Source organism: Hyperolius riggenbachi, chromosome 8 (assembly GCF_040937935.1).
Source record: "Hyperolius riggenbachi isolate aHypRig1 chromosome 8, aHypRig1.pri, whole genome shotgun sequence".
In the NCBI taxonomy this organism is placed as follows: Eukaryota; Metazoa; Chordata; class Amphibia; order Anura; family Hyperoliidae; genus Hyperolius; species Hyperolius riggenbachi.
This window is the reverse complement of record NC_090653.1, coordinates 281,416,774-281,705,131: the sequence shown is the minus strand read 5'-3', so window position 1 is coordinate 281,705,131 and position 288,358 is coordinate 281,416,774. Positions and strand designations below refer to the sequence as shown.

The window sequence follows — 288,358 nt, the reverse complement described above, 5'->3', positions numbered from 1 at the left end:
ATTAAGGATACAATCCCCCAAACAATCGATTAGCCAGTTGGATTGTTAGGATCGATCATTCTGCCATGATAACAGTGGGAAAACTGCTAACCAATCCGATCAGATTAATAGAATCGATTTGTTTTTGTATCAATTCAATCAATCTGATTAAATTGGTCAAGGTTTTCCGCCCGTTAGCGGTTGTGTGGTTAACGGGCCACCTTAACACTCCCTGATAACAGACATGGTGAATGATATGCTAATGTTTTTGAGTTGATACTAATTTTAAGTATTATGCAAATATATTCAGCTTGGAATTGTGGTAACTGACTAAATTTCGATTGGCTCATTTCCAAGTTGCATTAAATTAACCTACCGTTTGCTTGAACTCAAAACAGCATTTATTAGCATCCCATTTCCCATCTCATAATGATTTGTGGGTGGAGCTAGACATTCTGGTTGCACTGATTGGCTCCCCAGAGTTTCTGAGAAACATAAAAGTGCCCATTAACGTTACTTCTCCAGAACGAGCAACCGTACGATCGATTAAACCAGGTGCCGTTGATGGTGCAGATTGACAACATACAATTGCTCTACCAATCGTCCTGTCACACCGAATTTCGGAACGATTGTTTTTTCTTATAATTTTTCTCCTCCATTGGTGGTACATGTCATGTCACTGACTGTCCTCCAGAGGAGCTCACAATCTAATCCTGTCATAGTCTAATGTCCTACCATATTATTATTATGTATTTATAGAGCAGTGACATCTTCTGCAGCATCTTACAGAGTACATAGTAACGTCACTGACTGTCCTCAGAGGAGCTCACAGTCTAATCCTACCATAGCCATAGTCTAATGTCCTACCATATTATTATTATGTATTTATATAGCACTGACATCTTCCGCAGCACATTACAGAGTACAGTCATGTCACTGACTGTCCTCAAGAGGAGCTAACAATCTATTCCTACCGTAGTCCTATATCCACTGTATCTTGGAGCCAATTTTAGGGGGAAATAAAGTAACTTATCGGTTTGTGTTTAGGAATGTGGGAGGAAACCAGAGTGCTCGAAGGAAACCCATACAAACTCCATGCAGATAGTGCCCTGGCTGGAATTTGAACCGGGGACCCATCGCTGCAAGGCAAGAGTGCTATTCACTACACCACCGTGCTGTCCACAAGGATCGGCTCATACGGTCTATCGTTCGGGAGATTGTGCAGTCAGTGGGCACCTTTAGACTATATGGGCGGATTCTACTCATAAGGGGAATATGCACTGTGCAATTTTTCTGTTCAGCAGTGTGAGCTTCCTGGTAGAGAATTGGCATAACATTATTATTAGTTATCATTATCAGCTGCAGCCAATCAGATTTCAGTGAGATGGTTGCTGTCTGCTACAGCGCCCTGTCCTATTCAGTGGTATCAGCTGCAGCCAATCAGATTTCAGTGAGACGGTTGCTGTCTGCTACAGCGCCGTCCTATTCAGTGGTATCAGTTGCAGCCAATCAGATTTCAGTGAGACGGTTGCTGTCTGCTACAGCGCCGTCCTATTCAGTGGTATCAGTTGCAGCCAATCAGATTTCAGTGAGACTGTTTCCGTCAGCTTCAGCATCCTGTCCTATTCAGTGGTATCAGTTGCAGCCAATCAGATTTCAGTGAGATGGTTGCTGTCTGCTACAGCACCCTGTCCTATTCAGTGGTATCAGTTGCAGCCAATCAGATTTCAGTGAGACGGTTGCTGTCTGCTACAGCATCCTGTCCTATTCAGTGGTATCAGCTGCAGCCAATCAGATTTCAGTGAGACGGTTGCTGTCTGCTACAGCGCCCTGTCCTATTCAGTGGTATCAGCTGCAGCCAATCAGATTTCAGTGAGACGGTTTCCGTCGGCTTCAGCATCCTGTCCTATTCAGTGGTACCCGGCGGATGAGCGTGACTCCAGGGAAGGTGCATGGGAAGTGTCTCATCCCCTAATAAAATGTAATTATAGTGATCAGAGGAAGGATGAGGCAGGAATGCTGAACGCAAGCTACATTGTATTTAACAATTTAATTAGGAGAGAGCGGGGGACGGGGGCGGACGGCCTGTCTCTGTAATCACCACTTTTATCCCTAATTCCGCTCAGCATGTGGTGCAACTCTTTTAAACGAACACGGCGCGGCAGATTGGGAACGCCGCGGCTGGATGCGCCTACTTGTCGAGAGACGCCTTTGATCTGCCTAGGACTCTTCCCATAAACTCTTCCCCTCCCTGTTCCTGTTCCACAGATAATATTCATATCACAGCGGCATAGTGGCGAGAGAGACCCCCTCGGCTGATCTCCGCTCTTCAGACAAGTGTGGCATCTGCCATGTCATCTGCATAGTATTATCATTATCCTCGGTTTATCAAGTGTCAGCATACAATAAATAAGAGGGGAGGCGGAGTACAATTGTCCAGCTACAACAAGCACACAATATGACACGAGAAGAGAATAGGAGATTTTTTTTATCCAGCCTAAAGAGAACCCGACGTGTGAGAACTATAGAAGCTGCCATATTTATTTCCTTTTAAAGCAGATCCGAGATGAAAAACTAACCCTAACAAGTAACTTGTCTACATATCTTATCTAAAGTTTAGATAGTTTACACAGCAAATCTATCTGAATACAGCTTCAACAGTATATGATTATTTATTCCTGTAATACAATGAGGGCAGCCATGTTCTGTTGGTCACATTACACACAGGAAAGCTGATAGCATCTCCAGCTCTCAGCCTGTGACAAATTCACTCCCTTCCTTCCTCCCTCCTCCCCTCTGTCTCTGAAATCTCTGCTTGTAATCTCCTCCTCCCCCTGCCCAGACTGAGCTCCCATAAGCCCTTGCTACAGTGTCAAGCCTCTCTTGAAAAGCTGTGGGCGAGGCTTGTGTAGCTTGTAGGGAATTAAAATATTAAAACAAAACAAAAAAGTATTTGGCTTGAGGAATGCCCTATAAACTGAAAGGAACACAATTATGCAATGAGTAAAAGTTTATCTCGGATCCACTTTAAGCAATACCAGTTGTCTGGCTATCCTGCTGATCCTCTGCCTGTAATACATTTAGCCATAGCCCCTGAACAAGTATGCAGATCAGACGCTTGTTTCAGGTGGGTGGTGTTAGAAACTATATGTTTCTCTTGGCAACACACCTTTCTTCCGGCACCAGCGGCTCTCTAGTAAGAGCTGCAAACACTACTCATCACAGCACACAGCATAGGAGATAGACTTCTTGCGGCATCTTCCAAGTTCCAAAAGGTTTATTCAGTATACCAATATACAGATACAGTTCGTTATATCTTAGCCAAGCAGATTCTTCTTTAAGTCCATTTGCTTTACAAGCTCTTGACTAACTCTCCTCCTTAATGTTAGTCAGGTTATCTTCTTTCTATTCTAAGTTACATCTAAACTAAGTATATACAGCATACATTATATCAGCTTACATAAAGAAAAGTAGTTAGGGTTCCAGTCAGCAGATAGAGAGCATGAAAGTAAGAGTGGGCTCCGTTGGCCCATCCTGCCCTTTAATACTGACTAGGAAAGAGTTAAATGTGACCTCATCTGAGCCATCCCCCAAAACCGACTATTGGCTCAGACCCCTCGTGGTGTCATAATACCCACCTACTCAATTAATATTCTATGATCCCTTTCCCTTACATACAGGAATGTTCTGTTTATTAAATATTGGCCTCTGTTTTCCCCTTTGCAGTCTGAAAGTCTGTACATTTGAACAGATAGTGTCCCTGTCCTTCAGACGAGGACAATCTGCTTCTGGTAAAAGTCTTCATAATTTCTCTCTGAGAAATGATGCTTAAAGAGACCCTGTGCAAATCAAGCCTTTCAAATAACTGAGGCCTACATATAATACTTAAATTATAACAGGTGTTTCAGACACTACTTGCCTAAAGATCAGCAGGAGTGCCAAGCAACTGAAATTGACAGGAAATAAATATGGCAGCCTCCATATGCTACACACCCAGGGTTCCTTTGAAAGTAACCTTGAAGTGAGAGGGATATGAAGGCAGCCATGTTTATTTTCATTTAAGCAATGCCCATTACCAGGACGTTCTGCTGCTTTCTCAAATACTTAAATGTGCTTGACCCAAAGCGAGTATACAGAGAGGTACAGCTATAAATCTAGCTAAAATCTGGCCATGCTAATGGCTTCAAGTGTGTCGTTCAGACAAGACTGAGATCAGCAGGGCTGCCGGGCAACTGGTATTACTTAACAGGAAATCAATATGGCAGCCTCCTTATCCCTCTCACTATGGTGTCATACATACAATCCTTTTCCACAGCCAAACCCATTGTTCTTGATTGTCTCAGCTGGAAACAAAGTGTATACAAGGTGGGTGTGTCCTAATACGGGTACCCTCTATCCTTAGCCATCGTGGGGGGGTCTCGGTCCACCAACCACTATTGTTCCTGCAACAGATCGCTAGCCACTTCCCCTCCTCCTCCTCTAGCCGAGCAGCATGTCTGTACACTGACAGACCAACATGGCAGATTTTTGTTAAATCAACGAGCATTCCAACAGTGCAGCTGGTTTACTGACATTAATGTCAAATGATGTAGCACCGTGTTCATTTCAAGCATCCAATCGGGTGCTTAGAAAGTAAGAACGCATGCACTGCTGGCCAGTTCCATTGCTCTATGAATCTGACAGATATCAGCCAAATCAATCTGCCAGTCTATGGCCAGCATGACAGGTTACTGCCTGGTACTGGAGAGCTATAGTGAGAATGATGCATGCCCTACCCCTCTCTCCAAGTGTGGCCTTCCTGGGCCCTCCACAGGGCCGCCATCGGAAATTTTGAGGCCCCTCACACATCATCAGGCGTGGGCCCCCCCTCCCTGGGCCCACCCACTGGTTTCTGTGCCCGCCCACTAGCCACCCCACCCCCGTGTCCATGCGCAAAATGCGCAGCGGCAAGAAATGTGCATGGCTCCGACACTGAAGAAGGCAGCATGCACAGCATGATGCGGCAAAAAGTGGGCATGACCATGGCATGTTGTGGGTGGAGCCAACTATAGGTGGTGCCCTGGTATAAGTAGCCTGGTATAGTTGCCCCCAGTATAGGTAGCCTGGTATGGGTGGTGCACCAGTATAAGTTAGCCAGGTGCAGGTGCCCCCAGTAGAGGTAGCAATCTATAGGCGCCCCAGGATAAGTAGCCAAGTATAGGTGGTGCCCCAGTATAGGTAGCTAGGTATAGGTGGTTCCAGCCTCAGTGTAGGTAGCCAGGTATAGGTGTTGGCACAGTACAGGTAGATATTGGTAGTGCCCCAGTATAGGTAGCTAGGTATAGGTGTTGGCCCAGTATAGGTAGCCTGTAGCCAGATATAGGTGGTGCACCAGTATAAAAAGTCTGCTGTAGCGTTTTCACTCATCTGCTCCCCATGTTTAAGCGCTGATGTCACTCTTCTCTCAGTGCTGGAATGCGGTGTGCTGGTTAATGAGCCACAGGCCCGCAGCCAGCACATGCGGCCCTTACATCGCTTTGGGAGAGGCCCAGGGCCCCCAGAAGTACTGGGCCCCTCACTGCAGTGTCTGTTATCCCCTCCTGATGGCTGCCCTGTGACCCCTGGGCCCCCCATAGTGAGCAGCGTGCACATACTTACCTCGCAGCGGCTCCACCCTCACCTCTTCACTCTGCAGTGTGTACCAGCAGCCCTACGTAAGGCTTGTCTGCGCATTTCAGAGTGAAGAGAAGAGAGAGCGGATCTGCGGTGATGTGCGCTGTGCTGCGGCTCTGCATAAAGGGAGACCGGGGAGTTTGACAGGCCCCTGGGCTCCCCAACCTTTGTGAGGGTAATTGTGTCACCTACGGTTCCTGAATCTGTATATCAACACCCCACTCGTTGCTAAAACTCTCAGGTTTTGGTGCATCTAGTAATGCTGCCCTATTCATGATATATATATCTGATTTCAGTAGTGGCAAACAATTTTCTCAAAGGTCTCATCTTCACATTATACAGTTAGTTTGGTTGAAAAAGGACATCTGTCCATCAACTTCAACAAAAAGGGAGAAAAAAAAGACTGTACTGAACCTGCAAATATCCCAGTTGATCCAGAGGAAAGCGCATATCCCAGTTGATCCAGAGGAAAGCTCATATCCCAGTTGATCCAGAGTAAGACACATATTCCAGTTGATCCAGAGGAGAGCGCATATCCCAGTTGATCCAGAGGAAAGCGCATATCCCAGTTGATCCAGAGGAAGACACATATCCCAGTTAATCCAGAGGAGAGCGCATATCCCAGTTGATCCAGAGGAAAGCACATATCCCAGTTGATCCAAAGTAAGACACATATCCCAGTTGATCCAGAGGAGAGCGCATATCCCAGTTGATCCAGAGGAAAGCACATATCCCAGTTGATCCAGAGTAAGACACATATCCCAGTTGATGCAGAGGAAAGCGCCTATCCCAGTTGATTCAGAGGAAAGCACATAACCCAGTTGATCCAGAGAATGGCACATATCCTATTTGATCCAGAGGAAAGCGTATATTCCAGTTTATCCAGAAGAAAGCGCATATCCCAGTTGGTCCAGAGGAGAGCGCATATCCCATTTGATCCAGAGTAAGACACATATCCCAGTTGATCCAGAGGAAGGCACATTTGCCAGTTGAGCCAGAGGTGGCAGATTTTCCCATCATTTACACTTCATGCCTTAGGTCCACCAGACTTTCTCCACCGGCCACCAGATAGCTCTGCATTCTAAGTTAGACTCCTCCTGAAGCAAAGACAGACTCTTCTGACTCTGCCTTATTACATTATATTGATTTTTGGTTATTTACCTGATACAATGGGTATCATGAACTTAAGTGTATGAAGAAAGCTCTTGTTACCCATAGCAAACAATCAGACCTTCCCTTGTAACCACAGAAGAGAGAATCTCATTGGTTGATATAGAGAACATGACCTACTTTCTCTCTACACTTTATATTTTGTTTGAGGGCCCCATTATGGTGGCACTTTGTTGTTTGACATGATAGAATTGGTTGGTCTAGGGCAACATTGACATCTTATCTCCCTCTGTTTATCTATCTCCCCGTAGTCTGATAGATTTCACCCGGTTACCCTCTCCAACACCTGAAAACAAGGACTTATTTTTTGTCACAAGGTCTGCTGGGGTTCAGCCATCGCCGGCACGGAGCTCTAGCTACTCGGAGGCCAACGAACCTGACGTGCAGATCACGAATGGCAGCAAGAGCCTGTCCATGGTGGACCTGCAGGACAATCGGGTATTGGACGTCGGTACCAACACATCAGGGATTGGAGACTCCATGAACGACAGTCAGACATCTTTTAGTCAATTACAGGCAATATGGACTGCGCGGACGCCACAGGGTAACATGATGACCATGACAACCACCCGAAGAACAGGCCAAACGCCAACCACCCCTAATGCGGACGCCACGCTGGGCAGACCGCAGCTCTTAGCACCTCTATCATTCCAGAACCCTGTATACCAAATGGCAGCAGGTTTGCCGGTGTCACCGCGGGGTTTGGGAGACTCTGGTTCTGAATGCCACAGTTCGCTCAGCTCCCATAGCAACAGTGAGGACATGGCAGGAAGTAAACATGGATTTATTAACCCTGGAGCTAGTGAGGAATTCAGTAGACGTTCTGGGGACATGTCACGTAGGCAATTATCACTGAATGACAAGGTGGGACAACCCACCATGCCACGACAGAACAGCTCGGGTCCTCAGAGGAGAATAGACCAACCCCCACCTCCTCCTCCACCGCCAATGACAAGAGGAAGGACGCCACCAACATTACTCAACACGGCACCCTACCCCAGGCCATCAAGCGGCAGTATGATGTCCTCATCGCCTGACTGGCCTGGCAGCGGAGCCAGAATGAGGCAGCAGTCCTCGTCTTCTAAGGGAGATAGTCCAGAGATGAAGCAGAGGACGGTGCATAAGCAGGTAAAGGCTTTTATTTTTAGTAAAACTGTTGATATCTTATTGGCATCTACAGAAGCCCCCATATGTGTGTTTTCTCTGATATACAAGAGTACCTGTCTATGACTATAGCTTTACCAAAATATACGTTGTTGTGACTTCTGTGGCTTTGTAGCTGTTAAATAACTGCATGTTTCACAATGCTATAGAATTCAATGTCTAAGCTTTTTGTCCAGACCGGCTGTGAAATCTTAAGGTGGCCACTAACTGTCCAATTTCTAGCGAAAAATCGTTTGAGCGATTAGAAATTCTGATCGGATTGGTTGTAAATAACCTCCATTGATGGACACAATCGATTACGAACGAGTGAAAAAATTTTTGTCCGAATGAATTTTCGTCTAACCAAAATTTGGATTTTCTTGTTGGTTGTGATAGATAGGAAGCAAAGATTGGTTCATTGATGGTGCAGTGAACGATGTATTACAATATTTCACTTCCGATCAGAATTTCTGATCGCTCAAACGATTTTTCGCTAGAAATTGGATCATTAGTGGCCACCTTTAGTCATTCATCAACCTGAAGGTCTGTTTCCATGACATTACAATAGTTTATGTTTTCCTCTGGAGCTCTGCAACAGACTGAAGGGCATGCTGGGAATTGTAGGCCCTCAGAACCTGGGGACTTGGTGGTTCTCTAGAGATTGACAGCCCTAGTTCCCATGACAGGTAAGGAGTTACAGGTGTTTAGAAATAGGCTAGCCACTTACAGGATAGACCGAAAGTTGATACTCTCTAGTTGGTGGTTCTGGGATCAGGATTGTAGTTCTGTAACAGTTATTGTCCTAGGTTACTGGAACATGCCAGAGGATATGTATCTTGATCCTTTGATGGATCCGGCTACCAGGATGTGCCATGGGAGTAATATTTCTTCATGCACTGGTAGGTCTGGCTACCATAAGTTGCAGCGGCGCTAGGCTGAGACATAGACACTTGTTGCTGTATGCTCCATCCCCTATTGCCTGATGAAGCGGGGCCACACCTGCGAAATGCGTTGCCATGACCCTTTGGAGTGTATATATAAATACATTTGCTTGTTTATATAATATCAACCTGTTTTTGTCCACCACTGCCGCCCCCGTTTTTTTTGTTGTTGTTATTTTTAATATAGCTGCTTTTATCCTTTTGGCTCCTCTGTTCATTTCCACATAAGTTGCTGGACGTTATACCTCTTCATCCATTAGTGGATCCAGTCACAAGAACATACCGGAGGTTTTGCTCTACACAGGGCCGAGGCAGAGGCGAGATAGGCTCCAGCCTCAGGGCGCAGTGTAGGAGGGGCGCACAACTCACTCAGTCATAATTCCCCTATTGTGTTTGAAGCAGAGAGAAATAAGAAGGGGATACATGGCAGTGACTGCAAGGCAAATAAATAGAGATTAAGGGGTTGGGGGCCCTGGGGCGCCTCTTAGTCTAATAGCAATTAGTATGTGACGCCTGGGGTGGGAGAGGTTGGGGGGTGCACTTTGGTGTCTCAGCCTTGGCTGCTGGAGGATCTTATCTCAGCTCTGGCTCTACATCCAATGGCTGTTTAGCAGGATGTGACAGTGATTGTAGTTCATCATCCATTGATGTGTTTGGTCACAAGGAAGGACATACTAGAGGCACTAGTTCTTCATTCATTGACGGTTGTCACTCCCAGGGCATGCTGCGGGTTATAGCCCTTTATTAGTCAAGTTTGTGTCTATAAGATCTCATCAACTGAGCTTGTGTTAGATACATCAGGTTTTGGATTTGCTTGTCACAATAATGATCTTGTCAAGGTATCATGGAGAGAAAAAAGTGTAGAAATGCTGGCACTGCAGTGAATACTTATGAAAAAATGGGAGGGGGGGGGGAAGGAGGCGGCACAGTCACCACGACGGGCATGGAGGGTGTAAATACTCAGCGTGCTCAGGCAAAAATGGTGTCTGTATATAAAGAGGAGAAGAGACGCGCCGGCACTGCTATCATTACTTTTATTAATGGTTCCAAAAGAAGATAAGGCTAAAAGTTCACATAAATTGTAGAAAAAACACACATATCCAAAGTGGAGGTGGATCAGGTGCGGTGGGTGCAGAGGGAGAGGAGCCTGACGGCCGTTTCACGTTTCTGCGGAGGCAGCCGGTGCTTCTCTTCTCCTCTTTATACACAATAATGATCTAAAGCAAGAGTTGAACACATCAAAGCAGAACTTCACACATCTGTCAGCTAATCATATAGGTTTTTTTTCTTTGGTGATTCTTGTAGGGCCAAGAATATCTAGGTGAGAAGTAGGAAGAGACCGGGAGCCCAATGGTGCAGTATCGTCAGGTATAGGGAGGGTAAAATGATATAGATATATACCATATTTTTCGGACCATAAGACACTCTGGACTATAAGACGCACCTAGGTTTAGAGGACAGAAACCAGGAAAAAAAATACTAAACCTGGTGCGTCCATGGTGCAGGGGCATGTTGTGGATATTCTCCCCTCCCCAATTTATATGTCCCCTTTGTACCTTTAGTGTCTCTCTTGTAACCTCCACTGTCCCCATGTGGTCCTCTGTCCCCCTTTGTCCTCATCCATGCTCCTTGTGTCCTCTTAAATGCCCCTCATGTCCTCTAAAGTGTCCCCTGTGTCCTCTTATGTGCTCAAGTCCCCCTGTGTCCTTTAAAGTGCTCCCCTGTGTCCTCCAAAGTGACTCCCTGGGTCCTCCAAACCCCCTAGTTCCATTCCTATTGGTAGGTCTGGCTACCAGGAAAGTCTTGGAGTTGTAGTTCTTCATTGGTGTGTCTTACTTACAGAGCATGCTTAAAGGCTACAGTCCTTTGTGCATTGGTGGGTTCTGCTACCAGGACATGAGGAGGGACATAGTTCTTCATCCATTGGTGGGTCTGACTACCAGGACAGGAGGAGGGACACAGTTCTTCATCCAGTGGTGGGTCTGACTACCAGGACAGTAGGAGGGACACAGTTCTTCATCCATTGGTGGGTCTGACTACCAGGACAGGAGGAGGGACACAGTTCTTCATCCATTGGTGGGTCTGACTACCAGGACAGTAGGAGGGACACAGTTCTTCATCCATTGTGGGTCTGACTACCAGGACAGGAGGAGGGACACAGTTCTTCATCCATTGGTGGGTCTGACTACCAGGACAGGAGGAGGGACATAGTTCTTCATCCATTGGTGGGTATGACTACCAGGACAGGAGGAGGGACACAGTTCTTCATCCATTGGTTGGTCTGACTACCAGGACATGAGAAGGGGTATAGTTCTTCATCCATTGATGGGTCTGACTACCAGGACATGAGGAGGGACATAGTTCTTCATCCATTGGTGGGTCTGACTACCAGGACAGGAGGAGGGACACAGTTCTTCATCCATTGGTGGGTCTGACTACCAGAACAGGAGTAGGGACACAGTTCTTCGTCCATTGGTGGGTCTGACTACCAGGACAGGAGGAGGGACACAGTTCTTCATCCATTGGTGGGTCTGACTACCAGGACGTGAGGAGGGGTATAGTTCTTCATCCATTGATGGGTCTGACTACCAGGACATGAGGAGGGACATAGTTCTTCATCCATTGGTGGGTCTGACTACCAGGACAGGAGGAGGGACATAGTTCTTCATCCATTGGTGGGTCTGACTACCAGGACATGAGGAGGGACATAGTTCTTCATCCATTGGTGGGTCTGGCTACCAGGACATGAGGAGGGACATAGTTCTTCATCCATTGGTGGGTCTGACTACCAGGACAGGAGGAGGGACATAGTTCTTCATCCATTGGTGGGTCTGACTACCAGGACATGAGGAGGGACATAGTTCTTCATCCATTGGTGGGTCTGACTACCAGGACAGGAGGAGGGACACAGTTCTTCATCCATTGGTGGGTCTGGCTACCAGGACATGAGGAGGGACATAGTTCTTCATCCATTGGTGGGTCTGGCTACCAGGACATGAGAAAGGGTATAGTTCTTCAACCATTGGTGGGTCTGACTACCAGGACAGGAGGAGGGACACAGTTCTTCATCCATTGGTGGGTCTGACTACCAGGACAGGAGGAGGGACACAGTTCTTCATCCATTGGTGGATCTGACTACCAGGACATGAGAAGGGGTATAGTTCTTCATCCATTGATGGGTCTGACTACCAGGACATGAGGAGGGACATAGTTCTTCATCCATTGGTGGGTCTGACTACCAGGATAGGAGGAGGGACATAGTTCTTCATCCATTGGTGGGTCTGACTACCAGGACATGAGGAGGGATATAGTTCTTCATCCATTGGTAGGTCTGGCTACCAGGACATGAGAAGGGGTATAGTTCTTCATCCATTGTTGGGTCTGGCTACCAGGACATGAGGAGGGGCATAGTTCTTCATCCATTGGTGGGTTTGACTACCAGGACATGAGGAGGGGCATAGTTCTTGATCCATTGGTGGGTCTGACTACTAGGACAGGAGGAGGGTCATAGTTCTTCATCCATTGTTGGGTCTGACTACCAGGGCGTGAGAATGGATTGTTCTTCATCCATTGGTGGGTCTGGCTACCAGGACGTTCCAGTGGTGATAGTTTTGGATATTGGTTAGGATAGTCTTCAATGTTTTTGCAGCAGGTCAGGAGTCACGCCAGCAGTTAGGTTAGTCCTTAACACTGAGCATGGGGGAAACCTCACATACACTTGGAGGGAGGGAGCAGTGGTGGCAGAACAATTTTCATGCTGAAATCTATTGGAAATCACTGCAGCACGTGGCCAGACAAATAGATCCCTCTCAGATTTGGTCAGAGAGGGATCTATCTAATGAACCATAAATCGGCTGGTGCATGGCCTGCTTAAAGGGAACCTAAACGGGGAAGGTTTGCGCTCTTTACGTATCTCCATATGAGGCTGGGGAAGCCCCCAGGTATGTATAAAAAACTGTTACAGTCATTAAGCTCTGGTTTCCTTTAAAAGGAACCATCCATATCCCTCTCAGTTTAGGTTCCCTTTAACGTTCACCGATCACCCTCCGTACTGCTTATTATAAGATAACAACGGAAGTGTAAAAGTCATTGTCTGAAATCTGCGAGGAGAATTAAGTTCGTAACAAGCTGTGTGTAATTGGGTCCATTTGAAGCGCAGTTCATCAGGTTACCATTTAAATTGCGTGACAGGTACAATGTCTTACTGAGAGGAGGAAGACCGCTGCTGGGATTGGCTGTGCGAGATGTGATCTCTGAGTCTGCTGCTGGGGAAAAACCTAACTAGGCTCCATTATCCTTTTACAATGAATTGCCATAAACATATATTCAGGTCCCACAAATGCTTTGGCTGTTTCACATTTCTAAAGAAGTTATCTTTCATTACAATTCGAAACAGGGATAAACTTTAGAGGAATGCACAGCACCTCACTGCAGGAAAGGCTGCAAAGTCAGTGGTATATAAATATATAATAATAGTATCTGCACTGGAATTTCTTAAAGGGATACTGTAGGGGGGTCGGGGGAAAATAAGCTGAACTTACCCGGGGCTTCTAATGGTCCCCCGCAGACATCTTGTGTTGGCGCAGCCACTCCCCAATGCTCCGGCCCCGCCTCCGGTTCACTTCTGGAATTTCTGACTTTAAAGTCAGAAAACCACTGCGCCTGCGTTGCCGTGTCCTCGCTCCCGCTGATGTCACCAGGAGTGTACTGCGCAGACACAGACCATACTGGGCCTGCGCTGTGCGCTCTTGGTGTCATCAGCGGGATCAAGGACACGGCAACGCAGGCGCAGTGGTTTTCTGACTTTAAAGTCAGAAATTCCAGAAGTGAACCGGAGGCGGGGCCGGAGCATCGGTGAGCGGCTGCGCGGGCACAGGATGTCTGCGGGGGACAATTAGAAGCCCCGGGTAAGTTCAGCTCATTTTCCCCCGACCCCCCCTACAGTATCCCTTTAAAGATGAGCTGTCAGCCATACTATCTCAGAAAAACAACATTATATATAGATATAGATAAATACTTTATGGATCAGCACTGTCCACATTTTGATTTTGGTGATTTTTCTATAGTAAAAAGACATTTTGACTGTGTCTATCTTGAAGCCAATCCTGACATAATTTTCTCCCTTACTCTGTGCATGCATTGCCCGCCCTCCTCCCAGTTTTTAGACACTCCCACCCTTCAGACACTCCCACCCAGTTCTGCAGTAGAAAGTGCATTGTCTCAGCATGAGAAATATTGGCCAATCAGAGAGGAGCAGAGGTGTGAAAACAGGAGGGAAAGAGGCTTCAGCCAAGCAGGCTGCATTAGTTTTGTCTGAGGGGAAAGTAAAGAAGAAAAAAAGAAAACCCAACATGCCCTGCAACTTCCTTTGTGCGGCAGATGTACCAAATAAGAGTCAGGGAAACTGGGGAATGATCTTTTATGGTGAAGGATTGCCTGGTTAGCATCCTTATTACTTGTTTACCAGATAAAAATAAAGAATTGATTTTATGCCGACAGTTACACTTTACGGTGCATGCACACCATTGATTAATGTCGGGAATCGGGACCTGGTCCCCTTGGGCGAAATCATTGGGCTGGGCTGCACAGACGCAAGTCAGCTGTGTGGCGGATGACGAGCTGTGTTGTTGTGCGGGGGGGGGGGGGGGGCAGAGAGACAACAATTTGCTATTTCACGTTTGCATTCCGTTTTTATATATCCGTTAGGGCTCTAGTGCATAGTTTAGTATCTATTTTGAATACACGGTGTGTATGTTTCCTCTGGTGGGCTCTGTACACCTCTGTTGGTAGTCATTCAGGTGTGGCCTGGTGTACGGATGCACTGCCATCTCTCCCCCATTTCCTAGCATAATAAAGGGTATCAGAAATAAACGTTCTAGCGGTCGTCCTAAGATCCTCATCTTGTAACAGGCCAAGCAGACAGTTTGGGGTCAGTGGTTACAGAACACCTGGGTTATAAACTCTTTAGGAGGTACTTCTATTGTTCCAACTGGACCAAATTCCAAGTGGAGAGTCCTTAGCAGAGGTCTTGCTCCACCTTAGCAATGATAAGAAGCTTGGACAGGTAGAGTGAAGTGATGCCGGCTATCTAGGAAAACTGAAGATACAAAGCTTTGGGGTCATCTCACAGCCTTATAGAGCTCAGCTACCCCCATGTAGATTGATCCACCAGCATACATGAAAGTGCAACAGAAGCTTCTTGATGCACCCTCCCAGTACCATAATTGTTATACAAACATTTATTAGGCCACCTCTGCTCCACGTTTTTTCTGTACGGAGAGACGCTTTTGGACAAGTGCCCCAGAAATCATAGCAATTGTATCATACAGAGATTACATCTCCATTGTTCTAGCTAGAACATGCAGGACATTGGTGGCTGTCCGCACTGTCATTACCTGCTCTGTAATTGTGTTGTGATGGGAGACAAATTCTTCTTCTGGCCAAACACCCTTTACCCTTGCGGAGTTCCGACATAGTTTTAATTGAGTAGCAGCCAGAATCAGGTATTGTCGATGAATCCTGCAAGACCTGCTATAAGAGGACCATTATCTGCCTCTTAATGGATTAAAGTGCCGTTTTATTTCTATTACAAGCTGTCAGAGCAGAAATGATAACTACATAGGTGAGGAACAGAGTGCTGTTGTCAGAGAAGCAGCCATTTGTCTGCCGCCTCAATTGGATTTCAAGGTCGTTCAAGCAGAAAGGAGAGAGAGAGCTCATGTCCCTCACACTAGATTTCCTCAGTGGCTTGCCTATATGGCATGCGGAAAAATCGTGTATACTGTATGGTGCTCAGAACACAAACCTACATGCGGCTTTAGCACTAAGCATGTTCTGAGCAGGTCCAGGGGTCGGGTCGTGCTGGGTGTGTTATGCTCCACTTATAGGTTGCTAAAGAATTATAATATAACCATGACCAGGGGTCGGGTTGTTTTGGGTGTGTTGTGCTCCATTTATAGGTTGCAAAAGAATTGTAATATGGCCATGTCTTGTATTATGGCCATGTCAAGCGGTCAGGTCATTTATGAGTTGTACTGTAATAGGATTGTAATACCATAAATGTCCAGTGGTCAGGTCAGGTTCATGTTGTGTAGTGTTCTATGTCTAAGTTGTAATAGAGTTGTATTATGGTCATGTCCACTTGACAGGTCATGTTGGAGTTGTAGAGTTCTATATGTATAAATTGTACTAGAAGAGTATTGGAGCTGTGCTGATTGTAATAAAACAGTAGCACTGTCATGTCAGTAGGTGATGTTGGAGATGCAGTTTTCTAGGTTTAAAGAGTAATATAATTCATCTATGGCCATGTCAAGCAGTTAGGTCATGTAATGTTTTATGTAGAATAGTATTATAGAGATAGGAAAAAGTCAAAGCACAGCAGCAATAGTTGGACCTAGCAGCCAGGGCTCCGAGCCAATCCCTGGGCTCCAATAGAGATACAGTACAAGAAAGTAGGGTTACCGCCATCCAGCGCGTGTAGATAGACCATGTCCACTCCCCTCCACTGCAATGAATCCCACACCGCCAGTCAGCTGACACTCCTACGTCTCCTTCAGCGGCGGGCCAGGATAACCCTTCTTTCTTGTACAGTATTATGGACGTGCCTAGTCGTCGGGTTATGTTGAAGGTGTGGTGTTCTATCTACAGATTATAATAAAAATGTATGTCCAGGAGGTTGGAGTTGAAGTTCTGTTGGAGATGTAGATTATGAAGGTCACGATGGAGGTGCGGTGTTCTGGAGTGCAACCAAATGATACGCGGGGTCACTGTGACCTGCTGCACTGCTGTGACATGAGGCGCCAGCAGTGACGTGTGCAGCCATAGTGACCAGGTCGTCCCTCAGTAAGCACATGTGGTTTTGGAGTGTAGCAGAACTGTGTTGTGTTGTAGATTGTGGTCAGATTTATGTTCAGTCAGGCCATGTTGGCGGTATAGTGGTCTATGCTCTACATATACAGTATTATTAAAGTGTAGGAGGTACCCTTTAAAAGGTGATGCTAAACTTAGGGGTACAGAAAAGATACGTACATCTCAATTAAATTACAAAATGCCTGATTGGCATTATAAAAAAAACGTAACTGCTTATTGCTTTCAATTATGTTTTTCCCAGTTAAGATTTTTGTCATTACTCTGAGTTAAAGCAGATCCGAGATGAAAAACTAACTATAACAAGTAACTTGTCTATATATCTTATCTAAAGTTTAGATAGTTTACGCAGCAAATCTAGCTGCAAACAGCTTCAACAGAATATGATTATTTCTTCCTGTGATACAATGACAGCAGCCATGTTGTTTGTAAACATTACACTCAAGCATGCTTATCTGCATCATCAGCACTCAGCCTGTGAAAAAAACCCGAATCCCCCTTCCTCCTCCCCTCTGCCTCTGAAATCCCTGGCTAGCAATACCTCCCCCTCCTCCTGCCCAGACTGAGCTCCCATGAGCCCTTGCTACTGTCTGAAAATGCCAAGGCACTCTGAAAAACTGTGGGCGAGGCTTGTTTAGTTTATAGACAATAAGAGTTTTAAAACAAAAACAAAAGAGTATTTGGCTTGAGGAATGCCCTATAAACAATAGGAAAGGAACACAATTGTGCAATGAGTTTTTCCTATTTTTTGTGCACCTCCCACACTCAAGTATTTTATAATTGCAGTACAATGGATGGCCCTTTGGCCGTAGGACACCTATAGGACGAAGTTTATTTTTTTTGAGTGTGGGCAACTGAGAAGATGCTTTCAAGGACTTGAGTAGAGACAGGCACAAGTCTCTAGAAGCGTGGTTACCCAATAGGTGGTTCTAATGTGTGGTGATAACCTAATAGGTGGTCTGAACACAGAGTATGTTTCTTACCATTGGTATCCCCTGTAATAGAATACTACACTCTAGCCTGGTTATCGCCTTTAACATACTCGGAGTCTGAAGATTCTACAGATGTAAGGAATAGGTACTATGGGCCTTTCCAGTAGCTGTATCTTCAGCTACTTTCTTAGGCTAACACTGCCCTTTCCAATGGCTCTATCTTGTTGGAAGCAGGGGCGTAACAATATCCCCTGCGACCCCTGCAACTGCTGGGGGGCCTGGGGCTGTGGGGGCCCACTAGTAATGTTTACCAGCCCCAGCACTTTTTTTCTCCTCCTATAATTGTGTGTCTCCTCCTGTAATGTTCTATGTGTAGAGTGTAGGCAGAATTGTACTATGGTCATGCCCAGCAGTAGTATCATGTGGAAGGTATTGTAGTCTATGCATAGAATTTAAAATAAATTATTATGGTGTCCATGGATCGGGGCACGCTGGGGGCTGGTGATCTCTGTATAGCATGCAACAGAATTGCATTATGGTTATGTCCAGTGGTCAGATCGTGTTGGAGGTCTAGCTATCTATGCCTAGATTGTAATGTGTATTACTATGTCTAAAGGTGTAAAATTGTATTACAAACCTGCCCTGTGGTTGGGTCATGTTAGTGGTATACCTTATTACAATTCTGGCCAGTGGTTGGGTCCAATTATACGTGTAACTTTTTATTACAAGTATGGCCTGTGGTTGGATCATGCAAGAGGTATAGTGTTCTTGTAAAGGAATCAGGGCCGGAGCTACCATAGAAAAAAATGGGCAATTGCCCCAGGGCCCCAGAGCCTGTAGGGGCCCCCAAGGTGTCCCTCCCCCATCTTAACTGTTGCTCCCCAGGGACTCTGCAGAGTCTGTTAAGTTGGCCGGTGATTGGGGGAGGGTCAGCAGCCAGCTCAGGGGCCCAGGAGGGAAATTTGGCTGCAACAAAGGGCCTCTGATGATGCTTTTTGGTCGGGGGGTGTCTGGGGGGGGGGGGGGGGGGAGGGGCAGGCTAATTTTGCCCTAGGGCCCAATTGTTACTTGAACCGGCCCTGAAAGGAATTGTAATGATGTCGGTTCTTGTTGGGGGATCTAGTGTCCTATGTACACCGTATAACAGAATTGAATTATGGTCATGTTGGATTCTAGCATCTTACGTCTTTATGGTGAGTAGCTATTAGGTTGAGCACCCATTATCATGACCACCCCGTCTTGCTTGAATTGAGACACCTACCCCGTTCTGTCTTTTCCAACGCGGGCCCATCACCGAACATCAATCACACTTGCAGGTCTTTTGTTTACAGCTATTGATTTATGAGTAATAAGTCTGCGAGTGTTGACATTAGGCAATGTAGCGTGCATCAGCATGTGTACTGTAGTGATCAATACTAATTTCGAGGACAGACTTCTGCCGAGCACTCAGGAACATGGCAATGCGCCTGAATGAGAATCAAAGGCTGCTCTAGCGGGCAAAATGAATCCGTAATTTTCTTTCCCCCGCTCTCTTATTAAAGCATTTTCTGTGGCCAAGTCGGTGTTTTCTACCTCTGATATCCACTTATTCTCTGAATGTTTCATCCTCCGCTTCTCTTTGATGAGAAACTAGGTGTTTAAGTTACGACCTTTCTTTCTGTGAGAGCAACTCAAGGATAATGCTTCAGTTGAAATTATTTTTCCATGCAGTGTTTGGTGCCTTCTAAATGTCCTTCAAGCATTCCCACCTATGAACCACGGAGGCTTCACATATTGTTGCAGATAAAAGTTGTAAATCTCATTGTATCGACTGGTGTCTAGGTGTGGTTAGAGCCCTCAGATTAAATAGTCAGTTGTAAAAGGTCACCTACATGATGGAGTCCAGAGTGCCCAAGATCTAGGGTTGTTCTTGTGTGTTATACATTCTTGTCCAAGTGTCCGACCACTTAGATCCAAGAAAATACCAATAACGTAATCACAAATGACACCACAGGTTGGAGGATGCCTGCTGGAATGTTGGGAATGTTCAGAAGAAATCCATCACAATTTTCCATTTTGGCTTGTCCAAGCTGTGAGGTGGATCTTTTGCTTTCTTCTTATAGGGGTGGACAATCTACCCATTGTTGGACATAACATAAGGAAAACTGCGTATGATGACGCACAGCTTAAAGTGGATCCGAGGTGAACTTTTACTCATTGCATAATTGTGTTCCTTTATAGTTTATAGGGCATTCCTCAAGCCAAATACTTTTTTTTTTTTTTTAATACTCTAATTCCCTATAAACTAAATAAGCCCCACCCACAGTTTTCAGAGAGCCTTGGCAATAGCAAGGGCTCATGGGAGCTCAGTCTGGGCAGGAGGAGGGGGAGGTGTTACTAGCCATTGATTTCAGAGGCAGAGGGGAGGAGGGAGGAGGAGGGGGATTAGGCTGATGGCTCAAGATACAGATAAGCCTGCCTCTTTGTAATGTTTACAAACAACATGGCTGCTGTCATCAGAGGCGGGACAAGGTCCTCCAGCACCCAAGGCTGAGACACCAAAGTGCGCCCCTCCATCCCTACCACCCCAGCCGTCACACACTGATTGCTATTACACTAAGAGGTGCCACAGGGCCCACAACCTCCCCAACACCTTAATATCTAGTTATCTGGCTTGCAGTCACTGCTATGTATCCCCTTTTCTTATTTCTTTCTGCTTCAAACACAATTAGGAATGACAGCTGAATGAATTGTGCGCCCCCTCCTACACTGCGCCCTGAGGCTGGAGCCTCTCCAGCCTATGCCTCGGCCCGGCCCTGGCTGTCATTGTATCACAGGAAGAAATAATCATATTCTATTAAAGCTGTTTGCAGCTAGATTTGCTGTGTAAACCATCTAAACTTTAGATAAAATATATAGACAAATTACTTGTTATAGTTTTTCATCTCGGATCCGCTTTAATACACACAAGTGCTTTTTTCTGATTAAGGGATTTGCACACCTCATGTCATACTTGTGTGTTATTAGGTTGTTCTTGCCTTCTATCAGAAAGACTAGCTTTAATCATTTTTGGGTCAAAGGAAGGTTGTTTGATTTGGGAATGAATCCCAACTTTAAATACGAACTTTAACCAAGGATTGAATTTCATTCCAATCAGTAGCGGATACCCTTTTCCCATGAGAAATCTTTACCTTTTCTTAAATACATCATCAGGGACATCTATGTGGCTAATATTGTGGTGAAACCCCACCCACAGTGTGATGTCATGACCATGGTCCTGACAGTTTATTGTCTGTGAATCTTGTTGCATCATGGGAGACGTCTTTTTCCTTCTGTGCATAGAATTTATATATTCTATAAATGAATATTGTCAAAAATAAACAATTTTATTCGTTCTGTTATTTTCACTACAGGTCCTCTTTAAATTACCAGCCTTCTTTTATTTATTATGCAAAGAGATTCAGTGGGGTAAGGATAGTGATTACTGCCCCTCCGTTTCCTCTGCTGCCCCACTAATCCCAGTATAAATCTGCCTCAAGAGTGCCATCCACAGGGGGCATAGAGTAGAAGCGAGCATGCAGGGAATGTGTATGGGTCCTGGCATGGACTGGCACCTCCTTCCTCCCAGCATCTCAGAGATACCATTGAATTCTGGGCACAGACCGATGACTGCCCCCCTTCCTGTTATAGTCGTGGGTTCTAAGCTTCAGACTGATCCAGATGCAGGTTTGATACCTTTGCATGTAATACACTCCTGTAGGGAGCAGTGGTGTAACTAGGGAGCTTGGGGCCCTGGTGCGAGTTCTACGTGGGGCCCCGATGCGAGTTCTACGTGGGGCCCCAAGCACTCTTCTGATATGGAGCCCCAAAACCTATCAAGGAGAGCTGCAGTGTCAGAGAAATGTAATCAGAGTAAGTAAATAGCTTGTTAAGGAGAAGCACTATTCAATGTACATGCAGAGATGTTCACGATCAGCAAAACACCACTAAAAGGATGGATGAAGGAGAACACCTAGTGAGCCCCTCTGGCCCAAGGGCCCCGGTGCAGTCACAACTCTGCATCCCCTATTGCTACACCACTAGTAGGGGAGTGATATATCTTGCACATTGCTGGGTGGGGCTTCTGACGGACAGAATAGATTTGTTTGGTCTGCAGTTATACCATAGACTGCTTTGGTCTGAAACTACATGAAAGATGGTATTGCTCTGGGTTTACATAGTTGATTGAGGCGGCATATGGTAGATTGCTTTGGTCTGAGGTTATACAATAGATTGGATTTGTCTGGGGTTAATTGATTTCTTTGGTCTGGGTACAATTATACTGTAGATTGCTTTTGGGCTGGAGTTATAAAGTAGATGAATTGGTCTGCAGTTATACTGTTGATTACTTTGGGCTGGTTTTACACAAAAAATTGCTTTGGTCTGGGGGTTATACTGTAGATATAACTGGGGTTACATGGTAGAGTGCATTGATTGGTCTGGGGTTATTAGGTTGATTGCTTTGGTGTGGGCCTGTTCAGTAGATTGCTTTGTTCTGGGAATACAGGTGAAACTTTAGATTAAAATGCAAGTGTTCATTTATTTCAATAACTAATATGTGAAAGAGGGTGTGTGTTATCCCAAGGGATTCAACAGACTTCCTAGAAAGACAGGAAAAAAAAACACATACTACACCTGTCAAGCGCTGATTAGTCTTAAGCTGGCCACTAATGGTCCAATTTCTAGCGAAAAATCGTTCGAGCGATCAGAAATTCTGATCGGACGAAAAATCGGTCACTACACCATCAACTAACCAATCATTGCTTCCTATCTATCACGACCAAGAAAATCCAAATTTTCGTTCGACGAAAATTCATTCGGGCGACATTTTTTTCACTCGTTCATAATCGATTGTGTCCACCAATGGAGATGATTTACAACCAATCCGATCAGAATTTCTGATCGCTCGAACGATTTTTCGCTAGAAATTTGACCGTTAGTGGCCAGCTTTAAAGGGGTTCTGTAGGGGCGTCCTGTGGATAAAAACCACCACTTACCTGGGGCTTCTATCAGCCCCCTGTAGCTGTTATGCCCCACGCCGTCCTCCTCCGATCACCGCAGTTGGACGGTGTGCCGCCCTAGACCGGGGCTGGCAGCAGGGAACGGTGGATCGGAGGAGGGCGGCGTGGGACATTACTGCTACAGGGGGCTGATAGAATCCCCGGGTAAGTGGTGGTTTTTATCCACAGGAAGTCCCTACAGAATCCCTTTAAAGGAAAGGTTCAGGGTAACGTGGAAAAAAATAAAAATCCATATCCACTTACCCTGGGCTTCCTCCAGCCCGTGGCAGGCAGGAGGTGCCCTCGCCACCGCTCCAGAGGCTCCCGGTCGTCTTCGGTGGCCGACCCGACCTGGCCAGGCCGGCTGCCAGGTCGGGCTCTTCTGCGCTCCAAGGCCGGGCTCTTCTGCGTCCCACGCGGGCGTGCTGACGTCATCGGACGTCCTCCGGGCTGTACTGAGCAGGTGCAGTAGTTCTGCGCCTGCGCAGTACAGCCCGGAGGACGTCCGATGACGTCAGCGCGCCCGCGTGGGATGCAGAAGAGCCCGGCCTTGGAGCGCAGAAGAGCCCGACCTGGCAGCCGGCCTGTCCAGGTCGGGTCGGCCACCGAAGACGACCGGAAGCCTCTGGAGCGGCGGCGAGGGCACCTCCTGCCTGCCACGGGCTGGAGGAAGCCCCGGGTAAGTGGATATGGATTTTTATTTTTTTCAACGTTTCCCTGAACCTTCCCTTTAAAGAGCAAATGAATACTTACAAGTGTGAGTTGCACGACTAGCAACCACAGTATGAAGACAGATGAGGAAATCCCGTCCTCACTCGGGTTCTTTAGTCATCAGATATGTGGGTCGCGCTCCAGAAAAAAGCAATAGTTCAGAAATTGAACACTAGACTAACACCCCCCTCCAAAAGCAGCTTGGGGGCTGTGACATTACAACTGGGAGGGAGAAGGCGCCTCAAAAAATAGCTGGTGGTGGATAAACAGTATATTTATATTATGTGACTAAAAATAGCGCTCCGAACTTACTGTCTACAGTATAGAGACACTGCTTTGTATTTGATCTGAGGAAGCGGACTGTGTTCCACGAAACACGTTATCATTGATAGTGCCTGTTGAATAATAAACCTTTTGTTTGAAACTGGCTTTGCCCCCTCCTTTGAGGTAAGCCATTTTTATTATTTATATTTTTTGCTATTTTTAGTCACAAAATATAGATATACCGTTCATCCACCACCAACTATTTTTGCGGGCGCTGCCTCCCTCCCAGATAATATGTGAAAGAGACTCATTACATGCAAAGGGAGATATTTCATGCATCTATTTGTTACAATTTTGAAGATTATGGCTCACAGCCTTAGAACCTCATAATCTCATTCCATTAGAATGCTTAGGGCCCGTTCAGATCAGAAATGCGGATGGCCATGCGTGCGGAACGCGTGCGGACCGCAACGCGTACGAACGCATGGCCATCCGCGTTTGTGTGCGTTGCGGGCTGATCCCATCACTGAAAAGTGAATGGGACAGCCGCACGTTTTTGCAAAATCTGCGTGCAGCATGCGTTCCCGGACCGCACAGGTCCGGAACGCATGCAGTGTGAACATCAGACATTGCACTCTATGCAATGTCTGATGTCGTGCGTTTTGGCCACCTGCACGCGTTTCCAAAACGCGGCTGGAAACGTGTGCAGTGTGAACGGGCCCTAAATGTTCAAAATGAAAATGTTCAATACTCTAGGCTCAAAGTGTCAGACTCTAATCAGCTAATTCATCCACAACACCTGCAGAGGGTTCCTATTTCATATATTAGTTTCACCTTTAAAGTTGAATTACTGGAAAAAAAAAAAATTTCTCTATAGTCTATTTTTTCATTTCAGTAATTTAACTTAAAAGGTGAAACTAATACTGTATATTCCTCCGTATAAGACTACTTTTTAACCCTTGAAAATCTTCTGAAAAGTTGGGGGTCGTCTTATACGCCGGGCGTCATTGATGCCGGGTGATACGCCCTATCCTGTTACCGCCTCTCAGATCTCCCTGTTGAGGGAGCGCAATCTATTCTTCCATACCGCTCTGATAAACAGGTAGACAAGGAGAGCTGACCAGTCTACTTAACGAGAGTTGACCAATGCAACAAGTCAATTGACTATATACTGTTATATACTGGGTAACACATACAGTACAGCACCAGTATCTGTTCATACACAGCACCAGTACATGATTTTTTTATTTTAATTTTAATTTGGTGTGCGTTGGAAGAGGGGTAGTCTTATATGGAGAGTATATCCCAAACTCTATATTTTAACTGGAAAAGTTGGGGGGTCGTCTTATACGCCGGAATATACGGTATATGAAAAAGGAAACCAATGCAAGTGTTTTGGATTAATTAGCTGATTAGAGTGTAACACTTTGAACCTGGAATATTGAACCTTTTCAGTTTCACAATATTCACTAATGGTATAAAAGTTTTATTTTGGGGTTCTCATAAGCTGTAAGCCATAATCATCAAAATTATAACAAACAAAGGCTTGAAATTGCGCACTTTGCATGCAGTGAGTCTATTTCATGTATTTGTTTCATCTTAAGTTGAATTAATGAAATACTTTTGCAGGATATTCTAATTCTTCAAGTTTCACCTGTATACTGCTGTTTTCTCTGGTCAGGGTCTGTTCAGTAGATCACTTTGGTCTGGGTGGGGTTATACTATTGATTGCTTTGGTCTGGGCCCATTCAATAGATTGCTTTGGTCTGGGCGGGGTTATACATTAGATGGCTTTGGCCTCAGTCTGTTCAGTAGATTTGCTCTGGTCTGGGTGGGGTTTTACTGTTGATTGCTTTGGTCTGGGCCCATTCAATAGATTGCTTTGGTCTGGGCGGGGTTATACATTAGATGGCTTTGGCCTCAGTCTGTTCAGAAGATTTGCTCTGGTCTGGGTGGGGTTATACTGTTGATTGCTTTGATCTGGGCCTGTTCAGTAGATTTGCTCTGGTCTGGGTGGGGTTATACTGTTGATTGCTTTGGTCTGAGCCTGTTCAGTAGATTTGCTCTGTTCTGGGTGGGGTTATACTGTTGATTGCTTTGATCTGGGCCTGTTCAGTAGATTTGCTCTGTTCTGGGTGGGGTTATACTGTTGATTGCTTTGGTCTGAGCCTGTTCAGTAGATTTGCTCTGTTCTGGGTGGGGTTATACTGTTGATTGCTTTGGTCTGAGCCTGTTCAGTAGATTTGCTTTGGTCTGGGTGGGGTTATACTGTTGATTGCTTTGATCTGGGCCTGTTCAGTAGATTTGCTCTGTTCTGGGTGGGGTTATACTGTTGATTGCTTTGGTCTGAGCCTGTTCAGTAGATTTGCTTTGGTCTGGGTGGGGTTATACTGTTGATTGCTTTGATCTGGGCCTGTTCAGTGGATTTGCTCTGTTCTGGGTGGGGTTATACTGTTGATTGCTTTGGTCTGAGCCTGTTCAGTAGATTTGCTTTGGTCTGGGTGGGGTTATACTGTTGATTGCTTTGATCTGGGCCTGTTCAGTAGATTTGCTCTGTTCTGGGTGGGGTTATACTGTTGATTGCTTTGGTCTGAGCCTGTTCAGTAGATTTGCTTTGGTCTGGGTGGGGTTATACTGTTGATTGCTTTGATCTGGGCCTGTTCAGTAGATTTGCTCTGTTCTGGGTGGGGTTATACTGTTGATTGCTTTGGTCTGAGCCTGTTCAGTAGATTTGCTCTGTTCTGGGTGGGGTTATACTGTTGATTGCTTTGGTCTGGTCTAGGCCTGTTCAGCAGATCACTTCGGTCTGGTGTGGCATGGAAATGAATTGTGGAATTTATAGTGAACTGGAGAGGATTATCTGTGAAGTTTGTCTTCCTTCGGAGTCTGAGGGTCGTTCAATGTCAGCTTGGCCCAGTCACTCTGTATGGGGGAAATGTTCTTTAATCTGTAATGAATTTGTAGCTGCATTAATAATTCTGCAAATATTGATATAAAAATCAATTCAGGCTCCTTCCCTGAGCTCACGTGTCCAGAATAATGGAAGGATTCGCGGGGAGGCCGCAGAGCTCAGACGTCTCTCAGCAGGAGCTCCGTAAACGGCTGCAGAACATGGAGGACTCACTCACTCCTATACACTCGAAAGATGAGGGGGAGGGGGGCGGTTGGGGCTGAGGCTCCATGCAGTGGCAAGTGATTGTTTTAGTGCTCTTTAGGCAATAGGCCCCCACAGCTTGTGACCAAGGCCTTGATTCAGTTAAAGTGGATCTGAACTCTTGCACAGCATACAAGGAAAACATAACAGAAATGCACCCTGTATGTATTTAGAGAGTTTAGCCTGTTCAATTCCCCCTCATTTGTGTTTAATCTCAAGTTGTAATTTGATCTCTCCCCTGTGCCACATGACTGCCTATGTCAGATACAGATAAGCAGATACGCCCATTTGACAGCACAGGCTGTAAACAATATGTCTGCTTCCATGAATCAGGAAGTAGAAACTGTGCAGATTTATTGCTGTATTTGTATCGGCTGTAACAAAGAAATGTTTTTCATTCAAAGGTTATTATGCTGTTGTGTATCTTCTAGAGCAGAGAGGAGTTCTGAGTTCAGCTCCACTTTAACCTCCCCGGCGTTCTATTGAGATCGCCAGGGCGGCTGCGGAAGGGTTTTTTTTTTTTTTAAATCCCACTAGAGGGCGCTCCTGTTGCATATTTCTGATCGCGTCCGGCGATCAGAAGTAACAAGAAGGGCCGCGATGACGTCAGCCGCCTCCGATCCAGTCCTTAGCGCTGGCCGGAACTGATTGGTCCGGCTGCGCAGGGCTCGGGCGGCTGGGGGGACCCTTTTTCGCCGCTGCTCGCGGCGGATCGCCGCTGAGCGGCGGCGATCAGGCAGCACACGCGGCTGGCAAAGTGCCGGCTGCGTGTGCTGCTTTTTATTTGATAAAAATCGGCCCAGCAGGGCCTGAGCGGTGACCTCCGGCGGTGATGGATGAGCTGAGCTCCTCCATACCGCTCAGTAGGTTAATATCATCACACCAGTGTTCTCCTCAGAATTTTTTTCCAACTGGGTGGCATGAAATGGTAGCTGGGTGGCATCAAAAATTTGCCAGATGGGGCGAGATGAGAATGCAGGGCCGATGCTTTTCTGCACAACTTTGCTTACAGCAGAGGAGGAGATGAGCCGATAACAGCCGGGTGCTCACCAAAACTAGCCGGGGGGAGCACCCGTCTAAAAGAGCCTGGGGAGAACGCTGCACACACACAGCAATATTAATGTAGCGAGCACGCAAAACGCAACCACAGTACTCCAGTAGCACGGCTGCTACAAGGGTAACGCACGGGTTACCGTAGTAGCAGCCACCAGGGATGGGCTCAAATTCGAATTCGGGTGAATCCGGATAGTTGCTATCCAGATTTCACCCACTTACCTGTGTGGGGTGGGCAAGTTTACCTATCTGATGTCTTCTTTGGTCCGTCCCTCAGCACCTCCCACGATGCGGTCCATGCGCATCACGTGAGTACAAACACTTCCTCCTTCAACCCGGAAGGAGGAGCTGTATGTAATCATGTGACCGCTGCGTGGACCGCATCGTGGGAGGCGCCAAGGGACGGACCGAAGAAGACGTCAGATAGCAGTGTTCTCCCCACAATTTTTTTCCAGCCGGGTGGCATGAAAAAGTAGCCAGGTGGGGCGAGATGAGAGAATGCAGGGCCGGTGCTTCTGTGTGCAACTCTGCTCACTGCATAGGAGGAGGTGAGCCGATGACAGCCGGGTGCTGACCAAAACTAGCCGGGTGGAGCACCCGGCTAAAAGAGCCTGGGGAGAACACTGAGATAGGTAAGCTTGCCCACCCCACACAGGTAACTGGGTGAAATCCGGATAGCAACTATCCAGACTCACCCGAATTCGAATTTAAACCCATCCCTGACAGCCACACTACTGGAGTACCACGATTGCGCTACGAGCGCAACGTGCGGTAATTACACACGTATGCTAGGGTAACATTACCATGCAGTAATATTAACGCAATTTGATGAATCAAGGCCCAAAGCAGCATAAGGAACCCCCCATGTCAGGACTGCCGCTAAGGGACACGATTTCTTGTGGCCATGTGGGGGTGCAATTAACAGTGATGAGAGGAGACAGAAGGTCCTAGCTAATAAGGGAGACTCCTGATAGGTTGTTATATATTAAGCTACGTACCCACTGAAGGATAGATCGAGTAAATCTCGTAACAAAACGATCGTACCAAGATCTGTCTTTCTAAATATCCCCCAAGACGTGATGTGCCGACGAGCAATACAGAAAACAATCTCATCGTTAAATGATGTGGAACGTGCCACAAGCGCCGTAGACTTTGCGGACATATCTTTTAATAATCATTCATAGCGCTGTACAGAATTATGCCAATGTGATCCGTCATGACAGTTCTTATCACAAAAGAATAACCTCTTATTGATTGTCTAAATATGTTGTTTGTTACATATTTTCCGGCCGTTTTCGGACACCCCCCCCCCCCCCCCCCCCTCCACTTTGCTGTGAAATCACAGGCAGCATTATTGGAGTGATTGCGCCAGTGATCACAACTCTCTTCTGACTCCCTGTACAAAAGCGATTTTGTAGTGATTTTACTATTCAGAACAGTATAAAAACAATGGAAATTGCAATCGCTGTACAAATCGCTATCATTAGACTGAAAAGCACTTTGAGGCCTCGTTCACAGTGGGGATCGAAAAGCGCTGGCTTAATCGCTAGCGCTTTGCGATGGAGACTTTTTTCTTTTTTTGCATAGTCCTTACAGGACAGTTTTGTGATTTTTTATTTTTTTTTTTGACTGACTGTGGGTCACTTTTTTATTGTGATCGCTGTAAAATCACAAAAAACAGGCCGCATGCACCACATTTTCGGTTTCCTCCAGTCGTCGGCGATCGCGGCAGTGAGATCACTACCATATACTTATCCTATCGCTTTTCAAAGCGCTAGCAATCGCTGGTGATTCCGAAATCTGCGGAAAATGCCTGCAAATCGCCCCGGGGTGAATGGGCCCAAATTCACCAGAAATCGCTCTAAAAAAACGCTGCTAAAATCGCTGCAAAAAGCACTTAGCAATTGCTATTACTAGTGGGCCCAGTACTTACAGCTCTTTATCTAGTTTTTTTATCATGTTTTTTATAGAACACTAACATTATTGTTATCGCTACACATGTATACGGCAATGACGTTACTCACCTGTATTATTATTATTACACATGTATATAGTGCTGCCACATTATTACTATTGCTATTATTATTAATTGATTGATGCTGCACTGACACATTATTACCATTACTATTATTATTAATTGATTGATGCGGCACTGACACATTAATAGTATTACAGAGTCACACAGCGCTGACATGTTACTTTTATCGCTTCCACTTAATTATAGTGTTATAGCCACGTTATCACCGGTTATTATTATTATTTTTACATTTATGTAGCATTGGCTCATTATTATAAATCTGTAGAGCACGACACATCATTATTCTAATTATGGTTATTAGAATTATTATGTATTTATATAGAGCTGGCGCATCGTTGTCATTATTCCAAATTTGTATAGTTCTGACACATTTTTATAATAATAATAATTATTATTATTATTGTTGTTATTAATAACACTGAAAAGTAATCATCATATATTTACATACAGCAGATTTATTATTATTTCAATACACATTTACTGCATATACCAATAGTGCTTTCCTATCACTATCTATAGAGCAGGATCATCCACTAGGCAATGTAGGCAGGTGCCTGGGGCCTAGTGGGGGTTGAGGGGCCCACCAGCCACTTTCTCTGAGCTCCCTTTATTTCAGATTACCACAAGGGGGCATCAAATTAACTACCTTTCCTAGAGCTCCATTACATCTTAATCCATCTCTGCCTATCTGCCTATCAGTGGGTGACAATAGAATGTTCCCACCACAGTCTGGACACAATTTCCTAACCGGAAGCTATCCGTATGTTTTTTGGGATGTGGGAGGAAACCGGGGTGTCTGGAGGAAACCCAGGGAGAATATACAAACTCCATGCAGATAGTGTTTAGGTCAGGAGTGTCAAACTCAAATACAAAGTGGGCCGAAATTGAACTCTGGGACCAAACCAGGGGCCAATCTCAATGTCTGGTACCCCTCCCTCCCCTATACAGTTGCCTGGTGTCTAGTGGCCCCCCTCCTTCCCCTATACAGATCCCTGGTGTCTATTGGCCCCCCTTCTTCCCCTATACAATTCCCTGCTTTCCCTCTCCCCATATGATATGATGATCTAAGGATTACCCGCCAATATAGTTTCTGTGGTGGTTTAAAGTGGGCCAAACATAACACAAAGTGGGGAAACCACCTGAGGGCCAATCGAATGGCTCAGAGGGCCAGATTTGGCCCACGGGCCGGAGTTTGACACATATGGTTTAGGTCAAGCCTGGAACCTGTGACTCCAGTGCTGCAAGGCCACCAATATTGGTGGTGAGCTCACCGTTCCGGGTGGGGGAGGGACAGTGTCTTCAGTATATGGTTAGCCGTGAAGGGTGTACCATGAGTTTAGCGCCCTCTAGGGGATTCACTACTGGGCTGCATGAGTTCAGTCTTCAGGGTGGAAAGTAGGGGGACATTAAAGTATCCTAGAAAAGAACCTCTGGTTGAGGCCTGGAACCCACTACAAATCGCTAGCGTTTTTAATTAGCGTTTTGTAAGAGATTTCACGTTTTCTGGCGATTTTGGGAGCGGTTTTAAAAAGTGTAAACTTTTTGGCAGCGATTGTGATAGCGATTTTAATTCTGAGTGGTTCTTTCAAATTATTAGAATATATATTTTTATACAGTTTGCAGTCATTTAAAATTGCACACAAATTGCTATGTGTAGCGATTCATGAGCGATTTGCCAGCGCTTCAATACTTTAGGGCCTTTATCCACTACACAGCTAAATCGCTAGGGTCGTTACTTTATCATAGACGTCATGCAAAGTATTTTCCACTATAGTGATTCGATTTGCAAATTGCAATTACTTTCTGGAGCGATTTTAAGAGGAATGATGCAATGCAATTAAAAAAATCGCAATAGCATAACAAAATTAATGAAATATCGCGAGTGTTTGTGATTAGTGATTGCGCTCCTATGTAAGGGCCCTTTTCCATTAGCAAACACTCCCAAAATGATGCATGTCCTGCGATTGCGATTTTGCTAGTCGCAATCGCTACTGTGGAATTTGTTAGGGCTGGTGCACACCAAGAGCGCTTCTAAACGCTTTTTAAAAGGCTTGCGCTTCAAAAAGCGCTTGGCTGATGTATTTGAATGGGATGGATCACACTAGAGTGATGTGATTTTTTTCCCAAACGCAAACGCGGGTTGTGCAGCATTTCTACGCTTTTCTGAAGGCGATTCAGCCTCAATGTTAAGTATAGAAAAGTGGAAAATCGCTCTGAAAAGCGCTAGATCACAGCGATTTTTCAAGCTTTTTTGTTACTGAAGCTGTTCAGCTACAGCTCTACTGTAACAAAAGATAAAAAACGCTACACCAAAAATCGTTAGGCATACTTAGAAAATCGGCATGGAACACATGCCTAGAATCGCCTAGAAAAATCACTTCAAAAAGCGCTGAGCGTTTGCTTTTACGCTAGAGCTTTTTGGTGTACACCGGCCCTTACATTTATTTACATTGGCAGAGTGTTTAGGAAAAGCGATAGCGATTTAAAACGCTCCCTAAACGCTCTAAAAAGTGCTCTAGTGGATTCCAGGCCTAAAAAATGGATACTTACCTAAAAGGAGGACGCCTCTGGATCCTGTAGAGGCTTCCCACGCCACCAGTGCTGCTTGCAGAGCCTCGGAAGAAATCCAGCTAGAGCTTGCTTAATTTCAGATCCTCCTCTTCATGCACGAGTCTGGCCACGCCCACGCACCATACTACAGAGCCGCTTGTGCATGAAGGGGAGCACAGTCTTGATCTTCCCAGGGAGCGGTGGTAGGGGCGAGGACGACACAGGAAGCTTCTGGAGGAGGGGCTTCCTTCTTATTAGGTAAGTATCTGATTTTTGACCCGAGGTTCACTTTAAAATTAACTTTGCTTAAAAATGTATGTAGCAACTACTGGGTTTGTTTACCATCCACGGAGAGAGGAGTTTGAAGTTCATGTCTAGTGGAAGGCCGACAGCGATTACAGACCAGCCTATCATGATAGCGATATCACCATTTCTGATCTTGTACACACACCCCAATATATGCAAAGTAATACTCACTTAAAGTCAATGTTACCCGTCCTAAAAAAACAAGTCAGATACTCACTTAACCACCCTGGCGTTCTATTGTTTGCGCCAGGGTGGATACGCAGCATTATTTTTTGAATATTTTTTTTTTAAATCATGTAGCTAGCCTAGCTCCCACCCCTCCGATCGCCGCCGGCGCTATTACCCATAAGGAAATCTCGTTCTGAACGGGATTTCCTTTAGGGCTTCCCCTGTCGCCATGACGACGATCGCGATGACGTCATCGTTGTCGTGACGTCAGACGGAGTTCTGATCCACCCCTCAGCGCTGCTTGGCACTGATTGGCCAGGCTGCGCAGGGTTCTCGGGGGGGGGGGGGGGGGGGGGCGTGTTACGCGGCAGGTAGCGGCGCATCAGCGGTAAGCGGTGGCAATCGACCCCAACATGCAGCAAGCACTTGATTTTTTTAAAAAAATATGAAAATCGGCCCAGCGGGGCCTGAGCGGCTCCCTCCGGCGATCATGCCTCGTCCATACATACAAGGAGGTTAAGGAGAGGAAAGGCTGAGGGAAGGCTCTGAGTCCTAATGAGACTTCCCTCTCCCGGGTGCCCGGTCCCGCTCACGATCCCCCATAGCAGCATTCGACCGGGGGATTTGAACAGAGGATCCTGAGGTGCACGGAGGGCACCGGGAGAGGAGAGGAAAGGCTCATTAGGACTTAGAGCCTTCCCTCTCCTGAGGTGAGTATCTGACTTTTGTTTTTTTAGGACAGGTAACAATGGCTTTAAAACTGAGCCAGTCAACGCCCAGTGACTGCTGATCAATTAGCCACCAGCTGATAAATTAAAGTTCATTTTTGGAAAAGAAAAATATTTTTAGTTAGTAGTTTTGTATAGTCTAGTAGGAAGGCATGAACTCTTGAGTTTTTATTGCTCTCCTGTGTTCCCAACCATGAGAATTTTCATCACTTCCTATGTAGACAGGAAGTGGAGATCTGTCTCCAACAGTGACAAAGGGGTCAATTCATAAAGCATTACCGCATTCAGTAATGCAGACAACAGCTGACTTTACTGAGAACTTAGCAAAATGTCAATTCATAAACCCTGTTACCGCATGAAAAGCTACAATTACCGAGCAGTGTGGTAAATTACCGACTTGTGCGGTAATTACCTCAACACTTGTCAGTATATGTAATTTCATAAAGCAGACAACAAGCGGTAAAGGCACAAAGCATTACTGTCTGCTTTGAAGTGGCAAAAAGAATGCGGAGAGTAGACTGTGGGAGCGTGACTCACAAGCAGAAGCAGAGGCAGCTGTGACTGACAGGAGCAGAGAGCCAATAGAAACAGCCCCTGTTTTCCTGCAAGTTTGAATGATGGAATCTGATAGGACCCACAGCCTTTGGGACAATCTTTTAGACAGCAGCAGAGCGAGATCGGAACAAGCAAGGCATCGCCTGAATACCTTATGGTGCCCATACATGAGTCAACAAAAACGTTCGATTTTCCCATTTTTTCGATGTAAATGATCGAATCGAATGAAAGTAGAAAATATTTTTTTTTTCGATCAAGAAATTCAAACAATTATCCCGTTTTTTTTTTTAAAAAAATCTGATCGGACATGATGGAAAAATCTGCATATTCGATCTAACGGAATAATCAAACTAAATTCTCGAATCGAAAAAAAAAAGGATAAATTGTACCATGTATGGCCACCTGTAGACTGTGTCTGGTTTAACCTCTTGAGTTCCTGTTAGAAGCTAGAGGGGAAAATCACCCAAGCAGGGTATCTGTAAAGTTTCTTGGAAGTTAATCTAATGGTGGCCATACATGGTACAATTAAAACATTCGATTATCCCGTTTATTCGATCTAAATGATCGAATCGAATGAAAGTTGAAAATATTTTTTTTTTCGATCAAGAAATTCGAACGATTATCCCGTTTTTTCGAGAAACATCTGATCAAACATGCTGGAAAAATCTTTATATTCGATCTAACGGAATAATCGAACAAAATTATCTAATCGAAAAAAAATGAAAAATTGTACCATGTATGGCCACCCTAAGATGTGGCAATTAAATAGAATGTTAATGGTGGCCATACACGGTACAATAAAAACTTTCGATTTTCCCGTTTATTCGATCTAAATGATCGAATTGAATAAAAGTTGAAAATATTTTTTTTTTTCGATCAAGAAATTCGAACGATTATCCCGTTTTTTCGGGAAAAATGATCGGACATGCTGGAAAAATCTTTATATTCGATCTAATGGAATAATCGAACTAAATTATCTAATTGAAAAATTGTACCATGTATGGCCACCATAAGAAAGACTAATAGACAGATTCAGAGCAGAGCGGAATTGACCCCAGAGACTGCAAGAAATTCAAGAGTTAAGAATAACGCCCAAAAAGGTTTTATTGCTGTCTCTTTTCCTTACATCCCCCCCAAGCGACTTCCAGCCTTCATATGAAAGTAAACCCAGGGCATACCTCGGCCAAAAAACCCCCCAGATATTTACCCCATAGAGGGTATCGGGATGCCTCCAGAGCCTTCAGAGGATTCCCATGTGCTCCTTGCTCCTACCGCCAATGCCTGAGACCCTCTTGAAGTTTATAGACACACTGCTTTTCATGCCCAGGCCTGGTTGTATGGTGCCTACGTAGCAGTAGCACCAGGCCACGCTGATACGTGAAAAGGAGCCTGGTCCCCATCACAAATCTAACATGTTCCATACATGGAAATGGTAGGGGCCAGGAGGACCTGGTGAGCTTCTGCAGGATCCAGAGGGCTTCCCTCTTAGGTCAGTATTTTTTTCCTATTATTGTTGCCTTGGGTACATTTATAGCTACAAATCTCCACTGAGGTCTCAGAGAGCGGAAGGGAGGGGAGAATGGTGACAGCAGTAATACCGCAAAACATTTCTTACCCCATTTACACGGTTAAAAAATAAAATGGAAATAAAAAACAGCTTCTGGGCTTTGTTGGCTGATATTAAAAAAAACACAGAAAACCATATGAATTTCTAGATCTTAACTGCTGGAACTGCCGTGTGCATCATACGGGTCAATTACATGTTCATACACTATTATGCCCCCTCCCCCAGCTCTGCAGGCAGGATGAGGGTTTGGTATTGGTACGGTGTATTGATGGATATTATTTGGGTAATTCACTGGAAAGTAATTTCAGCCATCTCAAAGATATCCACAAGTCACAAGAAGGCCAGCAGTTTCTAATGTGACCAATCCGTGCTTTCAGCTTTGGTGTCTCAAGGCTTACTGGTTCACACCATTTGCATCCAACACACCATCCAGTTATCAGTGCCACAATTTCTGGCCATTGATTGAACATCAATGGACCATTTATAGCAGGGATGTCCACCTCCAGTTCTCAAGGGCCATATCCACGCCAGTGTTTAGGATGGACAGAGAAATGGAGAAGTGAGCTCTACTCAATGAGCCACACCTTTCCTGATGAGACCCATCAATTCATTTGAGCTGTGCCAAAAATGTCTGAGAACCTCGGCCCCTGAGGACTGGAGTTGGACGTCCATGAATTATAGCCTGGGGGTCACAGAACAAACAATGCATTCGATTGTCTGCTGACCAGAGGCCCACGCCCATGCAGTGATGCCTCCTCTAGCTCAGTGTATATTTTTATATCAGCTTCAGTGCTCTGAAGAACTTCTATTTCCTGTTCACAGTGTTAACGTGGATGGTGAAGTCGTGGTTTGTGATGAGGTGCCCTGCTGATGGCGTACTGCAATTTTGTCATTGTTTTAGCTACCCATCATGTGCTGCCATTTATTCCAGTGTGTTTTGCCAGAGCCCATAAAATGCCACATCATATATCTGCCTCTCACTTCTACAACAGCTCTTCTACTGTCGGCCGAGTGACCATCAGATGTAAATTTTAACTGGATGATTCTGCAATAAAGAGATGATGTAGAGATGAGACATAGAACCACATCATGGACCTAGGGCTTATGTAGAGTCTGGTAACCATATAGACACACAATGTAGAGCGTTCTGAAGATGTAGGGCTTGGTGCCTCGGTAGAGGTCATGATGTGCAGGGGACAATGAAAAGTCAAGTCACATTTAATACAGAGCTAAGGCTGATGTAGATTCTGGTGTATTTATAGAGTTTATTGTCTGTATAGACACAGGGGGTGACTTAGGGTTTGTTGATAGTATAGACACAGGAACTCATGTAGGACTTGAGAGTACCCAAGCAGCTCAGAGTGACCCCAAACCACTAGGAAAGTACTGAGGACTAAAAGTGTTAGGCTTGTTGACCATATACATACAGGTGATGATGTAAGTATTAGTGATGGTATAGACATTGGAGAGGATGTAGGGTTTGGTGACTGTATAGACACACTGGGCCATATGCAATTCACTTTTTCACCTGAGTTTTCTCCTAGGAGATAATTTTTCATCTTCGATTTAAAATAACTTTTCAGTACTTTTCAACTAAAAAAGTACCAAAAAGTTAATTATAAAGTACTATCTAAATTATTTAGAGTATTTTCTTTCTGGTGGCTTAAAATGCATTTTATTGACACGTTTAAAATTATCACCTAGGAGAAAACTCAGGTGAAAAAGTGAATTGCATATGGGCCACAGTTTGTTGATGGTATAGACACAGATGATGATGTGGGGTTTGGTAAAGAGACACAGGTGATAACGTAGGGCTTGATGACCATGTAGACACAGGTGATGCTGTAGAGTTTGATGGTTTGGTGATGGTATAGACACCGATAACTATGTAGGGTTTGGTGATGGTATATACACAGATGATGATGTAGGGTTTGGTGATGGTATAGACACCGATAACGATGTAGGGTTTGGTGATGTTATAGGTACAGATGGTGATGATGTAGGATTTGGTGATGTTATAGGTACAGATGGTGATGATGTAGGATTTGGTGATGGTATAGATACCAAAAACAAAGCAGGGTTTAGTGCCGGTATAAACATAGATAAAGTTAGAAGGCATGGAGACTATATAGACACTGAGGACGATGTAGTGGTGATGGTGTAGGTTTGGTGATGGTATAAACACAGATGACAATGTAGGGTTTGGTGACATATTAGACCCAGATGTCAATGTTGTGGTGGGTGGTATAGACATAGATGACTGAATAGACAGAATTGATGATGTAGGGCTTGACGATTATGCAAGGTTCAGTAAATATATAGAGACCGATGATGATGTACGGCGTGACTGTGTGTAGTTTGGTTAAAAAACAGGGTTAGTTTGGTGACTAGACAGAAGTTATGCTGTAGGGTTTGATGACTGCATAGACAACGATGATGATGTAGGGATTGGTGAGGATGCAAGGCTCAGTGACTCTATAGATACCAATGACGATGTTGGCCGTGTTGATCATATAGGAAAAGGTAGCTGTGTAGGACCTAATGACAATATACAGATTGGCGACTAGAGAGGAGGTAATATAGAGCAGAGCTTCCCAACCCTGTCCTCAAGTTCCACCAACAGTACCGACCTCTGTGGATTTCCACAAAACATGCAATCAGCTCTGCTGAGGCACCAATTAGCCCACCTGTGAATGTCTGCAGTTTCCGGCAAAACATGTACAAGTTGGTGGTACTTGAGGACAGGGTTGGGAAGCCCCGATGAAGAGGAAGATGACCAAGTATTATCAGGTGACACTCAGGGTTGGGAAGCCCTGAGTAGAGTCATGTGACAACATGAAACCTGGTGCTAATATTTGGTCCACGTTGCTGTGGATGAAGCCTGACTGAACCACAATCCTCAGAGTGGACATGCAGAGCATCTCATTCAGCTTAGAGAGTTTTGGGGTGTCCAGTCCAGGCTGTTACTCGAGCCGAATTCAGCTAGTGTTTTCACTCTTATTTGCATGAGAGATGTCTGTAGATGGTGTCTGTTCAGCTGTTGTTGAACTACAGTTCTCAGCATGCCTCTGAGTTCCACAACCGCTGAGGAGCGCCGAGCCCGAATCTCGCTGTATCGTTGTGTGCAGCCATGCCTCTGACATGACTTCATTTTCATTTTTCTTTTGCTGCTCATAGTTTTTGTTTTTTCATTGCTTTCTTTTTGTTCTGGTTGTATGTTTCGTTGTAGGCCCTTTCACCCGTGAACCCCAATGCTCTGGACCGCACGGCGGCTTGGCTCTTGAATATGAATATGATGTTAGAAGATGAGAGCGCTGAGTCAGAGTTCAAGCACAGGGATAATATGAGGAATAAGGAGGAGATGGCCCAAATAGAAAAGGTAACCTCAACCTGGGGGGAGTAAGAGAAGCAAGGGGACCCCCCTTCTGTCTATCCCTCCCCCACCACCCTACATGTAGAAAGGGTAGAGGAGCAAGTATTTGGAAACACAGTTTAGGGGCACAGATTGATGTTTAGGAGGAGGTCTCACCTTGAGATGGTCAATGAGATGGAAACAATTCTGGCTTCCATGCAACGTGTATGTGGCCTGGGAATGGGCCAATCAAATGCATTTTGATTGGCTTGTATTAATGCTGGAATAATTTGTATGTCATTGACCATCCCTGGTCTCAACCACGATGTGTGCCAGTTCTGTCCTATTTCTTCCTGCTTTGTGTACATTTTTTTGTGAATTCTAGTTGCAGCATACATGTCAAACTCTGGCCCCCGGAGACTTCTAATTTGGACCACAAAGGGTTTTCCCACTTTCCATTACACCATGGAAATGTGGAGGGGGCGGGCACTAGACAACAGCAAATTGTATCGGGAAGGGAGGGAAGACCACTAGACACCAGGAAACTGTGTAGGGGAGGAGGCATTAGACACCAGGAAACTGTATTGGAGTGGGAGGAGACCCACTTGACACCAGGGATCCGTATGAAGGGGTGCACTACAAGCCTGGAACTGTATAGGGGAGATACTAGGGAACTTTATAAGGGAAGGAGGGGCCACTAGACATTGAGATTGGCCTGCAACTTGGTCCCAGTGTTTAATTTCAGCCCACTTTATATTTGAGATTGAAGCCCCGAAGTTAGAGGATAAACCTCTTGGCATAGACAGTCCACAGAGGCTTGAGTCCATGGTGGACAGAGTCAGGTTAGATACCCGGGTAACCTCAGCATAGGCATTTCATGATGGATGCCACGTTTGGCTTTAGCAGGTAAAACTCCCTAAAATTTTCCATATTGCCAATCAGCTTTCCTTTAGCATGTTGCTTTGTCTGCTTCACACATCATCCCAAGTGCCACACACTGCCACTAGATGGCCCCATTGTCCATGGCTTCCTTTAGCAGAAGGAAAGTGGAGAGGCGTGACCACAATGGGGTGGTTTACAGGATGCCTTCTGGGTTGAGGAGGTGAGTGGTGGTAATGTTTGGATTGCATATATGTATATGGTGGTAGAGCTTTGAGTTTGGTGTATGTGAGAAATAAAGCTATGGCTGGGCTAACAGCTTAATGGAAATTGTGGTGGTTTGTGGATACGATGATGGTGAAGTTGGGTATGCTGTGTGCATGCTATAAAGCGGTCGTGGTGGTGAACGGGTTACAGGGCCATGGTTGTGCTGGTGTGTGGACTATATTATTAGGACCTTTTTCCACGATCAGTGAATTACTATCCAATTCCAATCACTTGTGGATCTCAAAACGCTAGTTCCAGCAGAGTATCTGGCACCAGTGGGAATCGCCTGATGGCGGAAACATGTGCCTGCCAGTTGCTTGAGCAACCAGACTAAAAAGCACAAACCACCAGCGACGTCCTGTAGCTCCTAGCGGCTTTCTGGCGTCCTCAGAGTACAGCTCCCAGCGTGTCATCTGACCTGCATTGGGTCACGTGACACACCAGGAGTCATGCATGGATGCCGGAAAGCTGCTAGGAGTGACAGGATGTTGCTGGAGGTTTGGTGAGTATTTTATGGCCAGCATGGATATGGATAGGGTGGTGGTGGGTCAGGTGGTGTACGGATGGGGTGGTGGTGGGTCAGGTGGTGTACGGATGGGGGGTGGGTGGGTCCGGTGGTGTACGGATGGGGTGGTGGTGGGTCCGGTGGTGTACGGATGGGGTGGTGGTGAGTCCGGTGGTGTACGGATGGGGTGGTGGTGGGTCAGGTGGTGTACGGATGGGGTGGTGGTGGGTCCGGTGGTGTACGGATGGGGTGGTGGTAGGTCGGGTGGTGTATGGATTGCATAGCTATGGTAGCAGTGGGATCTAGTGTACGGCACATGTAGATATGGTGGTGTTGCGTGAGTGGTCCATGTATGGTGCAGGTGTGGTGGTCGTAAGCAAATGAACTCCCTGTGACCCTGTCCACTTCTTTGGGCGGTGTGCAGGAGAATTCGGGTCTCCAAATCCAGTCTCCCGAATCCAAACACTAATACTTAATGAGGAGCAACTTATATGAGTGGAGTGCTAATTGGAGAGACTGTGAACCAGTATGCTGATCAGGGTTTCTGGCTTCATGGAGAAAAGAGCTATGACCATCACTACTAAAGCCAGAGGATCAACCTGATACCCAGACAGTTTATACTCTGACCAGAAGATAAAGGGTTTGATTTACTAAAAGTCGGCGACACAACAATTTCACCAGTTCTTATTCCAGTAGAGTATTGCATGTTGCACCATTGGTAGAACACCGGTTACTGTAGCCTTGCAGGCATTACCGGGTAACACAGGTTGAGCTATTTGTGCCATGCATGCTACATTACTGGTGGAAGTATTGGCAAAATTACTGTGCAGCATTACCGACCTAAATCGGCCACATAGAGAGAAGGCTGGTGGGCCTCCAACCAGGGCTGTGGAGTCGGTCCAAAAATCCACCGACTCCGACTCCGACTCCTCAGTTTAGGATTCCACCGACTCCGACTCCGACTCCACGACTCCGACTCCTCTAATTTGCATATTACAATTTTGTTGATTAAAAGTATGTAACATGAAATTCGTCTCTTAACTGCCAACGATTAGGAATTTTACAAGACAACTGAAGTGAGAAGGATATGTAGACTACTATATTTATTCCCTTTAGACTAAAACTAGTCCTTGGTAAGAGTACTTGTAAAAGGTACAAACCGGAACAAAGAACATCTATCAGGCCCTAGGCAATGTAAGTGTGGGTACATGTAAGAATGATGTGCAGGTACTCTGCAGGGGAATGAGGAGATTGTAAACAGACAACACCTCTGTGTTCAATGTGCACAGCATTCTCAGTGGATTCCCTGCAGCTCTGTGGGGAGTGCATATGTAGAGTATAGTACTACTGTGTAACAAAGTAAACCTGAGACAGATGAAATTAAAGTTTTATACATACCTGGGGCTTCCTCCAGCCGCCTTCAGGATAATCAGTCCCTCGTTGTCCTCATCCGCCACCTGGATCCTCTGCTTTGAGTCCAGGTACTCTAGCCAGTCAGGCGTAGTGCGCATGCACACACTCCGCCGCCAGGAGCATACTACACCTGTGCAGCACTATTGCGCAGGTGCAGAATGTTCCTGGCTGTGGGAGCGGCATGCGGCCGGACAGCGCTGACTGGCTGAATTACCAGGACTCATAGCAGAAGATCCGGGTGGTGGAGGACAGCGAGGGACTGATTAGCCTGAAGGGGGCTGGAGGAAGCCCCAGGTATGTATAAAACTTTACTTTTCATCCGTCTCAGTTACCCTTTAATTTGTAGTCACCAAACCAAATTTTAACAACATATCAAATTATTTGATTTCATCAGCAAAGGGAGTGCATACATTTGCATAAATCAGCATCAATGCAGAATTATTTCCATCTTGTTGACCATCTTTATTAGTGACACAGCTACACATCAGGCTTTATTCTTACAGCATAGATGTTATTTAGTATATATAAGAGATTCCTGTGTACACATCATATAAACAGTCACAATCAGATATGTATATCTGACCTTAAAAATACTGGGACTGCTTTATTGAAGCAGCACAAGTAACTAATTTTGATTGGTTTATTTCATTTTTGTGGACTAAGCACAGCTATTACTGTATATATACATTATTTTTCATGACTATTATCTGAGAAATAGAACATTTTATCATATTTTCTATTTTAATTACAGTTACAAATTCATTAGGAGTCGGAGTCGGTGCATTTTTTCCCGACTCCGACTCCAGGCACCCAAAATTTCCCGACTCCACGACTCCGACTCCACGACTCCGACTCCACAGCCCTGCCTCCAACGCAGGAGAGCTGCTGGTGAAGCATGTCTGAACGATGGGAAGTGTAGAACAGGAGAGCTGCTGGTGAAGCATGTCTGAACGATGGGAAGTGTACGCAGGAGAGCTGCTGGTGAAGCATGTCTGAACGATGGGAAGTGTACGCAGGAGAGCTGCTGGTGAAGCATGTCTGAACGATGGGAAGTGTACGCAGGAGAGCTGATGGTGAAGCATGTCTGAACGATGGGAAGTGTACGCAGGAGAGCTGATGGTGAAGCATGTCTGAACGATGGGAAGTGTACGCAGGAGAGCTGCTGGTGAAGCATGTCTGAACGATGGGAAGTGTACGCAGGAGAGCTGCTGGTGAAGCATGTCTGAACGATGGGAAGTGTAGAACAGGAGAGCTGCTGGTGAAGCATGTCTGAACGATGGGAAGTGTACGCAGGAGAGCTGCTGGTGAAGCATGTCTGAACGATGGGAAGTGTACGCAGGAGAGCTGCTGGTGAAGCATGTCTGAACGATGGGAAGTGTACGCAGGAGAGCTGCTGGTGAAGCATGTCTGAACGATGGGAAGTGTACGCAGGAGAGCTGCTGGTGAAGCATGTCTGAACGATGGGAAGTGTACGCAGGAGAGCTGCTGGTGAAGCATGTCTGAACGATGGGAAGTGTACGCAGGAGAGCTGCTGGTGAAGCATGTCTGAACGATGGGAAGTGTACGCAGGAGAGCTGCTGGTGAAGCATGTCTGAATGATGGGAAGTGTAGAACAGCAGAGCTGCTGGTGAAGCATGTCTGAACGATGGGAAGTGTACGCAGGAGAGCTGCTGGTGAAGCATGTCTGAACGATGGGAAGTGTACGCAGGAGAGCTGCTGGTGAAGCATGTCTGAACGATGGGAAGTGTACGCAGGAGAGCTGCTGGTGAAGCATGTCTGAACGATGGGAAGTGTACGCAGGAGAGCTGCTGGTGAAGCATGTATGAACGATGGGAAGTGTACGCAGGAGAGCTGCTGGTGAAGCATGTCTGAACGATGGGAAGTGTACGCAGGAGAGCTGCTGGCGAAGCATGTCTGAACGATGGGAAGTGTAGAACAGGAGAGACTTAAAGGGAACTAGAGAGGATGAACTATACATACCTGGGGCTTCCTCCAGCCCCATACGCACGGATCGCTCCCACGCCGCCGTCCTCCGCTGCCTGGATCCGCCGCCACCGGGTCCCGTCATTGCCGCAAGTCGGCCGGCGGACGCGGCCAATTCTCCGCATCACAGGGTGCTCTCCCCATACAGATACGCATGTGGCTGCTTACTGCGCAGCCGCATGCGTACATGTATGGAGGGAGCCCCTGTGATGCGGACAATTGGCCGCGTCCGCCGGAAGTGACGGGCCCGGTACCGGCTGATCCAGGAAGCTGAGGACGGCGGCGTTGGAGCAATGCAGGCTTATGGGGCTGGAAGAAGCCCCAGGTATGTATAAAATCCTTGCCTTTTTTCACCCCTCGTTCCTCTCTGGTTCCCTTTAAAGGACCATTATCACAAAAAAAATTGTAACATAAAAAACACAAATAAAAAATATATTTTTCCCAGAGTAAAATGTGCTATAAATTACTTTTCTCCTATGTTGCTGTCACTTACAGTAGGTAGTAGAAATCTGACAGAAGCGACAGGTTTTGGACTAGCCCATCTCGTCATGGGGGATTCTCAATGCTTTCTTTACTTTCAAAAGCATTAGTGAATGGCAGTTGCTCAGTCCAACTGCCAGAATAGTGTGCAAACAGGTTGGAAGGGTGGCCTGCATCTTTGTATAGATCCTTTCCAGGGAGTGCTTTTGTAAAGAATAAATGAAATGCTGAGAATCCCCCATTAAGAGATGGGCTAGTCTAAAACCTGTCGGTAATGTCAGATTTCTACTACTTACTGTAAGTGACAGCAACAGGAGAAAAGTAATGTATGGCTCATTTTACTCTGGAAGAAACATAATTCTTATTTGTATGTGTTTACGTGTATTTTAAACCTTTAAAGGGGACTTGAAGTGAGAGGAATATGGAGATGACCATCTTCATTCTCCAATAAACAATGCCGGTTGCCTGGCTTCTGTGCTGATGCTCCGCCTCTAATACTATAAGTCACTGGCCCAGAATGAGCATGTGGATCAGATGCGGTGACTCCGCTGGCCGCATGCTTGTTGCAGATTTGACTCAAACACAACTAAAGCCAAAAGCTCCGCTCAGGGAATGATAATGGCAGCCTCAATACTCCTGACAGTTCAGGTTCCCTTTAAGGGCAGTTTCATACTTAATATTTCACGCATTGCATAGCAGAGATTAGACCTTCTATGACCCAGCGACAGGGTCATATGCATAGCACCCAGACAGACAAATGACAGCGCTCAAGGCTGCACCTCAAATGTAAACCAACAGAGGCAATGCAGAGCCCCTCTGGGGCTAAATACATGCCTTGAATGCAAAACCGATGTAAATGATGTGCTAATTCTAATCTACAAATATTGAAAGTAGATTTGAAGCAATGACTGCAGCTAGCCACTAGTGTACTGTACTTACGTTTAATTTATAGGCATAGCACCGTCCCCCGCTCTGTGACGTACTCCCTGCTAGCCAAGAAGTATATCACTGGGATTCCAGTCAATCCGCGCATGCACAACACGCTCCCGTCATGCACACTGCCTGACTAGCATTACAGCATAATCCTTGTGGTAGGCACGGATCATGGTGTAACATGCTGCAGCATTTGTGTCGGCATTGTGGCGATTTGGATACTTCCGGCATGCCGCATTGTGTGACGTGGGCAAGTCTCCATAGACATGCTTGGCCCTTGCGGCAGGAAAGAGTATCACAATGCGACGCAGCATGCAGCTGTGGAAGGGGCTTAAAGCGTCCTCACTAGGGCTGGTCCGTGAGATGCTAGTGCAGCAGAGTCCCTGGTATCTGGCACCGGAGGGGATCGCCTGGTGTGATACATGTGCTTGCTGGCTGCTTGAGCAACCGGACAAAAAAGCACAAACCTCTGGAGCATAAAATACTCACTGAGCCTCCAGCGCTGTCTGCGAACTTTCCTGTAGCTCCTAGCGGCTGTCCGGCGTGTCACCTGACTCGTGTCGAGTCACATGACCCTCCAGGAGCCGTGCATGGACGCTGTAAAGCCACTAGGAGCTATAGGAAGGTTAGACGACAGCGCTGGAGGCTTGGTGAGTATTTTATGCCCTGCTATCCCCACATAAAACCCAAAGCACATACCCTGGATCCCCACAGGCATGTCGGTCAGTCGAGACTTCTGGTTGCTCGAGTCCTGGATAACGGGGACTTTGCTGTTATTCTAAGCCAGAGATCTGCAAACTTGGCTCTCCAGCTGTTAAGGAACTACAAGTCCTACGATGCATTTGCCTTTATGAATCAAGACTGTGGCTGTCAGCCTCCTGCAATGCATTGTGGGACTTGTAGTTCCTTGACAGCTGGAGAGCCAAGTTTGCAGATCACTGTTTCTAAGCTGATGAAAGTTTCTGCAGCTTGGCTGTGGCCCAATGTAATGTAACTGCTGCTGGATTCGATTGGTCCATTTACCAGTTTATGTAAATTCAGAATAATTAGCCTCTCACTGCCCATCCCTCCTGTCCATACACTGGAAAGGAAGTGGTTCCGACCAGCCGTCACTCCAGTGTATGGAGGCTGCTGTGTTATGTCTTCTGTAGTCTGGCCCTCTGATATCCTCAGTCACCTGGAACAAGTATGCAGATCGGAAGCTCGGGCTTTCCCATGGGAGGGTCAGAGGACGTGGGGATGTATATCGGGAGGGAGGATTCCTGGCAGCAAGCATTGCTCTAATTCTCTCATCACATGTCCTCACCTGCAGCCAGAGAGGACGGGGGTCACACCTGTGAGAGGCGTCGCCCATCACATCTGGGGGCGCTATCACAGGTTGTCATGCATTAGGTGACAGATGGCGGCACCATGGGCCTCAATTCACTAAGCTTTATCAAACACTTTACCGAACGTTTGATCATTTACCTCATGGATAAAATCTAATTTTGAATTCACTAAGGTGTTATAGATTTATCTAATGTTTTATCGATAAAACATTAGATAAATCTATAACACCTTATTGAATTCAAAATTAGATTTTACCCATGAGGTAAATGATCAAATGTTCGGTAAAGTGTTTGATAAAGCTTAGTGAATTGAGGCCATGTGGGCAGATGCTACAACTAAGCGCACCTTATAGATCTCCTGCATCCGAAACAGTCATTTGTGATCAATATGGGTGACAGCCTAATGCAGATACAGGAGTTCCCCAAAGTCGGCAATACATCTGGCTGGGTTCTGCTAACCCTCCCCTCTTTATAGTTCAGATCATGCTGCGCCCCCCCCCCCCCCCCCCCCCCAATTCCCCTACCCCTTTTCCCCCTTCATTTTACTCTTTAGAGAGGAGAGGATGGGCAGCCTGTTCTCTTCTGTATAGCGCAGAACATGCTGCTCTTCCTCCCCTTTCCAGAGGAGATGATGGAGAGGGGAGACGATTGATGGGGAGGTAGCTATGCTGACTTATTAGGGTAGGAGGAGTGGGGGGTCAGTGAGAGACATGGGATGGGGCGGTAACTACTGTATTTTTTGGACTAGAAGGCTCTCTTTTTTCTCCCCCAAAAGTGGAAGTCACTGCATCTTATAGTCCAAATGCAGGGAGTTCCTGACTTGCAATCATCTGCCAATAAGAAACTCCAACCCACCGTAATGTCGGGGACTCCCTGTACTGTGGCAATGTAGAGGTGGACACAGGGGGACAAACTGAGGACATGGGGACACTAAGGGGCATAGAGGAGGATAGAAGCAGACACATGGTGGACACAGGGAGACACAAGGGGCCCTGAGGTACAAAAGGGCACAATCCACAAGATGCCCCTTCACCATGGATGCACCAGGTGTAGTATTATATATATTCCCCTGGTTTTTGTCCTCTAAACATAGGTGCGCCTTATAGTCCGAAAAATACAGTACTGTATATTGACTTATTGGGGTAGAAGGTTAGGTGAGGGGCGGGGTTTAGGTGAGAAAACAGAGGGATGAGGTGGAAGGATATAGGAGGGGTTTCTGCGTTACATGTACTGCTGTGTGTGTATGTGATGTGTGGAGTTTACGAACGCCTCATATTCATAGAGTGCAGTGTGTAGTTATTCTGTGGTGGTGGTGCCTGCACCAGTATGTATACAGTATGTTCTGGGTTCCACTGAGTGTTTAAACATACAAGGTCTTTCCTGGCATGCTTGCACAGTGATAGTACTGTATATGGGCGGGGCATGGCATCCTTGTGTGGGTAGTGCTGGGCGTGTCAAGGGCTCAGCCATGGTGACCTCATATTTAATGGCCCTCCAGTGTGCCCCGCTGCTAAAAGGAGCTTTTACTAATGCTGGAATGATTTCACACCTTTTTTTGTTTCTTTTCCTTATTTTATTTCTTTTCCTTAGCATTGGGGGAAGAGGGGCAAATTTGCGATTTTAGATATTTTTGAGGAATAAAAAGCTGTTCACACTAATAATAAAGTAGTAAATAGAAAGTCTGAAGTGGGAGGGAAATGGGTGGAGAGGAGGAAAATACCTTTTAGGTTAAACAGGACAGCAAATTGTAGCTTTGAGGACATTATGGGCTAGAACTAGCAATCATTTTTATTACTTATAAAGTTATTGCTGTCATACTGTTTTTATTATGATTTCTCTAATTATTTTTTAACGATTATCAATATTTTATTGTAGTGATAACATTAATTGAAATGTTTTATTGCTTGTTTATTATATTATTTACTATTTTATTACTGTTTAGTTTTTCATATGTCCTTCGGTTACTTTGCAATCTCTGGCTCACTGTAGACTGTGTGTCCTCACCATTGTAACAATATTCGCTCGTGGAGTACAACTTTGCTCTTTAAAGAGGAACTTTACAAAAAGGTTGTAGTCAGGGGAAACTCAATTATTTTGCAAACTGAGAAGGTAAAAAAAATAGAAGATAAATCAAGCAATGTCTCCAGACAGGAGAAATGCAGACTAACAGCTTGTACAATTAGCTAGCTGACTTAGGAGTTGATTCACTTTGTAGGGCAAGATCCCCGCACTTTGATTTGCCCAATAGGCTGCCTGTCACTTGACAGGCAGCCTATAGGGCCAATCAAAGTGCGGGGATCTCGTCCTACAAAGTCACTGGACCTGAGAAGTATCGTGCCTACTTTGAAAATGTTACTTGCGCTGCCACACTGAGCTGCGCTGCTTGAGCAGTGTAGCTTAGGGAATCGACCCCTACTGATTTGTCTGTGAGCCAGATGTAGCCATCAAAAGAGTCACATCTGGCTCCCCAGCCATAGGTTCCCTACCCATGCGCTACTGATCGGGGTGAAGTTCAATCCTGGGTTATAGCCCCTTTTTACAGCAGAAATTATTGAAGGTCTCCAGATGAGAGAGACATACTCCCCATGATGCATCATTCCTGGACAGTGATAACCCGTTAGTGTTGTGCTCTTGTGTACAGCATTATGCCTGGATACCCCTCAGTATAAAAATGCACACTCCATAAAATCTCACTTCTCCCTCTGCCTTGTGCACTGCAACCACGGACGCCCCTATCACGTGGCACCAGGAGCGAGTTATGACGTCACGTGACCTGGAATCACACTGGCGGAGAGGTGAGGCTTTAATACACGCACATGGGCATGGAAGACACTATACACTTGGGGGCACACCGGCAGGGGGTCCGTCAGTCCTCGTCATATCGAACACAGTTATCGCCATACTCCTGATTCAGCACTTGTGACTAAGATATTCCAGCATAACCGATCAATCTTTTCAACTGATTTCGGTCTGAAATCGATCAGGCAGATATATTGGGTCAATCGGCCCACAAAATGGCCTGATGTATGGCCACCTTAAAGAGAATCTGAAGCCACTTACAGCAAAAGGTACCCAAGTAGAGGGAAGGCTCTGGATCCTATAGAGCCTTCCCTCTCCTCTCCCGGTGCCCGTTCCAGCGCAGAATCCCTCGTTCAAATCTCCCCCCGGGGGAGGCTATGGGAGCCCGAGTGCTCCTGAAAACAGGCAGCTCTGTAGTGTGTCTGTGCGAGACAGCATGCTTGTGCATGCGCAGTACAGAGCGGCGGAGTGCTTGGGAGCACTCGGGCTACCGAACCTCCAAAGCCTCCCGCAGTGGCAGAGATCAGTCGGAGACTATTAATGGGGGAGCCAGCGGTGGAACGAGGGAACCGTAGGAGAAACGGGAAGGCTCTATAGGAGGCAGAGACATTCCTCTCCTTAGGCAAGTATCTGTTTTGTTTTTTTTTCAAAGTGGCTTTAGGGAGAGAGAGAGAGAGATTTTATCACAGTATTCAGAATGGTCAGAAATAAAATCAGTGGGATTGGTTCAGTGAAAACAAAAATATACTTTCCTAAAACAGAAAGAATTTGCAATAATTCAGGTTGGAGTGCGTTCCGAGATGTCTCCCACAATGCATCACTGCTGAATATATGCAAATTAACCATTGTTACCTTAGAAGCTAAACACACCTCCAGAACCGCTGGAATGCAATGATGTGTCAGCTTGTTAATTTGTACAGAGCAAGAATAATCCAACATGCATAGAGACTGTTTCGGATTGGTTGATCCTCATCAGTGCATGGCATAGATTAATTTGGCGGTCCGTGCACTGCGTCTTTAAATCACATTTATTGTCCAAGGTTATCACCAGCAGACATTGACATTGTATGCGTGTTCACAACATGTATGAAGCGGAACAGTCTGACCTGTGTCCAAGACGGATGCGGGGGTGTGACCAGGGGATGAGAGGACGGCACAACAGCCGCTCTCACCCCGGTACCCTGGTAGGATTAAACACAAGGGTAGGGGACAAAATAGCCCTCAATAGGGCTTTTAGGTTTGGGTGGGTTTTAGGCAGCCCTTTTGTTTTCGGGGGTCCCCCCCTGATTTTTTGTGTCCTTCTCTCCATGTGCCTCCCAAACTGCATGTTGATTTTAGAATGGGAATTGAGGTGGTCTTATTCCTTTTTAATCTATAGTATTTAATAAAGGTAAACAAAGAGGGTTCTTATGTCAGCAGACATCAAAAGAATCATGGGGTATAGGTGCAATCATAGGAATGTGTATAGATGGGATGGACTTTACCCTTTTATAATGGATCACTTTTCTCAATATCACATGGTTTAAAGCTTTATTTTAAGTCAATAATGTGTTAGCACAGTTTCTAACACGCCAATGTTCCTTGGCAAATGTTTATTGCAGTGTGCACAATGGTGTTTATGTAACGCAGTCTTGTTGTACTCGCCGTATTAAGGCGATCCTCCCCCCTGCACAACCATTGGTCCAAAGTAGAAGAGTTTCCCCTGTCACTCACAGGACACACATGACACGTCACATGACACGGCCCGTCCCCTCCCCTTTAGCCCAGTCACTATCGCATCACAGTTCCGCGGACCAATGGCGAACGCGGTGGGCGGGGCCTCTTGTCTACATCACAGAGGTCCGAACGCGCCGCCATTGCCCAAGGACATACGCACGTGAGCAAGCGCCACACCGGCGTGAAACGGCTGTTGTGCCGTCCTCTCATCCCCTGGTCACACCCCCGCATCCGTCTTGGACACAGGTCAGACTGTTCCGCTTCATACATGTTGTGAACACGCATACAATGTCAATGTCTGCTGGTGATAACCTTGGACAATAAATGTGATTTAAAGACGCAGTGCACGGACCGCCTCATATGTACTACATATCTTCAGTTGCCCATGTTGGCCCGGATGCACGCCTCTACACATATTGCTGAGCAGTGAAGCTTAATAGACGGAGTTGCTTTTTAAAAGGTGCAGGGACCAATTTCCACCCCCACTACTGAGTGCCAGGCACATCTACTTCTGTTGTATAGATTAATTTGGCTCTATGGAGTAGGGCTTGTAACACTGAGACACACGCAGCTTGCTGCAGCCATACTGCAATAATACACTACAATAATTCCTGGGATGTATCGATGGTCGGGTCTGTGGCTCACGCCTGCTTCACCCGCTCTCATCACTCGCTGCAGACTGTAACATGTTGTGAAGGGACCCCCAGCTGTGCTCCCCCCAGCACAAGAAGCTCATTAGAAAAATGTTTCCTTTCCAGACGTGATGGTGGCCCAGCTGGCGGGCCTTGTCTGGACGTCGCTGAGAGGGGCGCGCACTGCGCACCGCCGCCTGCAGCACAAACAAGCCCAGCAGCGCAAGGATCAGGGAGAGCGCCCCCTGCTAAGCCCCTCCCCCCACCCTTCCTACAGGAGACTGTCAGCTCTGATCCCCACTGACACCCCACAGCGCCCATCATCCTAACCCTCCACCACCAAGGAACCCGATATCAGAAACGCTCTCTTCTCTGAGACTCCAACAGTCCAATTATTTCCCTGAAAACCATCATCATCTAATTAATGGTGCTAATTGAATAGAGGATGTGAGGAAGGGGGCAGAGGGGCGACCCCGGTGTGGTGGCGGATCAGAGAAGAGGCCGCAGTCTGATCACAGCTCGGACTCCATTATGGTGACAGCAGAGGGGGGGGGGTCTTCGTGTATCAGAGGAAATAAAACCCTACGCCACAATTATTATAATTACCATCTATGAACAGGAGAAATTCTCACCCTTCCTTACTGAGCTCAGTGTATTATTTTACCTTAATGAGGAACTCGGATTCATAGGATAATTAACAATTAAAGGGACAAAATTCCTTCCCAGCTCCAGGTGGCAGATAAAATCCCTGGTTCAATATTGCTGGGAATTACCTTCCACCGAAACGAGGTGCCACCATAGCAGTAATATTATAACGCGCGGGGAGCGTAAGGGTAATACGGGGTTCCGGCACATCTCCCTCAGAGTTGCGACAACTCGCCAGGGATTTGAGCAGCCACTCAGCTCACCCTGCTCATAACTCCCCGGCTACAAACACAGTAATTATAGCCATGGATGCCCTTCATTGCAAGGAAAGCATCCCGGCCCTCTTAAAATGCAGATATAGAATTTGCTGTCTGTGGTGACATGTTACAGATTTTAAAGGACAACTGTAACAAGACCGCCAAGCAAGCAGTTAAAAACTTTGAAAGAACAACTGAAATGAGAGGTAGACTAAAGCTTCCATATTGATTTCCTTTCAAGCAATACCAGTTACCTGGTGATCCTCTGCCACTAATGCTTTTAGCCATAGACCCTGAACCAGCATGTAGCAGATCAGGTGATTCTGACATTGTCAGATCTGACAAGATAAGCTGCATGCTTGTTCCTGGTGGGATTCAGACACTACTGCAGTCAAAGAGATCAGCAATACCAGTTGCCTGGCAGCCCTTCTATACTTTTCACTTCAGTTGTCCTTTAACCACTCTTACCATTAAAAAAAAATAAAAATAAAAAAAAAAGTTCTTGAATAGATGGCAAAACCTTTTTTCCTCCATACCCGACCATGTCCCTTTGTCTTTTGTACAAGCCTAGGGAAAAACAAGCTAATCTGCCAAGCTTTTGTATTGCCCTCTGATGTATCTATATCAATGTCCTTCCTATAATGTGGTGCCATCTGCAAAGATAGCAACATATTATAGAAAGGACATACTCTGTATTTCATCTGCTAGATCATAAGCACACTTAAGGATTGGTCCTAGTACTGACCCTTGCGGGACCCCATTGCTAACAGTTTCCCATTTTGAATATGATCCATCACTCTTGTTTACTGTTCTCTATCCACATACACACATTTCTCCTAGTCCCTATATCCCCAGCTTCTGCACCAGGCTATTGTGGAGAGCAGTATCAAAAGCCTTTGCAAAGTCCAAGTACACTACATCTATAGCTGTCCCAAGATCTAAATGTTTATTCACCACTTCATAAAAGTGGAGCATGCTGGTGAGATCAGATCTGTCTTCAGTAAACTCATGCTGATGAGCTGAAATAAGACTATTCTGTGCTATGAAGTCTTGTATAACGTCTCTTATGGTGCCTGTAACGATTGGTGTCAGCAACACAGATTTTTTGATTATTGGTGATCTGCAGAATCGCCAATAATACAGATGCTATACCTGAGTATGTGGTGACCTGCAGAATCACCAATAATACTAGTATAGCTAGACACAGGACAACTAATGTGTAATCGTGTTTTGGTGCGACAGTAATGAAAGGGGAGATCTCCCGAGAAGCGGGAGATTCAGACAATACTGCAGCCAAGAATCCCCTGAGGGGCAGGAAATTCAGACTGCACTGCAGCCAGTGAGCACCTGAGGAGCAGGAACCACTGACTGTACTGCAGCCAGTGGACACCTGAGGAGCAGGGACCACTGACTGAGCTGCAAGGATGATAACCCGAGGAGTGGGGGATTAAGACTCTACTGCAGCTAGCAGACACTTGAGGAGCAAGTGTTGCAGACAGTGCTGCAAAGACTGATCACCTAGGGAGTAGGTGACAGCTCTCAGAAATTCCTCACTAATGGCTAGACCCACTAGTGAGGATCGGAAGGTCAGACAAGCAGGGTCAGCAACGTACGGACAGATAAGGTACAGAGCCAGAAGGCTGATTCAGAGTAAGGTTCAGGCAGTGTCGGCAACAGTAATCAGATAGGCAGAAGTACCGAATCAGCAAACAGGAGAGTAGTCAGGAAAGCAGAAGATCATAACAGATAGTAGCAATATAGCAATATCCTAGTCTAGGTGTGAAGTCCTTGGTTTCAACACCTGGGATCCAGACTAAAGAATAGTACACAGATATCACAATGCAATAAGTACTTTAAGCTATCAACGGAAACTGGCTAAGTGTGAATTCCCATTTCCAGCTGGTTCTAACACACTGTAAGATCTGACTAAGGTCTGAGCACTAACACGTTAGCGTTTACAACAGCAGACAACCAGCAACTGACAGGCAGGTCCTACATATACTCAGAGCGCTCCACAGCGCCGCCCCAGTCACTCAGCCAATCCGGAGCACTACTGGGATCAGCTGACTCCTCTTTTACTTGCATAAAGGTCCTGTCGCCTGGCGTGCGTGCGCAGCTCTCAATCTATGTGCACTAGAAGGACCAGGCAAAGCAGCAGCATGTAGCTGCGCGGCAGAGGCCGCCAGTTGATACGCGGAGATAGCCGCCATGCCGCTTGGCCATGCGGCGGTATCTCTGCTATCCTTTACAGTGCCCATAGATGGTACAATAAAACCGTTCGATTTTCCTATTTATGCAACCAAAATCAAATGAAAGTCGAAAGAATATTTTTTTCGATCAAGAAAGACAGTTATCCCGTTTTTTTTTCCCGATAAAAATCTGATCAGACGTATTGGAAAAATCTTAATATTTGATCATTTTTTCTGGATTTTCTGACAAATCAAACGTTCACGTATGGTACCTCGAAAAGAACTATGCAATTTTTTCAATCGAATTAAATTAATGGAAAACACACACAACTGATGTTAATCTTACGGGTCTGTCGTTTTTTCCCAGTTCTGATCATTTTCCCTTCTTAAAGACGGGGGGGGGGGAATCAGCTGCCAGTCATAGGGAACTGACCCACTTGAAAGAGATTTGTAGAAAACAAACTAGATAGATAGATAGATAGATAGATAGATAGATAGATAGATAGATAGATAGATAGATAGATAGATAGATAGATAGATAGATAGATAGATAGATATTATATAAATATGCTGTATGTGTGTGGATAGTGAATGAATGAGTTAATATTTGTAAAGTGATTTTCTCTGTCGGCAGCAATGACTTTGAACATGCTTAGTAAGCAAAGTTCTGCCTCCTCTAACTGTAATCAATCACAGCTAGATTAGGGTGGCATAAGTTATCTGCAATGTCTAAATAAAAATAAAAAGATCTGGGGATGAAGTGTGGTGGTAGATCTGGGTATGCATGTTTAAAGGGTTTTGGTTGTGCAGTTTGGTGGTAGATGAAGGGTTGGGGGATCGGGGGTACAGGATGTAGGTGGTGCAGTATGGTGGTGGATGAAGGGTTAGGGGATCGGGGGTACAGGATGTAGGTGGTGCAGTATGGTGGTAGATGAAGGGTTAGGGGGTACAGGATGTAGGTGGTGCAGTATGGTGGTAGATGAAGGGTTAGGGGATAGGGGGTACAGGATGTAGGTGGTGCAGTATGGTGGTAGATGAAGGGTTAGGGAATCGGGGGTACAGGATGTAGGTGGTGCAGTATGGTGGTAGATGAAGGGTTGGGGAATCAGGGGTACAGGATGTAGGTGGTGCAGTATGGTGGTGGATGAAGGGTTAGGGGATCGGGGGTACAGGATGTAGGTGGTGCAGTATGGTGGTGGATGAAGGGTTAGGGAATCGGGGGTACAGGATGTAGGTGGTGCAGTATGGTGGTAGATGAAGGGTTGGGGGATCGGGGGTACAGGATGTAGGTGGTGCAGTATGGTGGTAGATGAAGGGTTAGGGGATAGGGGGTACAGGATGTAGGTGGTGCAGTATGGTGGTGGATGAAGGGTTAGGGAATCGGGGGTACAGGATGTAGGTGGTGCAGTATGGTGGTAGATGAAGGGTTAGGGGATCGGGGGTACAGGATGTAGGTGGTGCAGTATGGTGGTAGATGAAGGGTTAGGGGATCGGGGGTACAGGATGTAGGTGGTGCAGTATGGTGGTAGATGAAGGGTTGGGGAATCAGGGGTACAGGATGTAGGTGGTGCAGTATGGTGGTGGATGAAGGGTTAGGGGATCGGGGGTACTGGATGTAGGTGGTGCAGTATGGTGGTAGATGAAGGGTTAGGGGATAGGGGGTACAGGATGTAGGTGGTGCAGTATGGTGGTAGATGAAGGGTTGGGGGGTCGGGGGTATGGGATGTAGGTGGTGCAGTTTGGTGGTAGATGAAGGGTTAGGGGATAGGGGGTACAGGATGTAGGTGGTGCAGTATGGTGGTGGATGAAGGGTTAGGGAATCGGGGGTACAGGATGTAGGTGGTGCAGTATGGTGGTAGATGAAGGGTTGGGGGATCGGGGGTACAGGATGTAGGTGGTGCAGTATGGTGGTAGATGAAGGGTTAGGGGATAGGGGGTACAGGATGTAGGTGGTGCAGTATGGTGGTAGATGAAGGGTTAGGGGATAGGGGGTACAGGATGTAGGTGGTGCAGTATGGTGGTAGATGAAGGGTTAGGGAATCGGGGGTACAGGATGTAGGTGGTGCAGTATGGTGGTAGATGAAGGGTTAGGGGATAGGGGGTACAGGATGTAGGTGGTGCAGTATGGTGGTGGATGAAGGGTTAGGGAATCGGGGGTACAGGATGTAGGTGGTGCAGTATGGTGGTAGATGAAGGGTTGGGGGATCGGGGGTACAGGATGTAGGTGGTGCAGTATGGTGGTAGATGAAGGGTTAGGGGATAGGGGGTACAGGATGTAGGTGGTGCAGTATGGTGGTGGATGAAGGGTTAGGGAATCGGGGGTACAGGATGTAGGTGGTGCAGTATGGTGGTAGATGAAGGGTTAGGGAATCGGGGGTACAGGATGTAGGTGGTGCAGTATGGTGGTAGATGAAGGGTTAGGGGATAGTGGGTACAGGATGTAGGTGGTGCAGTATGGTGGTAGATGAAGGGTTAGGGAATCGGGGGTACAGGATGTAGGTGGTGCAGTATGGTGGTAGATGAAGGGTTAGGGGATAGGGGGTACAGGATGTAGGTGGTGCAGTATGGTGGTAGATGAAGGGTTAGGGGATAGGGGGTACAGGATGTAGGTGGTGCAGTATGGTGGTGGATGAAGGGTTAGGGAATCGGGGGTACAGGATGTAGGTGGTGCAGTATGGTGGTAGATGAAGGGTTGGGGGATCGGGGGTACAGGATGTAGGTGGTGCAGTATGGTGGTAGATGAAGGGTTAGGGGATAGGGGGTACAGGATGTAGGTGGTGCAGTATGGTGGTAGATGAAGGGTTGGGGAATCAGGGGTACAGGATGTAGGTGGTGCAGTATGGTGGTGGATGAAGGGTTAGGGGATCGGGGGTACTGGATGTAGGTGGTGCAGTATGGTGGTAGATGAAGGGTTAGGGGATAGGGGGTACAGGATGTAGGTGGTGCAGTATGGTGGTAGATGAAGGGTTGGGGGGTCGGGGGTACAGGATGTAGGTGGTGCAGTATGGTGGTAGATGAAGGGTTGGGGAATCAGGGGTACAGGATGTAGGTGGTGCAGTATGGTGGTGGATGAAGGGTTAGGGGATCGGGGGTACTGGATGTAGGTGGTGCAGTATGGTGGTAGATGAAGGGTTAGGGGATCGGGGGTACTGGATGTAGGTGGTGGTGTTTGGTGGTAGATGAAGGTGCTTGGTGGTGGATGAAGGGTTAAAGGATCGTGGGTACGGGATGTAAGTGGTGCAGTTTGGTGGTGGATGAAGGGTTAGAGGATCGGGGGTACAAGATGTAGGTGGTGTTGTTTGGTGGTGGATGAAGGGTTAGAGGATCGGGGGTACGGGATGTAGGTGGTGCAGTTTGGTGGTAAATGAAGGGTTAAAGGATCGGGGGTACGGGATGTAGGTGGTGCAGTTTGGTGGTGGATGAAGGGTTAGAAGATCGGGGGTATGGGATGTAGGTGGTGCAGTTTGGTGGTGGATGAAGGGTTAGAGGATCGGGGGTATGGGATGTAGGTGGTGCAGTTTGGTGGTGGATGAAGGGTTAGAGGATCGGGGGTACAGGATGTAGGTGGTGTTGTTTGGTGGTTGATGAAGGTGCTTGGTGGTGGATGAAGGGTTAGAGGATCGGGGGGTACGGGATGTAGGTGGTGCAGTTTGGTGGTAAATGAAGGGTTAAAGGATCGGGGGGGTACGGGATGTAGGTGGTGCAGTTTGGTGGTAAATGAAGGGTTAAAGGATCGGGGGTACGGAATGTAGGTGGTGCAGTTTGGTGGTGGATGAAGGGTTAGAGGATCGGGGGTATGGGATGTAGGTGGTGCAGTTTGGTGGTGGATGAAGGGTTAGAGGATCGGGGGTACAGGATGTAGGTGGTGTTGTTTGGTGGTGGATGAAGGGTTAGAGGATCGGGGGGTATGGGATGTAGGTGGTGGTGCTTGGTGGTGGATGAAGGGTTAGAGGATCGAGGGGTACGGGATGTAGGTGGTGCAGTTTGGTGGTAAATGAAGGGTTAAAGGATCGGGGGTAAGGAATGTAGGTGGTGCAGTTTGGTGGTGGATGAAGGGTTAGAGCAGGGGTCAGGAACCTTTTTGGCTTAGAGAGCCATAAACGCCACGTATTTTAAAATGTAATTTTGCGGGAGCCATACAATATGGTTCAAAGTGGGACAGTGCGCATGCGCAGTAGAGGGTCCTGTTGACCTGTTGCCATGGTGATGTGTATTCAGTTTATCCGCTGGGCAGCAGAAGGTGTCAGATATATCTTCAGATTCTCTTGGGTTTCAGCAATTTCCCGGAGAGCCAAACAGGAGAAATACCGACTAAGAGCTTGTACAATTAGCTAGCTGACTTGGGGATTGATTCACTTTGTAGGACGAGATGAAGGGTTGGTTGATCGAGGGTACGGGATGAAAGTTGATCGAGGGTACGGGATGAAAGTTGTGCAGTTTGGAGGTAGATAAAGGGTTGGAGGATTGAGGGTACGGGATGTAGGTGATGTTAGCTTTTGACTCTGTCTGGAAAGTAACTAACGTCTATCTCTCCCGGCAGTATCAGCAGGAGATTATGGTCCTCCAGGACAAGCTGCGTCTTTCTAACAAGAAGCTAGAGGAATATGAGAACCGCTGCAAGAACCAAGATGAGCAGACGCAGAAGATTCTGCTGGAGTACCAGGCGAGGCTGGAGGATAGCGATGAGCGACTGCGCAGGCAGCAGGAGGACAAGGAGATGCAAATGAAGGGGATCATCAGCAGGTAGGACATGCCTTTCTGCTCTATAGCTGCTGCATGTTGAAGATGGGGCAGATTCTCTTAGGTTTTTATTGCTGTCTGTGTCCTCAGTCTAGCTTAACTTCCTGTCCTAACAGGAAATGGGAACATTTCTCCAATTGGAACACTGACCGCAAGACCTAAGCCTTTTCTTGTTGTCAAACACCCATCAAGTTTTTATTGCTGTTGTCCATTTCCAGTCCCTTTGACCATCTGGGTTCATTGTAGATTCCAGGGACAGGAAAATAAAGGGAACAATAGGAATGCAGGCACCTCTAAAAAATAGATGTTCTGTCCCTTCTCCACTTTCCATGGCTAAATCCATCTATTTCTGTGCGGTGTGTGTGACAGGGCCTCTTCCTCTTCCTGTGTGCCCTGTCACACAGACCGCACAGGAAGAGGAAGCAGCCCCGTCACACGGACTTCACAGGAAGAGGGAGTGGCCCCGTCACACAGATAGTACAGGAAGACGCCCCGTCACACAGATAGTACAGGAAGAGGCCCCGTCACAGACCGCACAGGAGGGGGAAGCGGCCCCGTCACAGACCGCACAGGAGGGGGAAGCGGCCCCGTCACACAGACCGCACAGGAGGGGGAAGCGGCCCCGTCACACAGAACGCACAGGAAGAGGAAGCGGCCCCGTCACACAGACCACACAGGAAGAGAAGGCGGTCCCGTCACACAGACTGCACAGGAAGAGGAAGCGGCCCTGTCACACAGACCGCACAGGAGGGGGAAGCGGCCCTGTCACACAGGCCGCACAGGAGGAGGAAGCGGCCCTGTCACACAGACCGCACAGGAGGGGGAAGCGGCCCCGTCACACAGAATGCACAGGAAGAGGAAGCGGCCCCGTCACACAGACCACACAGGAAGAGGAAGCGGCCCTGTCACACAGACCGCACAGGAGGGGGAAGCGGCCCTGTCACACAGGCCGCACAGGAGGAGGAAGCGGCCCCATTTCCCCTTCCTGTGTGACGGGGCCGCTTCCTCCTCCTGTGCGGTCTGTGTGACGGGGCAGCTTCCGCCTCCTGTGTGACAGGGCCGCTCCCTCTTCCTGTGTGATCTGTGTGACGGGGCCGCTTCCTCCTCCTGTGCGGTCTGTGTGACGGGGCCGCTCCCTCTTCCTGTGCGGTCTGTGTGACGGGGCCGCTCCCTCTTCCTGTGCGATCTGTGTGACGGGGACGCTTCCTCCTCCTGTGCGGTCTGTGTGACGGGGGCGCTTCCTCCTCCTGTGCGGCCTGTGTGACGGGGCCGCTTCCCCCTCCTGTGCGGTCTGTGTGACGGGGCCGCTTCCTCCTCCTGCGCGGTCTGTGTGACGGGGCCGCTTCCTCTTCCTACGCGGTCTGTGTGACGGGGCCGCTTTCTCCTCCTCCGCGGTCTGTGTGACGGGGACGCTTCCTCCTCCTGCGCGGTCTGTGTGACGGGGACGCTTCCTCCTCCTGCGCGGTCTGTGTGACGGGGACGCTTCCTCCTCCTGCGCGGTCTGTGTGACGGGGCCTCTTCCTGCGCGGTCTGTGTGACGGGGCCGCTTCCTCTTCCTACACGGTCTGTGTGACGGGGCCGCTTCCTCTTCCTGCGCGGTCTATGTGACGGGGCCGCTTTCTCCTCCTGCGCGGTCTGTGTGACGGGGGCGCTTCCTCTTCCTGCGCGGTCTGTGTGACGGGGACGCTTCCTCTTCCTGCGCGGTCTGTGTGACGGGGACGCTTCCTCCTCCTGCGCGGTCTGTGTGACGGGGACGCTTCCTACTCCTGCGCGGTCTGTGTGACGGGGACGCTTCCTCCTCCTGCGCAGTCTGTGTGACGGGGGCGCTTCCTCTTCCTGCGCGGTCTGTGTGACGGGGACGCTTCCTCCTCCTGCGCGGTCTGTGTGACGGGGACGCTTCCTCCTCCTGCGCGGTCTGTGTGACGGGGACGCTTCCTCCTCCTGCGCGGTCTGTGTGACGGGGCCGCTTCCTCTTCCTGCGCGGTCTGTGTGACGGGGACGCTCCCTCTTCCTGCGCGGTCTGTGTGACGGGGCCGCTTTCTCCTCCTGCGCGGTCTGTGTGAAGGGGCCGCTTTCTCCTCCTGCGCGGTCTGTGTGACGGGGCTGCTTCCTCCTCCTGCGCGGTCTGTGTGACGGGGCCGCTCCCTCCTCCTGTGCAGTCTGTGTGACGGGGCCTCTTCCTGTGCGGCCTGTGTGACAGGACTGCTCCCTCCTCCTGTGCGGCCTGTGTGACAAGACTGCTTCCTCCTCCTGTGCGGCCTGTGTGACAGGACTGCTTCCTCCTCCTGTGCGGCCTGTGTGACAGGACTGCTTCCTCCTCCTGTATGCTCTGTTGTAACGTGACATTGAGGTGACAGCGCCGCTTCCTCTCCTGTGGTAACAGGACGTCCCCTCTGCTGGTGTGTGCTCTGCATGTAATTAGCGTCAGGGTGAGAATCTCCTTCGTTTTCTTCTGATGGCAGTTGTAGGAGAAACATCCATCATCTTTATCAGGTGCCTCGCGTCGCCCGTCCAGCAGAATGAACAAGACTTATAGCGGAGTGCAGAGCGTGGCGAGATTCTCGCTCGACGAGCGGCCTGCATTAACCCCTCTGCTAATAACTCTCTCTGCAGAGCATCCAGCGGAGCCGCCAGCCAGACGTGTAGCAAATCCCGCACATTTCAGGGCCTCTGAACCAAAACACCAGCGTCATCTTCATAGACGAGCTATTGATTGGTGCTTGTGTGGCGCCGGTGACTGCGGAACGACCCGCGCTGACCCGCCATCCTGCGGCTGTCACAGCACAGCTGACGCTCATTTCACAGATCACATGGCTTAGATGGAGAGCGGGGTGACGTGCAGGGAGGCGGAACACCGATAATAAACCCGCTCATGTGACCCATGGCGACCAATCTACTCTCGCCTGTAACCAGTGTGTGGCAGGCAGAGAAACAAGATTGGCTGTCAAGGATTACAGGCAGTCTGCACTTATCAGCTATGAGGGTAAAGTGTAATATGGAATGTCCAGAGATATACATACATACATACACACACACACACACCTATAGTGATCCATACACCACTGCTTGGAGATTTGATGATGTGTGGGACTTCTTCACCCTGCTTATAGTACCTCTAATGCTGAATACTCTCCTGACGACTCAGAAAAATGGATCCCAGTGACATCCCCCGACGACAAGTGCTCCCCGATACACGCGACGGGCGCAAAACGGGAAGTCAACCGATCGTGGCACTTTGCGCTGAGTCATGGAGGATCTTTAGGGACACCCGAAGCGAAAATAAACGAATAAAATAAATGATTGTATTTATCTTCCTTCTCCTAAAAATGACTTTTTAAGATATTCCACAGTTTTATTTTATTTTTTAAATCTACTTTTTATGTTTTAACGGTTTTATTGTTTTTGCTCAATGACACATTCATTGAAGTATGCCAGAGCTAAAATCTATTGACCCTTTTTATCTCTTCCCTGCTCCCAGAAGCCATTTTCTGCTAGGAAGGTGTTTTATAGTTGGCATTTCTTATCAGTGAGGGTCACACTGTAGTCACTTCCTGTCTGAGTCAGGACTGAGTCAGCCACTTACATACCTGATATTTAACTCTTTCAGGCAGAGAAAGAAAAAAAGGAACCCAGCATAATTATTAGTTTGCTAGGCACTGTACATACACACGTCTATCTCATGTCACATCACTTCGGGTATCTTTTAAAGATCCGCTGTGACATTTGTTATCGCAACATGTTTTCAAACGTCACCTGTACCCACGTCACTAGATCACAGAAACAATAGCTTGTCAATCAGAAAAAATCGCCGCCGGAAAAATAATGGGTCTAGTGGGTACGTACCACTGCTGCAAATGCCCCCTATTCTAATACCTTTTCTCCTGTTTTCTCACAGGAAAGGTCGTCACACCTTATTAATAGAACACCTTAGGCCCCAGCAAGCATGGAAATACTCAAAATTAAAGTTTGTTTTATTTTTACAAACTTTTGAAGGACATGTGAAGTGAGAGGTATATAAATACACACAGGTCAGGTGTTTGGGTTATCTGCATGCTTGTTTCAGGTGTGCGATTCAAGCACTGCTGACGTCAGAAATCAGCAGGACTGCCAGGCAACTGGTATGGTTTAAAAATCATTAAATAAGGCAGCCCTCATATGTCTTTCAGTTTAGGTGTACTGTACCAGAGGTGACATCTGACATGAGATAGACGTGTATATACAGTGCAATACATTAATAACCAGGCTGTGTTTGTTTTTGCTGCCTGAAAGAGTTAATTTTCAGGCGTGCAAGTGACAGCTTCTGTCTTGTCACTACCTTGTGGGGAATACAGTAAACTTCACTGATAAGCAAATTACAGCCATAAAAAATGTCCAGGCAGAATACAACTTCTGAGGGCAGGGGAGAGATAGCAAAAAAGGTCAATAGTTAATATGTTTTCACTCTGGGACACTTAATAGGCTGCCAATTGGTCAGAGACAATAAACCATTTAATCTAGTTTTTAAATGTTTAAATATAAAATAAAATCATTGGATATCTGCAAAAAAGGCAATTTTTGGAGTAGGAGGATAAATATTATTGTTTGGCCCAGTGCACACCAAAAACCTCTATCAGATCTGCAAAACGCTAGAGGTTTTTGAAGCAGATTTCAGAGCGATTCTAGGCATGTATTCTAAAATATGCCTACCGGTTTTTGGAGCGTTTTTGTGTAGCAGATTACAAATATTGTTACAGTAAAGCTGTTAAAACGCCTGAAAAACCACTCTGATGTAGCGTTTTCCAGAGCAGTTTTCCACTTTCCTATACTTTAACATAGAGGCAGAAATGCCTCAGAAATCTAAAAACTGCTGCAGCCCCCGAGTTTGCGTTTGTGGAAAAAACGACCCGCTCTGGTGTGCACCAACCCATTCACTTTCATTAGCCAAGCGGTTTACCCCCTGCAAGCGTTTTAAAGAGAACCCGAGGTGGGAATTTATTATGCTAGTGGGGCACAGGGGCTGGTTGTGCACACTAACACCAGCATCTGTTGCCCTATGGTGTGCCTCAAAGACCCCCCTGCGCGCCGCTATACCCAGCCAGCACAATGTTTATCTAAGCACTGTTAGCGCCGCTCCCCCACCTCCTTCGTATCGGCTCTACCCGCCCACGTCACTTCCCTCCAATCAGCGGGAGGGAAGGGACACAGGCGGGTAGCGCCGATATGGAGGAGGCGGGGGAGCGACGCTGACAGACAGCGCTTAGGTAAACATTGTCGCCAGCACTGCGGGGGTATAGCGGCGCGCAGGGGGGTCTTTGAGGCACACCATGGGGCAACAGAGGCTGGTCTTAGTGTGCACAACCAGCCTCTGTGCCCCACTAGCATAATTCCCACCTCGGGTTCTCTTTAAAAAACGCTCCAGAACCGCTCCGGTGTGCACCAGCCCTTTATCTCATCAGATTATTTTTACCTCTGAATTTAGTTTAACCACTTTTGCCTCCTGGACGTAGTACCTACGTCCAGGAGGCCATGCGCACGCTCCCGTCCCGCGGTTCATTAGCCAGGCAATCAGTGAATCGGGCTATGGTGCCCGATCACTGATTCCTCTCCCTTGCAGAAAAAGCGACAGCTTCTCTCGGAAGCTTTGCTTTTTCTGGCTTCTTGCGTCCCTCTAAGGGTATGTTACGCCTAGAGTGACGTCATGTAAACAAACTCATGGCCGCCAGCTTGTGGCCAAAAAGTAAAACTACAACTAAATGTAAAAAAAAAATAAAAAAAATGCACATATATTTACCCCAAAAAAATACTATTTACATCCCACCCTCCCAAAAATACCCAAATAAAATGTTTAATATAAAAAATAAAAAAAAACATTACAATAAAAAAAAATAAAAACATGTAAATATTTACCTAAGGCTCTAAACGTTTTAAATATCAATGTAAAGATGAAATAGTTCTATTTTTTTTAAATTTTAAACTTGTAAATAGTGATGGATGCAAAACGGAAAAACTGCACCTTTATTTCCAAATAAAATATTGTCGCCATACATTGTGATAGGGACATAATTTAAATGGTGTAATAACTGGGACAGATGGGCAAATACAATACATGAGTTTTAATTATGGAGGCATGTATTATTTTAAAACTATAATGGCTGAAAACTGAGAAATAATTATTTTTTTCCGTTTTTTCTTATTCTTCCTGTTAAAATGCATTTACAGTAAAGTGGCTCTTCGCAAAATGTACCACCCAAAGAAAGCCTAATTGGTGGCGGAAAAAACAAGACATAGATCAGTTCATTGTGATAAGTAGTGATAAAGTTATAGGCTAATGAATGGGAGGTGAACATTGCTTGGATGCATAAAGTGAAAACGACTGAAGGCTGAACTGGTTTAAGGACACCCGAAGTGAAGATAAACTAATGAAACAATTTTATTTTTTTTTATCTTTTTTAAGTTTTTACAGTTCAATGAATTTGTCATTGAGCAAAAACAATAAGAGTATGCCAGAGCTAAAATCTATGAACCATTAACCCTTTTTATCTCTTTCCTGCGAGGAAAGTGTTTTATAGTTGTAATTTCTTATCAGTGTGGGTCACACTGTAGTTTGACCCAGTCCTGAGTCAGACAGGAACTGTCACTAACATACCTGATGTTTAACTCTTTAAGGCATTGTTCACATTGCGTTCCGGTCGTGTGGCCGTTCGTGTTGGCTGTTTTTGGGGGATTTTTTTTTCTTCTCCCAGGCGCTCGGGTTGGCAAATCGCATTTCTACCCGCTTTTCCCGAGCGGTTTTTTAATTCACTCCTTGACGCACGTCAGGAAGTGAACTCGTTGACCCGGAAAAGAATAAATACAATGTATTTATTTTTAAAAACGCAAACGCAATGGCTACACAAAGCGATTTTGTGAGCGTTTTGCGTTTCTCGTATACCATTCCACTGAGGCGAAATCGCCTCAAAAATGGTCCACTCATCCTTTGCTGCCCGCACAGTGCACGACCCGCGCTGATATGAACCTTCTCATAGACATTCATTTCACAAGCGTTCGGGGGTTTTTTTTTTAAAAGGCGCATGCAGGAGAAAAAAATTGGTGTACACCGAGCGGGTTTTCTCGCGTTTTTACAGCCGCTTGCGGGTAATGTATTTCAATGTGCTGGTGCACACCAGAGCGGGAGGCGTTTTGCAGAAACGCATACTCCCGGGCTGCAGCAGATTTTGGATTGCGGAGGCGTTTCTGCCTCCAATGTAAAGTATAGGAAAAACGCAAACCGCTCTGAAAAACGCTAGATCAGAGCGGTTTGCCAGGCGTTTTTGTTACAGAAGCTGTTCAGTAACAGCTTTACTGTAACAATATCTAATCTGCTACACAAAAACGCTCCTAAAACGCTTCAGAATAATAGGAAAAAGAGTTTCAAAAACCGCTAGCGTTTTGCGGATCTGCTAGCGGTTTTTGGTGTGCACTGGGCCTGTGCGCTTAGCACTACAGTGCTAAGCGCACAGGGCTGGTGCACACCAAAAACCGCTAGCAGATCTGCAAAACATGTCTATCTCATGTCACCTCGTATGTCCTTTAAAAACTCAGTTTCATGATCTTGCACCTTGTAGTCTGTCTTCCTATTCATCTATTGTACAACACTGCATAATAGGTTGGCACTTTATAAATACAAGTAATACTTGAATTGCGTGAGTTTTGCTGCATAGCGGTGGAAAGAAATAAAAAAAAATAAAAAAAAAATCTGCACCTAATGAAATACAAAATAGGATACTGTATTTATTTTCCGCATAAAAGGGCAGATTCTTTAAAAAATGCAAAGGCATGAATAACAGGTGCATAAAAATAAAATTGCAGGGAAAGAAAAAAAAAAAAAAAAACCACACACGGCATAAAACTCCTGGTTTTCTGCACAGACAAGTGTGCTCCCGGCCTATGCATACATCCAATTGTGATTGGTTAATGATTGGCCAATGTTACCACCCACATGTAGTGTGAGGGCTTACCCACACAATCTGCTCATAGTATTGTCAATGTCTGTTGACCCTCCTACTACATGGAGGTGGTGAAATTGGTCACTGATTGGCCAATCAAAATGTATGTGTGTATGCACCTTTAGGGTTTGTTTGATGTGCAATACAATCCACTTGTAATGTCTTTGGCAGCCATAGGGCTGGATTTGACCAGAGCTCGCAGATATTGATTTATGTTCCGCTTTTGTATTGCAGGTTAATGTCGGTGGAGGAGGAGCTGAAGAAGGACCACGCAGAAATGCAGGCGGCAGTGGACTCTAAGCAGAAGATCATAGATGCGCAGGTAGGACCTGGGGAGGGGCGCACCAACGTACAAGGAGGCGGAGTAACCGATACAGACAATGAGGCCAGGGAGGCGGGGTAACCTATACAGACTTATACAGATGGACCTGGGAAGGGGCGCACCAACATTCCGGAAGGCAAAGTAACCTATACAGACAGACCGTAAGACCCGGGGAGGGGCGCACCAACATCCCAGGAGGTGGGGTAACTAACTGATACAGACAGACAGTGAGACCCAGGGAGGGGCGAACCAACATTCCGGGAGACGGGGTAACCGAAACATATGGGGGTAACCGATACAGACGAACAATGAGGCCAGGGGAGGGGCGCACCAACAATCCGGGAGGCGGGGTAACCAGTACAGACGGACAATGAGGCCAGGGGAGGGGCGCACCAACATTCCGGGAGGCGGGGTAACCGATACAGACGGACAATGAGGCCAGGGAGGGGCGCACCAACATTCCGGGAGGCAGGGTAACCGATACAGACGGACAATGAGGCCAGGGAGGGGCGCACCAACATTCCGGGAGGCGGGGTAACCGATAGACGGACAATGAGGCCAGGGAGGGGCGCATCAACATTCTGGGAGGCGGGGTAACCGATACAGACGGACAATGAGGCCAGGGAGGGGCGCACCAACATTCCGGGAGGTGGGGTAACTGATACAGACGGACAATGAGGCCAGGGAGGTGCGCACCAACATTCCGGGAGGCGGGGTAACAGATACAGACAGACAATGAGGCCAGGGAGGGGCGCACCAACATTCCGGGAGGCGGAGTTACCGATACAGACGGACAATTAGGCCAGGGAGGGGCGCACCAACATTCCGGGAGGCGGGGTAACCGATACAGACAGACAGTGAGTTCCGGGGAGGGGCGCACCAACATACCGGGAGGCAGGGTAACCGATACAGACGGACAATGAGGCCAGGGAGGGGCGCACCAACATTCTGGGAGGCGGGGTAACCGATACAGACAGACAATGAGGCCAGGGAGGGGCGCACCAACATTCTGGGAGGCGGAGTAACTGATACAGACAATGAGGCCAGGGAGGGGCGCACCAACATTCCGGGAGGCGGGGTAACCGATACAGACGGACAATGAGGCCAGGGAGGGGCGCACCAACATTCTGGGAGGCGGAGTAACTGATACAGACAATGAGGCCAGGGAGGGGTGCACCAACATTCCGGGAGGCGGGGTAACCGATACAGACAGACAATGAGGCCAGGGAGGGGCGCACCAACATTCTGGGAGGCGGGGTAACCGATACAGACAGACAATGAGGTCAGGGAGGGGCGCACCAACATTCTGGGAGGCGGAGTAACCGATACAGACAGACAATGAGGCCAGGGGAGGGGCGCACCAACATTCTGGGAGACGGAGTAACGGATACAGACAGACAATGAGACGCATAGGAATTCGGCTTGCATACAAAGTTTATGCCACTTCTGATCCAAGCTGCATACAGTATGCATTATAGCAAACCTGAAGTGAAAATAAATGTATGAGATAATGAATTGTATATGTAGTACAGATAATGAAGAACATTAGTAGCAAAGAAAAGTCTCATTAAAAAAAAAAACTTTATAACTGAAAATAAAAATATAGCATTGTACAAACCACACCCTGTATTTTAAACCATAAAACAGAGCAGAGCTAATGGCCCTATCAACTTTCCTGCAGTAAAACCTCATCGCAAGTTGTCTCTCAATGTTTTTTTTAAAGTGCTTCAAAAAACAGGAATGTATTCTACCCAGTGGGTGGAATAACTCAGAGAAGCTCTTTTGCATAGATAGCAAATGAAGTTTCTTAACTCTTCCTGTACTGGAAACAGTATGAAACTCATATCTGTGCTGCTAATGTTCTATGTCTTATCAGTACTACACATACAAATCATTATCTCATGAGTATCCGGTTTTCTTTAAAGTGTACCTGAACCGAAGCTCGGGTACAAAATCAGATACTTACCTAAAGAGAAAGAGAAGGAAGCCCCAGGATCCGATTGAGGCTTCCCTCTGCATTCTGATATCCCCCTTTGCTAAACGCAGCCCCCCGGAAGATTAACTACAAAGCATTGTCGCTAATCAGATCGGGGCTCCGTCCCGTCTTGCAGCGCGGCCGCACAGTAGCCATGCAAGCCCGCCCGTGCATGCGCAGTAACCCAGAGCCGTGGGCTTCATGCTACTTTGCAGCGCGGCCGCGTTTGCATGTCTACTGCGCGGCCGCGCTGCAAGACGGGAAGAAGCCCCGATCTGGAGGGGAACCGCGCTCAGCGGCAGGAGACATCTGAGTAGCGAGGATCCCTGAGGCTTCCCTCTCAAGCTGAGCATCTGATTGTTATCCCGAGCTTCAGCTCAGGATCGTTTTAAAGGAAATCTAAACTGAGAGGGATATGGATGTTTCCTTTTAACCATTTATGCCTCCAGGACGTAGTATCTACGTCCAGGAGGCCACGTGCGCATCCGCGCACTCCCGGCCGCGGATTCGGTAGCCCAGGAATCAATGTATCAGGCTATGGTGCCCGATCACTGATTCCTCTCCTCCGCTGAAAAAGCGACAGCTTCTCTCGGAAGCTACACTTTTTCTGAAGCTCTGTCCCTCTAAGCGTACATTGTACGCTTAGAGTGACGTCATGTAAACAAAATCGAGATTGCCATCTTGTGGCCAAAAAGTAAAACTACAAGTAAAAATATAAAAACATTACAATACACAAATATTTCCCCAAATAAAACACTATTTATATCCCACCCTCCCAAAAATGCCCACATAAAATGTTTAATAAAAAAAAAAAAAACATTACTACAAAAAAAAACAAAAAACACAAAAATATTTACCTAAGGGTCTAAACTTTTTAAATATCTATGTAAAGATGAAATATTTCTCTCTATTTTATTTTTATAAGCTTGTAAATAGTAATGCATGCAAAACGGAAAAAATGCTCTTTTATTTCCAAATAAAATATTGTCGCGATACATTGTGATAGGGACATAATTTAAACGGTGAAATAACCGTGACATATGGGCAAATACAATACGTGGGTTTTAATTATGGAGGCATGTATTATTTTAAAACTATAATGGCCGAAAACTGACAAATAATGAAATTTTTCATTTTTTTTCTTATTCTACCTGTTAAAATGCATTTACAGTAAAGTGGCTCTTAGCAAAATGTACCCCCCAAAGAAAGCCTAATTGGTGGCGGAAAAAACAAGATATAGATCAGTTCATTGTGATAAGTAGTGATAAAGTTATAGGCTAATGAATGGGAGGTGAACATTGCTCGGATGCATAAAGTGAAAACGACTGAAGGCTGAACTGGTTAAACAATAGCAGTTGGAAGAAGTGAAATTTTATGGAGCGGGCATTTTTATACTGGGGGGTATCCAGGCAACTGGTATTATTTTAAAAGGAAAAATCCTTATCCTTCTCAGTTTAGGTTCCCTTTAAATTAGCATGCTAGCCTGTCATTGGCCATCTCCACTAGTAACGGATGGAGCGCTCTGCCCATCGCACAGCCACCATTCTGCGATTAGACTCAAAATATTTAATTCAGCAGAGAGAAATTTAATTTCACAGAGGGAAGCTCAGCTCAGGCAAAGCCACTCAGAAAATGTCCCTAAACAGCCACTTAGGCGATGGCGTCTCGTTCAGCGAGAACCAGGCCAGACGCTAATAAGTATGAAATTATGGAGATGCCTTATCAATGTTTCTTGTCCTCGGCTAATTATGAATCCTAATCAGGATTTCTATTCCGAGAGAACGGCGCCTTCAAACGTTTCCTGGACCGCGCCGAGATTTTATTAAGCAGCTTTGTAATTGTTAGAATGTCCTCACTGTGCGTATCTGTAATGGTGATGATACGACGTCCCCATTAGAGAGTCACATTCCTTCGCATCCTCCTCGTCGGCTGGGTAAACGCCGCGGCTGCGAGTTCTGTCACCGAGCCGATGGGAGAATTCTCAGATAAAGAAAATTGCTTCCCGTATCTGCCTTCCGCTCCACCGTATCTGCTGGAGGCAGCGCTGTGTATGGAGGTCACAGACATCTCTATTCTGGTGTCACAGAGTCCGCTGAGCTCAGAGAGGTCACAGGTCACCCGCTCAGCCATTCTCTGCATCTCTGTTACTAGCTTCCACCTAGTGCCGGGAGGAAACACGACTTACCGAAGCCCCGCTTGTCACTTGTAACTGCTGCTTTCAAATCATACGGTACACTGACAATGGCTTTAATTCACAAATCATCACCTCATGCAAAAAAAGCAGCTTATTTTACCATAAATATTGTGAAATGTCAATTCACTGAGGCTGTTACCGAATGGAAAACAAAAATGACCAACTAGTGAGGTAAAATGACAGACCTGTGGGGTAAAATGACAGACCTGTGAGGTTACATGACAGACCTGTGAGGTTACATGACAGACCTGTGAGGTTACATGACAGACCTGTGAGGTTACATGACAGACCTGTGAGGTTACATGACAGACCTGTGAGGTTACATGACAGACCTGTGAGGTTACATGACAGACCTGTGAGGTTACATGACAGACCTGTGAGGTTACATGACAGACTTGTGAGGTTACATGACTGACCTGTGAGGTTACATGACTGACCTGTGGGGTAAAATGACAGACTTGTGAGGTAAAATGACAGGCTTGTGAGGTAAAATGACAGGCTTGTGAGGTAAAATGACAGGCTTGTGAGGTTAAATGACAGGCTTGTGAGGTTACATGACTGACCTGTGGGGTAAAATGACAGACTTGTGAGGTAAAATGACAGGCTTGTGAGGTAAAATGACAGGCTTGTGAGGTTAAATGACCGACTTGTGAGGTAAATTACTTACTAACTTGTGAGGGAAATAGCTCATGCTTGTCAATTCACACAGATCATCACATACGGTAACACAACTGAGATGTACGGTATCTCCAGCCTGGAGCTGTCTGTAACTAGCCATCAGGCCAGTTTTACACCTGGCCTGTGCGTTTGTGGTGCAATGCCCACCCCCATTGCATCTCACAAATTGTCAATCATATGGCCCTATGGCAGAGTGCGCCAACAAGGTCATATGCATAGCTACGCCCTGCCCCTCGCTGAGTGACGTACCCCCTGCTGGACCGGAAGTACATCACTGGGATTCTCAGCTTTTCCCATCATATTCCCGTCGTTCTGCACATGTGCAGCGCCTTTAAATTTCCTACAGCGCCCATTGACTTACATTTCTTCCACCACTGGGGAAGTCTAACAGTAACGCGCTGTTGACTTTGTGGCGGCTAAAAACAGGGTAACGCAAAGCAGATGGGCAAGTGTAAAAAGGGCCTCAACCATTCAGAAGCTTATAGAGGGGAGGAAACAGCAGAGAAAAGGCGAAAACTAATTACACTATTCAGGAAAATAAAACAGTTAGTAATTTCACAATATTATTTGGTAGTCATTATTTGGCTTATATGTCCTAGAGCCAAACCTATTGAATTCCTCAGTACCTGGGGGTTAGGGTGGAGTTGGAGGTAGGCTGGAAGGTTAGGTTTTGTAATAGGCTGGTGGGCTAGCATAGAGTTTGGGCTGGCAGGGAAGTTAGATTTAGTGATAGACCAGGTGTCAGGATCTGGGAAGCTGCGCCCCTCTAAAATCAGCACAAATAAACATTTCATAATGTTTGGTTAGTGCCCATTTGTGCTACACTGTGCCAAGTGCCACAACTAAAACTTAAAGAGAGCCCGAGGTGGGCTCAAAAAGGAAAAAAAAGCAGTAGGCTACTTGATTCGTGGGGCTGAGCGGATCAGGTAGCTGCAAAAACCGCCGCTTGTGTGAGCCGCAATGGCCCACTTTCGCCTTCGTGACCTTTGGGTCACAAAGCTGCAAGGAGAGACTGTGTCTCATTGCGTGCAGGGAGGCGGGGGAGCAGCAGGAGGCGTGGCCAGGGAGACCCAATGGCAGCTCTGAAGACCCTGTAGGAACGCCCCTGGCGGTTGTTTGAACAGGGAATCCTTCTCCCCTGTGTTTACCTCCAAGATGGCGGCAAATAATGGCGCCAATCTCGGGGGCTATAGCGCGGCTGGGGGGGGGGGGGGGGGTCAGAGAGCGGCAGTGTGGGGACACAGAGGCATGACATGAGGCAGAGAACAGTGTCACATCTGCACCCCCCCAAGAACCTCCTCAAGTTCTCTTTAAATGACCACCATTGTGAAAATGTTTACATTTACAATACGTTAAAACACATACAACTAAGGTGTACATTTCTCCCTGGGAAAATTGAGCTATAAATTACATTTCTCCTATAGTGCTGTCACTTACAGTAGGTAGAAATCTAACAGACCTGACAAGTTTTGGACTAGTCCATCTCCTCATGGGGGATTCTCAAGGTTTTCTTTATTTCAAAAAGCACTTAGTGAATGGAAAGTTGCTCAGTCCAACTGCCAAAATAGTGTGCAAACAGGTGGGGGGGGGGGGGGGCGCAGCTGGCATCATTGTATAGATCCCTTCCAGGGATTGTATTAGTAGAAAATAAACAAAATACAAAAAATTCCCCATGAAGGGATGGACTAGTCCAAAACCTGTCAGTTCTACCAGATGTCTACTACCTACTGTAAGTGACGGCAACATAGGAGAGACTCAGGATCTCAGGTCTATGCTTTCTCCACATAAAACATCTCTTGTTTTTTTGGTTACAGGAAAAGCGGATCGCCTCGCTGGACGCAGCCAACGCCAGGCTAATGAGCGCCCTAACACAGCTAAAAGAGAGGTACAGCATGCAAACCCGTAACGGGATCTCACCCACAAACCCAACTAAATTGCACATCACAGAGAACGGGGAGTTCAGGCACAGCAGTAATTGTTAACGGTCGGCATTACGGCAAACGTGCCCCTCCCCCAACACTGACGGACTTGGGCCGCAAGCAGCACTTCAATATGGACGGCCGCCGGAGGCAACACCGTTCTGACTGATGCATTCTGGGAGGTCCCTAGAAAGCCGGGGATTCTCATCTTTTTTTGTTTTTTCTCCTTTTCTCTTGGAGAAAAACGTGACAGATATTGTATAAAAACAAAAACACAGGTGCCATGAGATCCATATTTGTATATGATTCCTGTTATTGTTGGTGAATTATTTTCATGTTTAAAATGATATTTTTATTTCCTTCTTGTCCAAAAAAATAATTTGCCAAAATTCTGGCCAAGAGAGGGCGCTGAGGAGGCCTTGAATACCGTAGGCTATTCTAACTTCCTGTAGGGTCAGAGCAAAACAGGTGCACTTTGTCTACGGATCCCAGTGGATATATATTCACTGTAAAATAAAAGTGACAAAAATCACAACCGCTGCTTTGCTTTGTGACAGTCATGTCTGCGTTTAGAGCTTTGCCTTGTGTTGTAGGATAGAGATCCCGCCTCCCTGCTGCCACGCCCATCCCCGCACCATGGCAGGAAATGGGGCACCTGTACTGGCAGCCTTAGCGGTGTAGCGCCCTCTTGTGCTCGGAGCAGTATCCTCCAGGCAATAGATGTGTTGAGGATTGGGATTGTTAAACAGCACAGAAGGTCAAAGAGATGCTAATATTCTGCAAGTGATACAGCTCGGGATTGGACGGAGCCAGATTGGCAGGAAGTGTTTCTGATTGGCTGATTTCCAGCCTGTATACATTTTACATACTAGCTGGAAGTATTGGCATGTCAGCGGCCATCTCTAGTGGAAGGAATATGTGAGACTCCTGCAGGGAGGGGGCTTTCTAGGAAGCATAAGCTGTAGACTTATTAAGGAGCGTCACCCCTTTATGATTTCCTCTATATGGTGCCGCTATGCACTGCTGAACTTAATCACCCCTCAGGGCCCTTTCACACCAGAGGGATTTTTCGGCGTTTTAACGCCACGGCCGAAGTTGGCGTTTTGCTAGGTAAAAGAAAGTCCATAGACTTTCATTTTACCTTTCACATCTAACTCGGTGTTTTGGAGCGTTGCTTTTTAACGCTCCCAGGAGCTTTTTCAGGGCTGTTTACAGCCGAAGTTGGCTGTTGGCGTTTCAATGATAGTCAATGGAAAACGCCAACTTCAGCCTTTTCAAAGCCTTTTCAAAGCGTTTTACAGCTATCTTGTTCACTTATTTTTATAGAAGAAGAAAAAAAAGGACGTTTTCATATGGGCTGTAAAACTCTTTCAAAACCCTTTGAAAACGCTTTGAAAACGCTATGTATTGGCGTTAAGCAAAAGGCTGACTTTCAGCCTTTTCTACCGCAGCCTCTAGTGTGAAAGAGCCCTCAGCGTTTTACCCTCAGCTCTGGAAACGCGAGCCCATCAGTCATAGTCTGTAATTACATTCCGAGAGAGGAGAGGGATAAATGAGAGCTGCAGCCTGCACACGGTATAGTACAGCGCTACCCTATAGATAACATCACCACCCTAAAAACCACAGCCCACCCTCCCCTGTGCAGACACAGCTCCATCTACCCCAGTGAGGACACCGCCCTGTCCTCCACCCCTGTTTCCCCGCCTGTGCAGACACCACCTTTACACCGGTGTAGATACCCTCCCTCTCCCCTACCCCTGTGCAGACATTGCCCCTACACCCTTGCAGACACTCTCTCTTTCCAACCCAGTTTGGATACCGCCCCCTTCCCTTGGGCAGCCCTCCCACCACTGTGCAGACACCCTCCCTGTATCCTAGCCCCGTTCAGACACCGCCCCCCTCCCCTGAGCAGACACTGCCCTCCCACCGCTGTGCAGACACCGCCCCCCTCCCCTGAGCAGACACCGCCCTCCCACCACTGTGGAGACACCTTCCCTGTCTTCTGCCCCCTGTGCAGACACCCTCCCTGTATCCTAGCCCCGTTCAGACGCCGCCCCCCTCCCCTGAGCAGACACCGCCCTCCCACCACTGTGCAGACACCTTCCCTGTGTTCTGCCCCCTGTGCAGACACCGCCCCCCGTGGAGACACCCTCCCTGTATCCTAGCACCGTTCAGACACCCCCCCCCCTCCCCTGGGCAGACACCTTCCCTGTCCTCTTCTCCCTGTGCAGACACCCTCCCTATATCCTAGCCCCATTCAGACACCTCCTTCCTTCCCTGTGCAGACACCGCCCTCCCACCACTGTGCAGACACCTTCCCTGTCTTCTGCCCCACCCTCTGTGCAGACACCCTCCCTGTATCCTAGCCCCGTTCAGACACCTCCTTCCCTGTGCAGACACTGCCCTCACCCCTGTGTAGACCAACAGCCACTGCCCCTCTCCCAAGTTCATACCCCTGTGCAGACACCGCCCTCCCACCACTGTGCAGATACTGCCACAGTCCCCCACCCCAGTACTAACACCATCCTTGTGCCCTACCCACTGTTCCCTCCCTCTCCCCTGTATAGATTCTTTTTGGTAGGTAGGTCTTGGCACACCTTGTAATTGCACAGTTAAAATCATCGGCTTCTGCATTCAATTGCTCCATTTCCAAGCTGTATACATTTATAGTACATAACATTTGCATCAACTCAAAATTATTAGCATCTCCCTGACCATCTGTACTGATAATATACATACGGACAGGCAGCGGACGGTGGAAGGTTGCAGCTTTAGTGGCGCAGAGATGAATGGAGAGCGGCGAATCTGGCGGTTTTCTCTCTGCTGTACGTCGGATCGTGAATTATGCAGGTGATTCCCGTGTAATGTAGAATCCGCCAAGCGTGAACCATCCACTCGTGTTCTATTATCTCGTCCGACCGTCCGCTTTACACGGGAGACGCCAAACCCGGAGACATAAATACTCTCGGCGTGAACACTGCTGATCGGGGGCATAAAAGCTCATATTTCACTACTAGAAATAAAAATATTTACATAAAAACGAGATGACGTGAGAAATAAAAAGGATTTCTCCCGAATGTTACAGACACTAAAATGTTAAACAAGAAACATACAGTAGGGGCCCCCATCTTCTACCTAGCACTCTATACCCAACCTTCCACAAGTCTACCCATTTTCTGGTTACTACTTGCTGACCTAAAAATTGCCCTTACAAAAACCCATCCATTCTCCTATTTACCCTCCAACAAGCTACCTCATTACCCATCCACCCACTTCCTAATCCAAGCTCACCCCCTTCTCATCCACCTACCAACCTATCTAACCAGTGCCTCTACCCACAAACAACCTACCTTATTACGTATTTATCAACTTCTTAATCCAACCAAGCTACCTACCCACTATATCCATCTATCCACCTACCAACCTACGACACTAACCCTCCACATTCCTATCTACCCACAAGCACTACCCATCCTGCCACCTACCCATCGACTCATTACCTAAACTAACCCTCCACTTCCCATCTACCCACAGACACACTACTTCACTACCCATCCACCCACTTCCTTATCCAACCGAGCCACCTTCCCATCACCAACTCACTATCCACCTACCTACCGATCTACCCACTGTCTAATCTAACCCTCCACCTTCCCATCTATCCACAAACACACTACACATCCTGCCACCTACCCACCCATCTGTCAATCTACTCATGGCATAAATTGACCATTTCCTAATCCAACCAAGCCTTCTTCCCATCTACCAACCTACCTACCCAAACTAAGCCTCCGTCCACAAACACACTCCCCATCCAGCTACCTACCTACTGCCTAATCAGAGTGAGCCACCTTCCTCTCCAACAACCCACTATCCATCCCCCTGAGGGGAACAGAAGATATTTCACAGCATGCTGACATCAGCCATTTGGGGTGGGGCCGCCTGTAGAAAGTCAGTAAACATTAGGGGTGGTCAATAAGATGAAATGAATTCAGAGTAGATCCACCCCACAGATTCACCCACCCCCAGATTTCTGCCCACCCCACAGCCCCAGATTTCTGCCCACCCCACAGCCCCAGATCCACCTGTAGATTTCTCCCCACCCCACAGATCCGCCCCTAGATTTCTGCCCACCCCACAGATTTGCCCACCTCCCACATGCACCCATAGATTTCTGCCCACCCACAGATCCTCCCCCCCCCAGATTTCGGTCTACCCCACAGATACGCCTGAAGATGTGTGCCCACTCAGCAGATCCGCCCATAGACTTCTGCCCAACCCTAGATTTTTGCCCACCCCGCAGATCCGCCAACCCCACACATCCACCTGTAGATTTCTGCCCACCCCGCAGATCCGCCAACCCCACACATCCACCTGTAGATTTCTGCCCACCCCGCAGATCCGCCAACCCCACACTTCCACCTGTAGATTTCTGCCCACCCCGCAGATCCGCCAATCTTTACCCATTTCTGTTGTCAGACTGGAAGTCACAAATACTGTAATGACTCCTTTCTTAAATGGCAGAATCCGTCCCTTTATTAGAGAGCTTTAACCCCGATTCTGTTCCACTCTCGCTATTCTATCCCTTCCCTTCCAGATCCTTCTCCCGCACTCAGAAGCCGTCTCTCCCATTGTTACACGGAGGCAATTTTAGGTCAGTGTAAATGCTTCCAATTTGCGGTGAATAGACACTTGCAGAACTCACTTAGGGAAAGTGCTGAGCCAGCGTTGCGCAGTAGCGATCTGTCACATCTATTGCCAAATTCTTCTGACATTAATGCTCCGGATCCTGACAGATGCGCACAAATTTCTGTCAAACACAAAGAAGACAGAAAAAACTGACAGGCGGTCGGTAGGCAGTAAACTTCCCCATAACGCCGCTGCAGAGAAGAACTAATTAGCAGAAACCTCGTCAGACGCCAGCGGTTGCTGAACACCGCTTCTCCCCCAGAAACTGTTTACAAACAAATAGATTTACTTGCTTACCGTTCGCTGCGGAGCCCTCATTAAATTATTCAATATTCAATTTTCTCACAAAGTGCCAGCGCTGGCGAGAGACAGAGAAAACTGATTTCCGATAGATTTATCTTCGCTTACATGTATCAGTTGCTGTACGGTGAGGGCCACGCTCGGATAATAGCGGCATCGCTTACAAATATTTGTTGTACGGCGAGGGCCACGTCTAGTAGCGGCGTTCGTCTCAGCGCCACATGAAAGGATTGTGCAATCCACATACATCACTTAGTGCCAAAGAAAAAGGTCAAAATCTAGTAACTGTCCCAAGTCCCTGTCACAGATAATATAGACTGACAGGCGGGTGTACGGTATGTATAGACACCGCAGCTTGTAGATTATTGGCAGCAATTAAAGAACAACTGAAGCAAGAGGGTTATGGAGGCTGCCATATTCATTTCCTTTTAAAGGGAATCTGAAGTGAACATAAACTTATGATCTAATGATCTGTATGGGTAGTACAGCTAAGGAATAAAACATTAGGAGCAGAGATAGGAGTCTAATATTGTTTCCTGTACAGGAAGTCGCAGAGAGCTCTGTCTTCTGAAGCTATTTATCTCAAGGGTCTGTCACTGTATTTTGTTTTTTCTGCAGAGGAAAGTTCAAAAGTTAATTAGCCTTCTCTGTGAAAGCATTTAGAATGCTGAGTAGTGTGTAAACTGCAAATATTACAGAATTGTGCAATGTTATAAAAAAAAAAAACACTATATAACTGAAAATTAAAAAAAAAGATTATTTTCTTTGCTACTAATTCCCTATTAATTATCCATATTGCACAACCAATTCATAATTTTTTTTTCGCTTCAGTGTCACTTTAATCAATACTAGTTCCCTGGCTGCCCTGCTGATCCTCTGCCTCTAATATGTTTAGTCACAGCCTCTGAACAAGCATGCAGCAGATCAGGTGTTTCTGACATGCTTGTTTGTGGTGTTATTCAGATACTACTGAAGCCAAATAGATCAGCAGGGCTGCCAGGCAACTGGTATTGTTTAAAAGGAAATAAATATGGCAGCCTCCATAGTCTTCTCACTACAGTTGTCCTTTAAGTTCATCTATCCTCTCCCACCCCCACCCCCCGTGTGACATAGTAAATTGGGTCTGATTCATTGAGCCGTGTCTGACCGAAGTACATAAGTCTAAGCTGAGGTCATATCAGAGCATAGTGGGACACGAGTGTAAAGTGATTTGGCAGTTGTGTGACTGCAGTCTCACACACAATGGCAGCAGAAAGTTTACTTAAAGGATACCCGAAGTGAAAATAAACTTCTGAGATAATGAATTCTATGTGTAGTGTGGATAATAAATGGAACATAAGTAGCAGAGAGTCTCATTTTTAATTTCAGTTTATCACATTGCATCATACTGTCGCAGTTGCCATTTAGAATCCATACTTCTCTTTAAAGCTGTAAAACAGAACAGAGCTAATGACCCTTTGAACTTTCCTGCAGTAAGGCAATGTTCACACTAGAAGAGCTTTTTTAGCACTAGTGATTTGAAAAGCTCTTGCTAATGCAATGCTATGGGGGATATTTACAAAATCACATCACTCCAGTGTGAACACTCACATAGGATAACAGCAAGAGCTTTTATAATCACAAGCGCTTAGAAAAGCTCTTGTAGTGTGAATAAGCCCTAAAACCTTTCTCTCACTGGTTCTTGGCTGGTCCAACTCCTGGCCTGTTTTCTGAAGACCTTAGAGAAGTTCTTTTGCATGGATAACAACAATTTTTTTTAACCCTTCCTGTACTGGAAAACAATATGAGACTCCGTTCATTGCTACTAATATTCTATTCTCCGTACTACACATACATTTCATTGTCGCATACATTTATTTTTGCTTAAGGCTGCATTTCTACATCATGCAACTCGGCGTGCTTTTTCCACACTTGAAAAATGCAGTGAAACGCTCAGCGATGCAAGTGAATGGGCTCGTTTCCATATAATACGATTTTCCATATGCGTGGAAAAAAAAAACTGACAGCGCGCTGCATTTTTCGGCACTACACATTACAGTGCAAAGCATCCCTTGTCTATGCAGTTTTCTATGCATAGAATCACATTGCACCTTCCTTCAACCCACATAGGAAGTAGCAATTAGGTCCGAAATTATAACATGTTAATTAGTAGGTGAACAACTGTTGCTAGGCAGAAATCTGAAAAACGCATGCAAAAATTCTCATTTAAGCGCATACAAAGTTGTATGCATTTTAGTGATGTGGGAAAAATGCATTAGGAATTTGTGAGATTACACGCATGCAGATTACAACACGTATGGGAATGCAGCCTTATAACTTCAAGCTAACCTACCATATTTTGAACAGGGATGGTTAATTGTTGCTAAACATTGTACCTTTTGTCAGTTTTGTTGATTTTCTGTAGCTTGGAGACCAATCAGGTGCAGCAGCTGACGAGTTTGGTGAGTAGTGATAGGCATGTCTAGGAGAACTCATGGAGAAGCAGGTGGTTTGTTTGATCAGCTGATAGATTTGCAAAGCTCTGATTTGCTGTGCTCACATCCCGCTTTAGCACGTGATCATGACTAGCAAATCAGAGTCTTATGGAGAAGCACATAATCAATTTGGTCAGGTGATAGATAGGAGTTCTCCTAGACACGGCCATCACTATCCATGAGATGATAATTTTGAGCTGTATGATTTTGTGTTTATTTCATGGAGCTTGGAACTGGACCACTTAAAATCATCTGCTACTGAATCAGATTGGTTCATCTAGAACTTTATAGATGTACACAAAAAAAGTGGCATCAACCCAAAATGAGAAGCATACCATTGACCATCTCTGCCCAGCTCAGGGCTCCTTATTTCATTCACTTTTTCTCCTAGGAGATCATTTTTTATCATCTGTTAAAAATGTGAAAACATCCCCTAAGAGAAAAAGTGAAGTGACTCTTAGTAAATCCGGGACCATAGTAACTGCGAATCTAGCCCTCCAAGCTTTGGATGTTACCAAATGTTGGCAAATCTTTCAACAAAAAAGAAAGTTTACACAGAAGAATACCTCTCCAACAAGGCAACCGATAAGACTTGCATAACAACTCTCCATTCACGCCATGACCATTGTATCATGCTGTAGTGTTCTGCATGGAGTACACCGGAGACAGGAAGTGGCGTCCACCATCACATGACCAGTTCGGTTCTGTAGAATCCCCGCACTGGTCAGAGTAATATTCAGTGCAGAGGTTGTTGAGCGGTTACTTAAATGTGATTCCATGTGGATGCAATGGGAGTTTTGACCGGAAAAAAAAAAAAAAGAGGAGTTCTCAGATTGTTTTATTTATAATTCTGCTGTGGAATTTACACCAAATGTTCTACCGTGAACATTTTTGGCTCATCTACATTTTCGTTTTTATTTTTATTTTCTCATCAACATTTTTTTTTTTACCCCTCCCCAATATTTTATTGGCTTTTTGATGTGAATTATTTTTACCTATTCCACCCAAATCCGCCATAATTTGTTTTTTATTTTTATATTTTTTAAAACAGTTTGGGTTATGAGAACGTAGCCGCATTACATCTACGACATAAAGAAACATTAAAATAGAAACCGTGCAGGAGAAGGCATTGGTGGGTAAATCCTATTTCTTTTTTTTCACAGTATGCCTTAGAAAATAGATCACCACTTATTCTGGAGTTCTGTCCACTTAATAATTTGGGGGACGCTCTGCTTGGAAAATTAAAGGCACAGAAGAATGTAAAATGGTCTTAATATGTAGGATTTGCCTTCGGATTTTGCAGCTTGTCCGGCGTACCAACGCAGAGCGATTTTATGTCTGTGTTGGAGGAAATCAGATTCCGGCCACTGACCACCAGCCAGTTCCTATAAAGTTATAATAGTAGGAATACCACCACCACCTCTTTCCATGCTGCTCAATAACATCATCGGGGGTCCTCCGGCCCCATCCTTAAACCAGCCTGTGCAGAGTCCTGCCTCGCCCAATCGGAAAGGACTGACCCGCCGGATACAATTCTCTTACGGACAAGTAGATGTAGTTATCCTATTTATACTGACTGAACTGCGACAGTAGGAAACCAATTTTCTTCAAGGAGACAGACACTGATATTTGGGGTCCCAGGACCACTAGAGCAAAAAAAAAATTGCTGCTTTCTGGGGGTAACTCTCCAAAGAAAAAAACAAAAAAACTTTACGGACAGTTTAAGGTTCCTATCCAGAAGTAAAAAGGACAAAATGGCGGCTCTGTTACCTCTTTCCGATTATGGAAAAAAATATATATATAAAAAAATTTAAAGAATGTAAACTGTGTAGATATAGCTTTAAACAGCAAGAAATATCACAGGAAGATATTGGGAAGATCAATATTTTTTATTTTTAAATGTGAAAAAAAGATCATTTATATTGTGATGTGTGTGGTGACATTTATCTATAACGAGGATCCAACACAAAGTATCTGTGACATATGCAATAGGGACAAGCGCTCGGAATAGCCAGAGCTCTCACCAATCCTCCACCGAGAAAACCAGAAGAGATGAATTTAGCTTTCTTCTTTTTTTAATTTAATTTTTTTTTTTTTTAAATATTAAGTTAATTTCCGGTCGCCTTTCACTCGTCGATGCAACTTGAAATAATTGCCCAATTAGGGGGCAGAATGGTAGTTTTCATCCACCCCAAGTAAAAAAACAAAAAATCAGCCACTATTTTTGTCACCTCCAAAACAAACTATCTCCTGGCCGTCTCTAGAAAAATAGTCAATGTTGTTGAGAAAAAATCGTGAATTGTTAATTCCTGAATCAACTTTATTGAACAAACCATGTTAGGAAGGTGAACAAAAACTAAAAATGAGACAGGCGAGAAACGGTGACGCCCTCCAATCTGCTGTATATTGTGTATGTATGCTGTGCATATGTCACGCTAGATGGTGCCAATGGACAAAAAGGAGCTATGACTGTAATGCTATTTACATTTTCCAATACAGATGTCAAATAATTTGTAATAAATAAAAAAAGAAAAAACAAATCTTTGGGGTCTGTTTATAATAGAGTGCATTTCGTGAAAGCCCCTTTCACAATACACACCCACTAATTCCCACCCCCACAACACTTAGGGATAGGTCACACCAAAAATCGCTAAGCGTAATTGCAAACCTTTTGTTTGTGACAATTCCTGGCATGTGCCTAGCTATTTTGTATTTATGCCTAGCGATTTTGGTGCGTTTGCGTTTAGCGATTTTGAAGTTCTTATGGCAAAACAGGAAGTACACCTTTTGGGGCAAAAAAAGTTTTGCAAATCGCTCTATTCAGCGATTTAGCAATTTTTCGCTTTTCATATACTTTACATTAAGGCGGTATTGTTACAAAATGCTGCAGGACCCGCGTGGTGGGAAAAAAAAAACAAAAACTATCTAGCTAGCCCCTAGAAAAGACATTAGCTTTTTGAAATACTAGCACATTCAAAAGCACTCCATTCTTCACCATCAAAGGATCTAGAGATGTGCATTCACCGCCATATTGCCCATTTGTGAAGAGTGTCTATTGTTTGTTTCCCATGGCGATATCAACACATGACTCTCCAAGCCTTTCACCACGTTAATCTCTTCCTAGTCATTCCCACAAGAATCCATCGCAGAACATTTACCAGTTCTTGTCACACTTCATGGATTGGCTATCCCTCCCTCTGGCTGTTCCATCCTTCACCCAGAACTACCCAAATCCAAGGCCAGGAAAATGCCGACTTTTCTAGACTTCTGTAAGTAGACCTTTCCCAAACAGACTTAGCTTTCTATTAAAGATCTCGCAACAGTTTTCTTGGAGGTAAATGAAAGGTGGGCTGGAAAATACTTTGAGCTGAAACCAGAGTTAGCTCTGAAATCCATTATCAGAAGGAATAGATTAATTTGATGGTAATAAAATATGAATTTGTTTTAATCTTCCATGACGGTGGCTGTAGTCTATTTCATAGCACATTTGTTATAATGGACCAATCTTTTTCAGGCAATCTCCATCATTTAAAGTGGGACTTAAATCTTTTTTCTAGAAGGCCATTTACACGATGTAATTACAGCAACCTCTGCAGAGTGTCTGGGAAGTAGTCAACTGACAGTACATTGACCATGAAGGTCGGAGTCTCTAAACATCACTCATCAAAGCTCGAGAAATGTAGAACCTTGTTTTAACACCTTCCGAGGGGGGCAAAGCTCCCTATCCAATACCGGCCCGTAGAAACACAAATTTAGTCAGAGGTTTCACAGGCATGAATCATGGATCTTCAAGGGTGAAATAAACCCGTCTGAGAACTGCTAGGCAAGCAGCGGATCTCTGAGGGATGAGATGCCTGCCCAAAGGATAGTATGACAATGACCCTGGCAAATAGAACATGGCCCTTTAGACAACTGCCCACCTTGTAGAATGCTACTCCATCTACAGGATAATCCTCTATCTTAAACAGGACAACTCTCCAATTTATAAAGCGATGCCGCAATCTGTAAGACATCTCCCCAGGTCAAAGTCACTGATTACAGCTTAATGCCCCACCTATGGAACAAACCGCAACCCTAGACTTTAGTATGTCAATTATAAACTAGGTAGGTTTCATTATAATTATTAAATAGACGTAATAATATATTGACATATTTGTGCAGAACTTGAGACCGCAGATCAGATATTTCTATCACTAATGGTCCCTTGGGTGGGATGGGGGGAAAAGTCCACACGGTAACAACATCTCTACCACTTTATTGCCAATATTGGGGAATAAAAAGCCAACCTACAAGGATATTGTTAGGATGTTTGAGGAAACTAGGAGGAATCCCATTCAAGTGTGAGGAACTAGAGGAATCTCATTCAAGTGTGAGGAAACTAGAGGAATCCCATTCAAGTGTGAGGAACTAGAGGAATCCCATTCAAGTGTGAGGAAACTAGAGGAATCTCATTCAAGTGTGAGGAAACTAGGGGAATCCCATTCAAGTGTGAGGAACTAGAGGAATCCCATTCAAGTGTGAGGAACTAGAGGAATCCCATTCAAGTGTGAGGAAACTAGGGGAATTCCATTCAAGTGTGAGGAACTAGAGGAATCCCATTCAAGTGTGAGGAAACTAGAGGAATCTCATTCAAGTGTGAGGAAACTAGGGGAATCCCATTCAAGTATGAGGAACTAGAGGAATCCCATTCAAGTATGAGGAACTAGGGGAATCCCATTCAAGTGTGAGGAACTAGGGGAATCCCATTCAAGTGTGAGGAACTAGGGGAATCCCATTCAAGTGTGAGGAACTAGGGGAATCCCATTCAAGTGTGAGGAAACTAGGGGAATCCCATTCAAGTGTGAGGAACTAGAGGAATCCCATTCAAGTGTGAGGAACTAGAGGAATCCCATTCAAGTGTGAGGAACTAGAGGAATCCCATTCAAGTGTGAGGAACTAGAGGAATCCCATTCAAACGTTAAGGCAAACAGAAACTCCATCGAGATAGTGAAGTGGCCAAAAGCAAAACCTGGAACTCTAGAACAGCAAGCTAATAATGCTGTCTACCGAGATGCACTGCCACCCCATTCATAGTGGATCATGCCAGAGAAATTCATATTTCAAGACATCAGAATAAATCCCACTAACCATTTATAGATTGGATATATTCTAAATGACTGAACTTGTATGATCTTACCCATGTATTCTACAAACCCTTCAGAAACCTCTCCTCTGACTCCAGGACTTACCATAGGAAGAGAGCGAATGTGCTGGTTATTAACGACATTAACCACTTGATGACCCACCCTTCACCCCCCACCCCCCTTAAGGACCAGCGCTGTTTTTAGTGATCTGTGCTGGGTGGGCTCTGCAGCCCCCAGCACAGATCAGGGTGCAGGCAAAGCGACCAGATCGCCCCCCTTCCCCCCCCCCCCTATGGGGATGATGTGCAGGGGGGGTCTGATCGCTCCTGTCTGCCTGAGGTTTGCGGGGGGCACCTCAAAGCCCCCCTCTGCAGCGAAATTCCCCCCCTCCCTCTCCTACCTGGCCCCCCAGGTGATCCGGGCTGCACAGGACGCTATCCATCCTGTGCAGCCAGTGACAGGACATCCCCTGTCACATGGCGGCGATCCCCAGCTACTGATTGGCCGGGGATTGCCGATCTGCCTTACGGCGCTGCTGCGCAGCAGCGCCGTACAATGTAAACAAAGGAGACATATGTCTCCTACGTTTACATTTAGTCTGCGAGCCGCAATCAGCGGCTACCACTTTTCCTCCAGCTACCACTTTGCCGCCGCACGGTATGAGTGTGCGGTCGGCAAGTGGTTAAACATCTTCACACATAGTAAACTTCATAAACACGAAATTACTAACAAGAGTGGCTGTTTAGCAGAAGATAAAATAGATCTATTTGGATAAACTTGCAAATTGTAATCTGGGCTAAATCTAATGTTTTGCCAAATTCCTTCTGACAAATGTGTGCCGTGTCTATACAGAACATGCCTGGTGAATGGAGAGGACTATTCAAATATTACATAAATATTTCAAAACCACTATTTGGAGAACTAAGGAAATAATTATAGAGGTTCATTCCCATGTTTTTCATATTTCTTTTTTTTTTTTAATCTTAAAGGGGAACTTCAGCCTAAACAAACATACTGTCATTAAGTTACATTAGTTATGTTAATTACAATAGATAGGTAATATAATTTTTTTACCCACCAGGTTTTAAAAGAACAGGCAAATGTTTGTGATTCATGGGGGCTGCCATCTTTGTCATGGGGGCAGCCATCTTTTTGGTTGAAAGGAGGTGACAAGGAGCAGGAGACACAGTTCCAACTGTCCTTTGTTCTGATCACCCCTCCCAGATGCGTGCACTAGGCTTCAAATGTCAAATTCAAAATGTAAAAAAAAAAAATTGCACCAAAACAGCAGAACGAGAACAACATCAGAAATCCCATAATGCTTTGCATAGCATCAGGGGAAAAAAGCCCGGGCAGTTTTCTTCTGTGCAGCTAAAAATGAGGCTTGTATAAGAGAAACAAAGTTCTGATGCTGTGAAACTGTTAAAGAAACACCAGGCCTTTTCAGTGCTGCTGAGTCGATTTTTAGTCTGGAGGTTCACTTTAACCAGATAGGGCAAAATATTTGAAGATGTGTAAATTGTACCTTTCATTTTTGTAAAAAGAAAAAAAAAAAAATCTATGAACACTATTATTGATGTTTGAATTTGTTGTACTATTTGACACTGCGGTGTACAGAGAATTTGCATATCGTTGCTGCTTGCTTGATAACAGATATAGGAGAGAAAATGTCTGAGCACTGCTGAGTATTTTTTTAATTTCTGTAAATAAATGTACAGGTGTCGAGGAGGAAATAAAGATGAATGCAGAGTTCTCAATATCTCACAATTTACTTGTAAAAAAACAAACAAAAAACACAAAAGAATTGACTTGAATATGGAGACTTATTTTTTAAAAAAAGGCGATGAAATGTGGGTAACTTTACATCGCGTCTTAAGTAACACGGACTTTTATCGCTGCAATATTAAGACCTGCTAAGCACTTTGACTCTCAAAGGACTCTCTGAGACGTACTTTTTGTTATTCTGGTGGCCGATTGGGACGAAATAAAAAAAAAAATGTGAAGGACGATAGCTGAACACTAGAAAATGGTCGTCACCCGATGGTAACCACAAATTTTCTTTTTTGTAAAAATGTTAAATTGGAGAAACAAAAAAAGGTCATATTTTCCAAATATAAAAAGCTACAACTCAGAATTTTTGGTTTGCTTACACATGTAACAGAACCAGGTTTTCAAGTGCTCCTGTAACGAATCCGCGCATATGTATTTAGTTATATCCCGAAACAGACGTGAACATTAAAAGTCCGCATGCAGTTTATCACCCTGAATATTTTCTTCCCTTTTGTAAAGTCAAAATCTTAGCCGTGCATCTTAGTTCAGCTGATTCCCATGTGATCTATTATAAGCCCCTCCCTTCCGGTGACTCATGCTGTGCTATCTTCATCTTGACAGCATGAGTCATCAGAAGGGCGGAGCTGATAATAGATCACATGGGAGATCACATACATTGGACTATTGCTATAATTGAATTATATTGCACTTTTCAAGTGGCTGTATAGAGAGGGGCGATTATGGTGAGAAACATCATGAGGACCTTCAATAAACACTTCTATTTTAGGATAGTGGAATTCTATGCCTGGACTCACTACAGGAGCCCTTTAATTCAGTAGTATTCAGCCTTCCCTCTCCATAAGCACACCAGATATCGGTAATTCTGGGTGTGACCACGTGTTCGTACCAAATAGCTTCTGGTGTCACCAGTACCAGATCTCGTCCCGCTAGAAGATTCATGTTCCATTTTCCATTTCAAAAATCATATCTGCATTTAAAATTATTAAGAATGCAAAAGGAAAAAAAATATATAAAATGTACTGTATATTATATAACCCATTTATAAGTAAATGTCTGAATTTTGTTAAAAACAACTCTACTTTGTCATCTGAGTTTTTTTCAGATGACCCAAAGTGATCTAAAAATTACCCCTCCCCCCAAAAAAGGGATTTGAAATCCAAAAGGAAGAAGGACTTGTGGGGAAATGGCGCCACCATTCTACATCCTGCGATATGACAACCTCCATCTTGTAGGTATTTTGTGGCTGAACCGCTCAGTAGATACATCAGTGGTTATTTTTATATCTCTCTTTGGATCTACTTTCTATATTATCAATGCAAAAAGGGGGTATATCGCCTGATGTTAAGGTCTGTAACAATCGTGTGTCCTGAGAATGATGTGGCCATACATCCATGTAAACTGGAAATTAGACATAATAAAGGTTTATTTACATATTTTACACTGTGTCTTCTCTTCTGTTCAGAAGCATGCTGACTCTTTAAAGAGTTAGAGTACGTTTCTACTTGTGCGGCGCGATTTGCTCGCGGAAAACGCGTCAACGAATCCGCATTTGGTTGCGGATTCGTTGACGGTTTCATGCGGATTTTCGCGCGGAATCGTTCGCGATTTTAACAATGCGATTTTAACCATGTCAATGCCGATAAGCATTGACATGGGTTTTTTAACGAAATCGCGCGCGGGAATGCCGGGAAAACCGCAAGACTCAAGTGCTTGAGGTTTTCCTATTTAGTTACATGACCGACGATTCGTGTGCGGCGTGCGAATTCTGACGGCTCTGCTGTGCAGATTTTTTCTGCAGAGCGAGCCGCACAGAATTCCTGACAAGTGGAAACGGCGCCATCCACTTGTATTGGTTGAGCGAATCTGCATGCAGGAAACGCATGCAGATTCGCTCTAGTGGAAACGAGCCCTAACTGTTAGGCAAAAAAGCTAATTTAAATCTCTATTCTCCTGTGTTAAACAGTTTGGAAGGAAGCCAACAAGGCAATACTGAATACTGAAGTTAAAAAGATATCTTACTTTTTTGTTGGCTGAATAGCAATCCTCTTTATCCCCAGGCTGCTAAGGAGGCCGCAGGCCGCATAACAGAAGGTGCAGAGCATGCTGGGAGGGTTTTTTTTCTCTCCACTGCACTCCCTGGTCCTCCCCTTCATTTCCCTATCCCGCCCTAAGGCTGCTTTCACAGTGGGACTTTACAGGCTCAAGTTAACGCAGCCCAACTCACAACACTGAAAAATCAATGTGCTGTTCACAGTGCACACCTTGCATTAGAGTATACTGCAGGAGTCTGCTATTGTTCCTAGCCACATGGCTAATTAATATTCACTGCACTGTAGTGTTGTCCAGATCATGAACGATTCGGATCTTTGATCCGGATCTTTTTTGTGAGTCGAACAATCCGAGATTCGGTTCACAGTGGATGTCTGGAAGAAACAGGAACTGCAGCTTCTGTGCACAAGCACAATCCTCCTGCTGCATCCCTCCCTTCTCCATTAGCACCCTCAATGTGCCTTTATTCCCCTGTACCTCTCACTCTGCTGCAAATGATCCAAAGATTTGGTTCAAAGATCCGGAGCTTTTCAATGATCCGATTCTAATCATCCGAATCATTGAAAAGATCCGGACTTCCCAGTATAGAACTAAACCGGCTCACCTCTGTTCATCTGACAGCCCCCCTCCCCACTGACAGCACGATCACCCGCACACCCTAACCCCCTCCCGCTGAGTGACAGACAATATGCCCGTTAGACCAGAGACTGGCGGGAGTGTCTGAGGGCCGGGACTTGGGAGGGCTAAAGAATCATCAATCAGGAAGCAGGGTAAGGGAGGATATTACATCACAATTGGCTTCAGACAAGACAGTCAAAGATGGAACCTGCCATGAGCTGTCAGGAGCATCAATCTCTGCAAATACTATATAAAAATTCTGTGAAATCCAAACGTGGACAGTGAAATGCATATGTAATGTAAGTACAGCCAATATTTAGCTACTGATATACGTGTTTTTTCTCTCTGAGACCTTATACCTAACAGCTCCTCTTTAACAAAACAAATTTAAAACTGGGCCGTTTCTACAAATAGGCCTGTGCCTTGAGTGTTCAATTGTGTTGTGGAGACTATGGCCTGTATTCAATTCATTTTTTCCTAAGTTTTCTCCTTGGTGATATTTCACACCTCATCAATAACCAGCCTTTTAAAGCGGTATCAAACTCTGACATAATATTCAATAAAAATGCGGTTTCCTACTTTTTATATCCCACACAGTTATATTTGCTTCTGTACATAAGTATTATTCATTTAAAACTGTACTTTGGGAACTTGTAATTTCTATTTGCTCTGAAAGCTGCCATTGCATATTATTCATAACTGGTATAAATTTATATTGTAATGTACCCAGTAATGATTTCTGAGCAGGGTATCAGTTCTGAGCATATTAGAAGTTTCTGCACAGTCAGGGAAAGTTTACATTCCTCTCTGCTACAATTAAGTAAACACAAGATAATGTTATCACCAGTTCGGATGCAGATCTCCCTGCAGGAAGCTTTCTAATGAAAAAAGTAAAGGTGCCTATAGACCTGCCGATTATGGGCAGATTCGGCAAAGACAAATTTATCTCTAATCAAATTTGAATAGAGATAAATTTGTCTCTTGTCGAACCAGCCCATATACTGCAGGCCGATTCCCGTCCAATTTGAGCATGAAATCTTCAGGGAATCAGCTGAGCCCGCTGTGTCTGCACCGCTAGCCCCCCAATGTATAAATGTGCGCCCCCAGTGTGTGCATTTATACATTACCTGTCCTGCAGCAACCTTCGCGCTTGACTGTCCATCTGGCCGGGTAACAGCCGCATACACGCTAGCAGTGCTTAGTGTCTGACGTCAGACGCTATGCGCTGCTAACGTGTATGAGCGTATGCGGAACCCGGCGAGATGGACGGACACCACGTGGAGGCAGACACCGGACAGGTAATGTATAAATGCACTTTACTACATACACTTATACATTGCAGCGGCTTTGTCGCCGCGCACCCGACCAACCAACTTCAGCCCGACATCATGCGCAATTGACCATGCGACAAATTTCCGTCCCCAAATTGGTTGCTTTGAGAGTCGGGCATGCACTTGCCGGCACCAATTTTCATCCAATTCAATAATAGCCAAATTGGATGGTCGATCGACCGCCAAGTCGCCTTATGTATGGCCACGTTAAGACCTGTGTTTTAACCCTTTGAATGCTGTTCTGCTTTAAAAAAAATTGTAGTAGTATATTATATGCTGTAAATAATCTTTTAGAGCAAAGAAGAAATGCCTGTAATGGATAGCGGAGATACCGCCGCAACAGCAATCGGCATGGCAGCTTTCTCCGCGTCGCAGCCGGCGGTTTCCACCGTACAGTTACACGCTTGTGCTTTGCCTGGTCCTTCTATCGCTCATAGACTAAGGGCTACGCGCGCGAAAGGACCTTTATGCATCTAGAAGGGGAGTCAGCTGATCACTCGGACAGCTGATTCCAGCTATGCTCTGGCTTGGCTGAGTGACTGGGGCGGCGCTATAGAGCGCGTTTAGTGTATATGTTACGGCCAGAACCCGCAATGTGGCCACTTCTAGTTCTGGCCGGCCACTTCGGGTTCTGGCCGGCCAATGTGTGAAGTGGCCGCAGCGCAGCGGCCAATGTGAGAAATGTTTTGTTTATGCCGTCTCGCTGCGGCCAAATTGATGACAAAACTTGCTTAATTTAATGAAATATAGCCGGCGGCAATGTAATAGATGAAGCCGCCGGCTTTCGCACTGCCTCTCCCCGATCCCCCCTCCCTCCTCTCCCCGCCTCCCATACAATAAGTAGCAGCCGGCGAGGACATGCAGCCGGAGAGTTGTTCGTCGTGGCAGGGGAATCCTGCCGTTCCTGCAGAGCGGGTGCTGGCAGAAGCGATGTCTGCAGCCTCCCCGCTCTGCTGCCCCTGCTGCGACGAACGACTCTCCGGCTGCATGTCCCCGCCGGCTGCTACGTATTGTATGGGAGGCAGGGAGAGGAGGGAGGGGGGATCGGGGAGAGGCAGTGCGAAAGTCGGCGGCTTCATCTATTACATTGCCGCCGGCTATATTTCATTAAATTAAGCAAGTTTTGTCATCAATTTGGCCGCAGCGAGACAGCATAAACAAAACATTTCTCACATTGACCGCTGCGCTGCGACCACTTCGCACATTGGCTGGCCAGAACCCGAAGTGGCCGGCCAGAACTAGAAGTGGCCACATTGCGGGTTCTGGCCGTAACATATATATAGGACCTGACTGTCAGTTGTTCCGCGTCTGCTGTTGCATATGCTAGGTGTTAGCACTCAGACCTAGTCAGATCCCAAAGTGTGCTAGAACCAGCAGGGGCTGGGGATCCACACATTAGGCTGCGGCACACCGAGCGGCTTTTTCGGTTGACACTTGGTCAATGTATCTCAATGGGGTGGTTCACACCAAAGCGGGAGGCGTTTTGCTGAAACGCATACTCCCGGGGTGAGGCATTTTTTGGATTGCGGAGGCGTTTCTGCCTCCAATGTAAAGTATAGGAAAAACGCAAACCGCTCTGAAAAACGCCTGTTCAGAGCGGTTTTGCCGGCGTTTTTGTTACAGAAGCTGTTCAGTAACAGCTTTACTGTAACCATATATGAAATCTACTACACCAAAACCGCTACACAAAACTGCAAAAACGCTAGCTGAAACGGTACAGAAAAATAAGAAAAAGCGTTTCAAAATCTGCTAGCATTTTGCGGATCTGCTAGCGGGTTTTGGTGTGCACCAGGCCTTAGTCAGATTCTGTTGAAAGCTTAAAGTACTAATTGAATTGTATTATTTGTTATGGCCTTCTGCTAGTTTGACTATTCGTCTGCTCTCTGATTCGGTACCTTTGCCTATCTGATACAAGTTGTCGACTCTGTCTGAACTACCACTCTGATTTAGCTTCCTGTCTCTGTACCGTATCTGTCCGTGTGTTGCCGAACCTGCTTGTCTGACTCTTCTGCCCTCAGAGCTTAGTCCTGGTGAGGGACTCTCAGTTTAGTTATCACCTGCTCCTCAGGTAGATAGCTGCAGTATAGTCTGAATCACCTGCTCCTCAGGTAGATAGCTGCAGTATAATCTGAATCACCTGCTCCTCAGGTAGATAGCTGCAGTATAGTCTGAATCACCTGCTCCTCAGGTTGATAGCTGCAATACAGTCTTAATCACTTGCTCCTCAGGTGACTAGCTATTACAGCACTGTCGGGATCCCCTGCCCCTCAGGGAATCACCTGCTGCGGTACAGTCTGAATCACTCGCTCCTCGAGTGATCACTCTACATTGTCTCACTGTGCATCACCCGCTCCTCGGGTGAAACTATCACTATTGCTCTGTGTCTCCAGCCTGCTGGGGTACTGATTACTGTGTTCCTTAGAGATACCCCCTTCTACCAGCCCCTCTGGGATAGTAGGTATCCATCAATATTTACTGTTGCACCAAACACTATCTTACACCTGTGTGTCCTGTGTCTTGCTATACTTGTATTATTAGTGATTCTGCAGATCACCACATAATCAGGTATAACAGCTGTATTATTGGTGATACTGCAGATCACCAATAATCAGAAAATCTGTTCTTGCTGACACCAATCGTTACAATGCCACTTTAAGACACTAGCCAGGCAGAACAAATACTCAGAATAATTTTGATAGTACTTTTTGGAACTTTTCTCAATGTCAGATTGCTAAAGAGTTACTGTATTTTAAACAGAAGATAAAAAAAATTGATCGCCTAGGAGAAAGCTTAGGAGAAACAGAGAATTGAATAAAGGTCTGTGTGTTCAGGAGGGTGCACAATGGTTAGTCACTCTTGCGGCATTGCCCCCTTTGGTTTTTGGAGCTCATCTGGGTTTTCTGCAATGTACAGTGGAGGAAATAATGATTTGACCCCTCACTGATTTTACAAGTTTGTCCAATGACAAAGAAATGAAAAGTCTCAGAACAGTATCATTTCAATGGTAAGTTTATTTTAACAGTGGCAGATAGCACATCAAAAGGAAAATCGAAAAAAATAACCTTAAATAAAAGATAGCAACTGATTTGCATTTCATTGAGTGAAATAAGTTTTTGAACCCCTACCAACCATTAAGAGTTCTGGCTCCCACACAGGGGCGTAACTAGAAATCACTGGGCCCCCCTGTGAATATTTGGATGGGGCCCCCCCCATAGGTGCCAAATAATCGTAATGGGGCAGCGTTTCACTGTAAATGAATTGTAAAGTGGGCAGCATTTTACCAGACAATCGTAATGTGGGCCAGAAAATCGTAATGTGGGCAGAGTTCACCAGAAAATCGTAATGTGGGCCTTTAGAAAATCATAATGTGGGCAGAGTTCACCAGAAAATTGTAATGTGGGCACCAGTCACCAGAAAATTGTAACGTGAGCAGCAGTCACCAGAAAATTGTAACGTGGACAGCATTCACCAGACAATCGTAACGTGGGCAGTGTTCAACAGAAAATCGTAATGTGGGCCAGAAAATCGTAATGTGGGCCAGAAAATCGTAATGTGGGCAGCAGTCAGTCACCAGAATATCATAATGTGGGCAGCACACACCAGAAAATCCTAATGTGGGCAACAGTCACCAGAAAATCCTTATGTGGGCAGCAGTCACCAGAAAATCCTTATGTGGGCAGCAGTCACCAGAAAATCGCAATGTGGGCAGCAGTCACCAGAAAATCGCAATGTGGGCAGCAGTCACCAGAAAATCGCAATGTGGGCAGCAGTCACCAGAAAATCGTAATGTGGGCAGCAGACACCAGAAAATCGCAATGTGGGCAGCAGACACCTGAAAATCGCACTGTGGGCAGCAGACACCTGAAAATCGCACTGTGGGCAGCAGACACCTGAAAATCGTAATGTGGGCAGCAGACACCTGAAAATCGCAATGTGGGCAGCAGACACCTGAAAATCGCACTGTGGGCAGCAGACACCTGAAAATCGTAATGTGGGCAGCAGACACCTGAAAATCGCAATGTGGGCAGCAGACACCAGAAAATCGTAATGTGGGCAGCAGTGACCAGAAAATCGTAATGTGGGCAGCAGACACCTGAAAATCGTAATGTGGGCAGCAGACACCTGAAAATCGTAATGTGGGCAGCAGACACCAGAAAATCGCAATGTGGGCAGCAGTGACCAGAAAATCGCAATGTGGGCAGCAGTGACCAGAAAATCGTAATGTGGGCAGCAGACACCTGAAAATCGTAATGTGGGCAGCAGACACCTGAAAATCGTAATGTGGGCAGCAGACACCAGAAAATCGTAATGTGTGCAGCAGACACCTGAAAATCACAATGTAGGCAGCAGACACTAGAAAAAAAAAAATGCACCTGTTAAAAAAAAACAATTCACTTACCTGACAGAAGTTTTCTCCTCTCCCGGCATCTGGCTCGCAGCTCCCCGAGTCCTCCTGCAGCACATCTCCCGCGCTGACAGGCAGAGTGCAGGGCTACGGCAAGATGGCTGCCGAAGCCCTGTACTAGAGACACAAATAGTCTCCAGTGTAGGGCTTCTTCGGCGGCCATCTTGCCGTAGCCCTGCTCTGCCTGCCGGAGACTATGCAGGCTGCTGGAGCGGGGCTGCGGGGAATGAACTGGCGCAGCGTCTATTAGACGCTGCGGCCAGTTGAGCACCTTGCTGGGGGGTCCAGAGCAGCGCTCCCCCCACGCACAGTGAGCGGGCCCCAGAGCAGCCCCGGGCCCCCCTGCGGCTGAGGGGGTCGCATCCCCGGTATGTACGCCGGTGCTCCCACAGAGTGGTTAGACACTTCTACTCAATTAGTCACCCTCATTAAGGACACCTGTCTTAACTAGTCACCTGTATAAAAGACACCTGTCCACAGAATCAATCAAGCAGACTCCAAACTCTCCAACATGGGAAAGACCAAAGAGCTGTCCAAGGATGTCAGAGACAAAATTGTACACCTGCACAAGGCTGGAATGGGCTACAAAACCATTAGCAAGAAGCTGGGAGAGAAGGTGACAACTGTTGGTGCGATTGTTCGAAAATGGAAGGAGGACAAAATGACCATCAATCGACCTCGCTCTGGGGCTCCACGCAAGATCTCACCTTGTGGGGTGTCAATGGTTAAGGTGGAAAGGTGAAAAAGCATCCTAGAACTACACGGGAGGAGTTAGTGAATGACCTCAAATTAGCAGGGACCACAGTCACCAAGAAAACCATTGGAAACACATTACACCGCAATGGATTAAAATCCTGCAGGGCTCGCAAGGTCCCCCTACTCAAGAAGGCACATGTGCAGGCCCGTCTGAAGTTTGCCAATGAACACCTGAATGATTCTGTGAGTGACTGGGAGAAGGTGCTGTGGTCTGATGAGACCAAAATAGAGCTCTTTGGCATTAACTCAACTCGCTGTGTTTGGAGGAAGAAAAATGCTGCCTATGACCCCCAAAACACCGTCCCCACCGTCAAGCATGGGGGTGGAAACATTTTGCTTTGGGGGTGTTTTTCTGCTAAGGGCACAGGACAACTTAATTGCATTAACGGGAAAATGGACGGAGCCATGTATCGTGAAATCCTGAACGACAACCTCCTTCCCTCTGCCAGGAAACTGAAAATGGGTCGTGGATGGGTGTTCCAGCACGACAATGACCCAAAACATACAGCAAAGGCAACAAAGGAGTGGCTCAAGAAGAAGCACATTAAGGTCATGGAGTGGCCTAGTCAGTCTCCGGACCTTAATCCAATAGAAAACCTATGGAGGGAGCTCAAGCTCAGAGTTGCACAGAGACAGCCTCGAAACCGTAGGGATTTAGAGATGATCTGCAAAGAGGAGTGGACCAACATTCCTCCTAAAATGTGTGCAAACTTGGTCATCAATTACAAGAAACGTTTGACCTCTGTGCTTGCAAACAAGGGTTTTTCCACTAAGTATTAAGTCTTTTATTGTTAGAGGGTTCAAAAACTTATTTCACTCAATGAAATGCAAATCAGTTGCTATCTTTTATTTAAGGTTATTTTTTCGATTTTCCTTTTGATGTACTATCTGCCACTGTTAAAATAAACCTACCATTGAAATGATACTGTTCTGAGACTTTTCATTTCTTTGTCATTGGACAAACTTACAAAATCAGTGAGGGGTCAAATCATTATTTCCTCCACTGTATATGGACATTATGGCTAAGCGTGCAAAGAGGAGAGGTCACCACTTCACATGCCAGTTCAGGCATTGGGAGTTTTGGAGAAGAACAGAAGGCTTAAGACCCATACACACACACACCCCTGAGTCGGCCGAGGCAGCCGATAGCCGGCGTCAACTGATAATCAGATGTGTGTCTGGCAGCCAACCAACCCTCAAGCAAGCGACAGAAACCTCAGAATCACAAGCAAAAACATTTGGACATGTGTGCTCCCAATTAGAGGTGTGCTATGAACGGAGGGCTACGATAGCAGCTTGAGGAGTATACACACTGTTGAGTGGCATGGGTAGAGGAAGGAACCAGAATTCCATATTTGGCAATCATGATGTCGGAAAGTTAGTCAAGGCTGTTTAGTAAGGTTTGCAGGCACATTTAATGCAAATTTTAGGTAGGTTGGGACTAAAGAGTACAAGAACTGATCCTCCTGTAAGACATAGTTGCCTAAGAAGAGAGAAACCTCTGGTTCCTATAGAAGTTTCCCACACCGTACTCTGGTCTTCTGTTTCTCGAGTGTGGACCTCCCAAAGAAAACCAACATGGGCTTGTCGGTAAAATTGGGGCTGCATTCCTCTTCAAAACACAAGAGGGCGCTTACCACAGCTACGCAAGTATGCCATGCCTGCGCGATAAGCCAGAGCTCGGTGCTGCTGTGCAGAAACGGCCATGTCTGTGCAAGTGCAGCATGGCTATAATCGTGCCAGAAGGGGAGCGTTGCCCTGATGTTCCGGAAGGTCCTGGTGAGGACGACACAGGAAGCCTGTACAAGATACCGAGGCTTCCCTCTCCTTACAAGACGTTCACTTCTGGTTCCCTTTAAGCAATACATGTCAAACTCCGGTCCGTGTGCCAAATCTGGCCCTCAAAGCCATTAAATTTGTCCCCCAAGTGGGTTCCCACTTTGTATTATGTTTGGCCCACTCTAGACTACTAGTACCAGGGAAGCTATACTGGAAGTGAAGCCCTAGAACAACAGGGAAGCCATATCAAGGAAATAGGGGGAAAGCACTAAACACTAAGGAACTGTATAGTGGAGGGTGAGGGCCACTTGGCACCAGGGAACTATATAGGGGTTGGAGGGGGGCCATTTGACACAAGGGAACTTTTTAAGGGAGGAAGGTGGCCAGCCCATGACTTGGTCCCAGTGTTCAATTTCAGTCCACTTTGTATTAAGCTAAATCTAAAGCAGCAGGAAGTGCCTTTGATTGGCTGAATTTCAACCTAAATCAAACAAGCCAAAATTATTAGCATCCCATTGAGCAACTCTACTGATTGGCCGGTGTGCGCTGGAATACAACCACCGCTGTGCGAATATGAAAGGATTCTTTACAGCAAGTTTGGTGCAATGTTCCTCAGGATATGTACATTCTCTCTAACAAGTTAATGAGCTCATTAGAACTTTAATTAAACTGTCTGTGCTGCTTATTATTATTACAAATACATGAAGGAAGCCAGTGCCTCATTTCTTGGTATCATTCTGTCTTCCCATAAATGGGATCATATATCGGATTTAGGGGTGTAGTGAAGGAACAGAGCAGAGACTGACGGCCTACACAACTGCTTGGATCATGAAAGACCAATGGAGAGTGATGTACCGTGTAGCCAAATAGCGTACAGCCAACCATCAGCCTGGAGAACGATGGATAAAACCTAAACTAAAGCTACATACACACATGCGATGCCGTCAACATATCAACCCTGCTCCAGTGTTGGGAGTCGTTTAAGATTTGTCGTGCCGGATCCTTCATGGAACCCAAGAAGGACAAATCGCAATGTTATTTCAACTCCCCCCACGGGAATTCACTCTGACATCCACAGATTGTCATCCCTCTGCCTCCTCCATAGCAACAGAACCCATTATTAGTCCCTTGCTGTATAGCACCGGACCACATTTCCTGATCCCCAACGGGCAACAATTCTTGCATGTGTGTACTTAGGTTTGGGCCGGTTTACACTTGCTGAAAAATACGCACAAGTTTGGGACATTTTTAAAGGGAAACTTAAGCGATCTAAAAAAAAAAAGTTTCACATACCTGGGGCTTCTACCAGCCCCCGGCAGCCGACCTGGGATCCGCATTTTCGGCACATGGCTCTGTCACCACCACTGCACGGCCCTGGCTGTGTGCATCCTTATTCATGCTCCTGTCACCGGGAGCATCCTGTGCAGGCACAGTACAGATTTTCTCAGCTGGGAGCGTGATCAAGGACACACTCGGCCAGGGCCGCGCAGTGGTGGTGACAGAGCTGTGCGCCGAAAATGAGGATCCCTCAGTGAGGGTGCGGGACCAGGGCAGCTGCCAGGGGCTGGTAAAAGCCCCAGGTAAGTGAAACTTTTCTTTTCAGATCACTTAAGTTTCCCTTTAAACTCTGTTTAGTGCAGGAAGCGGATCCCGATGTTAATAATAAGATCCTCCTCCATTTGTTTAAAAGAAAAATGGATCAGCTTGCCACGTTGCGCTAATCAGAACAAGGAGTCCGAACTCCCGGATCAGAAAATATGCAATGAAAGCCGAGAAGGCACAATGTCCATTCTCACTAAGCTAGTTGCCACGTCCGTATTGATTGATGGGTGGACGCGGAGCAAACGGTGAAATAGCTGCAAGCAGATGTGCTTTCCGTGTGCATTTTGCATCCACTCTAGTGTGAATCGGCCCTAAATCAAAACCCATTCACACGAGATGAATGCCAAAGATGTCGTGACCGAGCTAAATACTCAACATTACAGCACAGCCAGACACCCCACAAAAAAGTACCATGGGTCCCACCAGAGCCAAATGCCCAAGGGTCCCACCAGAGCCACGTGCCCCACCGGGGTCCCACCAGAGCCACATGCCACACCAGGGCCCCACCAGAGCCACGTGCCCCACCAGGGTCCCACCAGAGCCACGTGCCCCACCAGAGCCACGTGCCCCACCAGGGTCCCACCAGAGCCACGTGCCCCACCAGGGTCCCACCAGAGCCACGTGCCCCACCAGGGTCCCACCAGAGCCACGTGCCCCACCAGGGTCCCACCAGAGCCACGTGCCCCACAAGGGTCCCACCAGAGCCACGTGCCCCACAAGGGTCCCACCAGAGCCACGTGCCCCACAAGGGTCCCACCAGAGCCACGTGCCCCACAAGGGTCACATCAGAGCCACATGCCCCACAAGGGCCTCACCAGAGCCACATGCCCCACAAGGGTCCCACCAGAGCCACGTGCCCCACAGAAACAACGAGAAGAATAAAGACCTTGTGAAATATATTTGATGTAGGTCAAAACTAAAGATTAGAATATGAACTGTTAAGCCATGTTCACACTCTCAACAAAGCCATTTAAAAGTCCAACGAACGACAGATTTCACCGATCACCGTATTGAAGGACAATCGTGTAAACAAATCTGGCAGATCAGTTCAGACGCCTGTTGGGCAAATATCATGCAGTCGGCTACGTGTGTACAGCGTTTAAACAACCTTGTTCTACAGAACGCACACACATCGTGCGTAACGTCCCTCCCACCTGCGCACACAGTATTTAAATGAGGAAGTCATTTGCAATATTGGTGTGCGGACAACGTCGTTGGAAAGACTCGTCGTTTGCCTTTGACACCGTAAAGTAGGATCGTTGGTTGTTTGCGGTAACTTTTGTTTATTGTGTGTACAGACCAGGGCTGTGGAGTCGGAGTCAAGGAGTTGGAACAATTTTTGGCTACCTGGAGTCTGAGTCAAACAAAAATGCACCGACTTCAAATACATTTAAACTACATTTTCAACGAATTAAAAGAAAAAAAATATGTTAAAATGTTTTATTTCTCAGATAACAGTCATCAAAAATAACTTGTGTGTATATACAGTTATAGCTGTGCTCAAAAATGAAATAAACCAAACAGTTAATGTTACTGCTGCAATTAAAGGGATACTGTAGGGGGGTCGGGGGAAAATGAGTTGAACTTACCCAGGGCTTCTAATGGTACCCCGCAGACATCCTGTGCCCGCGCAGCCACTCCCCAATGCTCTGGCCCCGCCTCCTGTTCACTTCTGGAATTTCAGACTTTAAAGTCTGAAAACCACTGCGCTGCCCACTGATGGCACCAGGAGTGTACTGCGCAGGCCCAATATGGTCTGTGCCTGCGCCGTGCACTCCTGGTGACATCAGGGGAAGCGAAGACACGGCAACGCAGGCGCAGTGGTTTTCAGACTTTAAAGTCTGAAATTCCAGAAGTGAACAGGAGGCGGGGCCGGAGCATTGGGGAGTGGCTGCGCGGGCACAGGATGCCTGCGGGGGACCATTAGAAGCCCCGGGTAAGGTCAACTCATTTTCCCCCCGACCCCCCTACAGTATCCCTTTAAGCAGTCACTGTACATACTGCATCGGATCGTGACTGTAGATCTGATGTGTACACCTCAATTTTTTTATATATAATAAATAACATCTATGCTATAAGAATAAAGCCTGATGTGTAGCCGTGTCACTAATAGAGATGGTCAATGATATGCAAATAATTCTGAGTTGATGCAAATGTATGCAACTTGAAAATGGAAGAGATGAAAATTCCACCTTTGCAGGAGTTGACTGGTCCATTTCCAAGCTGCATATATAAAGTATGTTCATACAAAAATGTCACTTTTCAGGAGAAATGCATGAAAGGATAAGGCAGTGGTTCCCAAACTTTTTGGGGTGAGGGAGCCTTAACGTTTTGAAATTTTTTCAAGGCACCCCTAAGCAAAAACAACTACCGAGATGTCATTATAACCCTCATTAGGCAGCACCCCCCCCCCCCCCCCACAAGTAGCTAGCGATGCTTATTAGGGTTCACCCCCCCTCCAAGTAGTTAGTGACCCCCCTCCCCCCCATTAGGCAGCATCCCCCTCCCACTTGTTGTACATCAATGTGTGTTTGCATTACCTGATGGCAGTGCACAGAGGATGGGGAATGCATGCAGCGGCACCCAGTTGGAGAACCCCTGGGACAATGTATTCCAAAAGGTCCTGAAAGTAATTTTTGTATAGAGAATATCTTGTGATATAGAAATGACACAGAAGGGGGCAGATTTCTTCCTGGTGTAGCAGCGACTTGGAGATTTAAATTAGCTTTTTTTGCCTAAAAGTTACTCTTTAAAGGGACTCCGAACAGTGCAGAAACTATGAAAAGATGCACATCATTTTAAAGCTCTCTTTCTCCTCTTTCCAATAATATATAAACCGCCACCCTACGCCTTTTAGTTTTCGCTATTTTCGCGATTGAAATTGCCGCGGCCGCAATTTCGATCGCGAAAATAGAGAAAACTAAAAGGCGTAGGGCAACGATTTAGGTGACGTCAGAAAGAGGAGAAAGAGAGCTTTAAAATGATATCCATCTTTCCATAGTTATATTGTATTACACAGGGCGACTTTTTGTCAAAGTCAGCAGCTGCATTCAGCAGAATGGAGCTGCTGACACTGGGGAAAGTGTCGTCCTGTGTAATACAATATAACTATGGCTTGATGGATATCATTTTAAAGCTCTCTTTCTCCTCTTTCTGACGACACCTAAATCGTTGCCCTACGCCTTTTAGTTTTCTCTATTTTCGCGATCGAAATCGCGGCCGCGGCAATTTCAATCGCGAAAATAGCGAAAACTAAAAGACGTAGGGTGGTGGTTTATATATCATTGGAAAGAGGAGAAAGAGAGCTTTAAAATGATGTGCATCTTTTCATAGTTTCTGCACTGCTCGGAGTCCCTTTAAAGGACACCCGAGGCAAAAATAAACTAATGAAATAAACGATTGTATCCATCTTCCTTCTCCTAAAAATGACTTTTTAAGATATTCCAGTTTTGTTTTATGTTTGAATCTACTTTTTAAGTTTTTACTGTTTTATTGTTTTTGCTCAATGACACATTCATTGAAGCATGCCAGAGCTAAAATCTATGAACTATTGACCCTTTTTTATCGCTTTCCTGCTCTCAGAAGCCATTTTCTGCTAGGAAAGTGTTTTATAGTTGGAAATTCTTATCAGTGAGGGTCACACTGTAGTCACTTCCTGACTGAGTCGGGACTGAGTCAGCCACTTACATACCTGATATTTAACTCTTTCAGGCAGAGAAAGAAAAAAAAAGGAACACAGCATAGTTATTTCTGTGCTAGGCATTGTACATACACATGTCTATCTCATCATGTCACTTCGGGTACACTTCAAAGGAATCCTCAGCCAAATTGAACAAAATCTGCTTTACTTACCTGGGGCTTTCTCCAGCCACTTGCAGCCAACTGTCCCACGCTGACAGCTCTGCTCTCCGCCACTGGCCCGGGGTCCCCGCACGCTCAGTACTGTCACGCCAGACGCTGTGATGACGCGAGGCGGCCGGCGTGATGACGACTAACATCTTCCAGGAAGAGAGAGCCCGACACTCGACGGGGAGATGGGCCACAAGGACGCCGAGGGACCTCCCGACCTGCGATGGGCCGCAGAAAGCCACAGGTAAGATCAGATTTTGTTTTTTATGCACTGCTCGGAGTCCAATTAAGGAGAACTCCACCCCCCCCAGCACCTCCCCCTAACCATAAATGGATCTACTGTAACCCAAGCAAAGTCATTTAAGTTTCTAGGGTCCACAATACTGTCATTATCATCAAGAAAGCGCAACAGAGGATGTACCACCTACAGCAGCTGAAAAAGTTTGTCCTACCGCAAAAAATAATGGTGCCGTTGTACACTGCGATCATCTAATCCATCAGGACATCATCTATGACTGTATGGTCCGGCTCCTGCTTTATGTGAGAAAAAGGTGAGACTACAGTGCTTTATCCGAACAGCAGAAAGAATATTTGGCTGTAGCATACCTCCCAACTTTTTGATATGAGAAAGAGGGACACTTAAGCCACGCCCCCGTCACACATGCCATAAAGATTTCATACGAAAAATATTTTGTTTTAGAATTCAAACCACACTAGTCCTTTCTATCCTGGTTCATATTAACATTTTAAAAATTGTAATATATAATTTTAAAGGATGGGAATATAGTTTAGAGTCAAACACTTTTTTTTAGTAAAGAAATGTATATATTTACATAGAAAGGAGGGACAAAGTCCTGAAAGAGGGACAACTGAGGTGAAAAGAGGGACAGGGCTCCCAAAGAGGGACTGCCCCTCCAAAAGAGGGACAGTTGGAGCTATGCTGTAGCTTACCTTCCCTGCAAGACCTCTACGCTAGCAGATGCAGCCTAGCCTCTAACCCCACCCACCCTGATCACTCCACCTTCCAGCTATTGCCTTCAGGAGTGAGATACCGGTCAGTCGCAACAACAACTTCCAGGACAGGAGAAGCTTCTTCCCTCAGACTGTAGCAATGCTTAGTGCAGATCTGTGCTAATTGATCCAACACAAACAGCAATGCTGAAACTGCAGGGACTTGGTATCAAACAGGACAAGAAGTATACATTTTCAGTTCTGTGCTGCTTTCATTTTCACTCATATACTGTCCTGACTTGTATCTATACTGACTGTCCTTGTTTTTTCTGTGTCCATTAAAGGACCACTATTGTGAAAAAAAAAGTAGGCAGTTAAAACCTGACAGAACCGACAGGTTTTGGGCCAGTCCATCTCCTCATGGGGGGATTCTCAGGGTTTTCTTTGTTTTCAACAGCATTTCCTAATTGGCAGTTTAACTGCAAAAAGTAGTAAGATACCGGCCTCCCTACTCACTTGCACACTATTTTGTCAGACTTTGCAACTGCCATTCAGGAAATGCTGTTGTAAACAAAGAAAACCCTGAGAATCCCCCAAGAGGAGACGGACTAGTCTAAAACCTGTCAGTTCTGTCAGATTTTAACGGTCTACTTTTTTCACGATAGTGGTCCTTTAAGTCTACTCCTCAGTATCTTTCTCCTCTCCTGCATCCCATTTGTCCACTGTGATCAATGGAATTCTCAGTCCTCCATTTTGAAAATGGCCATTACCTCCTAACAGCTTCCTGGTCAGCACACTGTTAAACTGTAATATCACCTACTTGAGCCGTAAGGAAATGTGAACATTACCTTGCACATTCAGTTGTAACTGACAGCTGTTGATATATAACGGACAGCAACCGTTATATTTCAGTTCTGACAAAATATTGTCAGAATTGGAAGGGGATCACTGTAAGAAGTAAATGGTGAGCTTCTGAGAGGAACTGACGGTGAGGTTAGTATGTAATATTCATTTGCAGCTACGTCATGTGTTTATTTTCAATAATTTGACTCACTTCAGGTTCCCTTTAACCAACTGCCAAGTCAAATTGTTTGCAATTGCAAACTTTATTCGGCCACATAAGATTGATTCTAATTTTAATTTGTACAGTGTCGAGCTAAAATCTGAAAAATATCCGATGTTACAGAAAAGATTAGGCAGTATGCGCAGAGCGGGGTTCCCCTTTACAAACAACCCCCCCTCCCCCGCAAAGCTGACGATATGCTCTCCGAGTCGTGCCTGTTATGGCGGTTTCTCGGTTGGATGACTCTGAACACCTTTCCCGTAAACTTGTTTAAATCATCTGATTTGCATCGGCTGTCTAATGCGCTGCAGTCACAGGGCCAAATCGCATCCTTCCTTTGTGTAATTTTACACTTGAAGAACAATTGTAACGAGGCTTCAGCTGTAAAATTTTAATGATCTTACAGAATGCAAAACGCTCCTCATTTAAATAATGGATAAATAGTCTCCAATTTGCACATAAAAGAGCGGCATAAATATTTGATTATATACATAGGCGATATCATTTTACGGCCTTAAATATTATTTCCAGCCCAAATTAACATCTTAAGTGCTTCCTGCTTAAAATATAATTGGTGTTCCGAAATTCAGCGGAACTGAAAAGGGGAGAGGGTCTCAAATGATGTCCTGACACACGGCAAAGAGAAGACCAACAATGACAAGACAAAAACAAGGTACCTTTAAACTGGACACCTCTTCCTGTTCCGGAACCTGAATCAATGAGAACCTTCACCTAACCTAACATGATATCCTGGATCCAGAAAGCCAACATCACATCCAACCAGGAGGAGAAGGGTAAACAGGGAGAGTCTTATCACTTCCAAACCTCAGATTCCCCCCCCCCCCCCCCCTTCAAAACCAGAGCAATTTTCACATCACGCTCCTCCCATTCATTCGCCAATAACTTTATCGGTATTTATCACACTGAAATGATCTAGATTTTTTTTTTCAGGATAAACTAGGCTTTCTTTGGGCAGTACTTTTTGATAATTTTATTTTAACAGGTAAGAAAAAGAAAAAAAAATCATAATTTTTCAGCTTTCAGCCATTGTAGTTTAAAAATAAAAATGTGCTATTGTAGATAAAACGCAGACTTTATTTGCCCATTTGTCCCGGTTATTACAATGTTTAAATTGTGTCCCTAGTACAATGTATGGTGACAATATTTTATTTGGAAATAAAGGTGTCTCGCTGACGCTGGTTTTCATCCATCACAGGCATTGTGATCGGTTTGGAAACAGCTGTTTCCCATTCACCAATAACAGAGCGGTGGGAATGTGATGAAGGCGAATGGAAACTGGTGGATGATCCTGCTCGGGAACCAATGTTTGCACACACATGCAGAGGCCTGCAGGGGTGCTGTGCTAGGTATAGTGTTCACTGAGGGAGTAAAGGATGTGTGAATTGTAGAGATTGGGGCAATCAGTGGATGGACACAGAAGTAGAGCCTGCAGGGAGGATGTGTAGGTTATGGAGAGAAATCAGGGAGCGGGTCTGAGGGGTCGTCAGTGTGAGATGAGGGAAATCAAAGGGTATACACAGATGTATAGTCTGCACAGAAGTTATGCTGTGTATGATGGTCAAGGAGGGGGTAGTGCAAGGTGTGTGCAGATCAGAGATGGGGCAGTCAGTGATGTTAGTCCTCCGCAGGAAGTAGCATTACTGGTTACAAGAGCCATCTGGAGGGGCACCACCCAGCACAGCTTCCCTGAAGGCTCTGCATCCATGACAGGTGTTAACGATACTTATCTGCAGTTCAACTATGAGCACGCTGGTCACCTACTGCTCCCCCATCTGCCCTCCCCCAATCATGTTAACCTGTTGGAACAACAACCACTCAATGTTCAGTTGGGGGGGGGGGGGGAGATTATAGAGCTGTGTAAATATGGCAGGGAATAGTGGAGTACTGAGGTGTTACCACATCCTATTTCTGCCCCCTTAACCATGATGGAGCTCCTTGCAGTGTAAAACATGTGAGGAGGTGATGCTGGTTGGATGATCACAGTCTACAGAAGTACGACAGATGCACAGCCTCTGGACTCTCTCCATTAAGAGTTGGTTTGGGGTAAATCTGGTCCAGATTAATAACCCCAGTCATGCAGAGGTCTAAGACATCAGACTGTACCTGTGCAAATACTGCAACACCGAGCCCAGCCAACGTCTGCCTCCAATTCCATCTCCAAAATCCAGAAACCAGCAGGAATTTCGTTTTACAAAACCACTGTAGAGATTCCACCAGTTCTGGGGCCACCTCCCTCTTCTCAGCTAAAGGCCTTTGCTCTATAAGTTGTGTAGTATTTCTGGAGATGCAAACTCTGGAGACAGAGGAGAGGCTGGAACTCTGGTTCCTTTCTACAGGCTCTGGAGAGGAGCAACTTCAGATGGGTGTCGGGTGGTGCCACTAGTAGACATATATTGTTAATTTAGTATACCAATATTTTACAGTTCCCGGCACCCATTCACCCTTAAACCTTCCCAAGTGCCTAAACCTAACCCCCTACCTAAGCCTAACCCCTCCCCTATGCCTAGACTGAACCAAACCCCTAATCCATAACCCTAGATTCCCCATGCCAAGACTGAACCCCCCCTACCGAATGCCTAACCCTAACCCCTCCCCTATGCCTAGACTGAACCAAACTCCTAATCCATAACCCTAGATTCCCCCATGGCTAGACTGAACCACCCCTACCTAATGTCTAACCCCTCCCCCCGTGCCTAAACTGAACCCCCAGCTAATGCCCAACCTTAATCCATTCTCTATGTGGTTAAAGTGCAAGCCCCTCCCCAATCCCCACCCCCCTCGAGCTTAACCTTAATCCTTACCTATAAGTGCTTAAACGAACCTCATAACCCGGCGCCCAAATGGCCGATGGAGATAGCCTGAATAGTTTGCGGCAAGCACATGGCGATATTCGACCCCCCCCCATACATCATCATTGGGCTAAACTTTGACCCCTTACATCACAGTCAGCAGGCACATGGCAGCCAATCAGCCTGCACTCCCTCACGGACCCCCCGCCCCCTATAAAAAGCAGCAGCACCCACCATGTTGATCACATTGCTGGGCTGCTGTAGTGAGAGGAAGGGACAGAGCTTGCTGGAGATAGGGAAAGCATTAGCTAGGCTTGTTTATTTCGATCCTCACTGGCTGATTGCTGTTTAATCACCCCAAACAGCCCCTCTGAGGGCTACTTCATCCTTCTGCTGTTTTTTTTTTTTGTGTGTGTCTGTGCGACACTCCACAGCCCACAGACACCCACCATTGCGCCCAGGCCAGTGCCCACCACTACAAGCACAATAGTGCTCCAGGACCTGACTTATCACTAAATTGTGTTTGAAGTGTTGCAGCATATGCTCAGTGTCTGTGTGATAGTGCACAGACAGAGCACACTGGCACTGAGCCACACTTGTGCCCACATACATTAATATTGAATTGTGTGCCACATAAAACCACAAGCACATTTTTTCCACTACTGTGCTCTAGGGACTGTGTTATTATCACTGTATTGTGTTTGAACTGTTGCGTATCTCGGTGTGTGAGACACTGCACAGCCCACTGACAACCAGAGCCGTGTACACTACTGCTATTGTTGCCATATTCAGTTGTAGGCACCTCCATTGCATTACTTTTCACTTGTTGCAGGCACAGTACTCCAAAAAAAAAAAAATATGCCAGGCAGAAGCAGGCCACCCCGCAAGTGTCCTCGAGGTCGTGCTGCTGTGATTTCCTGCGGCCCTGGAAGAATGCACAGTGTTCAGAGGGCATTAATAAAAGCAGCACACAAATATAACTTTAGAAATAATTTATAAATTTGACAAACATGCTTTAACTCCTAGCCAAACGCGTCACGCTGATGGCCATGCGGCAGCCCCAGGACCGCCTAACGCCGATCGGCGTAAAGTCCTGGGGCTCGGTTTTGCATTAAAAAAAAAATAGCATAAAAAAAAAAAAATTTACACACTGGAATCCCTTGATGACGCTAGTTTGCTAAACCGGTCGGGAAGGAGACAGGCGGCACCTTTATACTGTCCTATACTGCTGGCCCATACACGCGTGCAACTTTCTCGGGGTTCCCATTGCATGGGCCCCGTATGTAAGTTTTGTTTTTATGCTGTTTTTACTATGAAAACTCTATATTAAACGGTTTACACTTAGAGTTGTCGTTTGTTTTTTATGATGTTTACTAATATCAATTTGTGAGATGAAGGATTGCTGAATTGGTGGATCCTGGACGGACTGTGGTTTGCTGATGTCCTACCAAATCGTTGATACAACCTTATAATTGTGGGTTGTCACCAGCTGGTAAGCCTCTTTCCATTTTCTGGGTATCCATGATTGCAGAGCTGTGACCCCGATATCTATTGTGGGGGAGATTTACCTGCTCTTATTCTTTGTTGAAGACTCGTCTTCTGTTTTTGGATTCTGCGCTGATTATATATAATTGAGGGTGCCAGTTCACGCATAGATACCACCCTCACTTCTCATTCTTGCCTTGTTGACCTGCTGCCAGCCTGCCACCCACTGAACACCAATGGCAACTGGCGGCAAGCCTCCACTGCACGGCTCTGCATTGGAGTTGGGGACACCACCACATCACCCCCACCACGAATGGCAGGCAGGCCTGCTGCCAGCCGGACACCTGCTGACTTAACATTTTTCTGAAAATCATAATTGAAATTATATAAAATATTACCTTGTAATAAAAATTTTATTTTTTTTATAAATTTGTATTTTTTAATTTGTTATAACAAATCTATACATAAATAACTTTCAAAATAATTTTGTATTAATAGCTTTCACAAATAGGCTCAAGAAAAAAAAATAAAATTCAGCTGTACACTGAGCCAGTCTGCCTCAGTTGAGGGCACATGCAGCACCCACACACCTAATGGCCTTACAGACCTGTTAGCGCTCAATCTCGGTAAATGTGGCGTTTAGTCTGTCCGTGTGAAGCGGGCATAACCCTTAAAGAGAATCTGTACTCTAATATTCTTACAATAAAAAGCATACCATTCTATTCATTATTTTCTCCTGTGCCCCTCTGTGCTGTTTCTGCCACTCTCTGCTGCAATCCTGGCTTCTAATTAACAGTTTTAGGCAGTGTTTACAAACAAACTAACCAGCTTCTAATAGGCTCAGTTAAGCATAGTGTGTGAGTCATTCAGAGTGTGCAGGGGGCCTGCAGAGGGTGTGTATCGCTTCTACCAATCACAAGCAGCCCTGCACATTCCACACAATCAAGCCTTAGCCCGACAAACAGGACAGAGGAAAGATACATTGATTTATTACAGAGACAGTGCAGTTAGGAAAGACTTCAGTAAGCCAGAGCAGATTAGAAAAGGCATAGGAATTTATAGGATAGAAGAACTAAGGCTGAAAAATTTGTTAAAGAGTCTCTTTAAATTACCACTCTGGACATTTGAAAGCAGCCCTGTATTCCTCATGTGTAGGAATGTACTGTGATTTCTGCCCTTTAGGGACTCTGCATCATTTTTGGTGGGACTTTAGGCATGGATGCCCCTCCGCCATGCCCCTGTCCAGGTGTTAGAGCTATTGAAACTAGTTTTCAATCACTTTTGTGGCCAGACAGTCTTTGTAGTTTGTGAAATTCGCCTGCCCATTGAAATCTAGCGAGGTTCGCGCAAATCCAAACTTTTTCCGGAAGTTCGGATTCGACGTTCGCAATTCCAAAACCTGATGTTCGCGACATCTCTAATGGATGATAGTTGTAGAGGTCTACATAGTTGCCAACCAGCTACTACCCGCATCAGGCACCAAACTCATCACTTGGCTTTCCTATTACTAATAATTAACACAGACAGGCATCTGTTAGACACCTGCCAATCCACACCCGCTTAAAATGACCTGATCCGCTCTTGATATGCTAACACGATTCTGGAACTGCAAGCCATTGCTAAGGGTGTTGGGTCTCAGGAGACATGTACTATAGCCTCCCAGGACAGAGAAGATCATGGAACTGTAGGACATCGCTACAGGGCCTGCCCCTCGGATCAAAACCTCTCAACCCCCATGTGGCGGGTACCCCCCCAACACAATCCCCCCACATAGTAAAGCAGCACTGGAGCTGGTAGATATTAAACTGCTCCATTGCACTACTCTGCAGAAGGGGGAGGAGCAGGGATCAAGGCCCCATTGTAACTATAGTTATGCCCAGGGCCGGGCCAAGGCATAGGCTGGAGAGGCTCCAGCCTCAGGGCGCACTGTAGGAGGGGGCGCACAATTCATTCAGCTGTCATTCCTAATTGTGTTTGAAGCAGAGAGAAATAAGAAAAGGGGATACATGGCAGTGACTGCAAGCCAGATAACTAGATATTAAGGTGTTGGGGAGGTTGTGGGCCTTGTGGCACCTCTTAGTCTAATAGCAATCAGTGTGTGACGGCTGGAGTGGCAGAGATGGAGGGGCGCACTTTGGTGTCTCAGTCTTGGGTGCTGGAGGACCTTGGCCCTTGACTTAGACTTGGTTTTAGATTTTGGCCCCTTACGTGATTGAGTTTGACACCCTGATCTATGAGATGCAGGAAATAGAGGTCATCGAGGACCTAAGAGATGCTGGAACTAAAGACCATTTCTATAGGCTGTGTAGAGTCTCTGGAGACCTGGATGAAGACCACAGCAAATCCTGAAACTACATGCCATCTCTACAGGCTATGCAGGGTCTCCAGAGAGACCTGGTGGGACTACTTCATGCAGGGTTTAGATTCACATCTGCCCAGGATGGAGTACACAGTAGCAGCAGCAGAAGATCAAGTTGTCTTGGGCTTCTGGAACCTCAATGTGGCAGATCAGCGTATGGAAAACTTCTTTCTCTATATTGGAGTACATGGTGAGCAGTACAGATCTGGCTTCGCCTTTCACACTCTTATATAGAGCTGCAAGAACTGTAAGCCCTCCTCTGGAAGCATTCGATAAGGTTTGTGTCACCATTAGGTGTGATGGACCACTCTGTGGGATCTCTAAGTTTCATCTGTGACTCCGCAAGCTCAGGAGCGGTTCCCCACCCCCCGTACCACGCCGTATCGGCAGCCCCAGAGGAGCCCAGAGTGCTGACACCGCAGAATAATTATCTCCGCATTAGCAGTCAGGTACAGAGGGCAACTCAACCATTCTAAAGCAAATCACTTGGCTAATGCCGGTTTCCTTAGCAACGGTGATGGATACGCCTGGCAGGCACTTTACGAGTGCCGTAACGGGACGCTTAGCGATGTCGATGAGACAATAGCTAGCTATAAATGCACATTTTATGTTAATTGTAGATGATAACGCCCGGGGTTATTGCTGCAATAATTCATGAAGACGTACGTTTCTTACAGGTACGATAAATAAACCGTCTCTGAGATGGTGGTCTTGCTCCAGCAGTAAATACACCTACGCCGTGTAGTGTGCGGCGAGGGGAAGGGGCAGGAAATCTCCGCTCTTCTCCAACGGGAAAAACTGCGACAAGAAATGAAGAGGAACATCTGTGGCCATTAACGCAACATCAGAACGAGAGGATCTCGTCTGGAACCCAACTGATGAACAGCCAGGGGCGTAACTAGAAATCACTGGGCCCCCCTGCGAATATTTGGATGGGGCCCCCCCCATAGGTGCCAAATAATCGTAATGAGGCAGCGTTTCACTGTAAATTAATTGTAAAGTGGGCAGCATTTTACCAGACAATCGTAATGTGGGCCAGAAAATCGTAATGTGGGCCTTTCGAAAATCATAATGTGGGCAGAGTTCACCAGAAAATCGTAATGTGGGCACCAGTCACCAGAAAATAGTAACGTGAGCAGCAGTCACCAGAAAATTGTAACGTGGGCAGCATTCACCAGACAATCGTAATGTGGGCAGCGTTCACCAGAATATCGTAATGTGGGACAGAAAATCGTAATGTGGGCAGAGTTCACCAGAAAATTGTAACATGGACAGCATTCACCAGACAATCGTAACTTGGGCAGTGTTCACCAGAAAATCGTAATGTGGGCCAGAAAATCGCAATGTGGGCAGCAGTCACCAGAAAATCGCCATGTGGGCAGCAGTCACCAGAAAATTGCAATGTGGGCATCAGTCACCAGAAAATCCTAATGTGGGCAGCAGTCACCAGAATATCGTAATGTGGGCAGCAGTCACCAGAAAATCCTAATGTGGGCAGCAGTCAGTCACCAGAATGTCGTAATGTGGGCAGCAGACACCAGAAAATCCTAATGTGGGCAGCAGTCACCAGAAAATCCTTATGTGGGCAGCAGTCACCAGAAAATCGCAATGTGGGCAGCAGTCACCAGAAAATCGCAATGTGGGCAGCAGTCACCAGAAAATCGCAATGTGGGCAGCAGTCACCAGAAAATCCTAATGTGGGCAGCATACACCAGAAAATCGTAATGTGGGCAGCAGACACCAGAAAATCGCAATGTGGGCAGCAGACACCTGAAAATCGCAATGTGGGCAGCAGACACCTGAAAATCGTAATGTGGGCAGCAGACACCTGAAAATCGTAATGTGGGCAGCAGACACCTGAAAATCGTAATGAGGGCAGCAGACACCTGAAAATCGCAATGTGGGCAGCAGTCACCAGAAAATCCTAATGTGGGCAGCATACACCAGAAAATCGTAATGTGGGCAGCAGACACCAGAAAATCGCAATGTGGGCAGCAGACACCTGAAAATCGCAATGTGGGCAGCAGACACCTGAAAATTGCAATGTGGGCATCAGTCACCAGAAAATCCTAATGTGGGCAGCAGTCACCAGAATATCGTAATGTGGGCAGCAGTCACCAGAAAATCCTAATGTGGGCAGCAGTCAGTCACCAGAATGTCATAATGTGGGCAGCAGACACCAGAAAATCCTAATGTGGGCAGCAGTCACCAGAAAATCCTTATGTGGGCAGCAGTCACCAGAAAATCGCAATGTGGGCAGCAGTCACCAGAAAATCGCAATGTGGGCAGCAGTCACCAGAAAATCCTAATGTGGGCAGCATACACCAGAAAATCCTAATGTGGGCAGCAGACACCAGAAAATCGCAATGTGGGCAGCAGACACCTGAAAATCGCAATGTGGGCAGCAGACACCTGAAAATCGTAATGTGGGCAGCAGACACCCGAAAATCGTAATGTGGGCAGCAGACACCTGAAAATTGTAATGAGGGCAGCAGACACCTGAAAATCGCAATGTGGGCAGCAGTCACCAGAAAATCCTAATGTGGGCAGCAGACACCAGAAAATCGTAATGTGGGCAGCAGACACCAGAAAATCGCAATGTGGGCAGCAGACACCTGAAAATCGCAATGTGGGCAGCAGACACCTGAAAATCGTAATGTGGGCAGCAGACACCTGAAAACCGTAATGTGGGCAGCAGACACCTGAAAATCGTAATGAGGGCAGCAGACACCTGAAAATCGTAATGTGGGCAGCAGACACCAGAAAATCGTAATGTGGGCAGCAGACACCAGAAAATCATAATGTGGGCAGTAGACACCAGAAAATCGCAATGTGGGCAGCAGTGACCAGAAAATCGCAATGTGGGCAGCAGTGACCAGAAAATCGTAATGTGGGCAGCAGACACCAGAAAATCGCAATGTGGGCAGCAGTGACCAGAAAATCGTAATGTGGGCAGCAGACACCAGAAAATCGCAATGTGGGCAGCAGTCACCAGAATATCGTAATGTGGGCAGCAGACACCAGAAAATCGCAATGTGGGCAGCAGACACCAGAAAATCGTAATGTGGGCAGCAGACACCTGAAAATCGTAATGTGGGCAGCAGACACCTGAAAATCGTAATGTAGGCAGCAGACACCTGAAAATCGTAATGTGGGCAGCAGACACCTGAAAATCACAATGTAGGCAGCAGACACTAGAAAAAAAAATGCACCTGTGAAAAAAAAACAATTCACTTACCTGACAGAAGTCTTCTCCTCTCCCGGCATCTGGCTCGCAGCTCCCCGAGTCCTCCTGCAGCACATCTCCCGCGCTGACAGGCAGAGTGCAGGGCTACGGCAAGATGGCTGCCGAAGCCCTGTACTAGAGACACAAATAGTCTCCAGTGCAGGGCTTCTTCGGCGGCCATCTTGCCGTAGCCCTGCTCTGCCTGCCGGAGACTATGCAGGCTGCCAGAGCGGGGCTGCGGGGAATGAACTGGCGCAGCATCTATTAGACGCTGCGGCCAGTTGAGCACCTTGCTGGGGGGTCCAGAGCAGCGCTCCCCCCACGCACAGTGAGCGGGCCCCAGAGCAGCCCCGGGCGGCAGGGCCCCCCTGCGGCTGAGAGAGTCGCATCCCCGGTAGGTACGCCGGTGGTGACAGCCTTTCCTCCTCCGGGCCCCTGACTTGCTAGGGGCCCCCCTGCAATTGCAGGGGCTGCAGGGTCTATTCCTACGCCCCTGTGAACAGCCTTCATCAAATTCATGGACTGGAATCCTTATTAATGGCTGGGAGTCCACAAAGGTTAGACACTCCGATGTGCTGACAGAAGCGCGCTCTATGAGAGCATTTCATTGGCCGGTGGAGCGTGCGGTCTCGATGCAGAGCCTGGTGACTGACAACGTTCCCTGAGTTCATCGTCAAGTTCTAGGGATGGACTGACGCCATATTACTACTAATGCTGCTTGTGACAATCCAGCCCCGCGATCCCGTCGAGATCTGCTCCCGTTAGCGTACGCAGGAAGTACGGGCGCAGACGGACAACAAAGACCGGTTGCTGGATCGTCAGAGGTAAGAAAAGGTGACAGAGCGTGCCAATCCCGTCTAATCTGCTCCCCCGTTAGCATACGCAGGAAGTACGGTGAACAGACTGACAAAGATTGGTCGCGCAACTGCCGACAATATGTAATGGGACAAACATCCACCAATCCCGTATTACTAGGCCACTGTTGCCATGCAGGTCTCATGCACTAGAGACTGCTGGAGGCAAATTCACTGTGTGCATAGTAAACGGTTACGATTGGTTGGAGGTGCCCATACATGTACAATTCTGATTGTATATACAATCGGTAAACTAAAAATATCGATTTCGCTCTGAAAATCGGGTAAATACACTGCTACCACTCTCTCGCAGTCTGTAGGGAGCAAAAGAGACTCCCGCTATCATAATACGGTAGCCAGCCCAATCACGTTCAACACGCTCCAGTCACCGTTCGGGGAATAGTCACTTCAGACGGCTTAAAGACTGTGAGCAATGTGACGTTAAAGAAAGGTTACTGGGTCCCTATATGATGCAATCTCGAATTGTATTTACAATCGAGAAACGAAAGTTATCTATTTTGCACAGGAAATCGGGTACTAGCTAATCCTAGAAGAAAGAAACGGTTATTTACAACCTAGCTAGCAAATCAACAACTTATAAGCAAATCATAAAACAATGCGGTAATATGACTGACTCTTCAGAGGGCAGATTCGTTATAGCAGCAATCAGATGACCAGAAAAGGCACACGACTGAACTATAAAAATTGTTAGTTTATTTCTAAACTACATACACACAGCTTATTTTAGAACAGATTGATTTGAGAGAGAAGAGAAGAAAAGAAACAGAATGTCCGAATATACAGTTCAAATACCGTTATTGGTAGTCCATGCGGCAATCGCAAGTCTTTGGCGAAAGTCCAAAATGGCGGTTGCCATGTGGCCGACAGGCCTTTGTTAGAAATAGTTCCAAGATGGAGGTTTTGGCCCGTGTCCTTGCGGGCTGCCAGGATGTTACAAGGCATCAGATTGAAGGTAAAGGTCCCAGAGCTTTCTGGGCTCTCTCTGGTTATAGCCCCCACTCCAGCAAGGAGGGGTTAGAGGGCGTGGATCACACGCCTCTTTGGAACAGGAGATCTCCCTGCCCCTCGCATGAACACAAAATTATATCCGAGTCATGATAGGTGTGCTGATCTTCAAACCATACAGGTTATGTTAAATCTAATAACATTTTCAGGTCGATCAGAATTTAACGATAACAATGATATCAAACTTGGGGGGTTTAGAGTGAACGGTGACCCCAAAATGCATATCTCTGCTTTGGCAGGGCTTACCTTGAATTCAGAAACATCCAATTGTGTGGTTTGTTCAGAATTTCATAATAAGCGGGTTCTAAAGGCCGTTGCCTATTTGGAAAGTCATCTTTATGACAAAAGATGGATTTCATATTTGTGAGGTCACAGATAGGTTTTCCTAAGGTCAGAAGTCTTTTGAAGCTCAGGCAGCAGCCTAGGTGTCAGATCTCCTGCTGAGAATGGGGCCGATCCGACTGGAGAAAACCGCAATTTATGAGCTTCTGTCAGCTGATATCTACCCTTCATCTGATGGATGAGTTTATAAACGCTCTAGGGGGCCACATAAGGCCAGGAAACACTCGGTCCCATGTAGGTGAAAGATTTTGTAATTAGAAGCTACCAGAGAGCCAGGGTTTGTTAGCAGCCAGAGAGTAAGAGAAAAAGAGGGGATTTTAAACCAACAAATGTCAGTTTGGTTGGTTTGCGAAGAAACTGGCGTTCGTAACTCCATGACTCATTCGATATGTCATATCGACGGCGTCACACTGCTAACCCCCGGATCCAACCCCATGAGATAAAAATATTCCCGAAATAAGATCAATCGCTGAGATAACTGAAAGTGAGGGCTGGTGCACACCAAGGGTTTTTGGTAGAGTTTTCAAAACCGCTCCGGCCTTAAAAACGCTTGGCTAATGGATCTCAATAGGATGGTGCACTCCAGTAGTTTGCGGTTTTTAGCAAATGTGGCTACTGTAGCATTTTTGCTGTTTGCAGATGCGTTTCTGCCTCAATGTAAAGTATAGGAAAGTGGAAAATCGCTCTGAAAAACGCTAGATCAGAGCGGTTTTCCAGGCTTTTTTTTGTTACAGAAGCTGTTCAGTAACAGCTTTACTGTAACAATTTATGAAATCTACTACACAAAAACGCTCCAAAAACCGCTAGGCATGTTTAGAAAACCTCTCTAAACATGCCTAGAATTGCTGTGAAATCTGCTTCAAAAACCTCTAGTGTTTTGTGGACCTGCTAGAGGTTTTTGGTGTGCACTGGCTCTTACACAGACTTTACAAATGGGATATCAGGAGTCTACGCCATACCTCCCAACATTTCAATGTCCCAAAACGGGACAATTAGGCCACACCCCTGGCCACGCCCCAACCCCCTAGTCACGCCCACCCCAGGAAAAAAAAAATTAATTGTTAAATTACTCCCAAATGGGAGGGTGCCGGGGTGGTGGTGGTGAGGAAAAGGAGGAGGGGGGTGGCCAGGCAGAGAAAAAAGCCGATCGAGGCACCAGCCCGCCCGGTATGCGGCATGGATGGCCGCCGCCATCATTATCCTTCTCCCTCCTCCTAATATGTCCCCTTTCCCCCGCACAGTAATATGGGCAGCGGAGCGGGCAGTAAGTCTTACCACTGCCTCTCCGCTGCGTACCGGGATCTCCTCTGATCTTCCTGCTTCCTGTGACGTCACAGGAAGCAGGAAGATCAGAGGAGATCCCGGTACGCAGCGGAGAGGCAGTGGTAAGACTTACTGCCCGCTCCGCTGCCCATATTACTGTGCGGGGGAAGGGGACATATTAGGAGGAGGGAGAAGGATAATAATGGCGGCGGCCATCCATGCCGCATACCGGGCGGGCTGGTGCCTCGATCGGCTTTTTCCCCCCTCACTCCCCAGCGGCTGGGACCAGGGGGGGGCAGCGCGGGACAGCGGGACGGCCCCCCAAAATCGGGACCGCCCCGCCAAAAACGGGGCGGTTGGGGGCCCTGGTCTACGCAGGGAGAAGAGTGGCCCTTCCCTCCCACAGAACTACGGGAGTGACATCATCACTTACCATGCTTACCTGGGTTCAGCATCAGAAACATTTCCTCTATCTGTATATTGGTATGTAGCACCACCCTCCCAGTGATGCTTAGCCTAGGCTGATTAGCTATGTGGAATTTTCCTCTCAGATCATTCTGGGAGACCGGGTATGTTTTCTATTGGCTTTAGAATTCTCAGTAAACAAACATTGCACAGAGATCACCTAAAGCCACATACACACGCTAGATTAAAAGTCGGCTAAGGCAGCCGGTAAGGACCGACCCTCAGCTGCTGTTCGACAGGTCAACTTGCTCAAGCGACAGTTGATATATTTCTTCTCGCCACGTGACATCACGTCTGCACCGCTTTGTCTGCCCTTCGCCTTCCTGCACAGCAACAGAACTCGCTGTCAGTTGAATCCACGTTTGTACAGCCGAAATCACATGTGTGTATGGGCCTTATCAGGACTAAAGATGTTGCCACCTATGAAAGTAAATCAGAGAGAGGAATGATTTTCCTGCGGTTCAGGAACAGAGGTGTAGCTAGATTATGGGGCCCCATAGTAGAATTTTGATGGGGCCAATCTTGGGAGCAATGCCACCTGCCACTAACCAATGGGATATAAGTTGTCTGCACTGTACATTGCATAGTAATGTACAATGGCCAAACAGCCTATAGGCACTGAGATCGGAGAGTCAGAGGGTTGATAAAAACAGAAAAATAAAAAATGCACCCGTTACCGCTTGGTCCCCCTTTGCTCAAGGGCCCCATAGCACTTGCTATGGCTGCTATGGCTATTGCTACGCCCTTGGTCAGGAAGATGGCCCCTTAACTGGCAGCCATGGCCACAGGATTCAGTGTGGACAAGTGTAGCCTGAGACGGTAGTGCGGGTCATGGGGAGTTCAGGGCCTGGAGTTTTTTTCAGCCTGGGTCAGTTGTCTGTGCAGGTACAGGCCGTGTGGAGTCCACCACTGCTACCGAGGAGGTCGGGGCTCTACTGAGGTCGGAAGACACCGCGCCGATCGGGACACCATCCTCAACAGCATCAGCCATCACTGCCGATCTCTTTAATGAAGAACTAGACCATCACTGCTAAACCCTAACACCCCCCCGCCCCCCCATCCCTTCAATGTCTCCTTAGGGGTGACAGAGTCAACTGGTGGTGCCGTAGTATGGCAGCCTCGGCTCTTGGCTTTTTGGACATTCCCCCCCCCCCCTTTACCCTCCCCCTCCCCCCCATCCTTCCAGAACCTGTGTGAACCAAAACCAACTCCGGGTACAACCCTCCCACCCACTTTGTACTTGGAGAAATAAAAGGATTCGGTTTAGGATTTTACAGTGAGAAAATACTATAAATATAAATGAATAGTTAAAAGCAATTGTATTACATTATATTCACTACAGTTCTTCTTTAATACAAATAACATGAAGTCCAGCCCAGGTGCACTGGGTCATTTAGGACATCCCCTCTGAAGACACTTACGCATTTACAAACGATAAAGCTGCCTTTGGAGGAGATTAGGCACTGGAGATGTTCGGTGGTTACAGAAATCACGAGATACGGTTCTCTTTAAGGATTCATCGTTTGCTGCAGCGATGTTATCAGGTGGAGGAGCAGCCAATAGCGTCTCTCCAACAAACACACAATAATAAACGAAAGCAATGAGCGTTGCAGCCAGGACTCCGTTACAGCACAACGATAATCGTGTGTCAAAGGATGAGCGTCCGGGAGCACATCAAGAGCCTGCGCAAATTATCCCCTATTATCTGCTCGGCTGCACCCAAATTAAACGGCCTTTTCATATTCTACCTCCTTAATTATCACCTAAACGAAAGTTAAACAACAAAACAAATCTCTGCAGAGAGGCCGAGGCATCCGCACGATCGAAATCCCTGTTACTGTCGCATCACAGCTTGTACAGGAGACCTTACATAGAGCTGCCAGGACTGTGTGTGTGGACCGTACCATTGTTACACAACCAAAGTTATGCAGGAGAACAGAGGCGCCAAAAGAATAAAAGGAAGCTAAATGAGCTTAAAAGCCACATTTTTGGTAAATAGAGGAGGTAGTGGTGGACTTACCTCCTCCAAGTAGACACACAACGATTGTAGTAAAGACAGTCAATATATTTTATTTATGAACTCCAAATATGCAACACGTTTCGCAGGTTTGATCCCGCTTCATCAGGCAATAACAACGGAGCAATAGCATATGTGGTCAGTAGAAGAGCCAGGCACCTCTGTGACACAACCAAAGGGTGGAGCAAAACATTAGAAAACAGTTTACAGAGTTAGGTAATTAGTTAAATTTGCATAATTACTATTAAAAACAAAATGACGTCCATTTTCGTAATTAAAATAACTAGTTCTATAGAAAATATGAAATTACGTAATTTCTCGTTAAACACTTATTTGCACCAAAATCTGAAATTAGGTGATGGAAATGTTGCTTATGTAATTCCAAATTAGTAGTGGCAAAATTTGCTTCCGTAATTATATTAACACGAAATTACGCAACCACGAGTTTCCACTGAGGCAACCACTGTAGATGCAGGTGGGGAGATTAGATCTGTCCCCACTCAGGATTAAAAAGTCGCTCTCTGCCGATCAGGAGAAAGGGGTAGATCACCCCTCCACCAAGGGTGGACTCGAACAGTGCAAAGGTGAACACGTCTCAGTCTGGGCCACTCACAGAGGCGCTTGGCCCAGACTGAGACCTGCATTTGCCATATACCCCTACCCCACTGCCTGATGAAGCAGGGTCATACCTGCAAAACGCATTGCAAAGAAACCTCGGCGTGTGTCAATACATTTTCTATGTATTAAACATTAATACGTTTCTGTGTCTGCTTGGAGGAGGTAAGTCCACCACTGCCTCTCCATGTTGTAAAAATGTTATTTTTATTCTTTTGACGCCTGTTCACCTTTGAAAAGGACTGTGGTAAGGACATTAGAGTGTAAGCTCCTCTGCTGCATAGACTGATGGGATCCTGGTACTAATAGCGGTACTCTCTCTCCCCCCCCCCCCCCCATTCAGCTCCTGACATTATCTCCTGCAGTCTCATCATGCAGAAACAGACATATGACCTCGGATTCCGTGTTGCCGCCGCCGTGACAGTGATGCCGCTGCAAATTATCCCGGCTTCCTCGCAATTTGCATATCAGAACCTTGGGAGTCACTTTTCTAGTCCGTAATGACATCCCCCATATATAAACACTGAAATGTCAACAACTGCTTTCCTATTAACCCCTCGCCATCTCCGCCTCGGCCTCTGGCTCCTGCGCTTGGTGCGAGATGAGACTCTCTGACCTGTTATATTTACGCACGACGCGCTCCTTGTATTGCGCTGTCACCGCTGCTACGAGGGGAGTTGTCAATACGTTAAAAGAAAATAATTTCGGAGGAATGACGGGAGGCACAGAAGGCGAATAAATAACCGCAACGGAAGGCCGACACTTTCCAGATGCGAGTGCAGATTTGTAGAACAGGAGCTGCTCCGAAGTGAGGAACACAACGAGCGCCGATGCTGTTTGACAGTTTTCCTGCTGAAATCTGACGCGTTTCGCCTATGAGAGTCCCAGAAGAGTCGTGGAGCAGACAGCAGCCTCTCAGAAGGGCCGAACGTTACAAAAAGCATCTGATGCAGATTATCCACGCGGCATGCCGGGGCCTTGTGAGGAAAGTCAGAATGGGGGAGGGGCGGCCTGCGCCCGAAACGTACCAGGCCTCATAATGCTTTCGATAATTAAACCCTGGAAGAATTCTGGCCACTTAATATGCAGAAGAGGCGTCATTAGGAGTAGAAATCAGTCTCATGACGTCCCTGGTGAGGAATCTTCTGCCGTGATTTATTCACATCCCAAATACTCACATCCTGACTTTCCAAGGTGAAGAATGCAGAAATATCTCGGTGTGAAAACCTGCGGAGATAAGCCTGTGTGATATGTGATGATTTATATCCCCTTACACAACTTATCCACTAATATTGTTCACATTGTGTTCCGCCCGCGTGTCCGTCCACGTTTGGCGCGTTTTTGTAAAGCGTTTTCCGGCAATTTCCTGCGTGCTGTTTTTTTGGGAACCGCTTTTCTAAGTGGTTTTGCCGAGCAATTGCGATTTTTCACCTCCTGACGTCAGGAAGTTAACTCTTTGATCCAGAAAAGAATAAATACAATGTATTTATATTTAAAAACGCAAACCCAATCGCTCCACAAAGCGATTTTGAGAGTGTTAGCGTTTTTCCTATACCTTCCATTGAGGCAAAATCGCCTAAAAAATGGCCCAAGCACCGCTTTCCTGAGTGGAACGCGGACGGAAAGTTCCAGTCTAAACTACACCATAGAGAAGCATGGTATAGCCACTTTCACGGCGTTTAAAAACGTCCGCACTTAAATTTGGCCCAAAACACCTCCAGTGTGAATGAGCCCTCAGAGTCATGTGACAATATTGTCTGTTTGTTAACCAGAAAGGGTTAAATAAGGTTTACTCAGAGAGCAGAGAAAAAAAAACGGTGTTCCTAAATGAAACCAAAGCATGGGGTCTGTGTGCAGTTTATCCTCCATCAGAGATCTGCTGTAACTCACAAGATAAGATTAGAAAGCAGCATCAGGCCGGCTATCCCATCTTTTAAAGGACAACTGAAGTGAGAGGGATATGGAGGCTGCCATATTTATTTCCTTTTAAGCAATTCCAGTTGCCTGGCTATCGTGATGATCCTGCCTCTAATGCGTTTAGCCGCAGCCCCTGAACGAGCATGCAGCAGATCAGGTGTTTCTGACATGTCAGATCAAACAAGATTAGCTGCATGCTTGTTCCGCGTGTTGTTCAGACACTACTGCAGCCAAATAGACTAGCGGGGCTGCTAGGCAACTGGTATGGTTTACAATGAAATAAATATGGCAGCCTCTATATTCTTCTCTCTTCAGTTGTCCGACTTTTTGACAGATGAAAAGTATTATGAGCCATGTGGGAGACAAACTTCCAAGGCCATCTGCGCTTGATGAATCTTAAAGAGACCATTCTACATGAACCTTCAGATGACATAGACCCAGCTGAAGACAGAAATAAGATGAGGCTTAAGGTGGCCACTAATGATCCAATCTTTTTCAACCAATTTTACCAAATCTATGTAGTATAAGGGTAAATTGAGTGAATATATTGAATGGATAATAAAGGGAGTGCCCTTATATTACATATAAATGGTAAGATTGGATGAAAAGGATTGGATCATTAGTGGCCACCTTTATGCTGAGCCATTTCAATTCCTAGAAGACAAAAGTATGTTTCTTATAATGAGAAAAGCAGCGAATGATAGAAGAGTAGCATTGAACATTCTAAGAGATCATTCTGCTGGGAGAGGTAAGCCACATTTCATAAACTTATAAACAGAACTGACATCCATTCAGAAAGCTGAAACTGAAAGGGTTACAGATTATATCATACTAGCAAACCCAAGCCAGTTTAAAAACGGGCTCTAGGGTCTGTTTTTCGCCACCGCATGTACTGCGCAGCTGCCACACACCCGGTCGCCCGTTCACACGCCTGCCCGGCTCCCTGTCCCTGTCCTCCTGTCTGTGTGAGGCTGCACAGAGACAACTGTATGCAGGGACAGTTGCCTATCATTATATAGGATTAGTCCCAAGCCAGCCCGTTTAATAACGGGCGCTAGGAAAACTCCATGCCAGAATGGCCACACACCCCGGCACATGCACACAACCGTGACCCCCTGCGTGCATGTGCACACGGCCGCTGCTCGAAGCCCTGCCGCGCATGCGCACCAAGCAGCTAGCATGGACACACGAAGACGCAGTGTCCGGGGTTTTGTTATATAGGATCCTCAGAAACAGCTATAATGCCACTTAGAAATTCAGGGCTACTAGTTGGTATGGTTCTGTATGGCCTACCTGAATCATCTAACTTGATTATGACCGGTAAACGTTAATTGGCGTGGACGCGGCGGTAGGCCCAGGACCGCTCAACGTCAATTGGCGTGAAGTCCTGGGGCGTGTTTAGCAGGAGATCGTGCATGCCGATGCACTTGCATTTCCGCTAGAATGACGATCGCCGCTAGGAGACTGCTATACTGGGGACCACCGGCGTACCTACCGGGGATGCGACCCCCTCAGCCGCAGGGGGGCCCGGGGCTGCTCTGGGGCCCGCTCACTGTGCGTGGGGGGAGCGCTGCTCTGGACCCCCCAGCAAGGTGCTCAACTGGCCGCAGCGTCTAATAGATGCTGCGCCAGTTCATTCCCCGCAGCCCCGCTCCAGCAGCCTGCATAGTCTCCGGCAGGCAGAGCAGGGCTACGGCAAGATGGCCGCCGAAGAAGCCCTGCACTGGAGACTATTTGTGTCTCTAGTACAGGGCTTCGGCAGCCATCTTGCCTGTCAGCGCGGGAGATGTGCTGCAGGAGGACTCGGGGAGCTGCGAGCCAGATGCCGGGAGAGGAGAAGACTTCTGTCAGGTAAGTGAATTGTTTTTTTTTCACAGGTGCATTTTTTTTTCTAGAGTCTGCTGCCTACATTGTGATTTTCAGGTGTCTGCTGCCCACATTATGATTTTCTGGTGTCTGCTGCCCACATTACGATTTTCTGGTGTCTGCTGCCCACATTACGATTTTCTGGTGTCTGCTGCCCACATTACGATTTTCTGGTCGCTGCTGCCCACATTACGATTTTCAGGTGTCTGCTGCCCACATTGCGATTTTCAGGTGTCTGCTGCCCACATTATGATTTTCTGGTGTCTGCTGCCCACATTACGATTTTCAGGTGTCTGCTGCCCACATTACAGTTTTCAGGTGTCTGCTGCCCACATTACGGTTTTCAGGTGCCTGCTGCCCACATTACGATTTTCAGGTGTCTGCTGCCCACATTACGATTTTCAGGTGTCTGCTGCCCACATTATGATTTTCTGGTGTCTGCTGCCCACATTGCGATTTTCTGGTGTCTGCTGCCCACATTGCGATTTTCTGGTGTCTGCTGCCCACATTACGATTTTCTGGTGTCTGCTGCCCACATTGCGATTTTCAGGTGTCTGCTGCCCACATTGCGAATTTCTGGTGTATGCTGCCCACATTGCGATTTTCAGGTGTATGCTGCCCACATTGCGATTTTCAGGTGTCTGCTGCCCACACTAAGATTTGCTGGTCACTGCTGCCCACATTGCGATTTTCTGGTCACTGCTGCCCACATTGCGATTTTCAGGTGTCTGCTGCCCACATAAGGATTTTCTGGTGACTGCTGCCCACATTGCGATTTTCTGGTGACTGCTGCCCACATAAGGATTTTCTGGTGACTGCTGCCCACATAAGGATTTTCTGGTGACTGCTGCCCACATTAGGATTTTCTGGTGACTGCTGCCCACATTAGGATTTTCTGGTGACTGCTGCCCACATTAGGATTTTCTGGTGTGTGCTGGCCACATTATGATATTCTGGTGACTGACTGCTGCCCACATTAGGATTTTCTGGTGACTGCAGTGCTGCCCACATTGCGATTTTCTGGTGAACTCTGCCCACATTACGATTTTCTGTCCCACATTACGATATTCTGGTGAACGCTGCCCACGTTACGATTGTCTGGTGAATGCTGTCCATGTTACAATTTTCTGGTGAACGCTGCCCACATTACGATTTTCTGGTGAACTCTGCCCACATTACGATTTTCTGTCCCACATTACGATATTCTGGTGAACGCTGCCCACGTTACGATTGTCTGGTGAATGCTGTCCACGTTACAATTTTCTGGTGAACTCTGCCCACGTTATGATTTTCTGGTGAACTCTGCCCACGTTATGATTTTCTGGTGAACTCTGCCCACGTTATGATTTTCTGGTGAACTCTGCCCACGTTATGATTTTCTGGTGAACTCTGCCCACGTTATGATTTTCTGGTGAACTCTGCCCACGTTATGATTTTCTGGTGAACTCTGCCCACGTTATGATTTTCTGGTGAACTCTGCCCACGTTATGATTTTCTGGTGAACTCTGCCCACGTTATGATTTTCTGGTGAACTCTGCCCACGTTATGATTTTCTGGTGAACTCTGCCCACGTTATGATTTTCTGGTGAACTCTGCCCACGTTATGATTTTCTGGTGAACTCTGCCCACATTATGATTTTCTGGTGAACTCTGCCCACATTACGATTTTCTGGTGAACTCTGCCCACATTACGATTTTCTAAAGGCCCACATTACGATTGTCTGGTAAAATGCTGCCCACTTTACAATTAATTTACAGTGAAACGCTGCCCCATTACGATTATTTGGCACCTATGGGGGGGGGGCCCATCCAAATATTCGCAGGGGGGCCCAGTGATTTCAAGTTACGCCCCTGCTGGGGACAGCTCCTTTAAGTATTCTTTTCCTAGCCTGGGCAAAGACAAGAAAAAGCAATGTTAGTAAGAGTTAGGGCGCCCCTACAAGCCTTGACCAGAGTTCTGGCAGAGTGACAAGAGTGCATTGTGTGTTACTGACTTCTGCATACTGTGATCTGCGCACCTCCTCAGTGGAGAGCAGCGCTTGTGCCCAGAAATAACCTCGGCGTCCGCTGAGCGCACCAGATAACCGCTCAGCAGGCCTGCGCCACACACACATTCATATCGGTTATATCTACAAATCCTCAGCTGCAGCTCTGCTAATCTCAGCCAATGCACCTTCTTCAGAATCGTGTAGCCATTCTAGAGATGCGTTGTAACGGCTACAAATCTCTGCTATCTCTTCCCAATATCAGCGCGGACACACCAATAAGATCATCTCCTCGCACTGGCTGCTTGCGATTCACTCTTCCTCCAGCTCACACTCTCAGACTTTTACATTAGTACGCTAACAACCTGCAACCGGACATTCAGGACACTAAATTGCTTGTTCTAGCTGAACCCATTTAGATGCGTACCTATGAAATCGCCACCGGGAGACTTGGGCGCAGGATACAGACGATATACAGCTTACCCAGCTCCTGCACAAGTCCTGGCGGCGTTAATTACTATTCCCCCTCCAGGCCGCCATGGATAGTGGGGAATAATATAATTCAGCTTCCAGCAATTGCTGGCGGCCACATTACAGTGTTTTTAAAGTAAATTCAGCTCCGTCTTCTGACAGTGCCAAAAGTTACTCACTATGCGCCACTATAGCTGTAATTCCTCTTACGGCCTATGGTGGCGCTGGCTGCGCCTAAATCTTCAGCTCTGTTATTACAGTGCTCACATCTAGATTACTGTGAGGTCTTCCTGTGCCTCTTATCAGGGAACAGATTGGTACCACTCTAGTCCAACCTGAACTCTGCTGCACAAGTTAGCTGCCTCTCTTCCTGCTGTCCTCTGTCATTCTCTCCACCTCTCCACCTGCTCCTCCAATGCAGCTCTTCTCTGTTATTCTCTCCACCTCTCTCCCCGCTCCTCCAATGCTGCTCTCCTCTGTCATTCTCTCCACCTCTCCCCCTGCTCCTCCAATGCAGCTCTTCTCTGCCATTCTCTCCACCTCTCTCCCTACTCCTCCAATGCGGCTCTTCTCTGCCATTCTCTCCACCTCTCTCCCTACTCCTCCAATGCTGCTCCGCTCTGCCATTCTCTCCACCTCTCTCCCCACTCCTCCAATGCTGCTCCGCTCTGCCATTCTCTCCACCTCTCTCCCCACTCCTCCAATGCTGCTCCGCTCTGCCATTCTCTCCACCTCTCTCCCCACTCCTCCAATGCGGCTCTTCTCTGCCATTCTCTTCACCTCCCTCCCCACTCCTCCAATGCAGCTCTTCTCTGCCATTCTCTCCACCTCTCCCCCTGCTCCTCCAATGCTGCTCCGCTCTGTCATTCTCTCCACCTCTCTCCCCACTCCTCCAATGCAGCTCTTCTCTGTTATTCTCTCCACCTCTCTCCCCGCTCCTCCAATGCTGCTCTCCTCTGTCATTCTCTCCACCTCTCCCCCTGCTCCTCCAATGCAGCTCTTCTCTGCCATTCTCTCCACCTCTCTCCCTACTCCTCCAATGCGGCTCTTCTCTGCCATTCTCTCCACCTCTCTCCCTACTCCTCCAATGCTGCTCCGCTCTGCCATTCTCTCCACCTCTCTCCCCACTCCTCCAATGCTGCTCCGCTCTGCCATTCTCTCCACCTCTCTCCCCACTCCTCCAATGCTGCTCCGCTCTGCCATTCTCTCCACCTCTCTCCCCACTCCTCCAATGCGGCTCTTCTCTGCCATTCTCTTCACCTCCCTCCCCACTCCTCCAATGCAGCTCTTCTCTGCCATTCTCTCCACCTCTCCCCCTGCTCCTCCAATGCTGCTCCGCTCTGCCATTCTCTCCACCTCTCTCCCCACTCCTCCAATGCAGCTCTTCTCTGCCATTCTCTCCACCTCTCCCCCTGCTCCTCCAATGCTGCTCCGCTCTGCCATTCTCTCCACCTCTCACCCCACTCCTCCAATGCAGCTCTTCTCTGCCAGTCTCTCCACCTCTCTCCCCACTCCTCCAATGCTGCTCCGCTCTGCCATTCTCTCCACCTCTCTCCCCACTCCTCCAATGCAGCTCTTCTCTGCCATTCTCTCCACCTCTCCCCCTGCTCCTCCAATGCTGCTCCGCTCTGCCATTCTCTCCACCTCTCTCCCCACTCCTCCAATGCAGCTCTTCTCTGTCATTCTCTCCACCTCTCTCCCCACTCCTCCAATGCGGCTCTTCTCTGCCAGTCTCTCCACCTCTCTCCCCACTCCTCCAATGCGGCTCTTCTCTGCCATTCTCTCCACCTCTCCCCCTGCTCCTCCAATGCTGCTCTTCTCTGTCATTCTCTCCACCTCTCTCCCCACTCCTCCAATGCAGCTCTTCTCTGTTATTCTCTCCACCTCTCTCCCCACTCCTCCAATGCGGCTCTTCTCTGCCAGTCTCTCCACCTCTCTCCCCACTCCTCCAATGCAGCTCTTCTCTGCCAGTCTCTCCACCTCTCTCCCCACTCCTCCAATGCGGCTCTTCTCTGCCAGTCTCTCCACCTCTCTCCCCACTCCTCCAATGCTGCTCTTCTCTGTCATTCTCTCCACCTCTCCCCCTGCTCCTCCAATGCAGCTCTTCTCTGTTATTCTCTCCACCTCTCTCCCCACTCCTCCAATGCGGCTCTTCTCTGCCAGTCTCTCCACCTCTCTCCCCACTCCTCCAATGCGGCTCTTCTCTGCCATTCTCTCCACCTCTCCCCCTGCTCCTCCAATGCTGCTCTTCTCTGTCATTCTCTCCACCTCTCTCCCTGCTCCTCCAATGCAGCTCTTCTCTGTTATTCTCTCCACCTCTCTCCCCACTCCTCCAATGCAGCTCTTCTCTGTTATTCTCTCCACCTCTCTCCCCACTCCTCCAATGCGGCTCTTCTCTGCCAGTCTCTCCACCTCTCTCCCCACTCCTCCAATGCTGCTCCGCTCTGCCATTCTCTCCACCTCTCTCCCCACTCCTCCAATGCAGCTCTTCTCTGCCATTCTCTCCACCTCTCTCCCCACTCCTCCAATGCAGCTCTTCTCTGCCATTCTCTCCACCTCTCTCCCCACTCCTCCAATGCGGCTCTTCTCTGCCATTCTCTCCACCTCTCTCCCTGCTCCTCTAAGACTGCTCTGCTCTGCCATTCTCTCCACCTCTCTCCTCACTCCTCCAATGCAGCTCTTCTCTGCCATTCTTTCCACCTCTCCCCCTGCTCCTCCAATGCAGCTCTTCTCTGCCATTCTCTCCACCTCTCCCCCTGCTCCTCTAATACTGCTCTGCTCTGCCATTCTCTCCACCTCTCTCCCCACTCCTCCAATGCAGCTCTGCTCTGTTATTCTCTCCACCTCTCTCCCCACTCCTCCAATGCGGCTCTTCTCTGCCATTCTCTACACCTCTCTCCCTGCTCCTCCAATGCTGCTCTTCTCTGTCATTCTCTCCACCTCTCTCCCTGCTCCTCTAAGACTGCTCTGCTCTGCCATTCTCTCCACCTCTCTCCCCACTCCTCCAATGCGGCTCTTCTCTGCCAGTCTCTCCACCTCTCTCCCCACTCCTCCAATGCAGCTCTTCTCTGCCATTCTCTCCACCTCTCTCCCCACTCCTCCAATGCGGCTCTTCTCTGCCATTCTCTCCACCTGTCTCCCCGCCCTGCAGATGCTATTCCCCTGGATAGTCCATCGGCTTCTCACATTCTCCACTAGCCCACTGATCTAGTGCTGGTACCCTCCAAACATATCCGACAAGGATTGCGCATGCGCAGCCGCTACTTGCACACGTGCTTGTACACAGATGGGAGCATGGCCGCGAATAAGAAGAGAGTTCTGGCCATCAGCAGTGAGGTTAAGGAGCGCACGGTAGGCCTCTGAACCATCCAAAGGCTTCCCACTAGTTGAAGAACTTAAAAAAAAAAAAAAAAAAAAAAAAAAAAAAAAAAAGTCCCCTTCATGCTGAAGTAAATGAACTTCTGATGAAGTAAAAGGTAAGAGGGTTATACAAACCACATTACATGGGCCCCATTTTACATGAGGAGTCACAGCACCTGCTGACTATGCACAATCCAGTGCGCCTCTGGGATAACTGAATTGAGAGGCAGACAGCAGCATATACTCCCTGCTCCTACACTTCCTGCTCCCGGACACATGACAGGAAGCAACGTGCAAGCCCAGCCCTAATCATGGTCACCAGTGCATTCACACAACTGGAGAAGTAGGAGCACACAGCAGTGTAAGTTGCTGCCACCTGCCTTCCATCTTCAGGAGGGGTGGAAACCCACATAGGTACTGCCACCTACTTTCTACCTTCACACACCTGTAGAACGGGCAGATACAACCACCTACCTTCACACAGCTAGAAGCGACAGACACCTCCCGAAGAAGCCAACACCTCCCTTCACACAGCTGGAACAGGAGCAGCAGACACCTCCCTTCACACAGCTGGAACAGGAGCAGCAGACACCTCCCTTCACACAGCTGGAACAGGAGCAGCAGACACCTCCCTTCACACAGCTGGAAGAACAGGAGACCCCTCATGAAGAAGCCAACAATGAGGGATGATGGTCCTTCCTGACAACTTCTACTGCCACATGGCTTTAGGTGGAAGGAGTGGATAGGCGCACACACTCACCTCAGGGTCAGTAGAATGGCGCCTCCTATCTGTAAGAAGAAGAAACACCACATAAGAAACAGGAAAGAATTAATGGCACCGTTTTAGTAAAAGTTCATTCCTAAAACTAATTTTTGTAGCGCCACTGACTTCTCTGATGTCATATAAAGTAAGATGCAAACATAAGTACGCAATACAGCACAGGCATATAGAGTAAATGTCACAATAGATACAAACGGGGTTTATGGAAACATAGAACAATTACAATAAATCATAGCAGAGGGAACTAATGCTGACCAAAACTGGAAGTGGCTAAAATATGGACTGTCTGCATGTTAAGCAGAATTGGAAACACAACCAATGTAATAAAGCCTGTGCTTGAATGACAAGAGGGAGAGGTGCTGTGAGCACAGGGATACATGGAGCTGTTTCTGCCGATGTCTTACTGATCACCATCAACAGGCACTGTAACGGCGCCCTTCAGAGCAACTGGCCCTCCAGGCATGGGCCTGGGACATCTCTGCTCAAAAAAAGCCCTGATGAGTACAATGTGCATGGACAGTTCTCATACAAACGCCAACTCCACCATTAACCTTGCCTAACATTCTCTTTTGATTGACCCTGAAAGTGGATCCAAGTTAAACTTTTACTCATTGCATAATTGTGTTCCTTTCATATAGTTTATAGGGCATTCCTCAAGCCAAATACTTTTTTTGTTTTCTTTTAATTCTGGAATTCCCTATTAACTAAACAAGCCTCGCCCACAGCTTTTCAGAGAGCCTTGGCACTGTAGCAAGGGCTTATGGGAGCTCAGTGTGGGCAGGAGGAGGAGGTTACTAGCCAGAGATTTCAAAGGCAAAATAGAGGAGGGAGGGGGAGAGGGGACTTTACACACAGGCAAGCTGATAGCATCTCCAGCCCTCAGCATGTGACAAACAGAACATGGCTGCCCTCATTGTATCACAGGAATAAATAATCATAAACTGTTGAAGCGGTTTGCAGCTAGATTTGCTGTGTAAACTATCTAAACCAACCCTGTCCTCAAGGCCCACCGACAGTACAGGTTTTGCAGAAAACCACAAACATGCACAGGTGAGGTAATTAGTGTCTCAGTAGAGCTGATTAACTGCTTCTGTGGATTTCCACAAAACATGCACTGTTGGTGGGCCTTGAGGACAGGGTTGGGGATCCCTGAAAAAAAAAAATCTTTAGAGAAGATATATAGACAAGTTACTTGTTATAGTTAGTTTTTCAATCTCGCATCCGCTTGAAGTACAGCAGAGCTCCCACTGTGGCTACATACACTTCCACTGACCAATTCCCACTGCAAACTTTTTACCATGGCTGACTCCACCTCCAATCTACCACTAAGTCAGCCTTTACTGGCTCGGTCAATCCCCGACCCAAGGTCAGCACACCACAATGGGGAGTCTAGTAGCCATAATGAAATGCAATAGAGGCACAGCAGTGAAGAGTCTAGTAGTCATAGTGAAAGAGAGATTGCGGCACAGCAGCATAGCTCCCAACTGTCCCTCTTTGGGAGCCCTGTCCCTCTGTCCCTCTTTCCTCCTCATTTGTCCCTCTTTCTCTGTAAATATATGTATTTCTCTACTAAAAAATGTGTTTGATTTTTTTTTTTAGGGCCCTTTCACACCAGAGGGATTTTTCGGCGTTTTAACGCCACGGCCGAAGTTGGCGTTTTGCTAGGTAAAAGAAAGTCCATAGACTTTCATCTTACCTTTCACATCTAACTCAGCGTTTTGGAGCGTTGCGTTTCAACGCTCCCAGGAGCTTTTTCAGGGCTGTTTACAGCCGAAGTTGGCTGTTGGCGTTTCAATGATAGTCAATGGAAAACGCCAACTTCAGCGTTTTTAAAGCCTTTTCAAAGCGTTTTACAGCTAACTTGTTCACTTATTTTTATAGAGGAAAAAAAAAAAAGGACGTTTTCATATGGGCTGTAAAACTCTTTCAAAACGCTTTGAAAACGCTATGTATTGGCGTTAAGCAAAAGGCTGACTTTCAGCCTTTTCTACCGCAGCCTCTAGTGTGAAAGAGCCCTTAACAGGTAAATTTTTATTGTATTTTTTGGTTATGCATACAAATACTGTACAACATTTCATAACATTTGAACACATCTTAACAAGAACATAGTGGTAGGTCAAATCATATTAGAAGGAAGAAAAAGAGAGTGGCTTCTTCGTGTAAGAACTGGTCACGAAAGAGCCAGAAGGAAGAAAAAGAATAGATTTGACATCACCTGTTCCATATATTGGTATACATTCATTACAGAGACAACAGCAGGATTACATGCCCTTGTATGCGAAGAGTTGTTGAGCAATGAGTAAAAGAATGGTATCCATCCAGTAAACCTCTGACACGAGGTGTAAAAGTAATGATTTCAGTATATACCAAGTCAGGGATTCCCTTGGATAGGGGACACTTGCGGTCAGTGGTCACCCCACCTGTCCCATCCACCCACCGGAGCTTATCAAGCATATCATGTACCTTAGACCTAATTCAGTCTGGCAGAAGGTCCTATACACTAGAGCATGGGTAGGGAACCTATGGCTCGGAAACCAGATTTGGCTCTTTTGATGGCTACATCTGGCTCACATACAAATCAGTAGAGGTTGATTCACTAAGCTACACTGCTCAAGCAGCACAGCTTAGTGTGGCAGCGCAAGTAACATTTTCAAAGTAGCGCAAATAAAATTTTCAAAGTAGGCACGCTACTGCTGTAGTATGCGCTACCCCAAAACGAACGGCTGCTCCAATTGTCCCACTCTGGACCCTGTCAGGTCCAGTGACTTTGTAGTACGAGATCCCTGCACTTTGGCCCAATGGGCTGCCTGTCAAGTGACAGGCAGCCCATTGGGCCAATCAAAGGGAATCAACCCCCAAGTCAGCTAGCTAATTGTACAAGCTGTTAGTCTGTATTTCTCCTGTCTGGCTGAAATTGTTGATGTTGCTGAAACCCTAGAGACATCACAATGGCAACAGGGACGTGAGCCCTACTGTCCCAGTTTGAAACATATTGTATGGCACTCACAGAATTACATTTTAAAATATGTGTCGTTTATGGCTCTCAGCCCAAAAGGTCCCTGACCCCAGCACTAGAGCATCAAGTATAGACGCTCAAAGTGCACTAAAACGTTACACTATTAATCTAAACCCCCACGTAGTAGAATCAAATATGAACTAGAATTTCTCTCTCCAGAAGCAGCAACTCACAGAATATCTCAGTTCATGTATCTATGTGAATTAAATATCTGTCAGTCAGTACAGTTTTACAGTATTTATCACACCAACTGGACCAAATATAACCAAACTTGTTGGGACAGTTTCAGCTTTTATAGGTCATTTTATACAGTGGTAGTGCGCGATTAACCATATTGAGCCATTCAGTTTTAGTAGGTATGACAGGTTGATTCCAGTGAGATAGAATAACTTTCCTGGCTGTATGGCAAAGCGTATATATCATGGCCTGTTTGTATTTACTATGGCTACCCTTCTCAACTATGCCAAGTGTTACCATTTTGGGTTCGAATTTGAAGGGTGTATCGAGAACCTTTTCAATAGTCTTTTCAATTTGGCCCCAGTGTCCCATTTATGCCGGGCATGCCCAAAACATATGGAAAAAATTCCCTTCAGCAGCCCCACGTCTGGTACACAGGTTAGAGTGAGAGTTAATTTTGTGTAGTCTGCTGGGAGTGAAGTATACTCTATGTAAACAGTTTAAGCATATGAATCTGTCCCTGGAGGAGATCAGGACCTCAGCACCCCTACCCACCACCCATTCCCAATCCTCCTTGTCGATGTCCCCTAAGTCGTCTACCCATTGTCTATATATTTTGTCAGTATCATGTCCCAGCTGAAGCAAAAGTTCAGCATATATAGCTGAGAGCGGTTTATCCAGACGTTCAACAATAAGGAGAGACTCAAGTGGGTCCGACTCCATCCTAAGTACTGCCCCCCCAAACTGAGCCATAAAAGCATGTGAGAGTTGTAAGAATCTGAAATGCATGTAGCGGAGAAGACCATACATTTGCTGTAATTCTGAGGATAGCATGGTTCAGTTCGGGGCTATATCTTTTAGGGTTTTAATCCCACGTCGTGCCCAAATTGCTGGGTCAGGGACCGTAGAGAAGTGGACAACGTTAGGATTCCCCCATAATGGCGTATAAGGAGACCATCTGTGTTGTGTTATAAATTTAGTGCCATGCCCGAATCGTAGTCTTCATGACTGTTGTGATAACTGTAGAGGAATTAGAGCCTCGAAAGGGCAGGTTCAGAAGGGCCTCATAGGAACCCATAATGGCTGCTTCAATGGAGAACCACCACCTGACAGTAACCAATAGTGATGCATGGATAGACCTCCCTCTGCTACTGGTATTTCTAGGGTTTTAAAGGGACAAACGTGGAAGTTTATTGTACCAAATGAAGGGTATCAGAATTTTATTGAGGTCTACAAAGTATTTTTTAAGGTATCCAGACAGGTGAGTTGCGAAAAAAGTAAATTTAGGCAGAAGCATCATTTTAATCGCATTAACTACCTATCAGGGTTAAAGAAAGTTCCTGCCAGGTGTTACATCTATTTTTTTAATTATAGGGATAAAGTTGTTGGTCAAGCATGTCATAAGTTTCAAAGGCTTTCATTGAACCTTACATCACGTCAAGTAAATATTCACATAGTTGGCCCTTCAGTTTTGAAGACCTCTGCTAGTCACCCTGGCATGCTGTCAATCAACTTCTGGGTCAAATCCTGACTGATGACAGCATATTCTTTTATAATCAATGCTTGGAGTTTTTTGGTTTGTCCACCCACCTCTTGAGAATTGACCAGCTAGTTCTCAATTGGATTAAGGTCTGGGGAGTTTCCTGGCCATGGACCCAAAATGTCAATGTTTTGTTCCCAAGCCACGTAGTTATCACTTTGGCCTTATGGCATGGTGCTCCATCATACTGGGGAAAAAAAGCAAAGCAAAAAGCATTGTTCTTCACCAAACTTTTTTTGGATGGTTAGAAGAAGTTTCTGATGGAGGAGGTTTAGCTAGCTACCATCCTTTGTACATGGCTTTGTTCTTAGGCAAAACTGTAAGCGAGCCCAATCCCTTAGATGAGAAGCAGACTTATGGTTGCACTCACCTTTATCTTCTCCGGACAAAGATAAAAGGCACCACAGTGTGGAGCCCAGTAGAGTCATAGAGGAAGACTGTAAAAGGCACTACAGCGGTCCATCTAGTAGAGTCGTAGTGAAAAATCCTTGAACACATTTAACACAGAACGATGGGCTGAATATAGAGTTTTTCATCACTTCTCCAGGTGTCCTGTTCAATCACAATCCGCGATCAGTCTTCAGGGCAGGGGCATAACTAGAGGGAGGGAGCAGCATCTGTGATCGCTGGGGCTGCCCATGACTGTGGGGGGACCCCCCCAACTACTATTTTTCCATTCCTCTGATACAGGAGACTATACTATAGATCAGGCGTTTTTGCAGCTACACTGGTTATGGGTGTAAAGATCACGATTGGCCACACTTGTATTACAACCCTTCTGAGATGGGCCCCAAGGCCATGACGGGCACCAAAGGGAGGCAAGGGAACATTGAGGGGCCCTATCAGAATTTTTCTGGGGAGTTATGAATTGCAGTTATGCCCCTGCTTCTGGGCTCACTTAGCCTTTAGGCTGCTGTATATAGAACGGGCGTTATTCACAGGCTATCAGTATATAGGAGTTCTGATAAGAATCTATGTATAAATCCAGAACTTTGTCATCCGGAATTCTATCAGGAGAAGTCCAGATCGGTGAAACCTGCATTACAGAACTTGTTAGCTGGCGTCTTCATTTCCCTCCTCTATGTATAGGCAGTAGATTAGCTGTATGAGCTGGAGGACATTTGCACAGCGCGGCTAAGCGCGATGCGAGCAGAACTCCCATGACATTGGCCGTCTCATCGGTATTCCAGCCACACAGAGCACAGAGAATTCACTAATATCAGCCACTATAATTGGAGACTTGCAGCATCTGTATTCCGGGCCGGTGAGGCCTCCGGTGAAGGACGCAGAGGACGTTGTATACAGAGAAACATGACAGCACTGGCAGAAAACAGCGGTTCTGTGACCCGCATGAACCCCGCCAAACACAACTCACTCCATGCAAAGAATAGTAATAGCAGCTCAAGCCAGAAGCTGGAGAAGCAGAAGTGACCGGGGGAGTGGACCTCTTCTGTCTAGGAGGATGGATGAGGGTGGCATCGCAGGAGTGACAGGAAGTAGACAGACTACATCTTTGTATGTGGGTACCACCAGGGGAGCTAGGGAATGGACACCTATCTCTATGTCTGAAGAGGAGGGGCTCGAGTAACGGACATATGCCTCTGTACAGAAGATGACTGAACCTGGACATGTTCTAATGTATGGACTGGGCAGAGGAGAGGGGTAGCCAAGGATTGGACAGGACTCATTTCTGTACAGATGGGAGGTTAAACATGTTGCGCTCCATCTCTGTATTTGTAGGGGTGGCAGGAGAAGGGCCCCATTCTGTATCTGCAGGGGTGCAATAACTAGGGCCCCATCTCTGTATCTGCAGGGGTGCAATGACTACCGCCCCATCTCTGAATGTGTAGGGGTGAAATGACTAGGGCCTCCTCAGTATCTGCAGGGGTGCAATAACTAGGGCCCCATCTGTATCTGTGGGGGTGCGATGGCTAGGGTCCCAACTCTGTATCTGCAGTGGTGCAAAGAGTAAGGCCCTATTTCTAGATCTGTAGAGGGGGTGTTGACTAGGGCTCCATCTCTGTACCTTGAGAAGATTTTTTTCTACCTGTACTACGACATATCTCTAAAGTGCGGGGAATGCACACTTACCTCCTGTACAGTGCAATGACTTGGGAACCATCTCTGTACCTGCTGGGGTGCAAAGAGTATAGCCCCATTTCTATATCTGTTGGTGATGACTAGGGACCGATCTCTGTACCTGCAGGGGTGCAAAGAGTATGGCCCCATTTCTATATCTGTAGGGGGGGGGGGGGGGGGGGTGGAGTGAGGACTAGGGCTCCATCTCTGTACCTGCAGGGGTGCAAAGAGTATGGCCCCATTTCTATATCTGTAGGGGAGGGGGGTGACTAGGGCTCCATCTCTGTACCTTGAGTGTGGGGAATTAACACTCCCCTCTTCTGTACAGGAGATTGCTGTGCTATATCTAGATATTTTCTGTGCCACTGGAGGACCTCATTCTTTGTACACCATCTGATACATTCTGTGCTGTTGGAGGACCCATAATCCCTCATTCTGGAGGACAGACCCTTCTCTGCTGGGAATGGCGCGGTGCAGTTTGAGCGCTCTGCGTGGCGGCTATGGAAGGAAGTTGAATAATGGGTTATGATGTTTTAGCGGAAGACTAAGCATAAATTATCATCTCAGCCACAATATGGTGTCCTGACAAGTTCTCGTCCTCTATCGGTTGGAGGGGAAATGCTGTAGAGCAGCACATTATAGGCATCCGGAAAGGAGGCACGAGGTGCCACAGTACAGAGCAGGGTGGCAGTGCCAAGCGCTCTCCCTCCTCTTCCCATTGTCCAAAATCTGCTTCTTACAAATGATCTGTCGTTTCCCCTCCATCTGTTTCCACCTCGCGACCTGCGCCGAGGACTGAAGAGGTGATCTTTTATCTGCTGCCGAGACAGCAAATTAAACACCATCGCGGGCACAATACTCTGTGGTTACCAAATGGAGTCTAATTATTAAACTGGATTTAAAGTGCAAGTCTAATCAGTTTCTTTATGAAAATTTAACAGAACATTTTAAAGGATATCTGAAGTCAAAATCTGTATATACTGTTAGGGAGGAGCAGAAATTACACCTATGCGTAATTACACATCATAATTCACATTTACGCATTGTAATAGTAATGCGAAATTTCGGGGGGAAAAAAACGTAATTCGTTTCGTATGTAATTGTAAGCATTTGTAATTACACATGAATTTACACGCAATTTCATGCCGACTTTGGCAGTGAATAGCAAAGCCCGCATATACATGCTACTGCTACCAAAGTCGGTTTTAAAAATACAAAGAAAAATGGTGTTTAAACCCATTTTTCTGAGTTTAAAGAGTAACTGTTAGCCCTAAAACTGAAAATGAAATCTCTCTTGCAATCTTTTATTTACTATTTAAATGAGCCAAAAAGGCATTGTAGAAGTTAAAAATCAATATAATTTTTTTACTATGTATCCTTTTACCCCAGCTCCGGACGCAAAGCCGCATAGCAGATACTGCTGAGCATGCATAACATGCCTAGCTCTGCCCGACCCCCCCTCTCCCCCCCCAGGTCCAGGTGCCGAAGAACAGTGTCCTGAGCAGCACTGGAGGGCTAGAAGAGGATCTAGGTAGCTTCTTCTGGCCAGGGATGTCGAACACCTGTCCTCTAGGGCCAAGGTCTTCACACATTTTCGGCACAAAAATAAATTGATGGGACTGAATCTGGAAATCTTACCTGTCCCCCGGTGTGGTTCCTATCCTCCTCCACTGTCGTGTCAACCGTTACCACAAATGCCTGTACCAAGGAGCACCAGGCGCAAGTCACACATGCGTCGTCCTGCACTCGTGGTAAAGGTGGACACGGCAGTGACGCAGTGACAATGTAGGATGAGATCCACACCGGTGGACAGGTGAGATTTTAGGAAGCCTGGGCACCACTTGTGGTGGCGGCAGTACAGGCAGTGGAGACGGCAGTCCTAGGCCGATTGTGGATACAATTCGCGCTGAAAATTATCGGTAATAGGTCTGCGGTGTATTAGCAAGCAACATACCCCTCTCTGATCAGAGATGGGACATTTCCGGAGACCTCTTCAGAATCTCGCCCAGTCCGTCGTCCGGAATCCTCGGCGCAGGACTCCAGCGGAAGGGAACGTCTTGATGTCACGTTTTATTAAGACAAATGGCAGCAGGTGAGTTGTGTGAATCATCGCGTGTCTCTGGACGTCTTCCGGCTGCTGGATGGTGACAGGTGATCGCCAGGATGGAAGCGGCGGTTGAATAATGTGATAACCTCTCTTGGCGTTGCTGCCAGAATATAATCAGTGAGCAAAATACTGCCAGCAGGTCCTACCACCTAGATGAGGTTTGACAGAAAATTCCAGAAAAACAAAAAACACAGAAAAGCTGAAAGAAACTGGTCAGCCCCCCTATTTTAGTGGCCAAATACAGGGGGGCTTTATCATCAGTCCTTTCTGCCCCTAGGCCATCTTTCTTGTACAGTACCCTGTGCAGCCCCATCTTCCATGTCTAACATATGATCTTACTCAGAGGTACACACCTAGCCGCTCACTCCGCTCTTCCAATGAACTTCGCCTGACCGCCCCCCGCATCACCCAGTCCCATGCACGCCTCCAGGACTTCTCAAGAGCAGCTCGGACACTATGAACTCCCTACATCCACCCATTAGGGCAGCCCCCTCCTTCAACATCTTCAAGAGGGCCCTCAAAACTCACCTTTTCACTCTGGCCTACCCCCCTCACAAGTGCTCTAAACCCGCAGGTGAACTCTGGTCCCCTACCTTCCGTGTCCTAACCTCTCCCTCTAGATTGTAAGCCTTTGGGCAGGGTCCTCCTCCTTTTGTGTCCTACCTGATCATGCACCTCCATTACTGTGCACCCATGCTATGCATCTGAGTGAACCTAACTTGCCTAATCTCCATGCTCCATCCAGTGACTGACTAAGCATTACCTTGTACGCATACTGTGCTGTGTGATCTCCATGCTCCTCTCCAGTGACTAAGCATTACCTTGTACACATACTGTGCTGTGTGATCTCCATGCTCCATCCAGTGACTAAGCATTACCTTGTACTCATACTGTGCTGTGTGATCTCCATGCTCCATCCAGTGACTAAGCATTACCTGGTACTCATACTGTGCTGTGTGATCTCCATGCTCCCATCCAGTGACTAAGCAATACCTTGTACTCATACTGTGCTGTGTGATCTGGTTTTCTTGTATTCCTGTATTGTCATATTGCTGTTTGTCACCCCTAAATATTGTCTGTAACCTAAACTAATGTCCAGCGCTGTGTAATATGTTGGCGCTTTATAAATACAATTAAAGAAACATTCACGTGGGCGCAGCAATCACCCCTGCAGCCTCCGCCATCGCAGGGGGGCCCAGAGGCTTCCAGGGCCCCTCCACCTCACTCTCCCAACCGGAAGTGCAGCCACTTAGCAAAGAAACCTCCCCATCCACTCACGAAAACCATGTGTAGAAGTGTGTGTAATTATTTCCTGCTTCACAGCAAAACACTGCTATTCACTGGCTCCAGATCCGTGGGGTTCGGGGACACAGGGGGCCCCATGCTATCATTTTTGTAGGGAGGCCCTATGAAGTCACGTTACGCCCCTCCCTGCATGTACAGCATCCTATTCCTTGTGCAGCCCCCTCTTCCATGTCTAACATTCATGTACAGCAGCCCCCTTCAGTTCTATACAGACCTCTGGCGCAGCAGCTCCCCTCTTCTATGTATTGCTCCCATCCCTCTTCCATGTCCAGCCGCCCCTTGGCCAGCCCAGCTGCCTTGGTGGCCTTCCCAGAAAGGTGACTTCCTGGGATGGCATGGACAGAGCAACATGCTGGTTGGAGATCCCAAGGGACTCTCTGGCATGCGTGACGCATAGGCTAAGGCCCGGTTCACATTAGCGTTTTTTTGCGGATCGGAACCGGAATGTATACTGTACAAACAGAAGTGAATAGATCCAATGTTAACCTATGGATCCATTTACATGCGTCCGTTGGTACGAATACGTTCCGGTCCACGAATCTACAAAATGGTGCAGGCCCTAATTTTCCGGAACGGACAAAAAAAATACAGCATTGGGTCAACGGGAAACGGAATGTTTCCACGGGTGATGGGGGCATGTGCCGACGTGAATCTAGCGACGGGAGGGTGAGGGTGCAGCCGCCGGGTGGGTGGGCTAGGGAGGGTTTATACATACCTAATCTTCTGTAGTAGCCGGCGGTAGAGGCTTCCGTCTTCTTCCGCGTCATAGAGCTGTGTAATCACAGTGGAAGAAGAGGAACCCTCTACCGCCGACTACTACTGAAAATTAGGTATGTATTTGCTGAGTGAAAACGGATCCGATCAATCATTGATCAGATCCGTTTGCACTATGTGAACTAAGCCATGGACTGATCCATCCAGATCCTGTGAAGCGGAGACCGGATCCGCTCACCGGATCCTTTTGACTCAGAACGCCAATGTGAACCCGGGCCTAATCCTGGGCAACTGACACTACCGCTGCTAAATGTTATGGGTGGTAAGTGTATTATTAGGTTATTTTTAGGTGACCTGAAGACACCAGATTGTCTCTAGAGAGTTGAGTCTGGAGGGTCAACATTGTCCTGTGACAATTATCCTCCATTATTTTCCATATAAAAGGCTGGAGGTATCACAATTAGTCTGTTCATGTTACATACCTCCCTACTTTTTGAGATAAGAAAGAGGGACACTTAAGCCACACCCCTTATCACACCTCCGCCACACCCCTAGTCACATAAACCATAAAGATTTCATAGGAAAAATATGTTTTATAATTCAAACCATGATGGCCCTGATTAATTTTCCATCATATTAATATTTGAAAAAAAGAAATATATCAATTTAAGGTATGAGAATAAAGTTTAGAATCAAATACCCACATATTTCAGTAGATAAAATACATAGATTTACATAGATGTGTACAGGAGTCCTGAAAGAGGGACAAATGAGGAAGAAAGAGGGACAAAGAGATTGGGTTCCCAAAAAGGGACTGTTGGGAGCCATGATGTTATAGTCAGTTATACTGAAAATGCACACAAGTATAACCACACATGTATAAGGGACACCGGGGTGTCAATGCCCAAAGTCACTGTACCATGTGACTATAGTACGTAAGACAGTCCAATAGGGCAGGCACCCGCTTTAAAAAGTAAGCTCTTTATAATAAAAAAAAAAAAAAAAAAGAAACATCAGGAAAAAAAAAGTGGCCCCAAGCGACAGCCCGATGTTTCAAGCCTCATTTGTCCTTTTTCAAGCTGTTAAAGTGAACCTCCGGACTAAAAATCGACGCAGCAGCACTGAAAAGGCTTTGTGTTTCTTTAACAGTTTCACAGCATCAGGACTTTGTTTCTCTTATACAAGCCTCATTTTTAGCTGCACAGAAGAAAACTGCCCGGGCTTTTTTCCCCTGATGTTGTGCAAAGCATGATGGGATTTCTGATTTTGTTGTTCTCGTTCTGCTGTTTTGGTGCAATTTTTTTTTTTTTACATTTTGAATTTGACATTTGAAGCCTAGTGTGTGCAGCTGGGAGGGGTAATCAGGACACAGGACAGTTGGAACTGTGTCTCATGCTCCCTGTCACCTCCTTTCAACCAAAAAGATGGCTGCCCCCATGACAAAGATGGCTGCCCCCATGAATCACAAACATTTGCCTGTTCTTTTAAAACAGGGTGGGTAAGAGATTATATTACCTATCTATTCTAATTAACATAACTAATGGAACTTGATGACAGTATGTTTGTTCAGGCTGAAGTTCCCCTTTAAAGTGCGGGGAAACAAGCCCTCCTTAAATAGCAACATTAATACCATAAGCCAATCAACTCAAAGTTCACAGCAGCCAATAGCAATGCAGCAGCGGCAATGCGGACCTGATCGAGAACAAGGTACAAAAACCTCACCAATCAGAGAAGCATGGCGGGGAGACTTCACCATGAGGCCGCAGCATTCACCCCAGCCTGCCTACTGGTCCGTTCCACGGTCGCATCTACCGACTATCCTGATGATACACAGAGGAGCCCTGCGCCGCCTTGCCTGTCAGCAGTATTGTTTGTTGGTTTATAATGATCGTTTCCCTGTTGAAGGCACTAGCGAGAGTGGATGTAGTCTAAGGGCTCTTTCACAGTGTGCGACATTAAAGTCGCACGTTAAAATAACATTTAGCGCAGAATAACTCACTGCAATGAAAAAATCAATGCCCCATTCACAGTGCAGACGTTGTGTTGGTGACTAACGCTGCACGTTAAGTGAAAATGCTGCATGCTGTGCGTTATACACATTATTAGCTATGTTGGACTGTTTGCACATGCTCAGTAATGACTTGGAAGCATACTTTTCATTGCCTGTATGCTCTACTGTATGCGACGATAATGGGGCAATAAGTTGCGTTGCAACTTTTTTGGGGCATGGCGTTATAATTTGCATTGCGACTTTAATGTCGCATCAAAACGCAATGTCCTACTGTGAAAAAAGCCTACCTTTATAGAGCTCAGTTGTGTCTGTCTCCATATTTAGCATAGGCGGGGTCTTGAAGTCGGGACTTAACCATTTAATGACACCCTAACGTATTAAAACGTCATGCTTTACCCTATTAACAGCAACATGACGTTTTAATACGTCGCGCGTTCCCGCCGCCGCTACCGCCATGTGTGCGGCGCCGCCGCAGATTCTGCCGGGATCCCATGCTGAGTGATTGGGGAAGAGGACTGAACGGTCCTCTACCCAATCACAGTGCCTGGAGTGAATGGACGTGACCGCGAACAGCGGCTACGTCCATTCACAAAAACAGGAAACTGTTACTTTTCAATAAAGTGTAAAAAAAAAAAAAAAAAAAAAAAAAAGTGATCACTTCCTATAACGAAGTGTTCACTAGCGCCATCTTGTGGCCAAAAAGTATATTACACATAGAAAATACATACATACACAATTACATACACATCATTAATAAAATTACACTTACAACCCTCCTACCCCCAAAAAAAACACTTGTAAAAAAAAAATTCAGCTTAAAATAAATAAATAAATAGTTTCCTTATGGACTCAGCTTTTTTTAATCTATATTTTATGGGGGAAAATTAATTTTAATTTATTACATTGGGGCTGGTAATTATGGCCAGAACAAAACAAAAAAACAGAAAAATAACACCTATATTTCAAAATAATATATTGTCACTATACATTATGATAGGGACATAATTTAAATGGTTTAATAATCGGGACAACTGGGCAAATAATATGTGTTTGTTTTATCCACAGGAGAATGTTTAATTTTAAAACTATAATGGCTAAAACCTGAGGAATATTTTTTTTTTCTCATTAAAACGCATTTAGAATAAAAATATTCTTAGCAAAATGTACTACCCACAGAAAGCCTAATTGGTGGTGAAAAAAACGAGGTATAGATCATTTTCTTGTGATAAATAGTAATAAAGTTATTAGGGAATAAAAGGGAGGAGCACTGACAAGTGAAAATTGCTCTGGTCCGTTAGAGTAAAAACCCTTGGGGGTGAACTGGTTAATGTCAGGACCGTAATGGACAGGTCTGATTGGGTCCTATAGATCTCAAGTTCTCAACACATGGTACATTTATCCAGCCATGGGGGCACTTCTGAGGGGCACAAGGGGTACTTAGGCTTGATAAAGTTAAATGGCAGAATTTTTTTTTTATTTTGGAAAATTCTATGAAAACAAATGAATAAGTTAGGTGATTAAAAGCAACAGGGAATGCAATCATTAAAAACAGGGGAAACGCAGAGGAAAAAAAAAGGAAAAGAAGAAGGTAAAAAAGGAGAAAAACAGAGGGAAAGGGAAAAAGGAGAAATATAGGAGTAAGAGAAGAGAAACCGTGAGGGGGTAGAATGGTGATGACAAGAAGAAATTGGGAAAATAGGAAGAGATAGAATGTAAATGATAAAAAGATAGAAGTAGAAGAAATGGGGGGTGAGGATCTGAGGAGGAGGAGGTGATAGGAAGAGGGAAAATGAAGGGGGAAAAAAAAAAAAAAAAAAAAAAAAAGAAGATAGAGACATGAAAGAAAGAAAGAAAATGGGGAAAGACAGGAAAAAGCAAAAAAAGGGGGGGGGGGGGGGGGGGGGTCACCAGGAAAAAAAAGTGTAAGAGAAAGAAAGAAAGAAAGAAAGAAAGAAAGAAAGAAAGAAAGAAAGAAAGAAAAAGAAAGAGTAAAAGGAGAAGGAAAAAGAACAAACGAGGGGGGGTGTTTGTTGGGCAATAACAAGGGGGGGGGGGGAGAAGGGGGAAGAGAGGTAAGAGGGAAACAAATAGAAAAAATGGTGGCAAAAAGAAGAAGAAGTAGAATGGTGAAAATAAGAGGAAGAAATAGAATAAAAAAGTTGAAGATAAAAAGTGAGGGGGGGGAAAAAAAAAAAAAGTCAGACTGGGGAGATGGTACAAAGTCATAAAGAGGGGAGGTGGGGAAAAAAAAAGGGGGGGGGGGTCAGAGGATTGGTCGTGTGCAGTGGTGAAGGATAGAAAAGGATTCGGAAAACGATGAGGAACAGAATAGGAACTGGCCTAACAAGAGAACAGAGAAATATCTTTATAAGAAGTTCTGTAAACTTTACAGTTTGTAGATCTTGTGGTATAATAGTGGTATAATAGTGGGAATGAGAAGCAATGGAGCTCACAGCTGGTTTCCTGTCAGAGCAGAATCCTCACAATGCTCAGCACAATGTACTCCACCAGCTTACCAAAGCCTTCTGTAGTTTCCTACAATCTGCTGTGGAAAGATCCCTTTTGTGTGTCAGCTGCGATTTGTAGCTGCTAATAGATAAAAGATGTTCCTTGCTGCTCTCTTCATATGTCGCCCCTCCTCCACCACCCGCAAATAGACAAGCTCAGAGTGCGCACCACTGAACGGTGTGTGTGTGTGTGTGTGTTGTCGGCTATAAAGTACAGCAGAAGAGGATAGTGCTTTATAAATACATAATAATAATAATACTACAGGACATCAGAGTATGACTATGGTAGGATTAGAGTGTGAGCTCCTCTGAGGACAGTCAGTGACATGACTGTGTACTCTGTAATGTGCTGCAGAAGATGTCAGTGCTATATAAATACATAATAATAATATGGTAAGACATCAGACTATGACTATGGTAGGATTAGATTGTGAGCTCCTCTGAGGACAGTCAGTGACATGACTATGTACTCTGTAATGTGCTGCAGGAGATGTCAGTGCTATATAAATACATAATAATAATATGGTAGGACATTATACTATGACTATGGTAGGATTAGAGTGTGAGCTCCTCTGAGGACAGTCAGTGACATGACTATGTACTCTGTAATGTGCTGCAGAAGATGCCAGTGCTATATAAATACATAATAATAATATGATAAGACATTACACTATGACTATGGTAGGATTAGATTGTGAGCTCCTCTGAGGACAGTCAGTGACATGACTACAGTATGTACTCTGTAAAGTGCTGCAGAAGATGTCAGTGCTATATAAATACAGAATATTGGTGTAGAGAGTCTATGACAGGGGTCAGGAACCTTTTTGGCTGAGAGAGCCATAAACGCCACGTATGTAATTGCATGAGAGCCATTCAGTAGGTTTTAAACTGGGACAGTGCGCATGCGCAGCAGAGGGCTCACGTCCCTGTTGCCATGGTGATGTGTATACAGTTGATCCTCCGGGCAGCGGAAGTGTCACATCTTCTGCTTCTCTTGGGTTACAGCAACATCCACAATTTCCCCGAGAGCCAGATAGGAGAAATACCAACTAACAGCTTGTACAATTAGCTAGGTGACTTGGGGGTTGATTCACTTTGTAGGACGAGATCCCCGCACTTAGGTCCAACGGGCCTGTCAAGTGACAGGCAGCCTATTGGGCCAATCAAAGTGCGGGGATCTCGTCCTACAAAGTCACTGACAGTATCTAGAGTGGGACAACTGGAGCAGCTGTTAGTTTTGGGGGGAGTGTGAGTTAGTAGTGGATGCTACAGCAGTAGCATGCCTTTGAAAATGTTACTTGCGCTGCCACACTAAGCTGTGCTGCTTGAGCAGTGTAGCTAAGTGAATAAGCCCCTTACTGATTTGTATGTGAGCCAGATGTAGCCATCTAAGAGCCACATCTGGCTCCCGAAGCATAGGTTCCCTACCCCTGCTCTATGACTATAGCAGGGTGCAGAGTGTGAGCTCCTGTGAGGACAGTCATGGCATAAGGCGTACAAAGTACCATGCAATATATTGCTTAGCTCTGGTGCTGGAGTATTAAGTAAGAAGACTGGGGACCTGCAGCTCTCAATCAAGATCCGGAAACCCTTCAGGCAAGACCAGAGCTCACCACTGCTCAATCAAGCTGAGATGACAATTTAATCAAACGACCACGGATGAGAAGGCGCCCTTGGAGGGAGCGGGAAAACGAGCGCTGAAGCCTCCTGCCCGGCAGGGAGGGATTAATAACCTTTTATTAAAGCTGGGAAGTGCTTTATTTATTACATTTGTAAAGTGAAACATTGGTGTTAGTGTTTTCTCTACTATTATCCACCTAAGGGGGACTCAATCTGCCCGCCAACAGCTGCTGCACCGATGAGGAGAGAAGTGCTACTGTGCAGCACCTGTACATACAGAGTAAGAGCAGATACTGAGAGCTACACCCAGCATACAGGACAAGAGAAGTCATACTGTGCAGCCTCCATACATACAGAATAAGAGCAGATACTGAGAGCTACACCCAGCATACAGGACAAGAGAAGCCATACTGTGCAGCCTCCATACATACAGGACGAGAGCTGATACTGAGAATTACACCCGGCATACAGGACAAGAGAAGTCATACTGTGCAGCCTCCATACATACAGAATAAGGGGAGATACTGAGAATTACACCCAGCATACAGGACAAGAGAAGCTATACTGTGCAGCCTCCATACATACAGAAAAAGACCAGATACTGAGAATTACACCCGGCATACAGGACAAGATAAGTCATACTGTGCAGCCTCCACACATACAGAATAAGAGCAGATACTGAGAATTACACCCAGCATACAGGACAAGATAAGTCATACTGTGCAGCCCCCATACATACAGAATATGAGCAGATACTGAGAATTACACCCAGCATACAGGACAAGAGAAGTCATACTGTGCAGCCTCCACACATACAGAATAAGAGCAGATACAGAGAATTACACCCGGCATACAGGACAAGAGAAGTCATACTGTGCAGCCTCCATACATACAGAATAAGAGCTGATACTGAGAGCTACACCCGGCATACAGGACATGGGAAGTCATACTGTGCAGCCTCCATACATACAGAATAAGAGCAGATACTGGGAATTACACCCGGCATACAGGACATGGGAAGTCATACTGTGCAGCCTCCATATATAGAGAATAAAAGCAGATACTGAGAATTACACCTGGCATACAGGTCAAGAGAAGCCATACTGTGCAGCCCCCATACATACAGGATAAGAGCAGATACTGAGAATTACACCCAGCATACAGGACAAGAGAATCCATACTGTGCAGCCTCCATACATACAGAATAAGAGCAGATACTGAGAATTACACCCGGCATACAGGACAAGAGAAGCCATACTGTGCAGCCTCCATACATACAGAATAAGAGCAGATACTGACAGATACACCCGGCATACAGGACAAGAGAAGTCATACTGTGCAGCCTCCATACATACAGAATAAGAGCAGATACTGAGAATTACACCCGGCATACAGGACAAGAGAAGTCATACTGTGCAGCCTCCATACATACAGAATAAGAGGAGATACTGAGAATTACACCCAGCATACAGGACAAGAGAAGCCATACTGTGCAGCCTCCATACATACAGAATAAGAGCAGATACTGAGAATTATACCCGGCATACAGGACAAGAGAAGCCATACTGTGCAGCCTCCATACATACAGAATAAGAGCAGATACTGAGAATTACACCCGGCATACAGGACAAGAGAAGTCATACTGTGCAGCCTCCATACATACAGAATAAGAGCAGATACTGAGAATTACACCCGGCATATACAGGACCAGAGAAGTCATACTGTGCAGCCTCCATACATACAGAATAAGAGCAGATACTGAGAATTATACTCCATATACAGGGCAAGAGAAGTGGCACTGAGCATACATTGCCAGCAGGTGGCGCCACTCCAGAAGGGATGGCCAATAAGATGCTGATAATTGAGAAGTCATGTAAATGGTGACTGGCACAGGGGCAGTATGTATGGCACTGCTCTATAACTGGAATCAGTCCACTTAGACACTCAGCAGAGGCAGCACTGATACAAACAAATTATTACTAATCAGAATAAAGCCAAATTCATGAATACAGCCACACAAAGGATCCTGATCTCAGATGGACTTACATCAGACAATGGCCACTAGATCGTCATCATAGGGATTTATTGCTGCCACATACTGTACACAGATCTCACAAGAGAAATAATGGAGGTAGACCTAGCGGTGCTGCCATGCCGGCACCACTCCTCTCCCCCTGTGTCCGAGAGCCCGTATCTTGTGCAGAGATGGCACGAGAGGTCATCAGGCCCTAGGCAATCTATTGCTTTTGGCCTCTCCTTGTGGTCGTCTTGGTAAGCTGAAGTGAAGAGAGGTCAGAGAAGGTGGCTGGTGGCCCCTTGACTCCCACTAGGCCTCAATCACCTGCCTAGGTTGCCTGGTGGATGATCCAGCTCTGGTCTTGTCACATTGCTGCACGGTGACAGTAAAAGACGAGAGACGTTGGAGGAGGTGCACCAGCATGACAGGTGAGCCTTCAGCACTCATCACGGGCCCGCTAATCGCCTCAGTGTGACTAGGCCAGGCATGGGCAAACTTGGCCCTCCAGCTGTTAAGGAACTACAAATCCCACAATGCATTTGCCTTTGAGTCATGACTGTGGCTGTCAGACTCCTGCAATGCATTGTGGGACTTGTAGTTCCTCAACAGCTGGAGGGACACGTTTGCCCATGCCTGGTCTAGGCCCTTAATCACATCATTCATCCATTTTCCCTGCACTGCAATAATCCAGCAAACAGCGCATGAAATCCCCCATGAGGTACAAATCTCAGTGATTGGTCATGCAGTTTGTCAGTAAATTACTGAACCATTACTGCATGCGAGGAAATCTCAGTGAAAATAGCCTAAATTACCTCATGAGGTAAATTTCCGAACACAAAACTTTTACTAAACAGTGGAACACAGATACAAAACCGATCCACTGCTACAAAGTTTTGACTGTACTGAGGATAAGTCCTAAATAAAGCATTTGGTGAAGACATCATTGCGGATCTCCTTTCCATTCTACTTTTACTAAACAGGTCTTAGTGAGTTGAAGCCAATTAAAGGGAACCTGAGGTGAGAGGGATAGGGAGGCTGCCATATTTAGTTCCTTGTAAACAATGCCAGGTGCCTGGCAGTCCTGCTGATCTTCTGGCATACACAGTGTCTGAGTCAAAACCCTGGAACAAGCACATGGCTGAGCCAGTAAAACCTGAGTCAGAGCACCTGATCTGCTGCATGCTTGTTCAGGGTCTATGACTAAAAGTATTAGAGGCAGCGGATCAGCTGGACAACCAGGCAACTGGTATTGCTTAAAAATAAACATGGCACCCTCCATATCCCTCTCACCTGGGGTTTCCTTTAACCACTTGAAGACCACAGTGCTAAACCCCCCCTAAAGACCAGGCCATTTTTCAATAAAGTGGCCATTGCAGCTTTAAGGGCTTTTTTTTTTCTTTTTACTAATTATTTTTTTTATCATAGTCCCTCCCTCCCTTCGCCAGCCAATCACTGTGATCGGCTGTCATAGGCTTCAGTCTATGACAGCGGATCACCTCCGAGCCCACAGAGGGGACAGCCGTGTCACATGGCTGTCCTCAGTACAGCGCTGCCGTGGATCGCAGCGTTGTACAAGCTAATTAATCGCCGCTGGGAGGCTGAAAGCGAAGTAGAGCTCCGCCTACCAAGTGCAGAAGCGCGCGATCTCCTGCAAAATAGGCTCCAAGGACTTTACGCCAATCGGCATTAGGCGGTCCTGGGGCTGCCGCTGCGTCCATGACTATCAGCATAACGCGGTCAGCAAGTAGTTAAGCTGCTTTAGGCCTCTTTCAGACGGAAGGCCAAATGGTGCGTTGCTGAGCGGTGTGCCACCCAGCAGTGCAATTTAAATGCAGCTGAAATACAGCGGGTGTTACACCACATGCGTCAAGCACTGACACACGGGGGTATTACCTGGCAAAAAAGAAGCAACATGTAGAGTCTGAATACGGCTGCGCACACACTCTTTGGGGGAGCCCCTGTTCAGAGGCGGTGCCGGGGCCCTAACAAGTGTCTGGCTACTGCAGGAGAGCAGCTGCCAGGCTGTGAATTCGCTGCCCGTGTGAAAGAGGCAGTTGTGCAGCAAACACGGGGCAGTTGTGCAGAGCAGCCAATCAGGTTTCCTCTGCCTCACCCCCAACCATCTCACATGGAAAGTTACAATGGGAACAGGTGAGATCTTATTACCTGCGCTCTTTGCCCATAATGGAGGTAATGTCACCAGTGTAGTGTCCCCCAACAGTATTTGTCACACCAGCAGCTTCTCATTCACGTGGTCACTGGTCAGCATTGTGGAGAAGCAACCAGTCCAGTCATCCAAAAACCATGAACTGCTTTGAATAGCTGAGTGCAGGACTTAAAAACTCAAACTCTCCAGAGAATATACAGCACCTCTTCCTTCTCCACCAGCCTTTCTGATACACTCACCTGACCTAATCACAGAAGACTCCGCCCTGGTGGATGCAGCTATCAGCTGTACTCAAGCTTCTTTTCCACAGACTGTTGATAGGCAGTGAAATACTTCACAAAGGCTATCATTCATGAAAGTGCTGACGGTATGGAGAATCAGTGCAGGAAAACACCGCTGCCGGTATTTTAGACTTCTGGGTGGGCATTCATAGAAATGTATCCATGTGCGGTAGCAGTGCGGAGATTCCCTGAACTAGGCTGGCAGTAGGCTTGCGGAGACACGGAAGCTGCCGAGTTGATACATTTCTCCGTGTTCCGCTCTACTGCAGCTGCCTGGGAGGTCTGTGTGTCTCCATTCACTTACATTGGTATCGCCACATCAGAGGGAGCGGTACTTCCCGACCTCACACCGCTTGCGGTGTTCTTTATGAATTAACATGTTGCTACATTTGTTCCGATAATCACCGCACGAGGTGGTGATTTATCACTCTGCTCGGTAGTGTCATTTTTTCATGCGGAAAGAGCCTTTATGAATGCTGACTTTGCTAAGTGGTCGGTAAGTCAGCTGTTTTATGCATTTCCGCATGCTGAAATGCTTTATGAATGATAGCCAAAGGGCTCTATTCTCAAAGACTTCCCGCATGCGGTAAAGTACATGCGGGAAGTTTGCGACCAAAACACCGTCAAGTTCACATTCTCAAAATGTTCCGCATGTTTTTCCGTATGTGGAAAAAGTGCGGTAAAAATGCGGGATTCATAAAAGTCGGTATTTTCGGCAAAAAAAAATCAATTCTCAAAACTGTTCAGGCGCATCATTTTGTCGTTATTTACCGTTTTTTTTTTTTTTTTTTATCATCTACAAGTAGTAGGTGATATATTTCGCATCCCATTGACTTTAATGAAGTCTGGAGCCTTAAGGGCTGTGCTTGCTGGACTTTGACTTTTTTTTTTAAACACTTTTTCATGCGACCTTTTTACCGCATGTTTTCTGCACGTTTAATGGCTGTTTCCGCATCTTTTTTCCCGCATGCAGAAAACATGAGGAAAATATTATTGAATGTGGAAAAAATGCGGAGTTTACCGCTGGCGGAAATTTTTCGGTAATATTTTGCTGTGTTTTTTCATCTTTGTGAATAGAGCCCATACACTCACAACTGCTTACTACTGCCAGTGTTGCCAACTCTTCCCTTTCATTACTGACACATCTAAGTTATACAGGTTCTGGGGCTATTTGCACATAATCAGTGCCTTAACTGCATCTACCTAGCCACAAAACCTGTATAATTCATGTGTCAGTAATTAAAGGGATGAGTTGGCAACACTGACTGCTGCCTGGTAACTGCTTGCTGAGCACACAGCTCAACAGTCCGCGGAAAAGAGGCCTAAGGCCTCCTTTCCAGGGACTGTTAAGCTGTGTGCTCGGCAATCAGTTACCAGGCAGCAGTGAGCAGTTGTGAGAGTTCGAGAGGCATTTCACTGCCTAGAAACAGTCCATGGAAAAGAGGCCTTAATTCACTGAGGCCTGGGGGGGGACAGTGCAAGGGCTTTGTGTGTAGCTCCATTTGTAGAGTATTCCAGCACGATTTCCAGGAGAATTGAAGCTCTGTACAATCTCCTGCAGGGCTGGATTTACCATAAGGCCTCTTTTCCACAAACTGTTTACAGGTAGTGAAATGCCTCTCAAACGCTTACTACTGCTCACTGCTGCCTGGTAACTGCTTGCTGCTGCCTGGTAACTGCTTGCTACTGCCTGGTAACTGCTTACTGCTGCCTGGTAACTGCTGCCTGGAAACTGCTTGCTGCTGCCTGGTAACTGCTGCCTGGTAACTGCTTGCTGCTGCCTGGTAACTGCTTGCTGAGCACACAGCTCAACAGTTAATGGAAAGGAGGCCTGAGGCTCTGTAGGCACGCGCCTACAGGTGCCTGATGATGAAACTACGATTAAGGGCAGATAGTAGGCCCGATACGCGTGAGTTGATCCTGTGATTTTATTGCCATGTCTGTGGATTTTTCTAATAAACTACAACCTTTTTACACTTCTACCTGGTCTGGTTTGCGGATCCTCCTTTTTTGTCTAACTGCTGCCTGGTAACTGCTTGCTGAGCACACAGCTCAACAGTTCATGGAAAGGAGGCCTGAGGCTCTGTAGGCACGTGCCTACAGGTGCCTGATGATGAAAAGGAGGCTCACTCCTTGCAGCCTTCGTCTGGCTTATATCCTGTTAGTTTGCAGGCTGGTGGTACAGACAGCTATATACATGCAACATCAAAAGCGAAAACAGATATTTTTTCAAGCATAAATACATGTCATTAAGATGCCTTAATTTACACACACCATGGACCTGGGGTTAGAGGTTGTAAGCTAAGATAAGGATCCTTGTTTAACACCTGCTCACAGACCTGGGAGTTGGACTGACACAGAAGTATCGTAAATTCTTAGTTCACAAGTTCAGCTAGAATGGCTGAGAAAGTTCAAATCTCATCAGCCTCATACCAATATAGAAAGTTGTTGTCCTTATTCAAACCCTTCTGCACAGCTTTGAACCAATTTATAAATTTTGTTTCTGCTATTAATCGGTCATTTGACGTTTTGAAGCCGCCCTTCAGGGCAGTGACACGAAGATCATCCATGCTGTGTCCGTTGGACCGAAAGTGTGTAGCAACTGGAAGTCCAGATTTGGTATCATTAATAGTGTGCCTGTGTCCATTCATACGTTTGCGCAGAGTTTGTCCAGTTTCTCCCACGTACATAACATTGGGGCATTTAGCACACATGATCAGATATACTAGATTGGTGGAACCACAGGAAAATGTACCTTGTACTCTGTACTCCTGTTGTGAACCTGGTATCGTTACCCTGTAGTGGAGTAAATGTGTCTGCAGGTCCCACATATTTTTTGTCGGTAGGGTGATGTTCCGTTTTGTTGAGGCCTATTCAAAGAGCTCCTGACAATCATCTGTTTTAGATTGTGTGGTTGCCGATATGACAAGAGTGGAGGTTTAGGGAATATCGTTCTTAGTCTGTGATCCTTGTGTAAAATGGGATGAAGTTCCTTAGCAATCCTCCTTAAGATTTCCAGGTGTGGGTTGTAGGTGACAACCAAAGGGACACGTTCCTCTTTCTGGTTTTGCTTATATTTCAGGAGTTCAGTCCTGGGGATGTTGCTGGCTTTCCTGATTTGGGCCTCAGCCATGGGAGGACTGTAACCTAGTTTAATGAAAGTGTTCTTAAGGCGATCCAGGTTCTTGTCTCTGTCCATCCTGTCAGAACAAATCCGGTTGTACCTTATAGCTTGGCTGTAAATTATAGAGTTCTTAATGTGCTTGGGATGAAAACTGTCATATCTTAGGTATGTGGGACGGTCTGTAGGTTTGCGATACACAGAGGTTTGTATGTTGTTACCCCTGATGTATATGGTGGTGTCCAGAAAGTTAACCTCCTTGGCGGTAATCCCGAGCTGAGCTCGGTGTATGCCGCCGGAGGTCGCCGCTCAGGCCCTGCTGGGCCGATTTTGTTTCTGAAAAAAGCAGCACACGCAGCTGGCACTTTGCCAGCCGCGTGTGCTGCCCGATCGCTGCCGCTCCGCGGCGATCCGCCGCGTGCAGCGGCGAAAGAGGGTCCCCCCAGCCGCCCGAGCCCAGCGCAGCCGGAACAAACAGTTCCGGCCGGCGCTAGGGGCTGGATCGGGCGGCTCTGACGTCAGGACGTCGACTGACGTCCATGACGTCACTCCGCTCGTCGCCATGGCGACGAGGAAAGCGAAACAAGATAGGCCGCTCATTGCGGCCTATCTTGTTACTTTCGATTGCCGGAGGCGATCGAAAGTACGCTTCCGGAGCGCCCTTTAGTGGGCTTTCATGCAGCCAACTTTCAGTTGGCTGCATGAAATATTTTTTTTTTAATTTAAAAAAAAACACATTGCAGCCTCCCTGGCAAAATAAATAAACCGCCAGGGAGGTTAATCTCTGTGCATGTATAAAGCTGTCTGTAACCACCAGTTTGCAAACTAACAGGATGTAAGCCCGACGAAGGCTGCAAGGCCGAAAGCTTGCTTATTTTTATTCATTTTTAGTTAGCCAATAAGTGGTATCATCCTGATTTAAAACTTCTTGCTTTTACTGATGGCTAACACGGTACAATACCCTACTGCTACTTCCATTCATTGAACCATTGCCTGGGAAGGGCTATTGGCATGCACTGTTGACTGTGGGCTTTTTGTTTTTCACATTAGCTATTGATTGTCAATGAGGAACACATGCGGTATGCGATGCGCCAGCAAGCTGTCAGTTTGTAAAACGCCAAAAATTGCAATGGGGTCCTTTTGCGCTACATCCAATGGCCTCCATTCACAATCGCCGCATTCGGTAACCCAATATCCAAAACTTACCGACTGAAGTATGACCACGTTCACATTCACAATGTTTTCCAACTGAGATTACCATTTGTTTGTAGAAAAAGTGCGCTGAAAGTGACAAAAGTGTGATAACATGTCGGTAAAAAAACGTTAATTTAGAGCTAGATTCCACAAAAAATGAAATTTATAATAGAAAAAAAAAAAAAATCCTTACAGGACAACTATCAAAGTTAATGCCACAAATATTTCCAGTAAATACTAGCAAATAGCAATACAAAGGCATTTTTAACCCCCCTGGTGGTACACAGTATCATAGGCTGCGTCCGCGGGAGGATTTTAAAAAAAAAATAAAATGTAATTTAAACGCTCTAGCTAGCACTTCGCTAGCTAACTAAGCCTCCCAAGCCCCGCCGTACCTCTCTGATCCCCCGATCGCTGCCGGTAATATTTACCCCTCCGTGAGAGCCGCAGCTTCACCAATCAGCTTCACTTGTCACTATGGCGACGATCAGACATGACGCAGTCCCGATCCTCCCCATAACGAAGCCTGGAGCTGATTGGGAGGCTGCGCCATCGCGGGATCCCTGGGGGGGTACGTATAACGGCGGCGATCGGGGGAGAGAGGAGGGACTTGGAGGGCATGGTTAGCTAGCAAAGTGCTAGCTTAGCCATATAATACAAATTTTATTTTAAAAAAAATCCTCCGGGGGCCATGCGATCCTCTCCGGCGAACGTAGGTTGGGCTTACCGCCAGGGAGGTTAATCTTTTCATGTTTTATGTGAAGAAAATGACATTTACAGAGAACAGTTCTCACTGCGGGCATTACTATAGAGGACTGTGTCCAGCACATCCAGCATACAGAGAACAGTTCTCACTGCGGGCATTACTATAGAGAACTGTGTCCAGCACACAGAAACAATTTTCACTGGCTGTAATATTGTGACTGAAATCTGTTCAGAATGATAGAAAGCAGAAATATAACTTCAAATGTGTGTAAATAATCAGCTGAAGCTCTGTGTTCTTGTGTGTCTCTCTCTGCCACACAGTGTAAACTACTTTACAGCCAGGTTACAGTTCAGCACCGCCTCCCCCTGTTATAATTTGAGATTTGTAATATTTTGTGATGGAGTAAATGGTGATATGATTGTCCTGGATCATTCACTCTGCTGGAATGTGATTTGCTTTCTAATAAGAGGGAGAGAAGACGGTGGCTTCAGTAGTTTGAGAAACAAGACAAAAAACTCTGTTATTAGGAAGATGTGATTGTGAAGACGTCTTTGTGATATAAAACCAGCGCCATGGTCGCCTTTGGCTCACAGATCTCCCGCTAAGATGAAGAAGATGAGGCCCGCTGCTCCCGCTGTAATACAACATAGAACACAAAGCTTGCGGGAGATGTAAAGAGAAATATTCCCATGCTGTGAAGATCTGAGTGTTATAGGTGAAATACAACCCAGGAGGTAATATAAGCAATAATCTATTCCTCATTCCTCCAGAATGTTCTCTACAGAAACTTCCTACACTGCAGTGGCCTTATACAGCACAGACTATCATTACTTCTCATTCAAATCTGTCTCTGAAGGCTGTCAAGAGCTGGAATTATAAACTTGTGGTCTCTTCTGCTCCCTCCTAATGGCCCTCTTACCCTTCCCTTCTGGCCTCTCTGCTCCATCCTTGTGGCCCTCTTACCCTTCCCATCTGGCATCCCTGCTCCTTTCTTGTGGCCCTATCATCCTTCCCTTCTGGCCTTTCATCTCCCTCCTTGTGGTCCTCCTACCCTTCTTTGTGGTTATATTACCCTTCCCTTGTGGCTTTTTTGCTCCTTCCTTGTGGCCCTCTTACTCTTCTCTTCTGGCCTTTCTGCTCCTGTCTTGTGGCCCTCTTACCCTTCCCTTTTGGCCTTTCTGCTCCTTCCTTGTGGCCCTCTTACCCTTCCCATCTGGCCTCCCTGCTTCTTTCTTGTGGCCCTCTCATCCTTCCCTTCTGGCCTTTCTGCTTCTTTCTTGTGGCCCTCTCATCCTTCCCTTCTGCTCCTTCCTTGTGGCCCTCTTACTATTCCCATCTGGCCTCCCTGCTTTTCTTGTGGCCCTCTCACCCTTCCCTTCTGGCCTTTCTACTCCCTCCTTGCGGTCCTCTTACCCTTCCTTGTGGTCATTTTACCCTTCCCTTGTAGCTTTTTTGCTCCTTCCTTGTGACCCTCTTACTCTTCTCTTCTGGCCTTTCTGCTCCTTCCTTGTGGTCCTCTTACCCCTCCCTTCAGGCCTGTCTGCTCCATCCTTGTGGTCCTCTTACCCCTCCCTTCAGGCCTGTCTGCTCCATCCTTGTGGTCCTCTTACCCTTCCCATCTGGCCTGTCTGCTCCATCCTTGTGGTCCTCTTACCCTTCCCATCTGGCCTCCCTGCTCCTTTCTTGTGACCCTATCATCCTTTCCTTCTGGCCTTTCAGCTCCCTCCTTGTGGCTTTTTTGCTCCTTCCTTGTGGCCCTCTTCCTCTTCTCGTCTTTCTGTTCCTTTCTTGTAGTCCTCTTACCCTTCCTGCTTCTTCCTTTTGGTCCTCCCACCCTTTCCTTCTGGCTTTTTGTTGCTCCTTTCTTGTGGCCCTCTTACACTTCCTTTCTGCTCCTTCCTTGTAGTCCCTCTTACTCTTTCCTTCTGGCCTCTCTGCTCCTTCCTTGTGGTCCTCTTACAACTTCCTTTTGTCCTTTCTGCTCTCTCTTTTTGGTCCTTTTACCCTTTCATCTGGCCTTTCTGCTGCTTTCTTGTGGTCCTCTTACCCTTCCCTTCCGGCCTTTCTGCTCCTTCCTTGTAGTCCTCTTACCCTTCCCTTCTGGACTTTCTTGTGGCCCTCTTACCTTTCCCTTCTTCCCTTTCTTGTGGTCCTCTTACCCTTGCCTTCTGGCCTTTCAGCTCTTTCTTGTGGTGTTAAAACACAACTTATATTTGCTAATTATTTGACCTGTACAGTACCCTTTCATGGTGTTATGGATTCACCCTTTTATGATGATCTATCAGCACAGCTCTCTCTCATTGTGTTATGAGAGCAATTATCTCTCTCTAATAGTGTTACAAATGTTCTACTCATGGTGTTGCAAATACAAATCTCTTGTTGTAACCAGTGCAACAGTATTTCCCTTTTGGGTAATTTTAGCACCAAGAACAGGATACAGATATCACAATGAATATTTATCCACCTTGTTTATTGACACCAAAAGAAGAAGAAGCTTTTATGGTAAATAACCGATATCGGTGCTCATAAACATCACCCTTGGATCTCAATATCTTGAAAAACACTCTTCTTGATCCTCTTGTTCCTGAAGGAACCCTAAATATTCCCAGATACCCAATGTTCTGTTGGTGGAACTGATATGAGAGTCGGTGTGATAGGTGGAGCAATGGCAATCATTTCATAAATAATTATATAAATAATACAAACAAGTGCATGAAGGACGGTTCTCGCCTTATCCGGAACTCCTAGTGAAAACAATCAGGTTTATTACGTACTGCAGAGACTTGAAACCCAGAGCAACCAGAGTGTACTTCTCATCCGAGCACAGCAGTTAAGGTGGACTTATGGTTGGTATGGTAACTCTCTGGTCTTGAGGAGAAAACATCAGTATTGCCATGACAACCTGTAGCCACATACTAGAATATGAACATCTGATTCATTGCTATTGGCTTCAGGCACTTCATCTCTCCTAAAGCTTCTATAAATACTTCACACACAGTGACACCATCAGGTCATCCACTCACAGTGACACTATCAGGGTATCCACTCACAGTGACACCATCAGGTCACTCACACATAGTGACACCATCAGGTCATCCACTCACAGTGACACCATCAGGTCACTCACACACAGTGACACCATCAGGCCACTCACACACAGTGACACCATCAGGTTATCCACTCACAGTGACACCATCAGGTCACTCACACACAGTGACACCATCAGGTCATCCACTCACAGTGACACCATCAGGCCACTCACACACAGTGACACCATCAGGTTATCCACTCACAGTGACACCATCAGCCCACTCACACACAGTGACACCATCAGGTTATCCATTCCCCAGGCATATCAAATACAAAGACATCAACCAGCCATTCACAAATCAGTGACCTTCTGACCTCCTACTCAGCTACCAAGATCGTGCTCTTCAATCATCGTATGGTACGCATGGGACACCACGTGTGACAGGTACAATTACAGAGGGTCATCAATGCCTCAGAAAAGATCTTCCTCCCTACCACCACTTCACCTCCCCCAGGGCTATCCGGATAGCAAGGTACCCCCCACCATGACCACCAGTCACAGGAACTCCTTCTTCTCCAAGCTGTCCTGTCAGGATAGCAAGGTACCCATGTCACCCCGGCAACCGGCATCTCCATCTTCTACCATTGGGCTGTCATTATAGGTCCATACCCACCAGGACCACCAATCACAGGAACTCCTTCTTCCCTCAAGCTTTCCATCAGGATATCAAGGAACTCTGACAACCGGCATCTCCATCTTCTACCATCAGGCTGGGGTTATAGGTCTATACCCACCAGGGCCACCAATCATGGGAACTCCTTCTTCCCCCAAGCTGTCCAGTTCCTCAAACTAGCCACCCCCCTTCCCACCCATCACTCCCCCCCCCCCCCCCCACGTAGGTGCCGGTCTACGCTACACCTTCTCCTAACGCTGTATACTTTTTCGCTGTATACTGAGCTTGTCTGTGCCAAAAATAATTCCATGTACAAACCCTCTGCACTTGGCGAATAAACAAGGTTGTGATAGGGCAATTTTCCCACAGTAGAACCATCATCTCATTTACACACAGCACCATCACCAGGAATTCCAATCTAAGGTCATCAATTCTTCTCTGCCATTCATACACATCTCCACCACCAGGCCATTCAGACACCAGGACACTACAAGGTATTCCACACACAGCACCATCACCAGGCATTCCAATCTAAGGTCATCAATTCTTCTCTGTCCTTCATACACAGCTCCACCACCGCCATTCAGAGCAAGGACACCACAAGACATTCCACACACAGCACCATCACCAGTCATTCCTATACAGGGACAATACCATCAAGCCACACTCTGGTAGAAATCTTCCATTTCACTTTTCATTGTGCCTAAAGGAAGACTGGTCTGTGTTGTCGATAGCATAGTTCTGACTTCTGTTTTACAACTTCCAGTTTGAAAATTCTACAAGACAGTCCAACTGAAAGATACTTCAATTTAGGATACACACTAGTTTATATGCCGTAGTGTGTGTTCTTGCCCTCCCATAAATACTAGAGGTTTTGACTCTACTCTTCCTACAGTGATGAAAAGTCCATGCAATAGTTTATGTATCCCCCCTCTCCCACACACGGGTAACATTTCCCTGTAGTTGTTTGCGTTTTCTCCCACAATGGTGAGATCTCCCTGCAGTAGTTTATGTCTCCTCCCCTCCCACAATGGTGAGATCTCCCTGCAGTAGTTTGTGTCTCCTCCCCTCCCACAATGGTGAGATCTCCCTGCAGTAGCTTGTGTCTCCTCCCCTCCTACAATGATGAAATCTCCCTGCAGTAGTTTGTGTCTCCTCCCCTCCCACAATGGTGAGATCTCCCTGCAGTAGCTTGTGTCTCCTCCCCTCCTACAATGATGAAATCTCCCTGCAGTAGTTTGTGTCTCCTCCCCTCCCACAATGGTGAGATCTCCCTGCAGTGGTTTGTGTCTCCTCCCCTCCTACAATGATGAAATCTCCCTGCAGTAGTTTGTGTCTCCTTCCCTCCTACAATTATGAGATCTCCCTGCAGTAGATTGTGTCTCCTCCCCTCACACAACGGTAAGATCTCTCTGCAGTAGTGTGTCTCCTCCCCTCCCACAGTGGTGAGATCTCACTGCAGTAGTTTGTGTCTCCTCCCCTCCCACAATGGTGAGATCTCCCTGCAGTAGTTTGTGTCTCCTTCCCTCCTACAATTATGAGATCTCCCTGCAGTAGTTTGTGTCTCCTCCTCTCCCACAGTGGTGAGATCTCCCTGCAGTGGTTTATGTCTCCTTCCCTCCCACAATGGTGAGATCTCCCTGCAGTGGTTTGTGTCTCCTCCCCTCCCACAATGGTGAGATCTCCCTGCAGTAGATTGTGTCTCCTCCCCTCCCACAACGGTAAGATCTCGCTGCAGTAGTGTGTCTCCTTCCCTCCCACAATGGTGAGATCTCCCTGCAGTGGTTTGTGTCTCCTCCCCTCCCACAGTGGTGAGATCTCCCTGCAGTAGATTGTGTCTCCTCCCCTCCCACAATTGTGAGATCTCTCTGCAGTAGTTTGTGTCTCCTCCCCTCCCACAATAGTGAGATCTCCCTGCAGTAGTTTGTGTCTCCTTTCCTCCCACAATGGTGAGATCTCCATGCAGTAGTTTGTGTCTCCTCCCCTCCCACAATAGTGAGATCTCCCTGCAGTAGTTTGTGTCTCCTTTCCTCCCACAATGGTGAGATCTCCATGCAGTAGTTTGTGTCTCCGCCCCTCCCACAATGGTGAGATCTCCCTGCAGTAGTTTGTGGCTCCTCCCCTCCCACAATGGTGAGATCTCCCTGCAGTAGATTGCGTCTCCTCCCCTCCCACAGTGGTGAGAGCTCCCTGCAGTAGTTTGTGTCTCCTTTCCTCCCACAATAGTGAGATCTCCCTGCAATAGATTGTGTCTCCTCCCCTCCCATACTGGCGAGATCTCCCTGCAGTAGTGTCCCCCCCCCCCCCCCCCCCATTTCACAACAGTACAGCTGGAATCATTTTTCACATCCTACATTCTCAAGAAGCCATCAGTGGAGAATGAGACCTCTATCTAGCTCTGTAATGGCTGGTAGGAAGATCTCACCACTAATGTCTCCAAGAGACACAAGAAGCGGTTACAGGATCCCGCATACTAGTGATTCATCCCAAGATGGAAATATCCGTGCCATTATTGCCTCATATCTATGAGCAGGAAAGACAACCTCGTGATGCAGAGACAGGTCCTCTTACATGAGGAAATACTGCAGGAATCTGGCATATATATACATATATATATATATATATATATATACTGTGGTATTCCCCCGTGGACGTGTGAGCTCCGTGGCCTGGAAAGTGCACATTAGTTTCAGATCCCCTCCATCATGAATGCTGCAGCTTATAGTCAGAGAGCTTACAGGAAGCGCGATGTAACAGTGGCGTATACGACGTCAGGTGCACATCAGGGTGGCGGTAGCTGCTCAGTGCAGTCCTCCGCTCCGCCATTCCTCGGGTGCATAGAATCTTCTTCTCCGCTGTGGTGTCCACGTGGCTCTGACAGAGGTCGGCCAGCGCCTGCACCTGCTCGTGGAGCGGCAATCCTTTATATCGTCTCTGAGCCAAGCAGATGAAGGCGTCGATGAAAGCCTGGAGACACATACCTGAGGACAAGACACACAGATCACAACCCGCACACTCCCAGGGGAACAGATCTTCATACTTTAAGATAGAGGCACTCTATGCTACACAACCATAGCAATTAAGGCATCTGTTTTTTTATTGTCCTGAGGAAGCGGGTAAGCACCCATGAAACCCGTTGTCAATTTTATGTGCTAAAATAAAACATTTTTTTCAATGAACTAGTCCAAATTCTTCAACTTATAAGATCAACATCTTTTATGCATTGGGTGCCTCAACCCGTTTTAAGTGTCTTGTCACACCTCTTTAGAGGTGATAGTCTTTTAGTTTGTCCTAAAGAACATTTGGAGTGCGACCACCCAGTTCCTGTTACAGACCTGGAAGACCGGGCATGGACCTGTTAATTACCCACCTGCTATGACAGTGGTTGCAAGGATTTGCAACCCACCTTTGTGACTATATACAGCCTTAGCATTTTGCTTTTCTGGATCTTACACGATACACCAATGGGCTCCTTTTGTCTTGTAGCCGAGCCTGGGGTTGTTACAATCACAGGAATCATTGACATAAGCTATCTTAATATTTTAATACTGGACAAATATGGCTTCCAGTTAATGTGAAAAAAAAGTCTCCCTCCACAGGAAAGAATCTCATTCGTCCACCACTCAGTGGGCCAGGGAGGGAGGATTCCTATTGGCTTGTTTCAGTCCAATGGGGATCTCCTCGCAGTATGCTTCGGCTGAAGATACCAATAAGTAGATAACTACTTACATAACAGATGTATTGTACTGTCCACGTTTTGATTTCAGTGAATTTTAGATAGTAAATGAAGAGAATTCTGTTCCTGGCATTTGCCATTTTGATTCTCTCTCACTGAAGCCAACCCTGATGTCATTTCCTCCCTTGTTTTTTTCCCTCCTAGAAACTGCATGGTCAAATCTAGCTTGCTTTGTAAACACATGAGAGCACAGGCATAGATCGTATTTCAGCAGCTCAGTGAACTGCCCTCAGCTAATCAGTGGTATTGCAGCACTGGTCAATGCTGTCAGGAGTAGAAACAGTGATTCAAGCAGTGACGGTGACGGATGCACAAGGGTGCTGGTATGATGAGCTGAAATGGACCCAAGTCGGAATTAGCATATCCATCCAAGGTAGGCTAAAGATGCACCGTTGTGCATTCATGCTAGTGTGGACCAAACCTAAAGCATTGTATACACACTAGACGGTTCTAGTGCGTGTGCAGAACTCCATGCCCCCCCCCTTCTCGTTGCGTTGCCAGGAGACTGGACTAAGTGCTTGCCAATGACATTGTTCTCTCCCTGGCCCCACGATGTTGGTTTCCCTCTTCCCTGAATATTAACAGAACGCTTTGCTAGCCTACAAGCTAGCGATACATCTATACAACCGAACTGTCACCCGAGAAATCGGGAGAGGAAGAGTTCTCGTATGGGTCTTCCAGGCTTTAGTGTGAGGTGTGATGCCGACTTTCGATTAAGCAGGGGGCTATGTCTAGCTTTAGATAATCCAAATGCATCGATAGTGCAGCTAATTTACTAAAATAAGCCTGCAGTAAGGCCTCACTCTGCAACTTTGCAAACAGCCAATCAGGTGCTGAGAAAAGAAAGGGACGTTCCCTGCACATGACCGTGTGTCACCCCCCCCCCCCCCCCCTTCTTCCCGAACATTATTTACAGCATATTATATACAACATCGTTGTCACGGAATAGCCGTGAGAAACGCAGGTGAATCTAGAGAATTCACAGTCGCTTTCCTGATCGCTCCCTGTCGGATCTGAGCAGTCGTGCAAGCGATCCGAAAATGACATTTTGTGTTATTTTAAATCCAAAGATATGTTCCCCTGTGAGCCAGAGCAGTCCCCTCACCCCTCCGGAATGTCGCACGTGGCTGGACTCCCTGCCGGGCCCAGCTCATTCCCCCTACAGCAGATGTCCCCATGAAAAGGACCAGGAAACTGGCTCCACAGGGGGGCCATAGAAAGCCAGCCGATCCGGCACCGAGCATGGGCCATAAGGAAAGCATGGGTGATATGATTTCCTGTCGGCATACGAAAACCGTATGTCGCACAGCTATAAAATTCATATCGTCTTGTCCGGTAAAATCTGGCCATCGTGCTGATATGAAATTCCTTGGGATAGACCGTCCGGTTATCGAGATATGAATCTTCTCAGGAGCCTGACCCGCTGGCTTAGCCGTGTCTGATGTCATATTAATCTGTATTTTCCAACAAGTCTGAAGCTGTTACCCCCCTAAATATAACGTGTATGGTTCAGGAGTTACAGCATTTCATAAGTTTAGCCCTAAAATCTCTCAGAGGGAATGAACTGTCATTGGTGGGTGACTCAGATGGGCCGGCATTGCCACACCCCCAAACCAGCTTCATCAAAAGCACCTGGCCAGCAGGAGGGCATCATTCCTCCCTTTACCATCTTCATGACAAGCTGCTGCCAGCCAGAGGACATATGGCTGGTGGCCATTTTGCTGACCCATCTGAACAAAGAACTCTAAGAACTTGAAACCGTTTTGCTTGAACTTGATTGGAAACCAGAACTCTGATTTTTCCCACAAAAAGGACATCTTTCCAGGAACTAAGTATTTTTCTCCCTTCTTTTATTTTTCATTCTGGCTATTACTGTTTCAATAATTGTTGATTTTAATAATTGTCTGTATATATTAATTATTTATATTGCTGTGAATAAAGACTTCCTCCAAGTCATTCACTGTTCCGCTATCCTGCTTATCAGCACACACAGAACTGATCCCGGGTCTCTGAAGATACGCTACTGTTTGTTTGTTGTTGGCTAGACAGAATATCGTGTGTTTAACCGTTTTATTCGCAGGACCAGTCAGTCAGTAAATCGGGTCCACTGGCCCATACCAGTGGTGGTGGCAAATCCCCTGGAATCGTGTGTACGCTGTAATCACCCGTGTCTCACAGGCTCCCTTCTGAGTTGTCTGCGGCCAATTCTTAACGGTTCCTGCGCATTGACTGCGACCAGAGTTCGCACGATCTGTGCGCTGGCACCGTTTAGAAGGCTAAGTGCGGTCAGCCACTGAGGGCTCCTGTGACAGTGTTAGGCAGCGGTTGGGACCTGTGTTGTGCTGAAAGTATCTACGCTAGCGCTATCGAGAAACGAACTAATTCGTTGGTGTAGCTGGAAGGCAATATATTTTTTATATATACAGAGAGACTGTGTAGCCAGTACCCCTTCCCCAAAGTTTTATTTTATTTGGCATGGAAATGTCCGGGAACTACCAGAACATGTGCCTAGCAGACCTGGAAAATCTTTGCGAAGAGAGGGGCATTGGCATCCTCCGCAAGACAAAACGGGACCTGATAGCCGACTTGTCCAGATGGGATACCCAGCAACTGCGGGAGCCGGGAGTGTCCGCTGAGGTGGATACCAGCCCATCTGACAATCGAGGGGAACCAGAGACTGAGACTCCGGACCGTACAGAGGTTGTGCATCCTGAGGGCCCTGCATCAACAGTTACGCCGGAGAATGTCAGTGTGGACCCCAATCCCAGAGTTTCTGACAGTACTCGCCCGGAACTGGCCAGTACTGGACTGTCCATGGGTGCTGACCCGGTAATGCAGCAGGCATTACAAAAGCTCATGGAGACTGACCTGGACAAGTACCTGCAGTACATGCGCGAGGAGCGCCAATCTGCAGAACGCAAGGCGGCTGAGGATCGCCAATCTGCGGAACGCACAGCTGCTGCTGCTGCTGCTGAACGCCACGCGGAGAGGGATGCCGCAGAGGCGCGGGAGAGACGACAGCATGAGCTCAACATGGCAAAGGTTCAACAGGCCAGCCGGAGTTCACCGCCCAGCCTCCCTGCCGAAGGAGCTGCAGCACCCGTAAGTGCAAAATTTAAATTTGCTAATATTGAAAAAGACACTGACATTGACTTGTTTTTGCGGACTTTTGAAAAAGCATGCCGTCGGTATCGTCTGTCCCAAGACCAGTGGGCCAGACATCTGACACCTTTGCTGCGCTACAAAGCGCTTGATGCCTTCGCAGAATTGCCTGCGGAGAAGGATAATGATTATGCTGCTATAAAAGACGCTATCATTACTAAGTACCAGCTGACGCCAGAAGCCTATCGGAAAAAGTTCAGGGCCTGGCAGAAAAAGCCTTCTGATTCGTACCGAGATGTGGCCAGCAGCTTGCTCACCACACTCCGCCAGTGGACACTAGGCCTCACCAAAGGGTCTTATGATGTCCTGGAGGACTTGATAGTCCTGGAACAATTTCTGAACATTTGCCCTGCTGATGTACGCCAGTTTGTGCTAGAACGCAGGCCGGCTTCAGCAACTGTCGCTGCAGACCTTGCTGAGACTTTTGCAACTACCCGGGTGGCTGATACCCGCAGAACTGTCCCATCCAGCTGGAGAGGAGGTCAGCCCAATACCTCGGCAGACCCTCCTGCCCCTGTGAGCCGTCCGCCACAGAGGCCACCCAGCGCAGCTGCTGCACCCAGGCCTGCCGCGCCTGGAGAGGTCACCTGTCACTACTGCCGCCAGCCCGGACACATGAAATTCGACTGTCCGGAGCGGAGACAGACACCACCAGCACCTGGATCATCTGCATCACCTGCACCTCACCCACAGCAGAGGCAACCCGCCAGCGAACCACAGCCTGGATCATCAGATTTTGTCCTGTTTGCACGCGGACAGGAAACCCGCGACCGAACCGACCAGCAGCAACTTGTTAGAGTGAACGGCAAAGTTGTCACCGGATTTCGAGACACCGGAGCTGACATCACGTTAGTTCACTCACATCTTGTGCCAAAGGAGAGCATCAGCTCCAGCCGATCCCTTGCCCTTACTGGAGTAGAGGGCACCCTTTTCCACATAGCCCACGCAAGAGTGAAGCTGGATTGGGGAGTGGGAGGGGTCCACGAAAGGATTGTTGGGGTTATGAAGGATCTCCCAGTCCCTGTGTTGCTGGGGACTGATTTGGGCAAGCTTGTGTCCTACTATGAACCTGCCACGACCGCCTTGTCGCTCACGGAAGGAGACGGACTCTCCACCCACCACCAGGTACTTTATACACTTGGGGGAGCACCAGGGGGAGGTGGGTTGAATGTGCCCAGTTCAAGGGTACCAGGTTCAATAGTGCCTGCTTCAAAGGCACCTGAGTTTGATGTACAGACTGTCTGTTGTGATGATGCTGTAACTGTACCTGAGTTTACTGTACAACCTGTCTGTAATGAAAAAATGTCTATACCTGTCAATGTCATTACTGCATGCAATGATGATTTGAGTAATGTCCGTCTGTGCCATTCTGACAGTGTACCGGTGCTAGCAGTACCGCGCAGCTGCACTGCTCAGAACCTGAGCTCAGGACAGGTGGAGGGGGTTCCGGCCTCCTCCCCCTCCTCTGACCACAGGGATGAGACCTTTCAGCCGCTGGCCTCGTGTGACATGAGCCAGTTGGCTGAAACTGACAGCGCCATATTCTCAGCCGCACTACAAAGTGACCCAAGCCTGGAGGTGCTCAGGCAGCAAGCCGCTGAGCCCCTCGCAGACGGGGCCGCTTTCAAGGTGTACTGGGAAGGTGGGAGACTGTACAGTGAGTCTGTACAGCCCCCTACAGGTAGATCCCACGCGAATACCAAATGGCTTGTGGTCCCGAGTGCGTTCAGGGGACATGTGCTGAAATCCGCACATGGTAATCCTCTGACAGGGCACTCAGGGGTCCGCAAGACACTTGCCGGTATTCGGAAACAGTTTTATTGGCCCCGGATGAACAGGGATGTAGCAAACTACTGCGGAGCATGTGCCGTCTGTCAGGAGCTGGGAAGGTCCAGGGAACTGGCTCCACAGGGGGGCCATAGAAAGCCAGCCGATCCGGCACCGAGCATGGGCCATAAGGAAAGCATGGGTGATATGATTTCCTGTCGGCATACGAAAACCGTATGTCGCACAGCTATAAAATTCATATCGTCTTGTCCGGTAAAATCTGGCCATCGTGCTGATATGAAATTCCTTGGGATAGACCGTCCGGTTATCGAGATATGAATCTTCTCAGGAGCCTGACCCGCTGGCTTAGCCGTGTCTGATGTCATATTAATCTGTATTTTCCAACAAGTCTGAAGCTGTTACCCCCCTAAATATAACGTGTATGGTTCAGGAGTTACAGCATTTCATAAGTTTAGCCCTAAAATCTCTCAGAGGGAATGAACTGTCATTGGTGGGTGACTCAGATGGGCCGGCATTGCCACACCCCCAAACCAGCTTCATCAAAAGCACCTGGCCAGCAGGAGGGCATCATTCCTCCCTTTACCATCTTCATGACAAGCTGCTGCCAGCCAGAGGACATATGGCTGGTGGCCATTTTGCTGACCCATCTGAACAAAGAACTCTAAGAACTTGAAACCGTTTTGCTTGAACTTGATTGGAAACCAGAACTCTGATTTTTCCCACAAAAAGGACATCTTTCCAGGAACTAAGTATTTTTCTCCCTTCTTTTATTTTTCATTCTGGCTATTACTGTTTCAATAATTGTTGATTTTAATAATTGTCTGTATATATTAATTATTTATATTGCTGTGAATAAAGACTTCCTCCAAGTCATTCACTGTTCCGCTATCCTGCTTATCAGCACACACAGAACTGATCCCGGGTCTCTGAAGATACGCTACTGTTTGTTTGTTGTTGGCTAGACAGAATATCGTGTGTTTAACCGTTTTATTCGCAGGACCAGTCAGTCAGTAAATCGGGTCCACTGGCCCATACCAGTGGTGGTGGCAAATCCCCTGGAATCGTGTGTACGCTGTAATCACCCGTGTCTCACAGGCTCCCTTCTGAGTTGTCTGCGGCCAATTCTTAACGGTTCCTGCGCATTGACTGCGACCAGAGTTCGCACGATCTGTGCGCTGGCACCGTTTAGAAGGCTAAGTGCGGTCAGCCACTGAGGGCTCCTGTGACAATCGTACTGCGTCGGTCCGGGATAGGTTAAATTATGTAATTTTTTTTTTGTTAACTATCAGGTAGGGGTAAACAAAGTTGGAGGGGTGTTGCAGCACCCTAGGCAAAAAGGTACAGGAGACAAAAACAGGAGCCCAAATAGTGTAGTATGTTAGGAAAAGTGTTAAGAAAAGAAATTTGAAATACTACTCACAAAGGCGGGTTGCAAGGGGGCAACCAACCGCAGGAAGCAGGTGGAGACAGGAGGCTCCCTTTGCTATTGGTTTTTCTTCTAATTGGCACTGTGATTGGCCCGAGGAAGCGGGCTGAGACCTGCGAAACGTGTTGCCTGAGCTAAATAAAATTCTTTGTTCATACAAGATTTTCAGTATTGAGGTAAGCCAACTCACCTTTTTCGATTTTAAACTGGTTTTAATCCATTTTATACATACCAGGGCGCCTCTTTCCCTTTAACTGAGGTAGGGGTGAAAGGGGTTAAAAATTAATAAAAATGTATTTAGTTTTATATACAATAGTGCATGTGTGTGTATTTTTACTTTTTAGCCACAAAATGTCACCACACTTAATTCCAGTGTACTGTGAACAATACATAGGAAGTGCCTTATATACTCGAGTATAAGCCTAATTTTTCAGCACAAAAAATGTGCTGAAAAGTTACTTCCTCAGCTTATATGCGAGTCAGTGGAGCAGAACGGATGGAGGAGCAGGTTTTGTTACTAGCATTGGAGTGTTAGGATCGTGCACTAGTGATCCTGCTCTTACCAGCTGGCTCCCTGCTGTGTCACTTCCTCCCACCCCCTGCAACATGGTGTGCAGAGTGCGCTGCTCAAGGCTACCTGTGTCCCCTGGCTTGTGGAGCGGAGCGTGCAAGCAATGTGTCAGCAGTGCAGAGATCGGGGATTCTTCCTGTGTGGCAATCGCTGTTTCTCATATATATGACGCCTTCCAGTGGCGTTTTGAGACACAGCTGTATCATCCTCCAGGCATATCTGGCTATGGGGAGAGGGGATGACTTGTACTGAGGGCACATCTGGCTACAGTGGAGGGGACTTATACGCGAGTCAATCACTTTTTCCTGGTTTCTGAAAGAAAAGTGGGTACCTCTGGTTATATGTGGTTCGGCGTATATGCGAGTATATACGGTATGTGGTTTTCACTTTTGTGAATGAATCTCGCTGATGCCAGCTTTCATTCATTGCCGACACTGTGAACGGCTTTGGGAACAGCTGTTCCCATTCACCAATAATGAATCGGCGGAATGGCGACGGAAACGAAACAGGAGGCCAGGGATAGCGAGCAAACGGGTAAATAAACAAATACACATATCTACACCCCTGATGCGCTAGTGAAGTTTTAAGGAGCGTAGATATGCGTAGCAGAGGTGGAGAAGGGGTTTATAAGTCTCCTTGTTTGTCTGTTTGTCTGGCTTGTTCCAATGGTTACCATGCACGTTTTTACCACAATATTTTACTTTTTTAGTATTTGATGGAGCGTACAAAAGCAACCAATCTGTCTGCAGTAAACTGGTGGAGGCGTCCAAAAGGTACAAAACAATATAAAAAGGAGAGGTATGATAAGTAGGGATGGTCAATGAGATGCAAATAATTCCGAGTTGATGCATGATTATGCAAATTTGTACGCAAATTTAATCAGCTTGAAAATGGACCAATTAAATTCTACCTCAACAGGATATGATTGGTTCATTTTTAAGCTGCATACATTTGCCTACAAAATTTGCATAATGCTGCATCAACTCAAAATTTGCATCTCATTAACCATCCCTACTTACCATACCTCTCCATTTTATAACTGGGATATAGTGTCAGGGAGGCGCCCTAGAGTTGATATAGTGGCTTAGGTCTTTTCTATGTAAAATAAAACAGAGGCAGCTTACCTCTATCTAGAAGTCATGTTAAAAAACAGTAATAGGAGAAGGTAGGAGGCGCCCTTGGAGCACTCGTATAACAATTTATATACCACTGGTTGACAGAACCACTATAGGGGCATATGTATAAAACAAAAAACGGCAACAGGTATGGAAAGATCCTACCTTATGAAATGTTCACTCAGGGTATCATGTAAAGAATACTTTAATAAGGCACTTTTAAAATTGACAACGCGTTTCGCGGTAACGCCGCTTCATCAGGTCGAGTATCGAGCCAAACAGGAGAGGTCCCCAATCTTAGGCGCCTCTCCTATTTGGCACGATACTCGACCTGATGAAATTGTTATACACGAGTACCCCAAGGGTGCCTCCTACCTTCTCCTATTGCTTTTTACCCCCCATTGGTTTGGGGGGTCACCACCCAGCCAGGTGTATCTTTCTTAAGGAGCTGCGACCAACGAAGCGAAGCCACAAGGCCGAGTGGGGACGGTACTTCCCCACATGCGATTTAGTTTGGTTGCATTTTGTGCAGCCCGGCTTTGTGAGTATATTTCAATATATTTTGTATACTTACCCATCACATCTGCGATAATACACCAGATCGGGCTCCCGGTGTCCTCCCGCTCCTTTTCTCTATTCTCTTCAGTGTCCAATGTTAAAAAAACAGGTTCTTTATTTGTGTATAAGTGTAGACCTAGCCTCCCTGACACTATATCCCAGTTGCAAATACACCCCATAGAGAGGTGAGAGTCCCCTATTGATTACTGTCCAGAGTAAAAATAGAGGAACATCCAAGGAGAGCGACCCCCCCCCAGTTCAAGTTGGAACCGGGATATGAGTGGAGACGGTTGTTCCCCGCATGCGCACCAGATTATACGTAATCACGAAGAAGTAATACTCACCAACCAGGGTTACCACAAAGGCAACCACTGCAATGGCAGGTGTGGAGATTAGAACCGACCCAACTCAGGTTAAGACATCTCTGTCCGTAAATCGGAAAGATGGGGCAATACCCCTCCACCCCAATATACTAGGATGTATAACATGCGCCAACGTAGTATAAAAAGGTAATGGTGGACTTCCAAGAAGACAGCAAAAATTGTTGGTTTATAGTATACAACAATTTACTAACAATACTCCAAAAGTGCAACGCGTTTTGCGGGTTTAATCCCGCTTCATCAGGCAATAACAATGGTGTAATAGCATATAAGGTCAGTAAAAGAACCAAGCGCCTCTATAAACCAACTATTTTTGGTGCCTTCTTGGAGGAGGTAAGTCCACCACTACCTCCTCTATTTAAACTGTTTTTAAATGTTTTGATACCACGTTGGCGACTCTGTTATACATCCTAGTTTATAGAGATAAGAGGAAGGGAAACGTCATTTACGGGGCAGATGACAATGTTGCTTCTCACGCTCGGCGAATGGCCATTTCCATGTGTCTCCCGTACGGAGGCATTTACTCTGCAATCACCGGCGTTCTGCGGCCATCTGCCGGGAGGCGACAATTCCACGCTTTGGGATTATTAAGTGCCTGAAATAAAAAAATGTAAGCGGCAGATGATGATCCCTTATGTTGAATTATTGCTCTCTGAATGGTGTTTTCAGGCCCCTTTCAAAGATATTTATCTGCCAAACTTCAGCCCTTCCTTCGCTAAAAGCGTCAATTTCATGCCATTAACTATGTCTGGTTCACAGAAACGAGAGGCGGCACAACGCTGGGTTCAGCGCTTCTTCGATATGCTTCCTCTCTATAAATCACCTGAAGATGCCGAGACTGAGATATGTCAGGTAGAAGCTCCGCTCAGATAGCACCTCTAGTGGTGGAATGACCTAACTACAGCATGACTTGTAACACAATACTGCAAAATGCCCCAGTGCAAAATGGAGTAAAAAGTGCTGGGGGACGAATTATACCTTCCTTCAGGAGAAACAGCATTGTCAACATTATGTAGAGCACGAGCCATGTACCGGTAGTCATGTGATGACAACATCTGCTGCGGTATGAGAGGAGACCTGGAGGGGGAATAGCAGTTAACACCGCCGGGACTTGTGCAGGAACAGGGTGAGCCGTATATCGGCTGCATCCTGCGCCCAAGTCTCCTGGCGGCCGATTCATAAGCACGCCACCATACAGGCTCCCACTTCTTTCTGTGAGGATGATCCACAAAGCTTTCTCCCCTGTTTTCACCTCATCTATGTTACATGCTCCCAAAGAGCAAAAAAACCCAATATAATTAAAGGTAAGAAAAGCAATATTGACTTACTTTACTTTTACTTACTTTGAGTGATTATTTTTCTTGTAAATGTGCTGAAAGGTTATTTTTTATTAATTAGGTGGAAAGATAAGTAATTTGTGTTGACTTCCTTGTGTTTTTTCTGTCTTCCTGGAAGGTTTGGAGTTCCCAGAAGACCACAATGACACGTTTATTCTGGGGAGGGATGTCCAGTTGGTCATATGGTCTGACCTATACGCTGTTAGCTTGAATATGCAGCATTATGTGTGGGTGAATGTATTGCCGTCGCTCTGATATTTATAGAGAGAGAAGGGGGGGTCATTATACTGCGTATTCTATATTGCAGGACATTGCGTCCCGACAGCCAGGGGGGGGTTAATGAGCGATTGTAGCAATCAGTGGCTTTGTGTTGGAGTAGTTGGAGGACGGGAGATAATCACATCCAGCGAGGTGACCCGGCTGCCACGAGCCGGGAGATTCAGCATCTATTTCCATGTTAATGATGTGATTTGCATGAAGCGCTCTGTGTGGCCGCTGACTGGAAATGTGTCTCTATAGTGTAAGTGGAAGGAGTCTCTGCGCACTTCATAAACTGGAGGACACACAGGAGGAAGTGCGGGGGGACACGCAGGAGGAAGTGCGGGAGGATACACAGGAGGAAGTGCGGGGGGAACACATAGGAGGAAGTGCGGGGGGGGGGGGGGGACACAGGAGGAAGTGCGGGGGGACGACACACAAGAGGAAGTGCGGGAGGACACACAGGAGGAAGTGCGGGGGGGACACACAGGAGGAAGTGCGGGGGGGACACACAGGAGGAAGTGCGGGGGGGGGGGGGGGGACACACAGGAGGAAGTGCGGGGGGGGGACACACAAGAGGAAGTGCGGGAGGACACACAGGAGGAAGTGCGGGAGGACACACAGGAGGAAGTGCGGGGGGGACACACAGGAGGAAGTGCGGGGGGACACACAGGAGGAAGTGCGGGGGGACACACAGGATGACATACAGGAGGAAGTGCGGGAGGATACACAGGAGGAAGTGCGGGGGGACACACAGGAGGAAGTGCGGGGGGACACACAGGAGGAAGTGCGGGGGGACACACAGGATGACATACAGGAGGAAGTGCGGGGAGGACATACAGGAAGAAGTGCGGGAGGACTGTGTGCAACGGAGGAAGATTAATCCAGTCCATCCGCTGTCCATCAATCGTTTGTGCCAGGGGAGTTAGGTTAAGGATTGGTGAGGTCAAGTGTTAGGCACCTGGGGGAGGGGGGGGGGGCTTAAGAGTTAGACTCCGGTAGAGGGGGGTTTTAGGATTAGGCATCAGTAGAGGGAGGTTTTAGGATTAGGCATCAGTAGAGGGAGGTTTTAGGGTTAGGCATCAGTAGAGGGAGGTTTTAGGATTAGGCATCAGTAGAGGGAGGTTATAGGATTAGACTTCAGTAAAGGAAGGTTTTAGGATCAGACATCGGTAGAGGAAGGTCTTAGGGTTTGGCATCAGTAGAGGGAGGTTTTAGGATTAGACATCAGTAGAGGGAGGTTTTAGGATCAGACATTGGTAGAGGAAGGTTTTAGGGTTAGTCATCAGTACAGGAAGGTCTTAGGGTTAAGCATCGGTAGAGGGAGGGTTCTGTGTGACAGTAAGGTTAGGTTGAGATATAGAAAAAAAATCGGTAAACATTATGACCTAAGTTAGAGCATATGCTTGTTGGAAAAAGTGAGTTTTGAGGAGCGGGTAAAGATATAAAAGGTTGGAGAGTGACGGATGTGTTGTGATGGGGCATTCCAGAGGAGGGTTGAGGCATGTGAGAAATCTTGTCTACGCTAATGCAAGGAGGTGATTCTAGGAGGACAGAAGAAGCTCCTGTACAGATCTGAGATTGCGATTGTAGTTGGTATCTGGAAACTAGTGAGGAGATGTACAGGGGAGAGACATTGAGGAGAGCTTTGTAGGTTACAGGTAAGAATTTGAACTGTATCCTCTGGTTAATTGGTAGCCAATGAAGAGCTTGACAGAGAGGAGCAGCAGAGGAAGAGCGAGAAGAGAGATGAATGAGACGAGCAGGCGAGATCAGTACAGATTGGAGGGATGCCAGTCAGTTAGTTGGTATCCATGTATCTATATATCCAGCCATCTCTCAGCACTCTCTGTACACATGTCCATCCATCTGGGTGGAAGTAGCATGGAAGAGAATGCTTGCTCATCTCAGAAGATGAAGAAGATGAAGCAGGTTGTTTCAGTGCACGGGGCTCAGCGGCGAAACTAGGCGCCATTACAGCATCACTATTGCTATAGTGCGTGGGGCACGTAAGGGTAAGGACGATTGCAGGACCCCGAATTACATCTCCCTCCAAGTTGCTACAACTCGGAGGGGGAATAGTATTTAAAGGACATCTGAGGTGACATGTGACATGATGAGATAGAAATGGGTATGTACAGTGCATAGCACACACATAACTAGGCTGTGTTCCTTTTTTTTTTCTCTGCCTGAAAGAGTTAAAAATCAGGTATGCAAGTGACTATTTCTGTCCGGGTCAGATTATAACGTAACCGTTTACTGATAAGGAATTGCAGACATATAACACTTTCCTGGTAGTAAATGGCTTCTAAAAGCAGGAAAGAGATAAAAAGGTTCAATAGTCTCATTGAGAAGAGGCCATGAAACATTGAAGAGGAATTGCTGCGAAAATCTTAAAATTTAAAGAGACTCTGTAACAACATTTTCAGCCTATTTTCTACTATCCTACAAGTTCTTATATCTATTCTAACGTTCTCTGGCTTACTGCAGCCTTTTTTAGTTGCTCCATTGCTGTAATAAATTAAATTGACTCTCCTTTGTCAGGCTTGTCGGCCCAAAGAGGAAGTGACTGTAATGGTTTACAGACAGGAGGAGGTTACACTGATAGCCCTGCTCTGAGTTTCTTCCAGTCTTTCACACACTGAAAACTGTGAGAAGCAGAGCTCACACATTCCCTGCTCTCAGTAACTCAGTATCATCTACTGATAAAAGCTGATAATTGTGAGAAGCATAGCTCATAGACTACTGCAGATTGCAGACACGGACCTGCTATCAGTAATCACTACTAAAGATTGCAGCATTCTTTACAAGGTAAAACTTCTTCTAAACTATGAAATAAACTCTAAAGGCTGAATTTATTGTTCAATAATATAACCTTTCATGTAAACTGTAATGCAGTTTACAGGAACATGCAATATTATGAGCTTCCTGAACTTCCTGTTTGGCAGCCATATTTTTGTTTACAAAAAACAGCAGCGAAAATGTGACAGAGGGGGACAGGAGATGAAAGCCTACAGGCTGGTATCTTTATTTATATGAGGTTTTTAGGTTACAAGTTCTCTTTAAAACACATACAAATAAATGACTTTTCTCCCATGTTGCTGTCACTTACAGTAGGTAGTAGAAATCTGACATTACTGACAGATTTTGGGTTATTCCATCTCTTCATGGGGGATTCTGAGCATGGCCTTTATTCTGTATAGAGACATTCCCTGAAAATGATTAATACAAAGATGCTGGCCAGCCTCCCAGCTCGCTGCACACTATTTTGGCAGTTGGATGGAGCAACTGCCATTCACTAACTGCTTTTAAAAATAAAGAAAACCCTGAGAACCCCCCTATGAGAAGATGGGCTAGTCCAAAATCTGTTGGTAATGTCAGATTTCTACTACTTACTGTAAGTGACAGCAACATAGGAGAAAAGTGGTTTATGGCTCATTTTACTCTGGGAGAAATACACTTCTTATTTGTATGTGTTTTCACTTTTAAGTTTTTTTGCGACAGTTCCTCTTTAAATACTTAAAAAGTAAATTTAAATATAAAATAAGACTGTGGGCTAACTAAAAAAGTCATTTTTAGAAGGAGGATAGATACAATTGTTTATCTCATTAGTTAATTTTCACCTCGAGTGTCCTTTAACGCCGCCAGGAATTTCAGCGGCAGCAGGGGGAGCCGTCCTTCAGCTCTCTTTGCGCCCCACTCACCAGCGGCGTACTAATAAGTAGGGGTGGCGTTATATCCTTACTGTTTACTGATACAGTGTTATTTCCCATCGCCGCTCTCAAGTGCCTATTGAAGTTTGTTAATGTCCCGTAGATGGGTGAAATGTAGCGGCGTATCAGCGGGGTGATCAGCCGCCGTCGCAGAGCTACTAATCGCGGAGATGTTATATTTTATAGAGCGGCTGTGATTCTTATTCAATGTACCCCGTCCCACGTAGCGTGACTCCCGAGACTGCCGCGGATTCATATCCCAGCTAATGGAAGCCGGCCGTGCTGCATGCAAATGGGCTGTGCAATCAGCGCTGCGATTGGCTAATGATCATTATTATTCCACTGGATGAACGGGTCACCGGAATGTCACCGCGAGTACATTTCATTCAGATTTTAACCTTTTCTATGAGTTACACAACTACAGATAGCTAGAACGCTTCTAAGATACTGAGGAGTGGGACCCTGTGCTTTGTGTTGTAGGTGATGAGGGTATATGGGCCTGTACCAAGTCATTGATGAAAGAGACCCCATTTGCTGCTAGACAGGTGATTGCACAATAGACAAATATATGCGCGCTGCGTGTTACAACCAGGACTAAAGGATATTATGTACAAAGTAAATCAGTTCTCCAATGCCAGTGTCAGACAATAAGAGGAGGAAAGGTAGCATCCAGTGCAGCTCTCTCAGCGGTGGGATCTGACAAGTCCGTATCAGAAAAGGGAGAGAGAAGAGAGCGCCTCTATGGTGCAATACCTTTAATTCAGTTTCCAAATTGCAAAAGAAATGCACGTACAAGATCACATAAATTTGCAAGCATATCTCACATGCTCAATGTTCCACTCCTCGGACGTCGACCGTGGCCAGCAGGGGACATCAACAAAGGTCCGTGGTAGGTCTGGAGTCAAGGCAAGCTCCGTGTGCCGGGTCCTACCACGGACCTTTGTTAATGTCCCCTGCTGGCTACGGTCGACGTCCGAGGAGTGGAACACTGAGCATGTGAGATATGCTTACAAATTTATGCGATCTTGTACTTGCGTTTCTTTGGCAATTTGTAAACTGAATTAAAGGTATTGCACCACAGAGGGTCTCTCTTCTCTCTCCTTTTTCTGATATAGACAGGAGATTGCCCTGAGATGGCTTGCTGCTGAATCTCCAACACCGATATGCAGGAAGAAGACACTAGACAATGCCCTTGCCTTTAAAGGACTTATGAGGCCAAATTAGTCAAAGTTAATTACCTGTACAATCTTTTACGGCACGTAGGACGCCGTCCGCGCCCTCCGTGCCGATCCGCCGGGTCCCCCCGCTCATTAGCCCCCCGGGCCGGCTCCCGACCCCACGGCCCGGGTCGGGCTCCCCTGCCTCTCCCAAAATGGCCGCTTCCTCTGGCCGCGGCTGCGCAGTCCGCATAGCCGCGAGTGCGGCTGCGCAGCTCTAGGGCCAACCCCCCCGATCCACGCTACGTAGCGTGGATCGGGGACAAAATATTGTTAGAACTGGAAGGGATCACTGTAAGAAGAAAATGGTGAGCTTCTGAGAGGAACTGCCGGTGAGGTTAGTATGTAATATTTATTTGCAGGTACATCATGTGTTTATTGTAAATTTCCTCGCTTCAGGTTCTCTTTAAGTAAAATGCAACCACAATATCTAATATGAGATACGTAATATGTAATTTTGTGCATCTAACAGGCTGCTCCTCTAAGTGATCTGTACTGTGTGTATTTTGATACCAATGTAAACTTTACCTGTACTTAAAATGTAATGTTATCCTTATTTTTGTTCAATAAAGTTTTTCTCGGTAAAAAAAAAAAAAGATACTGAGGAGTGGACAGTGATAGTCCCCAAGGCTGGATTTCTGGAAAGGTGTCAAAGACCTGAACATGAAACGGGGAGGCTGAAAATGGGGAGTAACACATGAAAAAGGAAAGATGATGCTCAAAGGAGCTGTTCATGAAAAAAAGGGGTGCTGTACATGGATGATACACATGGAAGAAGGGGCTGCACTTGGAATGGGAGGGGACTGCACTTGGAATGGGAGGGGACTGCACTTGGAATGGGCGGGGCATTGCTGCACAAGGAATGGGAGACACAGCATACTTGGCCTAGAGGCACAAAAGGTATAAATCCAGTCTTAACGGTCCCATAGTCAGATGATCAAGGAGGAGCCAATACAGGCAGACCACACCCATCAGCAGGGACCCCTCAGGCACAGCCAATGAGACCCATAAGGAGAATGAAGGAAGTCCTTCTGGTGTTATGTCTTTATGTTGTCAAATCCTGTGCTTTTGTGTGTGAGTGTTAGGGGAGAGGATGGACTGGTTGTGCTCTGTATGGCGCACGGCAATACAATAGCTGAAGCCAGCACACAATGAAGATGAAGGTTAGGGTTAGGCATACATTATGCGGGTCTGTGGATAAGGTCCAATCAAATGATCAGACTGTCTTTAGCTACGTACACATGACTGTATGTGCCAGACATGGTGGAGAATCTGGAGTCCTGCCAGCGTGTGCACAGCGGCAGCACGTTATTGGCTAAGAATCCAGCATGCCAGATCTCTTGCTATCTCCGATGCACTAGCAGCACATGATCGCATTTTACTGTATGTATCACACACCTAAAACAAGCATGCAGCTAATCTTGTCAGATCTGACAATAACGTCAGAAACACCTGACCTGCTGCATGCTTGTTCAGGGTCTATAACTAGAAGTATTAGACACAGAGGATCAGCAGGGCTGCCAGGCAACTGGTATTGCTTAAAAGAAAGGAAATATGGCAGCCTCCATATAGCTCTTGCTACAGTTGACCTTTAAATACAAAGGAACAAAAAGCTGCTCAGAAATAAAGCGGCAGACAGCTTACAGCTCTTCCACACCAGGGCTGATGTCTGGCGTCAATACTTTGCGTTAACCGAGGTCCATAGACTTTCATTTTACCTTTCACATCCAACTCTGCGTTTTGGTGGGTTGCGGATCGATGCACCTGGGTGCTTTTAATCATCCGATGCAGGTGTTTTCCCGTCGGGTGAATTAGAATTACTGCCGCTAATCAGCGTCGCACCGCAACATCCCGACGTCCAGGCTGCAGATCATAAAGCGTGCAGGAAATCGGCTCCTGCAAGCGTTCTTAACCCATTTGCGTTTCGTCGTTTTCACTTGAGAAATGTTCACCTCCCATTCATTAGCCTATAACTTTATCACTACTTATCACAATGGACTGATCTATTTCTTGTTTTTTCCGCCACCAATTAGGCTTTCTTTGGGGGGTACATTTTGCTAAGAGCCAATTTACTGTAAATGTATTTAAACAGGAAGAATAAGAAAAAAACGGAAAAAATCATTATTTCTCAGTTTTCAGCCACTATAGTTTTAAAATAATACATGCCTCCATAATTAAAACTCACGTATTGTATTTGCCCATATGTCCCGGTTATTACACCGTTAAAATTATGTCCCTATCACAAAAAATAGAAATATTTAATCTTTACAATGATATTTCAAAAGTTTAGACCCTTAGGTAAATATTTACATTTTTTTTTTTTTATTGTAATGTTTTTTTTTTATATTAAACATTTTATTTGGGTATTTTTGGGAGGGTGGGATGTAAACTATAGTTTTATAATGTAATTGTGTGTTGTTTTTAATTTTTTTTACTTTTAGTTGTAGTTTTACTTTTTGGCCACAAGATGGCGGCCATGAGTTTGTTTACATGACGTCACTCTAAGCGTAACACACGCTTAGAGCTTAGAGTGACGCAGGGGGAGGCAACGGTCAGAAAAAGCACAGCTTCCGAGAGAAGCTGTCGCTTTTTCAGCGGGGGAGAGGAATCAGTGATCGGCCACCATAGCCCGATACATTGATTCTGTGGCTACCGAATCCGCGGCCGGGAGTGCGCGTGCACGCGCGCGATAAACTACGCGTAGAAACTACGTCCAGGAACCAAAATAGGTTAAGGTGGCCACACACCATACAATTTTTTAAATATCTGTTCAATTAAGAATTGCAATACATTTTTCTGACTGATTGTAACATTTCAAAAATATGACCAATGTACCACACATCTATGTTCAATTGTCCCCCAATTATGATAAAAATTATTGGAAACTCTGACAAAATTGCTAGGGTTTGTGTATTAATAAATTGACAATCCAACACACACCAATCAATCTTTAGAAAGATTGAAGAAAAATATCTGGCATTCCGGATCGAAAACGGGAAATCCGATTGCATTTTTAAGTCGAATGAAAAAAAGCTTTCGATTTTTTCGGGAGATCCGATCGTTTTTATCGAATTAACGTAAAATCGGATCATTTTATTGTATCATGTGTGGCCACCTTTAGTGTGAAAGAAGCCTTGGCCATGGTGACTGCGCTGATCCTCCACTCCTCCAATGACAGTTCGGGCTGAGGAACAACCCATCGCGGACAATTATTATTTTATTATTATTTTTATTTATATAGCGCCAACATATTCCGCAGCGCTTTACATATTCCGCAGCGGACAATGGAGCGTCTTCCTGTGAGTGGGGTGGAAGGGCACCTATACAGGGCCAGATCAACATCCAATGGGGCCCCAGAGTAAAGGCAACCTGCCCCCCAGGGCCCCTGAGCCGGCTGCTGCCCCTAATCTGCTACCTGGTGTCCCTGCAGGATGGCAGCATTGCATCTCACCTGCCCCGGCAGCCGGTGCCCTGCTCCACATCTTCTCGCTGGCCGCCTCTTGTGATCCAGCACACGTTATGCATAATGACATGTGTCGGTCACAAGAGGCGGGCAGCGGGATGAAGATGTGGAGCAGGAAGGAACGGAGCAGTGCGCCAGCCGCCGGGACAGGTGAGATACAATGCTATTGTGCAGGGGCCCCAGGAGCTCATGAGAGTTACAGGGGAAGTCAGGGGTCCGGCAGCGCAGAAGGTTTGGCAGCGCTCGGGGGCCTGCCTTACCTTAAAGGGGTTCTGTGGGGGGAGGGGGGTTTGGGGGGGTGAGCTGATGCTGTGGGCCAGCAGGAGATGCTATGGAACGGCGGATCAGAGAAGGACGGTGTGGGACATTACTGCTACAGGGGGCTGATAGAAGCCTCAGGCAAGTGGCGGTTTTTATCCTCAGCCCCCCCCCCTACAGAACCCCTTTAATGGAAGTGCCAGCCTTGCTCCCATACACATGCTAGATTCTGGCCTGAGGCTGTCTTTATCAGCCATCTTGGCCGAGGTTGTTCTAGTCACTAGAATCTAGTGTGTATTCAGCTCTAGTAACAGATCAGAAGTGCAGCATTCCGCTATCCCACCCACACAGCAGGGGGCTGTGTGCAAGAAAGAGGAAGAAGGAGAAGAACGGAACCAGATCTGTAGGACATCATGGAGTTACCCGATTCTCTTTGGTCTAGTGCCATGCTGCTCCAGCGTCTTGTTATGTCGATGTAGAGAATGTCGCCAGACGCCATGGAGAAACTGCCTCCACTCAGCTTACAGCTCCTGAGAGAGAGAGAGGGGCAAATTACTACAATGAGCACTCAGGAGAAGAGATGTCACTGACACTCCGACACACCACAGGCCACTAACCATCCACAACACCTACCCTTCCTTCCCACAGGCCACTAACATTCCACACCACCGATCCCTCCCTCTCCACCCCCACACAACAGAGGCCACTGACACTCCGACACACCACTGACCATACACACCAATGATCCCTTCTTCCCCACCCCCACACAACAGAGGCCACTGACACTCTCACACACCACAGGCCACTAACCATCCACAACACCTACCCCTTCCTTCTCACAGGCCACTAACATTCCACACCACCGATCCTTTCCTCTCCACCCCCACACAACAGAGGCCACTGACACGCCCACACACCACTGACCATACACACCAATGATCCCTTCTTCCCCACCCCCACACAACAGAGGCCACTGACACTCTGACACACCACAGGCCACTAACCATCCACAACACCTACCCTTCCTCCTCACAGGCCACTAACATTCCACACCACCGATCCCTTCCTCTCCACCCCCACACAACAGAGGCCACTGACACGCCCACACACCGCTGACCATACACACCAATGATCCCTTCTTCCCCACCCCCACACAACAGAGGCCACTGACACTCCCACACACCACACGCCACTAACCATCCACACCACTGACCCCTTCCTCCCCACAGGCCACTAACATTCCACACCACCTACCCCTTCCTCTCCACCCTCACCCAACAGAGGTCACTGACACGCCCACACACCACTGACCATACACACCAATGATTCCTTCCTCCCCATCCCCACCCAACAGAGGTCACTGACACGCCCACACACCACAGGCCACTAACCATCCACAACACCTACCCAGGGCCGGATTTGTACTTTTTACCGCCCAAAGCCAACTATACCGTCTTTATGGTTGCTATCTCTGTGTGCCCCAATGAGAATTCTACTTACTTTCCATCATTGGATGTCACAGACAATAAGTAGTTTAGTAATACGCGTATAGATTATAAATTATGTTTTCCTTAAGAACTTTTATGTTATGTTTGCCATCTTGTTAATGATGGACCCACTTTGTCACCATGAAAGTTAGGCTGATGTGTACCTGCAGGATAGCGCTTACAGGTTTTGCAGGGACGACACAAGTGCAGGACACAGAGTACATAGGGTTAAAGATATCCTTGTAGTTAGGGATGGCTGCACGGAACAGCTTTACTGCCCCTCACTGAGCCGCCCCAAAATTTCTGGTGCCCTAGGCCATGGCCTATGCGGCCTTGCCAGAAATCCGGCCCTGCACCTACCCCTTCCTCCCCACAGGCCACTAACATTCCACACCACTGATCCCTTCCTCACCACCCCCACACAACAGAGGTCACTGACACGCCCACACACCACTGACCACTAACCATCCACACCACCGATCCCTTCCTTCCCACAGGCCACTAACATTCCACACCACCGATCCCTTCCTCCCCACCCCCACACAACAGAGGCCACTGACACTCCCAACACACCACTGACCATACACACCAATGATCCCTTCCTCCCCACCCCCACACAACAGAGGCCACTGACACTCCCAACACACCACTGACCATACACACCAACGACCCCTTCCTCCCCACCCCCACACAACAGAGGCCACTGACACTCCCAACACACCACTGACCATACACACCACCGATCCCTTCCTCCCCACCCCCACACAACAGAGGCCACTGACACTCCCACACACTACTGACCATACACACCAACGACCCCTTCTTCCCCACCCCCACACAACAGAGGCCACTGACACTCCCAACACACCACTGACCATACACACCACCGATCCCTTCCTCTCCACACAACAAAGGCCACTGACACTCCCACACAACACAGGCCACTAACCATCCACACCACTGACCCCTTCCTCCCACAGGCCACTAACATTCCACACCACTGACCCCTTCCTCGAACAGGCCACTAACATTCAACACCACTGATTCCTTCCTCCCCACCCCCACACAACAGAGGCCACTGACACTCCCACACACCACTGACCATACACACCACCGATTCATTCCTCTCCACCCCCACAAAACAGAGGCCACTGACACTCCCACACACCACTGACCATACACACCAATGATCCCTTCCTCCCCACCCCCACACAACAGAGGCCATTGACCCTCCCCACACAACACAGGCCACTAACCATCCACACCACTGACCCCCTTCCTCCCACAGGCTACTAACATTCCACATCACCGATCCCTTCCTCTCCACCCCCACACAACAGAGGCCACTGACACTCCCACACACCACTGAGCATACACACCAATGATCCCTTCCTCTTCACCCCCACACAACAGAGGCCATTGTCCCTCCCCACACAACACAGGCCACTAACCATCCACACCACTGACCCCTTCTTCCCACAGGCCACTAACATTCCACACCACTGATCCCTTCCTCTCCACCCCCACACAACAGAGGCCACTGACACTCTCACACACCACTGACCATACACACCAATGATCCCTTCCTCCCCACCCCCACACAACAGAGGCCATTGTCCCTCCCCACACAACACAGGCCACTAACCATCCACACCAATGATCCCTTCCTCCCCACAGGCCACTAACATTCCACACTACCGATCCCTGCCTCTCAACCCCCACATAGAAAAGGCCACTGACAACCGCCCCAGGTTACTCTGCATGACGACTTTGGAAGGAAGTTGAATAATGGGTTATGATGTTTTAGTGAAAGACTAAGATTAAATTATCATCTCAGCCACAATATGGTAAGATATTCCTATTATGACCTATGGTGGTGCCGGCTCCTGTTTCTAGTTGCTTACGGTAAGCATAGACAGTGCCTGCAATGCACAGCCCGATGTGTCTCTCCTCTCCGGTCCGGCTTTGCACACACATCGGGGGTGGGGGGTCCTCACAATGTATTGCTTCAGGCACACAAAAGTCCAGAACCAGCCCTGCATACAGCCCACCTGAAAGGTCTCCCATCACAGGCATCTGGTATTCATAGCTTCAGTGAATGGAAATGAGGAGTATTTTGGCATCTGGTGAATAATTCACGCTCCTGTTTGCTGCTTTCTGTGCTGTGGGCTCTGCCTTCAGAGTCAGGCATAACTGATTAGGAGGAAGCAGTCAGTGTAATCACATAGCTCCCTATATGTCACAGCAGGGCCAAACCTCCCAGCACACTGCAGTGGTCATGTGGGATCCCATTCACAGCTTCTTCACATGGAGCGGATTCTAAGCGCCACATCCCTCTGACTTCACAGCTCTTTACTGAACAATCTTCACATGGTGAACGGCGATGTGGCCTGAGGGATCTCATGGAAGAAGGATAGAGTCCTGCACCGGATCTGGTACATGCTGTACGCACAGGCTTGGGTGGATTGCAATGTTTGCAAATCATTGTGGGTAGAAAATACAGACCGTTGGGTCAGGTGCAGGTAAAGTGGAGTTGGTCAAAAACAGGTCAGTCGCAGATAAAAAGTTGGGTGAGGTGCAGGTTTATAGTATTGCAGGTCAACTTGAGTGTGAGTAGTGACCCATGGCCACATGGTCCGCGAGAGAATGGCCAGCCTGGTAGACACCTACACAAGTAAGACCGCGTACACACTACACTACGCATGTTGCCCGACGGGTGGGCCCCATACGTGTCAGCTGTGTAGCTGATGACGCGCTGTGTTGCTTTGCGGAGGTACGGAGGGACAACAAGCGGTGCATGATGCGTGAAGTCATGTGGTGGGCCGGGAAGCGACATAAACAATGGGATTGGCGGGGGGGGATCGGCATTGCTGGGGTTGAAAAGATCTACTGAGTGGATCGCTTGGGGGTTGCCGGCTGCTGTAAACATGCCTGAGGTGTTCGACTTTTTTCTGTTTATTGTAGGTGTTTATTTCTGGCTGGGAGAAAGGGGGGGGGGGGGGGGGAGACCTAGGATTCATTGTCGATCTTTCTTCTTTTTCCATTTCCCCAGGTCTTTTCTGCTGCTCCTTTGTATTTCCTTCTATTCCTACCAAGGAGCGATCTAAGGGCAGTTCTACCGGGTCGAAAAGCGGGTTGCTCAGAAAACCAATCCTACGGCTGAAGACAACAATAAGCTTTCACTTATCAATCGAAACATGAAGGATGCCGGAAAACGGAGGCGCCAAAGAATACAAAATAATTAAAAACGCTTTGAAGAGAGGTAGTGGTGGACTTGCCTTATAAAGCCAAGCCTAAAGCCGGGGTCTTTGCCATATGGTGATTGGACTGCTACACGTGCACATAACTAGATGGCTACGTTGGTGTGGACTGCCATTTCTATTCATATGATAGGATTTATAGGATGAACTCCTGGGAATTTGACTCTGTCAGTGAACGATCTGCCTCTAGTAGCATAAATATTAATGACCTTGGATGGATCATAAATTGTAGTTGTTGTCATGTCTATTAAAACATTTGTGGACCTCTCTTTGGCTGTAATGTGGCTGCTTAACCTACTGAAGAACTGGATGGATCATGTGAGGAGGAACATTATCTGACCTTTAATATAATTACAAGAAAGAAGCCATTAAACGTTTGTGGAGCTCTCTTTGGCTGTAATGTGGCTGCTTAGCCTCTTTGTAGGGAGAAACATCATCTAGCCTTCAGTACGAGGGACTGGCAGTATCATTACAATAAAAAAGGCCACCCTGTCCACGGTTTGTGGAACGCTACTTGGGTTTAATGTGGCTGCCTTGCCTACTGAATAGATTCTGTAGAGAGGAACATCATCTGGCCTTCAGCTCTAGGGATTGACAGTAGTACAACACAAAGCAGAGATTCTGTTGTGCTTCCTCTTCTTATTTCCAAAAATAGAACTACCACAATTGTTTCCCTCTTTAGTTTTGGAAGAGCAGTGGAGGGTTAGCGCTACAAAAGAGAGCAGCGCTTAACCAGCAGGTGATTTTTATTAGACTAGCGTGAATTTTTGTTCATCTCGGTTTTGAACCAGATCTCTGCAGATGGTAGCTACAGCTCAGAGATTAAGAGACTCTTGTTGCTTGGAAGGAAAACTATGAAAAGTATCGAGAAGATACTAAAGGATACAGATGTCACTTTACCAACAAAGATCAAGATCAGGATCCGGGTCGAAGCAGAGGCGAGAGAGGCTCCAGCCTCAGGGCGCATTGTAGGAGGGGGCGCAGGGCGGGGCCGAGGTGAGAGAGACTCCAGCCTCGGGGCGCAGTGTAGGAGGGCACACAACTCACTCAGCTATCACTCCCCTATTGTGTTTGAAGCAGAGAGAAATACTGTAAGGGGATACATGGCAGTGACTGCAAGCAATATAACTAGTTATTAAGGTGTTGAGGGTCCTGGGGTACCTCTTAGTCTAATAGCAATCAGTGTGTGACATCTGGGGTGGGAGGGATGAGGGGGCATACTTTGGTATTTCAGCCTTGGGTGCTGGACGAACTTGTCCCGCCTCTGATCAGGATAGTGGGACCCATGTTCTTCCCGGTAGTAACATATGGCTGTGAAAGTTGGACTATAAATAAGGTCTTGCGTAGAAACATTGATGCTTCTGAATTGTGGGTGTGGAGAAAAATACTGAGAGTTCCCTGGACTGCCAGAAGATCTAACTACTCAATACTTAAACCAAACCTGAAGCATTTTTTATAATGTAAAAAAGATACTTACCTAAGGAGGGGGTAGTCTCTGGGTCCTATAGAGCTTTCCCGTTCCTCTTCTGATCCCCTCAATCCAGCACATCTCATCCACTCAAATCTCCCGCCACGAGAGGCTTTGGAAGTCTTTGGGAGCGTGAGAGCTCGCTCGCGCAGGCACTCTACGGACCTGCCCGTCTTTGGGAGCACTCGGGCTCCCGAACACTTCCGAAGCCTCCTGTAGTGGCAGAGAGCAGTCTCCGACCGGTTAGAGACTGCTAACGGGGGTGACAGCGATGGAACGAGGGGACCAGGAGAAAAACGGGAAGACTCTATCGGACCCAGAGCCTTCCCCCTCTATTAAGTATCTATTTTTTTTTATTACAAAAACGCTTAAGATTTACTCAAAGAGGAGCTGTCAGCCATACTATCTAAAAAAAACACATATATAAGTAGATAAATACTTGCTCTACTTACATAACATGTATTGCACTGTCCATATTTTGATTTTAGTAATTTTTCTATATTAAAAAAACAGAAAATCTGATTGACTCAATCTTGAAGCCAATCCTGACATCATTTCCTCCGTTACTCTGTCTGTGTTTGCATTGGCTGCCCTCCTCCCAGTCTTCAGACACTCCCACCTAGCTCTGCAATACAAAAGTGCATTGTGATTGTGTGACTCTGCAGCTTCTCAGCATGAGAAATATTGGCCAATCAGAGAGGAACAGAGGTGTAGGAGGGGAAAACAGGAGGGAAAGAGGCTTCAGCCAATCAGGCTGCATTAGTTAAAGGGAACCAGAGACGAACAATCTCTAAAAAATGAAAAAAGAGGTTTATACATACCTGGGGCTTCTTCCAGCCCCATAAGCCTGGATCGCTCCCACGCCGCCGTCCTCCGCTGCCTCTCTATCCGCGGTACCGGGTCCTGTCACTTTTTCCGGACGCAACCAGTCTTGTGCATGCACTTTGTACGCATGCGCAGTACGGAGAGAGCGCACTGCGCTTACATCGACTGGGCGAAATGACGGGACCGGGTACCGGCGATATAGGCAGCGGAGGACAGCGGCGTGGGAGCGATCCAGGATGATGGGGCTGGAGGAAGCCCCAGGTATGTATATCATCTTTTTTCTGTGGTCTCTGGTTCTCTTTAAAGAGAACCCGAGGTGTGTTTAAAGAATATTATCTGCATACAGAGGCTGGATCTGCCTATACAGCCCAGCCTCTGTTGCTATCCCAAACCCCACTAAGGTCCCCCTGCACTCTGCAATCCCTCATAAATCACAGCTGTGCTGTGAGGCTGTGTTTACATCTGTAGTGTCAGTCTCAGCTGCTCCCCCGCCTCCTGCATAGCTCCGGTCCCTGCCCCGTCCCTTCCCTCCAATCAGCAGAGGGGAAGGGATGCAGGCGGGGACTGGAGTTCTGCAGGAGGCGGGGAGAGCAGCAGACTGACACTATAGAGATAAACACAGCCAGCTCTGACAAGCTGTTTGTCAGCAGCGTGGCTGTGATTTATGAGGGATTGCAGAGTGCAGGGGGACCTTAGGGGGGTTTGGGATAGCAACAGAGGCTGGGCTGTATAGGCAGATCCAGCCTCTGTATGCAGATAATATTCTTCAAACCCACCTCGGGTTCTCTTTAAGTCTGAGGGGAAAGTAAAGAAGAAAAAAAAAAAAAAAAGAAAACCCAGCATGCCCCGCAACTTCCTTTGTGCAGCAGATGTACCAAATAAGAGCCAGGGAAACTGGGGCATGATCTTTTATGGACAAGAAAAGTAAGAGTGATTTTTAACGTTTGGATTGCCTGGTTAGCATCCTTTTTACTTGTTTACCAGATAAAAATAAATAATTGATTTTTGATTTTATGCCTGACAATTACACTTTAAAATAAATAAGGACAGGGTGTTCATTATAAGAGCTGATACTACTATTAAAACTCAAATACTTTGGTCACATAATGAGAAGATGCTTGGAAAATTTGAGGGCAAAAGAAGAAAAGGTTGGCAGAGGCTAAGCGGGAGAGACAGCGTATGTGAAGCTATGAACATACCTGTGCAACAGCTGAAAGAAGCAGTGATTGACAGACACAACTTGCCTGCAAAAGTACATATGGTCACGGAGAATCGGACTAAACATGAAGAGTGAATTTTTGGGAGAAGCGGTAAAAGTATGTCCGATCATGCTGCGGGTCTAAACATTTGTATTGTACGTCGCTAGCATTGAGCGTGACACCCCCCCCCCCAAAAAAAAAAATAGTGGGTTTGCAGTTGGCAGGTCTGGTCTGGGTCTGGTATAGTTGACTCCCACAGGTCTCTCGTGAGGACCAACCAAAAATGTATAATAGTAATGACACCAATCTTTACGTTCTGCAAAGAAACACCAAGATGATAACAGCACAACGCCTTTTTCCTTCAATCAACGCGACGCATTAGTGGCAGATGAGGATAAAATGCTCCCATCAGCTGCGCGAACAGCGGCCATTACCGCCAATAACTCTTCAGCCGCGGCAGCGACAGCACCATCGTCCCCTCCGAATTACACGCTTTACCTATTCATGCTGCAAATCATCAGCCCACCTCTACCTGCTAATCCCGAATAAGTCTGCCAACACCGCCGACTTGTTTACCACCAGAAGAGATCCAGTTATCTGGAGAGATTAGCGCAGCAGAAAATCCATTTCTCTCCTTTGGTGGAAACTCTGTGTCTTAATTTAATCAATGTGAAGATGCTCCGGGTGAAAGATTAGCGTATGGGAAGAGGGTCTTCGATCAGCGCAGGTGATATTGACATTCTGGAGGCTGCAAGTATTAACTATGAAATGGCTGCAATTTTTAAGACTCTCAGAAACAATCAGCGCTGAGAGACTCAGCGGCCGGGAAATAATAAAACCGACCAGCGATTTTCATTCATTTCATGTGATGAGGGGAGGGAGAGCTATAATAAGAGGACTTTTCCCGAGACACGGGGGCCATCACCCAACGCTTTGTGCTGGAGTTCAATTCATCAGGTGGGGATTAGACTCTGAAACTCTTCCTGCCTGGCCCGACACCTAGGACTACTTATCACAGTGGTTCTCTATAATCCGGAAAGTATTGTGCAAATCATGTTTATGTTACGGCTAGAACCCAAAGTCTAGCCACTCCTGGTTCTGTCCGGCCAATGCGTGAAGAGGCCACCTACTGCAGCCAATGTGGGAACAAACAGTTTTTAAAGAGAATCTGAAGCCTAGTTTAAAACAAAAAAATAGATACCTAAGGAGAGGGAAGGCTCTGGGTCCTATAGAACCTTCCCGTTCTCCTGCTGGTCTCCTCGTTCCCCCGCAGGCTTCTCGGTTTAAATCTCCCGCCGTGAAAGTACTCGGGCTCCCGAAGACTGGCGGCTCTGTACTGCGCAGACATGGCACTCGCGCGTGCACAGTACAGGGCCTCTCACATCTGTCGGCAGGAGGGCAACCTGTCCCTGTGCTGGTACTCTCTCTATCTCTCTGCTGTGTGTGCTCTCTGTTTTTATTGCTGCCTGTGTCGCCAGTATTGACTGCCATAAAGCTATATACTCACCTCATGGATCCCAGCGACGTCCCACCATCCCACGACGTTCCCCAATCCATCTTCCTGGCGGCAGGTATATGCGGCTGCACACTATGGGCGCGAATGAGAGTTCAAGCAATTGTGATACTTTAGGTGGGAATCGTCGGGGATCTTAAAGATCCAATCGGCTGTGACGGTTATTATCCCCACATAACGCAAAGCCTCATTGCGCAATTGTGTGCCTGTACCCACATCGAAAGATCGTGGAAACGATTGCTTGTTGCTCATAAATCTCCTGTTACGGGCCTTAAGAAAAGCTGTAATAAAAACCAGAGAGCACACATGCAACAACACAGCAGGAAGGGAGAGAGTACAGGCACAGAGATGGGCTGCCTTGTATATTTCCTCCCTGGAGACAGAAGTGAGAGGATACAGGGGGCAAGAGGCAGGGGGAGCCTTGGAATGCAGATGCCACTGCTGAACTCGTACCGTTTTCTCCATCACTGCACGAAAGCCTTTCTCTGCGGGACTTTGCCAGATGGCTCTAGTCTGGTGGCCTTCTGCCCCCCACTCCCCCCCCCCCCAAGTCCAAAAAGAGTAAGTGTTCCTTACATTAACTGCATCAGTCGTCCACTTCGTATATTGCCCAGCCAAATCCTAAAATGGCCAACTTCAGGATCTGGCTGTAACACGCAAAAAAACAAACTTGAGATAAAAAGATAGGTGGAGATGTTTGAGGGGGAGAGCAGGCAAAAGAGAAAGGAGGTGAGGAGGAAGAGATAATGTCAAGAGAAAGAGTTCTGATGGGGTGGGGAGAAAGTCACTATACTGAAAGAAAGAGAGAGAGGAGTAAAAAAAAAACAGAGTGGATGGAATATCAGGCTAAGTCGGGAGGATTCCCATCATGACTTAACAATACACAGAAAAGGGTGATGTCTTACTGGCATGTCCTGCAGAACTGCAGTCACAAGCCCTGAATTAAGTCATCAGTGAACAGCAGGAAAAGTCATGAACACTGAACAAAGTCATCAGTGAAGACCAAAGGAAGAAAAGCCATGTGCCTGAACAAAGTCATCAGCGAAGACCAAACCAAGAAAAGCCATGTGCCTGAACAAAGTCATCAGTGAAGACCAAAGGAAGAAAAGCCATGTGCCTGAACAAAGTCATCAGCGAAGACCAAACCAAGAAAAGCCATGTGCCTGAACAAAGTCATCAGTGAAGACCAAACCAAGAAAAGCCATGTGCCTGAACAAAGTCATCAGTGAAAACCAAACCAAAAAAAAAACATGTGCCTGACCAAAGTCATCAGCGAAGACCAAAACAAGAAAAGCCATGTGCCTGAACAAAGTCATCAGCGAAGACCAAAACAAGAAAAGCCTTGTGCCTGACCAAAGTCATCAGCGAAGACCAAACCAAGAAAAGCCATGTGCCTGAACAAAGTCATCAGCGAAGACCAAAACAAGAAAAGCCTTGTGCCTGACCAAAGTCATCAGCGAAGACCAAATCAAGAAAAGCCATGTGCCGGAACAAAGTCATCAGTGAAAACCAAACAAAAAAAAAAAACATGTGCCTGAACAAATTCATCAGCGAAGACCAAACCAAAAAAGTCATGTGCCTGACCAAAGTCATCAGCGAAGACCAAATCAAGAAAGGCCATGTGCCTGAACAAAGTCATCAGCGAAGACCAAATCAAGAAAAGCCATGTGCCTGAACAAAGTCATCAGCGAAGACCAAATCAAGAAAAGCCATGTGCCGGAACAAAGTCATCAGCGAAGACCAAACCAAGAAAAGTCATGTGCCTGACCAAAGTCATCAGCGAAGACCAAACCAAGAAAAGTCATGTGCCGGAACAAAGTCATCAGCGAAGACCAAACCAAGAAAAGTCATGTGCCGGAACAAAGTCATCAACGAAGACCAAACTAAGCGAAGCCATGTGCCTAAACAAAGTCATCAGTGAAGACCAAAGGAAGAAAAGCCATGTACACTGAACAAAGTCGTCAGCGAAGACCAAACCAAGAAAAGCCATGTGCCTAAGCAAAGTCATCAACGAAGACCAAACCAAGAGAAGCCATGTGCCTGAATAAAGTCATCGGCGAAGACCAAACCAGGAAAAGCCATGTGCCTGAACAAAGTCATCAGCGAAGACCAAACCAGGAAAAGCCATGTGCCTAAACAAAGTCATCAACGAAGACCAAACCAAGAGAAGCCATGTGCCTGATCGGCGAAGACCAAACCAGGAAAAGCCATGTGCCTTGTAAGACGTTATCAGCGAAGAACAGAAAAGCCATACTGTATTATCGGTAATAATTTATCAATGAAGATTACGGTACACCACGCATCATAAAAATATTCATCAGTAAAGTCCAGACCAGGAAAAGCCTTGTGCCCTGAAAGAAGCCATCAGTTCTCAGGTCACCCCAAATCTGCATCCACAGAACCTGACAACAGCCCAGACTAGTTCCACCATGGACAAAGAGGACAATCTGAACAATGAAGAAAACTAAAAGAAGGAGTCTCAGAAGCCAACCATATACCAATCACTGCAAAGAGACTATAAACGGGCCTTGTAACTAGACATAAATCTTTTGTGACTGTGTCCTCCATTTATCCACATAGCGTTCTTTGCTCTTGGCTGTGGTGTGTTTTATCTGTGCTCTTGTTAGGATCCGTGGATCTGAGTTTGGAGGGTTTGGACATACAGACAGAGAGATGCAAGTGGGCTAAAAGGGGGAGAGTGAGAGCATGGAAAGAGACACAGCAAGCGGGGAATAAAAGAGAGAGTGAGGAGAAGAGAGCCAGGATGAGATGAAAGGACAGAGAGGGCAGTAAGAGGAAAGAGAAAAGTAGAGACGAAGGGGAAAGAGGGAGAGCATGGAAAGAGTGGGGAATAAAAGAGAGTGAGAAGAGATTAAAGGACAGAGAGGGCAGTAAAAGGAAAAAGAGTAGAGACAAAGTGAGAGAAGAGCGAGGGGGGTGGGGGGGGGGAGCAAAGAGAGAGAATGACAAAGACAGGGACAGGATAACCGCCAGGGATGGGGGTGAATAGATTGAAATAAACAGCACAAACTGTACACAAGATAAAGCATCAGACTTTGAAAACTAATCAGGGAAAACAATGAGTTTTTTGGCTTTGATGAATATATTTTCTTGACATTAAAATGTGTGTTTTTATAGGTAAACAAAGGAGGAAATTGGCAGTTCCCTTCCCATTTATTTTCCTGATAAGGATGAAAAGTCCTTCAGAGATGAGAATTAACATACATTTATCTGCGGCGGCGGCGGCTGTGGAGCGGGGCGGCGGGCTGGCGCAGTGCGGGCGAGCATGGCCGGATTCTGCAGCCTTTTCACGGGGAATAGGGGGACTATTTTTCCTCTCCTTAATTGGATGGAAGTAAATATGTATTCGTGCGTTTCAGAATTATCTCCTCAATAATTAAGATGAATAAATCTCGCAGGTCTGGGAAGGCGTCCGTCTCCTGCAGCTCCTACCTGGATATTAATAGGACGGCCGGTAAATTACCTCCTCGCTGACTCTTTTACGTTAGTAAATAGAAATTAATTGGAGGCTGGAAATGAATTTCGTAGTATTTCAAAGCTCTGTTTCATGAAATATTACAGCCGGCGTCCTGCGAGACTATTAATATATGCGGAGCGTTCATGGATAGGAAATTCTAACTGAAAACAAAGGGGGGTCCCTTGGAACCCACCATCTAATAATCAGCCCCCTAACAGGACCGCTCTAGAAAGATGGTGCCGATATGTATAAAATAATTAAAAAAAAGTTTAAAAAGGAGAGTTAATGTTGGATTACCTCCCTCTGAAGATACAGACCAGGTGTACACGGTGGAAAATGTAAATGTTATTAGCACAAAACCACAAGGACAATGCATTTCGCTGGGATGTCCCGCTTCTTCAGGTCAATGAAGTTAAAGTGCCAACAGCTTGGGTTGCCACCTTGACCCCAGCTGTTGCCACTTTACTGTCATTGACCTGAAGAAAAGGGACAGCTGCGCGAAATGCGTAATCCTTGTGATGTTTATGCGAATTAAATTGAAATTTCGGTGTGGGGTGGATCAGCAATGCAAAACCCGATCAGCAATGCAAAATGGTATGAACAAGAGCGTGAAGCTGATGTGAATTTTATCACTACGTTTTGCAGGGAATCGTTCATTCTGCGAGGCGTGATTTTGAGGTTCTGGCCAGTGGTGGAGGAGGATCCTCAGCAGGTTCATGTATGCAAGGCCCCCGCAGAAGTTTGTCTATAGAAAGGGTAACTCCATCAAAGACCATCTAGTTAGAGCAGACATAGGCAGATCGAAACATAACAGACAGGGAAACAGAAAGGGACGTTCCCTTGTTTTAGTTGCCAGCATTATAAAAGCATCATAAAAGGACCCAATGTGACCCAGCCTAGATCATGGACCCCCATTCCTTTAAGAGACTTTGCCACCTGTGCTTCTAAGGGAGTCATCTATTTGATTAAGAGAACCAGCGTTGGCACAAAGGTGTGGAAAAAAACCATACTACCTGATCCGGGGGGCCAGCTGGATCAGGTAGCGCCGCTTACCGCTGCTGCAGTTCCGCTCTGTGCTCTCATCACAGAGCTCAGAGAAGGGAACAAGGGTAAAAGGGAAAATGTAAAAGACTTCTATTCTCACAGTAATAAAGCTAAAGCCAGTAATAAACCGCAAACTTGGCACAGTTGGTCACTTAGGCGTCAATTCACCAGAGAGGATTTACTAAGAGAAAAAAGGTAGGTAGTTTATCTCATGAGGTATTTTAACACTCTGGAGTCAATTCACCAGTGTGAGAGGACAGAGAGAAAAATGTTCGATAGCAGGGGATAATGGAGAGATATGCATGAGGAAAGTGTGAGAAAGCAGAGAGTTAGGTAATCGGTATTAATGATTTGCATGGGATACTTTTCCTCTCTGTAAGCTTGAAAGTGAAGCATTATGGGTAGGAGGCGGAGTATTACCACTACGTGACCAGAGTATTCCCGCCTTTTACTGCCGGATCATATCATAAATCATATCACGAGTGAGTCTGAACTTCTTCACCACCTCTGTCTCAGTAAAATTATCAAGAACTGTTCTCTCACGAAAAATACGAGGGGCGATTAAACAGACCCTCCTCCTGCACCTTCGTCTCCTCATAATAGAAGCCAGCTCTAAGGCCTAGTGCACACCAGAGCGGTTCGGCTGCGTTTTGCGATCCGCTTGCGGCTGCGGATACGCTTGGGTAATGTATTTCAATGGGCTGGTGCACACCAGAGCGGGAGGCGTTTTGCAGAAACGCATACTCCCGGGCTGCTGCAGATTTTGGATTGCGGAGGTGTTTCTGCCTCAATGTTAAGTATAGGAAAAACGCAAACCACTCTGAAAAACGGCACTTCAGAGCGGTTTGCCAGGCGTTTTTTGTTACAGTAGCTGTTCAGTAACAGCTTTACTGTAACAATACATAAAATCTACTACACAAAAAACGCTTCTAAAAACCGCAAAATGCTAGCTGAAACGCTACAGAAAAAGAAGAAAAAGCGTTTCAAAATCTGCTAGCATTTTGCGGATCTGCTACTGGTTTTTGGTGTGCACCAGGCCTAACAGAGTAAGCTCAAAAGGCTCCATCTTCCACAGCAGCAGCTGCTGTGTGAAAACCACAATATCTCCAGGTTCATTCAGGGGATAAAGAGATGAAAAAATAACGAATGGCCACACCCCCTTTCTTCCCTGGTGAATTGTGATTTGGAGAAAAACTAACTACTAACTATCACTTATTTATCTCATACTTATCTCACATTTATCTCTTGCATTTCTCTCTGTCGATATTTTCCCCTATACTTCTGGAGAATTGCTATTTGGAGATATCACAGGAGGTAAATTACCTCCCAAGAGATAAATAGGTTGGTAACCTCTGGTGAATTGACGCCTTAGTGACTGAGGTTAAAAATTAAGAGAAAGTGGGTGGAGCATAAACCAGCCAATCAAGTTTTAGCCATTCATTTTAAATGGAAAGTTGTAAACTGCAGCCATTCTTACACTGGCAGGGTTCTCAAACTTTGCCCAGATGGTCACTGGGTGACAGGGATTAATATTCAGGAACGTTAGTCAAGTCTACAACAGCCAATCAAAATTCACCTATTGATTTTAATGGGGAATATTTAAATTGCTGCCATTCTTACACTGTTAATGGCAGAGGCATCAAACCTGCTACAGTTGGTCATTGGGTGACTGGGGTTCAAATTCATAAAAGGGGCAGAACCACAAGCAGCCAATCAGATTTGTTTGATTGATTTTAATGGGAAAATGTAAACTGCTTCCATTCTCACATTATTAATGCCATGGACCACAAAGCTCACAAACTTGGTCATTGAGCGACTGTGTGTCAAGGTTAGAAAAACCCAACAACAACTGAATACATAAATGAGCAATGTTGGGTCTTTAGCAACTTATAAATAAAAGTCAAAGATTGGAGACATTTTCCTATGCAGTTTAGTCTGAACTTGGTTTGTTGCACATGGAGGGCGGATCAGGTCATTTGTGCTTGGGGTTCGGCAGGGCGTCAAATCGATTCAGGCCCCAAAGAGGGGAATTAGGTGCCCAATGCGGCACCTGCATAGGAATTAACGGTTGTAGCTGATTGTAGCCCATCGCCTACATTAGCGGCCATTTGGGAACCTGGGTTAGGATGTTCATTTTAGGCACTTCGAAAGGAAGGAACGGTGGGTGGGGGTGGGGGGGTAGTTTAGGGGTTGGCATTAGGTGGGGGCATTAAGTTTAGACAATAGGAGGGGGGGTTGGGTTTAAGCATTAGATGGGGTGGGTTGTTTTAGGCACTAGAAGGGGGGATTAGGTTTAGGCATTAGGTAGGGGGCTTTGTTTTAGGCACTAGAAGGTCATGTGATAAAGACGAGGCACACGGTAATAGCACAAACGATATTGAAGCAGACAATGATTGGGCAGGACGATATTGAAGCAGACAATGATTGGGCAGGACGATATTGAAGCAGACAATGATTGGGCAGGACGATATTGAAGCAGACAATGATTGGGCAGGACGATATTGAAGCAGACAATGATTGGGCAGGGCGATATTGAAGCAGACAATGATTGGGCAGGACGATATTGAAGCAGACAATGATTGGGCAGGACGATATTGAAGCAGACAATGATTGGGCAGGATGATATTGAAGCAGACAATGATTGGGCAGGGCGATATTGAAGCAGACAATGATTGGGCAGGACGATATTGAAGCAGACAATGATTGGGCAGGACGATATTGAAGCAGACAATGATTGGGCAGGAAGCTCCAGTCATCAGATAACGTCCCGATCGTTATTTGTGGATATCCGCTGTGTGAACAGGGGGGAAGTTACAGGTTTCTTCACTCACCTGATAAAGGTGCGGAAGCCGGTGGGTCCCATCTTCATGGTGCCGCGGATCCCGAGGAAGCGGAGGAACAGGGCGGCGATACGCTCCAGCACTCGCAGGTAGCTGAACTGCTTGGCGTATTTTGGAAAGATCTGCTTCAGGCTGAGAGACGAGAGATTGTTCTCTGGTTCGGCAGATTCTCCGGTTCCGGCGTTTGCGTCGAGGGTCACTCCGCCATCGGATGGATGAGGGGATCTGCGGAGGACGGAGCAGGAAGACACAGAACATGGATCAGGCAGGTATACAAGAATCTGGAAGGATTCATCTGTGGCTGAGATTTATTCCAGGGAATACCTGTGGAAAGAAACATGAAAACCACCATCTTCATTTCCTTCCACAAAATACCAGTTCCACCTGGAACAAGCATGCAGGCAACGAGGTCAAACCTCGAACAAGCATGCAACCACTGGAGTCACACCTGGAACAAGCATGCAGCCAGTGGAGTCCTGCCTGGAAAAAGCATGCAGCCAGCGGGGTCACACCTGGAACAAGCATGCAGCCAGCGGAGTCACACCTGGAACAAGCATGCAGCCAGCGGGGGGGGGGGGGGGGTCACACCTGGAACAAGCATGCAGCCAGTGGGGGGTCACACCTGGAACAAGCATGCAGCCAGCGGGGTCACACCTGGAACAAGCATGCAGTCAGCGGGGTCACACCTGGAACGAGCATGCAGCCAGCGGGGTCACACCTGGAACAAGCATGCAGCCAGCGGAGTCACACCTGGAACAAGCATGTAGCCAGCGGAGTCACACGTGGAACAAGCATGCAGCCAGCGGAGTCACACCTGGAACAAGCATGCAGCCAGCGGAGTCACACCTGGAAGAAGCATGCAGCCAGCGGGGTCACACCTGGAACAAGCATGCAACCAGCGGGGGTCACTCCTGGAACAAGCATGCAGCCAGCGGGGTCACACCTGGAAAAAGCATGCAGCCAGCGAGGTCACACCTGGAACAAGCATGCAGCCAGCGGAGTCACACCTGGAACAAGCATGCAGCCAGCGGAGTCACTCCTGGAACAAGCATGCAGCCAGCAGAGTCACACCTGGAACAAGCATGCAGCCAGCAGAGTCACACCTGGAACAAGCATGCAGTCAGCGGGGGTCACACCTGGAACAAGCATGCAGCCAGCGAAGTCACACCTGGAACAAGCATGCAGCCAGCAGAGTCACACCTGGAACAAGCATGCAGCCAGCGGGGTCACACCTTAGTGGCATCAGAATCACAATGGCAGCTCCCACATTTCTATCCTAGGTTTATGAATTGTAAATCAATAGGCGCTACATGTTAGTTTTCTTCTAATCAAAAGACTTCTTTTCATTTGATGATACAGAAAGCTGCTCCACCAATCTCTCTCCATTGAGGGAAACTGTAGATCATACAGTCACACAGTCATCTATTTATTGCTATTCTGTGCTCTGTAACTCCTCTGCAGGGATCAGAGACGCTGCTCCCTTCATACACAGAGAGTGGATGTATATCAGGGCATCGCCTCACATCCAATGTGACATTCATTCCCCCCCCCACCCTGCGCCCTCCCTTCACGCAGGTGATAAGCAGCCCACCGTCTCTAGAAGCGAGGCAGCCGTCATGCCCAGAGGCAAGAGTCCCGGTTCAGGCATGAAGTCATTGTATAGACATAGCAGCTCGTGTCCATCTGACTATTGTGTAAATAACCACAGAGCTGATGAATTCACTCCAAAGAAGGAGCGAGAGAGAGAGAGAGAGAGAGAGAGAGAACGAAGAGTGACAGGGAGAAGCCTATGAGCTCTGATGCAATCCAAAGCTCATACAATGAGATAAATGCAGCGGGAAATGAATGGGAAAAGAATCCCGCAGGGTCGGAGGGGTTACACAAGGCTGCAGCCTGAGGCCCACGCTCAACAACACATACATCAACATAGAGGGCTGCGGCCAGGAGAAAGAGAGAGAGAACGAAGAGTGACAGAGAGAGCTCTATGAGATCGGATGCAATCAAAAGCTCATACAATGAGATAAAGGCAGTGGAAAATGAATGGGAATAGAATCACATTTGACGGCAGGTCAGAAGGGTTACACAAGGCTGCAGCCTGAGGCCCACGTTCTAAAACACATACATCAACACACAGGGCTGCAGCCAGGAGAGAGAGGGAGAACGGAGAGTGACAGAGAGAGGCCTATGAGCTCTGATGCAATCAAAAGCTCATAGACTGGAATAAATGCAGTGGGAAATGAATGGGAATAGAATAACATTTTCTGCTGGGTCAGAGGGGTTACACAAGGCTGCAGCCTGAGGCCAATGCTCTACAACACATACAGTGGTGTGAAAAACTATTTGCCCCGTTCCTGATTTCTTATTCTTTTGCATGTTTGTCACACTTAAATGTTTCTGCTCATCAAAAACCGTTAACTATTAGTTAAAGATAACATAATTGAACACAAAATGCAGTTTTAAATGATGGTTTTTATTATTTAGTGAGAAAAATAACTCAAAACCTACATGGCCCTGTGTGAAAAAGAAATTGCCCCCTGAACCTAATAACTGGTTGGGCCACCCTTAGCAGCAATAACTGCAATCAAGCATTTGCGATAACTTGCAACGAGTCTTTTACAGCACTCTGGAGGAATTTTGGCCCACTCATCTTTGCAGAATTGTTGTAATTCAGCTTTATTTGAGGGTTTTCTAGCATGAACCGCCTTTGTAAGGTCATGCCACAACATCTCAATAGGATTCAGGTCAGGACTTTTTGTTTTTCTTCAGCCATTCAGAGGTGGATTTGCTGGTGTGTTTTGGGTCATTGTCCTGCTGCAGCACCCAAGATCGCTTCAGCTTGAGTTGACGAACAGATGGCCGGACATTCTCCTTCAGGATTTTTTGGTAGACAGTAGAATTCATGGTTCCATCTATCACAGCAAGCCTTCCAGGTCCTGAAGCAGCAAAACAACCCCAGACCATCACACTACCACCACCATATTTTACTGTTGATATGATGTTCTTTTGCTGAAATGCTGTGTTACTTCTACGCCAGATGTAACGGGACACGCACCTTACAAAAAGTTCAACTTTTGTCTCGTCGGTCCACAAGGTATTTTCCCAAAAGTCTTGCCAATCATTGAGATGTTTCTTTAGCAAAATTGAGACGATCCTTAACCACTTTACCCCCGCGCGTACGGATTTCTCCGCCCCTTTTTCCATCCTTTCACCCCCAGGGACGGAGAAATCCGTACTCTGCGCACTCCCGCCGCTGTCCGCGCTCTCGCTCGTAAACACGCCGCCCGCCGCTAGTAAACACGCCGCCGCCCGCTCGCCCGGAGATCAATGAACGGGAAAATCCATTCCCGTTCGTTGATCTCAGCCCCGCAATGATCTGCTGCCGCTCGGCTGAGCAGCCCGATCATTGTGAAAAAATAACAAAGTCCCAGCCTCTTTCTACTTCCTGCAAGAGTCCAGAAGGACGCTTGCAGGTCGTATGAAACAAATTGGTAATGGTGCCATCTTGTGGCCAAATAGTAAAACTACATCCTAACCATTTTTTACACACAAATAAACTTGTTTTACACAAAAAATTAACTCCTTACCTCCCACACTCCCCAATTTTTTTTTTTTGTAATTAAAAAAAAAAAAAAAAATTTACAATTTAAAAAAAATACATAAATAGTTACCTTAGGGACTGAACTTTTTAAATATTTATGTCAAGAGGGTATAACACTGTTACTTTATAAACTATGGGCTTGTAATTAGGGATGGACGCAAAACTGAAAAAAATGCACCTTTATTTCCAACTAAAATATTGGCGGCAAACATTGTGATAGGGACATAATTTAAACGGTTTTATAACCGGGATAAATAGGCATATACATTTAATGGGTTTTAATTACAGTAGCATGCATTATTTAAAAACTATAAAGGCCGAAAACTGAAAAATAATAATTTTTTTCCCACATTTTTTCCTATTTTCCCATTAAAACACATTTAGAATAAAATTATTCTTGGCATAATGTCCCACCTAAAGAAAGCCTAATTGGTGGCGAAAAAAACAAGATATAGTTCATTTCATTGCGATAAGTAATGATAAAATTATAGACGAATGAATGGAAGGAGCGCTGAAAGGTGAAAATTGCTCTGGTGGTCAGGGGGTAAAACCCCTCAGTTGGGAAGTGGTTAATGTTCTTTTTGCTTAAAAGTGGTTTGCGCCTTGGATATCTGCCATGCAGACCGTTTTTGTCCCCGGTCTCTTTCTTATGGTGGATTCATGAACAATGACCTTAATTGAGGCAAGTGAGGCCTGCAATTCTTTAGATGTTGTCCTGGGGCCTTTTGTGGCCTCTCGGATGAGTTTTCTCTGCGCTCTTGGGGTAATTTTGGTCGGCCAGCCACTCCTGGGAAGGTTCATCACTGTTCCATGTTTTTGCCATTTGTGGATAATGGCTCTCACTGTGGTTCGCTGGAGTCCCAAAGCTTTAGAAATGGCTTTATAACCTTTATCAGACTGATAGATCTCAATTACAGTACTTTGTTCTCATTTGTTCCTGAATTTCTTTGGATCTTGGCATGATGTCTAGCTTTTGAGGTGCTTTTGGTCTACTGCTCTGTGTCAGATAGCTCCTATTTCAGTGATTTCTTGATTGAAACAGGTGTGGCAGTAATCAGGCCTGGGGGTGACTACAGAAATTGAACTCAGGTGTGATAAACCACAGTTAAGTTATTTTTTAACAAGGGGGGGCAATCACTTTTCACACAGGGCCATGTAGATTTGGAGTTTTTTTTTCTCACTAAATAATAAAAACTATCATTTAAAACTGCATTTTGTGTTCAATTATGTTATCTTTGACTAATAGTTAACGGTTTTTGATGAGCAGAAACATTTAAGTGTGACAAACATGCAAAAGAATAAGAAATAAGGAAGGGGGCAAATAGTTTTTCACACCACTGTACTTTAATGAACTGGCCTCCTCAGCACCAGGACAACTCACCCTATGTGATACAACAGTGAGGTTTCTGCTTCAGGTAGATGTTCTCTATCTGTTATCACCGGGAGAGAGTGGCCTGCAAACACCTTCGCCCTTCCAGCGCTGGGACACCCACCCCGAAGCTCATTGACACGGGCTTGTTGACAGGGATCGGCCGCTCTACACAGAGCTGAACGAGCTCCGCTCTTTCCGCCTGGCCTGAGCAGCGGTTCCTTGTTACTGCGCAGACGTGAGCTGTCCTGCGCTCGATCACATACAGGAGCGCGGCCACAAACTTCTGAGGGTCCCAGTGCTGGATTGGCAGTCAGAAGGCGGACGCGGGAAGCCTCCGGAGGAGTGACTTCTCTCTACCCAGGTGTGTGACATTTTATTCTTTGGATCTCACAAGTTTTCTTTAATCTAGCATGAGTACAAGGCTTTAGAAGAAGAAATTAGCCCTGATCTTATAATGTCGACGGCTTACCTTCATATGACCGTTTTCCTACCCTACCCTTCCATATTCGCCCATCTTTCTTTTTCCTTGGCAATGCTTGGCTGCCGATAAAGCTTGTTTTGAATTTGAGAGGAAAGGAGGAGTGACATAAAGAACTCCCAGAAACTCACCGTCTACCAATCACTGCAGAGGGAGTACACAATGGCTTCATATCTGGAGAGGCTACACCACCACAAAGACAGACAGACCCTGAGCCTGTACCGTCTGAGCGCCCACAGCCTGAAGATAGAGACAGGGCGGCACAGACAGACATGGAAGCCCCGGGAGGAGAGACTGTGCAGACAATGTGACCAGGGGGTCTTGGAGGATGAGGCCCACTTCCTGCTACACTGCAGCAAATACGCACTTGTGAGGACCACCCACTTCCTGAAACTCTCCGCCTACATCCCGGATTTCACCTCCACAGATGAGGAGAGGAAACTCTACATCCTACTGGGGGAGGAGGAAACAACCGTGCGAATAGCTGCCCGATATGTTACTGCCTGCCGCCATCTGAGAGAAACATGATACCCCACAGACTGTGTACCCCTTATAATATTTGCGACCCCTATAGACTACTGTATATACCCCTTATACTGTCACCTATACCCTCCCCCATTCCTATAATCCCACAACCACTCTCTCCCATACGAACATTAAAGGAAACCAGAGATGAACGCTTTGGCACAAAATAAACATATCCCCCGATAGATTTTACAAAATAAATACTATACCTGGTATTTTTTTTTTATTACTAAAACTCCATGCAAAACACAGTTCATCAGAGAAGCATATTCTTTAGTGGGCTTTGTGCAAAATAAAATCACCATTTCTAAAAACCTCTTATGACTAGCAAAAAGAGATTTAAAAAAAAAAGTTTTTCAATATACCCTTACATCAGCAGCTCCTCCCATCTCATCACAGCTTTCTGTGATGCTGTAAAAAATACAGAACAGGAAAGCAGAGCCAGAAGGGGGCAGGCTCAGGCTTGAAAAGACATCAGAGAAGAGAGACTCAGCTATAATGATTCCTGAGCAAAGCCAGACTGAATGCTCAGTTGGGGATTTTATCGGGGCTGATAAGAAGCAGGCTGAGCAGTGAAGGATGAAACAGCGAGCAGGGTAGGTGTTTTCTCTAAATGTTCCCACTGATATATATGGTAAAATACATGAGGGCGCTTCGTCTCTGGTTCACTTTAAGGTTTTGCTTTGGCAATGCTAAATGTATTTGGTTCTGCCAATAAAGCTTTTTTTTTGGGAGAGGAAGGAAGAGAGGGTGAGGCATGCTTGTTTCAGCAAAGGAACAGCAGGAATCAGGCCAAATGATTACTGGCATTACTGATCATATCTACACCCTGCAGAGACGTATCCAACACCCACTTCCACAGTAAAAAGAAAGGGAAATATTGCCTACTTTCTGGACTTATAAAGGCCTTTCATTAGGTGTGGCACCCGGGACTATTGCTGAGACGTCTAGAGAATGGAACAGAAGAAAAAACACATGAGCCCCGACTAAGCCTTTCTCCTCCGTTTTCTCACAGAAGTTCTTGTCACGGGTTATCAATCAAATTTCTTTTCAGCCTTCAGCAAGAAAAAAGTGCATATATCAAATAAAGACTTTCATTTAACTTAGGGTCCACACACACACATCCAATTCTGATTGGACAATTCTACCACTTCTACCAAATAGTATGAGAAATCACCTACACAATACATTCATAGTACTCAAAATCTGTTGGTACCTCATACTACATGGAAGCGGTAAATTTGGCCAATCATCATCGGTTGTGTGTATAAACCCATAAGATGCCCATACATATAGCAAATTTGGCGGCAACCAAAAGACAGATCTCTCTCTGATCGGAGATCTGTGGCCTCATGCTGCCCCTGATGAGTCACAGGAAGTGACGAAACCAGTAGGGCGGGACGTGCAGGTGTGGACCGCATGGGATACAGCGTGGAGCGGCGGCTCTGGAACACGGCGGGTATACAGCGCACCAGAAGCCAGCCACACGGCCCACGATCGGGGTAGAACTCGCTAAAACTCTGCTGTTTTTAAAGAGTAACTGTCAGGCTGCAAAAGCTAATTTAAACCTCTATTCTCCTGTGTTAAACAGTTTAGAAGGAAGCCAAAAAGGCAATACTAAAGTTAAAAATCTCTCTTACTTTGATGTTTGCTGAACAGCAAGGCTTGTTATTCCCAAGCTCCTAAGGAGGCCGGCAGGCCGCATAACAGATACTGCAAAGCATGCTGGGGCTGCTTCTTCTCCCCAGTGCACTTCCTTGGGTCCTCCCCTTCATTTCCCTATCCTGCCCTAAGGCTGCTTTCACAGTGAGAAGTTACAGGCTCATGTTACAGCAGCTTGTAACAGCAGCCTAACTCACAGTACTGAAAAATCACTGGGCACAGGTTCAGTTAGAGTGTACTGCATGAGTCCACTATTGTTCCTAGCTACATGGCTAATTAATATTCACTGCACAGTAGTGTTGTCCGGATCATGAACCATTAGGATCTTTGATCCTGATTTTTGTGAGTCGAATCATCAGGAAGCAGGGAGGATATGACATCACAATTGGCTTCATAGGAGACAGAAAAACATGGAGCCTGCCATGAGCTGTCAGGAGCATCATTCTCTGCAAATACTATATAAAAATTCTGTGAAATCCAAACGTGGACAGTGAAATGCATATGTAATGTAAGTACAGCCAATATTTAGCTACTGATATGTGTTTTTTTTCTCTGAGACCCGATACCTAACAGCTCCTCTTTAAAGTCATCAACATGTGAGTGTTCTATAGAAATTTTAATACATTTGTAATACAGTTTTACACTATGGAGGTTTGTTGGCTTTGTACTTTGCGGTGAAAGGTGAACCAGAATTACACTGCAAATCGGAAGATAAGGCTATTGGAGCGTCCGTAACAGGCAGAGGGAGGCCTTGAATGCCCCGCAGGCGTTGACGACCCATTCTAATCGAGGGTCACATCATAAGGGTGAGTGCTCCATCTGCTGGGTGTGGTGGAGGTGGCTCGCTTACACAAGGCATACCTGTTTTGTGGGTGCTTTCAAGATATCCTCCAGGGATTAACTACATCTGTCTTTGATTGGAACTGTTATTAGTGGGGTTATCTATTTTTACTTGAGCGCACAGAGTGAATAGAATTTGTTGCAAAAAAAGGAAGATAAGCGCACCGCGGCATGAACACTCTATTTTCTTGTTATTGAGCGCAGTGTTTATATTTATTGTCTCCATAAACCACAGGCCGATTCCCGATCAATTTCAGCATGGAATCTTTTGGGAATCGACCTAGTGACGCCACCTTGTCACCCCCATCGCTGTCCCTAGTGTAAAATGTGACGTCACACACCCGGCCACGTGCAATACGTCAGCAGTGTGGAGACAGTGGTGGACACCAATAGGTAAAGTATTCATCCATGGGCACATTTTACACAAGGGGGGACAGAGACGGGGGTTCTGAGGCGTTCTTTGCTCGTCCCGATATTGCAAAGCGTTACCGCCGTGCACCCAATCGAGCAAGTCGGCCCAAGATTTTGCAGCACGTCCAATCGATGCATGCGACGGGAAGGTGGCAGCCCCAGGACCGGCTAGGGTGGGTGGAGATTAGCAGGATGCCCGCGCATCCCCGCCTTAGCTACGGAGAACTGAGCAGAAAAAAAAGCCCGTTAATCACTTGTACAGCGCTGCGATCTACTGCAGCGCTGTACGGGGGACAGCTCTGTCACTGAGCTGTACCCAGGGGAGGCACACAAACTGATCCCTCTTGTAGGCTGATGTCTGTGAGAGGGATAAAAAATAGGACAATTTATGAAAAAAAGAAAAGTATAAATAAATAAAAATAAAAAAAAAATGGCAGCAGCCCACACTCAGCCAAATGGCTGATAAAATTATTTTGGACATTATGATCTCCGAAAGGTTGCTTGCAATTATCAATGATACTTTTGACTCTTTCATTAAAACATGGCAACCCTGGATGAATGCCTCCAGGCCTTCGCTCATACGCATTTGCTATATGAAATTGTACGACTATATACTTTCCTGACCTCTGCCTTACATGTCCTTATCATCATACATACCTGTACTGAGAGTTGACTGCATATGTAGTGACGTTACCTTTGTATGTTGTTATGTTTTGCATATCTTGAGATTAGCCTCATTTGGGGCATTATTACAAAGCTGTGCTGTTGATTTAAACTAAAAAACAAACAAAAACAACAACATACCAGCAGCAATCAGATGGGGGGGGGGGATGAGATTAATTTCTGTGCTAAGTTGTATGGCCGAGCAGCACACTGTTAAAGCTGCATAGTGCTAAATTGTAAAAAATGGCCTGGTCACTAGGGGGGTGTAAGCCTACAGTCCTCAAACGGTTAATGTGAGTGAATTGGATAGCAGCTATCCTTCCGTTAGTGGGCCCAAACAAACTTTTCTGATCGTTCGAAGAACCGTATAATGTCCGCCTTTACTCGCCATACCTCCATGCCTCTCTTCCATCCCAGGCCTGCGTGATTTACGCAGTAATAATGTATTCTATCCCCCACCCTGCGCATATTTCACTCCTGGAACATCACGCTATAAAACGGCCGCTCACTTACCGAGCTGGGTGACGGGGGAATATCTGGAAATCAAATGTTATTTCCGCGGATGACACTTCTCGCGCGTTTACGTGAAGATTTGCGCCCTCTTCGCCGCACGTAATTCTTCAATGTCCTTGAATTACGGCGGCGCTAAGTGGCAAGATAAAGAAGTCACCCGTGGAAATAGCTGAAGTAAAAAAATGGAACGGCGAAAGTCCGATCGGAGCCCTTGCGTCCGTCAATGTCAGACGATACGCGAAAAGAGTATTCGGCGCCGGAGAGCGGCTGGAAATCTGCCGCCGTCGCTGCAGCAGACGTTTCGTCTTAATGAGCGCTGCGGGGAAAGAACTCCTCACATCTTATCGTTCATACCTGGCGATTACGTTAATTTATTCTTAATGAAAACAGATACTTTTAATCCCGTGACAAGCCCAACATCTGTCTGCGATGATGTTTCCCGCCGCCCCGAGCTGCCGGTGATGGATGGATGAGAAGCCGGGCACCGCGAGGATGTATTCACGATCGGCGGCTGCCATTTTTCTCATTCATGCCTGGATTTTTACACCAGACGAAAAACCCAACTGCGTTATTTATACGTCCCCTGAAAACATGTTCTTTGCTCAGCCGTTCCCTAAATTACTGCCGTCCCCTTTAGGTGCCATCAAGCACTGGAAATGAGACGCGGGGAGAGGCTGGATCCGCCTTCGCCACGGAGTTTGGAGGAAGTTTGGGAATACAGAATAAGCAGAGTTATCCATCTTCCAGGGTTGGCTGTACCTTCTTCTGAGTTAGGCTCATGCAGCACTGGTGAGTGTGACATTTGGAGGCATTAAAGAACGAGGGACAGATATACTATCCCGGGGGAAAAAACTCACAGTAGATAAATACTGGTTCTACTTAAATAACATATGTCTTGTACTGTCCACATTTTAGTGAATGTTATATAGTACATAAAGAGAAAACTGTTCCAGGCATTTACCATCTTTACTGCCTGAAGCCAATCCTAATGTCATTTCCTCCCTTACTCCTCTGCCTGAAATGGTGTATGCAGAACTGCATGGTCATATCTAGTTTGCTTTGTAAACATTTGTGAGTAGAGATGGGCCGAACCTCCAATTTTAGGTTCGCGAACCTTCGCGGAAGGTTTGGTTCGCGGAAAAGTTTGCAAACCGCAATAGACTTCAATGGGGATGCGAACTTTGAAAAATAGAAAAAATTATGCTGGCCACAAAAGTGATGGAAAAGATGTTTCAGGGGGTCTAACACCTGGAGGGGGGCATGGCGGAGTGGGATACATGCCAAAAGTCCCGAGGAAAAATCTGGATTTGACGCAAAGCAGCGTTTTAAGGGCAGAAATCACATTGAATGCTAAATTGCAGGCCTAACGTGCTTTCAAACATCTTGCATGTGTATACATCAATCAGGGAGTGTAATTAGAGTTCTGCTTCACACTGACGCACCAAACTCACTGTGTAACGCACCGCAAACAGCTGTTTGCATAGTGACGGCCGTGCTGGACTGATGCGCAACATGGCCAGAGTGCAGACCGTGGCAGTTTTCCAGCCCATATAGTCGCCGGGCTGTGGTAGCTCAATGATAGAACAACAGTGACTGTCCAGCTGATCAAATTTGGTCTGTCCACAATGAAGCAACGACCTTATTATCTTCTTGTATGTAGGTAGGCATAGGTAGAAGTCCCAGTATAGGTAGGCATAGGTAGGTGCCCCAGTATAGGTAGGTAGGCATAGGTAGGTGCCTCAGTAGTTAGCTAGGCATAGGTAGGAGACCCAGTATAGGTAGGTAGGCATAGGTAGGAGTCCCAGTATAGGTAGGTAGGCATTGGTAGGTGCCTCAGTAGTTAGCTAGGCATAGGTAGGAGACTCAGTATAGGTAGGTAGGTAGGTTTAGGTAGGTGCCTCCGTAGTTAGCTAGGCATAGGTAGGAGACCCAGTATAGGTAGGTAGGCATAGGTAGGAGTCCCGGTATAGGTAGGTAGGCATAGGTAGGTGCCTCAGTAGTTAGCTAGGCATAGGTAGGAGACCCAGTATAGGTAGGTAGGAATAGGTAGGAGTCCCAGTATAGGTAGGTAGGCATAGGTAGGTGCCTCAGTAGTTAGCTAGGCATAGGTAGGAGACCCAGTATAGGTAGGTAGGCATAGGTAGGTATCCCAGTAGTTAGCTAGGCATAGGTAGGAGTCCCAGTATAGGTAGGTAGTCATAGGTAGGAGTCCCAGTATAGGTAGGTGCCTCAGTAGTTAGCTAGGCATAGGTAGGAGACCCAGTATAGGTAGGTAGGCTTAGGTAGCTGCCTCAGTAGTTAGCTAGGCATAGGTAGGAGACCCAGTATAGGTAGGTAGGCATAGGTAGGAGTCCCAGTATAGGTAGGTAGGCATAGGTAGGTGCCTCAGTAGTTAGCTAGGCATAGGTAGGAGTCCCAGTATAGGTAGGCAGGCATAGGTAGGTGCCTCAGTAGTTAGCTAGGCATAGGTAGGAGTCCCAGTATAGGTAGGTAGGAATAGGTAGGTGCCTCAGTAGTTAGCTAGGCATAGGTAAGAGACCCAGTATAGGTAGGTAGGCATAGGTAGGTCCCCTAGTATAGGTAGGTAGGTAGGTGTCCCCGTATAGGTAAGTAGGTGCCCCAGTAGTTAGCTAGGCATAGGTAGGAGACCCAGTATAGGTAGGTAGGCATAGGTAGGGGCCTCAGTAGTTAGCTAGGCATAGGTAGGAGTCCCAGTATAGGTAGGTAGGCATAGGTAGGTGCCTCAATAGTTAGCTAGGCATAGGTAGGAGACCCAGTATAGGTAGGTAGGCATAGGTAGGTGTCCCAGTAGTTAGCTAGGCATAGGTAGGAGACCCAGTATAGGTAGGTAGGCATAGGTAGGTGCCTCAGTAGTTAGCTAGGCATAGGTAGGAGACCCAGTATAGGTAGGTAGGCATAGGTAGGTCCCCTAGTATAGGTAGGTAGGTAGGTGTCCCTGTATAGGTAAGTAGGTGCCCCAGTAGTTAGCTAGGCATAGGTAGGAGTCCCAGTATAGGTAGATAGGCATAGGTAGGAGTCCCAGTATAGGTAGGTAGGCATAGGTAGGTGCCCTAGTATAGGTAGGTAGGTAGGGCCTGGCTGGCACAGTAATAACAATTACCAAGGTCCAGCTGCAACAGATAGGGCTGTATAATGTCAGTGAGCAACACACACGAAAAAAACACATCAGGAAAACATTAGAGCTCTCAAAAGAGCTGTTGATGGGTGCTATTTTAGCAATAACAATCAGCCAGGAACAAGCCAAGAGCCTAACTAATCTTTCCCTAGGAGAACAAGTCTGCAGCAGCTGTCCCTAGTCTGTCTCTAGCAGGCACACGAGTGAATGTCATGGTCAGCGAGCCTGCCTTATATAAGGGGGGATGGGGCTCCAGGGCTTAGTGTAGCCTTAATGGCTACAATGTGCCTGCTGACTGTGATGCAGAGGGTCAAAGTTGACCCTCATAGTGCATTATGGGGCGAATTGAACTGCCGCAAAAGTTCGCTTGGTCCAGGCGAACGCGAACCCCCAAAGTTCACCTGGAACCGTTCGCCGGCGAACCGTTCACTACATCTCTACTTGTGAGCAGAACATAGATTGGATTTAAGCAGCTTCTGCAGAGGGGTGGGATGATTTATCTTCTATTTCCCTTCAGCCTCGTATCACACTGAACTGCCCTCAGCCAATCAGCAAGGAGCAGAGATGTGGGAGGGGAAGAAGGCTATGTTTAGCTTTCCTCTCCCACACAATGTATGAGAAAAGAGCCAGGCTGACTAAGTTAAGATTCATTACAGCAGACACATTCATGATTATAGTGGAGTGCTGGCAATGCAGTGTCAGGTTGTAGACTACATAATAAACACAGAGCAGTGGGTAATAGGAATGTGGGTAATAGGAATTAGATTTCATGGCTGACAATACCACTTTAAAGTGTACCAGAGACAAGGCAGTATAAAAGATTTATACATACCTGGGGTTTCCTTCAGCCACATGTGCATGGATCGCTCCCATGCCGTCGTCCTCAGTCTTCTCCGTCTTCTGCACCAGGTCCCGTAAGTTTAGGCAGCCGCGGCCAGTCTGAGCAAGCGCAGTGCGCTCCCTCTTGCAGAGAATAGTACTGTGCTTGCGCAGACTGCCCAAACTTACGGGACCTGGTGCAGAAGACAGAGAAGACGGAGGACGGCGATGTGGGATGGATCTGTGCAGATGGGGCTGGAGGTATCCCAAGGTATGTATAAATCTTTTATGTTACCTCGTCTCTGGTTTCCTGAACTGGGGTTACAAAAAAATGACAGAAGCCAATGGCAGTGCTTCCTCCAGAAACTACTAACTGCGCAAGCACAAAAAAAAGAGTGCAGCTCAAAACTCGTGCCTGTGCACTTTAGAATAGCTCTGCACAGATTCGAGGAATTTCTGGGAGGTGCGGGAGCTACAGAGACAGAGGACAGGGAATGGGTGGGGCCCCGACGGAAACGAGCACTGCCAGGATACTTCTTAAACTGCAATCTAGCCCACCATGGGCTTCATGTAATAGATTTTGCTCCAGTTCAGGGGTACTGTAATCCCACTTAGACTTACTGGTAGACTGTATTTCTTCAAGCCACCAGGATGGCAGACGGTGAGAGCACAGAGGCTCCTCCCTATCAGTAAAGACAGGCTAGTTAGCATGCACAAGTGATAGGCTCCCCATATATACTGTAGGTACCACCTCCTAAGCCCTCAGATATCAGAAGTACTCCAAAGAGAGAAGTGCAATAAGAAGACCCCAGCCAAGAAACTATGAAATAGGCTAGGGAAACAGAGACGCCTTCCTGAAGGACTCGTACTATCTACACGCAAAACTTACTCTTCAGTGGACCTCCAGGACGACCAACGCATGCCGCACCTTTGCCGCCAACATGTTTAAAATTCCTGTGTCGCCCATTGACTTACATTACTTCTTCCACCATGGAAGTCTGACGGTAACGCCTTGTTGACTTTTCGACGACTCGGGCCCCGTTGCATTGCCGTTGCATTACCCTGTGGTAAGACAGAGTATTGCAGCGCAGATTTGCAAGGCACGAGTGAAAGGGGCGTTAGGGGTAAAAAGCTTGGAACACAAACCAGTTAATGGTATCTCTACACCCAGAAATACTACACCATATTGAGGCTGCTTGTATTCTGGTTTCCTCCTTTTCTTTCTGTTTACTGCAGTTCAACACCTGGATTTCATCCACTGGACACCCTACACTTTACTGAGAGGAGGTAAATGGAGAGCAGGTAAGTGTACTATATCCAAGAGAGGAGGAAGCAGGTGGAAATGAGAAGTGCTTTTGGCAGCAGCTTACACGAGGAAGAAGGAAGCGAAGTGCAGCTCAACAGATGTCTCAGGCAACAAAAGTCTGAGAACATAGCAAACTTGTCCAGTGGACAACAGCAGACTGCAGGTAGTGACTGTGGTACTTATACACAGCAGAGATTCCCCCACTCACACACAGACTGACACCTTAGGTCTCCTCTGGCTATTACTGCTGTCTGTGAATAAACTTGAGAGAATTCCTCTACAGGTTTTGTGGTTTCAGCCAGATGGGGAAGTGAGGGAAGTCTAACAGAGAGAAAGACAGCAATAAAGTCCTGAGAGACGTCCTTACTCATCCCCACGTTGTCCTAAAGCAAGGATGTCAAACTCAAATACAAAGTGGGCTGAAACTGTACACTGAAGCTGACCAACCTCAATGTCCAGTGGCAACCTCCCTCCCTTATACAGTTCCCTGGTGTCTAATGCCCATCTTCCCTCCCCTTTATACAGTTCCCTGGTGTCTAGTGGTCCTCCCTCTCTCGCCTATACCGTTCCCTGGTGTCTAATGGACCCTCTCCCTCCCCTATACAGTTTCCTGGTGTCTAGTGCCCCCCCTCCCTTCCCTATATATAGTTCCCTGGTATCTAGTGACCACCTCCCTCCCTCCCCTATACAGCTTTCCTGGTGATCTAACCAAACATATGCATATTGCGGAAACAACCTGGGGCCGAATTTGATGGCTCTGCAGGCCAGACCCATCTCATATCTAGAGCACCGTACTGCGGACTCTCTGTCCCCGTCTGGCACTTCCTGAAGCAGAGTCTCTCCATCCTCTGCAGCCTCATTAGCAGTACTGAGAAGGAATGGCGGGTGTCTGATGACAGGAAACAATCAGAGGACTCTTGTAGAGGACACAGAAATAAACAAACTCTCCATAATTAGGAAGCAGCATAAAGACATTTAGTAAAATAGGATGATCATGGTGATGGGACGGCCGACAATCAGCCGGCGGCTGTTCAGACGTCTTCAGGAGAACGCTGCTGTAATCAGGAGCTTCTCAGACACAGCGCCGGGGCAGCACGCAAATAACGGCTTATTTCCAGCTAGAGAAAGGACACTTCGCAAAACAGACCTTCTCTGATCTACAGCATGCCCAACTTCAGCTACCGAGACAGGACCGTATTATACAGAAGAATGTAGCACTTCTCCTGAATATAGAGGGCTTCCTGCTTCTGCATGCATGGGAACTGCCTGCCTAGCAATATGGAGTCTTTCTTCTGGATACACACACTGCTAGCCTAGCAATATGAAGTCTTTCTTCTGGATACACAGACTGCTAGCCTAGCAATATGGAGTCTCTCTTCTGGATACACAGACTGCTAGCCTAGCAATATGGAGTCTTTCTTCTGGATACACACACTGCTAGCCTAGCAATATGAAGTCTTTCTTCTGGATACACACACACTGCTGGCCTAGCAATATGGAGTCTTTCTTCTGGATACACACACTGCTAGCCTAGCAATATGGAGTCTCTCTTCTGGATACACAGACTGCTAGCCTAGCAATGTGGAGTCTTTCTTCTGGATACACCAACTGCTGGCCTAGCAATATGGAATCTATCTTCTGGATACACAGACTGCTAGCCTAGCATTTCATCTGAATACGCAGGCTGCCAGCTAATCAATATGGAGTCCTACTTCTGCGTACACAGACTGCTAGCCTAGTAATATGTACGGTTTCTTCTGGATATACAGACTGCTAGCCTAGCTATTTGGAGTCTTTCTTCTTAATATGCATACTGTTAGCCTGGCAAAATGTAGTCTTTCTTCTGGATACACAATGGGAGAGTAATAGGAGTCTAAAACAATTAGAATAGTACAAAAACTGTGGAAAAAGAGTTACTTTCAGTCACTTACCTCATAAAAAATCAGTTTAGAATAGAAATATTTTAATGGCACATAACTTAATAATAGTTTAGAAGCCATTAAAAACTTCATATTCCAAACCCAGATCTTACTTTTTATGAGGTAATTGTCTAAGCTAGTTTATGGGTGAGTCCTATTATACTGCATTTGTTACATTATTGGCAATGGACTGCTAGATGATCCCACCCTATTCCTTTTTCTCTTCTTGTCCTAACATTCCAGCTGGCCAACTGGAGATGGTCTTTCTCTACAGGTGGTTTATGTTTCTTACTACTTTCAGCAACCAACCCATTTGAGTAGTTGCAAATTGTATTAATCTATAGAGCTAACTGCTAACCTAGAGGGCGGCTCCTGCTTCCCTTGAGGTTTAGTAGATTTTGGATACACAGACTACAAGCCGAACTATATGTAGTATTTCCTCTGGATACACAGACTGCAAGCCTAATTATATGTAGCATGTCCTCTGGATACACAGCCTGCAATCCTAACTATATGTAGTATTTCCTCTGGATACACAGACTGCAAGCCTAAATATATGTAGTATTTCCTCTGGATACACAGCCTGCAATCCTAACTATATGTAGTATTTCCTCTGGATACACAGACTACAAGCCTAACTATGTAGTATTTCCTCTGGATACACAGACTGCAATCCTAACTATATGTAGTATTTCCTCTGGATACACAGACTGCAATCCTAACTATATGTAGTATTTCCTCTGGATACACAGACTACAAGCCTAACTATATGTAGTATTTCCTTTGAATACAAAGACTGCAAGCCTAGCTATATGTAGCATGTCCTCTTGATACACAGCCTGCAAGCCGAACTATATGTAGTATTTCCTCTGGATACACATAATGCAAACCTAGCTAAATGTAGTATTTCCTCCGGATACACAGACTGCAAGCCTAGCTATATGTAGCATGTCCTCTGGATACACAGACTGCAAGCCTAGCTATATAGTATTTTCTCTGGATACACAGACTGCAAGCCTATCTATATGTAGTATTTCCTCCGGATACACAGACTGCAAGCCTAGCTATATGTAGTATTTCCTCTGGATACACAGACTGCAAGCCTAACTATGTTGTATTTCCTCTGGATACACAGACTACAAGCCTAACTATATGTAGTATTTCCTCTGGATACACAGACTGCAAGCCTAGCTATATAGTATTTTCTCTGGATACACAGACTGCAAGCCTATCTATATGTAGTATTTCCTCCGGATACACAGACTGCAAGCCTAACTAAATGTAGTATTTCCTCCGGATACACAGACAGCAAGCCTAGCTATATGTAGTATTTCCTCTGGATACACAGACTGCAAGCCTAACTAAATGTAGTATTTCCTCCGGATACACAGACAGCAAGCCTAGCTATATGTAGCATGTCCTCTGGATACACAGACTGCAAGCCTAGCTACATAGTATTTTCTCTGGATACACAGACTGCAAGCCTATCTATATGTAGTATTTCCTCCGGATACACAGACTGCAAGCCTAACTATATGTAGTATTTCCTCTGGATACACAGACTGCAAGCCTAGCTATATGTAGTATTTCCTCTGGATACACAGACTGCAAGCCTAACTATGTTGTATTTCATCTGGAAACACAGACTGCAAGCCTAACTAAATGTAGTATTTCCTCCGGATACACAGACAGCAAGCCTAGCTATATGTAGCATGTCCTCTGGATACACAGACTGCAAGCCTAGCTACATAGTATTTTCTCTGGATACACAGACTGCAAGCCTATCTATATGTAGTATTTCCTCCGGATACACAGACTGCAAGCCTAACTATATGTAGTATTTCCTCTGGATACACAGACTGCAAGCCTAGCTATATGTAGTATTTCCTCTGGATACACAGACTGCAAGCCTAACTATGTTGTATTTCATCTGGAAACACAGACTGCAAGCCTAACTATGTAGTATTTCCTCTGGATACACAGACTGCAAGCCTAGCTATATGTAGTATTTCCTCTGGATACACAGACTGCAAGCCTAGCTATATGTAGTATTTCCTCTGGATACACAGACTGCAAGCCTAGCTATATGTAGCATGTCCTCTGGATACACAGACTGCAAGCCTAGCTATATAGTATTTTCTCTGGATACACAGACTGCAAGCCTATCTATATGTAGTATTTCCTCTGGATACACAGACTGCAAGCCTAACTATGTTGTATTTCCTCTGGATACACAGACTGCAAGCCTAGCTATATGTAGTATTTCCTCTGGATACACAGACTACAGGCCTAACTATATGTAGTATTTCCTCTGGATACACAGACTACAAGCCTAACTATATGTAGTATTTCATCTGGAAACACAGACTGCAAGCCTAGCTATATGTAGTATTTCCTCTGGATACACAGACTGCAAGCCTAACTATGTTGTATTTCCTCTGGATACACAGACTGCAAGCCTAACTATATGTAGTATTTCATCTGGAAACACAGACTGCAAGCCTAGCTATATGTAGTATTTCCTCTGGATACACAGACTGCAAGCCTAACTATGTTGTATTTCCTCTGGATACACAGACTACAAGCCTAACTATATGTAGTATTTCCTCTGGATACACAGACTGCTTATTTTTCTTCTGGTTCCACAGACTGCTAACCTGGCAACCTAGCAATATATAGTCACAGACATACTGCTAACCTTTAAATATGCAATAGTCTTTCTTCTGGATAAGCAGACTGCAAACCTAGAAATATGCAACCTTTCTTCTGCAAGATGGAATCTGTAATAACATTCCTGAAATACAGATTATCCTGACGAGTTCAGCATTGGCAGTGCTATGAAGGGGCTTCTCCCTTCAGCTGGTATAATCGTATTACCTAAAACTTCACCAAACATCTTCACGTCCCTCAGCGCCCTCTGGGTACGTCCTGCCTTAACCCCAGCTTATCTGTTACCATGACAACCTGCCAGCTGAGCGAAACAGGAAACCGCTTATCCGGGTGTTGTGACAAACTGGCAGAAGAATCCTTCACAGGAGAGCGAACGGCGACTCCCACCCACGGCTCCCGCTACCAGCAAACTTCATCTCACTGCGAGACTTCATTATGCTAAACCCCGCTAAATCTTACTTACTCTTCCAGAATACGTGCAGCTTCCCATAATCTCCATATCGCTTTATAACGCTTCATAAAGTTTAACGTCAAATTCAAAACCAGCAGAAGTTTTCAATAAACAGAAATGAGAGAGAGCCAGGAGGACCGACCACGGCACACCAACACCGCGGGATGTCACGGCAATAAGACGCTGGCGCCTCGGGGTCCCCCACCAATGACACAGTGACATCTGAGGGTCTAGGACAATGACACACACGGACACCTTAAACTCGTAAAGGAATACTTAAAGAGGAACTGTTGCGAAAATCTTAAAATTTAAAACACATACAAATAAGAAGTACATTTCTTCCAGAGTGAAATGAGCCATATGTTGCTTTCACTTACAGTAGGCAGTAGAAATCTGACATTACCGACAGATTTTGGGCTAGTCCATCTCTTTATGGGGGATTCTCAGCATGGCCTTTAGCCTCTATATTAAAACCCCTGTGTCCCTGCGTACTGCTGTCTCTGTGTAGCTGGGTCCATGCTTTTTGCTACTGCGCATGTGTGCAGCACGGACTTGGATAACAGTTGGGACTGGAGGATGGGGGAGGGCGGGTGCGCACAAGAGGTGGACGTGCGTGCATGCGCACAGTTAAAAAAAAAACAGACCTAGAGCCCGTTTTGGAAGGGCTTGGGTCTACTGGTTCTTTATAAAGACTCTTCCTGAAAGAGATTAATACAAAGATGCTGACCAGCCTCCGTGCTGCACACTATTGTGGCAGTTGGACAGAGCAACTGCCATTCACTAAGTGCTTTTAAAAATAAAGAAAACCCTGAGAACCCCCCCATGAGAAGATGGGCTAGTCCAAAACCTAATGTCACATTTCTACTACTTACTGTAAGTGAGAGCAACATAGGAGAAAAGTAATTTATGGCTCATTTTACTCTGGGAGAAATGTACTTCTTATTTGTATGTGTTTTAAATGTTAAGATTTTTGTGACAGTTCCTCTTTAAGGCTGAAAAAAGGACATTGTGGGCACAATACTAGTCCCCCTGGACTAATATTGTGCCCACAATGTCCTCCTGGTATCCTCCAGCCAGCAGAGGTAACCCCCGCAAAGTTGGCCAGTCGTTGCCAGCCGGCGGCCACTGCACATGCTGCGTGCACCCTTATCGCGCTCCTATGGCCGGGAGCATTTTGCGCAAGTGCAGTACACAGAAATTGCTACTGTGCATGCGCAGAACCCTCCCGGCCATGAGAGAGCGATCAAAGGCCGTGCATGCGCAGTAGCAGCCGGCTGGCGGCGACTGGCCAGCTTTGTGGGAGTCAACTCTATGGCTGTAATTTGCTTATTAGTGATGTTTACTATATTCCTGACAAGCTACTGACAAGACAGAAGCTGTCACTTCCATCCTTAAAAATTAACTCTTTCAGGCAGCAAAATAAAACAAGTAAAACAGCCTGGTTATTAATATGTTTAGTACTGTACATACACATGTTTATCTTATCATGTCACATGTCGTCTCGGGTACACTAAGTATTCCTTTAAGGACCAAGACAATTTTCAAACTTCTGCAATGCCTTTGCTTAAAGGATACCTGAGGTGACATGTGACATGATGAGAGAGACATGGGCATGTATAGTGCCAGGCACACAGATAACTAGGCTGTGTTCCTTTTTTTCTTTATCTGCATGAAAGAGTTAAATATCAGGTATGCTAGTGGCAGTTTCTGGGTCAGACTAGAGTGTGACCATCACTCTCAAGAAATTATAATTATAAAACGTTACTAGCAGAAAATCTAGGACAAGATAAACTTGTCCAACCCGAGAGCATATTGGCACCAATAGAGGGAGTAGCAGGAGGGGGCTCTCTACTTTAGTCTGTCATGTGTTATGGCATCCTGACAACTACAGTAGTTTCCGACAGACCAGAACTTACCGAACAATCTCTCTTGGCTTTACCGCATGCTCTAATCTTTGTGAATTGACATTTACTGACATCTGTAGAGGTATTTACTGCACAAGTCGGTAATTTACCTCCCTGCTCGGTAATTTCAGCTCGCCATGCAGTAGCAGCCTTTATGAATTTATATTTTACTAAAGGTGGCCACTACCGGTCCAATTTCTAGCAAAAACTTGTTTGAGCAATCAGATAATTCCGATCAGATGTGATTGGTTGTAAATAATTTGTTGATGGTTACAATCGATGACGAACGATTATGAAAACAGTTGTTCAATTTGATTTTCGTTGGACCAAAATTTGTACTTTCTTGGTGGTTGTGAAAGATAGGAAGCAAAGCCTGGTTTGTTGGTGGTGTAGTGAACGATGTATTACGATATTTCACTTCTGATCTGAATTATCTGATCGCTGAAATGATTTTTCGTTAGAAATTGGATTGTTAGTGGCCACCTGAAAGGTGGTCACACACGATACAATAAAATGATCCGATTTTACGGCAATTCGATAAAAACGATCAGATCTCCCGAAAAAAAATTTTCATTCAACTAAAAAATCCGATCAGATTTCCCAATTTTTTTTTTTTATTTCTATCGATCCGGAATGCTGGAAATTTTTTTCAATTTTTCTAAAGATTGTATGGTGTGTTTTAGATTGACAATTTATTAATATACACACCCTAGCAATTTTCTCAGAGTTTCCAATCGCTCTTATCATAATTGGGGGACAATTGAACATATGTGTGTGGTACATTGGTCAGATTTTTGAAATGCTACAGTCAGAAAAATGTATTGCAATTCTTGAATTAAACAGCTATTTAAAAAATTGTATGGTGTGTGGCCACCTTTAAAGGACAACTGTAGCCAGAAGACTATGGAGGCTGCCATATTTATTTCTTTTTAAACAATACCAGTTGCCTGGAAGCCCTGCTGATCTATTTGGCTGCAGTAGTGTTGGAATCACATCAGAAACAAGCATGCAGCTAATCTTGTCAGTTCTGACAATAATGTCAGAAACACCTGATCTGCTGTATGCTTGTTCAGGGGCTGTGGCTAAAAGAATTAGAGGCAGAGGATCAGCCGGGCAGCTAGGAAACTGGTATTGATTATAAGGAAATAAATATGGCAGCCTCCATATGCCTCTCACTTCAGTTGTCCTTTAAGGTTTGGTAACATCAGCTGTTTATTGCTTTATGAATTGAAGCCTAGGTGTGATGTTTGTTGACACTCACTGGCTCCGCCTCCTGCGCAGCGGGTCCACCAGACGCAGCGTGTCCCGGATCACGGCGATCTTCACCTCCTCGTCCACGGGGCTCGGCACGTTCTGGAAGACACCGGGAAGAAGCTGCGGAGCGGAAGGGAGACACATTGTTGCACCATATTGTGTCATCACACAGCGCATTAGCATACCTAATTAGACACAATTTATTAGCGTCGCAGTGGCTGTTTGCTGTGTTAGTTACACAGAGCCCGCAAGCCATTTCACGATAAATCCCGCTTATTAATATTACAGCTGTAATGACAACACTCTGCAATATCTAAACGATTCCACCTCAGAAACCACTGCCAGACACAAATTAATGCAAACAAACATCAGAATTATAAAGAGGTTCCAGCCGGTACATTACCGGGGTCCCCCCGGCAAAACAAAACCACAACAAACACCCCCCCCCCCCGTCGGGGGATCCCATCTCATGTGACAGCACAGCTTCTTATAAAGTAACGTTATTATATCATAGTTTCCGATGACACTGGCTCTCTCTAAAGGTGGCCACAAATGTTCCAATTTCTATCGAAAAATCGTTTGAGTGATCAGAAATTCTGATTGGAAGTGAAATCGTTCACTACACCATCAATGAACCAATCTTTGCTTCCTATTTATCTCAACCAACAAGAAAATCCAAATTTTGGTTTAGACAAAAATTCAATCGGACGATTGTTTTTTTTTATAATCGTTCGTAATCATTTGTGCCCATCAACAGAGATTATTTACAACCAATCCGATCCGAATTTCTGATCGCTCGAACGATTTTTGGCTAGAAATTGGACCGTTAGTGGCCACCTTTACTAAATGTAAAAAAACTCTCCTGTATGTCCGTAGCAACAGAGATCAGTTTAAAGGCACAATCTTTATCCCTTAAAGGAGTAATCGGAAAATGTAATAAAATAAGTGGCATTTACCGGGGGCTTCCTCCAGCCCCGAGCTCCCAGCATGTCCCTCGCTGCAGCTCTCCCCACAGCTGTTCGCTGCAGGTCTGTCCCGGTCCCGGCGATGACGTCAGGGCGACCTCCAGGCCTGCATAGTCCGCTCCGGCCCATGTGGCAGTGATTCCGCTCGCGCAGGCGCAGTACAGAGCGACCTCCAGGTCGCCCTGACGTCATCGACGGGGACCGGGACGGAGCTGCTGCGAACGGCTGAAGGGAGAGCTGCGGCGAGGGACATGCTGGGAGCTTGGGGCTGGAGGAAGCCCCGGTAAGTACCACTTATTTTATTACAATTTCCCTGATGACATCTCTCGACTTGGCGGCCGATCAACCATCCAATTCGATAATTATAATTGAAATCTAATGAAAATTGGTGCTGCCACGAGTATGCCCTGTATCGATCGGATATGCTGTAACAAGTCGGGCTGTCGTGGTCGATCCTGTGCACGGCGGTAATAGGGAGCAATATCGGGATGAGCGACAAACGGAACCCACGCCGCTGCCCCCTCCCCCCCCCCCAATGTCAAATGTACCCCCGGCACCCAGTGCAGTATACTTTACCTGTCAGCGTCCGACGCTGGTTCGGAGGCTCCGCCTATAATCCGCATACACGCGCCCCACGTGGCTGCCAGCGTATACACCTGTGTGACGGCAAAGCGCCGGATGCCGCGTCACAAAGCCGATTCCCAAGTGATTTCATGCTGAATTCGATCAGGAATCACCCTGCGGTGTATGGACAGCTGGCAGACCAGATTCGATCAGAGAGAGATCTGTCTCTTGGTCGATCTGCCCATAAATCGTCTAATGTATGGGTAACTTTACTTTTGTAGCTGGCTTTCTGGCTCTCCCTGAAGTCTGCACATGTAGAAGGGCAGATATTTCCCCACACTGCAATCCTTCTGATAGACAGAATACCCAGACACCTTCTGGTGACCCAGAACCACTAGGCAAGTATAAGGCCAAAAAGCCTTACAAAAAAGCAATGCTTAATATGATTTTGAAGCTAGAAGAAAAAGGTGAAGAAAAATAAGTTATTGGCGATGATTCAGGATTAAAAGATACCCGAGGTGATATGTGACATGATAAGATAGACATGGGTATGTACAGTGCCTAGCACACAAATAACTAGGCTGTGTTCCTTTTTTTCTTTCTCTGTCTGAAAGAGTTACATATCAGGTATGTAAGTGGCTGACTCAGTCCTGACTCAGACAGGAAGTGACTACAGTGTGACCCTCACTGATAATAAATTCCAACTATAAAACATTTTCCTAGAAGAAGATGGCTTCTTAGAGCAATAGATAAAAGGGGGAATTTCTTATCAGTGAGGGTCACACTGCAGTCACTTCCTGTCTGAGTCAGGACTGAGCCAGCCACTTACATACCTGATATTTAACTCTTTCAGGCAGAGAAAGAAAAAAGGAACACCGCCTAGTTATTTGTGTGCTAGGCACTATACATACCCATGTCTATCTCATCATGTCACATGTCACTTCGGGTATCCTTTAAGTGAGCAACTGTGATTTCCCATGAAGCATCACTCCTGAATATGCAAATAATCTCTTTATATCCCTGAACGCCAGGCTCACATCCAGAACCGCTGGTGTATAGCGAGCGTATAGCTTATATTCGGATTTGAGCAGCCCTAATAGGGAAATCGCAAAACGCTTGAAAAAGCGCTGTGTATGGCGATTTCCCCAGCGCTTTTAAGAATAAATACATTGTATTTATTCATTTCCGGGTGAAAGATTTCACTTCCTGGCTTGTGTCAGGAAATAAAAAAACAAATCTCTCTGCAAAATCACGTAGAAAAGCGCTTTTACAAAAAATCGTAGCACGCTGGTAAGCGCTGGGAGGCGCTAAAAAAAAAAAAATCGCTTGTCGCTGTCGTCAGCGATTGCAATTTTAGATGTGAACAAGGCCTTAGGGATGATCAATGAGAGGCACATTTTTATTCATTTATTGCTTTTTAGTAGGAGGGCCTTTCGGTCTCTTTTAACCCCTCATACTTTCCTAACGGTTCTGCGCCACTATGAGCTGTCTGAAGCACTGGTCCAAGCCCTGTCCCATAGAGCCATATCAATCCCCGCCATGCACTGATGAGAACCAGAAAGTCCGAAACAGACTCTCTGCATATTGGGTTGGTGTAGCTCTGTAACATGTATAAACTATAGGCTTGCGATGAGTCAGCGGTTCTGGGTGTCAGCCTGATTTTCAGGGGTATAGAGATGCTATCTGCATATTCACGAGTGATGCATCATGGGAAAACAGCGGACCTGAACTCAAAACTTCCGCCCTGCTCTAAAAGATAACCAACAGCAGAATAACGTTTAGGCTGCTTACACACTAAGACATTACAGGCGCACGTTAGTGCGCCTGTAACGCTCCCCCAACGCACAGCAATGTAACACAAGTGGGCTGTTCACACAGCCCAGGTTGCGTTACATGTAACGCTGCACGTTCTGCCGAAAGTGCAGCATGCTACGGCGTTAGAGCGGCTATAGCCGCGTTAGACTGTTTGCACATGCTCAGTGGGGGGCGGAGAGGAGGCGGGGAGAGCCAGCTACAGTAGCCGCGCACATGGCTACTTAATATGCACTGCACTGGCGGCAGCTGATTGGCCGGCGGGACCACGTGATGCGGAGTGTCTCGCTCCGCATCACGTGGTCCCGCCGGCCAATCAGCGCCACTCTGGGAGGGCTTATAGGGATAGAGCCGCCTAACGCGGCTCACTCTACCGTCCTCTCCCGCACTACCATACGTTGCATTAGGTGCACGTTATGCGACCTTAACGTAGCACCTAACGCAACGTCTTGGTGTGCAAGTAGCCTTAAGGAAAAACATTTCTTTGTTACATCTGATACAAATTTGCAGTGTGTCTACTTCCTGCTTTTATGGAAGCAGACATATTGTTAACATCCTGTGGTTATAAATTAGCTGGTATACCAAGGCAGCCAGCTGACACAGCTGAGAGATCAAGTTACAGTTGTGATTAGTCACTGATGAAGGGGAAGTAGACAGGATAAACTCTCTAAATACATACAGGGTGTATTTCTCCGTGTTTTCCTTCTGTCCTGTGCAAGAGTTCAGGTCCACCTAAAGCTGATTTATCACAAATTATTTCTGTTTTAAGAGGGCAGCTTCTACTCTCTGATACATAGCTGACTATTGTTTGGTAAAACCTAATTTAGCATCTGAAAGACAGTAGTAATATATGGAGAGTCTTTGAAACTGGTGAACAAAGCTAAAACTTTTGTTTTAGCAGTCAGGATGCTACCACCAATGTATGTCGTCATAGTTATGGTAACACTCACAGTCAAAAAGTGACCCCTATCCTAGTTTGTTGTCATGGTTACAGGAGTAGTTTCAGACAACAAGTAACACTATACCCAGTATGTTGTCATGGTTACAGTAACATTCTTATTCAGCTACATTCTCCTTAAGGTAGCCATACACTGGTCGATTTGCCATCAGATTCGACCAACAGATAGATCCCTCTCTGATGGAATCTGATCAGAGAGGGATCGTATGGCTGCCTTTACTGCAAACAGATTGTGAATCGATTTCAGCATGAAACCGATCACGATCTGTGGAGCTACCGACCCCCCTCCGCATATATTACCTGTTCAAGCCGGCGTGAGTCCCCTGGGCCCCGCTGTCTTCTTCTCCGCTCCGGCTCCAGACCGTTCCTGCAGCTACTGAACTTCCTGTCCAGGGGAAGTTTAAACAGTAGAGGGCGTTCTACTGTTTAAACTTCCTGCCGGGACAGGAAGTTCTGTGTAGCTGCAGCCGGTCTGGAACCCAGCGCGGAAAGAAGACAGCGGTGACTCGCGCCGGCCGGAACAGGTAATGTATACCCGCTGTATTGCGTCGGTCGCCGGGCATTCGAACGCCGCTATCGACGCACTCCCGACCCGCCGGCTATCGAGAAAAATCTTCCGCACAGACGGATCAACGGGAACGATTGATTTCGGACGGAAATCGATCGTTCTGTCAGCGGTGTGCGCGGCGATTTCACAGCCGATTTGATCACTGTGATCGAATCGGCTGTATATCGGCAGGAAAATCGTTAGGTGTATGGGCCCCTTAACTCTTGTTGTTATGGTTGCAGTAATACCCTCAAAAAGAAGTAACACCCTCCCCAGTTTGTTGTCATGGTTACAGCAACATGTTCAGTTAGGAAGTGATCCCCCAATGTAGTCATGGTTACAGTAACTGTCACAGCTTACCTCTTGCTCATGCTCAATCTTCATGCTGGGGTTGGCATTCACCTCAAGCAGAACTGGCTTCAGGTTCCGCAGCAGAAGGATGTCAAATCCTAAAATCTGAGGGAGAGGCAGTGAACAGCATGTAATCTGCAGATAGACTCACTATTGTCCAATCACGATGCTACACACTCAGATAGACTCACTATCGTCCAATCACGATGCTACACACTCAGATAGACTCGCTATCGTCCAATCACGATGCTACACACTCAGATAGACTCGCTATCGTCCAATCACGATGCTACACACTCAGATAGACTCGCTATCATCCAATCACGATGCTACACACTCAGATAGACTCGCTATCGTCCAATCACGATGCTACACACTCAGATAGACTCACTATTGTCCAATCACGATGCTACACACTCAGATAGACTCGCTATCGTCCAATCACGATGCTACACACTCAGATAGACTCGCTATCGTCCAATCACGATGCTACACACTCAGATAGACTCGCTATCGTCCAATCACGATGCTACACACTCAGATAGACTCGCTATCGTCCAATCACGATGCTACACACTCAGATAGACTCGCTATCGTCCAATCACGATGCTACACACTCAGATAGACTCGCTATCGTCCAATCACGATGCTACACACTCAGATAGACTCGCTATCGTCCAATCACGATGCTACACACTCAGATAGACTCGCTATCGTCCAATCACGATGCTACACACTCAGATAGACTCGCTATCGTCCAATCACGATGCTACACACTCAGATAGACTCGCTATCGTCCAATCACGATGCTACACACTCAGATAGACTCGCTATCTTCCAATCACGATGCTACACACTCAGATAGACTCGCTATCATCCAATCACGATGCTACACACTCAGATAGACTCGCTATCATCCAATCACGATGCTACACACTCAGATAGACTCGCTATCATCCAATCACGATGCTACACACTCAGATAGACTCGCTATCATCCAATCACGATGCTACACACTCAGATAGACTCGCTATCATCCAATCACGATGCTACACACTCAGATAGACTCGCTATCATCCAATCACGATGCTACACACACTCAGACTCACTATCATCCAATCATAATGCTGCACACACTCAGACTCACTATCATCCAATCATAATGCTGCACACACTCAGATTCACTATCATCCAATCACGATGCTACACACACTCAGATAGACACGCTATCATCCAATCATGAAGCTAGACACTCAGATAGACTTTCTATACACCAATCACAATGCTACACACTAAGATAGACTCGCTATCCATCAATCACAATACTTTTCCCCAATGTAAACGTCGTCCATGATGCCTAACCTCCCCAATGTAAAAGGCTTCCATGATGCCTAACCCTAACCTCCCCAATATAAAAGTCTCCCATGGTGCCTAACCCTAACCTCCCCGATGTAACAAAGTCTTCCATGATGCCTAACCCTAACCTCCCCAATGTAAAAGTTTTCCATGATGCCTAACCCTAACCTCCCCAATGTAAAAGTCTTCCATGATACCTAACCCTAACCTCCCCAATGTAAAAGTCTCCCATGGTGCCTAACCCTAACCTCCCCAATGTAAAAGTCTTTCATGGTGCCTAACCCTAACCTTCCCAATGTAAAAGTCTTCCATGGTGCCTAACCCTAACCTTCCCAATGTAAAAGTCTCCCATGGTGCCTAACCCTAACCTCCCCGATGTAAAAGTCTTCCATGGTGCCTAACCCTAACCTCCCCTATGTAAAAGTCTTCCATGATACCTAACCCTAACCTCCCCAATGTATAAGTCTTCCATGGTGCCTAACCCTAACCTCCCCAATGTATAAGTCTTCCATGGTGCCTAACCCTAACCTCCCCAATGTAAAAGTCTTCCATGGTGCCTAACCCTAACCTTCCCAATGTAAAAGTCTTCCATGGTGCCTAACCCTAACCTCCCCAATGTAAAAGTCTCCCATGGTGCCTAACCCTAACCTCCCCGATGTAAAAGTCTTCCATGATGCCTAACCCTAACCTCCCCTATGTAAAAGTCTTCCATGATACCTAACCCTAACCTCCCCAATGTATAAGTCTTCCATGGTGCCTAACCCTAACCTCCCCAATGTATAAGTCTTCCATGGTGCCTAACCCTAACCTCCCCAATGTATAAGTCTTCCATGGTGCCTAACCCTAACCTCCCCAATGTAAAAGTCTTCCATGGTGCCTAACCCTAACCTCCCCAATGTAAAAGTCTTCCATGATACCTAACCCTAACCTCCCCAATGTAAAAGTCTTCCATGATGCCTAACCCTAACCTCCCCAATGTAAAAGTCTTCCATGGTGCCTAACCCTAACCTCCCCAATGTAAAAGTCTTCCATGATGCCTAACCCTAACCTCCCCAATGTAAAAGTCTTCCATGATGCCTAACCCTAACCTCCCCAATGTAAAAGTCTTCCATGATACCTAACCCTAACCTCCCCAATGTAAAAGTCTTCCATGGCGCCTAACCCTAACCTCCCCAATGTAAAAGTCTTCCATGATGCCTAACCCTAACCTCCCCAATGTAAAAGTCTCCCATGATGCCTAACCCTAACTGTAACGATTGGTGTCAGCAACCAGAGAGAGAATCTGATCCTAGGCGATCCGCAGTATCCCCAAGAATAGAGATATACCAGATTATTGAGGATCTGCGGAATCGTCAATAATCAGATATGTCTAACCTCTAGACACCTGAGAGAGTGTAAGTGTTTGGTGCAACAGTAACGACTCTGAGTGAAGACCACCAGAGGAGCTGGAGGCCTGACTCCTGAGGAATTCACCCCTGACAGTGGGTGATATTCCTGTAGCCTGTGGACCCCTGGGCGAGGGACCGAGACTGGGTAGCAGGAAGCCCTGCTGCTAATATGTAAGGTTTTGCCCTGAACTGGGCTAACGTAACACAGTAATAGCAATACTATTGGGGTGTGAGGTCCGTAGTCACAACATCCTGGAACTAGTCTGGAGCATAACATAAATGATAATACAATTCCCTAGTCTTGGGTGTGAGTTCCGTATTCAGAACACCCTGGAACTAGTCTGGAGTATAACATAAATGATAATACAGTTCCCTAGTCTTGGATGTGAGGGCCCTGATCTCAACACCCTGGAACTATGCTAGAGAATACACAGAAGATACACAGTATTCCTAGTCTGGGGTGTGAGGGCCTTGATCTCAACACCCTGGAACTGGTCTAACAAATAATACAATTCAATTAGTACTTTAAGCTATCAAGAATCTGACTCAGTGTGGATTCCCAGCTCCAGCCGGTTCTGGCACACTGTCGGGTCTAGCTAAGGTCTGAGTGCCTTTACGCAAGTGTCAGCAATGGCAGACAACCAGCAACTGACAAGCAGCAGAATATATAGTTGCTGGACTCTGCCGCCCCGCCCGAGCCATTCAGCCAATCATGAGTCCTGCAGGAATCAGCTGATCTTCCTGATCAGCTGACACTTACCCTGCTGGTATAAAGGTCCTGAGTTTAGGCCCGCGCGCGCGTAGCTCTCCATCTGCCTATGTGCACTAACAGACCCAGCCACACCAAGCGCATGCTGCTGCATGCAAACCGCCGCGTTGGACATGGAAACAGCCGCTTTGCTGTCAGGACATGCGGCGGCTTTTCCGCATTCCACCATACTACCAGACGCGGGTCTATGCGTGCAAACCGCCGCTTTGGACGCGGAGTCAGCCGCCTTGCTCTTGGCATATGCGGCGGCTTTTCCGCGTTTTCTCACACTAACCTCCCCAATGTAAAAGTCTCCCATGGTGCCTAACCTCCCCAATGTAAAAGTATTCCATGGTGCTTAACCCTAACCTCCCCAATTTAAAAGCCCTCCATGATGCCTAACCCTAACCTCCCCAATTTAAAAGCCCTCCATGATGCCTAACCCTAACCTCCCCAATTTAAAAGCCCTCCATGATGCCTAACCCTAACCTCCCCAATGTAAAAGACCTCCATGATGCCTAACCCTAACCTCCCCAATTTAAAAGCCCTCCATGATGCCTAACCCTAACCTCCCCAATTTAAAAGTCCTCCATGATGCCTAACCCTAACCTCCCCAATTTAAAAGCCCTCCATGATGCCTAACCCTAACCTCCCCAATTTAAAAGCCCTCCATGATGCCTAACCCTAACCTCCCCAATTTAAAAGCCCTCCATAATGCCTAAACCTAACCTCCCGAATTTAAAAGCCCTCCATGATGCCTAACCCAAACCTCCCCAATTTAAAAGCCCTCCATGATGCTGAATCCTAACCTGCCCTAAATGCAATCCTCTTTCTGACACCTAACTCAAACCAACTCCCAATGTAAGCCATTCTTGACTAACCTCCCCCCCCCCCCAAAGTAAACCCTTTCCTGAAATCTAACTAACAAACCCCAATTTAAACCCCTTCTTGATGCCTAACTCTAACCTTACCATAGCGTAAACACTTTCCTGGCGCTTAACCCTAACCTCAAACCCAATGTAAAATCCTTCCTTACACCTAACATCCACCAAAAGTAAACACCTGACACTGAACCATAACCCCTCTAGCCTCCCTACCTTCACATTGCACATATAAAGAGGTTTGGAGTTGAACTGATAGACTTCCACCCCAACCCTCACTTACCTGGAAGCATGTAGGTCCTGGTTTTCCTGGTGGTATATCTGCCTGGTAATAGACTTTAAGCTCTGGAACCAGAGCGATGATGGTCTTGATAACCAGAGAGACTATGTCAGACCAGACTTTCTTGACATCCACCCCTTTAGCGGAAAGTCGGTAAAGGACGCTGGAGAAAGTCCTCTTGCTGCCAGTGTGGACGCTCTCCGAGTGTACGAAATTTCCACTGTGAATGTTGAGGGAGTAGTTGGTCAGGTGCATGTAAACATGATGAAGGTTTTTATTGTTTGGTTCCTGGTATGGCTCTGTACAGAACCGTGATAGGCCCTCTTTAGCAATGTAGATCTCCAATGGCTCCAGTGCCTTGAGAACCACGTAGAGTCGCATATCGAATTTCAACTTGTCTATCAGGAGAGGTTTACCAATGTATTCCTGGACCACGGATGGTCGGTTCTGGATGCTACCCAAGATTCGAACCTCGCTGGGGTCCTTAATAAGGTAGATGCCATCTCCTTGACAACCACCATCTGGCTTCACGATGAAGGTGGGCTTCCACGACGGGTCGTTTTCCTTGGCCATTCGAACCTACAACAGGACAGAACAGTAAAAACCACCAAACTCTCAGTCGAAGATCTTGAGGCCGGCTTTACACTGCAGCACAGGGCAGGGGCTGCACCGCCAAAACCAGGCCTTCAGGGATTGCCGCGTTAGAATTTGGTAATCCCCTTCTGGCATCTGGCCAAACAGGAAGTGACGCTCACTTCCTGTTGGGCAATCAATGACGTGTGCAGAAGCTTCCAAGCATATGCGAGGCTGAAAACTGCTGTGGGTTTTTTAAATACATGCGCGTTACCATAGACCTACAGTACATAATTTCAGGTCTGACGCAGATTGCCACAGGAGCCGCGTGGTAACATAGGTATGTCCGTGCGTTAGATAGGGCACTCTCGGGGGCAGCGTACCGCAACGCGGGGAGTGTGAACTACCCCCCATAGACTTTCATGAGGCTGCGGTGGGGTGATGTAAATTTACCCTGAAGGTATGGGCCAGAAAAAGTTCACAATATGGCCTGTCATTAATTGTTTTTAAAGGATACCCGAACTGACATGTGACATGATGAGATAGACATGGGTTTGTACCGTGCCTAGCACACAAATAACTATACTGTGCTCCTTTTTCTCTTTCTCTGCCTGAAAGAGTAAAATATCAGGTATACAAGTGGCTGCTTGGAGCAGTAGAAAGCCTTGAATCGATGCACAGCAGCCATTTCAATCATAATTTGGCTGAAATCTGATTGAAGCGGAGGCTGCATTTTAGTCAGGAAGTATCATTCATCCGCCGCATTAGCTGAAGATCTGACAGCGTATGACTTATGTGACATTATCTGTATCCTCGGGCAACCCTGATCCTAGACTGAGTGTAAACCCGAAAGAGAAACTCTAAGGATCTCCATCCAAAAATTAAAAATCCTTCAGTGCTGCTGTAAAGAAAAGTTATATTTACCTGCGGAGTATCATTCCACGAAGCCGTCCCGAAGAACCCGCATCACTCCACTTCCTGCGTCTGGCCCCACCTCCTCTCTCTCCTCTGAGAAAAAAACGCCCGGCTATTTACTGCAGTAAATAGCTTGGCTTTGTTAAAGGATACCCGAACTGAAATGTGACATAATGAGATAGACATGGGTATGTACAGTGCCTAGCACACAAATAACTATGCTGTGTTCTTTTTTTTATTTCTCTGCCTGAAAGAGTTAAATATCAGGTATGTAAGTGGCTGACTCAGTCCTGACTCAGACAGGAAGTGACTACAGTGTGACCCTCACTGATAAGAAATTCCAACTATAAACCCCTTTCCTAGCAGAAAATGGCTTCTGAGAGCAAGAAAGCGATAAAAAGGGGAATTTGTTATCAGTGAGGGTCACACTGTAGTCACTTCCTGTCTGAGTCAGGACTGAGTCAGCCACTTACATACCTGATATTTAACTCTTTCACGCAGAGAAAGAAAAAAAGGAACACAGCCTAGTTATGTGTGTGCTAGGCACTGTACATACACATGTCTATCTCATCATGTCACATGTCACTTCGGGTATCCTTTAACCACTTGAGGACTGTAGGCTTACAACCTTCTAGTGACCAGGCTATTTTTACAATTTAGGCCACTGCAGCTTTAAGAGCTTGCTACAGGGCCGTACGTATCAGCACACAAATGAATCCCCCCCCCCCTTCTGCCCACCAACAGAGCTTTCTGTTGGTGGGCTCTGATCACTGTTGTTATGTTTGTTTGTTTTTATTTATTATTTTTGTAGTAAAAATACGGTACATATTTTTTTATTTATTTTGTAACGCTCCCTCCCTCCCCCCGGCAGCCAATCCCAGCAATCGGCTGATCGGCTCTCATAGACATCAGCCTATGAGAGCCAATCGCTCTCTGTGCCTTCCGAGGGTACAGCTGAGCGTCACGGCTGTCCCCAGTACAGCTCAGCTGGGATGCTGGATTTTTATACATATATATATGCCTTTTATGCTGATGGAAATGTGAGTGCAAATTTTGTTTTTACAAGTGTTATAAAAACTTTTACATGCACTATGGGAGCGTGTTTTTAGTTTTTACAAGGGCCGGTCTATTGCATCTTATGGTAATTGCAAAGGAGTGAAGGAGGATACAGAGTGACAAGCGCTGATGCTGTTTGTGAATGGACAGCAATACTATCTGGTGAGAGCATACGTGAGACAACGGTGGTGGTCATGGCCCACGGAGCACTGGGGTCTCTTTAAAGCAGGGGTCTCAAACTCGCGGCCCGCGGGCCATTTGCGGCCCTCGATACAATATTTTGTGGCCCTCGTCGGCAAAAGCTTCCTTATAGTTCGCTTCAGTGCTCCCAAGTAATCCGCCGCATCCCCGCCGCTAAACGAGGGCTGCAGAGCCCCCAAATTGCCCCGGGGGCAATCCGCCGGCATTTCCTGGAAGGGGCGGAGCTTTCAGCTTCAGCTCTGCCCCTCCTGACGTCAATCGCCGCACGGATCGTCACCTCTCCTCGCTCCTCTCTGTGAAGGAAGAGTGAGAGGGCCGGGCAGAGGCGGCGATGCACCGCGATTGTGAAATTCCTTATGCGGCCCAGCCTCATCCTGACTTTGCCTCCTGCGGCCCCCAGGTAAATTGAGTTTGAGACCCCTGCTTTAAAGGGATAAGCGCTAAGGCTGTTTGTGATTAGACAGCACTACAATCTGGTGAGAGCACACCTTATGTGGTGGTGGTTGCCATGCTGTAACGGCTTACAAATCACTGGTGGTTTTTAGGTGTAATGATATGAGATGTATTTGAAGTACTTCACTATGATTTGCTGTTCAATTTAATTCTTTGGAGTACAAGTGCTGTATAACGAGACTAAGGAGAAGAGTGGGAACAGATGTCCCTCTGGATGACTACTATATGCTGGTTTTGCTGTTTGTGATTCAACAGCCATTATATCTGGTGAACGCATTATATATACATTTAGTGTGCTTCACTGGTGACCATGGTTAGGTGGAGGTGCAAGAAACTATTAAGGAATACTGCACTATTACCCCCATATTTTGTCTTTTTTCTTTAAGACCTCTTTCACAGTGAGACGTTAAAGTCGCACTTTAGAAAATGTTCCAAGGCAGACTAACGCACAGCAATACAGTCTGTGCGACATTCACAGTGCACACGCTGCTTTGTGTGTAACGTGTAGCAATATTTAGAAAGTGCTGCATGCTGTGCGTTATAGGTGGTTTTAGCTGCGTTAGACTGTTTGCACATGCTCAGTAATGTTGTTTTATTGTTTTTTTGCCTAGCCACATGGCTAATTAATATTCACTGCAATTATTATTATTTATTAGATTTATAAAGCGCAAACATATTACGCAGCGCTGTACAATAAATAAGGTTACAGACAGGGGTGACAGAACAATACAGGTAATAGACAATAGATACAACAATACAGGTAATAGCAAAAGGATACACAACACAGTAGTACAATGCCAGATCATAAACTGGAGTGGTAGTGGTAACAAGTTCCAAATTCTGGGTAAAGTGCAATGCTGGTTCTCTTCCTGCTAGCAATGATTTATATGAATCATTCTCTGCCTGCTAGCAATAATTCATATGAATCACTCTCTGCCTGCTAGCAATGATTTATATGAATCATTCTCTGCCTGCTAGCAATGATTCATATGAATCATTCTCGGTTTCTGCCTGCTAGCAATGATTCATATGAATCATTCTCTGCCTGCTAGCAATAATTCATATGAATCACTCTCTGCCTGCTAGCAATGATTCATATGAATCATTCTCGGTTTCTGCCTGCTAGCAATGATTCATATGAATCATTCTCGGTTCCCTGCCTGCTAGCAATAATTCATATGAATCATTCTCGGATTCTGCCTGCTAGCAATGATTCATTCTCTGCCTGCTAGCAATTATTATTATTATTTAGTATTTATATAGCGCCGACATATTACGCAGCGCTGTACAGTGTATATATATATATATCTTGTCACTAACTGTCCCTCAAAGGAGCTCACAATCTAATTCCTACCATTGCCATATGTCTATTTCTCTGCCTGCGAGCAATGATTCATATGAATCATTCTCTGCCTGCTAGCAATGATTCATATGAATCATTCTCCGTTTCTGCCTGCTAGCAATGATTCATATGAATCATTCTCGGTTCCCTGCCTGCTAGCAATGATTCATATGAATCATTCTTGGTTCCCTGCCTGCTAGCAATGATTCATATGAATCATTCTCGGTTCCCTGCCTGCTAGCAATGATTCATATGAATCATTTTCTGCCTGCTAGCGATGATTCATATGAATCATTCTCGGTTCCCTGCCTGCTAGCAATGATTCATATGAATAATTCTCTGCCTGCTAGCAATGATTCATATGAATCATTCTCTGCCTGCTAGCAATGATTCATATGAATCATTCTCCGTTTCTGCCTGCTAGCAATAATTCATATGAATCATTCTCGGTTCCCTGCCTGCTAGCAATGATTCATATGAATCATTTTCTGCCTGCTAGCAATGATTCATATGAATAATTCTTGGTTCTCTGCCTGCTAGCAATGATTCATATGAATAATTCTCTGCCTGCTAGCAATGATTCATATGAATCATTCTCTGCCTGCTAGCAATGATTCATATGAATCATTCTTGGTTCTCTGCCTGCTAGTAATGATTCATATGAATAATTCTCGTCTTTTGCCTGCTAGCAATGATTCATATGAATCATTCTCGTTTTCAGCCTGCTAGCAATGATTCATATGAATCATTGCTGGTTCTATCAAACGAAAACAGCGCACCAAGAGCCGCATAACGCGGCTCTATGTAGCGTCCACCTTTAGCACCACCATGCGTTGCGTTAGGTGAATGTTATGCGACCGCAACGTCCCACTGTGTAAGAGCCCTTATGTCTCATCTGAGGTGTTGCCTACAAGATATCGGGACCAAGTGACATTTGTGTATCAAAGGATTGTCTGTCATATAGGAACTGTGAACATTACCTTGGGATACCGTACTGAGCGCAAACACCTGTGCAATTTATATAAGGTGACTGGTTGGTGTTGCGAATCGGTAATCGAGACTAATTTGTGTGAATAAGAGGAGCGCAACATCATTTTCTGTTTAAACATAATAATAATATCGTAGGACATTATGTCTATGGTAAGATTGGATTGTCAGCTCCTCTGAGGACAGTCAGTGACATGACTATGTACTCTGTACAGCGCTGCAGGAGATGTCAATGCTATATAAATACATAATAATAATATGGTAGGACATTAGACTATGACTATGGTAGGATTGGATTGTCAGCTCCTGTGAGGACAGTCAGTGACATGACTATGTACTCTGTAAAGTGCTGCAGGAGATGTCAGTGCTATATAAATACATAATAATAATATGGTAGGACATTAGACTATGACTATGGTAGGATAAGATTGTGAGCACCTCTGAGGACAGTCAGTGACATGACTATGTACTCTGTAATGTGCTGCAGAAGATGTCAGTGCTATATAAATACATAATAATAATATGGTAGGCCATTACACTATGACTATGGCAGGATTAGATTGTGAGCTCTTCTGAGGACAGTCAGTGACATGACTGTGTACTCTGTAAAGTGCTGCGGAAGATGTTAGTGCTATATAAATACATAATAATAATAATAATATGGTAGGACATTAGACTATGACTATGGTAGGATTAGAGTGTGATCTCCTCTGAGGACAGTCAGTGACATGACTATGTACTCTGTAATGTGCTGCAGAAGATGTTAGTGCTATATAAATACATAATAATGATATGGTAGGACATTACACTATGACTATGGTAGGATTAGAGTGTGAGCTCCTCTGAGGACAGGCAATGACATGACTATGTACTCTGTAAAGTGCTGCAGAAGATGTCGATGCTACATAAATACTAAATAATAATTACCAGCATGCCCTATCTAATACAGGCACTGCACAGAGTAGCTGGACCCGTGTCAAGTTCTGATCATACCTCCCTCCTTGGTAACCATCACCCACTTTCATCCTTGCCCCATTGATAGCCCCCCCCCCCCCCCCCATCCACAGAGATCTCTGGGAATGAACCAGCACGGGTACCACGGTTCTGTGAACTGGATTCTGGGATGTACAGATAATGCAGTGTGGCTGCACTCCTGTGCCAGTGTCTGATCACCTCCCCCCAGTCACTACTCCCCGCCCCCTACACAGTGATTACTGGGAAGTAGTGGCGTACCTGGATAATATAGCGCCTATGGCATACTCTGAAATTGTGCTCCTCCCCCCCAGGCAGATAATGAAAATATACCATGAACAAGTAAGGGTCAAAAATACTGACTGAGGTAGTTAATCAATGAAGAGCAGCACAAATCAAATATACAGACCTCTTCAAGATAACTATCACCAGCAAAAAGATGGAGGGGGCGGCCTCTTTGGCAAAGAGTGGGAGGGGGCGGACTTTTTGGGCAGAGAGAGGGCGGGCTTTTGTTTTACTTACAGACCTCAGATCAGCGGTGCCCAAAGAGAGGAGAGTGTTGGCGGCGCACAGTAACCAGTGCAGCATACTTCACATGCAGGAAGTGACAAATGACATCACTTCCACGTCTGATGTACTCTGCAGTCACTGTGCTCCAGCTCCTCTATTCGGTCACCACTGACCCGAACGGAGAGGCAGCAGTGGTGGTACAGCATGGGGGCAGGCGTGGCGCGTATGGCTCTGTGGTGCCCATGGCACGAACTGTACCTGCACCCCTCTGAATACACCTCTGCTAGGAAAGAACCTGCACTGGTACCACTGTTCTGTGGATAGGACTCTGCAGTATGTCTCCCGTAGCAGCACCTGTTCACACCTCCCTCCTCTCAGAGATCTCGGGGACGGAGCCCGCATAGATTGTGTCATTCTGTAATGGGATTCTGCTGGAGAGAGGCATCGGAGCAGGGATTGGACAATTAGCGGCCCCTGGTTGGACAATGCACCTTTTATGCTGAATTTCTTCCAATTTGGAGGGAATGAAGTGTTCAGCGCTGACTCACAGAGGTCAGACACGTCTGCCGCACAGAAAGCCACATTCTCACAGACGCACCTTGTTAAACCTTTTATGTTTGAGATTCACAGTCTCTGCCTGATTAACCTGCAAATATTTCCTGAACCGTTCATCATCTGCAGCTCTGCAGCTCCCCCCACCGCTCAGTCTGCAGAAACGCCATCACTTCTTACCAGCTTTCCTGCAAGCACAGCCAGTCACCACCAATCAATCTTATACCAGAGGAGGGTGCAATCGCTCTGGATGCCAGTCTCCTAGGTAACAACTGCCTCATCAGCTGAAGCTCTGCAGCTCCCCCTACTGCTCAGTCTGCAGAAACGCCATCAAATCTTACCTTCTCTCCTGCATGCACAGCCAGTCACCACCAACCCATCTTATACCAGAGGAGGGTGCAATCGCTCTGAATGCCAATCTCCTAGGTAACAACTGCCCCATCATCTGCAGCTCCCCCTACTGCTCAGTCTGCAGAAACGCCATCAAATTTTACTAGGTTTCCTACAAGCACAGCCAGAGTCTCTACCATTCCATCCGATACCAGAGGAGGGTGCTATATCACTGGATGCCAGTCTCCTAGGTAAAAATACCCCATTATAGGAGGGTCAGCAGCTCCCCCTACTGCTCAATCTGCAGAAACATCATCACTTCCTGACTTTCCTGCATGCCAGTCTCCTAGGTAACAACTGCCCCTTCATTTGAAGCTCTGAAACTCCCCCTGCTGCTCCGTCTGCAGTCTCCACCACCCCACCATATACCAGAGGAGGGTGCAATCTCTCTGGATGCCAGTCTCTTAGGCAACATTACCCCATTATATGAGGCTCAGCAGCTCCCCCTACTGCTCAGTCTGTAGAATCATCTCTTCTTACCGTCCTTACTGCCTGCACAGCCAGAGTCTCCATCACCCCATCCCAGGGGCAAACCCAGGCTTTTTAAGGGGGGATTCCTGAAAGGTCTTCCTCAGCCACGCACTGTATAATAATATGGTAGGACATCATGCTGGGAACACATAATGCAATTTCCCATCTGACTGACAGGATCTGACAATTATTTCCTGAATGTCTGATCTGCTCTCGATCAACAACAGGATCAATCAGGAGCAGTTTGGATACAGATAATAATGAGGACAGCCTACGCTGCTAATGAAGGGGAAAGTGAAGCATTCACACAGTAGGGCACAGGGCTGTGCTCATACCTGACTCTGTTAAGTTCCCCAGAGCTGCTCCATGCTCTGTACATACACTGCTGCTCCGTGCTCTGTACACACACTGCTGTTCCATGCTCTGTACACACACTGCTGCTCCATGCTCTGTACACACACTGCTGCTCCATGCTCTGTACACACACTGCTGCTCCATGCTCTGTACACACGCTGCTGCTCCATGCTCTGTACACACGCTGCTGCTCCATGCTCTGTACACACACTGCTGCCCCATTCTCTGTACACACACTGCTGCTCCATGCTCTGTACACACGCTGCTGCTCCATGCCCTGTACACACCCTGCTGCTCCATGCTCTGTACACACACTGCTGCTCCATGCACGGTACACACGCTGCTGCTCCATGCACTGTACACACGCTGCTGCTGCATGCTCTGTACACACGCTGCTGCTCCATGCAATGTACACACGCTCCTGCTCCATGCTCTGTACACACGCTGCTGCTCCATGCTATGTAAAAACGCTGCTGCTCCATGCTATGTACACACGCTGCTGCTCCATGCTCTGTACACAACCTGCTGCTCCATGCTCTGTACACACGCTGCTGCTCCATGCTCTGTACACACACTGCTGCTCCATGCTCTGTACACACGCTGCTGCTCCATGCTATGTACACACACTGCTGCTCCATGCTCTGTACACACACTGCTGTTCCATGCTCTGTACACACGCTGCTGCTCCATGCTCTGTACACACACTGCTGCTCCATGCTCTGTACAAACGCTGCGGCTCCATGCTCTGTACACACGCTGTTGCTCCATGCTCTGTATACACGCTGCTGCTCCATGCTCTGTACACATGTTGCTGCTCCTTGCTCTGTACACACGCTGCTGCTACATGCTATGTATACGCGCTGCTGCTCCATGCTATGTACACACGCTGCTGCTCCATGCTCTGTACACGTGCTGCTGCTCCATGCTCTGTACACGCGCTGCTGCTCCATGCTCTGTACACGCGCTGCAGCTCCATGCTCTGTACACGCGCTGCAGCTCCATGCTCTGTACTCGCGCTGCTGCTCCATGCTATGTACACGCGCTGCTGCTCCATGCTCTGTACACGCGCTGCTGCTCCATGCTCTGTACACACACTGCTGCCCCATTCTCTGTACACACACTGCTGCTCCATGCTCTGTACACACGCTGCTGCTCCATGCTCTGTACACACGCTGCTGCTCCATGCCCTGTACACACCCTGCTGCTCCATGCTCTGTACACACACTGCTGCTCCATGCACTGTACACACGCTGCTGCTCCATGCACTGTACACACGCTGCTGCTGCATGCTCTGTACACACGCTGCTGCTCCATGCAATGTACACACGCTGCTGCTCCATGCTCTGTACACACCCTGCTGCCCCATGCTCTGTACACACGCTGCTGCTCCATGCTATGTAAAAACGCTGCTGCTCCATGCTATGTACACACGCTGCTGCTCCATGCTATGTACACACGCTGCTGCTCCATGCTCTGTACACAACCTGCTGCTCCATGCTCTGTACACACGCTGCTGCTCCATGCTCTGTATACACGCTGCTGCTCCATGCTCTGTACACACCCTGCTGCTGCATGCTCTGTACACCCTGCTGCTCCATGCTCTGTACACACGCTGCTGTTCCATGCTCTGTACACACGCTGCTGCTCCGTGCTCTGTACACACACACTGCTGCTCCATGCTCTGTACACACACTGCTGCTCCATGCTCTGTACACACACACTGCTGCTCCATGCTCTGTACACACACTGCTGCTCCATGCTCTGTACACACACCCTGCTGCTCCATGCTCTGTACTCACACTGATGCTCCATGCTATGTACACACACTGCTGCTCCATGCTCTGTACACACACTGCTGTTCCATGCTCTGTACACACGCTGCTGCTCCATGCTCTGTACACACACTGCTGCTCCATGCTCTGTACAAACGCTGCGGCTCCATGCTCTGTACACACGCTGTTGCTCCATGCTCTGTACACACGCTGCTGCTCCATGCTCTGTACACATGTTGCTGCTCCTTGCTCTGTACACACGCTGCTGCTACATGCTATGTACACACGCTGCTGCTCCATGCTCTGTACACGTGCTGCTGCTCCATGCTCTGTACACGCGCTGCTGCTCCATGCTCTGTACACGCGCTGCTGCTCCATGCTCTGTACTCGCGCTGCTGCTCCATGCTATGTACACGCACTGCTGCTCCATGCTCTGTACACGCGCTGCTGCTCCATGCTCTGTACACACGCTGCTGCTCCATGCTCTGTACACACGCTGCTGCTCCATGCTCTGTACACCCGCTGCTGCTCCATGCTCTGTACACCCGCTGCTGCTCCATGCTCTGTACACCCGCTGCTGCTCCATGCTCTGTACATCCGCTGCTGCTCCATGCTCTGTACACACGCTGCTGCTCCATGCTCTGTACACACGCTGCGGCTCCATGCTCTGTACACGCTGATGCTCCATGCTCTGTACACGCTGCTGCTCCATGCTATGTACAAACGCTGCTGCTCCATGCTCTGTACACACGCTGCTGCTCCATGCTCTGTACAGGCGCTGCTGCTCCATGCTCTGTACACGCGCTGCTGCTCCATGCTCTGTACACGCGCTGCTGCTCCATGCTCTGTACACACGCTGCTGCTCCATGCTCTGTACATCCGCTGCTGCTCCATGCTCTGTACACACGCTGCTGCTCCATGCTCTGTACACACGCTGCGGCTCCATGCTCTGTACACGCTGCTGCTCCATGCTATGTACAAACGCTGCTGCTCCATGCTCTGTACACACGCTGCTGCTCCATGCTCTGTACACACACTGCTGCTCCATGCTCTGTACACACGCTGCTGCTCCATGCTCTGTACACACGCTGCTGCTCCATGCTCTGTACACACGCTGCTGCTCCATGCTCTGTACACACGCTGCTGCTCCATGCTCTGTACACACGCTGCTGCTCCATGCTCTGTACACGCTGCTGCTCCATGCTATGTACAAACGCTGCTGCTCCATGCTCTGTACACACGCTGCTGCTCCATGCTCTGTACACACACTGCTGCTCCATGCTCTGTACACACGCTGCTGCTCCATGCTCTGTACACACGCTGCTGCTCCATGCTCTGTACACACGCACGCTGCTGCTCCATCCAAAGTCAACTGTAGCTGGGAAAAAAAGGGGGAGGTGCTGTGAGCTGCAGGATGCCTGCAAATATTCTGGTGTCTCAACTTGCGGCTGTCCCCAGACACTGCACCGGCCCTGGTCTGAGGGGGGATTATGGGCAGCTGTAATCCCCCTCTGCGTTTGCCTATGCATCCTATACCAGAGGAGGGCGCCATCTCTCTGGATGCCAGTCTGCTAGGTAACAACTGCCCCATTATATGAGCTTAATCTGCAGAAACACCCTCACATCCTGCCTGCACAGCCAAAATCTCCACACTTCATGCTATACCAGAGGAAGGCGCCATCTCTTTGGATTCCAGTCTCCTAGGTAAGAACTGCTCCATTATGTGATGCTCAGCAGCTCCCCCTACGGCTCAATCTGCAGAAACACCATCAATTCCTGTCCTTACTGCCTGCACAGCACCAGAACTCTCCATCCTAGCGGAGGGCACTGCCTCACTGTCTCCTAGGTAATGAATTACTTTAGAATGCACACATGCAGGGGTTTCATCACTATGGGCCACAAGGCCATATGAGGTGGGTAGGTATGCGGAGCAACCAACCAGCAATCAGCTTGCATGTATGTAAGGCTAAAAGGTGGGCCATGATTGGTTGTCATGAATTATTGCACAGTCAGGATTGTTCATGCTGTTATCTGGTGACGGGTTGTGGAATGACACTGCGGATGATACAGAGTGCAGCCAGGCCTTCCTCCTGCCATTTCACCAACCAATAACAAGACAGAGGAGGCCTGATTGGTGTGTGGAGGACAGGAAGGGGCGGGGCAGAGTTCTGAGTTGCAGAAGTCAGGATGATCACAGAGGCCACAACCTGCAAGTGAAAAGCCGAGATCTGATTGGCTGTCGGCCACTCCTGCATCTATCCATGAGATTCACTTATAATCGCAGCCCAGACTGGACATGTGGGCGGCACAGTGGTGTAGTCAACAGCACTCCTGCCTTCCAGCACTGAAATACCAACCTCATGTCTTGGCCAGGCCCATATCTGAATGGGTTTTGTATGTTCTCCCCGTGTCTGCGTGGGTTTCCTACAGCCACTCCATTTTTTACCCACTTCCCAAAAACATACTGGTGCTACCTGGCCTCTCCCTAAACTGACCGTATGCTGTGGTAAGGATATAAGGTTATGACTATGGCAGGGACTGAAAGCCACTCTGAAGGTACAGATGGTGACATGAATAATTCCGTGTACTCGGTTAAAGTAAATCTGAAGCAAAAAAATAAGCCGTAAGATACCGACCAATGTAGAGGGAAGACTCTATAAGAGGCACTCCTTGCTCGTAAAACAGAGGTGCCTGGCTCTTCTACTGACCACATATGCTATTGCTCCGTTGTTATTGCCTGATGAAGCGGGATCAAACCTGCGAAACGCGTTGCATATTTGGAGTTCATAAATAAAATATATTGACTGTCTTTACTACAGTCGTTGTGTGTCTACTTGGAGGAGGTAAGTCCACCACTACCTCCTCTATTTACCAAGAATTTGGTTTTTAAGCTCATTTAGCTTCCTTTTATCCTTTTGGCGCCTCTGTTCTCCTGCATAATATTGAGTCCACCCTGGGTGGAGGGTTGAACCCCCTTTTTCTCATCTACAGAGAGCGACTTCTTATTCCTGAGTGGGGTCAGGAAAATCTCCCCACCTGCCTTTACAGTGGTTGCCTAATGGTAACCCTGGTTTGTGAGTATTAATATTTACTCTATCTAGTAACCATTTACCAGTACATATTACACTATTGGGGCTCTTGGTGTTCCTTGTTTTTATCTCGTTGCTTGCTCGTAAAACGCTAAGACACTTTTGTTACTTGATCTGAGGAAGCGGACTGTGATCCGCGAAACGCGTCATCATTCAAATGTCTGTATTCTATTAAAATGTATCATTTTATTTGGGCTACCCCCTTTTTATTAGAAGTAAGCCAGTTTTTATGTTTAATCCAGTCGATATTAATACAACCACACATTACACCTTGGGGCGCCTCCTCCCTCTCAGCGATATCCTACACCAGCCCCCCTAAGTTTGGGGTGCTGGCCTGTTTTTTGGAGTGGTACCCACATTTTCAAAGATCAAAGAACCCGAGCAAGGACGGGCTTTCCTCGCTGGCTGATACACTGTGGCTGCTGGTTTTGCAACCCACCCTTGAGATTATCCTACACATTATAATTGTCAATTGACCGTCGATATACTACACCAGGGGTCTCAAACTCGCGGCCCGCAGGCCATTTGCGGCCCTCGATACAATATTTTGTGGCCCTCGCCAGCAAAAGCTTCCTTATAGTTCGCTTCAGTGCTCCCAAGTAATCCGCCGCATCCCCGCCGCTAAACGAGGGCTGCAGAGCCCCCAAAGCGCCCGGGGGGGCAATCCGCCGGAATTTCCTGGAAGGGGCAGAGCTTTCAGCTTCAGCTCTGCCCCTCCTGACGTCAATCGCGGCGCATCACCGCCTCTGCCCGCCCCTCTCTGTGAAGGAAGAGTGAGAGAGGCGGGCAGAGGCGGCGATGCGCCGCGATTGTGAAATCCCTTATGCGGCCCAGCCTCATCCTGACTTTGCCTCCTGCGGCCCCCCAAGTAAATTGAGTTTGAGACCCCTGTACTACACCATTAGTGGCTCCTAGTGTCCCTGTCTCGCTTTTTGTCTCCTCTGGAAGGTCCTTTGTCTCCATTGGTCACCACGCCCCTTGAATCCATACTCCAAACGTGCCATTCCGGGCTAGTGCAAGTTCAGTACTAGTGCGCTCATTTTTGGAGGCATTCGGGTACACAAGTACTTTCAAAGACTGCCTAGGACAGTGATCTGTAAACTTGGCTCTCCAGCTGTTAAGGAACTACAAGTCCCACAATGCATTTGCCTTATGAATCATGACAGTGGCTGTCAGACTTCTGCAATGCATTATGGGACTTGTAGTTCCTTAACAGCTGGAGAGCCAAGTTTGCAGATCACTGGCGTAGGAGTCCGGAATGCGTGCAAGTTCACCGGGGGACAGCGGTGGAACAAAGGGAGTTAACGTGAACCAGAGATGAAAATAACTAAAGATTCGATACTTGCCCGGGGCTTCCTCCAGCCCCATAAGCTCGCCTGAGTCCCTCGCCATCCTCCCGCGGTCTGCCGTTCAGCCTCGGTAACTGGCTCAGTTGCGGCAGATTCAAAAGGTAGCAAAAAATAGAATGAAATAGAATGAAACGTGAATAGAATGAAACGTGTGCTTGCGGAATTCTGTAGAAAAGGGGCCTATGCTACAGCAACATACAAAAAGTCATTTATAGTGCAAATTACTGTGTGAGAAATGTACAGCTTATGCTGGGCATACACATCTCGATTTTGCTGCTCGTTCGTTTCACCGCTCGATTCCGTGGTCAATTCTTTTATCTTCCGCTCAGTTTTCTTATCTTTTTCCATTCACTTCAATCCGGAATCGAGTGGCGAAACGATCGGGCGGGAGATCGGACATGTCGGAAATTATCTATCCAGCCATCTAATCGTCTGAAAACAGAGCCGTGTATTCCCAGCATAAGCTGTATGTATTTTAAAATGTCTTTCTTTGCAGTTGTGGTTCTTTAGGCTGCTTCCACACAGGGACGTTACAGGCGCACGTTAGTGCGCCTGTAACGCTCCCCCAACGCACAGCAATGTAACACAAGTGTGCTGTTCACACTGCCCACGTTGCGTTACATGTTACGCTGCACGTTGTAGTGAAAGTGCTGCATGCTGTGTGTTCTAGCGGCTTTAGCCGGATTGACTGTTTGCACATGCTCAGTGGGGGGCGGAGAGGAGGCGGGGAGATGCCGCTACAGTAGCCGCGCACATGGCTACTTAATATGCACTGCACTGGCGGCCGCTGATTGGCCGGCGGGACCACGTGAGATGTTCCGCATCACGTGGTCCCGCCGGCCAATCAGCGCCACCCTGGGAGACCTTATGCAAATATAGCTGCCTAACGCGGCTCACTCTACCGTCCTCTCCCGCACCACCATGCGTTGTGTTAGGGGCACGTTATGCGACTATAACGTCCCCTAAAACGCAACGTCTTGGTGTGTAAGTAGCCTTAAAGTACAACTGAAGTTAAAAAGATATGAAGGCTATCATATTTGTTTCCTGTTAAACAATACCAGCTGCCTGGCAGCCCTGGTGATCTCTTTGGCTGCAGTAATGGCTGAATCACACACCTGAAACAAGCATGCAGCTAATCCAGTCACACTTCAGTCACAACACCTGATCTGCTGCATGCTTGTTCAGGGGCAACAGCTAAAAGTAATAAAAGCAGAGGATCAGCAGGCCTGCCAGGCTATCTGCATTATTTAAAAGGAAATAAATAGGTCAGCCTCCATATCTCTCTTACTTCAGTTGTCCTTTAAAAAGTACCTGAGATGTCGATAATGTGTGTATTTATACTTGGGGCTCCCTCACCGCCTTCGCCGTTGTTTTGTAATTTCCCCCGGGTAATCTGGCCATTTGTGTGCTTCTGCGCATGCGTGTCCCGGCCGCGCTGCCATAACCGGAAGTGCTCTGCACCTCCACAGTACTGCTGCGCAGGCACAGAACGCTCCTGGCTATGGAGGCACGACGTGGTGCGCAATGCACTCACAGAAGAGCGCTGCGGCCAGATTACTGGGGGGGGGGGGGGGGGATTACAAGACAGCGGAGTGGCGAGGGAGCCCACGCACTTCATGGGGCTGGAGGAAGCCCCGGGGAAGTATAAATCCACACATTATCCACATATCAGGTACACTTTAAAGGACCACTGCTGTGAAAATCTTAAAATGTAAAATATATGTAAACAGATATTAAGAAGAAGTAGGTTTCTTTCAGAGTAAAATGAGCTGTAGATTACTTTTCTCCTATGTTGCTGTTACTTACAGTAGGTAGTAGAGATCTGACAATACCAACAGGTTTTGGACTAGTCCATCTCCTCCTGGGGGATTCTCAGGGTTTTCATTATTTTCAAAAGCACTTAGTGAATGGCAGTAGTTCCATCCAACTGCGAAAAGTGTGCAGCGAGCAGGGAGGCTGGCCAGCATGTTTCTATAAATCCTTTTTATGGAGTTTCTTTATAATGAATAGCTTGGTGTATTTGCCTTCTTAGAACAGAAGGAAATCTGCAATAATTCAGCTATAAGTGAACATTTGTGGTTACCCACAATGCACTACTACTGAATATGCAAATTATCCCTTTTCGCCCTTGGTAAGCCAAGCAAGCATCCAGAACCGCTGGTGTATAGCAAGCCTATAGCTTTACGTTTTACACAGCCATATCAAACCCACACGTGACAGCCTGTTTCAGACTTTTGGTCCTCATCAGTACATGGCAGGGATTGATAAGGCTGTATGAGATAGGGCTTGGACCAGTACAACAGAGTAACCAAGCAGCTCAGGTTGTTAATAAAAGCCTTGCTGAGAATCCCCTATGGAGAGATAGACTAGCCCAAAACCTGTCAGTAATGTCAGATTTCTACTACCTACTGTAAGTGACAGCAACATAGGAGAAAAGTAATTTATGGCTCATTTCACTTTGAAAGAATTGTACATCTTATTTGTATGTGTTTAAATGTAATATAAATTTTACATTTTTTTCGAGATAGTGGTCCTTTAAGTACTTGTTTGCTTGTATGTAGCTGAACATGAATAACCTATAGAGGAGCGCAGGAAATGACAGCTTAGTGAATGGAGGCACACGTATGTAGAGCTCATCCCTCACATGGCGTTTCCTGGATGGAGGAAGCCCGGCTGCAGCCAGGATATTGTCAGAGCAGGTGGGTGGGAGGTGGCAGACAAGCCTGGCACTCTCTGGCTCCTCAGAGCTGATGATACGCGCCGGGCTCTCCAGTCCGCACTGCCCGCCTGGCCGCACCGCCGGCATTATGAACTGGTGACATGACTGGATGTGAAGTGGCATCTGCTGACCAGGAAGAGGCCCAACAGGAGCAGCTTGTGAGAAGGAGGCCACATCTGCCAGGAGGTAATCATTCATGCCCCGTCCCAGCCGATGACCTTCACAGAGACGAGCGGCAGAGAGGGACGCGGCGCAGGCCTGATGTCTACAGAGGCTCCGGCGAGCGGGGGAGGAATCGCGGTGTAACCTAGAAATCTGCGGCAGCTCATCAGTGCCGGGAGGAATATTTACAAAAATGAAAATGATTTAAAAGGGGATCTGTAGTCACAAGAACATAATGAATAAAATTGCTTATTTTTTTTATTTATTTTTTAACAATATTCATTTATAAATGATTTAGTCAGTGTTTGGCCATTGTAAAATCTTTCCTCTCCCTGATTTACATTCTGACATTTATATCAGGTGGCGACATCTTTGGTCCTGTCAGGTGACCACTGCGGAATGTTTGTTTACTGAGAGTTCCAAAGCCAGTGCAACTGATACCTGTTCTCCCAGAATGCTCTGGGGTGAGAATTCCATATAATAAACAGCCTAGGCCCTAGGCTAAGCCTCAGTGGGAGGGCGGGGCTAGATATCAATAAACAGCAACATATAACTATAGGAAGTGTTTCTGTAAATGACTGTGAAAGTGCATAACCTGAATAATTGACTGCACTCTGCTATAAAGTTAAGGCCATAAATATTTGGAGAGACAGCTTGTTTTCTCATTGTGGCTCTGTACATTACCTCAGTGAATTGTAAATGAAACAACTCAGATGCAGATGAAGTGCAGAATTTCAGCTTTAATTCAGTGAAGCGAACAAAAGCATTTTTTTTTTAACACAATCCCCTCATTTCAGGGGCTCGGAAGTAATTGGACAACTGACTCAAAGGCTATTTCATGAGCAGGTGTGGCCAATTCCATATTTACGTCATCATAATTAAAGGGAACCTAAACTCCTGGGGAAAAAAAGCCAGTTTCACTTACCTGGGGCTTCTACTGGTCCCCTGCAGCTGCCCTGTGCCTGCGCCGGTACTCAATTATCCTCCGGCCCCCTGCAGCTGCCCTGTGCCTGCGCCCGGACAAACCGATCCTCCAGTCCCCCGCAATGACTCAGCCAGTCGATGGCCGTGGACATCCTCGATCACGCTCTATAGTACTGCGCATGGGACGGGAGAGTGATTGAGTGGCTGAGTCGTCAGAAACGAAAATGAGTCATTGCCGGGGGACTGGAGGATTGATTTGTCCCGGCGCAGGCACAGGGCAGCTGCAGGGGGCAGGTAGAAGCCCCAGGTAAGTGAAACTGGCTTTTTAAAAAATTAGTTTAGGTTCCCTTTAATTATCCTATACTATAATCTCCCTGTGTCGCTGCGTCCAGCTGTCCCTGTTATTTGCCTACTGCGCATGTGCGCAGTACGGACAGCTGGACGAGACCAGGGAGCGAGCGAGGTGGGCGGATGCGGGCGCGCGCATGCGCACTGGCGGCGGCAGGAAAACAAGACAAATAACATTTATATCACACTTTTCTCCTGGCGGACTCAAAGCGCCAGAGCTGCAGCCACTAGGACGCGCTCTATAGGCAGTAGCAGTGTTAGGGAGACTTGCCAAAGGTCTTCTACTGAATAGGCGCTGGCTTACTGAATAGGTGCTGGCTTACTGAATGGCAGAGCCGAGATTCGAACCCTGGTCTCCTGTATCAGAGGCAGAGCCCTTAACCATTACTCCCAGCCACTACCTAGAGCACGTTTTTAAACAGGCTTGGGTCTACTAGTGATGACATAAATGCAGAATTGGCCACACCTGCCTATGAAATAACCTTTGAGTCAGTTGTCCAATTACTTCCGAGCCCCTGTAATGAAGGGGTTGTGTTGTCTCCTCTCAGTAGGGGGTGCTCTCCTCTTATGGGTTACAAAGCTGCAGGATCTGCTGTCTCCTCTCCGTAGGGGGTGCTCTCCTCTTATGGGTTACAAAGCTGCAGGATCTGCTGTCTCCTCTCCGTAGGGGGTGCTCTCCTCTTATGGGTTACAAAGCTGCAGGATCTGCTGTCTCCTCTCAGTAGGGGGTGCTCTCCTCTTATGGGTTACAAAGCTGCAGGATCTGCTGTCTCCTCTCAGTAGGGGGCACTCTCCTCTTATGGGTTACAAAGCTGCAGTCTCCCCTGTGCAAAGGATAGGCCAGCTCTCTTCTTATTGGTTACAAAGCTGCAGGTTCTGCGCAGGATAGGCCAGGCATAGGACAGCTCTCCTCTTATGGGTTACAAAGCTGCAGGTTCTGCTGTCTCCTCTCAGTAGGGGGCGCACTCCTCTTATGGGTTACAAAGCTGCAGGTTCTGTGCTGGATAGGCCAGGCATAGGACAGCTCTCCTCTTATGGGTTACAAAGCTGCAGGATCTGCTGTCTCCTCTCCGTAGGGGGTGCTCTCCTCTTATGGGTTACAAAGCTGCAGGATCTGCTGTCTCCTCTCAGTAGGGGGTGCTCTCCTCTTATGGGTTACAAAGCTGCAGGATCTGCTGTCTCCTCTCAGTAGGGGGCACTCTCCTCTTATGGGTTACAAAGCTGCAGTCTCCCCTGTGCAAAGGATAGGCCAGCTCTCTTCTTATTGGTTACAAAGCTGCAGGTTCTGCGCAGGATAGGCCAGGCATAGGACAGCTCTCCTCTTATGGGTTACAAAGCTGCAGGATCTGCTGTCTCCTCTCCGTAGGGGGTGCTCTCCTCTTATGGGTTACAAAGCTGCAGGTTCTGCGCAGGATAGGCCAGGCATAGGACAGCTCTCCTCTTATGGGTTACAAAGCTGCAGGTTCTGCTGTCTCCTCTCAGTAGGGGGCGCACTCCTCTTATGGGTTACAAAGCTGCAGGTTCTGTGCTGGATAGGCCAGGCATAGGACAGCTCTCCTCTTATGGGTTACAAAGCTGCAGGATCTGCTGTCTCCTCTCCGTAGGGGGTGCTCTCCTCTTATGGGTTACAAAGCTGCAGGATCTGCTGTTTTCTCTCCGTAGGGGGCGCTCTCCTCTTATGGGTTACAAAGCTGCAGGTTCTGCTGTCTCCTCTCAGTAGGGGGCGCACTCCTCTTATGGGTTACAAAGCTGCAGGTTCTGATGTCTCCTCTCCGTAGGGGGCGCTCTCCTCTTATTGGTTACAAAACTGCATGTTCTGTGCAGAATAGGCTAGGCATAGGACAGCTCTCCTCTTATGGGTTACCGGGTACACACAGTAAAAGCTGCAGGTTCTGTGCAGGAAAGGCCAGGCATAGGACAGCTCTCCTCTTATGGGTTACAGGGTACACACAGTAAAAGCTGCAGGTTCTGTGCAGAATAGGCCAGGCATAGGACAGCTCTCCTCTTATGGGTTACAGGGTACATACAGTAAAAGCTGCAGGTTCTGTGCAGAATAGGCCAGGCATAGGACAGCTCTCCTCTTATGGGTTACAGGGTACATACAGTAAAAGCTGCAGGTTCTGTGCAGAATAGGCCAGGCATAGGACAGCTCTCCTCTTATGGGTTACAGGGTACACACAGTAAAAGCTGCAGGTTCTGCAGTGTCCCCTGCGCACAGGATAGGCTAGGCATAGGACAGACGCATGAGAAGCCATCTTGGCTGCGGCAGCGGTTGCTGCACGCATTACAAGGCTAATGGGTAATGAAGCTCAGCAAATGGCCTTTATTTTGCTTCTTTGGAAGATGACAGTTTCCATTCCCATAAGAAGTGTCAGAAGTGACAATGCTTGCTAAATGGCAGGCGTGTTCCCGAGCCAAATACCAGCTCTCCGCAGCGCTGGGTGATATGTGGTGCCGGAACTGCTGGCCTTGCAGAAATGTCACAGCGCAACAGAGTAATGTTCAGCATACATAACATATGTTTCTACAGCCGCACTTCAACCTGCCTCCCTGACAAATATCTCTCTCACTGCAGCTTCCCCATACACAGGGAGATAACCCTGCCATAACTGAGGCCCCCTGCTGTGACTGGAGAGAACCCCACCGTATCTGAGGCCCCCTGCTGTGACTGGAGAGAACCCTGCCATATCTGCCCCCCCCGTCTGGAGAGAACCCTGCCATATCTGAGCCCCCCCTTCCAACTGGAGAGAACCCTGCCATATCTGAGCCCCCACTGTGACTGTAGAAAACCCAGCCATATATGAGTCCCCCCCCCACTGTGACTGGAGAGAACCCTGCCATATCTGAGCCCCTCACTGTGACTGGAGAGAACCCTGCCATTTCTGAGCCCCCTGCTGTGACTGGAGAGAACCCTGCTATATCTGAGCCACCCCCCACTGTGACTAGAGAGAACCCCACCGTATCTGAGGCACCTACTATGTAACTGAAGAGAACCCCACCATATCCAAGGCCCCCCCACTATATGACTGAAGAGAACCACACCATATCTGAGGTCCCCACAATGTGACTGAAGAAAACACCACGACATTTGAGGCCCCTATACTGCATGTCTGCAGAGAACACAACTCTATCTGAGACCCTGTACTGAATATGAAGCCCCCAATATTTAACTGAAAAGAACCTCACCACATCCGAGGTCCCACGCTATATAAGAGTCCCCCACCCCTATATGACTAGAGAGAATCCCACCATGTGCCCTCACTGAATATAGGGCATACACACTGCATAGCCACTATGTGACTGGAGAGAGTCTCACCATATCTGAAACCCTTCACTGAAACCCTTTATCTGACTGAAGAGAACCCCACCACAGCCAATGTTCCCCACTCAATAAGAGCCCCCCAGTATGCAACTGGAGAGAACCCTACCATATCCGATACTACTCACTAAATATGAGGCCTCCAATATATACAGGATCTTCTCAAAAAATTAGCATATTGTGATAAAGTTCATTATTTTCTGTAATGTACTGATAAACATTAGACTTTCATATATTTTATATTATATATTTTAGAGGTGCCAAGCCTTATCAGGACCTACAGCTGTGAGATACTCCTGTTATTTAATGCCTGAAGAAGCGGGTTTTGTACCCGTGAAACGCGTCGCAGTGTTCCTTGGAGTATATGAATAAATTTTTGTTGACTTGAATCGACAGCATCGCGTCTGCTTTAGGTCGGCTGGTCCACCACCACCACCTAGATGTTTTAACCTTTTTAGTACCTTTTATCCTACTGGCGCCTCTGTACATTGTTTCATCCAGCGAACCACCCTTGGTGGAAGGGTGATATACCCTCCTTTCTTCTATCACAGAGAGCGACATCTTAATCCTGAAGTGGGGACAGGCTTATACTCCCCACCTGCCTATACAGTGGTTGCCTCAGCGGTAACCCGTGTTTGTAAGTATAATACTTACCTGTAATTTCAATCCTTTTGGGCTAATACCTACTACACTATATTGGGCTCTCGGTTTGTCTGTTCATATATTTTAGATTCATTACACACAACTGAAGTAGTTCAAGCCTTTTATTGTTTTTCTTATTGATGATTTTGGCATACAGCTCATGAAAACCCAAATTTCCTATCTCAAAATATTAGCATATTTCATCTGACCAATAAAAGAAAAGTGTTTTTAAAACAAAAAAGTCAACCTTCAAATAATTATGTTCAGTTATGCACTCAATACTTGGTCGGGAATCCTTTTGCAGAAATGACTGCTTCAATGCGGCGTGGCATGGAGGCAATCAGCCTGTGGCACTGCTCAGGTGTTATGGAGGCCCAGGATGCTTCGATAGCGACCTTAAGCTCATCCAGAGTGTTGGGTCTTGCGTCTCATAACTGTCTCTTTACAATATCCCACAGATTCTCTATGGGGTTCAAGTCAGGAGAGTTGGCAGGCCAATTGAGCACAGTAATACCATGGTCAGTAAACCATTTACCAGTGGTTTTGGCACTGTGAGCAGGTGCCAGGTCGTGCTGAAAAATGAAATCTACATTTCCATAAAGCTTTTCAGCAGATGGAAGCATGAAGTGCTCCAAAATCTCCTGATAGCTAGCTGCATTGACCCTGCCCTTGATAAAACACAGTGGACCAACACCAGCAGCTGACATGGCAACCCAGACCATCACTGACTGTGGGTACTTGACACTGGACTTCAGGCATTTTGGCATTTCCCTCTCCCCAGTCTTCCTCCAGACTCTGGCACCTTGATTTCTGAATTACATGTAAAAGTTGCTTTCATCTGAAAAAAGTACTTTGGACCACTGAGCAACAGTCCAGTGCTGCTTCTCTGTAGCCCAGGTCAGGCGCCTCTGCTGCTGTTTCTGGTTCAAAAGTGGGTTCATGCTTCCATCTGCTGAAAAGCTTTATGGAGATGAAGATTTCATTTTTCAGCACGACCTGGCACCTGCTCACAGTGCCAAAACCACTGGTAAATGGTTTACTGACCATGGTATTACTGTGCTCAATTGGCCTGCCAACTCTCCTGACCTGAACCCCATAGAGAATCTGTGGGATATTGTGAAGAGAAAGTTGAGAGACGCAAGACCCAACACTCTGGATGAGCTTAAGGCCGCTATCGAAGCATCCTGGGCCTCCATAACACCTGAGCAGTGCCACAGGCTGATTGCCTCCATGCCACGCCGCATTGAAGCAGTCATTTCTGCAAATGGATTCCCGACCAAGTATTGAGTGCATAACTGAACATAATTATTTGAAGGTTGACTTTTTTTGTTTTAAAAACACTTTTCTTTTATTGGTCGGATGAAATATGCTAATATTTTGAGATAGGAAATTTGGGTTTTCATGAGCTGTATATCAAAATCATCAATAAGAAAAACAATAAAAGGCTTGAACTACTTCAGTTGTGTGTAATGAATCTAAAATATATGAAAGTCTAATGTTTATCACTACATTACACAAAATAATGAACTTTATCATAATATGCTAATTTTTTTAGAAGATCCTGTATCTGGATAGAATCCCACCACATCCATGCCCCCCCCCCCCCCAACTATATGACTGGAGAGAACACAACCATATCCGATACTACTCACTAAATATGAGGCCACCTATACATATCTGGAGAGAACCCCACCACATCCATGCCCCCCCCCCCCCCACACACACACACACACACTATTTGACTGGAGAGAACACAACCATATCCGATACTACTCACTGAATATGAGGCCACCTATACATATCTGGAGAGAACCCCACCACATCCTCCCCCCCCCCCAACTATACGACTGGAGAGAACCCATCCATATCCAATACTGCTCACTGAATAGGAGACCACCCATACATATCTGGAGAGAATCCCACCACATCCTGCCCCCCCCCCCCCCCCAACTATACGACTGGAGAAAACCCTACCACATCCGTGACTCTCCACTGTATGTCTAGAGAAAACCCAAGCAAATCTGAGGACCCCCACTATATGACTGAAGAGAACCCTTTACTGACTATGAAGCCTAACTGGAAAGAACCTCACCACTTCCAAGGCCCCATATATATGACTAGAGAGAATCCCGCCATATGTGTCACCTCCACTGAATATAGGGCATACACACTGCATAGCCACTATGTGACTGGAGAGACCCTCACCATATGAGAGGCCTCAACTGAATATGAGGTCCACCACCATGTGACTGGAGAGAAACTCACTATACCTGAGACCCTTCAATGAATGGGAGACCTCCACCCATCATATCCGCCACTGAATATGAGGTCCACCACCATGTGACTGGAGAGAACCTCACCATACCTGACACCCTTCAATGAATGGAAGACCCCTACCCATCATATCCGCCACTGAATATGAGGTCCACCACCATGTGACTGGAGAGAACCTCACCATACCTGATACCCTTCAATGAATGGGAGATCTCTACCCATCATATCCGCCACTGAATAGGAGGTCCACCACCATGTGACTGGAGAGATACTCACCATACCCGAGACCCTTCAATGAATGGGAGACCCCTACCCATCATATCTGCCACTGAATATGAGGTCCACCACCATGTGACTGGAGAGATACTCACCATACCCGAGACCCTTCAATGAATGGGAGACCCCTACCCATCATATCTGCCACTGAATATGAGGTCCACCACCATGTGACTGGAGAGAACCTCACCATACCTGATACCCTTCAATGAATAGGAGATCCCTACCCATCATATCCGCCACTGAATATGAGGTCCACCACTATGTGACTGGAGAGATACTCACCATACCCGAGACCCTTCAATGAATAGGAGATCCCTACCCATCATATCTGCCACTGAATATGAGGTCCACCACCATGTGACTGGAGAGAAACTCACCATACCCGATACCCTTCAATGAATGGGAGACCCCCTATCCGTCATATCTGCCACTGAATATGAGGTCCACCACTGAATATGAGGTCCACCACTATGTGACTGGAGAGAAACTCACCATACCCGAGACCCTTCAAAGAATGGTAGACCCCTACCCATCATATCTGCCACTGAATATGAGGTCCACCACTATGTGACTGGAGAGAAACTCACCATACCTGAGACCCTTCAATGAATGGGAGACCCCCTACCCATCATATCCACCACTGAATATGAGGTCCACCACTATGTGACTGGAGAGAAACTCACCATACCTGAGACCCTTCAAAGAATGAGAGACCCCTACCCATCATATCCGCCACTGAATATGAGGTCCACCACCATGTGACTGGAGAGAACCTCACCATACCTGATACCCTTCAATGAATAGGAGATCCCTACCCATCATATCCGCCACTGAATATGAGGTCCACCACTATGTGACTGGAGAGATACTCACCATACCCGAGACCCTTCAATGAATAGGAGATCCCTACCCATCATATCCACCACTGAATATGAGGTCCACCACTATGTGACTGGAGAGATACTCACCATACCCGAGACCCTTCAATGAATAGGAGATCCCTACCCATCATATCCGCCACTGAATATGAGGTCCACCACCATGTGACTGGAGAGATACTCACCATACCCGAGACCCTTCAATGAATAGGAGACCCCTACCCATCATATCTGCCACTGAATATGAGGTCCACCACCATGTGACTGGAGAGATACTCACCATACCCGATACCCTTCAATGAATGGGAGACCCCCTATCCGTCATATCTGCCACTGAATATGAGGTCCACCACTGAATATGAGGTCCACCACTATGTGACTGGAGAGAAACTCACCATACCCGAGACCCTTCAATGAATGGGAGACCCCCTACCGATCATATCCGCCACTGAATATGAGGTCCACCACTATGTGACTGGAGAGATACTCACCATACCCGAGACCCTTCAATGAATGGGAGACCCCATCATATCCGCCACTGAATATGAGGTCCACCACTATGTGACTGGAGAGAAACTCACCATACCTGAGACCCTTCAATGAATGGGAGACCCCCTACCCATCATATCCGCCACTGAATATGAGGTCCACCACTGAATATGAGGTCCACCACTATGTGACTGGAGAGATACTCACCATACCTGAGACCCTTCAATGAATGGGAGACCCTGACCCATCATATCTGCCACTGTATATGAGGTTCACCACTGTATATGAGGTCCACCACTGAATATGAGGTCCATTACTGAATATGAGGTCCACCACTATGTGACTGGAGAGATACTCACCATACCTGAGACCCTTCAATGAACGGGACACCCCTACCCATCATATCCGCCACTGAATATGAGGTCCACCACAATTCTCAGCAGAGGGCAGAACAGGAGTTCAGTAATCACTTCAGAAGTCTTTTTTACGGTCATGTGGACCAGCTACCTCACTATTCTCTCTGCTGCTGCCACCACAGCAATGACAGGAGTAGGCGGTGTGGAGAATTCTCCCACTGCAATTATGTGGCGGCAGGATCTCAGTAACCTATTCAGAAGGCTTCTCTGCTACGGTCATGTGGGTACGAGTGAGCAGCCATCCCTCCGGCCAATTACACCGACCACAGGCCTCATCAGCCTGTTTGTTTCCTCACTAATTGCAGATTAACATGGCTTATGAAGTGTCTGCTCACTAAACACCCTCCCACGGCTTGGAAGCCAGAAATCCTGGCACTGCCAGAACCTCCCGTCAGCTATCGGCAGCTGAGACACCGGAGGAAGATCCAGCAATCATCACACCAACTGGCTGCAGTCATTACCCACCGAGGTGGACAGAGCTTACTATCCATTCACAGGAAATACATCATTACCATCCAACAACCAAGGCTGAAGGCAGGGGCGTAACTAGAGGGGAGAAGCCACTGCAATTGCAGGGGGGCCGTGAGCTGTGAGGGGCCCCAACTGCTAATCTTCCCTTCCTCCTAAACAGGGTCTATACTTCAGATCAGGGGTTTTGTGGCTGCACTTGTTATGGGTGTGAAGATCATGATGACCACCAGGGCTGTGGAGTCCAGTGTTGCCAACCGTCAGTAGATTTACTGACAGTCAGTAAAAAAGTCAACAAATCTGGGCTGTCAGTAAAGTCCATGAAAAAAATTGTGGTGTCAGTAAAAAAACCCTCTCTCTTTCTTGGAAGATCACAGCACTTACCGCTTATCAGTTCACGTATCACTGTGGAATGTACACTGCTCTAGCTAAAGGTGGCCATACATCTGTAGACTTGGCGGCCAATCAACCATCAGATAAGACAATTATGATTGATATAATAAAACCCGGTGCCACCAAGAGCATGTCTAGTTGACAATCAAACCAATTTCGGGCCGAAGTCGGTTGCATGTATCGATCGCATGTAACAATCGGACATGCTGGAAAATCTCAGGTTCTCATGCTCGATAAGGTGTGCAGCGGTAAGGGCTGCGATAATCGAGAACAAATGTGACGGAAACCCCTAGTCGCATCCCCCAAATGTAAATGTATCAAAGTGTCCCCCACTCTCCCCCCTCCCCCAGATTCCGTGCAGTAATACTTCACCTGTCCGGTGTCCACCACTGCACTCTTCTTCCTCATTCGCGCCCCACGTGGTTGCCGGTGTATTGCACGTAAGGGCCCATGTGTGATATCTTTCATTGAATTTCAATAATATTAGATGTCAGTTAAAAAAGTGTTCCGTCAGTAAATTATTTGTGCATTGTCAGTAAAAATGTATTTCCGAGGTTGGCAACACTGGTGGAGTCTGAGTCTGAGTCGAGGAGTCGGAGCAATTTTAGGTACCAGGAGTTGGAGCCTGTGGTTTCATAAACTGATAAACTGAGGAGTCAGTCGGGAGTCAGAGTCGGATGATTTTTGTACCAAATCCACAGCCCTGGTAAGTATTAGACTAAGGAGTCGGAGTCGAGGAGTCGGAGGCATTTGGGTACCTGGAGTCGGAGTTGGAGTCGGATGATTTTTTTACCGACTCCACAGCCCTGATGACCCTTGTTTTATGACCCTTGTGAGATGAGCCCCAAGGCAGTGAAGAGCACCAAAGTGGGCCGGGCAAAGGGTGGGAACATATGGGGGGGGGAAGGGTCATGAATAGTAGTTACGCCACTGACTGAAGGGTAATCGCCACTTTAGGATGTCACCATGAAGGCCAGAGAATAGAGTATGATCCATATCAGAATTAGATTTATTTCGCCAAATACAGCAAGCGCAATATTCGGAATTATTTGTGGTACACATGGCATAACATAGTATAGGACTAGACACATGACACAGACAATTTAGGAAACTGCAGTAATGCTGAACATGACAGAAACTGGGTGATGGTGTGCATACAGAAACTGGGTCGGCAGTTAGTATTTAAGTTCCTGCCATGCAGGAGCAGTCCACTAGTACTAATCGACATAATAATAATGGTGATGGTGCCCCCAGTACAGACCCCGTGCAGTGAGAACGGGGGCGGCGAGAACTGACTGAGAGTCCCCACTAGGGCCTGCCAGTGCATGTGAAGTCATATACTACATGTGGCAGATATAATCCACCTGTATATTACTGGAGAACATACACAAACCTGCTGACTTGGCCTGGGTTTATAAAACAGCTCTCGCTGCAGATGGTTGAAAGCATACTCACATAACTACTAATTCACTGACCTTCCAGCACCCCTCGCTCTCTATGGTGTGATATGACCCAGGTGGGGGCTGCTGACTCCTGATGTAATCCATCCTAGTTTTTCTAATCTCTTATTAATTGTACACTTCAGTGAAGAATGTGCTTTTTAATCAAGGCAGTTGTCACTCCATCGGCTGTGGTCACATGACATCACAGGGGCAGACCTCACTGCACTGTTTGTGGTCACATGACATCACTGAGGCAGCCACCACTGCATCGTGTGTGGTCACATGACATCACTGAGGCAGCCACCACTGCATCGTGTGTGGTCACATGACGACAGGGACAGCAATGGTTTTGGTCACATGCCATCATAAGAAGAGCCCTCACGGCACTGGTCACATGACATCACTGAGACAGCTATCACCGTACTGGTCCCAGACTTATAACATCACAGAGAAAGCCATCACCGTACTGGCTCTGGTCACGTGACATCACAGAGACAGCTATGACAGCACTGGCCCCAGTCATATGACATTACAAGTTACATCTCAGTGAGTCTGAGCATGCTAAAGGTGGCCACTAACGATCCAATTTCTACCGAAAAATCGTTCGAGCGATCAGATAATTCTGATCGGAAGAAAAATCGTTCACGACACCATCAACGAACCAATCTTTGCTTCCTATCTATCACAACCAACAGGAAAATCCAAATTTTGGTTTGACCAAAATCCAATCGGACGACTATTTTTATAATCGGTCGTAATTGATTGTGTCTATCAACTGAGATTATTTACAACCAATCCGATCAGAATTTCTGATTGCTCGAACAATTTTTTGCTAGAAAATGGACAGTTAGTAGCCACCTTTAACTTGTAAGGCCCCGTTCAGACTGCAGAACGCAGACCGCAACGCATGCGGACCGCAACGCGTACGAACGCACGCCATCCGCGTTCGTATGCGTTGCGTGGCTGATCCCATCACTGAAAAGTGAATGGGACAGCCATGCGTTTTTACTAAAAATGCGTGCAGCATGCGTTCCCGGACCGCACAGGTCCGGAACGCATGCAGTGTGAACATCAGACATTGCACTCTATGCAATGTCTGATGTCGTGCGTGTCGGCCACCTGCACGCGTTTCCAAAACGCGGCTGTGAACGGGGCCTTAGCCAAAATTCAGCAAAGCTCCTCTAACTCCCGGCTGCTCTTGTTTTGTTGGGGGAGATGGAGTGAAGGGCTGCACGTAATTCACTCACCATCAATGAGACTAACCTGGCTCCACCGCTAACCAGCAGCCAATGCAAGGAAGAGAGGGGGTATATAATACAGCTAGTGCTAGGAAGATACTAACAGCTTCCTTCCTAACCAGTAACCGAAATGTGGTGGGAGGAAGACAGGGCAGACATGGAACTAACCAGTTTCTGCTGAAAAGTATTTGTGGTCCTGTGCTGCCACCTGCAGGCGTAAAGACATAATGCAGCTGAATTTTTTGGTTTATGGAGCAAATTCATCTCCATGACTCAAAATGACATAATCCTAAGCGCAAAGTGCTGTGTAACCAATCAGCAGGGACAGCGAATGGTACGTTCGATGTATTCTGTTCAATAATGATAATACAGCAAAGTCCTGTCTTCTATGCAACCTGCAGCTCCCAGCGGTTTTCTGGCATCCATGCACGGCCCCTGACGCAATGTGGGTTAGGTGACATGTGGGCCGGATTTGTACTTTTTACCGACCAAGGCCCACTATTACCAGCTGCCTCTCGACCAACAGCAGCCTTAAAGTGAACCTCCAGACTAAAAATCTACTCAGCAGCACTGAAAAGGCTTGGTGTTTCACAGTTTCACAGCATCAGAACTTTGTTTTTCTTACCCAAGCCTCATTTTTAGCTGCACAGAAGAAAACTGCCCGGGCAGTTTTCCCCTGATGCTGTGCAAAGCATGATGGGATTTCTGATGTTGTTGTTCTCCTTCTGCTGTCTTGGAGCAAATTTGTTTGTTTAAATTATGAATTTGAGATTTGAAGCTTAGTGCACGCAGCTGGGAGGGGTGATCAGGACACAGGACAGTTAGAACTGTGTCTCACACTCCTTGTCACCTCCTTTCAACCAAAAAGATGGCTGCCCTCATGAAATCAAACATTTGCCTGTTCTTTTAAAACAGGGTGGGTATATTACCTATCTATTTTAATTAACATAACTAATGTAACTTAATGACAGTATGTTTGTTTAGGATGAAGCTCCCCTTTAACCCCCCCCCCCCCCCCTCTCCCCCGCACATGGCAGGGATTGGATTGAAGGCTCCTCTGAGGACAGTTAGTGAAGTGATGGCAAGGATTAGATTGTAAGCTCTTTGGCGAGCGGCACATTCGGTTAGAGACAGGCAGCTCAGAGATCACTGTAAATGCCTGTTTGCTGCATCCCAACCCTCCCCCCTCCCGAGTGCCAGATCCAGCTGTTACGTTACCTGCCCACCGCTATGTGCAAACTCTGTGTAGCAGGATGAATGATCAGCAAACTAACTGCTACTGCTGCCCACCCCTTGCTTTCTTTGTGCCCTAGGCCATGGCCTTTGTGGCGTTGCCTAAAATCCGCCCATGGTGACATGCCGGGAGCTGACCCAATGCAGGTCAGGTGACACACCAGAAGCTGTACGCAGAGGACGCTGGAAGCTGCAGGAAGTGAAGAAGACTCCGCCGGAAGATCGGTATGTTGCTTCTGCTACCAGCTGCTCGAGCAACGGGCAAGCCCACAGATCCGGCATGAGGCAGTCAGGCAATCCCTGCCTGTGCCGAATACTGAGGACTCTGCTGTAGTTCTGTGTCAGGTATACATAAATATATAATATATGTAAATGTATGCCATAAGGGTAGCATTCAAAAATTACAATTGCGAATCCGTGTTTGCATGCATGTTCCAAAAAACATATTGACGGGTTAATTGATCCACCACCAAAAATTATAATAGGAACATAAGGCAAAGACTGACTACGGCAGGGATTAGATTGTGAGCTCCTCTAATGACAGTTAGTGATATGACTCTGTACAGGTAGTCCCCGACTTACGAATGACCTACTGATACGAACGGCATGGATTCTGTGTTTCCATGGGAACAAGTCAAAACAAATTTTTCAAATTGGACTTGTAGTTTTTGAGAAAATCGATTTTAAAAAAATAAAAGAAAAAATGGCTTTTAAACTTGTATAAGCAGGCACAGAGGGCAGAGGTGACACAGAGGGAGACACTGGAGGCACAGGGGGGCACAGACGAGGTACAGGGGACAAAGATGGCACAATGTTCGACTTAAGAACAGATTCAGTTTAAGAACGAACCTACAGTCCCCTATGTCGTTCATTAACTGGGGACTACCTGTTCTCTGTAAAGTTCTGCAGAAGATTTCAGGGCTATATAAATACATAATAATAATATGGTAGGACATTAGACTATGACTATGGTAGGATTATATTGTGAGCTCCTCTGAGGACAGTCAGTGACATGACTATGTATTCTGTAAAGTTCTGCAGAAGATTTCAGGGCTATATAAATACATAATAATAATATGGTAGGACATTAGACTATGACTATGGTAGGATTATATTGTGAGCTCCTCTGAGGACAGTCAGTGACATGACTATGTACTCTGTAATGTGCTGCAGGAGATGTCAGCACTATATAAATACATAATAATAATATGGTAGGACATTAGACTATGACTATGGTAGGATTATATTGTGAGCTCCTCTGAGGACAGTCAGTGACATGACTATGTACTCTGTACAGTGCTGCAGAAGATGTCAGTGCTATATAATTACATAATAATAATATGATAGGACATTACACTATGACTATGGTAGGATTAGAGTGTGAGCTCCTCTGAGGACAGTCAGTGACAGGACTATGTACTCTGTACAGTGCTGCAGAAGATGTCAGTGCTGTATAAATACATAATAATAATATAGTAGGACATTAGACTATGACTATGGTAGGATTATATTGTGAGCTCCTCTGAGGACAGTCAGTGACATGACTATGTACTCTGTACAGTGCTGCAGAAGATGTCAGTGCTGTATAAATACATAATAATAATATGGTAGGACATTACACTATGACTATGGTAGGATTAGAGTGTGAGCTCCTCTGAGGACAGTCAGTGACAGGACTATGTACTCTGTACAGTGCTGCAGAAGATGTCAGTGCTGTATAAATAAATAATAATAATATGGTAGGGCATTAGACTATGGCTATGGTAGGATTAGATTGTAAGCTCCTCTGAGGACAGTCAGTGACATGACTATGTACTCTGTAATGTGCTGCAGAAGATGTCAGTGCTATATAAATACATAATAATATGGTAGGACATTAGACTATGACTATGGTAGGATTAGAATGTGAGCTCCTCTGAGGACAGTCAGTAACATGACTATGTACTCTGTAATGTGCTGCAGAAGATTTCAGTGCTATATAAATACATAATAATAATATGGTAGGGCATTAGACTATGACTATGGTAGGATTAGAGTGTGAGCTCCTCTGAGGACAGTCAGTGACATGACTATGTACTCTGTAATGTGCTGCAGAATCAGAATCGTTTTATTTCGCCAAGCATGAGTGGTCATGCCCGGAATTGGTTTTGGCACAATACATAGCTTCTAATAGGTACATAGACAAGAGGCAGTGAGAACGCCACAATACAATAGGGACATGACAGTAGAAACATCTCAACCAAACATATCAAACTCAAAAAGGGAAAAAGTATGTACACAATCTGCATTCAGCGTCCGTGTGCATTTTTCCAGAACAAGCAGAGGTCTGGAATAGTACTATATAAATACATAATAATAATAATATGGTAGGGCATTAGACTATGGCTATGGTAGGATTAGATTGTGAGCTCCTCTGAGGACAGTCAGTGACATGACTATGTACTCTGTAATGTGCTGCAGAAGATGTCAGTGCTATATAAATACATAATAATAATATGGTAGGACATTAGACTATGACTATGGTAGGATTAGAGTGTGAGCTCCTCTGAGGACAGTCAGTGACATGACTATGTACTCTGTAATGTGCTGCAGAAGATGTCAGTGCTATATAAATACATAATAATAATATGGTAGGACATTAGACTATGACTATGGTAGGATTAGAGTGTGAGCTCCTCTGAGGACAGTCAGTGACATGACTATGTACTCTGTAATGTGCTGCAGAAGATGTCAGTGCTATATAAATACATAATAATAATATGGTAGGACATTAGACTATGACTATGGTAGGATTAGAGTGTGAGCTCCTCTGAGGACAGTCAGTGACATGACTATGTACTCTGCAATGTGCTGCAGGAGATGTCACTGCTATATAAATACATAATAATAGGATGGTCGGACATTACACTATGACTGTGGTAGGATTAGAGTGTGAGCTCCTCTGAGGACAGTCAGTGACAGGACTATGTACTCTGTAAAGTGCTGCAGAAGATGTCAGTGCTATATAAATACATAATAATAATATGGTAGGACATTAGACTATGACTATGGTAGGATTAGATTGTGAGCTCCTCTGAGGACAGTCAGTGACATGACTATGTACTCTGTAATGTGCTGCAGGATATGTCAGTGCTATATAAATACATAATAATAATATGATAGGACATTAGACTATGACTATAGCAGGATTAGATTGTGAGCTCCTCTGAGGACAGTCAGTGACATGACTATGTACTCTGTAAAGTGGTGCAGAAGATGTCACTGCTATATAAATACATAATGATAATATGGTAGGACATTACACTATGACTATGGTAGGATCAGAGTGTGAGCTCCTCTGAGGACAGTCAGTGACATGACTATATAGTCTTAAGCACTGCAGAAGATGTCAGCAATAAATAAATGAATAATAATATTATTATTATTATTATTATTATTATGAAGACGACAAATACTGGTGTGCTAACGCTATAGAAATGCATAACAATAATAATACTGTAGTAGTGCTGGAAGGTGTTGGGCTGCGCTGGGCCCAGGAGCTGACACTCACCTGTGCAGAGAAGACGTGATACTCATCAGGGAGGATCCAGGACTGTGGGTAGAAGTTGTACTCCTCGGGGAACAGCTCCTGCATGGTCCTCAGCGCCCGACTCAGGTTTATCTTACGCACCATATCTGCCATCCCTCCAGAGGAAAGATACACAAAGACTTCATTATAATCCATGTGGAGACTCTGCCCCTCTGCTCAACACCCCACCCACCACAGCAAAGGATTTATCATATGATGGTGATGACAAGTGAAAGCACCCAAATGGCCTTGGTCAAAGGTTTACAAATCCCTAAAGTTTTGGCCTGATAATATACACACAAACTGACACACACAGGATAACTGGATATTAAAGAGTACCTGAGATAAAGGATAGATAGGTTTTTATACTTACCTGGGGCTTCCTCCACCTGCCTGTAGACCAGGGGTGTCAAACTCAAATACAAAGTGGGCCGAAATTGAGCTCTGGGTCGCCAGCCAACCTCAATGTCTAGTGGCCACCTCTCTCTCTTATAAAGTTCCCTTGTGTCTAATAGCCCCCTTCCATCCCCTATACAGTTCACTGGTGTCTAGTGACCCTACTCCCTCATGTATACAGTTCCCTGGTATTCAATGGTTCTCCTTCCCTCCCCTATACAATTCCCTGGTGTTTAGTGGCCCTCCCTCTTTCCCCTATACAGTTCCCTGGTGTCTAGTGGTTCCCTCCCTCTCCTATACAGTTCCCTGGTGTCTAGTGGTTCCCTCCCTCTCCTATACAGTTCCCTGGTGTCTAGTGGTTCCCTCCCTCTCCTATACAGTTCCCTGGTGTCTAGTGGTTCCCTCCCTCTCCTATTCAGCAGAGCTTGAGTGTCTGAGAATCCAGCGCTGGCTCTACCAAAACTCCTCCCCCCCTCTCCGACAAGCGGTGATATATTGACCTCTCCACGATCTGGCACAGGCGCACTAGTGGCTGTTCGTTTGGGCTAGGCAGAAATAGCTGAGCCTGATCGTATCCGCTCTACTGCGCAGGTGCAAAGGACTTGCGCCTGTGCAGTAGAACGGATACGTTCGGATTCAGCTATTTCCAGCCTACCCGAACGAACAGCCACTAGTGCACCTGCGCAGGATCGCTATAGATAAATAATTACCTCACCGCACTTTGGGGCAGAGGTGGGTCCCGGCGCTCTAATGGGGAGGACGGGGGAAGCCTCGTTAGGATCCAGAGGCTTTCCCCTCCTGAGGTAAGTATCCCCCAAAGGGTTTTTTTTTACTATACAGATTCTCTTTAAGCATAATTAGCTGCATACCTTTACTTTGTTTCTGTGTAGTCCTAGTCCTCAAATAGTCACACTTCCTGCCAATACACAAATGCCTTTGATTTAAAAAAAGGAGATAGAGAGCTCAGGTGCTTCTTCATCCCTTTCAAAACGACAGCAACTGGCCTCGTTTCCTTAATGTTTACAGAGTGTTGTTTGGAGTTGATGTGTCACAGTGGAAAACAGAACATGACTTGTCCCAGCTTGTAACAAACATTTTGTTGGTGTCAAAAGAATTAAAATTTTTCAAGAAAGAAATATTTGCATTTCAACATTTGCTGTGTTGTCTTTGTATTATTACTATAGAACTATAGTGTTTCCATGTATTATAAATCAATGCATTCAGTTTTTATTTACATTATACACAAAGTCCCAACTATTTTGAAAGAGTAGCCAGCTATACAGCCTTGGGTATGTGATCACGTGAGCCTCAGGTATGTGATAGCCTCCAGTATGTGATCACGTGACAGCCTCCAGTATGTGATCACGTGACAGCCTCCAGTATGTGATCACGTGACAGCCTAAAGCATGTGATCACGTGACAGCCTCCAGTATGTGATCACGTGACAGCCTAAAGCATGTGATCACGTGACAGTCTCCGGTGTGTGATCATGTGAGCCTCAGGTATGTGATCACGTGACAGCCTCCAGTATGCGATCACGTGACAGCCTCAGGCATGTGATCACGTGACAGCCTCAGGCATGTGATCACGTGACAGCCTCCGGCATGTGATCACGTGACAGCCTCCGGCATTTGATCACGTGACAGCCTCCGGCATGTGATCACGTGACAGCCTCCGGCATGTGATCACGTGACAGCCTCCGGCATGTGATCACGTGACAGCCTCCGGCATGTGATCACGTGACAGCCTCCGGCATGTGATCACGTGACAGCCTAAAGCATGTGATCACGTGACAGCCTAAGGCATGTGATCACGTGACAGCCTAAGGCATGTGATCACGTGACAGCCTCCGGCATGCGATCACGTGACAGCCTCCGGCATGCGATCACGTGACAGCCTCCGGCATGCGATCACGTGACAGCCTCCGGCATGCGATCACGTGACAGCCTCCGGCATGCGATCACGTGACAGCCTCCGGCATGCGATCACGTGACAGCCTCCGGCATGCGATCACGTGACAGCCTCCGGCATGCGACCACGTGACAGCCTCCGGCATGCGACCACGTGACAGCCTCCGGCATGCGACCACGTGACAGCCTCCGGCATGCGACCACGTGACAGCCTCCGGCATGCGACCACGTGACAGCCTCCGGCATGCGACCACGTGACAGCCTCCGGCATGCGACCACGTGACAGCCTCCGGCATGCGACCACGTGACAGCCTCCGGCATGCGACCACGTGACAGCCTCCGGCATGCGACCACGTGACAGCCTCCGGCATGCGACCACGTGACAGCCTCAGGCATGCGACCACGTGACAGCCTCAGGCATGTGACCACGTGACAGCCTCAGGCATGTGACCACGTGACAGCCTCAGGCATGTGATCACGTGACAGCCTCAGGCATGTGATCACGTGACAGCCTCAGGCATGTGATCACGTGACAGCCTCAGGCATGTGATCACGTGACAGCCTCAGGCATGTGATCACGTGACAGCCTCAGGCATGTGATCACGTGACAGCCTCAGGCATGTGATCACGTGACAGCCTCAGGCATGAGATCACGTGACAGCCTCAGGCATGAGATCACGTGACAGCCTCAGGCATGAGATCACGTGACAGCCTCCGGTATGTGATCACGTGACAGCTTCCGGCATGTGATCACGTGACAGCCTCAGGTATGTGATCACGTGACAGCCTCCGGTATGTGATCACGTGACAGCCTCAGGCACGTGATCCTGTGACAGCTGGTGACACTGGATAATGTGGTGACACTGGATAATGGGGTACTGGGTGACAGTATATGGGGTTGACTGGTGACACTGGATAATGGGGTACTGGGTGACAGTATATTGGGGTAACTGGTGACACTGGATAATGGGGTACTGGGTGACACGGTATATGGGGTTGACTGGTGACACTGGGTGATGACACCGGGTTGGGGTCCCCTACCTGGAAACTTGTTGACTTGCCCGGAGGAGATGTTGTTACTCTCATTGAAGGACACTCCATGCCAGTAGATGTCACATGGGAGCCGGCGGCCCAGCGGAAACTGCGGGACACAGAGTGACACTTTAAGCGGGATTGTCAGCTATAAAATCAAATACCTATTACCCACTGCTATGTGTTTATTATGCAGTCTACATCCTGACCCTGCATCGCAAGCATTCCAATATAATCATAAATGTGTCTGTTGTAATGAATCTTACCTCAGTCCGCCTGGCTCTATTCTGGTTCATTGCCCGCGAGAGGGAAGCTTATTATCTCCACTCCCATATTCCTGCTCCTCACGGATTGGCTGAGGGCAGTTCAGTGTGACAGGAGGCTCAGCAGGATAATAGAAGAAAAATCACCTTGCCCCTCTGCAGAAGCTGCTGAAATCTGACCTATGTCCTGCTCACATTTACATGTTTACAAAGCAAACTAGATATGACAGTGCAGTTCTACATACACTATTTCAGGCAGAGGAGTAAGGGAGGAAATGACATCAGGATGGGCTTCAGTCAGAGGCAGTAAAGTAGGAAAATGACAGGAACAGAATTCTCTTTATTTACTATATAAAATTCACTTAAATCAAAATGTGGACAGTACAATACATGTGTTGTGTAAGTAGAACAAGTATTTATCTACTTATTTACAGGTAGTCCCCTGTTTACGAACAAGATAGGGATTGTAGGCTCATTCTTAACCTGAAGTCATTCCTAAAGAGACTCTTTTAGCTTATAATCAACATGGGCATGTTTGCCCCTGCTAATACCCCGCTATCCCGCGTCTTTACCCCCCAAATCCCCCCTGCAAAATCCACGACCAACTTGGTTGTAGATTTTGCTGCTCATGGAGGCAGGGCTAACGGCTGCAGCCCTGCCTCCATGCGCGTCTATCAGCAGTGGATCTCCACCTCTCCCCCGCCCCTCTCAGTGAAGGAAGACTGAGAGGGGCAGGCGGAGGCGGAGAAACGCGCTGATAGACGCGCATGGAGGCAGGGCTGCAGCCGTTAGCCCTGCCTCAGCAGGAAGCGATCCCCGGCGAGCACGGAGGGGATTTGGGGGGTAAAGACCCCCTGTTCAGCCGCGGGATAGCGGCGTTTTAGCTGGGGTAAGCATGCCCATGATGATTATAAGCTAAAAAGTGAGTTTTTAACTCGCTTCAGACTCTCTTTAAGTGGAAACGCTGTGCCATCTCTGTCTCCTTTGCATCCTATGTGCCCCTCTTTGCCTCCAGTGTCCCCCTCTGTGCCTGTTTGTCCCCCTGTGCCTCTCTATGTACCCCCTCTGTGCCTCCGTTTATAATTCCTCTGTACCCCGGCTTTACCCCCCTCTGTGCCTCTGCTTTGCCCCCTCTGTGCAAGGCAGAATTATAACTGCTGGCCTCTAGTTGCTTTACTCTGCTTTATATTTCTACCACAGATCAGAATGGAGCCAGGGGGGGGGGGGCGACACACAAAGTACAGCATACAGCACAGTACAGGGGATTATAGTCATCACCCTCTGACTCCGATCAGGCCTGCATGCCACAGTACATAGATGGTATATTAGATACTTACCTTAGTTGCTGGTATTCTCTGGACAGTGCAGAGGTTTCTTACATCCTTGTAGAGACCACCATTCTAGAGCTGACCCCTCTTCATCTGCTGGCCACACCCCTGACTGCGGACGAGCACATATGGAAGTCTGCACATGCCCAGTAGAATGAAACCGCTCACAGCTTTTCTCCCTCCATGCACAAGTGCACCGTTCTGCAGGGCTTGTGCAGACCTCACTCATGCATTATCAGTCCAGGTGGGCTTGTCCATGGCCAGGAGTGAATCCAGCAGAAAACTATGTGACAAGCTTTTGTCAAATACGTTTTGAAATGGTCGGGGTGAATGACAAAGAAGCAGACAATTTGGGCGCCCACGAAAATTTGGCATAGACTGCGGTGCCTGATGAATGACCGATACATAGTTAAGTGTTGCAGAGGGGATTTTTAGCGGTGAAGGCAACTCGTATGGCAATGGAAACTGCAGCGGGTGTGCGCGGGTTCGGTTAGGATTAGGCATCGAAGGAGGGAGGGTTCAAATGAGAATAGGGTTCAGTTTAGCGATGGTAAAATATTGATATTCAACTATCGTATTAACCATTACCCAATAGTAGAATATCTACAATTTTAGTAATATTCTATTAGTGGCTATCCCCGGTGAACAAATCACCGCTAAATTACCACGGTGCTTTTTTTACATGTGTGCGGCTGGCAGGGCACCGTCCATCCAACATCCCAGACACAATGAAATATGGGAAAAGGAAACTGGGACTTTTTATGTCATCTGGAGCATGTTTTGAAATAGGACATATGACCATTCTTTTTAAAGATTCGGCACTCATAAGATATGGACTTGTATATCCGTGTCTGTCAGTAGGGGTGGTCAATGAGAGGCAAATAATTCAGTTTATGCAGGACTATGCACACATTTTTATGCAACTGTATGCAGCTTGAAAACCGATAAAATGAAACCAAAGGTGGAATTACAGGATACATCCAAGGAAAAAGAAAAATTAAAATCCACTTACCTGGGGCTTCCTCCAGCCCCTGGCAGCCGTCCTGGGCCCACGCCGCAGCTCCACTCACTGCCGGTGTCCTCCGCTGAAGAAGCCGACCTCGCCACGTCGGCTTCCGGGTCGGCAACTTGTGCGCTCCACGGCGCGGGTCACATGGTGTAGCTGACGTCATCAGTTCTGTACTGCGCAGGCACAGTAGTGATGACGTCAGCTACATCATGTTTTTTTCCATGTCTGCCAGTAGTAAAGATGATGACCTGCAGGCTGATTGTGGATCAAACAATATGAACAAATTACATGGCGAATGTCAATCATTTATTGATCTCTCTTCTATTTTTAATAGTGGTAGCTGGATAATGTACTGGTTAAAGGACAACTGAAGAGAGAGGTATATGGAGGCTGCCATGTTTATTTCCTGTTAAGCAATACCAGTTGCCTGGCAGCGCTGCTGATCCTCTGCCTCTAATACTATTAGCCATAGCCCCTGAACAAGCATGCTGCAGATCAGGTGTTTCTGACATCGTCAGATCTGACAGATTGGCTGCATGCTTGTTTCTGGTGTGATTCAGACACTACTGTAGCCAAACAGACCAACAGGGCTGCCAGGCAACTGGTATTGTTTAAAAGGCAATAAACATGGCAGCCTCCATATACCTCTCTCTTCAGTTGTCCTTTAAGGGCTCTGCCTTTGATATGGTAGACCAAAGTTCGAAACCTGGTTAGGGTCAGTACCTATTCAGTAAGGAGTCCTTAGGCAAGACTCCCTAATACTACAAGGTGGCCTCTTGAGCATGTCCCAGTGGCTGCAGCTCTTAAGCGCTTTGAATCCGACAGAAGAAAAGCGCTATACACATGTTCGGATTATTCATTTCTCACCGATTTATTTTCCCCCCTTTTCCCTCCCTCTTTTTCAATTGGACCATTTCAAGTTGCATACATTTGCATGCTCATGCATCAGTACTTGTAGTAGGGAAATACCTCATGGGGGAGCAAAATTCAGGTAATCCCAATAAAGTCTTAAAGAGACTCTGTAACGGGAAAAAAAAAGTTAGGGTGGGGCGTACTCACCTCGGGTGGGAGAAGCCTTTGGATCCTATCAAGGCTTCCCCCGTCCTCCTGTGTCCCATGGCGGTCTCGCTGCAGCCCACGGAATTTGTCAGGCTGTGCAAGATTTACCTTTCCTGGCTCCAGCGGGGGCGCTGTTGCGGCTCTCCACTCGGAAATAGGCAGAAATAGCCGATCTCTGTCGGGTCCGCTCTACTATGCAGGCACAGGAGACTTGCACCTGCACAGTAGAGCGGCCCGACAGCGATCGGCTATTTCCGCCTATCTCAGAGTGGAGAGCGGATACTGCGCCTGCGCTGGAGCCAGGAATGTAAATATTTACATCCCCGCTGTTCGGAGGGGCACAGCGAGACCGTCGTGGGACACAGGAGGACGGGGGAAGCCTCGACAGGATCCGGAGACTTTCCTTCACCCGAGGTGAGCACCCCCCAGGGGAACTTTTTTTAGTTACAGATATTCTGTAAAACATCAAGTATGCTGCCATCCGCAAAAAGACTTCTGTCAACAGGTCAGAGTGGGGAGGGGAAAGAGCAGTGATAAGAAGGTTCTCCCCGTGTATATCAGCAAGTTCAGAAAGCATAACCAAAAGCTAGGCCTGAAAGATAAATCGAATTTAAACAAAAATCGTGATCACCACGATCACAATTTCGGAATCGTCAAAGCGCCAATTATCGCGACCACATCATTTCCACATGGGGAAGTTTGAAGTAGTAGCTTCAAACTTCCCCAAAGTCCCAGCGTGTGCAGCCCGCAGCATTGGACATACCTTCCGCACAAGTCCAACGCTGTCCGTCCTCTATCGTCGTCTGCCGCCTCTTGTGCTTGGCAAAACTCCAGGTTCTGTATGTCACATGACATACAGGAAGTATTCCGAGCATTAGAGACTGCAGAAGGTGAAGTGGATAGACGGGCATCTCTGGACTCGTGCTGGAAGCTATGTCCAGAACTGGTGCAGCTTGGGGGACAAAGGAGGCACAGAGCGGGCACAAAGAAGGACACATAGGGGGCAAAGAGAGAAACAGAGTGGGAACAGAGACACAAAAGGGGCAAGAGAGACACCCAGAGGAGGCATAAAGAGGCAAAGGGGGCACAAAAAGAGACAGGGAGAAAGGGTGGGGTGGGGGGGGGGGGGGACAAAGCTTGATTTGAAGGAAATCGTGAATTGAATCGAAATCGCAATTTCAGACAGAAATCGCTCAGTTCAATTTTTTCCTAAAATCGCTCAGGCCTACCAAAAGCTCTCATCTATATCTGAATACAGGTTACCCAGCAAGCTCCTGGTGAACCAGAACTCCTAGGAGTGTGTAAGGGGCTAAAAGGACCAAAAGACCTCTTACTAAATGCTATGCAAAACAGAAGTTTGTCTGAAGGACAGGTTGGAGCGAGCTCTGAGGGGTCCCATAATGCATCACTGCTGAATATGTAAATCATCCCTTGTTGTCCCTGTAAGCTAAACATACCTCCAGAACAGCTGGAATGCAATGTTTTAAGAAGGCAGACTTCTGTTTTCCATAGCATTTTAGTAAGAGGTCTTTTTGGTCTTTTGTAGCCCCCTTATACACTCCTAGGAGTTCACCATGAGCTTGCTGGGTAGCCTGTAACTCAGGGTGCTTCAAATCCTACCCTATAAAAGCATATTCATCCATGCAGAGATGGATTAACCACCTTAGCGGTATGGACGAGCTCAGCTCGTCCATCACCGCCGGTGGCTGCCGCTCAGGCCCTGCTGGGCCGATTTGCTCGCTGTAAAAAGCAGCACACGCAGCCGGCACTTTGCCAGCCGCGTGTGCTGCCTGATCGCCGCCGCAGCGCGGCGATCCGCCGCGTGCAGCGGCGAAAGAGGGTCCCCCCAGCCGCCCGAGCCCTGCGCAGCCGGAACAAACAGTTCCGGCCAGCGCTGAGGGCTGGATCGGAGGCGGCTGACGTCAGGACGTCGGCTGACGTCCATGACGTCACTCCGCTCGTCGCCATGGCGACGAGCAAAACGAAACAAGGAAGGCCGCTCATTGCGGCCTTCCTTGTTACTGCGGATCGCCGGAGGCGATCAGAAATATGGGTTAGGAGCGCCCTCTAGTGGGCTTTCATGCAGCCAACTTTCAGTTGGCTGCATGAAATCGTTTTTTTTTTATTAAAAAAATCCCTCCCGCAGCTGCCCTGGCGATCTTAATAGAACGCCAGGGTGGTTAAGGTGTAATGGGCCCTATGAAAGGTAGTAGATGTGGCACCCCCTTGTGGTCCTTTTGGTAAGCTGAAGTGGAGAGAGGTCATAGGAGGTGGCAGGTGGGCCCTGTAACCCCCACTAGGCCCCAGGCTCCTGCCTAGGTTGCCTGGTGGATGATCCTGCTCTGAATCCATGCCATGCACTGATGAGGATCAACCAGCTGAAACAGTCTGGATGCATGTTGGATTATTCTGGCTATGTACAATTAACAAGCTTACACATCATTGCATTCCAGCGGTTCTGGAGGGGTTTTTAGTTCTTGGGGACAACAAAGGATGATTTGCATATTCAGCAGTGATGCATTGTGGGAAGACATCATAGGCTCACTTCAACCTGAATAATGACAAGTACTTTGTATATCTGAATAGTGAGAAGCTGCAATAACAGAGGCACAAACAAGTTACACGTCACAGAGTTAAAGAGACTCTCTCGACTTTCTTGGTCATGGATTTTGCTGCTGGAGGAGGCAGAGCTTTCAGCCGCAGCTTTGCCTCCTTACGCGTCAATCCGCGCGTATCTCCGCCTCTCCCCCGCCCCTCTTAGTGAAAGAAGACAGAGGGGCGGGGAGAGGCGGCGATCCGTGCTCATAGACGCGTGTAGAGGCAGAGCTGCAGCTCATAGCTCTGCCTCTCACTGAAGCGCTCCCCGCAGTGTGCCCCGGGGAGTTTGGTGGGATTTAGTTAGAATTCAGCCGCGAGGATGCGGCGTTTTAGTTAGGGCTATCATGTTAAAGAGATTTTTAATATAAAAACATGATTTTTATGAGACTTCAGAGTCTCTTTAAAGCTAATGTGAACCCATATTTAAATTACAAAAAGTCATATACTCACCAAAGGAGAGGGAAGGCTCAGTCCTAATGAGCCTTCCCTCTCCTCTCCCGGTGACCTCGGTGCTGTGCTGGCTCCCGCGTTCAAAGCCCCGCCGCGGGGACTTCGGAAGCCAAGTCCTCCCGAAGACAGGCTGCTCCACATTGCGTATGCGCGAGTGCATCATAGAGGGCGCTCGCGCGTGCGCAGTGTAGAGCGGCCCGTCTTCGGGAGCACTCGGGGTCCCGAAGCATTTACGAAGCCTCCTTTCAGCCGGGAAACAGCGGTATTTGACCAAAACCGTTGTATACCGCTACGGGGGAGCCAGCACAACAGCGGGGACCGGAAGAGGAGCGGGGATGCTCTATGGGACCAAGAGCCTCCCTCTTCTTAGGTGAGTATCTGACTTTTTTATTTAAATATGGGTTCCCATTAGCTTTAAAAGGCCATTAAGGTTTTTTGTTTGTTTCTCCAGGGAAAGTCAGTAAAGGGCATTTACACTAAGATGTCAGAAACACTGGGGGAGAGGTGTCCTTCCTCTACAGCACTGGATATCTCGTTTCAAGACCGGGCATTTCACCATTAAAGATGAGTCCCGCAGAGGGCACCCCCAACCACAACTGACCCATCAACCTACGAGGCTGTCTATGAGCTGATTATTGAGGTAAACCTGCAAAAAGGTAGCCTGGACATCTCACAGGAGTGTGTTGGATTTATCACCACTATCCTAGACATGCTAAAGCTTTCACGGAAGTGGGTGCCGAAATATTCGAACAGTGATCAGAAGGGGGAACCAGTTGAAGCATCCAGCTCCATTTTGAAGCTGCACATGACCTTTTGGCTAGGTTAGTGACTGAGGATGAAACCTGGCTCCACATCTGTGATCCTGAAACCTTGGAACAGTCCAAGGAATGGCGCCACAGTGGGTCCCCGCGGCTGAATAAGTTCCGCACCCAGAAATCTGCCAAAAAAGTCACAATGTTCGTTTTCTGGGACAAAGATGGTATTCTGTTGGTGGACTAGTTCTCCCCAGGCTCTTTTAGCCGGGTGTTTTTGGTGACCACCCGGCTGTCATCGGCTCACTTCCTCTGCTGTATGCAGAGAAGCGCCAGCCCTGAATTCTGTTATCACGCCCCACCCCGCTACTTTTTCATGCCACCCGTCTGGAAAAAATTTCTGAGGAGAACACTCTACCTTATGGTGGCCATATATGGTACAATTTTTTTCATCCAATCTATTTCTATGTAATATAAGGGAACTGCCTAAATGATCCTTTCAGTATATTTACTTAATTTATCCTTATACTACATAGAAATGGTAAGATTTGATGAAAAAATTGTACCATGTATGGCCACCATTAGGGATGTAGGATCACTGGACAGTTTTATGCTAACCTCCTGGACCAGCTGAAGGAGATAATTTAAATGAAACAATGTGGAAAGTTGACCAAGGGGATTTTTTTTTTTTTTGCAGGACAATGCACCTGTGCTACTGGCCAATGTTGAGGATGACAAATTGAACACCAAATTGATCTACCATCTTCCTACTTGCATGACCTGGCCCCTTCAGACTATTATCTGTTCCTGAACTTGAAGAAACACCTGAAGGGGCAATGTTTGAGGACAATTCTGATGTCACACATAATGCTGAGAGCTAAAGGGAAGGCAAAGTGGTCAGCACTCCCTCATAAATGTAGCTGGTGGTACTGCAGGTTATAATCAGGGATGCTCAAATTCGGATTCGGGAGATGCCCGTATAGTTGCAATCCGGACATCTCCCAGTAATGCTGTGCGGGCTGGGCGAGGGGGTCAAGCTTACCTCTCTGACGTCTTCTTCGCTCGTTCCTCAGCGCCTACAACGATGCGTTCCACGCGCATCACGTGACTACACACACTTCCTCCTTCAACCCGGAAGGAGGAAGGGTTTGTAGTCACATGACCGCTGCGTGGACCGCATCGTGGGAGGTGATGAGGGACGAGCGAAGTAGACGTCAGAGAGGTAAGATTGGCCCCCCGCCCAGGTTTACTGGGAGATATCCGGATAGCAACTATACAGGCATCTCCCGAATCCGAATTTGAGCATCCCTGGTTATGATACCATATTTTTGCTGCAGAAGATAAAATGAATTATTTCCTGGTCCTACCTCCCCCCCAAAAAAGTTTTCATTTACATTGCAAAGTCAGTCATAATAAAATCAAGTCCGGAACCCTTCAGGGCTCTTTCACAGTGGGACGTTAAAGTCGCACGTTAGAAAATGTTTTAACGTGGACTAATGCACAGCAATACTAAGTCTGTGCAACATTCACAGTGCACATGTTGCGTTTGTGTGTAACGTGTACCGGTATTAGAAAGTGCTGCATGCTGTGCGTTATACATGTTATTAACTACGTTGGACTGTTTGCACATGCTCAGTAATGACCTGGAAGCATAATACTTTTCATTGCCTGTATGCCCACTGTATGCGATGATAACAGGGCATAGAGTTGCGTTGTGACATTTTTTGGGATGTTGCGTTGTTAGTTTGCGTTGCGACTTTAACGTCGCATCAAAACGCAACGTCCCAATGTGAAAGTAGCCTCAAAGATAAAGTATATAAAGATGAACCTGTAGACAATACCCGGGTAAAAGTATTGCATATCATCCAGTATTCATTTGTGTAACTCATACTTGCTTTGCAAAGTATTTCTGGCCACCAATCACCCATCTATCAGAGACATCTCTGGCCACCAATCGTCCTCTCTACCAGAGACTAGTGATGGCATGAACTGTTCGTAGGCGAACAGTTCACAGCAAACAACGGCAAACGTACAGTGTGTCCCTCGAAACAACACACTACCTGAAGACGGAATCCCCCTACTCGCTATATGCAGTGTCCGCTGCTGAATTAAAGCAACCAGCATGTCAAACTGGGTAGCTTATCTGACAGCTCTGTGATCTCCAAAGACTGTCAGCCCCATGGGCGAGTCATCTTCATGTCAAAGACCCATCCTACAGGCTAAATCTCACCTCCTTCCAGTGCAGCTGCTTGATGCTGATCTTCAAGGCTTCCAGGGATGTCTTGGCCTTGGAGCTGTCCACAGTAACCATTCTCCTATGCCCCCGTGACTCTGACCTCTTCTGGGGAACCCTCTTCTCTTGCATCGGATCCCCTTTTCCATTGACTTCCTTCTGCTCAGGTCTTATACTGGGGATCCCATGAATACTGGCTGGAGCACCTCCAGTGCCCTGTCCCTCGCCCTCTTCTGGTGACTCTCTTGACTTACGGTGTATTACAGACTGAGCGCTTAACTTTGGGGAACCATGACCGGCTTCCTGCGCCCCCCTATGCAATGTCCTCCTGGGTGTCCGAAGTCCTGAGGCTACTGACACCTCCTTCTCTGTCCCTCTGGACACCCCCGTTCCTTTACAATGAATTACCTCTCTTTCTGCACCTAAACATGGGAGTAATGTCACTCCATTCTGTGTTGCCTCAGAAACCCCCGTCACTGTGTAATGTGTCCTTCCAGACACCCCTCTCCCTGCATATTGTATCCTTCCAGACACCCCCATTCTTGGAGACTGTGTTCCCCCAGGTAACCCCATTTGTGTACACTTTGCACCTCTACATACACAGCTCCCTGCGCACTGTATCACCCCAGGAACCCCAATTGCTTTACACTGTGTCCCTCTACCCTGACTCCCCCCAGATCCTGTACAAGGTGTCCCCTCATTCTGACTCCCTCCAGACACCCCAATTCCTGTATAAGGTGTCCCTTCATTCTGACTCCCTCCAGATACCTCCATTTCTTTACACTTTGTCCCCAAAATTCCTATACAAGGTACACCTTCATCCTGACTCCCCCCAGGCACCCCTATTCCTGTATAAGGTGTCCCCTTATCCTTACTGCCTCCAGTTAACCCCATTTCTGTACACTCAGTACCCCCAATTGCTGTGCAATGTGTCCCCTCAGTCTGACTCCCCCCTGGTACCCCCTCCCTTGTACAGGGTTCCCCCTCAGTGTGACTCCCCCCAGGCACCCCCTTTCCCGCACCTTGTGCCCCCCCTGTAGCCGGAGTCCCCCCAGTGACGGCCAGCTGCGCGCCCCCTGCCCCCCGCAGCCCTCTCATGCCGCAGCCTGTCACTCACCCGCAGGCCCCGCCCTCCACACTGTTTGGTCTGGTTGGCAGCGCAACCGTACAGGAGCCTGGCGGGGAGTGACGCCACGGCGGGGAGGAGCCAGACCTGTGTCTCTTCCGTGC

General features: G+C 46.8%; 2 protein-coding genes across 19 annotated transcripts in view; one reads left to right on the top strand and one right to left on the bottom strand.

Annotated features, from left to right (window-relative positions):
* The window catches only part of DAB2IP (DAB2 interacting protein), a 974,997-nt gene extending 884,217 nt beyond the window's left edge, over positions 1-90,780 (top strand). For 12 of the 15 annotated variants that reach the window (XM_068249025.1, XM_068249024.1, XM_068249031.1 and 9 more), the window contains 5 exons: positions 7,053-7,929; positions 39,025-39,174; positions 59,714-59,916; positions 68,112-68,199; positions 74,861-75,258. In XM_068249025.1, the coding sequence (XP_068105126.1) occupies positions 7,053-7,929; positions 39,025-39,174; positions 59,714-59,916; positions 68,112-68,199; positions 74,861-75,028 (1,486 nt within the window). In that variant the 3' untranslated portion in view covers positions 75,029-75,258. Of the gene's footprint in view, positions 1-7,052; positions 7,930-39,024; positions 39,175-59,713; positions 59,917-68,111; positions 68,200-74,860; positions 75,259-83,591 lie in introns of those variants that run through there. The other 3 variants (XM_068249028.1, XM_068249026.1, XM_068249030.1) reach the window with 3 other exon arrangements.
* Positions 90,781-167,170: 76,390 nt separating this feature from the next.
* Positions 167,171-288,058, bottom strand: TTLL11 (tubulin tyrosine ligase like 11). 4 transcript variants are annotated; one of them, XM_068249018.1, is made up of 9 exons: positions 287,126-288,058; positions 277,446-277,545; positions 274,081-274,214; positions 238,324-238,899; positions 233,677-233,772; positions 228,478-228,590; positions 204,941-205,174; positions 188,259-188,365; positions 167,171-167,834 (listed from the first exon to the last, which is right to left on the bottom strand). In XM_068249018.1, the coding sequence occupies exons 1-9, from the start codon at positions 288,020-288,022 to the stop codon at positions 167,557-167,559; spliced, it is 2,535 nt and encodes an 844-aa protein (XP_068105119.1). In that variant the 5' UTR covers positions 288,023-288,058; the 3' UTR covers positions 167,171-167,556. The 4 variants fall into 4 exon arrangements, with proteins under 4 accessions (XP_068105119.1, XP_068105123.1, XP_068105121.1 ...); XM_068249022.1 differs by lacking the exon at positions 287,126-288,058 and adding an exon at positions 275,364-275,410 and having other exon boundaries at positions 277,446-277,533; XM_068249020.1 differs by lacking the exon at positions 204,941-205,174.
* Positions 288,059-288,358: the final 300 nt, after the last annotated feature.

Coding starts and splice junctions, on each gene's coding strand:
- TTLL11 (XM_068249018.1), bottom strand. CDS start 288,022: ATGGGGTTAACTGGAGGCAGTAAGGATAAGGGGACACCTTATACAGGA. Junction 205,175..228,477: donor CTGCGCAGGAGGCGGAGCCA/GTGAGTGTCAAC, acceptor CGTCCTCCGCAG/ATCCCCTCATCCATCCGATG. Junction 167,835..188,258: donor ACTAGACCAAAGAGAATCGG/GTAACTCCATGA, acceptor TCTTGTCCTCAG/GTATGTGTCTCCAGGCTTTC.